At 36.8% G+C, this 222,551-nt stretch overlaps 12 protein-coding genes and 1 long non-coding RNA gene across 41 annotated transcripts; 5 read left to right on the forward strand and 8 right to left on the reverse strand.

Annotated features, from left to right (window-relative positions):
* Positions 1–6,139: 6,139 nt before the first annotated feature.
* Positions 6,140–16,283, reverse strand: LOC117210898 (rho-associated protein kinase 2). Of its 4 annotated transcripts, XR_004488169.1 has the most exons (13): positions 16,109–16,283; positions 14,850–15,175; positions 14,354–14,514; positions 13,943–14,281; positions 12,721–13,854; positions 12,328–12,628; positions 11,550–11,965; positions 10,820–11,461; positions 10,333–10,743; positions 10,039–10,255; positions 9,508–9,730; positions 7,652–7,970; positions 6,140–7,566 (listed from the first exon to the last, which is right to left on the reverse strand). XR_004488169.1 is itself a non-coding variant. In XM_033454324.1 (12 exons), exons 2-12 carry the CDS (start codon positions 15,028–15,030, stop codon positions 7,883–7,885), a joined length of 4,104 nt encoding a protein of 1,367 aa, XP_033310215.1. In that variant the 5' UTR covers positions 15,031–15,175; positions 16,109–16,283; the 3' UTR covers positions 6,140–7,882. The 4 variants fall into 4 exon arrangements, 2 of the variants coding, with proteins under 2 accessions (XP_033310215.1, XP_033310214.1); XR_004488170.1 differs by having other exon boundaries at positions 6,140–7,970; positions 9,426–9,730; XM_033454324.1 differs by having other exon boundaries at positions 6,140–7,970; positions 11,550–11,956.
* A 333-nt stretch (positions 16,284–16,616) lies between these two features.
* Positions 16,617–19,083, forward strand: LOC117210901 (BTB/POZ domain-containing protein 1-like). Its single transcript, XM_033454334.1, has 5 exons — positions 16,617–16,923; positions 17,040–17,993; positions 18,063–18,407; positions 18,483–18,656; positions 18,744–19,083. The coding sequence occupies exons 2-5, from the start codon at positions 17,100–17,102 to the stop codon at positions 18,915–18,917; spliced, it is 1,587 nt and encodes a 528-aa protein (XP_033310225.1). The 5' UTR covers positions 16,617–16,923; positions 17,040–17,099; the 3' UTR covers positions 18,918–19,083.
* Positions 19,084–20,385: 1,302 nt separating this feature from the next.
* On the reverse strand, positions 20,386–24,337 carry LOC117210832 (protein O-mannosyltransferase 1). Its single transcript, XM_033454226.1, has 7 exons — positions 24,218–24,337; positions 23,783–23,946; positions 23,205–23,506; positions 22,937–23,111; positions 21,773–22,859; positions 21,181–21,482; positions 20,386–20,811 (listed from the first exon to the last, which is right to left on the reverse strand). Exons 1-7 carry the CDS (start codon positions 24,335–24,337, stop codon positions 20,625–20,627), a joined length of 2,337 nt encoding a protein of 778 aa, XP_033310117.1. The 3' UTR covers positions 20,386–20,624.
* Positions 24,337–27,188, forward strand: LOC117210836 (ATPase WRNIP1-like). 3 transcript variants are annotated; one of them, XM_033454230.1, is made up of 6 exons: positions 24,337–24,791; positions 24,953–25,236; positions 25,312–25,500; positions 25,617–26,427; positions 26,515–26,736; positions 26,849–27,188. In XM_033454230.1, exons 2-6 carry the CDS (start codon positions 24,961–24,963, stop codon positions 26,959–26,961), a joined length of 1,611 nt encoding a protein of 536 aa, XP_033310121.1. In that variant the 5' UTR covers positions 24,337–24,791; positions 24,953–24,960; the 3' UTR covers positions 26,962–27,188. The 3 variants fall into 3 exon arrangements, with proteins under 3 accessions (XP_033310121.1, XP_033310120.1, XP_033310122.1); XM_033454229.1 differs by having other exon boundaries at positions 24,337–24,636; XM_033454231.1 differs by having other exon boundaries at positions 24,337–24,536.
* Positions 26,980–31,149, reverse strand: LOC117210838 (methyltransferase-like 26). Of its 3 annotated transcripts, none has more exons than XM_033454236.1 (3): positions 31,105–31,149; positions 28,253–28,319; positions 26,980–28,033 (listed from the first exon to the last, which is right to left on the reverse strand). In XM_033454236.1, the coding sequence occupies exons 2-3, from the start codon at positions 28,285–28,287 to the stop codon at positions 27,400–27,402; spliced, it is 669 nt and encodes a 222-aa protein (XP_033310127.1). In that variant the 5' UTR covers positions 28,288–28,319; positions 31,105–31,149; the 3' UTR covers positions 26,980–27,399. The 3 variants fall into 3 exon arrangements, with proteins under 3 accessions (XP_033310127.1, XP_033310126.1, XP_033310128.1); XM_033454235.1 differs by lacking the exon at positions 31,105–31,149 and adding an exon at positions 30,906–31,098; XM_033454237.1 differs by lacking the exon at positions 31,105–31,149 and adding an exon at positions 28,511–28,599.
* Positions 28,566–30,742, reverse strand: LOC117210833 (dnaJ homolog subfamily C member 21). Its single transcript, XM_033454227.1, has one exon. It carries the CDS (start codon positions 30,663–30,665, stop codon positions 28,728–28,730), a length of 1,938 nt encoding a protein of 645 aa, XP_033310118.1. The 5' UTR covers positions 30,666–30,742; the 3' UTR covers positions 28,566–28,727.
* Positions 31,150–31,609: 460 nt separating the features above from the next.
* LOC117210830 (WD repeat-containing protein 7) lies at positions 31,610–48,670 on the forward strand. 17 transcript variants are annotated; one of them, XM_033454208.1, is made up of 26 exons: positions 31,610–31,741; positions 32,886–33,064; positions 33,156–33,388; positions 33,478–33,620; positions 35,533–35,723; positions 35,798–35,943; positions 36,141–36,161; positions 37,335–37,361; positions 38,661–38,748; positions 38,840–39,251; positions 39,394–39,614; positions 39,723–39,942; positions 40,132–40,246; positions 40,358–40,563; positions 40,664–40,801; positions 40,915–40,983; positions 41,638–41,739; positions 42,674–42,886; positions 42,960–43,224; positions 43,318–43,537; positions 43,609–43,834; positions 43,911–44,251; positions 44,334–44,657; positions 44,789–44,881; positions 44,959–45,156; positions 45,256–48,670. In XM_033454208.1, exons 2-26 carry the CDS (start codon positions 32,900–32,902, stop codon positions 45,439–45,441), a joined length of 4,563 nt encoding a protein of 1,520 aa, XP_033310099.1. In that variant the 5' UTR covers positions 31,610–31,741; positions 32,886–32,899; the 3' UTR covers positions 45,442–48,670. The 17 variants fall into 17 exon arrangements, with proteins under 17 accessions (XP_033310099.1, XP_033310102.1, XP_033310098.1 ...); XM_033454211.1 differs by having other exon boundaries at positions 33,478–33,599; positions 38,658–38,748; XM_033454207.1 differs by having other exon boundaries at positions 38,658–38,748; positions 45,256–45,441.
* Positions 48,671–49,293: 623 nt separating this feature from the next.
* LOC117210834 (hrp65 protein-like) lies at positions 49,294–67,796 on the reverse strand. Of its 3 annotated transcripts, XR_004488162.1 has the most exons (14): positions 67,470–67,795; positions 65,052–65,216; positions 64,144–64,362; positions 63,630–63,943; positions 63,083–63,378; positions 62,777–62,967; positions 62,014–62,110; positions 61,739–61,758; positions 51,829–51,885; positions 51,500–51,600; positions 51,046–51,279; positions 50,727–50,785; positions 50,246–50,374; positions 49,294–49,632 (listed from the first exon to the last, which is right to left on the reverse strand). XR_004488162.1 is itself a non-coding variant. In XM_033454228.1 (9 exons), exons 1-9 carry the CDS (start codon positions 67,662–67,664, stop codon positions 58,442–58,444), a joined length of 1,716 nt encoding a protein of 571 aa, XP_033310119.1. In that variant the 5' UTR covers positions 67,665–67,796; the 3' UTR covers position 58,441. The 3 variants fall into 3 exon arrangements, 1 of the variants encoding a protein (XP_033310119.1); XR_004488163.1 differs by lacking the exon at positions 50,246–50,374; XM_033454228.1 differs by lacking the exons at positions 49,294–49,632; positions 50,246–50,374; positions 50,727–50,785; ... (1 more) ...; positions 51,500–51,600; positions 51,829–51,885 and adding an exon at positions 58,441–58,660 and having other exon boundaries at positions 67,470–67,796.
* A 607-nt stretch (positions 67,797–68,403) lies between these two features.
* Positions 68,404–70,474, forward strand: LOC117210837 (growth hormone-inducible transmembrane protein-like). Of its 2 annotated transcripts, none has more exons than XM_033454233.1 (5): positions 68,404–68,561; positions 68,755–68,972; positions 69,384–69,495; positions 69,588–70,205; positions 70,274–70,474. In XM_033454233.1, exons 2-5 carry the CDS (start codon positions 68,771–68,773, stop codon positions 70,359–70,361), a joined length of 1,020 nt encoding a protein of 339 aa, XP_033310124.1. In that variant the 5' UTR covers positions 68,404–68,561; positions 68,755–68,770; the 3' UTR covers positions 70,362–70,474. The 2 variants fall into 2 exon arrangements, with proteins under 2 accessions (XP_033310124.1, XP_033310125.1); XM_033454234.1 differs by having other exon boundaries at positions 68,434–68,673.
* Positions 70,475–70,617: 143 nt separating this feature from the next.
* Positions 70,618–81,367, reverse strand: LOC117210831 (TBC1 domain family member 25). The gene is made up of 9 exons (XM_033454225.1): positions 80,590–81,367; positions 77,694–77,803; positions 75,717–75,812; positions 75,467–75,629; positions 74,139–74,796; positions 73,324–73,711; positions 72,941–73,252; positions 72,308–72,724; positions 70,618–72,220 (listed from the first exon to the last, which is right to left on the reverse strand). The coding sequence occupies exons 1-9, from the start codon at positions 80,629–80,631 to the stop codon at positions 71,800–71,802; spliced, it is 2,607 nt and encodes an 868-aa protein (XP_033310116.1). The 5' UTR covers positions 80,632–81,367; the 3' UTR covers positions 70,618–71,799.
* A 19,853-nt stretch (positions 81,368–101,220) lies between these two features.
* LOC117210979 (G-protein coupled receptor Mth2) lies at positions 101,221–118,821 on the forward strand. Of its 2 annotated transcripts, XM_033454481.1 has the most exons (10): positions 101,221–102,519; positions 102,745–103,122; positions 110,649–110,931; positions 111,869–112,079; positions 113,979–114,187; positions 114,882–114,960; positions 116,795–116,967; positions 117,454–117,628; positions 117,857–118,121; positions 118,309–118,821. In XM_033454481.1, the coding sequence occupies exons 1-10, from the start codon at positions 102,187–102,189 to the stop codon at positions 118,507–118,509; spliced, it is 2,307 nt and encodes a 768-aa protein (XP_033310372.1). In that variant the 5' UTR covers positions 101,221–102,186; the 3' UTR covers positions 118,510–118,821. The 2 variants fall into 2 exon arrangements, with proteins under 2 accessions (XP_033310372.1, XP_033310373.1); XM_033454482.1 differs by lacking the exon at positions 102,745–103,122.
* Positions 111,783–120,649, reverse strand: LOC117210981. The gene is made up of 3 exons (XR_004488184.1): positions 120,511–120,649; positions 117,697–117,698; positions 111,783–111,793 (listed from the first exon to the last, which is right to left on the reverse strand). It is a non-coding gene; the product is annotated as an uncharacterized LOC117210981 (long non-coding RNA).
* Positions 120,650–121,636: 987 nt separating this feature from the next.
* LOC117210980 (sodium/hydrogen exchanger 9B2) lies at positions 121,637–215,290 on the reverse strand. 2 transcript variants are annotated; one of them, XM_033454484.1, is made up of 6 exons: positions 215,069–215,290; positions 181,430–181,804; positions 158,194–158,458; positions 152,008–152,208; positions 135,964–136,128; positions 121,637–124,126 (listed from the first exon to the last, which is right to left on the reverse strand). In XM_033454484.1, exons 1-6 carry the CDS (start codon positions 215,092–215,094, stop codon positions 123,599–123,601), a joined length of 1,560 nt encoding a protein of 519 aa, XP_033310375.1. In that variant the 5' UTR covers positions 215,095–215,290; the 3' UTR covers positions 121,637–123,598. The 2 variants fall into 2 exon arrangements, with proteins under 2 accessions (XP_033310375.1, XP_033310374.1); XM_033454483.1 differs by lacking the exon at positions 215,069–215,290 and adding an exon at positions 185,154–185,511.
* Between the last annotated feature and the right edge of the window lie 7,261 nt (positions 215,291–222,551).

Genomic DNA, 222,551 nt, shown 5'->3' on the forward strand with positions numbered 1-222,551 from the left:
CATCATAAAACGTTTAACTTTTAATTGGTACATGTGACGTTAAATCGTTGAAACATCGACCCATAAGAGAGTTAGATCAAATTATTTTATTCTCAAGTATTTCATACGGATTTATATCCTGTGTGTCACGTTAATATTCGGGCATCCTTCAAAATGGAATAACTTTTTCAAAATTGGACCAGACAACTTGAGTTTTTTCACAAGCAAGAAGGATCGGTTTACCGGATGACGGGTAAAAGCAATTTTGAAAAAAAATTGCTATTGATCGGAATCGCGAAGAATATACTCATCGTAACGGCAACTTTTTACGATATTTTTTTATTTATCTGAGCCTGTAGCGGAAGTTACGTAGGTAAAAAGTATACGTTTCGTAGATTCGTGTCACTTATGCGTACTGAAAATTTCATAGAGATCGAGCTACGAACGATGAACAATGGTGAAAATCACAGTTTTTTCACAACTTTCTGCCTCTAACTGTAATAAAGCGAAAGATTCTTACATCGTTTCGATATCTTTCGCTTGTGTCTCGCCAACCGGCTAAAAAAGTTAATGAAGTTACAGGGTGCCCATATTAACGCATGCTCGATATTAACGTGGCCGTCTATTAGCAAAAATGAGATAACCTTAAAAATGTTGTCATCTCTTATGAACCAATTCTATCAAGTGAAAATTAAGGATACTTAAATTAACAATAATTTCTTTTGATTTTCTTCCATTCTCTAACGTTTTTGTCATAATTTATACTCGTGTTCGATAGATTGAAATGAATTTTGAATCAAAAGCATGCACAAATAAAAACTATAGTAGATAATTGATATTACGTCAAAATCGGAACGAGTGGTTCTCATTTCCTTATCTTTTAATTCATTTGCAAGTCATAAACATTATATATATATATAATGTTTATAATTATATATATCGTGCGAAAGAAGTGGCTACAATCATATGTACATACATATACAAGTACGTAATGATAATTTTGTAAAAAGAAAATCTCTGAAAACATCGAAAATAGCATTTACAATACAAATATTTTACCTGTATCTAAAGGTAAATTCGTGAGCGTACATGGGAAATAGCTGAGTACGTATGTATTTAAAAGTTCATTGAATCGGGGCACTGTCGATGCTTTATCTAAACGTATTTCAGAGATTTAACTACCTTTAATCTCGCGCAAGTCACGACGTATCTCAGATATAATAATTTAAAATCTATTATTATTATTATTATTATTATTATTATTATTATTATTATTATTATTATTATTATTTTTATTATCATCACCACCATCATCATCATCATCATCATCATCATCATTATCGTTATGATTATTAAAGCATTATTATTATTGGTATTATCATTATTAGATTAAATGTAATTTATTATTATTAAATAAAATATAAATATTCCTGGTCAACCTGTCGATGTTTAACATCCTCGTGGAGACTTTCACCAGACTTTTCTTAATCGCTTTATATGTGGTGACGTTGCACAGTACGAGGAAAATGATAAAAACGGGTGGACGGAATCGAATGACCTTGAAAAAGATGAAATAGCGTGCAAGCTATTAAACTCCGTATCGGGAGAGCACTGTTTTTTTTTAATCTTTTCTTCGTATTCTCCGAATACGTAGTCGACGAATAGAGCCGAGACATAACAGTTTGGTGCTCTTGCGATTAGTCTACCGTGTGGCTTACTCTATCTTATGCATGAGAGACAAACGCTTTAAAGCGTTTATCCTTGTCGATACTGTTGTATGATATTTGTGATGTGGTTGCGATATATTGATCGGACTATATGCATACGTAAATATTTTTCCCGTCGACGGAAAGCGATCGTTTTTATTGTTAACCATTATGTAAAATGATATTTGCCAAGTCGATTCATCCATCGATGATAACTTTTGAACTGGCTTATTCCTAAACTCGATACCATTATATTCGCTACATTCGTCTCTATTCATCGAGTACGATTAGAAAATACAGAAACTGTTTAAAAAATAGTGGTGCTCGGAAACGAATTTTATTCCCCTTTTATTATTTTCCTCGTTATATACGCGACACAACGTATTGAATATAAAAGAAGATTGGGAATTTTTGAATTTTCAATTTTGAGAGAAGTCAAAAACCATGAGAGTATTACACATCGGCAGGTTCGACGTATTTCCTCGTGACATAGTGATAAAGTAAGCATACGATATGGAAAAAAATAAAAACTGAATAATTATGTTTGATATGGATCGATCAAAATCCTCGATTGCTAGATTTTTTAAGTGACGATAATATTCGCCACAAATAATATTATTACAACACTAAAGGCATGACAATTTTTCTCAGGCCATTTGTCAAAAGCATTTAAAGAGTGCTTCTTTGTCTATTTATAGAAAGTACTTACTTGGTCTATGCAGTCTCTACATATTACTAGTTGATCCTTGTTTGCAAACTCTACGACGTGTCTGTTTGAAAATATTTATTTTAAAAAAGTCAGGTTAATCGCGACCTCCAAAGGATTAAAGAAATCAGGTAATTTCAAGGCAAAGATTCATATTTTCAGATTCGTGCACTGTAATGAACGTAAGTTTGCGTGTTTAATAACGTGTAATTAGTGAAAATCGATACTTACTTCGGTAATCATTTAGAAAGCTGCCGCCATCTTAGATTTCGATAATTTTTTAATATGTGCGAGGAAATCAACATTCTGAATAACTTTTTCCTTTGCATATAAACGCTGTTTGGTCTGTAAGTTGGGGTTAGGTTCCGAGATATCTGCAAAAAATTGTCGATACCACTACGGTGAATTCTGCCTACGATCGTATTAAATACCTGACTATATAAACTATGAACAAAAGATGGGAATTAGGTTTGGATTAAACGTTGTTTTGTTTGGCCGCTGTAAGCTCACCGACGCACGATTATAAGCAGAATTCGCTGCAACGGTACCGACAGTTTTTCGCAAACGTCTCAGAAACTAAGGCCTTACACGTATCGAAAGATCATCTAAATACAAGATGGCGGCACCTTTCTAAATAATTACCTTCATTTCTATCGGTGTCTGGTTGTTTCCAAAGGGTACAGATGTCTCTTTTGTATCGTTTGTATCGTAATACAGTATCAACGATTGTGAACGTGGAATTAATCGCTTGTAGTTATGTATTTTCTTGAATTAATTAAGACTATTCGATTACTAAATATCTAATTACGTTTAAGAACAATGAACCTCAGATAGAACAGTTCTTGCTTCAGCTTTTGTAAATTTGTTTGATTAAGCCGCGAGCGACGAAAGAGAACGAAGAATGCATTACATATATTTTGAGTATGAAAAACCTACGATCGAATAGGCAAAAGAAAACGATTAGTTCACGAATGTAAACGCGTATTCAAATAGGAACAAACAAGTAACTATGCCGAGTTTGTGACGAGAACAACACTCTGTTGTCGACCGCCCGTTAATATAACTTTAGACTTTAGCGAAAGCGTAATCAAAAGTATGTTAATCGTGCAAGTACTTGGAAACGGGTTATCCAAGTTTTGCATAAAACTATTCACGTACTGATTTACATGTATTCATACATTAAGGACTTAAAAAGGTATCCAGGTACAGTAAGTTTATTAAAGAGAACACAGAACGTATGCATTACCTATCGAATTTCGACGTTCTTTCATATTTACGCTAGCCTTGCGTGAATTACTTAACAGAGATATGAAAAATTATTATAAGCGAACAAGTAAACGACAAATAAATGACAGAACGTTTGATCTCCGAGGAACAACACGATGTTATTCACCCCTTCGAAACTGACAATATGAGAATCTAAAATGATTTTTCTAAATTAAAAGAAATCACACTTTTCCAATTTTTCTAAATTCCTAATAACTAGAGAGGAAGGGAACAAAATTTGCTAACTTGAAGCGCCTTTTACACCCCTTACAAACAAAAACTTTTATTCGGATTTTGCACCAATCTAATACGTATCACGTTTCGAACAATTTCAGAGAATTGTAAAATACAAATGGAAATGTAATCGTTGATTACAATGTGACGAAAACGATACACAGAGGACGGCAGTTTTCAAGGCTTGTATCGAAAAGTGCAATCGAAATATAAAAATGCTCTTCCCGATTGCGTAACAATCGTTTGTGAAAAAAAACGCGGTGACGATCAAATTGTCGATCTCGAGGAATAATTAGAGGGTCGTCGACGCGTATTCACGCTGCAAGAAGAACCCTTTCGTCGTGAAGGGTCGACAAAGTGAAGCCGAGACATCACTTTGCCTTCTTCGCGCATTGTAAACAAGTAAAGGCCACTAATCGATCGTGTTCTAATCAAAGATCAAGTATCCTTAGAAACTTGAAACATGATCAGGAATGAGATTTGCGAAATTCAACGAGAGCTGAGAGAAGCAACTACGAAGCTAACTGCATGTATTTTTCGAAGAAATAATATTAAAGAAATTCTCATTTAATGTAAATTATGGTTAAAATTAATTTGCTACGAATTAAATATCCACAAACGATCTTTTCTAAATTCATTAGGAAATATTCGAACTCGAAATGACTCGACGTACATGTATTAACTGGTCGGCTGTTTGCATAGAAAACAAAGATAGATTACATTGTAAAACGGTTTATCTCGAAATTTTGATTACAAGTAAAATAAAGTCATAAAGATTTAACATATACACATGTATAGAGAAAATTGTACACAGCAAAAGAGATGTAGAAGAAGGTTTTACACAAAGCTCGATACTTGCTATTGTATTAACAATAATGACACTCGATCGAATTTATCACTCAAAGATTTTTGCACCTCCGTAATAATCTACAAACGGTGCTCCAGATGAGGTGAGATTTTTATTTCAACAAGACAAGAAAGGGAAAGAAGAAAACATAGGAATAATTCGTTCTCTTTTATATGCCACTTCTTAACTTCGATTACTATGAATGACTACAATCGAATAAGATTATCAGCCGAAAAGTCTAAGAAAGAAAAACAAATTATAGGATAGAGAAGATCAAATACATATTTAGAAACATCTAATCTATTCGACAATGAGATTAAATTCATTGTTCGGTGATGGTGGAAAACGTCTACATAGACTCGCGTGGTATCTACAAAATACTTTAATCGTAATATTAATTAATAATATACAGCTTGTTAATAACTAAACAATAATAAAATATGCTGTAACAAGTTTTTTCACTTCTCTTGCTTCTCTACCTATCTATCTGTGTCTACCTGTGTCTGTCTGCCTGTCTCTCCCCCCCCCCTCTCCCTCTCTCCCTCCCGCCCCCTCTCTCACTCACTCACTCACTCACTCACTCTCCCTCCCACCCCCCCTCTCTCTCTCCCCCTATTTTATATCTCGCGTTGTCGAAAATTCCTTTCCAGTCTATAAAAAAATAGTCCAACAGGCAGGCGGAACAGAGTAAAATACACGGGCTAATTTAATTAAAAACGTGGGCTTCCTACTTTCATAATCGTTTGCGTATATCTAGCTCTTTCACATCTTAATAAATCAACGGATGACGTCACATACATACTGAGCTTCCTTTATCTCCCGGAAACTTGAAAACTAAATGAAAGCAGAGTGTAAAAAGAAGAATAGAAGGAAAAGGCAGCTAAGAAAAAGGATGAAGAAAAGGGACACAAAATGTACCATATAAAAGGACGTCTCAGATGGAAAGAAAGATGTTGCAACCTACCTAAGAAGAGTCGGGACAAGTTCTGTAAAGCGACCGAGAAACTTCATTTTTCTCTCGGCCCAGACCAACGTGATGAATATACGCACACGTCACTGAGGTACACCGTGGATAGAACACAAACGGCGACAATGATTTTTTTAATAATAATAATGATGATGATGATGACGACGATGGCGATGATGATGATGATGATGATGATGATGACGACGATGATGATGATGGCGATGATGGTGATGATGATAATGATGATGATGATGATGATGATGATAATAATAATAACAAGTTTCATTAGCTCATTACACTTTTTTTTCCTTTTTTCTTCATCTTGATGCCTCTGTTGCTCCTCGTACAAATCTTTTCTAACTCGGCACCAATTTTTATAGCATTGTTCCTAAGCCTCTCTCGACTACATGCGCGATTTTGCGCTTTTTTCAGTGTTTCATATCGCCCATCCTTTCAGCAATCTGTAGCGGATATATCGTACATCGTATTAAAAAATTCTTATCTTACAATTGTAAATATCGTATTTCTATTATACAATGAAGCTCGTTCGTGGCGGTATTCCTTAATATTTTACCATTGTGCTCGTTCTAAAATTTAACTTTTTCTCTTCCTCTTACAATTTCATCCTTACTTTATTGCTTGGTCGCAATATGCATTCATATTCTAATGAATACATGGCAACAGAAACGAAAATTCACAAAATATACAGAGCGCCTGTTGAATCTTGAAAGGTCTTCGAAAATATGAATTGAAGATTTAAAACAAGAATTTTGAACTAATAAATACAACAATAATTTTGAAAAAGAAAGCAAGAAAACAGAAAGATGTAGAAGGTTCTTCCAAGATTCTAAAAATGTGTTCGTGATGATTTAAAAATCTGAGATATTCCAAGACTATCAACTTCAAAATTTAAATAATGTATCTCCCATTAATAATTCTGTGATGAAGTATTTCCAATATTCGTTATCTCACGTTTATATCTATCTACCGACGCATTTCCCCATGATTCGATTAAACATAATAACGCGTTTCTCATACTAAGAGAAGAAACTTTGGCAGCCGCTCTAGCCAGCTGAATAGCACGCGTACTTCTACGCAAAAATCAATTCCATTCCTTCTCTTCTTAACGTAATTAAATATCGATATACTTTAATCTCAGAACGTATAAAAATAATAATACTATCAATCCGGCGTAGTAAATACACAATATTATCGAGTTCTCAATGTTCTCACCTTTAAATAATCGCTAATGACCGGAGAATATTATATATATATCGCACAAACAACAATTTTTTTTCTTCTTTTTTTTTTGCGAAAGCATTGTAATGTCCACCCATTTCACAATATCGTTGCAAAAGTCAATGAACGAGCTGCTTAAACAACTGAGAAGCAGTTCTTACGGCCGTAATTTATGTACAGGGATATCATCTTTGAATTTAAGCATTCACGGAAAAAATAAATCAACATAAAAATCCATTCGCACGTACGAAAAATATTCATAAAACGATGCGCGACGATGGTCTCTTGGAAATACTATGCAAATCATTGACAAACTTGCTCATCGAATACGATATCGAACATAACGCTGTAGTTTGATAAATCCGAGAAACGCGGCCCACATACTCAAATTCGTTACGATCACTATATTCATTTATATAAACACTATTATCATTACTTTGTCTTGTTAATAACAGCTGCACACTCCCACTTATTACTCGCCTCGTTTCCCCCTCCTGAAAACTTTCATCTTATAACATTTCCTGATGAGCGTCTTGCTTCTTCAATTTCCTTTAGATCATTCGAGTTCCATCATCGTCAGTATATATTAAAGGCACGTTTGATTCGTTTAACAAACATGTACCTACAAGTAACGATCAATACAAGTAAAAATGTCAACGAACGATTTTGTGGAGAATCCTCGCATTCGTCAAAAAGTTGATAATGACATGTTTCTCTGTGCATTCAGATCGGCGGATGTTTTTAAGATACATAAACTCCAGATGTCTCAAGATATTTTCCAGATAACATAGAATGTCGAAAATTATTTTCGCATATTTGAATCTCATTGCAAATCATTTGTCTGACCAACTGATTGGATTTATATGTTTTAAATAGATCGATTGAGAAGGACGTCGAAGCAACGAATTCCAATCGAGTATTATCGATACTAGCTAAGGTCACTTGCCCATGCTGGCATTTGCTGGCAGAGTCGCGGATCGTTGTTGCACCGATAAATATGGCTTCAAGGTGGATCTCGTAGACTCTCTGAAATATGTAAATCGTTATCGATGAAATTCGACTTGTGGAAGATCGTGACTATCGTATTTACCAAGAAATATCACGAGTATAGACTAATATAAAAAGAAAAAAAAAAAGAAATAAGCTTTAGAAGCAAAATAACAGTTTTTATCTATAAGAGCTAGTAGTTATAAATGTTAAAGCCCCATTTCAATAAAAAAAAAGCATTGAAATTCATGGTGATTTTGTTGATCCGTTTTTTTAGAATTACAAAGTTTACTTTTAAAATCTTTAGACTTTTTATTTAGGATCAATTTATAATAATGTTTTCTTCTGTACTCTTTAAATGACAAACTTTTTATCAATAATCACATTAAACAATTTGCTATTAAAAGTAAACTCTGAACGTGTCAATATTCATTACTATCTAACAGTTTTGCCGTGCATAATGTCAAATATATTTTGTCATTCTGCATATCGTATTTCGTAATTATTACCATGCAATTTTTGGAGAAGAAAAAAGCTATACGATTATACGAATTCTCTCGTTACAACGTAAAAATAATTTCGCAACTGAAAATCTTAAGCTGCTGCTCGATTATAGGTTATGATTTTCTACTTGTTAAAGTATCGTAAAGTTCCATTAAAAAGAAAATATAAACAAAATATTATAATGAGTATGTATGTACATAAAAAATATATTTCCATCTTAATTTATAATATTCTCAAATTAATTTTCATGCATTATGAATCTTATCAATTTATAACTTCTGCTAATACTAAACAAAGTTAAAACAATGCGACATCATATATTTACTTATTGAAGGGTACGTATATTTAAACTAGCAGCGAGATCAATAGAAATAAAATGAACAATCATTCTCGGCGAAAAAATGTGCTAATGTTTAAGCGCATGCAAATGACAATTGAATCGAATCAACTAACAATATCCTATTCTAGTTTTAAACAAACTCAAACAGAAACCAACATATCAATAACCGCAATAATAATAATCGGAAAAAATAAAGCTTATATTGCTTCGATCTATCGAACAATATTTATATATAATTTCGATTTTGAACAAAGCAATTATGTCGGTTTTTAAATTTTTCAAAAGTTGGAATGATTACAAAACACGCTTAATAAGATTACCTAAAGTCTTCATAATACATTTTCAAATTTCAAAACTACTTTATATCTGTATCTATATTTATATCTATATCTATATCTATATCTATATCTATATCTATATATATAGAAATAGATAGATAGATATATAGATAGGTAGATTAAAGCAATCTGAAACATAATCAATAATGGCATTCCATTATATTATGTTTTGTTTCTGTAACAATGATATCTTCTAAGCGCACTGCACTTACGAAACGCTGCCAACGATGTCTTTTTTGTATTTTCATGTTCGTTGAAAATGCGATTCTGTATATAGATATGGGAGTGCAAGAAAAATCAAACGACTCTAACCTCGCTACACCCAATCATGCGATGCCACAATACAAGAGAGCTACTTAGTCTCCGGTTACGTTGAGTCGCACCGCTACGCTACCTTGGCGAGACACGTTGCCCCGTGCCATCGACGTGCGAGTTTGCTTTGTAGCCACATTTTTGTACACGTCTAGACAGTCTTGCGACCCAATATTTCTGTTCGTCAGGACTACCAGCCAATATTAATAATTCACGAGCACTGTTTGGATCGTAGTGTAATTTGCAGGGTGCAATGGCATCTTCCTTTTTGTCCAAATGCTCCTTATGAACTTTTATACGACACCCTGTACACACGCAATAACAATTTCATTACATATTTTATTATAAATAATTCTTTATTTTATGAAGCAGATTTTTTATTTTGCTTGTTGACCAAAGAAAACGAATCATGTCACATCGTTATGAATTTAATAAAATTTATTACAAAAAATAGTTTTATAAATCTCTTCAAAATATAATTAGAAACGACGAATCGCGAGAAATAGCACATCACCCCACGAATGGACAAAGATTTGAAAATGATATGTTTAAAGCAAGGTAGTAATTATAAAAACGTAAAAATTCGTTGAACGAAACATTGTTTCATACTTACTTCGGCACTCGAGAGCTGGTGGCGGTCGAAACATATGCCACAATTGTTTTGAGCATACCTCGCAAGTAGTCGGCATATGATACGATATTGACACAAATTCGTGACCTTTTAACGATTGTGTGCCTGGTTTGTCCGTAAGTTGTGGCAGTTCCACTCCGGGCAGTGTGTTTCCTTCATCACCAGGACGTCTTGCTTCGCCTTCACCAGCATATAATAACTAAACAAGAGAAGAAAAAATGTGATTGAGTATATCATTCGATAAGTAGGGAACCAATTGTTCAACATAATATGTACCTGGAAAATTCTCGGAATATCTTTGGCATCAGCTCGGATGACATCACCCTGAGTAACAGATCTAACGTGGAAGACTTTATTTAGGTCCAATATCAAGACTGGATCGGCATTTAATTTATCATTTTCACTATTATAAAATATTATTTTCTTCGAAGAGACGACAACGTATTGTTTTTTCCATCCATGCCTTTTAATGTTCTGTTTATTTGGCACATTTAACCAACCTTCCAATCGCATGGTTCCATGTTCCGATAAAACAGAATCTTCTCCGTCATTTTCTACGGACGAAACGCTAGCGGTTTCTGAGTTGAGCGAAGCAATTTTCATTTGTAAAGTTTCTATTTCGGAATCTTTCGAATCGAGTTCCATTTGTAACCTCAATTTCGCTTGATTTTCTTCCACCAATTGTGCCTATAGAAATATAATGATGCTAGAGATAATATATAAATATTTGTAAAAATGAAACGACGTTTAGTATTTTACTTACTTGTAAATCTTGCAAATCTTTTTGCCATTTAGCTGTTAACTGTCCGTATTTTTCTCTCTCTTGAGTAAGCTCTTGCTGTAAACGCCTGCAATCTTTTTCCTTCTTTCTTAAATCTGCTGCAGAAGCTTTATTCTTGGATTTACCACTTGAAGATAAATCTTTCCTGTTCATAATCTCTGCTAACTTATTAACTGCTTGTTGTTTTAATAATTGCTCAGTTTTCAATTTACTGCTCAGTTTTTCTATTTCTTCGCCATTAGACTGTGCTTTAGAAAGTTGATCTTGCAATTCTTTAAACCGTTTATTTAAATCTTCCTTTTCTTTAAGATATTGATCAACATTTTTCTTAAGTTCACCTTCACTATCCTTAAGCCGATTTATAATTTGTTCTTTTGCATTCAATTCTTGGTGATGTTTGGCTATTCCATCTTTATATTCTAATTCCTTCATTGTTCGTTCCTTTTCGAGGTCTGCGACAGTTTCTTCAGCTATTGATCTTGCCAAAGCTTCACTATCACCTCTCGCTAGAGATAATTGTAACTGATGCACTAAAGAGCTACGTTCTTCTTCTAATTCTTGTTGTAAACGTATTTTTTCATCAAGTTCTTCCCGAAGTTCTTGCGTCTGTGTTTTATAAAGTGTCTGGAAATAATACATTAAAATTTATAATAAATATATCAAAAGAAAATAATAGCTTTTTCGCTGATAGTTTGTTGAGATGTGAATTTACCGAAAAGTAAGCTTCTGCTTCTAATTGTTCTTGTAATTCCTTAGTTTGTAGTTGATCCACATTTCTTTGAGTTTTCAAGTGATGTAATTCATCCTCTATTTGACGTTTTGCTTCTCTTAGCTGAGCAACTTCGCCAGCTAATTGCTGTTCCCTGGCACGTAATCGTCCTGCTTCGGACGACTGCTGTGCTAAGTCAGTCTGCAGAATGTTTCTTTTCTGCTGTTCTTGTTCGACCTGACCTTGTAGCACTTTTACCTTTTCAACTTCTTGCCTATGTTCTCCTTCCAGTTTCTGTAATCGCTGTTGAATCTGTCGATAATCCACAGAGAGCATAGAGGTTTGCCTTTCCTTTTCTTGTGCAAGTAATTCAGCACGTTGCCTCCCACTTTTTTCTTCATTTAATTTTGCTTGTAATGCTGTTAATGTTACATTAATACATGTATAAGGATAACTCGCAATAAATTGATAAATTTAAGTATAAAGGAATAGCGTACATACTGTAAATAGAAATACCATCGAGCGCGAGCATTCCGAAATTTGAAAAATTGCAATTAGTGATAAAGTGGGTTAAGGATATAACAAAAGAATTATATGGAGATGCAGTTATAAGATAAATAGGTGTATGGATGAAATGCAACTTTTAAAAAATCAAAATTTTTAGAACGTGCAGCCCAAAATGAATATTTTTTCTCACCCTGACATGCTTATCAGTATAAAAATATGGACTTTTAGAAACCTTAATATTACAATTATTAAGTACAAATGTAAATAAAATTACCTTTAACTACTTCTAAATTAGCTTCTTCTTTGGATAGTATGCGTGAACGTTCCGTTTCTTGATGGGCTACCACTTCCTGATTATACCTAGCTTGCGCAGCTTTTAATTCAAGAGTTAAACTTGCTGCTTCTTTTTCCAATGCTGAGATTTTTTCAGTTAGTTGTCTGTTATCCATGATTGCTTTCTCCTCTTTCTCTCGACTATGTTCGAGTTCGACATGAAGAGCAGAGAGTCGGCTTTCTAATTCAGCAGTTAACGATGAGGCTTGTGATCGAGAACTACGCTCTTTCGACAATTGTCCCTGCGAAATTATGTATAAAAATATAAGTTTATGTTTGAAAATGAGTATTTCTAATCAATTTCTTTTTTTTTTTTTTTAACATAAACACTTACTTGTAATGTAGCCACTTCTTGCTGTAAATTATCTCGTTGCGCTTGTAATTTCGCTCTTTCCACTTGTAATTCATTTGCCATTTGTTCTGCAGCTTGACGAGCAACAGTAATCTCAGTAGCTTGTTTCCGTAACCTCGTTACCATTTCTGTTTCTCTTTCCAATTTCGATTGCATTTCTTTAATTTGTTTTTCTAAACTTGTTACACGTTCAGAAGTTTGTTGTGAATTACTTGCATCACGTGCTCGTTTCGTCTGCTCTTCGTCATACTTCTTTTTCAACTCCACAATTAATGACTCCGCTTTTCTACGTAACTCAGTTTCATGCTCCACCCTACGTTGTGCTTCTTTGTAGTTATGCCTCAACAAAGTCAATTCTTTGTCGGCTCTACCTATTTCTTCACGCAATTCGGTTTCCCGGCGTGTCATAGCTTCTAATCGTGTTGTTAAAGCTTTCTGCCTTGATTCTAAAGATTCTACCTGTCTCTTTTCTTTATCCAATAAGTTTTCTAATTGAGAAATTTTAATATCGTCGCTTGTACCATTATTGATATGATTTTCTAATCCATCTACCGACTCCTTGCCGCTAGAAGCCATTAATTGATAATCTTCTGAATATGTAAAACCAATAAAAGGTAAATGGTTTCCGGAAAATGCTTTTGGTATTGGAAAACTTTCCTCTGGTCCATCTTCTTTATCGACATCCTCAAAATTGCTAGTATCATCATCGCCAGAAAGTTCTGGCACGACAGGAGGAACACATTCTCGTAAATTTTCAAATGTCCACTGATCGTTTTTAAAGAAAGGATGATTTTTTATTTCTTCCACGCCATTTCTACCCAAACGTTTAGTTCTATCCGTAAGAAAACCACATATCAAATTCTTGGCAGAATGGGAAATATCAACTTCTTGTGGAAAATGTAATGAATTTCTATGATCCATAATTTTTGAATATGTTCCAACTAATGAATCTGCATAAAACGGAGTATCACCAACAAGCATTTCATATAAAAATACACCAACTGACCACCAATCACATTCTCTTCCATATACACCTTCACCACCTTGAGATTGAAGCACTTCAGGTGATATATAATCAGGTGTACCTACTGCAGTATCAGATCGGACAAGACCATCCTAAAAGACATATAAGATAAGATATTTTTATATAATGTTACATTGTTAGAAATTTGATAGAAAATGCTAAAAAAAAAAATATACATACAGCATCCATTCTCATACAAGTGCCAAAATCTGCAAGTTTTAAATGACCATACTTATCAAGTAACATATTATCTGGCTTTACATCTCTATGAACAAATCCCATAAGATGTATTGCATCTAATGCAAGCACCACTTCTGCACAATAAAATTTTGCCCATTTTTCTGGCACGTCATAATTTGACATTAAATTCACTAAATCACCACCTGGCATGTAATCCATCACCATGTAAAGATATTTTTGATCTTGAAATGCAAAATGAAGCTGAACTATCCACTGAGAATTGGCATGTGCCATTATATCACGTTCTTCCCAAAAAAAGGCTGAATCTGATCGTTTGATCTGTAGAATACACAAAAATAAAGTGTACAGTATACACATAAATTATCCATTTGTGATTTATACATGTCTTACCATTTCAAATTTACTGAGTAATTTCATAGCATATACTTTCTGTGTAGATTTATGTCTTACTAATTGTACTTCACCAAATGAACCACGACCTATCACTTTTATTAGGGTAAAGTCATCTGTACGCATTCGCATTTTACAAATATCTTGAGCTACTGAGTCATCTGAAAGTATAAATAATTTTTATTACATCTTGTCCTTGAAAAATTAATATTAGCATCACAACATCAATAAATATATTAACATGTTTCATTTAGTTATATCTGATTTATTTACTCCTCTGCATCTATTACATAAGATGAATCGTTGTATTATTATATTAACATATTATTCTAACACATAGCGATTTGCTTATTGATAATAAAATGCTTGACTTTTCTAAAATATACACTTTATACTAAATTAATGAAGTATCTATTACTCTGTATTTTAGTAACTGCACTATTATAATAATAAATAAGAATATTTTCCATAACGGGCAGAAAGGTTAAGTACTCACATCTATTCATATATGCTTCTATATTTTTCATACGTTTTACGCTGGGATGATCACAATCTGCCACCAGGGCCTGAACTGTATCCAATAAGCAATCAATGTTTGTGATACTTCTTGGATCCTTTACGCGTTCCTCCAGCATCCTCAGGCGCCTGCGCCTGTCTTCATCTCGTACTACATCCATCTCTCCTATTAAAAGCTAGGAATAATTTCCTTCAAAAATGTAATATTTTTTTTGACGCATCAAAAACAATACAAAGCAAAAGGCTACATATAGTATAAACACAATTTATGCACTGTTGCAATACTGGATGGGCAGTCCATGTTTCCTGAAACAAAATTATATATATACATATAAATGTATATAAATATATATGTATATGTACATAAATGTTAATATATAATCATTATTGTCATATTATTGTACAAAGATTGACATAAAATACAGATGACATTTTGTACTCCATAAATGAAATAACTAAGTCTATATTTAAATAATACCATATATAAATATAGCTTTAAATAATATAAAGATATGATTATCGATAAGTTTAAAATAGTTTAATTTGTGCATTGTATTTATATTACTAGTCGTGTGCACCCATGCAACAAGATAAAAATTACAATATTATAAAATCAAATAAATAGATTTAGAATTAAAGTAATATAAAGTAAAAGATTAATAAAATTATTAGTTCCATGTGTACCTTTTACTAGAAGGATAAGTTAATTAAATAACACAATAATTTAAATAACACAATTTAAAAGGTATACAAATTTGTGAGAGAATAGATACAACAGAATATAATATATGATGACTCAACATGATTTATGTGTCAAGATCATTAAGAAACAGTGATTACTAAACAGTGTGAAAACAAAATATATATTTAATTATTTAGAAAAATAGGAATTCCCAGACTAACATTTATTTAGATATTTTGCACTGAAATTCATCATTACACTTGCAAACAAAATTTTACCAGTTCGTCTTGTCATTTTCACAAAGAAACTTTTATAAAATAAAAATACAAATTGTAGAAATCGTTAAACAAATGTGAATTTAATGTTTGCATTTTAATATTTCAATGAAAATTAAAAAATTCAGAAAATAACAAATCAAAGAAGTCTGTTAGGAAGCTTGCAGAAATAAGGTGGATCCCGTGCAGGTACTTCTGAATCCGTCATGAAGAATTTTCTAAATATTCCGTATTTTTCATTATCGATTAATTAATGTCAGAAGAAAATTCACTCTAACGTACCTAATATCACGAATACCGTATCCAGTACTTCGTCTAACTGAATAAAAATACTATAAAATACATTATGTTTCTACGTAAATTGGTTGCGATTGCACACAGCTGAGCCGTGTATGCGCCATTGAGAAAATTCACAACGGTCATCAATGCCAATGAAAGCTCGGGGAAAACGTAGAGTAATTCGCTTTTCAATTCATGTACAGTGATCGAGGGAAATTTTCCAATTTTATTCGAGAACTCTGGCACCTACTTCAGATGTGAAATCTCACATTATTCAATTTGAAAATATAACAGTATTTTCAATGAGATTTTTGGTTATTTTCACTCTACTTGGCACCGTTTGAATTAGTTCGTTGTTTTAAAATTGGCAACATAAAAGTCACCCTTTCTTCATACATATATATTTATTTGAATCAAATAAAACTTCGAAAGTTTCACGAATTAATGAAAACTACGTCAAAAGTCGTTGAGACAGAACATCAACGACTTCGGAAAAACGATATAATAAATTGCAGGCATAACCAAGATGGCGTAGTATTCGACGCACTAACTGAGATACAGGTTTTTGCACTTGTACTGTCTGCTTATAATTTAGAATTTCTTTAGTTAACCTGAATATTGTTTTCAGGATTGTAGTTCTGAACAAATTGCGTGATCTAAATCTGTATGATACGCATCACGCAGTTCTATAATATGGAAAAATTCTTAGTTTTCCCGCGCGTATTTTGATGCTCATTGAACACTTTAACGGATTTTTTTTAGCACCATTTATATCATATTTTGTATTTATAGCGATAATACATATCACAAATAGATAGGTACGTATGGTCATCAAACCTAATACGTCAAAGTATTGCTCTTACAATATTTAGATCCTTTTTTTGTAATTGATTCTTCTTTTATCCTTTTTTTATTCTTACCTTTATTATTGCAGTTTTAGTCAACGTATAATTACGTGAGTCGTATTTAATCTCATATTCTGAATTCTGTAGAAATGGATCTGCCTTGTGATTGGCAGACCAACAAACAAAGACTTTCAGAACGCAGTCAATATTTATTAGAGACAGGACAATGGTCTGACTGCAAATTTGTAGTTGGGCAAGAACCCCATCAACAAACATTAAAGGGACATAAATTATTTTTAGCTATGTCTAGCCCTGTCTTTGAAGCTATGTTTTTTGGGGGTATGGCAGAAAAAAATGACCTGATACCTATTCGAGACGTTCAACCAGAAGCTTTCAAAGCTCTTTTAGAATACATATATACAGATCGAGTTGATTTAAGTTCTTTTGAACTAGCCTGTGAATTATATTATTGTGCCAAAAAATATATGCTTCCTCCTCTGATAAAAGAATGTACAAAGTATCTATGTTCTGACCTGTCTCCAAAAACAGCTTGCAGAGCATATGAATTTGCTAGATTATTTGATGAGCATGTACTGATGGAAAAGTGTCTTCAAATCATTTGCACAAAGACAAATGAAGTTTTAAAAGAACCTAATTGGGAAGAAGTTGAATTAGGAACATTATTGACAGTGCTAGAACAAGAAGATTTACAAATAAACTCTGAAGTGGAATTATTTAATGCAGTGGAACGTTGGGCAAAAGCTGAATGCACAAGAAAATCTCTTGATCCTAATGATGGAAAGTCTTTAAAGTCAGTAATTGGTAATGCATTATCAAAAATTAGATTTTTAAGTTTAAGTGCTCAGGAATTTGCAGAAGGGCCAGGAATGTCACCGTTACTTACTCAAGATGAAACTTTTGCAATACTCATGAACACACTATGCACTGGAAATAAAGCACCTATGCCTGAAGGATTTTCAACTAATTCACACAGTAGAGTTAACATATATAAACCTCCAGTTACACGTACAAATTGTTCCATTGTAAGTTGGATAGATATTGCACGATAACTTTTAGATTTTAACTATTCTTCATGAGATTTCATTTTGCAGAGGTTTAAGCCAGTTAATCCATGTTATAACTCATTTATGTCACATTGCTGGTCTTTACCAACATCTACATATCGTGAACCTGTTTTTATTAATGATGCTGAATCTAGCAGTACATTACGAAATACACCGCCAACAGTAATTGATAGTGGAGTAAGAAAGGATGCTGAAAATTTATCTGTAATTGAAGGTGGTATACAAGAGGGATTAAAATATTATTGTCTAAGATCTGTTATTCGATTAACAGAATGTCTTAATGCAAATGTGTTGGACTGTTCCGTGACCTTTAGTGTAGACAAAAATATTTATGTATTAGGTGTACAAGTACCTACACAGATGACTGAAGTAGTAAGTTAAATAATATCGGAGACAAACACAATGTTCAGACTTTACATTAACCGCTATATATTATTTTTATTACAGACTAATGACTTGAATTATCCTCTTAGTAGTACTTCATATACCGAAATTTTGTATGCTCATCTTCTCGATTCTGATAATACACGATTAACTTACACGCACTTTTCGACAAAAGTAAAAATTAATACCCTTGTGGAAATTACGTTTAATCGACCTGTTTATATTCAAAAGAATAAGGTATATATTCAAATAATAATTTTAAGCATACTAGAATGAAAATCTGTAAGTACTTGTGAAAATCATTTTTACTTTTTTCAACTATAGGTTTATCGAGTTGGGGTAGTTTTTAATACACTTGGGTGGTATCCAATTGGACTTTGTACCCAAGATATGACCTGTGATTCTGTATCCTTCTCATTCGGTGTCGGTAATAGTGCGGATAATGTGCGAGATGGTCTCATTCGGTCTATAGTTTTTACATACAATGATAATATGTAATACGAATAATAAAATTGGCTGGCGCAAAAATAAATTTAAATACGTACATTAAATTTTAATAACAAAACAGTATGTTTTATTCTGTTTTATACTATTGATGTATTATTGTATCTCTCAAATTATGTCGGTGCTATTATTAAAAACTGTACAAAGATATATTCACATACATTGGTTCTAGTTATAATGAAAGTCAAATTTGTATAAAACTATTCTTTTAATTTGTATATATAGAAATATTAATGTTTATTCTATAAACAGAAAAGTCTGAATTTTACAATTTAAATTTTAAATCAGTGGATTACATATTAATACAATATATGTATGTTTTTGTTTATTATTCTAACATTAGTATTATTGTATTAAATTATAACTTTTAAGAAATTGTTACTGTACAAAAGAATGTTATAAAAAATTTGAATATAAAAACATGATTATGCTAATAATATATAAAACATGTTTCTTTTGTATTATGTTCGATTTAATTTTATATGTATACATAGCAGAACTGATTATATTCCTTTTATCTGAATTGTTTAACTTTCTTTCAATATTTTAGAGTATTATTGATTTATATGATACACAGCGTGTCCATAAATATCTTGAAAACAATGGATGATACAAAAAATTTACCTTACAATGATTTTGGAAAGCCTTGTGAAGGTCATAATTATATTCTTAAGTGGGAACTATATCTTTTTATTCCATATTTTTATAGCCGACAGCAAAACATTTTCAAAATACTACTTATATTTTTTGCACCATCGAGATATTAATTCTTAAGAAGGATGGAAATTTGTATTCCTTTCAAAGATATCCACATAAAAGGACAAGCGACTAGCCTTTCTAGTAATAATATTTAGTACACACATACAATCGGCTCTTTTTAGTTAATTATTATTTTGCATATAATTTTAGCAATCTCCCTATGATATACAATGGATAACGCCAATGTAGCCGGCATATCAAGTTTGATGTCTAACATTTCAATAGTGATTCATGCAAAAAATACAAGCAATGGTGTTTTGAAAAGGTTTGGATATCGGTTACAAAGGTATGAAACAAAAAGATATGGTTCCCATTTAAAAATATAACCGTGATCTTTGTAGAGCTTTTCACGGACATTGCAAGATGGAATGAATATCAGTATGATACGCTCCCCTCGAAATCGGACAACGTACAATATTTGTTTCAAGTATGTTTCGACATCCATTGTTTTCAAAATATTCGAAATAAGGAAATTGAAAATTTAAGAAAATGTATTTTGAGATAAAACGGACACATTGTATATAATGTAAATATAATTTATCTTAAATATATAATTGTTTATTTTTCTATATAATTTTCATAACATAATTATATGATAATTATAAGCATTAAAGTTTATATCATTATATTTATTTGTTCATATTTATATTTGCTTATTATATACATATAATAAGAGGGAATTATATAAAATGTAATCAGTCTATATAATTTATCATATACTTTTCGTTATGTAAAAAAAGTAAGAAGAATAATACATCTAGATATGTGAATTAAACTTGTACCTTGAACATTTGAACAATGTTCTTACAATTATTAAAATTTGTTCTTTATAATATCAACATACAATGTATATATAAGTGATACATTAAATAACTTTTGATACAAGCAGATAACAATTTTATATATGTATACTTAAAAAAACTTTACATCTTTGATTGTCTATTATGTTTTATGTATAATAAAATCCCATGTGTCTTTCCATCTGAACTTTAAAACTTCCTTGGCACTTAAATGAGTTGTGCCATAACTAAGTATAATAAATTTTTTAAATACATAAATAATAAAGGTCATCCATACGATAGTACAGAACTTTAATGTATATATCAAAAAATTGTGCCGATATCGAACTCTGGAAATTAAAAAAGCTGAGTTAAATTTTATAAGTGTGTTTCAAAATATTAATAAATTACAAGTGATAAATCATGCAACTGGAACAGGTGGTCTTTCTCTTGGAAGAAACGTTTTCTTTTTCTAATAAAACATTCATTTCAAAATATTTTACGACATATTATACATATATGTATAATATAATGTAATTTTTCGATCTCCTAACCCTAGTATCTTAAACTTATGCTCCCACTAAAAAATCACTGTATACAATTACAGAAGCACCATTGTATCGACAATTATTCTTATTACGACGATCTTTTTTCTAATTATTATTGAAAAAGTTTCCAGTTACATAAGATCCGTTTTGTATATAATCTCTCTAACATACCTAATTACATAATATAAATGTTCTATTGTTGCTGCTGTAAGCAGTAGTTTAAAAATAAATGCTGGTAAATAATGATGAAGAAATAGAGTTCTTTCAACAAATATAAAAGGCAAAAAATGTAATAAATATCCAGCTAACAACATGCTTCCAACATTAACAAATTTCTTCCACTCTTCATATGCAATATCAAAACACATTCGTTTCCGTCTTAACATATAAAATATTAAAAGAGATGAATAGACAATTACACATGCCGTTCCAGAATACCAAATTGCTATATTCCCTAATAAATGCACTTGAGCCTGTCATAAAAATATACATATATGTATATACACATATATATATATATATATATATATATATATATATATATATATATATATATATATATATATACATACATACACACACATATATATACATATATATATACATATATATACACATATATATACACATATATATACACATATATATACACATATATATACATATATAACTACATTAATATTAATAAGTGATAATGAATATTATTGAATTGTAATAAAATCGGATAATTTGTTTAGAAAAACATATTTCAATACATATTTACATTACTGTCATTAGAAACCCAATATGCAATTCCTCTAGACATTAATGGCCAATCTAAAGGATCACTAGAATACATATGACTGTTTTGTCCTTCTTGACCATTGAAAAGCATTTTTATCTGCAATTCTACAAATTTCTCCCAAAAGCTCAAAGTAGTTGCTTGTAATGGAATCATTTCAGCATTAATTAATTCTCTTTCTCTTTGCTTCTGATCTTCACTTTTAGTATATCTATGTTCTTCAACATTCCATATGGAGTCTGTTTGGTCTACTAATCTATCTGCCACTACTTCATGCTGGTTGAAGCCCCAGTCAGGCAATTGCCTTCCACTAAATTTTAGTGCATAATCTGTATTTACATGTATTAATCGAATCTGGCTTTGAATCGCATGCCAAACATCACCAGTATTATCTTTGTTAGTAACCTCCACTTTCCAAAAATTTTGGGCAGGCATAGATACATTGTAATCAATATAACAAGACACCTCTTGACTCTGAGGTGTCATTGGGGCAGCAACATCATGTGAATTTAAAGCTCGACTTGTAATTCCATGTACTAATTGTATTATATCTCCATGTTTTATTGGTTCACTAGGTTTTGTAACAACTAAATCATTTCGCTCTGGTTTTTTCACAATCCACCAATTGTTGACATCTTTAAACGAGTAACATGTAACTTGTTGTTGGTGAGAACTGCCTCTTCCATCTGGATATCTTAATGGATACATATGACTATGACTATGAAGCCAACAAGCTCTTCCATATGTATGTCTCAAGGTAATCTGTGATCCATGCGTAACTTCTAAAGGTTGGCCTTTTGTAATGCTAGCAAGACCACCATCTAGACTTGCTTGAAAAGCACTTGTCATCACTGAATCGTGTGGTCCAGCTTTAGAGAGTATTGTTAAATGTATATAAAATACAGTCAAGTAAACAGTACAAATAACACTTAATATTATCAATATTCTTATCATAAGATGAATGCATAATATTGCGTTAGATAAAGTTTTTCTTGCTATTAGATTCCAATAATCATAAGCAATTAAAAATAATGCAAGGATCAATGAATATAATCCAACATATTTTACACTGAAAAAAATTTATATTAAATTTATGTTAATGAACTTGTTTATAGAAATATTTACATAATATTTTTAAAGTTTTACCACAATGCACATGTTAAATTAGTAATGCCCAAAATTAACCATATCCACCAAGATAAACATGTTAGTCGATCCATTACTTTTCTGAATTTGATAATACATATCAGTCCAAATAATGAAAACTGCATTAGAATGCTTTCCATTAGAATAAATCTAGATTGTGTTAATAAAGCATTGTCTGAAACAATAATACAAAAATATATAACTAATACAATATAAATATGTATATGTATTTTATATTCTGTAATAAAAATATAATATGATAAATTACCGAATAGTAATAAAATTCCCGCCAAAACAGCAGTCCATTGTTTTAAACCTAATTCTAAGATCAAATGATAGGCTGTCGGAATTAATAGACTGCCGCATAATGCCGGTACTAATCGTAATGCGAACAAAGGGACAATATCTGCGTAAGGGCTTCCTATCCTGTCAAATTTAAATTGACCATCGAAATCAGCTAAATACGCTACTGCAGAAATAAGCTGTTTTCCCAAAGGAGGATGTGAATCAAAAAAAAATGTTCTTTTCATGTAAAGTCCTATATATTTTCCATAATGCAATTCATCAAACCTGTTTTAAATACATCAATAATTATTATGATATTTTAATTGAAAAATATGCGGAAATACTTAAATTTCTACACAAAATTCCATAGTTCATATACAAACTTTTAATTTAAGAAAATTGAAAATTTGTGATATTTATAAATACATCTCAAATTTATATTATATATAAAACATATATATCATGATGTATTATTACGTGTATTCTATGTATAATATATATATTAACGGTTAGAAAATAACTTTTTTTTTTATACTTTCATTAATATAAAAAATAACTTACACTATACTCCGTGGTTCTTCTAAACGATAAAATCGAGTAACAATTCCACTTACTAATAAAATAACTGAAATTAAATCAACTTCGAGACTGATTTTAATTCGAGTTTTTAGCGTTTCTAGCGTCTTAAACTTCTCAATTACATTTGAAACAATTTCTCCGTCTTTCTATTAAAAAAGAAAACTAATTGTGCTGTATGTGGGTATGTATATACAGGCTATGTTAGTTAAATATACAAAATGTGTAAATATATGCATATAAATTCACTAAAGTTTGGAAAGAAGATAAATATATATAAATATTCAATGATAAAGAATAAGTTTGAGTTGGTAGTTAAAAATATCAAATAAAAAACAAACGGGTCAAAGATATAAAAAAGATTTCAAGAAAAATTATAAGTTATCTTTTAATTGCTTAATTATTTAATTATTTACCTACCTCCTCCTGTTCGACAACATTTTCGACGCAATTGGTAGAAATATGTTCATAATCAAACTTGGCGCTTTGCACCTGCGATTGCTTGTTATCTAATGTCCTTCGCCTTCGACGAACTATCATTGCACAAATTTGCTATTCGAAACAGCCGTTGTACTATACCTATATCGTATTTTTATTTTCTTAATTGCTATTATTTCGAAAAAATCAAGAGAGTCGTTACTGAGCCACTACTTGATGTCTAATGTCGACCCACGTCATCAATCGACGAATAGATTGGACACATAAATTTCTGCTTATAAAAATTTCAATTTCCGTAAAAGTGATATCCCAATCTCTTTATTATTAAGTAGAGGTAGTGTTAAACATTACGATAAAATATTAAAGACATAGAATTGATATAAGTGACCATCAGGCTTAAGGTATACGATGTGATATACATGTAAGATAACGGTACTATCTCCGACATTCCCTTTGGAAATCCTTTCTCCGTATCGTATGGTAGTTTTGTACAGTATATACATATACGTCATTTTATTTATAAGGAACGAAAGTTTCTTTGAAATTTAAAAAAATTGTGAATGATTTCAAAACTGTTTAATATATGATATTCAATATTTTATATCATCTGGTATTTAACAAATTATAATACTAATTTTCCATCATTTCCAAAATATATTGCATTGTTTTTATAATTATTAGGTATAATGTGTTTATATTTATATATTCGTATTGTAGATTGAGACATGGACAATGATAAAATTTGTTGTCCCATCTGTTCTAAAGAATTTTCCTCTGTAATAATAGAGAATCATGTTAGTAAATGTTTATTCCTAAATGAATCAGCAAGCAAAGAATCTTCATCATCTTTTAAAGATGAAAGTCCTGCAAGGAAGTATATGAAATTAAGCGATACCAAAGTAAAAAAGGACGATGTAGGATTAGTAAAAAATACAACTAAAATGGTATCATCAGTAATGAATATAGATTCTCAAAGTCCAAAGACATCAATTAATATTAATGTACTTATCTTTTTTCCTTTTATAAAAAAGAGAAGAATATTAAAATAGAAAGCTGTTAATAATAATAACTTCTAGACAGATAAAAAAATTACAAAGTTATTTGGGAACGATCATATACCTCTTGCTGAACGTATGAGACCTACAACACTTTCAGGGTATGTTGGTCAATTGCATGTTCTTGGACCATCTACTGTTTTATATCAATTGTTAAATAAGTCTGAAATACCAAATATAATTTTATGGGGTCCACCTGGTTGTGGAAAGGTATACTAAAATAATTTTATTATACATAATCTACTAATTTTTATATTTTAATAAAATTGATGTAACAAAATTTTGTTTATATAAATGTATATATATATAGGTTTATTTAATTACAGACGTCTTTGGCAAATGTTATAGCTTACATATGTAAGAATAAGTCAAATGGTAAAATGAGATATGTTAAGCTATCTGCAGCAATGGCTGGTGTAAACGAAGTAAAAGAAGTAATCACTATAGCTTCTAATGAGTTAAAATTTAACAGACGTACAGTGGTTTTCATGGATGAAATACATCGTTTTAATAAAATTCAGCAAGATGTATTTTTACCACATGTTGAATCTGGTATCATTACACTAATTGGTGCAACAACAGAAAATCCTTCTTTCAGCTTAAATTCCGCACTTTTGAGTCGTTGTAGAGTCATTGTTTTGGAGAAATTGAACACATCTAATTTAATGTCTATATTAAGTCGAGCAGTGTCTTCACTAGAGGGAACAGTATATAGCTCAAATAAGAAATTGGAAAGTGCAAATCAAATACCAAAATTTATTATAGATGAACCGAGCATAGAATGGCTGGCAGAAACTTGTGATGGTGACGCGCGTATAGCATTAAGTGGACTAGAATTAGCAGTTCAATGTAAAATACAGAGCAATGAAGAATTTTTACAAAATGGTCCTGTGACCATAACATTAGCTAACATTAAAGAAGGTCTTAAGAAAACTCATATGTTATATGACAAGAGAGGTGACCAACATTATGATATGATTTCAGCTCTACATAAATCTGTTAGAGCAAGTGATGAAAATGCGTCTCTTTATTGGTTAACAAGAATGATATTAGGTGGTGAAGATCCAGTTTACATTGCACGAAGATTAGTTAGAATGGCATGCGAAGATATTGGGTTAGAAGATCCAAAAGCACTTGGTAACATTAAACATTCATAAGACTAATTATCTATTTTATCTGGAGTCTTATGCTATATTATATGATTATTTGGGAAATAATTTCCAGGAATTGCTATACATACAATGCATGGTTGCAAGATGATAGGAATGCCTGAATGTGATGTCCTTTTAGCACAGTGTACAACATATTTAGCAAGAGCACCAAAGTCTAGATTAATGGAAGATGCACTCAGAGCTGCTCAAAGAGTAATAGCTGAACATAAAGGACCTCAGCCTGGAGTACCTTTATATTTAAGAAATGCTCCAACAAAGCTTATGAAGAATCTAGGTAATCATTACATATTGCTTGCCATCATTAAAAATCATGTGTAATGAAATTTAAGACTATTAAAAAGTATTTTCTTAATAATATATTATATATTATATAAATTTTATTTTAGGATATAGCAAAGGTTACAATATGAAACATAAAGATGAATCAGGAATGAATTATTTACCAGAAGGATTAGAAAATGTAAACTTCTTTGATTACCATAAGAATTATATGACATAAGTATAAACTTGAATAAAATTGAATGAAAGATTGGTTACAATATATTTATAATATTGAAGAGTACAGAATAATAATATTGCATACATATTAATTATCGAGATACAGATTTAAGTAAGAAAACTATACTAGTTATCAAAATGCAAATCTAATAGTTTTAATATACATTTTGTAGTCGAAGCAAAATTATGCAGAATTTCAATAAAAACAGGAAGACAGTGCAAGCTTAATGTGATTTCATTTCAATTATTTAAGATTTATGATAGATTTTAACTGTTAGACATATATGAACATTCATTTGTTTAAATCGGAACAACGCTATAAAATTAATGACGTCGATGTCGAAACTGAAGCTATTTTATGAAATACTTGAAAATACGGTTTTTGGACTGGCACTATTTTTCATCTTACTGACTCAATTACTTCACTGTTACTATGTACTTAACATTTTTTCCATATAATAGTTTTATTGTTAGCAGGCATGTCAATAACATTTATTAACTTAATACCATTCTTTTCTGCTAATGCCTTCAGATCATTAATATCTCTCAGGCCCCAGTTTGAATCTTGAAGCTTCAATGATTTATCGAAATTAACGTTACTTTCTGGCGTTATTTTTCCGTCTATAGCATAAGGTCCATATGTAAATAAAATACCATCATCCTTTAACAGTTTACCCGCATTATTAAATAAACCAACACAACACTGATAAGGTGAAATATGTATCATATTCGCATTATATATATAATCAATATTGGCTTCTTTAAAGATATTATTACCCCAAGTATGAAAATCTGTTGTAATATCTATCTTTAAAGGGTCTTTCACATTTATAAGTCCATTTGTATGAGCTGCAATACTTTCGAATAGCCTTGATTCATATTCTGAAGGATAAAATGAAATTTGAGGAAAATGGGTAGCAAAATAGGCTATATGTTGTCCAGAACCAGATGCAATTTCCAAGAAAGTTTTATCTGGACTATGCTGAATATATTTTTGAAGAACTGACAAAATTGGACTTTTGTTACGTTCAGCTGCAGGATAAATTAGCTTTTTGGCAGCCATAATTCTGGACCTTAAATTAGAATCTAACATATTATTTGTCACCTAAATTTAATTCTTATTTTCTTATTTATTTATTTTATTGAATTTAATAATTATTTCCTTATTTCCTTTATTAGTATTTAAATATTAAATATGGTCTCTTCTTTTGTACACTATCTTTTAATTACATTTTCATAACTAATTGTTTAAAAACTACTTAAAAAAAGAAAAAAAGGAATATAAATCTCACCTATGATTAGCAGCACAGTGAATAATTGCATTCATATCTAGTTACTGCACTCATATTAATATTTTACCTGAAAAATTTAAGTGTAAATCTTACAATTTTTTTTGCCACAAACATAATATATATTATTTAAAATTATGATGTAAAATATAATACATATCAGCAATGTCTATTAAATTTAAGCTTCATATAAATTAATTTACATTTATTATATTTTGGTGTGTTATAATTGTATCGATCTTTATATTATATTATGCTTACAATACAATGAAACAAGCATTCGTATGAAGTAAAAACTAATTTATGCAAATATATATTTCTATTATGTTTATTTAATAACAATGTCTAGAATGTACATCAAAAGTACAATAATACATGATCATTTATATGTTTTATTAATTGAGTATTTTTCACATTTCTTGAACTAACTACACTAAATTGAATCAAGTAACATATAACTTGTTTAATTGTCAGAACATTAATGACTCCTTTTATCATTGTTCCCCTTGCCTTTACTCAATTTTTCTTGATTTCTTTTATTTTTCACTGAACTTGGTACATATACAGAATGTCCTGTCTTTTTCAAGTGTTCAAATAATTTATTTTTACTAGGAAATTCAAGTTTACACATGACACAACAATGTGCTAAATCTGGCACTTCAATGCTTTGTGATCCATTCCTATTTTTACCCCCATTTTCATTTTCTAAAGATTTTCTTTTTGCACTTTTAGCCTTCTTACTTTTAGATTTCTCATTAATTGCAGTACTTGTTTCTAAATTATTAGGTAATAATTCTCTTTCATCTATTTCTTTGATCATCTCTTCCTCACATTTCCTTATTTCATCATTGGACAATTTTTTATTATTCTCAACAACTTTATTTAATATTGTCTGCTTCTGTTGCTGTTTTCTGCGTTGTTTTTTTGATAACAAAATATCTTCATTGATATTTAGATCTTCGTCACTAATTTGTTCTACTACTAGACTCTGAACATTCTTTTTCTGTTTTTTCTTTTTTTGTTTCTTAGGTCGCACAATTTCTTTATTTTCTTGGTCAGAAATAAGCTCATCTTCAGAAGTTGTATATTCATTATTATATTTCAGTACTTTAGGTGATACACGGAGGAAATCGTCCATCTGAGATTCCACAGCAAATTTAGATTCTTCTGGATAGCACATTATTCCTTCTGGTTTTGCAAAATCCTTAAATTCTTCATCATCTGATATTAATTCTGCCTCTGAAATTTCTTTTTCAGCACTACTTTTATTTTCCATATTATTTTGAACAGGATTTAATAAAAAATCAGGAATTTGTGAATCTGTTGCTAGTTTTTTCTCAAATTGTGAGATTGATTCAGAATTAACATCACTTTCTTGAACATTTCCAAATTTGTTACATTCTTTCATCATAGATAGTTTTATCATTGCAATATTATCTTTATGTCTTTTAGAGTTTTCATGATTTTTAAATGCTTTATGTGTTTTAAATATTTTATTGCAAGCTACACAATACAGAGAATTATCATCTATTGCATTTTCATCATCCATGTCTCCTTCAGAAGATAAATCTTCTCCAAATTCTTGATCAAGATTAGCTTCAATATTTTTAAGTTCGGCCTCTATGTTTGTAGATGTTGACCATTCTGATACTTTATGTTCTTTTAATTGTTTTTGTCTTTCTAATAATTGTTGTCTTCTTCGTTCTTCTACCTTCTTCAAATTTTCTTTTGCATGTTCACTAAGCTTAATTATATGAGCCTGTACTCGTTTATCACGTTTACGTATAAATGCAACTAAATTTCTTACTTGTTCATTTCTTTCTTTCTTAGCTTTGTCTCGAACTTTCTTATTTTCTTTCTCAATAAGACGTGCGACTTTTCTATTAGGAGCATCTCTAATGTCATAAGGATCTAACCATGCAAATGATCTTTTTGTGTTATAACTTTGCCAATAAGCATAAAATTTATGAACAATTTCTTTATATGAACTTTGTGAATCTCCAAATCCTGGAATTTCTTCATCTAAATCTTTTTCTTTTGCAAATTCTATGTCCTCGACTGCTAATTTTTCAAATACATTACGATAAGTAGTATAAAATCCTTTTTCATCGTCTCCATAACCCTTGAAACAAGTAGTTGAGAAATATTGAAAGAGATCAATAGAGTCATCCTTATAATCTCCATCAGTACCACCTTTTAAAATAGCTTCACGATGGTTGTCATACCAGGTACGTTCATGAGGATCACTTAATACTTCCCAAGCTTGTTGAACAAGCTGAAACTGTTCCTTTGCTTCTTCTGGATTATTTAAATTTTTGTCTGGATGCCACTTTAAAGCTAGTTTTCTGTAAGCCTTTTTTAAGTCATCATCAGAAGCATTTCGTGGTACCCCTAATATCTCATAGTGACACTTCATTGTAGCAATGACTAATATTTCTTATCTTCAATATTATAAATTGTAATTTTGCAATATAAAATTATGTAAATCATACACTACAAGAAGATCATTAAATTGATGATGATATTGATATTGATAACAAAATATTCATATTGCGTATTTCTATTCGTTTACTGATAGTCTCTATTATCATATTTTATATCGTATACGACGTAAAAAGTATTTATATTAATAGATCTAAATACTATCATATCTTACCGAATGTTTTTTAATGCTTATTTACGCTTGAATTTTTGCTTTATGCTTTAATAATGTCCGTATTTATTAAGAACCATAAAATGATACTAGATAGTTCTTTTTACAGCTCTTTAGATATAATTATGCTATACAATAACAAGATTCAACAATTTCAGCTTATTTTATATTATTATTTCAGCTTATATTTCTACATACATACAAAATATGTATATGTGAAGTTATCTTCACATCGAAACACTTGTTACGTTTATCTTAAGATTGACCCACATTTTTAAATTATATAGGCATATATAAGTACTTATATTTATATAGTAAACTTTAAATAATTGGATAAGAAACAAATTTTTTAAGTAATATGAATTCAATTAAATATCAATATGATTTTATTTTTAAGTAATGATATATCTTTTTTGTTATCACATTGTTAACGAATATATTTCATCTACAGATTAATATATTTTTTCGTGAATTTCTCTGAAATCTTACATTAATGAAACTAATGTGTGATCCACGTGCTTGTTTTATTAATAATAATGTTAATCTAACAAATTAAATGAATTTTTAATTTAATTTTCTGTCTCTGTAATATAAATATCAAAAAATAATCAAACATATTGTAACTCTTGCTTGCTTCACTTTATATTGAATTAGAGAGGATTTCACTAGGGATAGGGATCTTTTGACGTGGAACAGCTGATTCTATGCGTTATTCGTCTGACTATTTCCAACATCAAGATGGCCACGGTCGTGAGAGTACAGTAAGGGTTGTATGATTTTTGGCATATATCGCCAGTTACGACGTTTGGAGCCGTTGTCATTAATATTCAGTATTTTCGGTAAATATATCTATGTTTTTTTACATAGAATACATGTTGATTTGTTAAAATAATTGCATATAAACGCGATAAAATTAGAACCTTACAAATTGTCAGTGACATCTCGTGAACGTGATATAGCAGACGCCTCTAATTGCTTTTAATAGGTTTTCTTCGAGGACTTAATGTATCGCGTTATAACGATGGCCTTTATGGTAGATGCTTGTCAAACCCTTTTTTGCTATGGACGAAGAATTCACTTGCTATCAATGAAAATATTTGTTATTAGTATTAATATAGTAGTGATTATTCTTTGAGTACTTTATAATAAGGTTTTGTCATTCGTTTATTACGGGATTATTTGATTGCATTGTTATTTAACGACTTCCTTTGAATTGTTTCTATGAATTACTGTTATTTTATATCATCTATGTCAGAGGAGCATATGTTGTAGATTTAGCAATTTTCATCCTTATAGTTTTACAAAATAAAACATGTACTTATGCATAGCCTATATGTATTTTGTTTTTATATTATCAAAACAAAAACTTCTTCTTTTACTAACTGAAAAAATTAATATGCTGTGCATTTATATCACAATGACTTATTTAAAAAATAAGTTGTGTTCCTTTATATCGTTTACAATAATTATATTAAATAAAGATATAACACATTTTGTTTTAACATACGAGTAAATGAATTTATTCCGAAATAGAACATGTAACGAAAATAATTGTTAAATATAAATTTGTGAAAATTTGTAATAGTTTTAAAGTTCAAAATTAAATAGTTATATCTATGTTTGTAATATATTTTACATTTATAGCATTTAAATATTACTACAAATATGAAAATTTCTTATACCTTCAATCAAACTTGGGATACTTCCAAAGGATATTAAGATGATATATCATCATTATAGAATTATTTTCATTAAAATATGTTAATAATTTGTTACACATAATGTTATGTATAATTATAACAAAAAAGACAAGAGTTCATTTTAATTACGTTTACAAAATATAAATAAGTTGTTTAAAGTTTTCATTTAATTTTATATTAATTATATTCGTTATATTCCAACTTTATGTTCAATGTTACAATGACTATGTGTGCTAAAATAATAAGTTAATTTTTACTTAATCCAGTTTGTAATAAATTGTAGGTTGAATTTTTAAAATGACAGCGGGCACAAGCTTAGTAGTACCCATAGTTTTATGGGGACGCATAGCTCCAACTCATTGTGTTTCCTGTATCTATTTGTCTCGAGATCAAAAAACATTAGTAACAGGATGTTATGATGGCCAGATATGTTTGTGGCAAGTAGACCCTGAAACATTGAAGGTAAATGTATAATTACATTTTAATTCATTTAATTAATTTCAGAAATATTAATATTAGCATTAAATGATTATGTTATTAATTATATATTAAGATGAGTCCAAGATGTTTGCTTGTTGGTCATACTGCTCCAATAATGTGCCTGAGTCGAGCAAGTGTTATTATGGAACAAAATTATATTGTCAGTAGTAGTGAAAGTGGAGAAATGTGTACATGGGACTTAGTTGATGGAAAATGCAGGGAAGCTGTAAAGCTCACCAGTGTTCATACACAGATGTTGCCTTATGTCTCTGCTGGTGGAGAAGATGTTAGATTGTTTTGTTCGGGGTATATTATAATTATATTATACTTTAAAACAGTATATACATTTCTTTAACAAATTTCTAATTTAAAGAATATTCATTTTATAATTTTAGATACTATCCTGAGGTTTTAGTAATGGACCCTTTTAGTTTGGAAGTTTTATTCACCTTAAGCTCCCGTGTTAATCCTGACTGGATCAGTGCTTTGCACGTTTTGCGGCCGGCCAAACGGAAAGGTCGGTTCTACGTGCATACAAGTTAGTTACACTCCATCACACCTATGCTTTATACCATAAATTGCAACCTTATCTTTCTCTGATTTCTCTACCAATCTGTATTGTGCAAAAATTTATTGCTCTAAAGAGATACTATTTCATTATAATATAAGTGAATTGTTTCGATTAAATATTAAGTACAATATTTATTTGTACAATATGCTTGGTATCTCCTGGCCTATTAATTTTTTATATACTATCTTTCTGCTCAACAGGTGTTTCCTTTAGATATCGAACAAAGTCGTCTATGAAAATATATATTCTTTGTGCACTATACTATTTAATTGGAATATATAATAAATTTTGTAATATTTTTTTAGCAAAGTAATTAACAAAGATAAAAATTTATATGCATAGATATTTTTATCTTCTTGTGACTTAGAATTTTCTGCTAATTTTTCAAGCAATTAATAAAAAAAGCTTTGGGTAGATTAAAAACTTGGCATTTAACTATTTATGTATCTTTTCTTTTGTAAAGAGTATTTTGTAATCATTCAAATTGATAGTACTATCTAATATATCTTATATTGTATTATTTAGCGGTGTTAATCTAAATATTATTATAAATTAATGAAAATTACATTGTTGCAGCATGTTAATGAAACAAATGCGGAGACATATCAGTGTTTTTACACTGGTAGTTAAGGCTCTATCATTTTTTTCATATTTTTTTCTCCTCTGATTTTTGACTCTCATTTTCTAGAATAATAAAATCAAATGAGCAGGCATTACACTTGAACAAACCTTTCTTTTATGCTACTCTCCTTCATTCGCATTTCCTTTCACAAAATCATTATGGCATACATTGCATTTATCTACATTAATCACTTTCATATCATTTATGGTATACTATATCTATCGTAAGTATATATTTAAACTGATAATTTTTAGAACAAGTTTAGTGTTTGAATGCAATGAATGCACTTGTATGAAAATTTTAGTGCTGGTATTTTATTATACAATAAAATACCATATGATTAAAATTTTATTGATTACTAGAATAAAGTTCTATTTTCATATTTTCTATAGGATTTTTAATAAAGATATGTAAGAAAACTATTTTACTATATAAAATATTATATCTACAATGTCTTTTAAATACATCCCTAGAATTGACAATGAATGAAAAAGAATGTAAATAATGTAAAAAAGTGTAATTTTGCATGTACTGTAATTCATCAAGAATATTGTTTACAATACTAGCACATCAGATGTATCTGTTTTTAGTGCATATACATAAATCTTAAAGATTATATCCGTTAATATACGGTATCTTAGAAGTTGAAAACTTTTAGAGGGCCAGCAAAACAAATATAAGTCAATAGATTTGTTCTAAAAACTGGTATATGTACATATATGAGGTATGTCTTATATAAATCTCTTGTCAACATTCAAACCATTATAGCGACTTTCTGGCTTTCCAAAAGTTAATAATAAGAGTCTATTAACTAATACAAAATGTCTAATAGTCTGATGTATTTTGTCTTTATGTAATTATGCTATATCTGGGAATGGATAATTATTGATTAGATTTTTAAGATGCTCTGTGGATTATTTGGCATGACTCAAAATCTCTTTATAGATAACTGTTTAATTTAATTTGAAACATTTTATTTTGCATGAAATTATAGCACTGTATTACAGGGGCTTGATCATTTATGGTTGAAATTATTAACTGTTTTAAATAGTTTGTGTTTCCTACTTTTAGCATATTTATTCATCAATACTACAACAAAGTTTCTTAATTTTGTATAAAATTAATATTTTTTCATATGTTTATGACATTTATAAAGTGTCATTTTATTGACCCTTACTAAAAATTCTTTTGCTTAAAACGTCATGACACCTTCTTAGATATAGTTAACGCGCAACAGGCGCTTCCATTCATTTAAAGATGATGTTGTGCTGGCCTTAACGACGACTGGTACAGTCAAGGTGTGGACTCTTCTTGGACATGAGAATCGTAACAGTGAGCCTCTTTATGAACATGAAAGCAAACAAATACGATGTTTAAATGCACTTGCAATGACTTGTTGCCCATATAATCAGAGAACTGTATTAATTGTATGCTCTAAACATTGGCAGGTATATCTTATTTATTATTATAGTTTCACAAATTACTTAAATTTTGATTTTTACTAATATATCATCCACATTAGATATATGATGCCGGTGATTTCTCCCTTCTATGTTCAATCACTGCACCTTGTGGCGAACGTTGGATGGCTGGAGACTTCTTATCTGCGGACAGAGTAATCCTGTGGAGTGATGAAGGTCGTGGTTATCTCTATAAACTACCAGCTAAGTACGTTTTTAAGTAGAATATCCCTTTTTCTTCTTATTTTATGTTTTTACTATATATTTAATATTTCATATTTTGGACTTGTTGCAAAGAAGTTATCAACAATGATAAGCATTAAATATTTCTAAAACAAAAGATTCATTATAAAACAAGTTTGAAATATAGATTTATTTAATAAAATATTTATTTGTTGCTTATAGGGTTCTGGTACATCTTGACAGGTAGTTGTTCTAAATTTAATATTGCCAATTATCTTTAATATAAGAATTAACATATCAAGTTTTAATAAGAAAAGATATTTATTGAAAAAAGATGCTTAATCTTATAGCATGACACTAGATACTAATTTGTACTTATATACTCTAACACAAATATAATAGCTAACAAATTCGAAAACGATAATACAACAATTACAATTTAAGAAACGTAAGAAAAATTGTATATAAGTAAAAGCTATATGTAGTAAAAGTAGAAATATTTTGGAAAAATATTTTGTTTTATTATATTATTTTATTTTATAATATATGAAATAATATATTTTAAAGAAACAAAATATATTATTGCAAGCATAGTTAAAATAAAATGTAATATAAATTGGTTGAAATGTAGTTATCTATCTTGAAGCCAATGTCATTTGCAGTTAATAATTTTTTCTTCAATATACTTCATTTATTGCTAGATGCATAGACGGATCTTATAACCAAACATATTTTTTTCAATTAATTAGAATCTTTAATTTACAGTTTTTGGAACTAAATGCTATTTTATAGACGCACTTGCTGGCAATGCACATTTAATATTTGTTCCCCTTATATTGTTTTACTTCATTTACCATGAACATTCATATTCAATCACAAATAGGAAATATAAATTATGTATTTTCTATATTACGATGAAAATTAATGACAACATTTTAATGATTAAGTAAAATAATTCTTACAAATAAGTAGGAAATGTAAAAATGTAGTAATGTTGATCTTTGGAAAATATCTATTATTCCTTTTTCTTAATAATACTTTATCTTTAATAAGAATGTAATTAAATACAGATATACATTTATATCTCAAAAATTTCATGAATTGTCTATAGGGTTCCTTATATGTGAGAATGAAAAGATAGAATGAATATCTTTTTTTAAAGTTTACTTATATTTTACTATAGCAGAGTTTTCATTGAGTTTTCTCGAAAAGCAAAAAAAAGAACACCAAAAATAATTAAAATAAAAGTTATATTAAAAAGATAATTTTGCTGTAATTAAGTATATTGTAACTGTATGTATTTGTAATTTACATATGTTACAAACAATTCATGATATAACTTGTTTTTACGGTGATGTGTCTTTTTCATATAACACACATCTACTTCATTCTACGGTGGATCTGGTGTTCTTCTAGCAAGTTGAAGGGCAAGGCTCTTAGCAGGTAATCCTGCGTTATCTCTGTTACACACTTTCTTCTTGTATTCTTCATTGCAAGTTTTGTCTCTTTATTTATGTTCTTCATATTTGTTTTGCTACGTATAGTATTCTTCTACAAGTTCACTTTTCTTCTTTCCTATTTCTTATTCCCATTACAAATGACGAATGAAGTATAATATTTATAAATTTCTTACATGCATAAATACAAAACGATTTGAAGTGCTTTTTAAAACCATAAAAATATAATCAATGACTATATTAGTGATAATATTCATCTTCTATTTTATTATTAGTAGTTTACAGATATTTTTTAATCATGGAGTCAAATTGAAGCTGATTAAAAGTTAATCAATTAATTAATAAACAAATTATATGAATTTTCTTACATTTTGTTTGTTTTGACCTTATGTTCGGATTAACGTTCTTTGTAATATGACTATATGATCGTAAAATACTATAAAGAATAAATATGTAATTTCAAATTATACAAATGTTATAATTGAAATATAATTTGTTATATTATGTCATAATTGCCAGGACAAATATTTCATAACTAATTATTCTTTTGTCAAAATCTATATAGATTATATGATAGAAATTTACATTAAACCAAAATATTATACAGCTGTATTATATCTCTCTGCATTTCATCTTACGTTTTCATCTTTATCTGTCCTAAGTTGCTTTACATGTATCAATATCTCATATCACAAGTTAGGCAAATAATGGAAACAACTATTTCAATAAAATATAATAGTGCTGTGCCAGCTTATGTAGTTTTAGTAAGCCAAGCTATATTACTTAGTTATATTTATATAAATAAATTTATACATATATTTAAACAATCTTTATTTCTGCATTTACCATATAACAAATTATTATGTAACTAATACAAGTAGCATACTAATTTAAATAATTTATAAAAGACATTATTAATTATTGGTATGCATAATAAATCAAGTAATATAAATTAAGTTATTAAAATAAATAAATAAATAAATAAATTTATATATAATATATATATAAATATATTTTATATATATATATACATAATATGTATATATATATATATATAAATATATAACAATTTATAACAATTTTAAACAATAAATAACATTTACTATTTATCGATTGCAAAGCATTCTTAATTTTACAGTTTGCAATTTATTATAGTATATCAAAATCTATTATAAATAATAGTATATCAAAATCTATTATGAATTATAGTATATCAAAATCTATTATGAATTAATATTCGAAATAATATTATTCCAAGAAAGCAATTTTTTTTATTGTATAGTAGCGTTGCAGACAACAAAAATTTTCATACCGCTGGTGTTGAATATGATCAACCTTATCTCTACTGCACTTTGACGCAACCTGGAGTCAAGGTCAGTTTAAAATTGGTGTTTAACAACTTTAATTTCCTACAAATTATACACTTCAACGTAATTAATTATTATGTTTCTTTTTCCATTTTAGCCTCTATCATGCCCACCAGCAATGCGACTAGTTACAGTTCAAAAACAAAGTAAAACGTTAAAGTATTTATTACGTGGTGATAGTGGAGGAGTTGTTCTCTGGACAGTTCCAGAAGTAACGACTCAACAATTAGCTCAAATTTGTCAAAATGACCGTTCAACTCCACTTTCACTACCACCAGCGGTAAAAACGAGTATTACAACTGCTTGGGAGGAAATGAAACCATCACCAGTTGGAATATTAGATCAATTAGACAGTGGAGATGGACATGGCATAAAATTAACAGCTAGTATATATTTACCACAACAAAGTCGTTTAGTTGTCGGTCGTGAAGACGGCAGTATTATCATTGTTCCTGCAACACAAACAGTCATGCTTCAATTACTTCATGGCAATCATCAACAATATGATGGTACAATAAATTTATTAATTCAAAAGTAGCAATATTTTTCTTTTCATTCAATTGGGCAATTTGAATAATTATAATCGTGATGTTCATATAAATTTCTTTCAATCATACTTCTTTCTCTTTATTCTATTATGATGGTTTATAGATTGGCCTCCTCACCAAGTATTGTTGGGTCACTCCGGCCGAGTGAACTGCCTCTTGTATCCACATGGAGCAGCACCACGTTATGATCGGACACATCTCGTTTCTGGATCTGTTGATTTTGCTGTATGTTTATGGGACCTTTATGCTGGTACACTCATTCATAGATTCTGCGTCCATGCAGGTGAAATTACACAATTAATGGTACCACCTGATAACTGTAGTGTACGTTCAATTTTTTTTATAAGTACATTATTAACTAGCAATATTTTATTATATATCTGTCTTTTGTCTCACAAATTATACATAATTATAATTTTATTATCTTTTTAGCCTAGAATACAGAAGTGTGTTTGCAGTGTTGCATCAGATCATAGTGTTACTCTGTTATCATTAGCAGAAAGAAAATGTGTTGTTCTTGCTTCTCGGCACTTATTCCCAGTTGTTACGATAAAATGGAGACCATTGGATGATTTTATGATAGTTGGATGTTCAGACGGAGCTGTGTATGTATGGCAAATGGAAACCGGCCATCTAGATCGTGTATTGCATGGTACATATAAATTTTCAATTTTAATATCCCAATGATATCTTTATATTTTTAATAAATTATATTTATATTTTTAATAATAAATTATAAATATCATATTTTCGCTATTATGATTTTTGTCAACTAATATATTATTTAGCATCTAATACATCAAAATTTGTTCTTGTAAAATTTTAATAAAAATCTGTACAGGTATTATTGCAGAAGAAGTGCTCTATGCTTGCGATGAAAATACAATCACTGCGTCTGGTGGATCTGCTACTGGTGGTGAACTAGGTTTAGCTAATCCTGCTGTACATTTTTTTAGGTAAATGAAACCTTGCAAAATGAATGATAGGGATACTGAGTAAATTTTAGAACCAAGTCTCTAAAAGATTTTCTTTCTTTTCGTTATGTTTTTCATGTTTTGTTTCTTTAGAGGCTTGAGACATAGAAATCTGTCTGCTATAAGACACGCAACCCAAAGAGGATTGCATCAATTGCAACAACTTCATGGTGGACAAGGAGTTGATCATGGAAATCAAATAAAGACAAAAGGCACACCTTTAATGATTCAAGGTTTTAGAAGTAATCCTAAAGATCCAGAAAGCCATATTTTATTTTTTGACATAGAAGCATTGATAGGTAATATCTTTTTTAATTTTTAAAAAAATATATATAAAATGTTAATACTTTACATAAAGACACTTAAAAATTAGGTTTATTTGTTCTCATTTTTACATAGTACAATTACTTAATGATGAATATGGAGCAATGTCACCTGGTTCTTTGGAAGCACAGGGTCTTATTTCAGCCTCTGAGTATCAAAAAGTTGCAGCACTTACACAGTCTGCTAGTCCAGATGCTCATAAAAAAATTGCAGGTAAACATGTCTGAGATATTTTTATTTGTTCATACATATAGATACTAACTTCGAGCATTTAATCGATATCTATATTAATAAAAAAAAACTTGAACAAACATGCCACTTTGTAGACTTTTTCGGTCGCGTCAAGGATAAGGCAGGCGACGTTGAACGAATTTTAAAGGAGAAGGATCGCCACGGTATTGTGTTGTTATAGTTTCATTTTGTAAATCGTAGTTTGTACGCAATTTTTTTATATACTTGTATACAGCAAAAATTTAACAAGATCTTTATATAAAAATATTGGCCTTATTTCACATATTACGTTTAATGCAAATAATACAATATACAGTCTTCATGCATACTAAAATATTAATCACATGTTTTGCGATGCAGACAGATACATATATTCTTGGATGTAATATAACATTCAAGCCAAAATTCTACTATTAAAACACATTTGTTTTAAGTACAATACGTTATTTTGTTTGAATTTTCAATATTTACATTGAAACTCTTAATCAATTGACATTTTTTATATTGATTCATTAAGGAACACAAAATTAAACAAGATGTACAACCTTAATTTAAAGAAATAAAGAAAATTTAAAGTAGGTATTTTATCATGAATTAGCTGTTTGTATTTTTAATTTGCTTAATGCTTGGTAGTATTTCTTTTCTATTAGGCATATTGATTTACACAAATATATTTCCTTTTCGAGTATTTATTTCATATGCATAATACTTACAGGAAATTTCATAGTATGTTCAACATTTCAACTGTTGTAGTTAGAAGAATTCATGTTGAAAAAGTATACTCACTTATAGCATCTAAAGCCAATTTCTTTCTGTAGGTATATTGGCTAAAATGAAGGAGGGCGCAGAGAACGTACATACTAAGATTCAGGCCAAGGTGGAAAGCGTTGGCCTCAAGCCGTCGACTCTCGACGGCAAAGGTTAGCCATGATTTAAGGAAGATGGCAAAATTATTGTACTTTCTACTGTTGAATTACGTGGCATGGATTTTTGTTGTTAGTTTAGATTTGTCATCTGCTTTCCATTTTCTTTTTTTTTCCATATAAAATATATTAATTTATAGTGTTTCTTTAATATCCAAAATACAAATGATTGAAAGTTTTACTGATTTCCCTGGTTTGTTGTATTTGTATACTGATAAAAATTCAAACATTTGTGGATTTTATCATAAATATGTTTAATTATTTGTAGTATCATTTAGTAAATACATAATGTTATATTTTTATAAAAATGAGTTGAAAATTAAACACTTTTTAAAAGTAAGAAACACACAGTTAGGTATTATATTTTGTAAAATATATTTTATACTTCTAACGTTCCTGTTTTCACTGTATTATTTGCTTCTTTTTCTTCCTTAATTAATATACTTAAAATTCGCTATAGTATTTATTTACATAAGGCATATCAGAGTATGACTGTAAAGAATTTAAAATCAGATGAGTAGTTTCTAAATGAAATTTTGTGTATTTGTAAGAAAAATTGCCTAAAAAATTATTTGCTTACTTTTTTCTTAAATTATAAACGTGACTTTGTTTATTTCATCATTTTCATTAGTATTTTATCATGTTCTGATGATAGCACGCTGCATTTTATATGTTAATGTTTTTATTCATAAACTTTTTGTCGTTGTATATTATTGTAAAATTTCTCATACATCTCATTGATCAAGACGTTTAAAACAAACATTTAATATCTCTTCATTTGAATATTTTTACATCTAAAATGTTGATGTGGGAATGTACAAACAATCTTTAAGTTATAGATTTATGTTATATTTTACTTCTTTAGTGTTTCTTTGTACATTTAGGATTAATAAATTTCCGATTATATTTACAAAATTTTATTGTTTTACAGGTGATAATTGGAATAATAATGAAATTGCGAAAAACAATTTAAAACGAAATGGAGCGTTTAGTGAACCAAATGCCACTATGGAAGTTGCTCAGCTTATATTAAGTTTATTACATGCTTGGGGTATTGATCCAGATTTAGATCGCGTTTGCGAAGGAAAGTTAGGTTTATTAAGACCTATGGTTCCTGTTTCATTTGGAGTATTGTCAAAAGGAGGTACGAGCGAATATGATTTAGTTTATTAAGTGCATGTGACTTCTCATGATTCAATTAATATTATTTTTTGAAGGTTACATGTCATTATTATTACCAACTTGGCAAATGCAATTGGAACCAATTGGCGAACCTACAACTCAATTAGAACAACGTTTACCAGCAGAATTAGTTAGACAAGAAAGACTTACCAGAGCATTCACAGCAAGGGCACATTGGGAGTTATCTACCACATTAACCAGCAATCATTTATTAGCAGTAGTAGCTTTAGCAAATACTTTAATGTCAATGAACAATGCCACTTTTGTACCTGAACAAGAACGAAATCGTAAAATGCATAGGTGAATAATTAATATTATTTGTTTTTCTATCCTTTTAAATATCTAATTAAAATTAAATACAAATTTTATCTACACTTTATTTAATATACTTAGGCCTGGTAATAGATCTACAGTTAATTGGAATAAGGCAGAAGAAGAAAATGAAGAAATTTATACAGCGCAACAAGCACAGATTAAGCAAGGTTGGTCTCTCTTAGCAACATTACACTGTGTACTATTGCCCGATAAAATAGTTTCACAAGGTGGTGTTAAGACTTTTAAACGGCCTCAAGTTGAAATGATGGCTCGTAGATGGCAACATCAATGTCTTGAGGTTTGTTAGCACTGATGTATATAAAAAATTGTATAAAACTTATAATGTTATACAAAATAATAATATTTTAGATTCGCGAAGCTGCTCAAGCTTTATTACTTGCTGAATTAGGAAGAATGGGTCCAAAAGGAAGGAAAACACTTGTAGATAGCTGGTCACAATATCTACCAATGTATAGCACTCAAGAACCTATTGCACCACAATCGCAAAATCAAAGTCCACCAGCTCCAGGTAGTCCAATTCCACCATCTGAATCACATACGGAGGAGGAAGATGAAGAAGAGGAACTGGCAGAAGGTAAGAATAAATTATAAAATTTCGCTTATATAATTTTAGTATTGGAAGAAGTATTTAATTTCTTTACATACATTAGCAGAAATAAATGTAGCTAGGAAACCATCGAGCGTGGCGGAATTAAAACGAAAGCAAACGACAGCAGTTGTATTACTAGGGGTAATAGGTGCAGAATTTGGGCAAGACGTTACTACCACAAATCAGAAAAGAGATAACGAACAAAGACGAAAGAGTTCAATTGTAGAAGGTTTTGGAATAGGAAATAATAATCTTGCCAGGCATACTAGTATGGCACTCACGCACTTGTTACACGCACCTCACTCTCCGAAATTACCTTTACATACGGCATTGCGAAGAGCCGCAATTGATCTCATTGGTAGAGGTTTCACTGTTTGGGAACCATATCTTGACGTATCGAAAGTAAGAATCGTATTAACAAATTAATCTTATAACTAATATAATTTATAAGCGTAAGTAAGATTTGTCAATGTATCCAATACAGGTATTATTGGGATTACTAGAAATGTGTTGTGATGCTGATAAATTGGTACCAAATATGACATATGGCCTTCCGCTTACACCTCAAGCTGATACCTGTCGTACAGCAAGACATGCTTTAACTTTAATAGCTACTGCTCGACCTGCAGCATTTATTACTACGATGGCACGAGAAGTAGCTAGATACAATACACTACAACAAAATGCGCAAACGTTAAATGTAAATATGGGTGCAAGTGTTTTGGTTAGGGCAAAACCAGAAATACTTAGGATTGTTGAACAATTAATTGATAAAATGCAGAGCGAAATGAGCGATCTCTTAGTTGAGGTGAGAATAACTCAAATTATTATGAAATTGAAACATAATTGTACATTTAATATAATATAATTTAATATTTGTTATATAATTTATAATTTAATATAATAATTGTATAATTTAATATAATTTAATATCTGTAGGTCATGGATATTATCTTACATTGTTTGGATCCAGGTCATCTTAAGACTAAACCATTGAATGATGTGTTTCCAGCAGTATGTAGATTTAATCAAGTAAGTTGAGTTATGTTAATATTGTTTATATAATTTTTTAAATACTTAGCTGATAATAAAATATCTATTTATTTCAGGTAAGTCATTGTCCGGCAACACGCAGAATAGCAGTAGGTAGTCGCAATGGTCAGCTCGCTTTATATGAATTACGAGGCAATGTTAAATGTCAAACAGTACCTGCGCATGTTGCATCTGTAACTGCATTAGCGTTTTCACCTGAAGGCAAGTTTCTGGTTAGTTATTCTTGTACGGAAAATAAATTATGCTTTTGGCAGGTAAGATGTTCTCTATTTATTTATATATATATTGCTGTAACTCACATTAATCAATTAGTCAATTTTATTGTTAATTTAAGTAATTTTCAATGTTCTCAGCAAACAAGTAGTGGTATGTTCGGCCTAGGGAACTCTCAAACACGTTGTGTGAAATCATATAGCACTGCACCCATTAACGATGTAGCACGATTAAACCCTATGCGACTAGCTCGATTGATATGGATAAATAATCGAACAGTTACACTAATGCTTGCTGATGGATCAGAAACACGATTCAATGTTTAAACTGTGAAGATGCTCCCTTCTATCCCAATAATGAATAAATGAAGATAAGTACAGTATAAAATGGGATCAGCCTATACGAGAAATATGGAATAACTGTTTTAGGCAAAAGAAATACCCGAAAGTGATGTCGTGAATATTGGTGCGCTTATTGGTACTTAATAGTACTAGTGCTAAAATAATTGGATATCATATGGAGTATACACAAATGAAGTTTATCATTGCACGATGCAGGATATGGTTTAGCGATTATCGTCAAGTATGGTATGAAAAATTGTTTTTTCTTTTCAATTTCTTACACTTATCTATCTTTTTATTTCATATATATAATTTAAATATTTCATTTCTTGGTCGCGCACGAATATGCTACATTTTGGTGTTTTCATAGCACACAAGAGAGTTTGATGCCATCAGGTTTCAACAAAAAGTATTTCTTTTATCTAGTAATTTAACTGCATTATCATTTCATTGCCAATAATGTAGTTATGATACTAAAGTATTTCACTGAAATTTCGTGAATTTAGATAAAAGTAAAATAATACGATGAAACGCTTTCATACTGTCACACGTATATCATAGATGTTGTTAGTTATTTCTACATGAGGATTTGTGTGGACGTGTGCTGTACTATACATTACGCAATGTTACATTATTGCGTATACTATTCAAAGCCATGATTACATATTCCTGAAATCCTGATATAATAGATAAAAAGATGGTTACCATATGAAAAACTGGAACCTCGCGTTGAAAGTACATACCTGTGTATATATACATATAAAGAAGAAAAAGAAAAGAATTCTCGCTGAAGATTTGTATATACATAACGCAATGGCGAATCGTATAAGTCAATATAATAACTTGTATGAACATCATATATTTAATTTGTTTATGTATAATTAAACGCTTCAAATGAATTCCTGTTTTACAAATTTTACATGTGTTATTTGTCCGCGTAATTTGTACCGCTTAACGAAAGATAAATATTTCCGCATCTTAAAATGATATACGTCGAGATCTGATTCCTAAAGAGACTAATAATTGATCACGCATGTTTCGGTACTTAGGACTAAGGCTAGAATAGAGAACCACACGGGCGTCTTATACGCTACGTATTGCATATTGCGTTTCCCCGCCGAAGCAGGATCTTGAATGGATGAGCGTTTTACGGGCATCTTACACGCTACGGGTTAGACACCGTATTCAAGAAGAATTAATTCAATACAAAAATGAATTTTGTACAGCCTTGATGCCTTACTGCTCTATGCGTAATATTAAAAAACACGAAAAAGCTCAATAGTCGTTAGTGAATATATATTGAACATTTTTCAATCACGTTTTTACTTTCTACTGCTGTGTAGTTAAACCGATACTAAACATTGTATCATTGTATCGCATTGCCAGCGTGTTATATTTTCATACTTTGGTGGAGAAAACGGGACATGCAAGACGAACCGTATAAAACACCCGTGTAGTTCAAGCCTAGAAATCAGTCTAGACACACACACACACGCGCGCGCGCGCGCGTGAGAGAGGGAGGCAGTAATTTTTAAAGCAGTTATTCAGAATTCAAGATATATTTTACAGTTACCTTACGATTTTTATAAATATTCTACGCGAAAATTATTAGTAATATTTATTTCGTTTAAAATGAAGCGATTGAAAGATTAAAGCTAATCTATATGTAGGTATTATCCATATGTAAAGTGTGTTGCTTCTTTTTTTATTTTTCCTCGTGAAATAAAATTTTCTCCATTCTTGAGAAACTGGATAGTGAATATAGACGATAATAAGTTCGTTTAGTATAATTTATTGTGATTATTGCCTTTTATGAATTTTGCACAATATTCTGTGTAAATAGACAATGATCGTGTATACATATGTGTATATGGTTTAAAAATTGATAACATTATTCAAGTTATTACAGATATTGTGACAAGTCCAGCGAGGTATACAGTTGTATGTATGTACAATCCTTATGTTACGATTTAGTTACCTATCATAAATCGCACAAAATCATGAATAAATTTTCTAAGAGATTGTGCTAATCAAGCGAAATATAATGCATATCTGTTAAAATTTTTGTTATCGGTGATATATTGCGTTTATTAAGTTGATTCGTTACTATTTTAAAAGTGTGCAAAGTTTTATTATTTTTTAACGATATTTTAAGCTTTCTATCATTGGATGTTGATAATATGAAGAATACGAAGAAAGATATTATAGAATACTTTTAATAGTTTTGATCTTTTCTTTTATTTGAAATATCACCAGAAAAGTGAATAGGAAGATGAAACTAACATATTTATCGATAACAAAACTTAAAAGCTATTAGATTCGTAATTATTGCGAAAGCTAAGAGACATTTGTACCGCAAGCATTTGTCACGCAGGCGTGTCTAAAATCGGTACCAAAACAAAATACTCGTAAGCAGAAGCCGAAGGGAAGTGTTGGTTTGAGAAACATGTACGAAAATGACGAGGTTCATTTCTCAATCATAATATCCTATCGCGATAAATTAAACAATTTCAATGCGTTACACATACGCATACATGTATCTTGTATATATATAAAATCAAACTATGCCTAATTGTAACTATGTAATTATTTATGTGTACATTATATTTTATCGTGCGCTGCGTATGACCGGATGAAATTGGATCAATAATGAAAATGATCGATAACTATTATTCTTATCGATCATTCTCTTGTAGTCAATAATAATTGTCAGTGATGGATATTCGATATTTTCAGATTTTAACATAAATAGATTTCTATATAGAAACTTTCGATAAATTCTTACAATTTTTATAAAACAACTTTTCCAAATTCCATTATTCCTACGAAATATTAAACGTGATGTACTAATCTTGTGGAGAAGTTGAATTGTTCATGTAGTATTTGTATGAAGTGTGTGGAACAACATTTAAACATATAAGTCTCTAAAAGTCTCATATTTTTATCTTCAAATATTTGGATTTCTTATTATTTCAATACATTCTATCGTTTATTTTAAATGCTATATGTGACTTTCGATTCCATCACTAAGAGCTGTTTTACACGGAGATATGATTCTATTTATGTAAGCATATGTAATATTTCCTATCTATCACGAATTGTGATGCATGTATTTCCGTGTGAAAGAACTCTAACGGTAATGTTTAAAATTGTAAAAGGAATGTGACGCACGTGTTGTTAATCGTTATGCAATAATTAAATGTATTTAAATGTATCCAATGTGAAACGCGTTGCGTTAAAGATCCGATAATATATATATATATACACCATGAAGACGAAGATCTTGATGAATCTTATGCTGTCGCGTTAATTACTTAAAAAAAAAAAAAAAAAATAATCATTTATATTTGAGGAAGTACCAAAATATCCATTTCTTAAGTTGCAGATGATACAACAGACGTCCCTAATTGGGATTAGAAGACTATAATTGAAAGCTTTAATAGTAGCAATTTTTACAGAAGAGGTGATACGTGATATTTAAATAAACGTTCAATGTTGTATTTGTAAATAGTACTATCTGCTCACAAACTAAATGAGATATTAGTATATATATAATTCTATAAAATCAATTTCCCGTAAAATATATTGTTAGAACTTATTTCGTTATTTTTATTTATAGTCATATTTGTTAATTAGAACTACTTTTTTCCGTCGTAGAATATCTATCGATCACGTCCTTTTAATTCTAAATGAATTTACATTGAATTCAATACCTCATCTTTACAATATTACTTATTTATTACTGTTTACATTAGTCTCTAAGTTCATTAAATCGCATTTTAATACATTTTTATCATGTGAAAAGGGGTCAGGAGTAAAAATAGAAGATTTAATGAATATTCTGTAGTATTGTATTTAATTTCATGTTTAGTTAATACTTCTGCCGTAAGCGAGGGTGCATTATATTTATGAGTGATGTGATACTACACAAATGGATGTTACAAACGAAATTAAAGTTTTAACAATAAATTATATGTATATATATATTTTATTAAAGTAACATAGAAATTTTAGCCATTACTTATTCTGAGTATACAGTAATTAATATCGTATAAAAAATGGAGAATGAATTAATCTTTGTTTAAAGTTAAATTTAAAATAAAGCTTCTGAACATGTTCAAAGTCTCTTGATCCATATTATAAGTAACGAACGTCCACTGATTGTAGGTCACACATCTGAAACCAAAAATCCTAACTTTTTTTACATGAATAACACAAATACTCTTTATTTATTACTTTTTCGATAAGCTTCAGAAAACACATATAATATACTTTTTGTGAATACTGTTTAACATACGTAGTTACAAAAATATTTTAATTGATGAGGCGTATTACTTTCCTAGAGTGGTACTAAAAGCAAAGTACGTTGAATTGCGAACGTGTTCACGTTTAGTCATAATGTAAATCAAAAAATTTTATACATTAAACGCATAAAAAGATGTTTAATATTTTTTAAATGTTTCATGATATGGAAATATATAATATAATAATTCTACGCAAAACATAGTAAAATTACTCGGAGTATACAGGGTGGTTGGTAACTGGTGGTGGTACAAGCGGAAAGGGGATGATCCTACGCGAAAAAAGAAGTCGAAAATATAGAATAAAAATTTTTCGTTTGAGGCTTTGTTTTCGAGAAAATCGACTTTGAATTTTCGCTCGGTACGCGTGCACTTTATCACGTCTCGTTATAACGGATTTCACTGTAGATCGTTGTCTCGATGGAAAAATTAAAAAAAAAAAAAAAAGAATTTTTATTCTATATTTTCGACTTTCGACGACTTTTCACCTTTTACAATCCGAACGCTCTCAACAAAAAAGGCTGCTAGCCGGTCACATGAACGGAAAAAGCTCGGGAATTTCAAATTGTATTTTAGGACCCAACAATATTGATAATTTTGGTATTTTGAGTCAAACACTGCAATAAAAAAAAAAAACTATTTAGAAAATTGCATTTAGATGATTTTCTTTTATTATTTGTATATTAAGTTTCAGTATAATATACGAACAATAATTGTCATCTTTTATTCAGAACTCTAGCCAAAATTTCATCATAATAGGTTTACATGAAAATATACACAAGTATTGTCTACTTAAGCATCCACGGTCAACGAACATATTGGGGATACATTTAGGCAGTTAATCATTTTGAGAATTTAACTGAGCGAAACAGATATGATGTGATTAAAATATACGAGTATTTCTTTTTGTCATTCGTATAATTGATAGTAAAATCATGATAATTGGGTATTGTCTGAATAAATAATCACCTTTTAAAGTATGATATATCGTCAAAACAATTCCACCTCTCATAGCAGCTTCTAACGTCCTAAAAAAAAAAAAGTACAATTACCACTTAAACGTACTAAACTTGAATATATATATGAATCTTTGTTTTTCTCAGTGAAAGTGTACACGTTGGATTTTTGAAGCTTCGTCACTATGCTCAGCCCCGAAAGAAAATCATCATTATATTTTAGAAATTTTTGCATAAAATAAGATACATAAAATGAAAAAGAAATATGTGAAATGAAATATCTGTAGGTTTGATGTACCGTCGAAATAATACTTTAAAAAAATGTATATTACCTTAAACACTTCTATTCCAAAACGATGACTTGCTGTGCGTATAGCGTACAAAATTAATTTTTTGTTTCATCTAGTCCATTAAGTACGAAGAAATATTTAAAGGGATGATTAGTTAAATCAAAACTGTATGATGATTCGACATTTGATATAATCATAATCCTTCGAAACTTTCGTAATATGATTAGCGTTATTAATTCTGACACGTAAATTTCGACACGTTTGTATATTTTCCTCCTGCAAAACAAAAAGTATTTTATTAGTATTAATATTATACGAGCATATACATGTTAGTTCAAGTGAAAATTTTGAAGCAATACACCCAAGACACGTTGAGATAATCATTGAAATCTTTCATTAATCACACATTTGTCATCGTAGAAAGGAATGCAATTGCAAAAAAATATTTAATCTTAACTCGATAGACAAAGAAAAGCAAGACAACATTGAAACAAACCTTATGATTCTGCACGCATTCTTTTGCACACATTTTGCGTTTGTATGTTGAATACATACGGGATGGTGAAATAGATGCAATTAAATGTGAAGTGTGCAAATCTGTAAATGAAAATTCTATTATTAGAGAAAGTGATATGTGGTACTTTGTATAATTGCCTTAAATTCTATATAATTAGTGCATTAAAAAAAATTCTAAAAAATTTGGAATAAATGAAGATTAGATATAATTATATCATATATAATCTCATTATTCCATATTACAATACAATCCAATATAATTATTCGTTTGATTCTTAAAGGTATATAGTAGTTTTTATGTAAATTTACCTTTTCACTTTTCAATACGTTTTATTCATTCCCTCAGCTAGCAACTGCTATTAGTATCTGTAAACATAAATACTAATATGAATATCTTACATAAAAACAATATATTAAAAGTTTTAATACGGTATGCAATGAATTAATACTTTTTGTATACAAATTACATTTAAAGTTAACGATTACAGATCGTTACAATCGATGAAGCGATTGTTCACAGAGATTACTTCCACATCTTAAACTTCGAGAGTATATCTTGTGAAGTATAATAATACCTTCCATACAAATATGAACTCTGTTATACGACATGAAACATTTTTCACCCCTTCGATAATTAAAATTGTGTAAGTAAAAATTCATGTTACGTATATATATATATAATATATTACAAATATAATATCGTTTTATATGCAGTTTTATACAGTGTAAAACATGTAAATTTGCAAATAAATTAAAATTAACAATTTTTAAAACATAGAAATAGTATAGGCTGCATAGGTCTTACAAACGAAAATTCTTTATGGGTATAACTAATATATAGTTTCAGATTTTAAATATTATAATATCTAACCTTTTTAAATAATATTTGATAGCACTAAATGCATAAATTATATGTATAGTATATTTGATAAAGTGGCCTATATATATATATATTTACCACCCAAGGTATAAGTATAGCCAATACGATATTGCAGTTTTGTTGTTCAAGTAACAATTAGATATATCAGCCTAGATTTCAATAATGAACCCAGACAACCTTTGCTAAAGTTGGTATACAAGAATATTTTGGTTGTCATAGGTAAAAACACGGACTAGGCTGGTAAATTTGTACACAAGTATTATTAGGGTTTTTATAAAATCATATAATAAAACGATTAGATTTTCATAAGAGTTAGCTTGGTTGAATATGAAGTCAATGGTATATTGAATACATACAATTAACAAAATAAACCATTCTATATCGTAATTTCCTATTTGTTTGCTAATTTTGGGTAACGTTATAAGTTCAATTTCGCTGGTAAAGATTACAAATTATTAGACTCGTTCAAAAATATGGAGAGCTCCTTAATTGCTGAATTATAATTTATGTATTCAATATTAAGTAAATAAAGATTACAATGATGAAATATATGTAACATTTATGTTATGTGCCATTTATACTATTTCATAATCTTTACCATATATTCATATAAATGTCCCACCCGAAGATTAAAATAGAAGTACGCATAATAACAGTTTTACAAAGTCTACTCACCTCGTACCAGTAGTTTCACTGACTAGTAGTTTCAAGTATGTAAGCCTATCTTGTGATTGCAGACTCTCCTCCGTTAAGAGATTCTTGATTAACAACAGTCAGTTTATATCGCGCATTATTAGGAATTTCAAACAAATGCGTATTACTTGCACATAACAGTTTCCTTCGATAAAGAAATTGGATAACTTTGATCGCAAGAAATACTTATTTTCATATAATTCATATTATTATCTAGACACTTATTCAATAATGACAATATTTGTCATGTAATGTATAGGCATTGCCAGAAAAATTCTCAAATAAAGATATAGTAGTCTGACCATATCCATTTTTCATAATCAGCTTAGTGGTGTGTTTAAAGTAGTAAGGATTCTCATTCATTAAGGCCTCCTATGTATACACATCTCATGTGTTTATATAATGTATAAATTATGTAATGCAGATATGTTAAGAACATGTTCATTAAATAGCTATATTTTGGCGAATCTCATTGTAAATGTTCACTTTCATTCAGAAAACACAAGATGAATTTGTATTACATTTTTTAATGCACCGTTTATAAAGTAGTTATTAGTATAATACGAGAATACAATAATATCAAATGAAGTCATGTTTGGAAATTCTTCAATGACGAACCATGTAATAATGACATTCTAGGGGTAAGATTTTACAGAGAGACACAAAATGTGGGTAAAGAATAATGAAGAATAATGAGGAATAATTTAAAATGAATTTCATGAAAATATATATTCCTCCAAGAACTTGTTCATTGTTAAAAATTATCACATTATTGGAAACTTCATAGAAATATAAAATGTATGATGTCCATTATGTCGAGGGATTCCTGAAAGAAATGTGGTGATATATTTGAAAATAATAAACTTGTAATAAAAGTAGATCAGATAATATTACTTTTTCACCATAACTTTTCAGTTTTCTCCAAGCAAATACTTCTAATTGTACTTGATTACATTATATTATGCTTACTTTTATTTAAAACGTCAATATCAAAACTTTAATTTACTCCCAAAATGAGAGAAATGTACCGCAAACACTTTTAAAAAAGGAAGTTTACTACTTTTTAATTTGAAATTAAGTTGAAATTTATCTCGGATGAATCCTTAAAAGTTTATAAAAAGAAATATATCTTAATAGCATTATATATCAGCATTTAAGATAGAACGTAATACTGTTGTTATCATTTTCTATTTTAACTATAATATCCCTATCTCTTTTTAGGAAATTCATAACTCACATTCAAGTTAGAACAGTTTAACAAATATACCATTATCGAAATATCTTTGCTTAATATTCACCTATAAGCGGTGATGATTAGTGGTTTAATAGTAAAATAAGCTTAACCTCCAAACACACTGCCTTCGTATATTTCTATAAGAAGAATAATATCTGTCGTATAATTACTCCTCGGATTCTTATAAAAATCTATTTGTCAAGTATTCTAGTACTTTCTCCATAAATATCAACCCATCGCGGGTTTAACTTTTTTTAACTTTTTTAAATTATAGAAAAAAATGTTATAAAATATAAATGTGTAACAATGTAATATAAAATCATCATTGCAGTAGTGTTATTCTATAAGTTGCAAGCATACAAATTATAACTTATATGGAGTGTTCATATTTAATTTCCTCTTATAACTTATAGAGATAAATTGTATATGCCTATGACGTAAGTTTGTATGACATATTTAAGATTCAATTTCATAATAAGCGTCGACCGAGTATTGAACTCAGTGTATTGAAAACAAAGATGTAGCGTATTTTCACAATATCTTTCAAATAAACGCGATATTCGCGAAATTTTAACGAAGAAGATTAGTAATTAAATAAACGTTAGTGTATTATATATTCCTATGTATGGATATATGTAAATCTTTATTCATAAAATTACTTTCTGTCAATTATGTTCCTTCACAAAATTTGAATAGCACAAGCGCAGGTTGATTACTGCTGCTGAGGATATACGTCTTATTCTAATATAATTACTTTTATAAAGCTTCGAGTAATGCAGATATTGCATATACTTCTTCTCGTGGCGACATTCACACCATCATTAACATAAAGACACGTAACGTATGAATATGCATAATGCACGGAGTAAAACTTTGACACAGACACGTATATAAGAAATTTTACTCGTTATTAGAAAGATAAGTTACCAAATGACCGATATCGATTTCAGTCAATACTAAACGCACTTTTTACTTACGAACTAATTGTTTAATCGTAAAGAACAAAGCTAAAAGTACGGACAGTATATATACTTTCACCCTGAAAAACTACCGAATCAAATGAAATAATGAACTATGAATAGTATATAGTGTGACAATACAATAGTAATGAAAAGCAATACTACTATATTATTTGTAATATTTACATATTGTTTCATAAAGAGAAACTTCTATGAGATGATTATTTTATTGAAAGTACTAATTGACAGTGAATATACGTTTGTCTACATTACTGTATGTTATAGTGACACCGCAAATTTAAATTCAGTTTTTCCATTATATGCGATTCTCATGTTTAGAACAGTCTTATGGGGGATTAAGAGGCGTACAGTTCAAATCATTTCTTTATCCTTGGAAAAAGATACGGTTATGTCAATAGTCAATGTTTTAACAGTACGCTGATGTTTTGCTTTTTCGATGGCTCAAAAAGTATGCCTGTTAAAATATTTACAATTTGTTAATACATCAAATTGAAAAGTACCATTAAATCCCTTTAAAAGGGCTTCCCATGTATTAAACACACATTCGTAAATTTATATTTGGAAGGGAGTACCCCTAACCTTGTCGGTTTCGAAAAACCGAAGATATTTTCAACATTTCATAGAATAATGCAGTTGGATTTTTTGAAATTCGAAAATTGGCGAAGTTACGGCACCAAAAATCACTGTATATTGCGCGTCAGGTAGGAAGATCTAATATAACGTTTGTGAAACAGAAATTTCGGTTAATTTTTCAATATCGATAGAACTTTGATTTTTTGTTTATTGAAGTAACGTTAGGAAACCGTCTCGGGTCAAATAATCCGGAAAAACGATATGGACTGATTCACGCAAAACAATAAGAGTGAGTGTAAATTCTGTAATTTGGACAATTGTCCCGAAGACAATAATCTGTAATAAGAAAATGGAAAATGATGATGAGAAAAATTGCAGATTTCGTTGCTGCTAGTATTCTCAACGGTGTATATAAAACAATATCATTAATGAAGCAATTTATGAAACCGGTTATTGGAAGTAGTGCAAGCGATTTTTGCGAAGAAGTAAACAAACAACACCTAAACGCGCGAAAATTCAGGAACACGATAAAGGTCCAAAGAAATTCCATAATTACTAAGAGTAGCTTTAAAACAAGCTGATGAAAGTTTCCGAGCCAGAAGTATCCTGTTATAGAGTTAGAACTGCGAGCTAAGGATAAATTCTTAAAATGTTTGTTTTATTTCGTTAAAATATTGGCTTAAATGGTCTATGACCACAATTTCCTCGAAAACATCGTTTTCACGTGAGACCCAAGGTAGATATCAACAACTAAGTATATTCGACTAACTTTTTAAATTATTACGTATTATTACGTATTATAAGATTATGTAAAATACACAGCATACGATCTTCTCTGATATTTAAATTCGTTTTACAAAAGTTAACTTTATTGGGTGAAAACCCATTTCCTTTCAAATACCATCATTTGTATATTACTGAAAGCTACACCTAAGGATAGTGAGCTACGTTATAACTACGTTATATTTCTATTTAGGTTGATATGGAAATTTTTCTTGTTTTATGTTCCAGTCACTTCCGATACCAGATTCAAAGGTTTTATCAAACATGACAATAGATAATGTTGCATAACTCCGCCGTTTTGTAATTTCAGACATTAGATGAAACTGAATATAAAACGTTGCCCAACATCCTTTGAAAGAAAATCCCGATATTTCACACAATAATTACCCTGAGAAGGAAAGTCTTAATTTATCTGTTTTCTTGGCTCACAAGATAGGGTACTCCCTTGAAATTTGTTGAAGTAATGCCTCATGAATAAAATAATTCGCGATATCACGAAATCAGATCCACATTGAAAAATATAAAAGCACACTCTCTCAATCATTACATATCACCCTTTCATTGTTGCCTATTCATTCTTATTAATATTGTTTCGCCTTTATGCACAGCATTTCGATCAATGGACAAAAAATAAAAGAAAACAGAGAAATAAGAAGAAAAAAGAGAAAAAGAAAAGAAAGAGAGGAAATGAAAAAAGGAATTAAGATCTACAGATTGTTCTATCTTGAAATGTTAATAACGAAATCTATTTGTTACTAAAATTGAGGCATAAAGTTTATCACAAAAATCAGCATTTGCATATTTAATCTGATTTTTCTTAAAATTCAATATCCTATCACCTTTGAAACTGGTGAGAGTAAATTCAATTTCAAATAATCTCAATAATAACAAATAATCTTAACTTTTTTAATGTGAAGAATAGTAGTAAATTTTATATTAAAATCAAAGTTTCAATTGTCTAAAATTTGTTCAAAATAGAAAAGATGGCCAAAATGGCATCGCTTCAGCGTTACGCGATGCTATATATGGACCCACTAAATATTTCTAATCCTTCATTATATAGATACTGTTTATTTTTCTTAAAATTTTTGTTTGTTCGCTATATCGTCGTACTACTTTTGTACAGTACTGTTACACAAAACAATAACGATATAATTCTCTATTTATGAATGGCATAATATGTCTTTATATAAATTACTAATTTACGGAATAGATATTATTACATGCGTAACAATATTTATGAAAACGTTGTCTAAAGAAGCTATGGTTAGTTAGACATAATGAAATAACATATATACGGAAACATCATAGCCTCAAAAGTTCTAGGGAAAACTGTAATAAAAATTTGTACAATTTACTTATCACAAACTATGATACAAGTGTGTCGAAACACACAGAAAATGATATAATAAAATTAAGGAAATATTCAACTACAGATATAAGGTAATATTTAATAGCAACAAATGATTCATCTGTCACGATGCAAACACACGTATGTTCTGAATCTTTCCCTGAATCAATATAATCGTAGTATTTACATTTTAACAAATGAATGAAAGCTCAATTTAAAACCAAAGAGTGAATTGAAGAAAAAATTGTGTACAGATACAATGTTATGATTTTTGCCCTGAACGCCCATATACTCGAAACACTGTGCCATGATATAAAACGTGAAAGATGATCGATAACAAATTTTGTTGGAAAAAATGACTACAATGCGAACTATCGATTCTTCTCAACCGATTAGAAAAAGGAAGTTATGTTAATACCGTAACATCTTTAATAGCGTCTTCTTTTATTAGGATAGTCATCCTGACGATTACGATCACTTCCACCTTGCCAACGTCCACTACCACCACTACCTCCACGACCACCACCCATATTACCCATATCGACCCTCATATCCATCAAGTCCATTATTTGACTACGATCGTCATTGTAACCCCCACGACTACCACGATCCATACTATTATAAGCATCCATAAAAGACTTTGGATCCTAATCATCATTACAGAGAAAGGTGAATTTAATTATTACGCGTAAAGTAAAAACAAAATGATATTTTAAGGACGAAGTGTAGTCGAAAGTTATGAGCCGATATCACCGAAATGAATGCCAACGATTTTTGTTTAATACGGTGAATAACGGTGTTTTGTAGATTTTGGATGTACCATAAATACATTTCACGGTTCAGGGCGACCATCCATGTTTGACAGCAGCACAGGTCATCGTCAATTTTCGTCAAATCACATAGAAAAGAAAGGGGAAAACACAATGTTAGATGTTGTTTGTACGTACAACATTAGTAGAATGGAATGCGTGAATAATACACGCGCTAGAACAAATCATAGATACGAATAGTTACACTGCTTTCAGAGTATGCCGTTTTCTCAACATCGATTAGCCTTATTAAACCAAGCAAATGCCCAACATACGATCGACAATGGTTACCGTCTAAGTCAGTGCACACAAGTCTGGTGAAATAGGTTAGAAGAATATCCTTAGAATGTATTTCTTCGTCTACAATATTTTGCATAAGTCCGTTCATTTAAATGCACCCTTAACTTTATAAGTCATATTTTAAGATTGAATTCGAGTCATAAAATTAAAGGTTTAGAATTTTCGGGATTAAAGTAGAAGTATAGATGTATCACACTAGATTCCACTAGATGATTCCTATGGGTGTAATTTAACTGAAAGAATATACGCTATTATATTATTCCATACCGCTAGGGAAATTTCTCTGAAATTGTTAAAAATTTTAATTTACACGATAGATATTTCAAATTCGGTACCAAGTCCTCATCAAATAATGTTAAACGCACAATAAACGTTCATATATAGAACATTAGGGGTTTTAAAGTATAGAAACGTATACGAGGTTCTTAATTTAAATACCCAACACGTAGTTATACGACTTTTAAAAGTATAACCCTTCTAGTGTACGAACAAGAAGTATCTCGTCATATTAGTTACATCAATAGTGTGTATTTTTAGCGATAATGTTGTAACAATTAATATTGAATCAATTTTACACAACTCTGAAGTTTAAATATTGGTATAAGTGACAAAGAGATGTGATCAAGATCTCTAAGCAAACTTTATACAATATCTATACTACAGAATCGTGCATGTAAGGTATGTAATAAATAGTTCACAAAATATATAGTTTGGAATATGAAAAAAGATTCATAAAGATTAATATAACAATAAAAACACAAAATTATATTCATTTAGATAAATGAAGCATAAAGATTGTTTTAAGCTCTTTTACTTATTGTAAATCAAAATTGATATTGCTGTACTCAGAAACTATGTTTAAATTACACTTAATCTTCAAGTAAATATCTCTAAATAAATGTATGTGTGTATATTTAAATATATACTATATTTAAATAAAAATAATTTCTGAATACAGCTAATTATGTTTAATTAACACTCAATGTAGTTGGGCATTTGTTGGTTAATAAATATCCAATTATTACTATGGAACTATTTAAGCGAGGAAATGAATATTTAATTTAGTTCTAATGTTCAGATTTATACGTTGAACGATGCTAGTTCCATAGTATATAAGCATACCTAATACCTAAGTCTTAATGTAACTAGAGAAAATAGAAGAACAGAGCCTCCTGTCTGCAAGCATATGGAGACGCCAATGAGGCACGAAATATTAATTCAGTTTTAGCTTCAATTTTACTGATGAATGCCTAAAAAGTATTCCTAGATTCAATATTTATGAATTCCAAAGCCCTGTTTATGAAGAATATATTCGAATTGAATACGTAGAACATTAACCCACAGCTTATTACCAGTATAAACTGAAAAAAGCGGATTCCCTCAAATGCTTATAAAAGTATTATCGTTAAAATTCACGTCCTATAGATAAAAGCGAAGATGTTTCAGAATTAGTCATGTATGGTATAGGTAAAAATAAGCGATTGCTAGCTTAAATGTACCGATCTCACAGTGCAGTTAAAAAATTAAAAATTTAGGTATGGCGAGAAGAGTCCGTCCAATAAAACCTTTACCTACCTATACAACCTTTATATCTCGCATTATTTATAATAAGTTAATAAAAATTTCCTAACATTTCTCCAAAATTTCGTACATTTACCTTTAAATATTCTCTCTGTTAATTTCATAACTTTAAATACTTATAAATGTCAGCATGATAAAACCTTCCAACCAGCAATAAATGCTTTAAAATATTTTTATCAGCATAGAATCATACATTTTTACAAGAAGTAGAACTATATTCAAAAAACCAAAAATGTCACATGTTTCAGTAACCGTTTGTAGTAGACAATAATAGAAACCATATCACATGCGTTTGTAATACAAGTGAAGAATATTTAACAAAGATTGCAGCGGTGTGTTGTGTGAACGTAGATAAAAGGTTTCAAATATAAGATATGATAAGTATCGTCCTTACTACCTCGCAAAATACTTCGGTTCTATGGAGACCGAATAAATTAATTTAAATTTCTGTATCTATTCACGCTACAACAAATGATCTCCCGTTAAGTAGAAAATTTAATGTTAAGGCCCATTGACACCTCCACATGTTATAATAAACTAATTAAAAGTTATTATTGTACGATATATATATTCGATATTAGACTGATTTTAATACTATTGCCATTGTTGCAGACATTAGAACCCTGCTATATTGGAAAGCATGCTTTATAGGAATATTCGTAAAGTTCTTTCACTTATGTTTTTCACAAGTGTAATAACACTAATAATACTCGCGATTTTACCATGCAAGGCAGTTCAATTATTTCTAACAAAAGATTCTCATATATAGGTAGAATAATTTGTTTAGTAATATCACCAAATGGAAATATACATAAATGAAATATCAAAGAAATAGTTTCAGAAAAAATAAATACTTTATGGAAAAAAGAAAATATATATATACATACATACATATATATATATATATATATATATATATATATATATATATATATGCGTGTATGTGCATATGCATATATATGTACATATACATAAATATATATATATATATTTATGTATATATATAGAATGATACTTTAATGGGGGATACATTACCACTGGCATGCTGCTTCCACCTGTAACGAAGTAAATTTTTCCATTACAAATAGTTTTGAAGAATTCTGAACGAATGTTTCATGTAAAAATTTATATATAATAATTATTTATATATAATTTTATATATAATAATAACAATCAGTATAAAATATAAATTTCTATTTCAAGGAGAACTAATTGAATTCAAATATACTAGTAAATAAATACACATTATATGCTAGAGAAATATTGTTGAGTTTATGAAGAATAACATTTCAATATCTTAAGAAACTTACCATCTGGCTGTCCATATCCATCGCGGTCATTATTACCAACGGAATCATAATTTTTTCCTCCCATCCCGCCTCCTCCACCTCCTCTCATTGTTTGCTCCTTAAATATAAGAGGAACATAAGCGCAAGCGTTAGTAAAAAAAAAAAAAAAACAAAACAAAAAAATACAAATATACTGACACACAAACATTATAAGTAGTGATACTATCCTATTCCTATCACTATGATAATGATGATAAATGTTAACACTTTACCGACCGATAGCCTATTAATCGGCTTTTTGTCGCAGACAATCTTTCTCATTATTTGAACAGTAATTTATTTAGTACTAAGGCACCTTGCTCAGTTGCGTTGCTTTGTAAGCTCCCACAGTTTTATACCAATTTAGAAAACTTACCGTTCGCGTTCGTGGAGAGTCTAAACCGAAACAGAGTCAGCGCCTAAGATGCCGGTCGGACGTGCGTATGCTGTTGAATCGCTAGCGGTCGGTAAAGTGTTAATAATAATAAATAAAATAAATAAATAAAAGTGTTAATAATAAATAATGCGTTCTCGCAAACGCATAAAAAATAAAAATCTTTTACGTAACCTCCGCATGTAGTTTTTTTAAATACATGTTTCTAATAAATACATGTTACTGATCTCTATTGTCACCCCTATAATATAAAGATATAGTATAAAGATGTTAAAATTTCAACCTATTATCATAGAAACTTTCTGTAATTCCAATGAATTTAGTTTTTTGTTAATGTTGCCAAGTAATTACCTGCATGAATAAATTATTTTCTTGTTGACGACGATGTAGCTCCTCTTCTTGTCTTCTAATACGCATTGCCATTTCTTCCTGTTGTCTCCTTCGTAGTTCTTCTTCACGCGTTCTTTGTTCTTCAGCCTGTCTTTCTTTCATTTCCCATTCTCGCTTTTGTCTCTCACGATCAGCCTCGCGCATACGCAATTCTATCAATTAAAGAAAACCAACTTATTGATTTCCTGATTTATTACACTTACATTGCTTGTGCGATGTATATGTATATATTAAAGCAATATCTTTTAATGATGTTAAAATACTTACGTTCTCTCAACAATTCAGTTTCGTGTTCATATCGTGCAAATTCCATTTGAGCTTCCAATTTTTCTTCCTCCATTGCCATTTCTCTTTTTAGTGCTTCTTCTTTCTGCTCATATAATTCGTGCAGCTGTTTCCACCTCGTTCCATATTCATATTCAAAACTTCCTATCTTTGCAAACCTTGGACCAATATCGCGAGCTGTAAAAAATTCCTGATTTTTCCGAGGTAGATTTTTGTCTGAATAACCATCAATGTCATCTAGTAATTCGAATGGTTTAACAACTACAGGACGTAGAGACCTATAAGTAAATTTTCGAATGTAAGTTTTCGAAGTTCTCTCTCCTTGTTTCAATAAAATTATATTTAAAATCATGTTTTGTGTTCCAATTTGCGGCACACAATACAAACATCTATTGTATCATGCTTCCTTTGGGAACTATTTTTCTTTACCCCGTTATGATCAATTTTTAGGCACTTGTAGATAAATTAAATACGTCAAACAAGCGTGGCATTGGGGTAAACAACATTTTTATTTATAGTAAAAACGTACGCGGTTAAAAAGTAGCATCCTTCTGTGCACTTTCGTAAAGCAAGTTGGGCTGACGGTTTTCTGCAGAATTCTACAATTCCCTCTCCAGTAGATTTTCCCTTGTCATCCGCTATAACTATCGCCCGTTCAATTTCACCAAAAACACTGAATGCCCTCTCAAGTAATTCATTCGTAATCCAAGGTGTAAGATTTTTAACTTTAACTGTCGAAGAATGTGGAGCAAAACGAACTTTAAGTGCGCGTCCTTTACTATTTGTAAATACATTTTTTCCATCTAACTCATGTTTTGCCTTCTCGGCATTTACCCTATAATCCTATAAAATGAAAGATTAAGTTATAGTTTAATGTCATACATACAAATCCATATATACATATATATATACATGCAATGTATCATATAGTATAAGATAGCAGCCTAAATCTTATCATTTTCTTTCAGACGGTAATTATTTTAATCATTTTTTTATGTAAACATTACGAAAAGAAAGGAAGAAAGAAAAATTATTGAACTTACCATCCTAAGAAATGCAAAGTTTTTCTCTTTATTTACAAAAAGTTCGGATATTTCACCATATTGTTGAAAGATTTGTTGAATTTCCTCTTCTGTAACGTCATTTGACAAGTTTCCAATATACAGACGATTACGACCACTGAATTTCTTTTCAGTGGTTTCTGGGGGTGGTAGATCATGCGTAGGACCACTAATAGCCATAATCCGTTCCATTAAACGATCCTGATCATGAAAATAAAAGCAGCATTAATAAGATTATAAAAAGGTATTGTGTATTATTATGTACACATTGATTTCTCGATTTACAGTGATCTTTTTAATGTTAGTTTACGATTGTAATTTCATTTTACACCAGAAAACATTTTCTTATTGTATATTAGTATACATAATATATAAATTCTCACTTGATTAGCTAATTATTACATCATTGCAATCTTTTCTGCTTAACTTACGCATATTATATTAACACATTCAATGTGGCATACAAAATTGAAGAGGGCCTCTGATGGCGAAAATCGATATTTCTATAACATGTATCTCACTTATTCAGGCGTCATCCGCAAGAAAATAGGAAATCCGGAAATGCACACGTTCGCGTCTTCTGCATTGAATGCGTTAAACGCGTGTTTACAAGTAGCAAGGATATTGATTTCGTGTTAATTAAAAGAGAAAAGAGAGACTATTTTCAGCTACAGTACTGACAACAACGAGGAATAAAATTTCTTTTGGTTCTGTAAGCTCTCATTATTATCCTTTTTTTATAAAAATATGAAGTAAATAATTTTATAACTTATATTGATTTTCTCTATAAATAATTCTTTTGTAGTAATTTTTATCTAAGTAAAGAATCCACATATAGAACACATACTTCGCGTTAATTGAAAAAAATAATTTCTTTAATTCATACTTACATCTTGTGATCGATTTCCCATGTTTCTATCACCCCCTCCGCGGCCACCTCTACCACCACGCATTCCACCGCCACGTCCAATACCCATACCTCCACCCATACCTCCGCCTATTCCTTCATTCATGGTATTGTCCATACCACCATCCATAGGATCATTCATTTTCATCTGTAATATTTATAAAATTCAGTCACGTTTATATACATACTTATTATTTGTATACATACTTATAATTTCTGATGTGTTTATTATTATTATTATCTTTCACAACTGACATTTTCGTTTTCTATTAAAAAAAATAACAAGTTACATCATAGACGGACAAGGAGGTAGCTATATAAAAGTGGTCTCACGATTAATCCTTTGCAGACTACGATTACACATTGTCGTTATGCGATAGAGAAGACATTGACTGGTGCAAATACGATTATCATAGAATCGGACAAGTAACCGTGGTAGTTAGATACTCGAGAAACTAATGACAATGATCCTAGGTTCAATAACGAATCCGCGGTCGACGGCATGATAGATGAATGTGCTCACAAAATCTAAGTCGGACGCGTAATATTCACTGGTCGTAAGGGGTTACTCTTTTCGTCGATGAAATCGCGAGAGAGAATGACCTTCCCGTCCCGATGATGCCACAGAAGAAAACTATAATGGGATGTGTCTAAGGACACGAGATCATCGGATTCGTCGAAAAAAGCCTTCGTTCAGAAAGTAAGGGAAATTGGCGTTGCTGCTAATTAGTCAATCTCCATATCGGTGGTTAGAAAAAGATGCTAGTCACCCTCGAGGGAAAGTTGCTAGTGGAAGACGCCGCTCGTTGAAAAATAGGTCTCCCCTATTTTCCCGTAGTTGGGACAAAGACTGTCTGTTTGAAGGACTTGAGTTAGCTAAATCTTAAGATTTATAATGGGCCCTCGGGCTAGCTGAACATGTACTGCGGAGACGCATCGACCTCTAGCAATCATCTTACTCGAAGAATAGGGTCTACGTGTGGCGAGCTACGGGACAGAGACCGTTAGAATGTTTACTGTCGAGTGTTCCAACTATTTCCTTTTTAAAGAGAGCTATAGAATTACTCCATGCCTTTGTTAGACAAGGCGTTCATCCTATGATCGCAGCTACGTTCGGCGACTGGCTGTCGCCTCGAGCCCAAGATCATTATCACAACTCTCGAACAATTACAATCGGATTGAATAACTACAATTGTTTAATTACAGCTATAGTAGACTCTAGGTTACAATGTTGCGGGATTATCCAAAATTCCAAAGGCTCCGGTGTTCTTTCATCTCCGACATATATATATTTCGAACACAGCGGTTGCTGAAGACTTGGTTACTGACTACTAATCGACAGTGCATAGTAGTGACTATAACACAGTTTTTGGAAAGGCTACGTTAAAACGTACAACCTGTTGATTATAAAAAGTTTACGTCCAAAGATACAAATACCAAAAGTTAATCACAAAGTACACTAAATTTGGTAGATTAACATTATCTTCGCCAAAATTATGGACATTGAAGGTCTTAGAAATCGGCCATTTTGCGTAGCAATTTTTCGAAATATTTATTTAAATCTCATAAATGCTAATAAATACTGAAACGATACCTGACGTTATGAATTTTACAAATTGTTATTATTATTACCTAAAACTAAATTAATTCAAATTCTAAATAATTTTGAAATTCCAAATTCTCATTTGAAATCTAGAAAATTTACATTTAAATCGCTACAAATACATTAATAAAATATATTATGCTATTTATAGGAGAACAAAAATGTTTTAACCACGTGTTGTAAAGGCGAGGATACATTTATCTGCCATTTCAATTTTCGTACACGCCATTTTGTAACTACTCTGATGAAGAATCAATATATTATAATCATTTCTTCATACAGAAACTCTGGTAAACAACAACGTTTACTGATTGTACTCACAGCAATAAAATTATTGACTATAATGTATTTTATATCGACCTTACAGAATAATAGAACTAAAAATCTCAGTTTACTTTATCAGCGCTTCTTTCTCGATGTATCTAATATTCCAATTTGAGAAATATTAATATAACTTCTCGAGTACTTATAAATTTTATTGCCTACAGTAACGGTATACCTATATGTTAATGTAATTAAAATACAGTTAATTAAATAGTATTTATACTGCATCACAAAAAAGACTAACATTATTTTAGTTGCAACACTATAATAAATTGATGTGTATATAACATAAATAAAAATTATATTTATAAATAACGGCATTTAATGAATCGAAAGGGCAGAAGTTTAAAACCAGTGGAAATATTACGCATCAATTTATAGCAAATATGGCGGTAGGAACAACGACTATAGTCTCAACAAAAATATATATATATATATATATATATATATAAAAGAATTATATGAAATTCTTACCGGTCCATCGTTATTTCTGTTTCCTCCGCCCATTCCGCCACCACGTCCGCCAGAAAAACGTGTCCCTCCTTTTCGCCCACGAGGACCACGGTTGCCGCCACCAGGAGGATTCCGTTCTCGTGGATTTTCATTACTATTCTCTGTAGACGCATTCTGCGATTCCTGTTTTAATTTAGGCGATTCGGCTCCTGCCATCGTCCACTCAAATGTTTCAAGCCGTAATTATTAAAGACAAGATTTTTCGCTAAAAAGTTCGATTTACTTCCCACTCTTCTGCGAAACGAAGCGTTGATTATGGCGTCCGACAACGAAGTGAACGAAGAAGCAAAATTGGAGATCTACTAGAGGAACTGACCCACTACGTACCTCCATCTCCGGTGCATTATGGGTATATTTCTCCGAGAACATGATTGGTTGTTTTATTAATAGAGATTGCATTTGATTGGTTAATTCAAACAAATGCAACGTCGCCATTGTTAATGAATAAAATTAACCGGAAGTACCATTTTAATTCTAGACTTTGTGAATCTAGACTAATATATATAATTTTTATTTTTATCTGTTAATGCTATATTAAAATATATTTTATGCTTCGTATGATTATATGTTTTGTGATATTAATTACAACTATATATTTTAAAAATAGTACGTATTTTCCAACTTTTCCCAAGCCTATTCGAGTGCGTAATCTCGGGTATCCGCACACTACTAAACGAAGAAGTCATTCCGAACCACGTATATATTTCTTAACAATTAGAAAGAGATATAATGTACAACCTTTTGTTCTGTTATAAAAACAAATGATTTTTTATTTTTATGATGCAAAGTAATATAAAGTAAAATTCAATCTATGTATATATATATGAAATATATAAATTAGGATCTGATATGTTCGATCGAAAATTTAACAAATTCAATGCAACTATGTACCAAAGATGGCACTTTCATCGCGTACATCATGATTTCTTTACAACGTTTCTACTATCTGTACAATATCTATTTCGAAGTTTCAAACGCATATATCACGGAAATTGTCAGCGTTAGCGATTCGAGATATTGATTTGTCGTGAACAATTGCAGCTTACCGCGTCTGTGAGTAATCACAAGAAATTTTTGCGAAAAACTATTAATCTGAGGTTTTAAATAAATCTTGATAGATATGTGAATATTTTTCAAACTTTTGAAAGATAATTCGTTCAAAATCGTGTGTACTTTTTGTTTAACATACCTAGGCTAATATGCGGATATCATCGATGTTTTTATTAATAAATATATTATTTTTCAGACATGAGCATGCAAAAATGATGCTTGCCAGGGTATGTCGAAGTACCGTCTCATCAAATTTGGTTAGTCTACTAAAGGCTCCAATTAATTCGAAACCGTTTATTCCGAGAATACAATCTACCAGATTATTTGCTAACGATGGACGAAGTGCATTTGCAAGATCGGCTCGTAGATCAGCCACTATTTCAGAGCAGGCAATGGCTCCTGCAGGAGAAACAGGTAAGATTTCAATCCATACATAAAGTATGTAGAACAAAAGTAATAATAGAGAACACATATGCAATATGATGCAATCGCAATTATGAATATGGATTATAGGTTATTTCATATGACCTGTTCCAAATTTTTGTATATTCATTGAATGTAGTAATAAGGAGGGGAGAGGGGTGATCCTATTTTATAAATATTTTTTAACATTTCTAAGATTTATCATGTAATATACATTATAACCAATTTATTGGTATAATGTTATACGTGCGCAATAAATAATCCTAATATGTTTCTTTTATTTCTAAAATTCATTTGCTTTGTTAATTCTTGAGTCTTAATTCTTCTGTGTTAAGTTAAGTTAAAGTTAATTCTGTGATATATGTATTAAACTTACTACTGAAAATACTTTTGCTTTCATAGCATTCACTATTGGGAAAGGAGTTGTCGCTGGTGGTGCTGTAATAGGAATAGGTTCATTATGCTATTATGGTTTGGGTTTGTCACCATCTATGGGAGCTATAGATTATGCAAAGTATTTTCTTTTAATCAGTGTTACAGTTACGAGAATATTATCAGTTGTAGAATAGCAAAATAGAATATAATACAATATATAATTCTTTATAGGTTATGGCCGCAATATGTGAAAGATAGAATTAAGAATACATATATGTACCTTGGTGCATCTATAGTAAGCAGCACTGTAGCTGCAGCACTATGTTTACGTTCACCAACTATGATGAACTTGGTAATGCGTCAAGGATGGGTTGCCATGTTAGTAACATTAGCATCTGTTTGGGGTAGTGGAATATTGTTACAGACTATCCCATACAAAGAAGGTTTTGGTGCAAAACAAATAGCATGGTTGATACATACTGGTACTGTTGGTGCATTTCTTGCACCTTTGTATTTACTTGGAGGACCTTTGGTTCTTAGAGCTGCATGGTATACTGCTGGTGTAGTTGGTGGTTTATCAGTAGTTGCAGTTTGTGCACCAAATGAAAAGTTTCTGAACATGGGAGGTCCATTAGCGATTGGCTTGGGTTTTGTATTTGCAAGTAGTATTGGATCAATGTTTTTACCACCTACAACAGCTCTTGGATCTGGTTTGTATTCAATATCTTTGTACGGTGGTCTGGTGCTCTTCTCTATGCTTCTTCTGTATGATACACAACGTATCATCAAACAAGCAGAAACATATCCAACCTATGACTACCTAGCAAGGCCATACGATCCAATTAATAAGTAAGTAATTTAATAAACATGTGAAATTTGACAAACACAACATATACATTTTATACTTCTTATTTCAGCGCTATTTCTGTTTATATGGATGCAGTGAATATCTTTGTAAGAATCCTCACAATGTTAGCAAATGGAGGAAGTAAAAGACAAAAGTAAAAGAATGGATGTCTTTTTGAGTAGGTCAATAAAAGAATTATGGAGTCTCATACCATGTTTGAAAAACGGTGTGATTTAGTATTAAACTTAAAATAAACTTAAAATTATTTTGCTTTATATATACAATCTACTTCATGTTATATTATAAGATGATATGTAAATTATTAACTTATTTAAAATAAAGTATAAAACAGAGAAAAAGTAAATTTCTTCTGGAAAACATACAGAGGACGTATTTATACTTAATTACTAGCGATAAAATTAAATGCAGTTTATTGTCGTTTCTCAAACACATTGTTCGAGAACAAAGTAAGATACAGCTACTAAATTAATCATAGATATTTTACAAATTTAAGCCAGTCACTTAATTTTAAATCGAGGTACAGTGAGAAAGATAATGCAGTGCAATTGATACTGTGCATAGTGTCGCAGATAAAGTATATTTAACCTTTCATCTGCATACCAGGTCGTTGTCGACTAGTAGTTATAACTATTAATTAGGTAATTTCTCAGCTTACCTATATTTTCGATTAAATGTAGCTTCTCTTAAAGAAATGAAGGTAAGATGTAGCAATGAAAACTATGAAATAATATTCTAGAGATCTGGAAGAGTATTAAAAAATGTTTGGGGTTCTTTTAAAACACAAAAGACCTAAAAGGATGTGGATGAATTTAAGTGAACCAGTATGCAGACAACGTTAGTAAAAATAAAGTTGCAGACGGAGGGTTTAATGTCGTGTCATTTTCAACATTACGATTACGTTTTAAAGTCTGTTGCAATGTTTGTACATTAAGTATCGAAGAAACGTTTACTTCACTTAGTTCCATGAATTATGCGAAATATAAGAATTATTTTCAACTGGTGCTATCACACGGCAGATAATGACATTGGTTTATATGTGTATTTGTATTTAATTATACATGATCGCCAAGAAGGTTAACCCTTCCAAACTAAAATTAGTTTGTCCTAAGAAAATAAACTTTTATTAATAAGAAACTCATCAATAGACAGTAAATGTAGATAAATGCAAATAAATAATATAAAAATTATCATACTTTGAGACATATGTTCATCAAACAATAATAAGATTTGGATCGAATATACATAATATGTATCGCAATTAATATGCTTAGAAAGATTAAAGGAATACACGAAGAATTAATGATTTTTTTACGAAAGCACGATTAAAGGAGCACCTCGAGGAGATTATTTAAATTTCTTATTGCCTAGCTTATCACTGATACGCATTTTACCTGATATCTTTCTTCATTTACAGAAGTGTTTTGATTCACCTTTTAGATTTAAAAAACATATTTTAAACTTATTTTTTGTGATTTGTCTTGAACGGTACACAATATATTTTAAAATCGTCCATTTCGTATTTCATGTTATATGGTAGGTGTCGATAAGTACAATGAATATTCAAGCATTATCAGGCTACACATTAACAGAATCTGACTTTGCACCTAATGACGATGAAGAATGCCTTCTAAGATAACCAGCGAATAGTTGCCTCGCTTGATTGAGCACTCGAATAACGTTATGTCGACGAACCATTTTATCGAAATGCATTGCCATTTCGTTATAATCCATTTGATTACGCATAACAAAGTCTCTGTGTTGCAATAACAGAGTAATACAGAGGAACATAAGAAACGGATTACCACCACCAAATTCGTGAGGTGGAGGTAGAGAAGTTTCTCCCAACTGATCTTCGCAAGTTCCTGCTGGAATAAGATTTGTAAGCTCTGTGGCTTCTTCACAGTGCTCTTGTACCGATTGTTTTATTGGACTTTCTTGTACTGTTGCATTTTGGTGCCAACTTTCTGCCTCCTCGCTGTCCGAAGCAGATTCGGACCTATGAAATTTTATAATTTTTATATTTAAGGCTGTGTACACTTTGAAATATAAAATTCTTGTGAAATTATAAAAAGTTGGTCTATACCTTGTAGTCCGTTTAAGTAATCTAATTGGGGTAACAGATTTAACACCATTCTGATCTTCTAATATTTCGCCATCATACTCGAGTTCTGCTTGCTCATCTGGAGTAGCTGGATGATTCTTTTGCTGTAACGTGTGCAGAGGATTCTCCCATACAAATACATCCGCAGCTGGACTACACCTTGCTAACTCTGTATCTGTTTCGCTGTCGGCTAATTCGCTTTCTCTTTTAGATAGAACACAATCACATTGTTGATCACTTGGCGGTGATGGTCCGAAGACTTGTCGATCGAGTGATTCTAGTTCCAGTCTTAATTCTCTAGTCATTGATGTAGTCATTGGAAAAAAATCTGTCGGGTCATCCGGCGAACTTGGTTCATCTCTTAAAACTCTAATTACTCCGCTCTCGCTCGAAACACGTCTAAAAAATAATATATTTACCGGTTATAACATTATTTTTACCCATTATTTATATAAAACGGATAAGAATAACATGCTGGTATTTCTGATAAATTATGTTTATCTATATTGAACTATATTGTATTTATATATTGTATTTATATTGTATTTATATTGTATTTATATTGTATTTATATTGTATTTATATTGTATTTATATTGAAAATATATTGTTTCACCTCAACTCTGGTTCAGCATCGCTTGGCGTTATTTTGCTACGGTTGAGGCTCGTGAAGTTCAAAAATTCGTTCAAATTCTTTACTACTCGGGCGCATTTCTTTTCACCATCATTTTCATTATTTTTTGTTTGTTGATGTTCTTTACTAGGTAACGACAGTCTTTCTTTCAATTCCAGCAAGTTTACGCGTTTAGATTTACCAGACAGAGAATCTGTACTTAGGCACTTTTCCGTAGATTCTGTGTTTCTTCGATTTTTCGCTGTCGTCAAATCATTTTCTGGCTCAGAAAACGTCTCGTAAGGAGAGCTCGATCTGTAGACAGCGGGTTTCACTTTATATTATTATTTCTATTTCACTGCTTTCATCGATTTGCATAGAAGTACCTTTTTGAGTCACCGTTAGTTTCTGTAGAGCTTTGCAAAGATGGATCCTCCGCGTTAAGAGTCTTTCTTTTACCAGTAGTGGCGATACTCGCGGAAGAGCTTTGTCGTCTGATAGCACAAACTTTCGTGTATGCGTTCTCACGAATATGTTTTACGTTTGGGCTTGGCGGTGGCGAAGGTGGAGGAAAAGGTACTTCGGCCAGATTAAGTTCTCCGTTTGGCGGTGACGCTGGCAAAGCAGCCCATAAAACTTCGAGCATTCTCAGAGCGTCGTCCAAAGCAAATTCACGTTTCATTTCTAATAAAAGCCATCGATAACAGAACAATAGGTCGTCCGCTTGATGGGATTTTAAATAAGCATAGAAGTCTGGGTCATAATGTTGTAAACCTTAAAAAATGTAGATATTTTATAACAATTGATACAGACGTAATATTTATTAAATGAATCTTCCAATTTGAAAGAATTATATACATCGATTAGAAGATTGTTTTCTTCCTATTCTAAGGACAAGCAACATCAATCAGTTGCTTTTTGAAAGATAATCTTTTCCTTTCTCGTTTACCGTTCATTTTAATGTAAAAAATGGTTCCATTACATGGTAATGTAAAAAATCATAATTTTTTAATAATATATAATAATATATATTTTTTAATAACTGGGAATATGTAAGTTACTTTATATTTTATATTTCAGTTATAGCTGTAACTATTATAGCTATAATATTACGTTGTAACTTTTACGCATATGACATTTTTTTATATCAAAGAAATCACAATCTCCTAATTATTTAAACAACATATTCAATTTTACATACCTTCAGCCAAATGTGCAAATTTTGTAGTCATAGCAATTCCATCAAGCATAAAGTTGTCTTTCAACCTCCTCATAAGAGCGCACAGGCATATGTATGCTTGCGCTTCGTCCCTCATAGTAACCAATAAAGGCGAAGCCAGATCGCTCATACCTTGACAGTAACTGACACTCGGATGATTTAAGGCATACGTAGTTAAGATATTAAAGAGACTGGCCGTATTCTGATTATCGTCAGAACCTCCGTAAAACTTGTGATGTCTATCCGTTCTTAGAACATCTTTCCGTACCATACTCGTTACATATGCCAAATCTCCGACATTTTGTCCCTTTTGTACCAAGATTTTCCATCTTTCTCGAAGATTTTGATACTCTTGCGACTTTTTCTTCATATAATCCATCCTCTCGCGACCGGACATTCCTTCGGGATATACGTTTAGAATGTGTTTCCAAACCACTTTTCGCAGGCTAGGTTCAATTCCACCGAAGTATATGACGGCTCGTAATTCTTTAGGGTGTATTACTTGTCCGATGGGATCCAAAAATCGTCGAAACTCTGCGTCTGTCAATGGTGGTCGTGGTGGTTGAGCACATTGCTGGTGCGAAGATTCTTCGCTCAAATTACCCAGAGCACGTTGAACCATGTTCAGTGTTCTTTCCATCTGTAAAAAAAAAAAAAAAAAACCGGTCAGATTTATAACGTATACATCTATTCTATGGTAATTGATCTTTTTAAATTTTATGAATTGCGAAATACTTTTTTATGAACATATTAATTCTGACCAATCTTATCTTTACATTAAATGCTTCCGAAAAAGTGAAATATAATCGAGATGTGGAAAAAATTGTAGGCCATTTTGAAGATTTTGTGGCAGACGGTTGAAAAAATATAGTAAAAAATGGAGAGAAAGTTAAATCGAGAGAAGTTTAAATTTTGATAAACCACTTTGGTTTATACGATATTAAAATGACCAAAACTGAGAAAATTTGATTTATCAAAAGGACTGATTTGTTAGACTGATCGATGACCATAAAAAATAATGTAACAAGTAAACGGGGAATATAAAATAGGTAAAAGAGAAAAATCTTTCTGTGTTACATGTTGCTACAAGTAACGCGTTAGAAATTAAAAAATGTAATATACATTTCAATTCTATCCTAAATAACATTGCAAGGTTAACCATTCAGTGATTCTTGTGATCACCTCGAAGATACATACAAACATATTGTGATATGATATCCTTGTATTCAGTTAAGAAGGAAGTGGAAAATAAAAGGAATAACTGGAAGCAGAATGACAGATGATCGAGGGACAACGAGCGAAGTACTCGCCTTGTTCATTATTAGACCCGGTAACTTGGGCGTCTTGTATGGAAACCCGGTTTCTTGTCGAGTCGACACTTCCTGTGCATTTTGTTCCCAATAACATTCGCAGTCGCCTGTCTCTCCGAATGGCTTTAAGTTGACTTGCAGATATAGATAGGGTTCAGAAGCGCTATAATAAAATACGTTATCAGTTGAAACAACGGAGTTCGGTATCTTTAATCACCTAGGTACCAGTGGTATTATATAAAATATTTACCTGATAAATGCTGCATCCAAGTCCCAGTCAGAAAGTAGGAATAAGTATGTTTCCGATCCATAGTCATCTATTGCTCGATAAGAAACTGTGAATTCTCTGGAAATATTTCAGAAACTTATTTCTTTTATCGCAAGTTAACATTTTTAATGATATTTTGTCTCGATATTCAAGTGTTAAACTCCTACATTAAGTGTAAAATAATCATCAAGTAGAAAAACATTCTATTTTTTATCATTTAATTTTGCGCTCATTGTACGAGCTTAATCGATTAATAAAAGATGTATCGATGAAAAATGCTTTATACGAAGAATGCTTTTAAATCTACGTTCTTTAATCTATATATTTATCAATTTTAAGTTTCTAATTTATATTGTAACTATTACACATTGTGTGTGTGTGTGTGTGTGTGTGTGTGTGTGTGTGTGTGTGTGTGTGTGAAATAAGTAAAAGAATTCGTGGTATATTTATGGTATGTAAGGATGAGAGAGAGAGAGAGAGAGAGAGAGAGAGAGAGTGTTAGTTTAGTGCGAACGGTGAATTAAATATTGTAAGAATTTGTAGATTTGAAAGTCTTGCAACCCGATAGGAGTGATATCAATAAATTAGGATTAAACTGCTATATATAGCGTGCATAATTTTTCAATTATTAACATTTCCCTCTGCTCACTAAATCTGTTTGTATTATTTCGAAACATTTGCATCGTAAATGAATGATTCATAGAAAGTAGCAGACAATTGCAAACCGATCGAGCTATCTACCATTAATCGATGCAACGATGAAGTGAAAAAATATATTCCAAGATTATTGTAATTTAAAGTCAAATCGGAATTTCTCGCCATCTGCCGTTACGTTCATTTCTTTTATACTTTCGATACATGTAATTAAATACTACCTCTTTCTTTTCCGATAGTAACACGAGAATACAATCTAATTTAATTATTGGCGAAAGTAACACAAATGGCATTCAAATAGCGCTCGATTCGTATCGTATTTATTACGATTCTGTCATAATTAAACGCCGATCTCGTTCTTGGTAGTTCGAGTTTAAATAATTCAGAAAAAGCTTAACAAAACATCAATTTCTAGATAAAATTCAAATTAAACATTTTATGTTTAATTTATAAGACTTCCATATTCTTTTCGAAAAATGATTCTTTTTCTATTGTTACTATCTAATAGTTTATGTTTAGCTTTCATAGTTGGTAATGAGAAAAGACTCGTGGAAAATTTTCCTTCTCCGACCTAACGTGTTGTGAAACGCGTGCTCGGTTTTCTAGATAAATGGTAATCGCTACGCGTCCAAAGCAAATGAACATTAGCCGAAGGTAGAGTAGCGGTCAAAAGTTTTGCACGACTACGTATTGTTGACAGATTATCGCACTATGTTACAGATATTAAAATTATATAATCAAGAGATCGCGATTTTCCTTAGAATCACGCGCACGCGCACTCACGCTCTATCTACGAACCAGCAAGAGAGTTCATTGAAACGTGAACGATGCTTGACACGACAAATATAAAACGATTCGGTGTTGTATTTGCTGCGATTATTAATTTAAGACGAATATTCAAATACAGCGGAGAAATAGTGCGTTGAATTAATAGGTTAAAATAGCAAGACTATTTAAAATAATATATTAAATTGAAGCGAAGAACATGGGTAGAGCCAATAATCTACCTAGCCCACAAGATAAAAGATTCGTGGAAATAGTTGTGATTATTTGTAGATTCAAGACAGCTTGTAAGCAGACCGATGGTATTGTAGGTACTTCTTGCAGGTACTGCACTCTATTACGATAAACCGAAATGTAGTAGACCCCTGTTGTACCCTTTATACGAAAAGGATCGCTTTCGGAAAAGGATCTTACAAATGATCTTAACTTTTTTCTATAAACTTTTGTCCGGCTTGAAACTTTTTCTTATTCCTTAGTTTCACTCACGACCATTGCTCGGCATTAATAACAGTAAAATCTCACCCTTTGATATCGAACGCTTTGATGAGTATACTTTGAAGCACTTCGATGGATGTTATCTGCGGGTCCACGCTGAACTTCCGATACTCTGGCTGATGTCTGGTCTCGCATTTCTAAACATAAATGTTTACCTCTGTTATAAAACGTGTGTCCCGTATCGTTTCGTTTCGTTTCGTTTCGTTTCGTTTCTAGAATTGAAATTGTCTTCGATAGAATTGAACAATTCACTGTATTGTATGACGGTAAAATCTCGAAAAATTGTTTTTATACAGAAAGCAAAAAATATATCTTATATGGTTGTTATTAATTTCAACATTTAAATAAATAATTGCTATATATATACGAGAAATTTGTTAAGTGTTATCAAAGTAAACCTATTTTTTCTAGGCACAACGTATACATACTTTAAATGGTAGATATTATTTACATATATATAATATATGTAGTACAGGCAGGATTAAAGTCTTCCAGGCGTAGTTGATAAATCTCGTTTGATTTTTCATGAATCGAAAACTAAGTTTCAGTGTTATTTTCACTGTGCATAATATTAGCCTTGAATCGTTTGACCGTTAAACGTAAGAACTTGGAAAGAGGTACCTTTCCAAGGTACAAAAATGACCAATCTTTCTGTAGCTCAAGCAATAGAAATATTTGTACATCATTCTATAGATTTCAGAAAATTATAAAAGCACACTCCTTTACCGATCATTAAGATAATGGGAGAGCCGTAGACAAAGTTCGAATGATGAAGCAAACGAAACGAAACATTGGTACTCGTTAACTTCAAATGATCGTAGCTTTGTAACAAATGGATGAAATTGAAATATTCGAACGCTATATATTCGATACGCTTGCGGATAAAACTTGATATTTATATTGTACGGCAAAAATAATGGACAAAATATTTGTTAACGTTCCTAGAAAAAGGTAATTATGATGAAGCGTAACGATAACGTGATGATGATAAATAAGTACATAGAACAAAATATTCTTACAGAATATTATGATCCTTTTAAATGGAGTTACACGTACATACGAGCCAATACATTGAAGCTTAAGAAAAGTTTGTGAAAGTAATAGACGTACAAAAATTCCATAAAATCTATTACACTTCGCAATTATATTATTTAAATATATTTAAATAATAATAATATAATAGGATATACATGTATAAAATTATATTATAAAAAGGAATTTGACGTTTATATTAACGAAAGCAATATGTACACGAAAGTACCTAACGAAAGTACATGTAATTATGTAAGAAAAACGAGAGAGAGAGAGAGAGAGAGAGAGAGAGATAAAGGGGAAAAAGCAGGACGAGATTAGAATAATATTAAAAGGATTTCTATATATAAAATTAGAAGTCGATTTCGGTTGGCAGTTACACTGTCACACCTATTATATAAATGCTCTTTTAATTATACTTGTCTTAACTTCGATCGAATGTATTGGATCACTTTATGCCATTGCCAGATAATATTAACACGTGCAGAATTGCAGGATATTGAGGTTAAGGTTAGATATTGCAACGAAACTATTAATATTTTCGATTTAATATGAAATATGAAATACATATATACATATATGAAACAAAATGATTGGTTGTAATGTTTTCAGTAATGTTTCCATATAGGACACACGAACAGACATTTTTTTTCTTAGTATTTTAATAAGCTACCATCAATAACGAGTACAAATAAATAAACCATAACACGAGAGTTTCAAAATAATAAAATCCGCTTTATAGCAGCAATATATTGCGAGTTATTAGAAATATTTTAGTCAACCAGTATTTTTCCAATTTTTGCACATGAAGAATACATATTCGATAACAGACACAAAAGAGATCCATATTTGTATCTCTGTAAAAGCAGATGTCTTGTGCTTTTAAATTTTGTTTGTTAATTTTTTGAAGGTAAAAATAATTGCCGGGAAATCGGATGAAACTTCGATTCTCAAACTGTGTACTAATAAATATACGTATATATATATATATATATATATATATATATATATATATATATATATAACAAGACAAGATATAAGATATATAAATAAATATATATAACAGGATGTTATACATTGTCTCGGTACAGACAACTCTCCGACATTTGTTTAATTTTCTGTCAAGTGTCACACGTAGTCATTTGCAGGGTTTGCATAGGAAGATAGGAGAGACGTTACGGCTGTTCCTGATTCGAAATTTCTGCCGCAATGCCATAGGAACATTTTGTCGAATATCCCTGTGAAATAGCGACGCGTTCTAATTATTTTTACAGAACGTTGGTTATTCCAATTACGAAACGCGACGTGTTGCCGTTGCCGCGCGACGCCTCGCTTTCTTTATCCGAATCTACTTAAAAGACGTACACGTACATATATGTACATATGCGTGCATATCAGAAACTTTCTACGGGTAGTAACAATTTACAACTACCTAGGAAGATAGAAATGGAATTCGTCTTTATTATCTGGAGCGAATTCACGCTTCGATTTCGAGTTCGAGTGATATTGAGCTTATATGATATTGAGACTGCGTTTTCAATGATGTTACATTGAAGCTTTAAATCCCTATGCTCCTACTGCAAATTTATCATTTCAAGTATTTCGTAAACAATATCACTAATATATATATATATATATATATATATATATAAAAAAAAAGAGTGAATAGTAAACGCAGGGAAATATCGTTATCGATGAAGAATATTTCTTTTTTATCAAATTCAACAATGAGAATTTCACCATTCGACGATCGGAATAGATTTGCTTTTTAAATGTCCTTTAGCGTGTAATAATGAAACATTATTTTCGAGAAAGTTTCATTGTAATTTTATGCGAGGTGTCGATGTAATGGCGAAACGTGCAATATTATGTTGTATAACATGAACTGTACCTTTACTTTGACGCGCACAGCTTCTCTAGGACAACCGAACATGTTTGACGTTGATATTCAGGCTATTTCGTGCACGCGAAAAAAGACGTTCAATAATTCAGGACAGCTCCAGATTCATCAAAATGTGCATCTCCTCGAGGACTTTCTTATGACACCGAACTAAGCTCCACATTTTTATGGGTAATCCAGTTCTGATAGGTTAATTCGTTTCACGCGACGCGTAACGAGCCACCTTAAAGCTTTCACTTTTTCCCAAGAAAAGCATAGTAGCGTCTTGTCAGGGCACAGCACCACCACGTTTCCCTAACAAAATCCAAGTTTTTGAACAACCGCCGATTGACATTTGGCATAAGAGTTCATGATCGTTCGCGATGACGAGGTGTATCCCAAAACCCCAACAGCTGTCGATGATGACACGTTTCAGAATATTAAGTTTCGAAATCGTTTCGCGCGTTGCTCGAGTTTCGACTACACAAAGATCAGTCGTCGTCACCGTGATCGTTGACTGACGATACCGTCTGCTGCCGTGATTCGTGTCTCGTGTTTAATTGGCCGAAATTGTATGTCCCTTTCTTCGTTAAAATCACTGATGTTGGGACGAACGGAGGGATGGTATTTCGAAAGATGACAAGCGGAACGCAGACGAATAGAAATGCCGATGGAAATTGGCGTTACGTTCTCGCGAGGAAAGAGAAAAAGAGCGAGAAAGAAAGAAGCGAGCGAACTGAAGCGAGCCGCGTTTGACGCCAAATTTAGTTTAACCAGAGAGGAACTGAGTGCTCACGCCCGTAGTTCTAGTTGTTCCACGGTACAGCTGCTGCACCATGCGGCCAGGTGCTGAGTTTAATTGACATTAGCATGTACAAGAACCTATAAAATTAGGGATCTGCTCTGTTTGGTTGGAATTTAGCATATACAAGAACCTATGTATTTAAGCTTAAAGTTAGGGATCTGCCCTGTTTGGTCGTGCACTAGCATGGACAAGAACCTATTTAATTGTACGGTTCTACGGAAAAATTCATATCTACTATTCTATCCGAGATAGAGAAATATAAGAATGACAAAATCGCGCATCAATAAAACTAGTTGTAAGTTGCCTAAAAAGGAGAAATTAATCGTTTACTATATTTTTGAACGATGACACGTATAAGGCAATAGTAGAAATTCCTCTCTGGTATTATAAAATAACAATTTTATGACCTAAACATCGATTAATAGCAAAGTAAACAATGATAAATTATTTTCAATTAAAGAAATTTCTCTTTTTATGACAGTTTCGCTATCGATTCTCCAGGACTATTCTAAACTGCTACTAATTATTAACAATTTTTAAGGATCACATTTGTCTTTAATAAAGACACTTACAAAGCAGGATAGAACAATTTCCCCGATTTTCATGTAATAATAAGCAATAACATACCATATTTTATGTAATAATAACAACTTTACTCGTGTAACACATAAAAGCTTTTCATTAAGAACATAATCTTATTCGTAATCGCTACTGAACATTGTCTTAAATATGTTTGCTATTCCTCAAATTCATCAATTTCACTGTTTGAATACACTAAGTTTGCGCGCGCTTGTATATACGAAAATTGTGCGCTCCTATTTGCGAAATGTATCGCAGAGTCAAATCGAGCGTGCCTATTGGCGCAGAATATCGTCAAAGTCAAATCTGGCGTGCCTATTGGTGCAGAATATTGTCAAATGAAATTGTGCGTTCCTATTGGCGCAATATATTGTCACGTCGAATCGAGCGTTCCTATTGGTGCGAAATATTGGGAAGTCGTAGTTTCGCGGAGAGACATGCCGTGGGGTGACGTACTCTTGAAAGTCTTTGGAGCGAAAATTCGTCTCGTCGAGCGTAACCCTGTCCTTATTAGTACGTCCATTTCGATTTTATCAACATTTCCACACTTCTATCTGCTTCATACAAATAGTACGTTCGTATTTAACCGCTTATTGATAATAATTTTAGTAAAATTAAGTAGTATCCGAAATCTTCTTTTACTTTCATCGTTGATCGTGTATTTGACAGGTTACAGTCAACGATAGTCTATATTACCGGTCTTGAAGCCAGAATTTGGGCCTTATTATTACTTTATTCCGTTATAACTAGCCTTAATATTGTAAATTATTGGTTTATTATACATTTATTCTTGGCTGTATTTCTGATAGTTAAAATTATCGATAATTCACATTACCGTGCTTTGAGGCAGATTTTGGATTTTATTATTGCTTTATCTTACTATAATTTGTTCTGTTATTGTAAATTGTATTGGTCTTGTTATACATTTATTTGAGATTGCTTTGGTTTTCTTTTGTATAGATTATTGGCCGGTCACGGGACTGAAAGAATAGGGGTTCACATCACAGACGCCATAGACGATTAATAATCGATAATTCGAACTGATACGAAATGGACGCCGCATTTACCATGCTTCGCAAACGATTAGATTATCAATATTCCTAGGTTAAAAATTGTTACTTTAGCGTTCCTATTTTTATAGTAATTGGATTTTAACAGGATTTCAATTTTTGTTATTATTAAAATTTCGAACAGAGATTAGAGTTTAGAAATTTTGAGTAGAGTTTTATTTATCATTAGCTTAGACTCCTTAAACAATGAAGGATATATTTTTAAGAACAAATTATAATATTTTACACGTTTTGTTTCAGTTTTTCATAACTTGTGCTTTTTCTTGTGCTTCGGAAAGGACGCAGTGATGCTTCGAAACTAAGCATGTAAGAATCTTTGCATATCGCATTTCAATTAATTTTATTCCTTTGATTATTCTACTTGAATTATTTAGAATGAAAAAACAAGCTTGACTTAAAAATTTAATGTCAGAGTTTCAATTGTTGGAGTAATTAGAGTTTACTACCAATTTAATCATTCTATTATCATTAAAGTTCAAAATTTTCATAGAGTTTCATATTACGTTATCTCAAATTTTTTAGTGAATCGTCGCTTATTTCTGAAAATATATTATTCGCGGATATATTATTTATATATGTATAATAAGTCATATTTTGTTAAAGGTTTATCGCTCCTTTCTCTGTCTCCTGTCTTCTGTTTCCTAAAAGGACCAAGTGGGGCTTGAAAAGCTAAGAATGTAAGTAATTTTGTAATCTGTACTTTGTTTAATTCTAGTCCTTGTATTTCAATTTGCTATTCCTGATTTAAATATCGTCATTGAAATTTTAACAGAGATTAATCTTACGCTACTTCAAATTTTCCAATTAATTAACGTCATATTTAAGAGTAAATCATGATATTCCATGCATTGTTACAGTTTTTTCTATGATGGAATTGCATGGCTCCTCCTCGATGGCGGTCTTCACGACGATTTCCCCTGGGCTATCACAGCATCGATGACTACGTTCCTCGCATCTTATCGTGAGTCGCATGCATTTTTGTTCCTCCGGTCACTCGATCATGTCGTAGGACGAAAGGTCCGAATCGACACGGGTGACTGGTTGTATTACGTAGAATTTTTTGCGAGCACAGTAACCGCGGGTATTTACTATACCCGTGAGTAGCAACATTTTCTTTTTCTGTGTATTATTTATTAGTTCAGGATAGGTCTTCTTGCACGTCGCGTTTTTTTTCCTTTTATATTACATGAAATTAACAAAGTTTGTATTAAGAATATTGGTAATGATATCAACTGGTACAAACGATATTATATTAACGATTAATTTGAATATTTGTGATTGAAGGTGTGTTCGTAAATTCGGAATTCGTATTAAAAATATATATTCACAAAAAGAAATTGCAACGGCTTCTGTTCTCCGATAGCATTGTTTCAGTGGACTTAATTGTTTGCCATTCATTTTTCAATTTGAGTATTAATTTAAAATATACATATAGAGATATTAAAGTTCAATTCTGCCGTACAAAAATGTATGAAATTTTATGTGCAAGAAGAAATTTCGCGACAGGCAAATTTTGGAATCGAAGCAACAAGTTTTGAACGTCAATTATCAAATAACTTTCTTATTTATCGTCAATTTGTCTCTTTTGTAATAGAATTTCAATAATTCATAGAGTCTAAATAAAGAGTACAAATAAATTCAGTATTATTAGTATTGTGGTAATTTATTAAATTAACGAAGTAAAGTATACAGTGTTGCTAATTGGGATAAAATTCGAAGATGCAAAACGAAGAAAGATTAGCTCGTTAAAGACAAAATAGATGCGCTAATACCCTTTTTTTTTTTTTTAGTTAGGATTTTCAGGTTTAACCGTTTCCGTGTCCATTGCCAGGATCTCGCTCACGTGCCCAGGTGCTACTTGGATGAGAGAAAGGCAATGGGTACGATGACCATTGATTTTATAACAATTTCTAAGCGACCGACGATGCGTTAGCGTATCGTGCACGATGTACTTTCTACATAGTGTGTGTGTGGTTAGGCTGTGGAATTGCGTCGTTTCAGAGTATTTATTCCATTTGCTATAAATTTAAATTATAAAAAATAAATTCACACAAGTGAATCATCATTTCAATCACAACCTGTAAATCACTGTGGAATACAGCGAGTTAGAGATATTAATATTATTAATCTTGTTGTTAAATCGTAATAGACGGTAGGAAATTTTGCAGCATCTGTAACTTCTTTGACAATTAAATGTGAGATTTACTTTTATCGCGTTGCACGCAATGGTCGTTAGCCTTCGTCGGTCGATTTCAGGAAAATGGGTAGGTAATATTAGATTGTGCGAGTTGTGTGGGAAACTCGGGTGTCGGAGGCGTCCCGGGACGTCCTCTCTAGTGTAGGTGCTTGCGCCCGAGTGTCATGTGTGAGAATCGTGTAGCGATTGTGTTGGTGTGCCTGTTTTCTCATTTTTGGAATATAGCGCTAGGTAGGATAGGTAGCATATTTTCTGGTGTGTTTGTTAACTGTAAGTAGGTAGGCGCGTTTTCGCCTGTTCAACCTGTTTCAGGGAATTTCATTTGAAAAATCAACGGTGAAGCTGGTTACATACAATGGAACATACCATTGTCTGCCTGGCTTTGGCCATCGATTTTTCGAATTCCGCGGTCGTGGTCGCGGGTGGGTTTCGACACGAACGTTGACGTATTGCTGGAGCATGCACATGCGAACGGACAGCGATCTCTATGATCGCTGTTCATCCATGTGTACTAGGATCAGCTTTCGCGATTTACATTTTTATTTTACCTTTGTAAGTTATTTTTTGGTTTGCGATTTAGAAAGTCTCGAGCTTACTTAGACGTAAGTTGTTTCAACGGGCATCACGCCCGAAGAAAAGAAGAGGCTACTACGAGCCGAAGAGGCCCGGCAAATTGCCATAGAAGAGGGCAACTACTAATGGCTTTGCATCTTCTGTATCATCCAGAGAATGGAAAGTCATTCTCGTTACTACTTTGTCACTGTGCTCGCCTAAGTTATTTGTAATAGTATTAGTTGTGATTTGTTTGTTAGCCGACCCATTGTCATGTTGGGCTAACTTTGCCCGATCTTTGCAATTAGCGTTGCGAGTCTAAATTTCGCGTTATCAATTAGACTTGCGAAAAAGTATTGACTTCGGTTTGGATTAGCGTTACGATGGAGAGACGGTCGCGTTTGCTTTAGCGTTGCGAATTATAAGATATCGCGATTGTTCTTGCTATTTTCTACCGCGAATAATTATTAGAATTTGTCAAAGAGTAGAATTTGAATTTGTCGCGTGTTATGTGAATTAAAATCACATAATATAGATGGTAATTTTACATTAAATTCGTTTTAAGATCTCTAGCGTTGCGTTAATTAATAATCGCGTTCTTATACGTAGTGTTGCGTCTTTCGATCACCCGATGCAGCTAAGATACGTACGTGGCTGCACTTTGACATCACGATATTAGCGTTGCGTGAATAATTATAACACTCCACTACCGTCTATACTTTCGCGGATTTTTCATCTTTTCTTTCTTCTCTTTTTTATCTTTTTTCCCTTTTTTTTTTTTTTGTCAGTAGCAAATTTGATAAATAACATCGAAAACGCATCGAAAGCACTCCTCGCGATTTATTTCGAGAAATTTATACCTTGCAGTTACGCACTTGAAAAATTAGCGTTGCGAAATAGAAAAATGTCCCACTCACGGTTTGTTCGGGATCCTATCGAATGGGTCGCCTTTCCGGCTATCGGATCTATCTCTTTTTCAGCATCCCCTTGAGCGTTTGTTAATGGAAATACCGTTGAACGGTATATCTGTTCGATGCTGATGATTTAATTTAATTTAATTCGTTGTTATAGTACTTAAAGTTATTATAAATGGTTTTATTTCGTAATTATACGTATATTACATTTGAGGAAAAGTGACAAGTGATATGGTATATCGGCATGTTTGAATTACTTAAATTTAATATGATATAAATAATTTTCTAGCAAATGAAAAAAAGGTCTTCTAGAAACAAGTTAAATAGATAGTCTTGCAGCGTGAAACTCGATATGTTCTTGTCTAGATAGGTACTAGTGCGTAAGCAAACAGGGCAGATCCCTAATTTTTATAGGTTTTTGTATATGCTAACGTCAATTAAACTCAGCACTTGGCCGCATGGTGCAGCACTAGTCCAGGAACAACCAGGTCCATAAGCGTGCGCACACTCATTTCCTCCCTTCTAGTATCGGCCAGTACGGGCAGAATCACAAATCCTTCGTTATTCGATGTATCGTTATGGAATTCCCGCTGGATCGACACTCTCTTCAAATGACGCACGATTTATGTACGCGTGTGGTTTATACTATCGTTCTACTCACATATGCTAGGCTGTATACTAGCAAAGAGGGAATTAGAGTGCTCGCGCGCGTCCTTGTGTTGTCCCCTATACAAGTGCTGTACCAAACAGCCAAGTGTTGCAGTGGTTTAACCACAGACGAGTATATGCATAAGATAAATCACATATAATCCAAGTACGATCGTATTAAATAGCTTTCGACGCTCGCTAGGGAAAACCGTTCGAAAATTGAATCGTCAAAAATTAACATGGAAGACAATAAAGTTTTTCTTATTCTGCTCATGCATAATACGCACATATACACAGATACTACTAGATTAATAAATCATAATTTTTTAAATTAGCTTTATGTTAAACTATATTAAATTTTAGCTATCCTAATTAATTACAATAAATAACAAATCCAATTATTGTCAATTAAATGTTCGATTAGGTGGAAAGGTTTTAAAACTTTGTATAACACAGATATGAAATTATTTGAGGCAAAAGCACTAGTGTGCCTAAGTCTATGTGTATGTTACGGCTTTTATTCGTACAAAAAAAATGTTAGTACTTATCGGAAGTTTATATTTATTTTATTTGTATAGCTGTTTAGTAGATCTGTGTGTATAGCTGCACTTGAAATATGTAAACAAGCAAATCATGTGGGACTACATGATATTGTAGCAGCAGTAAAAATATTTTTGTATCGTCTGGCGGTCAAGGTTTTAAAGTACGTATAATGTATAATAATAATAATAATTTTTATTTATTCATACAATAATATAATATTTTATCAATATCGTGGAAAAATGATTTATTTATTTAACTTAATAAGACGTTATTATTCATTATACGCATGCATTGCCTATCATATATATTATTATGTTTTATGATGTTTATGCATTATTTAAAAAATTAGAATCAATTTTCATTATTTTCTTTCGTAGACATATCTCTACTCTTAAATAGTTTTATGTTCTGGTGATTTTTGCGTAATTTTCTAGACGTTACAATGATTCTTTTGGCTGAACGAAGCAAGAAATAAGAAGAAAAGAGAAGGAAACACGGGAAGAGAAGAGGTGAAAGAGTTGATAAAAGAAGTGGTGTAATAAGTATGAAAGAGAAGCTTGAACCAAGTTAATGAGAATGGAAGGAAGGAAAGCTAAGTCTGGATAGAAGGGTACGGGAGCTGGAGAAGGCAGAGGAACGCAGAAATAAACAGGAAAAAGAGAATAACGTAATGATTAAAGATCTTTGAATAAATAGGTAATTAGAAGAGGATGTTGCAGGATTTATAAAGAAGAACGTGGAAACTGAGATGGAAATAAAAATATTACCGCAGATTAAGAGCAAAAGGAATATTAGTACGACAAAAGTAAGATTGGCTGGCATAGAAGACAAGAAGATAATAATGCGAAACAAGGAAAAATTAAAAGTTAAGGACTATATATATACAACGATATTATATATATATATATATATATACTATAGGACTATATGTATAACGACGATAGAGTGTGTAATACAGAGAGAAATAAGCAAGACAGCAGCAATAGGGAAGGTAAAAGTTAATGGAAATCAGATGTAAGAAGCTATTTAGAAATGGAAACAAATATGTATATATATATATAGAGAGAGAGTGAGAGAGAGAGAGAGAGAGAGAGAGAGAGAGAGAGAGAGAGAGAAAGGCGTTTGATCTTAGTAAGAGAGGGTCATTTCTTGAGAAACCAGCCGACAAAAATTAACAGGGTATTCGAAGAATTACAAATACGCAGAGAGCAAGGGATGAAGAGATCATTTAAAAGGAGGAGGTTTAATGGTAGAATGTGCATTATTTATGATATTAAGGAAATTAAAAAGAAAGAGAAGGTGAAAGAAACAGAAATAATAAGAGAAAGTGAAACATGGTTTCGCGCCCGAAATAGTATGAAAAATAAGAATTATAATATTAGTGATATACACGTTAAGGAAGAGAGAATGTAACTGACTCAAAGAGTTTTTAGTAAAGACTATAAGCACAGATGTTGAGACTCGTTTAGTTGAATAGCATGCCAAAGAAAAGTAAACGAAGACGAATCTGAGAAGCAGGGTTAAATAGAATTACAGTTTATCTATAATATAAATAGAATAGTGTGTGTACAAATGTATACTATGTATATACTATCTGTATGACAAATACTACCAAATCAGCGATAGTAAGATAGAAATAAGTACAAATTATAAGTAAATAATAATAATCGATATGATATAGAATAAGAATGATTATTTAAAAAAATGAAATGTAATGGACGATTGCCCAACACAATAAACGAATACACTATATGTATACACACAGTCTATTAGCGGTAGAGTGTATTATTAAATGTATAACTTTTTATCATTTCTAATTTAAAAAATATGTAACGTTCTATCGGTGTTCTGCCCATTACGGATAGTTGAACTTTCTTCGAAGGAACGATCTGCTCCAGCGGTCAAGGTATTCCGTGGAACCTCGGAGGGCCTCAAAGTCCGTATTGCATATACACGCAAGTTATTATTATATACGAATAAAAAATATATAGCATGTATCTCTTTCTATTTATTTATTCATATGCCTTTAAAATTAACCTAATGTGACAATTTCTTTCTTGTAAATGCCCCTTTTAACACAAATTAACTGGGCAATGTGCGTGCAAGGAGGAACGAAAGAGTATTATAAGGAAATATAAAAAGCGCAATATCTGTAATTTCTACTCAGCGTTAATGGCGAGCTCCTTGCTGGATTAATAAAAGTATAGAGTGCTATCGCAGGCACTTTTTTTATTAAAAAATCCAACTGAAACCAAAACCCAATAACATGTGTGACGTTCAGTCTTAAACGAGTTATAGGTAATAAGGGACATTTTTTGGATATGCGCGTTATACACGGGGCGTTTAAGCTCGCTCGATCCTTGTTTATAAAGAGGAGACGATGGAAGAGAAGAGTAAGGGTCAAGCTGCGTAGATCCGGTAGTTTTTAGATCATACTCACAATCTTTGCTTCTACGCACAACGATGGTGATTTTTGGCCAAGAGGAAAAACTAGATGATGGTGTATCGATAAAACTTGTCACAAGAGCGGAAAATTATTCAGCCAAAAGTTTACTCGCGTAAAATAGTGTCTCTCTTTCTCTACTTTCGGAATGTTTTTGCCAATAGCTTCTCAGCTGGCTGAGATCCTGACTTGATCCTTGTGGCTTCTACATGACGGTTGCGCGCATCGAATCGCTTCCATTCACGGAACTTTGTTCAACTTTTGGAAGGAGAGAAAGGGCGTGACAGTGGTAGACAAACGAGCCTCGCGGTCGTGACAAGTTTTTTAGCCGGTAACTAATCTTTTCCATTCTTCGAAAGTCATAATATAAGTAGTTATTCGCAGTGCTAAAAAATTAAAAAATTGCTACTCGATTACTGGCGAAATCGTTGGTAATCACAGTCTCCAGCAATCCTTTCCTCTTAGTATCAAAGAAGAGCCTCTTCGGACCTCTCTGATCATCTTCGTAGAGACGCAGAAATAAAAGTTCCTATTTCACAGATCGATTTCAGGTATCGACGCGATAATTTCATTTTCCTTCGGATAACCGTCTACCAATGAGTGAACGATCGCGTCTCTTTCGCGTTACAAAGTTTCATACAGCGAATCAAATTTTCATCGTTGGATTATAACCGGCGAGGCGGCCGGTCTGACGGCAAATTGGCATGCCGTGCCGCCTCGTTTCTTCTCGCATCGTCGACTCGCTCGCTTTCCTCCTACACCGAGCGTAAACCGACACGCGAAATGGACGATAGGGACGTGACAGAAGGAAGGGTGGATTTCCCGGAATCTCGTTATACTTTCCCGCTGACTTGGCTCCATCTGCTCGGGATCGTGCGTGTGCGCATGCACGTTTACAGGGTCGGTTTGCCCGAGAAAATTTTCTAGCATCGACAACATCTCCTAGCGTCCACCTCCACGGTGGTAACGTGTTTACATTCGATCCATTACGCGTTACAAATTTTGTCGGCTTTGCGTTTAGAGTAACGAGCTATGGAAATTTCTAAATTACGGTGTATTTTATTCGATGTTTATATTTTTTATTTTTTTTGCTTACTATCATTAGTAACATTTAATATCTGATAATTAATAACGATTGGATAATACGAGATTGAGCGATGCCCTCTAAAAGCATTGGAATTACTCACAAAGTTGTCAATTTTGTTGAAAAGAGCAGAAACAGCGATGGATGGTTGTAAATATTTTTTGTAACTTCAATTCTGTAACGAGCTGCATCGTTCGTTACGTGTATTCGTATCTTGAAAAAAACATGCTTACTAGCTGATACATAAAAATCATGCTTCGTGTTCGATATGTTGAACGTGTTGCGTATTTTCTGGACAAAGCAACATTTTAGTTAGTTTATTAGTTTATATATCGATCTATAAATTTCTCTCATCGCGACGAAACACCATATAAAAACTGGAAAATCTGTCAACGGCAGTTTTTCATTGATTTCGATCATAACCAGTAGGTTTCGTTCGATCGGGCCACATTTACGAGAAACGATGAAAACGAAAGACGGAAGGAAGCGACATTACGCTCTACGTACTTTTCGAGTTACGCATGTTCGAAGAAGATGTTCCAGGTGTCCGCTTCGTGTCTCGACACACGCTATTGCACGCCTGACATTCGCTCGCGTACTCGCTCGCTATTAGTCGGAATAGTCACTCGTAGCAACGCACCGTGTACATTGTTCACTTTCACTATTTGCGTTCAACGCAAAATAGATCTTAAATGTGTGAGAAGGAAGAAAAGAAACTTTAGACTAAAAGATTTAGATCGGTGGTAGACGTATAATGGATCCCTTCCGCTATCCATCATCGATCGTACGTACACTCGAAAGCGGAGGTGTATTTTTTGCTTATATCAGCGTGCAAATTTACACACCCTGCAGCAATCAAGTATCGACGTTCGCTTATGAATCACTCTCTATATACAACGCACAGCGAGAATATTACAATGTAGCGTTGCACGTCCGCGTTTGCGATCCGCAAACGATAAGAAGTGCACGGCCTTCGACAATTTGACGATTCCAACGTTGCGTCGATGCAAACGGTCACCGTTTCGAACGCGCGTTCCAACGTAAGATCGATTGCTTGCTTGATTATATATCGTCCAATGATCCTGTGTATCAGAGACCGTCGAAATCGTCCAAACGTCCTTTATTCTGCCAGGAATAGAAAAGTATGGCAAGCGATCTAGAAATATTGAGGTGACTTTAAGGTCTAGTGAAACGAACAAATTATTACTATCTAAATACCACGTATTACGGCATCCTCTGTACCGCGTGACTTTTGTGCAGGGACGTGGATCGAGACGAGGATCGAGACGAGGATCGGCGCAAAGAGCCGGCCGAAAAATCCAGGCACCCTCGCGAACACGATAACGGTCGACCACTTGTACGATGACACACCACCCAACGATCGACGCGCGTAACGATAGCTTATCCGTATTTGCGTATTGTGTTCTGTAAGCTACAAAGATCGTATGTAAGCTATAAAGGTATTTTAATAGATTTTAATAGATTAGATCGATGTAGATATTCTTTAGAAACAGGAGGGACAAAGAAAGACGATATTTAAACTCGGAATAATATACTCGCGAATTAATGAGCACGGATAACATGTCATAAAGGATGATACCGAACATAAATATCGTAATGAAAATTTTTGAAAGCAACGAAAGATGTTGTTGCTTCGGTTAAAAATATTATTAGAAAAATGGAAACAGTGTGTGAATCATCTGGACATCTATAAAGAACGTAATGGAGCGTTTTAATTTTTAAATTTAATTTCTAAAATACGTACATGGCTGTTATGTATTATGGCTGTGGTCGGAAGAATGAAAGATAGATCGGAATGGATAGGGAGAAGACGATTGCCACATGAAGGTGAACGCCGATCATTGCATCTGCGTGATTGTCCGTTGTGAACCTCGTGGTCACGACGACGTGTGAAACGAGTCATGAAACGAATGAATCTCAGAAGCATGTTCCATGCTCAGGGCACGCTGCCAGAAATTCGTTCCACCGCGATAGTTGGCAGATTTCGTGGCGATAAAGCCGCGTTTCCTCTCCTCCTCTAAACTTATCGGGCAACGGCCGCGTTTCAATAGCGATGGTTTGAACTTGCAGTAAAATATTAGAAAATAGAACTAACAACCACGTAGCGCTTCGGAAAATTGGCGAGTAAATAAAGCTAATAAAGACGAGACATTCTACGTCGTACTAAATGAAGTTACGCGCGTCGAACGACGTTTCCTCTTCGCTTCTATCAAACGCATTACCGCCCCACTGCGAGTAAATGGCTACTTACGAACATTTCGCTGAGAAGAGAATTAAAATAACGAGTAAATTAAACGTTGATTTTATGATTATCGTAGATCCCCTGGATAATTGAGCCTGCGAGACCACAACACAAGTAATAATCGCGATAGTAATCGTAATTGTTCGATGACGTCTTTCCTTATTGTTTTGACATTGAGGCTTGTCGAACCTCGTAGGTTCTTCCGCGTAACTATAGCGTAACGAATAAAATTCAGTTTTATACTTTTTTTCTATCAATGAAACGGCGATTTATTCGTTAGCCCTAAATAGGGCTGAGTTTCTAATTTGAGAGCTAGATTTCAGAGCTACAACTAGACAAATACTATATACGTTACTACTATACGCTATATTATACGCATGCTAATACGAAATAACTTATTTATATGTATTGTACGTACTTATTTATTGGCAGAGCGACGCATTTCGGAATGCGTAGTACGCTAGTATCGCTAGTTGCTAATTAGTTGGAGATAATGCAACAGATATTACTTATCGTGGCATTTAAAACTTTATAGACGATAAATATATGTATAAGATATATGTATATATATATAAATTCTGTAGCGAGTATTGAAAGAACGATAGTTTATCGTAGTATACGTTATTGTATAATACTTTGATCGCTCTATTCTATTATACATTCATTTACACTTTATATGTTTTCTTATTTTATGGAGGATGATTATTGGATAGACGTTTGAGAGCAACGACAGAGATGGAGATAGAGATAGAGATAGAGGTAGAGGTAGAGGTAGAGGTAGAGGTAGAGGTAGAGGTAGAGGTAGAGGTAGAGATAGACGCGCATAAAGGATGTAGATGTGCAGAGAGCGGTGATATGGTACATACGCATCTCTGGGGAATAGGAGAAAGAGCAAGTTTGGAGGAGATTACGGAAGAAGGAGGATGATGTTTAACGTTACGGCGAACAGCATAATGATGTAGGCGGTAGAAATATAGGGAATAGAAGATAGAAAGTGGCAGAGAAGAAACGAAAACGGGGAAAAAATATATAAAAGCTGACTGCTTAAGCCTTAATGCGCTCGGAAGAGAAATTGATATATAGGAAATAGATGTATGATAATAGGGACGAGTGGAATGACACGAGCAAGGGAGAAATTGTGTAAGAAAGCAGGAACGGGCGGCTGGAAAATGGAAAGCAGAGACGATAGAAGATATAGCGAAAAGATGGAGGAGAGGAAAGAATGGCAGCTGGAGAACTCAAAGTATGACGGAGAATACGTGAGACGGAGACAGGGAAAGGTAGCCTTAAATAAGTGAAATACCAACAAGAAAAATGAAAAGCAAAGAAGACAAAGATGGTAGCTAGATTCAGAGTATTCGGAGTATTTGGAGTAATTTAAGTGGGTGGCTAGTAAATACTGGACGAACGAGGAGAAAAAGAAATTTAAGAATGGACGAAGAAGGTGATAGACGAAAGAAACTTAACAGGCGATAAGAGGAGAAAGATATTTGTTATATATGTTAAAAGATGACCTTTTATATCCTTAGAAAGGGATCGTTAGTTGTAATAAGAAATAAGTAAAAACAGGGATCAAGAATACAAATAACACGAAACGTTTTCTACTTTCTCATACGTACGTGTACGTACATATTTCGGTATATCGTGTTCTATTTATTAATAAACGTATATTCGTACATCACGTATATTATCCAGAAGTTTCGCTACTTTGTTTTACATTTTACTTTCCACGATATCATTGAATTCTCTGAAAAAGAGGAGAAAGCGATCCATCCATATTTTCATCTTGTTTTAATATCGGAACAGATCGATAAGAGAAAATTGGAAAGATAAACCTTTCTTCGCTTAATGCATACCTCCCTTTTCTTCAACTTGTTTTTTCGTTCCTTTCGGTAACGGACTACCGACCGATTCTCCCGTTTTGCATCCGTCTGTCATGGTCCGACTGTCTTTTTTTCTTTTCGCGGAGACGTTGTTTTTTCACCGAAGCCGGCCGGCCATCGAATATCGATACAGTTCTTCTCTGGTTCGTACGTATCGCGAATTAAACTTCAAAGGATCTCTGACCAACGTACCAGCGAATTTTCTCCAAGGTGATTACAATAAATATTACTATAATAAAATCATTACGATGCGATTAAAATAAAAGTATAACAAAACGTAATCTCGTTTCTGTGTTATCTTTCAGATGTCAGATGTTGTCTTTTTAGATGTTTTTAGCTGGTTAGGCGTTCAACCATATCGATGTTTAAAAAGATGTAAACGATTTTAGAAAGAGAGAGCATTTAGAAATAAGATATGATAAATAGTGGGACAGCGATGGGGCAGAGTGATGGAATGACTGACAGAGTGACGAAAGAAGGCGAAAGAGGACGAAAGAAGATGAAAGAAGACAAATTCGGTGAAACGAGCAACAGTCTGTGCTAAATAGAGCGGCAAAGCGACGAAAGTACGGAAAGGCGAGCGAGTTGGCCGAGGCGACAGAAGATTTAAAGCCGCGAATAAAAGTGAGTGTGTGTAAAGTGTAAGGCGTAAAGAAGCGGCGACTGCGAATGATGCTCGAAAAGATCCGTAATTTTCGTAGAGCGAGAAAAACAGAGTGGTGTCGATGAAAAGAAAAAAACAGAGTGTACGGTCGGGGCGAAAGTAAGGAGTAACGAACGGAAGGACGAGGTTAAAGTAACAGGAAGAAGTTGCGGTACGAAGGGCAAAAAGAAGACGGAAGGGAGGTATGTGTAACAGCTTGGGGAGACGAGTAGAGAGCGAAGGAACGGGTGGAACGAGGGAACAACATGGCAACAACATGGTTAAATAGAAGGACACGCAGAGAGAAAGAGGACGTGGGAGTGGAAGAGAGGCGAAAGAGAGGCGGAAGAAGAGGAAGAGGCTGTAGCTTATAGCTACGGCTCGTGCTTGAAATGAAACGTTCGTGTTATATTTTACGGCCTTGATCCCGCACGAACATCTTTTGGAAATTAATTACAAGTGGCGCGCTCATCCTGACTAAGAGGTTATGTACCGGCTATGAATTAAGTTTTATACTCGTTTCTACGGTTATACCGTTACTGCCGCGCCTAACGAACGAGTCGGTGAGTTTAAAAAATCGTTTCGCGCGAGATGCGCAAACGCGGTAAATTGATGGAGATGGAGACGAAAATGGGGGAAGAAGGAATTACAAAAGGGGGTGGACGAAGGTTGGTAAAGGACAGGATGGTTCGCAACGAAGGCGATTAATCGGAGAGCGTTAAACGCAAGGTCCGTGGCGAAAATTAATTTCTATTCCCTTTTTATATACGTCTGCCACGGAGAGGTGAGAATAACGACCAACGATAAATAACGATCACTGATAAAAATATAGCTAGTATGACAAAAGGATAGATTAGGTAAACGGAATGGGAATAGATCGATAGAAAATAAATTACGAAGAAAAATTCGTTGGTTACTCGCAATATTTAGTTAGATACGATAATTTAACGATGGTCAAATTTTCTTCATCCACCTACGTATAACGATAGGATCTAGTTGTTAGAAAATTGGGATTAGTTTATCCTTTGCCATAGCCATTTACGTAAATATTACAAATGCTAAATTCTCCTATAATTGGTTTCGCAAGTTGTAGAAACTAGAAAGTTGATTCGAATGATTTCAAAGTAAATGGCAAGAAGTGAGAGACGCTACGTTGGAAATATCTCGCGTTGGAAATATATAATGGAAACGTCAAAGGGAAAATGATAAACAAAGAGAGAAGAGTATGGTATAGTATAGTGTAGTATAGTAACGGCGTGTAAGACACAGTGGAAGAAGAAAAACGCTTGCCAGCTAAACAGGTTTTAGGTTAACGAAATCGCTTCATCCTGTTTTCTCACTAGTTCACTGTCGATATCGTTTCCGGCAATGAGTCATTCTTTATAAAAGGGAAGATCCAGATACCAGAAACCAGTTTCACGCTGAATAGTTTATTTCAATCGTGTTTCGTGGTCGAATACCATACTAAGGCGTGTTTCGCCTAGACAACGAAATACGATACCTCTTTTTCTATCGATGACGCGCAAATTACGGCGTCTTATAAACAGCCTAGAAAAATGGAGGGGGGAGGGGAGGAAACAGACAGACTAGATTTGCTTGTAGCGAACAGAATTGTTGGTTAAGCCGCTTCGGTCAAGTAACTAAACGACGACGAATACACAGCGAACAAATTTTAAGTGCTATCGAATATCATGTGTGTATGAGACTGATGCGAGTCTTTGTTCGTGCTGTTCGAAGTAAAAAATTTCCTACAGTTTGTTCATAAAAACATAGCCGATGATTATCTTCTTACTATTTATCGTTATACAAGTTTCGAGTCGGTATGTTTCTAAAAAAACCAATAATACCAATTTAATTAATAAAACCATTTAATAACGATTAATTAATAAATTTATCTTTGTTACGAATAGAAGGACGGGGAAGAAATAGAGGATGCGTCTACTATACGTAAAAGATTCGAATAGTTCCGCAAAATGTAATCTTACGTCATACGCAACTGTAAACAAATTATAAATATAACATTCTGGACGATAGGTTGGTTTATTTTTCAACTTGGAAATTTTTCACTTGCATTTAGTTAGGTACAAAGACGTGCAAAGAGTCTGTAGGTCGTCTGGCGTAAATTTGAATATCGAAAAGCGATAACGATACGGAAGATTTTGTCAACCTCTTCTCGTGCTCGTTCGTCGCGTACTGTCGCTCCACTTTGTTGCTGTCACGGATTCTCTCTCGATCGATTCTCTCGAGTCACGAAAGTAAACTTTCATCCGTATTTTTCGCCCTGTACTTTTTATATATGCGAGTGCCGTTCTTACAGCGGACGTTTCTAGGTATTACGATGCTTGTCGCGTGTACTGTATACAGGTGTATCATCGATCAGATTCTATGGCGTGCTCAGTACGACGCGTACGTTACGCACGCACGATACTGCTATCTTTTGCGAGTATCTTGGAAACTAGATTTTTCGCAACTTGGGACAGACCGATGGAAAATGTTATTCGGAATCATGAACCTAGTTTCCCGACAGGTTCACCTTATCGGTGGAATGGCACAATTATTTGTTTGAACCGAACGGAATCTGACAATAATTATTTCAATTGAAAAATTCAACCAGAGGTGATATATACGTATGTATGTACAGCGCGTCAAACAATATCTTTCTTCGTTGAACGATCACTTTACCTCGCAGTCTGATCGTAAATCACTGCTTCTACTGCTGCTGCAGCAGTATCGATACTAATGAGCGAAAAATACGTCCATTACGTATGGGCGATCTAACCAAGTGACGTACAAAGTGTTTCTCGTATAAAGCAAATCTTACATAAAGCAAAATTAAACGGATTCGATCGGTACATTACGTGGTAAGCGAATATGTATATATTTAGGTGCGTGGCTGTCTCGAAAGTAGAATTGTTCGCACATTCGGAAGATATTCGGATTGTAATATTGTAAAATCTAGCGTACGAATAGACTGGATAACTCAATTACGAATATCATTTTCTCGATCGTGAAAGAGTTTAACGACCGACCTCGTATTACACCTCGTGTTTCCAAAAAACCAGAGTAGAGAACGCGTGTCGAGACTAATTACTTTGATCCGGTCGATCGATCGCGATCGAATTAAACGGATCACGTTAAGAACATCGAAGACCAAGAAGAAGGAAGAAAAAAGACGAACGTTGAGGAGGGGATTCGTGGGAAGGGTGTGGAGGGGAGAGAGACTGGGCGAAAAGAGGCGCGTCGTGTATGGTCTTGTTGTTGTTGTACTCAGCGGCAAGTCTAGTCGAATTTCTCTCTCATCTCCGCTGTCGGTTGGTGCGAACGTACAGTCGCGTTTCTACGTGCGTATTCACCGTGTCGTGTCATATGGACGCATCGCGCCGTTGTCGAATACGCGGCGGTACGTTGACGGGAATGCAGGAATGCGGGAATTCGGGAATCTGAGCCAGCTTGGCCGCGGATAAACGATAAGGGGACAAGGAAATCGGCAGTGACGATCGTAGGATTCATCCATCAAAAATAAATGCTCGAATAATCGTTTATCGAATAGCTTTGTCGATACAAAGATTTGCTTATTCGGCGTGACACGTATGATTCTCTCTATCTAATTTTAGGATAACTCGCGCGATAAATCACGGTAAATCGTTTCGAATGTCGAGGGGTGGAAATTGTAGGACGAAACTAGAATATAAAAGGATTAGGTTAGACGGAGTAATTTCTTTATTGCAATTCGATGAACATTGTGAATTGGGTGGACGAGAAGACAGGAAGAAGGAGGTAACGAGGAGACGGCGGTGATCTATTTGTGGATCGATTAGTCGCGTGAAAAAAAAAAAAGAAAAGAAAAAGAAGAAAACTGTAAAAAAAAGGGAAACCAAAAAGTGAGATTCGAAAAAAGGTGTCTTGTACAAGGTACTAGTGCACTTGGGAATATCGAAATGGTGGAAGAAAGAAAGAAGCAAGGCGTCGTTGAAATAATTACGAACCGTAAGGCGAAGGGGCACGATAGGTTCGTGTCCGAGAATTAAAAACGCTGCTGGAATAATTCAAATTCAGGAAAAAGAAAGTGTGACGCGAAGAAGAGTGAGAAGTTGTAAAAGATTGGAGCAAAAGTTGGCGAAGATTGCGAGGCTCGTCGTGTAATCGTCGCGTAATCGTCGCGTAATCGTCGCGTAATCTTCGCGTAATAGAGAAAAATGGGAAAAGAAGAAGCAGCGGAATAGTAACACGACCGAAAAAGATAAAACGAACGAAATTTGAACGATCTAGGTGCGTTTGTCAGTTAAGTACGAATTTCTGATGAAATAATTAACTTGCGTCTTTCGGTAATATCGTATATGATAATATCGCAATTGTGTGTGTGTGTGCGTGCGCGTGCGTGCGTGCGTGCGTGTGTGTTATCGTTGAAATTTATCGTTGAGAAAGGGGAGGAACAGCGAATTAAATAGATGGGCTTTCTCTTATGTAAATTCGAGAAACGGACAGGTATGTAAAAATAATTCGTAATTGATAATGTGATATAGAGGAAGATAAAAAGATGAAAAGATAGAAAATATAGACGTTTTATAGAAGGCTCTGGTATAAAAATATCAATGAAAAATAAGCGAAACTTGCTTTCCTAACACCGCGAATAAAAGATAAATTGGAAACATCTCGGAGCAAGGAACAACGAGGAAGAACGAGGAACAGCAAGGAAAAAACTCGAAGCTTCGAATCGAAAGGAAATATGTAAAATACGCAGTAGGAATGGAACTGTGAAATCAATCGCGATACTTGGGAAGGTGAGAGATTAGCAGAGAGATTAGTTTGCTGCACCTGCGCCGATAGGTTATCCGCTGGCATGTGACGGAATCACGAGAAGATTTTGATCAACGAACCGAGAAAAATTTGAGATTAAAATTCAAGTTGTCCTTAAACTGACGCCGCTGCTCTATCTGATTTGGAAGAATAGAGCTACCTTGTAATTGAAGATTATCCGAATGCAGTTAGGTGCGTGCAACACGTTGCATTATGCGATGGACGCGACAATTTAATCGATCGGAGACGGCTTACACGAATTGTACGAATTGAATTTTACGAAGATTGACGACGAGTAACGACGAGTAACGACGAGTAACGACGAGTAACGACGAGTAACGACGAGTAACGACGAGTAACGATGTCTACCGACCGCGCAAATTCCAACACACGCATTAAAAGTTTATAACACAACGACGTCTCATTAACGAACGAAGATTACCGATTCGACAAACGATTCTCGTGAAAAGGCGGTTCTCGTTTGTACGTTTATCATTTCCACTTGTACCTTACTGTTTTCTTCGTGTCGTTTAACGTTAGCATCGGACCGTTTCATTATTATTTACCACCACGGTGAATTTACGCGATAAAGCGATACATATGGAGAATAATATAATGAATAGAGAAATAAATAAAATAGTAAAGGAAGAAAAGCAAATAAATAGAGAAACAAAGGAATAACGGTGGAGAAAGTAGAGTGTATTTGGTCAAATAATTCCACGTATAACGGCCAGAAGTCGTGTGGGTTCTTGGAAAATCCGACCGAGGATGAGACTTACTCGAGTCAAGGTCTCCAAGTATACATAGCAGCAGAATCGTCGAGCTCTCCGTGCTTTTCAGAGTTTGTTGGAAGTTGTGTGGACGAGCAACGGTCATTTTGACGCTTGTCGATACTTGGGTTCGCGATTTAGATCCTTTCCTTTTTAATCGATCAACGAGTTTGATTGGCTTAACAGCAATTAACGGCAAATAACGGCAAACAACGGGAAATATTCGTTACTAGGCTTCGTACAAGCTTAACATTTAATACTTCAGCTGCTGTTAATGTCTCAGCTGTTGTAATGGTCGGTGCAACGTTCAAGTCGAACATCTAGTTAATTGAAATATCGAATATCTAATTTAGTAAGGTACCAACGTCTCATCTTTAATCGTAAAAAGCAGCAGTTGAGTGGGATTTTCAACGGAACGATGTTGGGTGAAATCGGTGAAATTATGCAGCGATCAGTTTCGAGATATTCAAAGTGCTGTTCGTGTCCGACGCTAACGAGAAATTTTCTTCTTTTGTGGTTGTTGTCTCTGTCAGCCGGCGTCGCTTGTTCCTTCAACAAATGTTGCCCATTTGGAGAAGTTTTCTCAGGGATGTCGAAAGTGGATTGCGTTGCGTCGCCACGTGCTCCGCAAATCGTTGCCAGTGATCCTACTAACAAGAACGTAACTTACGGCCAACTTCCTATTTGCCAGAAGCCTGAATACATTACCACTCTGTCTCTTGATGAAATCAACTCGGCTGATATTTTACAGGTACGCGATAGCGGTTGCTTGTTTTACTTTATGTTTGTCAATACATGTTGCAAATCGTGCTATATAAAGAATCGATGCAGATCTTGCTACCACTTTTCTTAGATGAAACATTTATGATACAACAACGATAAGGGAAAATATTACGATAATAAGCACGAAAAGTGATCGCAGGATGACGCAGCAACTAAGTTGTCGATGAAAGTTTAAACTTTTTCGTATTTACAGAGTCCGTACTGTATCGATATTCTGTACAACGATATCACTCGGGTCGTTGTTCCGACACTCGTGTACTGTAAATCGAACGAAGACAAGGATCGAACACGTCCATTCCCAAAAGCACCATCGTTATCGGAATTTTTAAACGTCAGAAAATGTTGCTCGAATAATACAGTTTTTAACGTAGTAACGGGAGGCTGTGAATTCGATCGTTATTACTCGAAAACGAACCATTTCTTGCCGTTACTCACTGATTACTTACGGGAAAACGAGCATTTTCCGAACGTGGAGTTATTTCTGCTTCATACAGGCATGCCCAAATGTTCATCAGGCGCGATCTTTACGCACGAGATCGATTCAGCAGACATCATCAATGGAACTTTACAGGTGAGTGGATCCTCGAACGCGAATTCGCGCCACGCCAGATTCTCCATTTTTCAATCTCCAATCTCCAATCTATTCGTTATATATGTAACTAATTGTTTCCTAATCATTTAGTTTTCAATCGAGTTTCTAGAACGAACGAAGAAAATACAGGAAAAGGAAAGAAAAGAAAAGAAAACTTGCCCACCTTGCCCCAATTTTTCGAAGTTATACCGTAAAATATAACAATGTAGTAATTTATACCATCTGGATCGTTAAATTCAAACCATTTTTTTTTCGGAGCCACAATATCTGTAACAACGAAGATAAATGAGTTGGTCGAAGGATCTTGGAATTTGGGGGAAAAACCATTTTGTTACACGAGGAGAAACAAATTTCAAGGATAGCCAACTATATGTATATTTTTCCAAGCGTTCATTTACTTACGTGACGCATCTTCTTGCTCAACTGTACTCTCTTTGTTGCATTTATTTGAATTCTATACCATTTACAAAGATATCGTTATCAGCATATCGTTAGGGGCACGCCAATCTCGATATTCCTGCTCGTTCTCTGCTTCAGATAATATATTTCCACAAACGTTTCAGCGCTTCTGTATACTTCTGCGTGTGTGTAAATATATATAGTAAATAGTATAATATTCAGTTAAATATAATAGATTTGTATATACTTGAAACTATTCGATATTCATAAAAGAGATACGTATACGTGGCATTAGGAAAATAGTGAAGAAGCAGAGGAAAGCCGGAGCAAATTGATACGGTTCTTAGCTTTCGACTAAAGAAATTGTTGTCTTACCTCGTGATACATAGATCAGAAGTGAATATTCGAAAGAGTATGATAGAGCGTGAATAAAAGTAGGTGGTTAAATTTCACTGTATCAAGGCACCCACACGATTTGAATTTGTCGAAGCGTTTATCTAACAAAAAGGTAGGAAATTTCCGGCTTTAGTTATGCGAACGATGAAGTCACGCATAAGGAAGCGTACGCCTTAAATTATAATAAACAAAGTTGGGACGCGACGCAAGCGTTAATTCGTTCCAGGTTGCAGCAGCGGCCAGGCATCAACGGTTTCGTCATTGTCCCTTTCTCTAGGCTCGTTGTTCCGTCGGATTTTTTCTCACCGTATTCAGCAGACGCGGTTTCGAACGGATAAACGGAATATTATTAAAACTCTTATTTCCATGCAACACTTTTATCTTGCTTTCTGTTTTCTTTCTTTTACTGTTCTCCACTTATATATAGTTACAATCTGTATTTGGTGTATTTTCCTTTCTTTTCTACAACAGATTGTTTCTTTTTCGAAAAATTGTCTGTTCCCTAATTATCGAATATTTCAAATATATCTTGAAACGCGAACGTGTTATTAGCTGTTCGATGAAAGATTTCTCCTTACTCACAGAGAGTACGAATTTTTATTTCCTTACGACAATCTGATCGAGGGTTCGAGAAGTTCTGGAAAAAGAAAAGGAAAGAAAAAGAAATATCTATATACGCGATTAAACAAAATAGATTTAGACATACAAATTAGGTTAATTTTTATAACGTAATGACTTAAACAATAAAATTAATAAGCAATCCGAGAGACTACACGTGGTGCGGTAATGGCCAAAATATTATTAAAATTAAGATATCACGTATTTTAGCGTATAATATTATAATTAGTATAGTAAATTGTTTACAATAACAGGGGAAACAAATATTTCTAATCCAAGAAAAAAAGAAAAAAAAAAGGAAAGAAGAGAAGAGAAAGAGAAAAAGAAATTCTAGTATTCTATTCTAACGCGAATGGAAATGTATAAATTTTCCTGTTAAATAGGATAGCGTAAGTTATATTATTCTTCTGTATTCTTTCTTCTTTTGACGTATATTCATCAGCATATCCAGCAGCACCGTTTGTTCGTGTTATAAAGCATAAAAAGTAGATTGTAGTACTATAATAAAGTAAAATATCGGTGAAACCCTGGAAAGAGTAAAAATACAAGCAAATACGAGCAAAAAAGTCGGGGAGATTCGCTTCAAAATATAAGCCTAGTTTTCGAGAAAATTCGGTTTGAAAATTTGTTCAGTACGCGTTAATTTACCAAATTCGCAGTTAGACAGGCGAGATAATCGACAGGTCGTTCTACGCGTGAACGTTGAAAATGTAGCATTCTTTCGTCTCAAGTCTTGTCACGAGGAAAGTTGAATTTTAAAATCTGTCTAATACCTAATGCGTATCCCGAGCTCGTTGTTGACAACGAGCATTAAAACAACACATTAAAAAGGCTACTTTATTTATATATTAAATATAGTATATTTTCGTACGGGGAACGACCTTCTGTCGATTGTGCATTACTGTGCCTTCCAATACGATCCTCTTATCCTTCGTGTTTCAGCCTTTTACGCCGTGCCGTAGCAGACTGCCTATTGTATACTTGCCGTAATTACGTTATCCGTCGTATAGCAACGAAAAGTGTAATACGCAATGTTACGAAATTACTAAGTAGTCCATATTCTACGTATCTGACGCGTATTTTGTTTTAAATTGAATTTTAATGGATCGCGCGATAGATGGTTCACGAGTCTTCTCTTTTGTGAATTGGAGATTCTACTTAATTATTGCGTGGTATTAGATCGTAATGGATTTTTAATTTGCTTTGTCCTTAGAGTATAATGGACTTTTAATGGCTGTTTTCGTTTAATTGGTTTCCTCTTAAAGCGAAAAACATCGCGACACGGATATTACGTTCGTACACCTCGTGTTGTTTATGATCTTTTACGGATATTAAGAAAGATCAACTATTCAACTTTGAATAGCATCCTTATGTTGTCTCGTAGTTACTTTAAAACTACAAATGTGTATGTATTCCTGCTACACCCGCCTTTCTCACTCATATTAATAATATTTTATGCATTCATTAACGTTTACCGCGTTTATCTTTTTTATGTCATATACATAGGTACGTCGGGTAATGTATATTACGCAATGGAATTTTATTTTTAACACATACTTTCACTGCATACGTACGTGTAGGCAAATTACGTATATATAATTATGTATATATAAACAAACCAAAGAGGCAGAAGCTTATGAAATAATAAAGGTAATATAGAGAAGGTTATTAACGTATGTTGAGGTGTGCCTCGAGACGAGTTTGCAGTAGGTGGAAAAAGAAAAAAAAAAAGAAAGAAGAAGAAGAAGAATAAATAATTATTATTTATTTTGTCGTTAGACAAGAATCGTCGTTTAACATGGTAATTTTTATAGTATAAGATAACTTTTTTGAGGTTTTCTTTAAAACAGATTATCAGATCGAAATATCGTTGAAGCAATGTCGAAGCAATTTTTCGGAATTCCTCCAACGACCATCTTATTTTATCGAGAAGGTCGGAAACTTGTTCCAACGGATTTTGTACGACATTTTATACGAGTAAATTTTATTTTTCATTCCTAACTATAGGACGCGATGCTTGCTCAGCTATTTTGCAGTATATGCTTCGATAACCTTTGCTCGATATCCAGAAGCGGAAGCGACTAGGTGCAGGATTTGATATTTGAACTTTATGGTTCGTGTTCTATAACTTTAAACTTCCACGACGGGTAACGAATTTGATAAGAAGACATTCTGTCGGTCCCCTTTAATTCGTACGTCGACCGTGACAAAACGAAACGAAACGAAACGAAACGAAACGAAACGAAACGAAACGAAATGAAACGACAAAATCAAGTTACATTTTCCCTCCCGATATTTCCACCTCTGAGGGCACGATACCCTTAGGCATCTTTTACCCTTTGTGTCGTCGAAAATAGACGCGACATCGCGCTAGATTTACAGATACACGGCCGATATTTACGACCCTTGTTTTTAAAAGAATATTTGAAAGAGTATTTGACTGTCCGATTTTTTAAAAGAATAATTTCAGTGGCCCAGCCGGATCGAACGAAGCGTTGCGACAGAATGCACCGTGATTTTTGCATTTTGTGTTTGTCATGAGACGCTTATGTCGCGTGCACTGTGTATAAATAGCGGATAAACGACGGATAAACGACGGCTGGAGAAGTTTGTATTATGAAATTTTTTATTTAGCTAGCATTTTTCTCCCACTCGGTTCAATCGCGGTAAAGAAACCTATAGAAAAATATTTGTACGGATAAAAGTGTTTCGCGTTTTCGATGTTTTCGAATTTGAAAATCCGAGCCATAGCTTTTTATTCCGCATGGGAACGCTATTGCGATACTTTGGTTGACAAACAATACGATTAGTTTAATCGCGTTAATCTTGCAACGAAACTTACTATGCGAGAGAATTATCTCGTTTTCGAGGACCAACCTGATGCGTAATCCGCGAGCCTGTAGGACGGAGTCACTCGCGGGCGAACCTGGCGCGAGATGAGCGAGCCGCGGGAGATTGAAATGCGATGCGAAATTGGCGGCGAGTTTCTGGGAGAAAGGTGACGCAAACGAATTCGATGCGAAATCGAGGAGTCACTGGGAGATTGGCAAGCCTGGTGGAAGGTGTTAGAAGGGCGAAGAAAATACAGACGAATCTGACGTGCGTGAAATCGGACAGCCATTGGGTTGGCAAGATTTTCCGTTCTATCGAGGCTTTCCTTTTTCCTCGTAATTTACCAGCTTCGTAATTTTGATCGACAAAAGTCGACACGACTCGAGCGATAAAGTCGTATCGTGCGAGTAGGCACGTTCAACGACGTTGCGAAGGATCGTTGACTCGATCGTTAGGTCTCACGTAACTAGACTCAAATTTACAAACGCCGCTGTTTTCATTTTTATTTTTACACTGTTTACCGACAGAAAGATGGCTTTCTTTAAGCATCGCCTTCTGATCTTGGAGAAGAGGTAGAAATCGCAAGAGGCGAGATCTCGCGCGTAGGATGGGTATTAAAAGTGAATAATTTGTTTGGCGGACATCGCGTCGTGGGTGAGCAATGGCTTGGTTGTTAACTTTTGCAATCCGACATTTTTTGACCGAGCGTAAAAACACGCTTATATTTGAAGATGCGTCAAGTTGTACCGACTGACACGATCGAGCTGAATTTTCTCACATTATCGGTAGTCGAAACATCTTTTATAGCTGTTTGTTTTTTTATCTCTACCCTACCACTCTCGGTTTCCAAGCTGTGTAAGGTCATTCTCGTCTTTTTCTGTCGGACCTCGTATCACCAACAATCGCGGCTCTCTCCCTCTCTCTCTCTCTCTCTCTCTCTTTCTCTCTATAAATGTTTAGAATAAAAGTGTTTTTGTTTCCTACGTGTTTTTCAAGGAATTTGTACGCTGTAGATGGATTTAGGATGTTTTCTATCTGTAACATGTGCGTTTCTGTTTCCATTCTTTTTATATGATAACCGAAACTACAGTTATACGAAATTAAAGTTAACACATCCGTTAAACAAATCTTTACCACTACTATCTTGCCGCTATTAGGATCGCAATCCTATGAGAATACACATAGTAACAAGTAGAATTTTCTTTTTGTCAGAAATTGTAGATCCGTTACTCAGGATGCTCGCTTCTACGGCACATTGGAAATTCAACAAAATTTTCCAGACAATTATCGTTGTTATGGTAAAGATGGTTCCTAAGATTTTTCAACGAGTATGTTTCCAAACACCCTCCTCGTCCGTCATTTCACATGTAATTGCTCGTGCATCGTTCGTACGAATGCAAATACAACATCCTTACTTAACGATCCGTACCCTTACGATCAATTCTTGGACGATACTCGCCGACGATAGCAGCGACATCTATAGCGACGTTTCGAGCTACGATTTTTTCCCGGTCATCCGGTGATAAATATTGTTTACCATAGTGTAGCGTGGAGCAACACGACGTAGTAAATGTAGTTTCAGATGGTCAGAGCCTTTATCCCGACCGGATAGGAAAGGATGCGAACGCGGTAAATAAATCTACGGGGCGTGGTGGCGGTAGCGGTAGCGACCTAGCAGCTGTAGTGGCGGCGGCGGCACGCCGGTGTGCAATGGCGTAGCAGCGATGCGCCGCCGATGAAACCAAGGACCGCATTGCGGACGGTATCAGATAGAACGGAACTGTCTAGTTGCAATCGAGTGTGTCCTTGCATGCACAGTGCGCCCGGCCGTTGTAGCCGCTGCTCGATAGTTTCAATTTTGCTTTTACCTCTAAATGCTTTCCATTTAAGAAAATTAAAGAGGCATCGGAAACATCGATGATGGATTACGATAATAATACACTTTTTTTTTTGGCATAAAAGATCGTAACGCGGCATTACCGTGACAGAACAAGACTCGTTTCTCATAGAATGCTGTTGTTAGACATTTTTTCTAATTTTGCAGTTAACGCGATCAATTGTTTGCGATAAAGATTCACAGAATTACAGTAGTAAATATGTCTGGTTAAACAAACAGTACTGCTTTCTCTTGAAATACACCAGTACACTAATTACACTATGCTGATGTATTATGTATTATCGACTAGAAATGAAACGATTTTAATATGTATCGATTCGTAGATAAAAGTGGAAGCAACTTGTTGTAGAAATTTTCGTTAACGCGTCTGAACCGTTATTCGGAATAATAGAAACGAGAGATTGCGATGAATGTGAAACGTGGAAACACTGTTGTTGCCTGTAGAGAATCAATCTACTAATATCTTGGCAATAATTAACAAATTCCAATTACGTAATCATAATTTTCATAAACGCGTTGGAGTTTAACGCATTTCTAGAAATTCATATAGACAAGCCAGATCTTGCTTCACCGAAACGTATTATGCGACAAATACTTCTTATGCATGGTTATTGCGAATTATAAAAATTTGAAAATGGTTATACGCCATATTATATTGGCGCAATATCGTTCGTTGTATTGTAAGAAGAGTTAAATTAAGAGAAACTTTATACCGACAGATTATTTCATTAGTAGAAAAATACAAACACCTCTGTTGAAAACAAACTACGCGTATCGTATTTTCTTCGAACGATCTGAGATAACGAAGACAACGTTTTGTCGCGTAAATGAATATTAAATGTAACATTGTCGATTCGATAATATCGTTGTATCGATAGGAATGAATATGTTGTATCGTTGAGGCACACTGTTAATTCGATATAGCCGAATGTCAGCGATATCTTAGACGGAGAATCTCGCACGCGAGACGATCAGATGAAATTTTTCAATTGTTACAAGAACGTTACAAGAATCGCTAAAGTTCTGGTCGATTCTCGTCTCCTGCTTTCGCTTACGACTTACGTCGCGTCTTATCGCGACTTACGTTCACGTTCTTCCGCTTTAATCTATTCGTGATATTTGATCCGTCGCGTGCCAGGGACGAATTTTTACGCGTTTTCTCGCGAATACCTTGGAAACGCGTCCGATTGTGCCGGGCGGAACTTGCAAAGACTTTCGAGCAATTCACAGTATCCGGGTTTCTTCGCGTGAACGTGAAAACAGTCGAAATTTTTCTCACAGCGGATATCGAATCTTTGAATCTCGCACGAATCAGTCGCCTCTCGTTTAGCATTAGGTAAAGTGGTCCCGTGTAATTTTCTAGGTGACACTGGCGACAGGGACAAACGAATCCACGGTGGAGAGTTTCTCCATCACCGAACGAAACTCCTGTCTGGAATTGATGCCGCACTTGCGATCGAAACGCCGGTTCGTAGTCCGTGTGTGTAAGGAGGTAGAATACTGTCGGGACCACCGATGTATACAAAAATGTTGTCCGACGGATGCGGACGATGGCGGCAGTTACATTTGCCCGCACATTGCCAAGTCGGAGAAAAATTTCTACGAGGAAATGTCGAATATTACCGGAGGAACTTGGGATATGACAGGTCTGTATCGCGATGTTGCACGATCGATGGCTGTTAAGTTAAGTTACGTTTGCCTAGCGTCGATTGCAGAAAGGTGGTGACATTTTTAAAAGAACAGAATATAGTATGGTAATACGTGATAATATAGATCCATGTAGTAATATGGGTATATAACGCGAACGTGGTAATATTTTCTCAAACGAGTTGTGTTGCACCGAAATCACAGAGGATGCAGCATCCGAAACACATCAAGTTATATATATATAAAGTTATTATTATTTTGCAATTAGTTACTTACACATCGGTACAAAAGATTCTATCGGAATAAAATCGATTGGTTCGAAACGACGAACATTGCCATTCTATCGTGATCTTCTCTCCTTGAGATAATTTTTTTCTGTTTCCTAGCTTATTATGTATATATTTTCTTATCTCAATAAGGCTCTGTATATATTTTCTTATACACCGATCGATGCGAATTACTCTTCTCTACGTATAAAAAGATGTTTTACACGCTTGTACTGCATAGAAATGATATCATTTTGTATGAATGTTAATTTTGTAATACTTGTCGCACGAAAGAGGAGGAAAGAGGAGGAAAGAGGAGGAAAGAGAAGGAAAGAGGAGGAAAGAGGAGGAAAGACGAGAGAAGACGTAAAATAGTATTGTTGCGCTTGTGTCTTTTTTGTCTCTTTTATAGAACAAGTTGGACGAAATCGGGGAAAATATCTCTCATCTAAGAAATACGTCTTGCGAGAGAAAGGTGACGAAAGTAGCTTGTCCCGAACCAACTAATCTTACTTATGTATATCGTCGGAAAGAATAACCAACGTATTAACGAATTGGTACTAACGTATATTAAATTAATACTAAACGTAACGATCTGTGTAGAAAACTAATTCTCCGTTTCCTCTGTTATTCTCTTGCATTGTTTAAACTTGCATTTCTTATCCCTCAGAATACGGTGTGCGGGTTGGACTCGATTGTTCTAACTTTTACGAAGAAAACATGAACGGTACATACGGTTTAACACCAAACGGATTCCTCAAACTCACTCCGTCAATCTGGTTACCACCAGACATGTACTGCGTGGACAGTCTGGTTACCGACAACACCGACGGTTTATTAGCTTTTATCTGCTTCTTGAACGATGGCGACGATGCAGCCAGGTGAGGGACTTTACTTTCTACTAGACTCGAATAATAAAGAAAATATTTTCCGTTTTATGGCCTTGGTTTATTAATATTCCCGATATTTCGATGCCTGATTTCGATGCCTGTCGCTTGTCTATTTCCGCATCAACCGATTTCCATCAAATTCCGCATCTACGTATCGTACGACTCACATAAATCATACGAAGTATGTTGTTTAAATTTCCATTCACTTCTTCGCCGTCCCCTACCAATTGGAATTTCTTCAAAGTCTTTCTTACACGTGGTCCGTCTAATCTTATTTCATTTCATTCGCGTAAACCACGTCTTTGCAGTTTTTTCGAAAAACTCGAGTCGGTTGGTCGAATTTGAAGAAAGTCGATCCGTTTTAAAAGGGGCGTTTGGCGAGTGTTAGGCGAGTGACTGTATATATAGGCGCGCAATGTTCAAAGTCTTGTCATCGACGTCGTCGTGTATTATTCGAGAAACTGACGATATAAAAGATTGGACTGCTCTCGAGAGGGATGCTGGTCAGCCGTTGAAACCGGAATTCCACATCTTTCGCGGCAGCGCGTATTGTGTCTGCGCTGCATCAATGCCAGATAGCCAGGTTGTTTGCCAGTGATGCTGTGACAATGTATACGCTCGTACATATATCTTGATGCAGAAGAATAAATAACAATGCTACAAGTCCATTTGCCTGATGAATAGAAGAACGGCGGCCATTCACCGGTCGTCATACGAGTCGCAACGAAGTGGCTATACATTCGTGTTTGTTCATTCGCTTCTTCCGCTATAATATACATATGCCTGTACATATCTGTTTCTTGTATTCTTCCGCTGTTTACCATCATTTATTGGTGCACCGTCTCGATCATCTATCGATGATGTTCCAGTAAAGCCTTAACCATTGGAGATCCTTTAATAACACAACTATCCGTTAAATCTGCTAAAATAACTGTGTTAGCAATTAATTTTCATTATTATTCAAATAGAAATAGAATTCTATATACTTGTTGCAGTATATTTTTATACTTATATTATACGGTATATATAATATCAACGTACACGATATATGTACGTACGTATGTATTGAAGTAACACATTGCCGTTTAAAAGTATGTAGTCACTTGATATCTACGATCGTATTTCGCTTTGTGTGTACGTAAGTACGTAAATTATCGACGTAAATTCGGTTTTTAAATAAATTCATCGCATATATACATACGTATATCCAGCTTACGTTTTCAGTGGCGTAAGTTTTCATTTCGTTATTCGATCGTTTGAAACCGCCGAATATTTATACGATGCGTTTCCATTGTATTTCACATTTAATATCGTCGTTTAATATCGTCAGTCCGCTTTGTAGGCTCGATCCTTTCGTTTTACTATGCACCGTATAATTTTAACGCGACTCTTTGTGTCGTTAAAAAAAGTAAAAAAAGCACCGGGTGTTATACAAATATGTACATACATATGTCGAGTCGATAGACGAGCGATACCGTTTTGGAAGCCAACTTGTTGGACTTTTTGCGCTTTTTGGACACAATTATTCAGAGCGTGCTAATTTTCCCTATGAAGCGCGGTTATAGCAAAAGTCGTGATCTTTTTCCTTTTTTCTTCTTTTTTTTTCTACTCTTGCAACGAAACGACATTTTCACCTACGAGTATAGTATAAACGTCGACAAAGTAAAAAATATCAGTTTGCATTGGTTTTTACAGGCGTAAGTATTTTTCCATAAACGAGATTCATACTGGAACTATCCTTAAATAAACGTGATATACCATACCTATGACAGAGATAGATAGAATTAGATAGAGTTAGATAGAATTAGATGAAAGTGAAATAAAAGTATAAAATTATATCCGTTTTGATCGCTTAGTATCGTAATAATCGTTTCTATTCTTTCTTTTCAGATTGATAATTTCCTCTATTCTAATGGGAACTAGCTGTATCTTTTTATTTTTGACACTGATCGTCTACCTTTCCCTACCGGTGCTTCAGAATCTGCATGGTAAAACTCTGATGTGCCATATCGCGAGCCTTTTGGTAGGTTACCTTTGCTTGACTGTAATACCTTGGATAACAGTGGAAAATGACAGTGTTACACCGTGCGGTATAGTAGGTAATGCTGTTTATTTTTTGTACAGTTTTCGAAATAAAAGTAAAACAACACGTACGAAATATCCAAATTATCGGATATAAATCGTTTAAGGTCTAGAACTGCGCGTGGAAAGTTTTAGCAAATAGTAAAATTCAAATTTTTTCACGTAAAATTATCCAAACGATCCGTTGAGGGCTTCGAGTCATAAATTTACGTAATACGATAAATAATTTCAGAAATAGAGCGAAACCACAGTGCCTCGATACGCGCGAAACTTTCTTCGCTATTTTCGTATCTCGACCAAAAATGATCGTTAATGCATTTCGCGCTATCACGAACGTATCGCGCTTTTGTACCTGTAGATGTAAACACATTGCGAATAAAGCCGTTCAAGAATTGTCGGAAGTTGAACATTCTTTCGATTGGCTTTCGATTCGGCTCACGACGAGTAGCATACGACGCGATACAAAAAGATTTCGTCTTGAATTTCAAGGTTAAAAGGTTAATTTTGCACTGACTTTTTTTTTTACAAATCTTCACCGATCAGCCTCGCGCTGATCAGTACAGGATCAGTACAGACTCTATTTTTTTCATACTCTGTACATATTAAAATTATGCAAAAAAATGTTGAAAATTATGGCATAAAGATTGTCAAGAAATTACAAGCGTATGTTCTACAACCGCTTTATTTATCAGCGTTTGTCTTCGTATTTAGGATACATCATGTTCTTCTCCATGATGTCGGCGTTTTCCTGGTTGAACGTCATGTGCTTCGATATATGGCAGACATTTGGGTAAGACGTTACTACTAGTCGTTTAAGTTATCTTCTTCGGACCCGTTGCTCAAGCTTTTTACATTCTTTCCTGTCTTTTCCATCTTTCTTCCTTCTTGCTTGGTTATAATTTTCGCGTAGGATTTCGATCTGAATCGAATAAATGTCAATTATAAATCAAAATTGAAATGGTAGAAAGAAAATTAGTTGGAAAATATGAAGCGTCCTCGATCAAGAGCGTATTCAAGCATCTTTCGCGTAATAGATCGCTATGATAAGCTTTATAAAGACAGTTTTTCTCTGGGTTAATCTGTTGATTTCCGCGTTTGAAAAACGTATAGAGGTGTACAATATTTGAAATTGTTTCGTGTACGATGTTGGTTTATCGAAGATTTTAGCATGTAGTTTCCCATTCGACGTTAAGTCGTTGTAAAAGTTTGTGTCTCCTAGTTGTTATTTTGCCTAGTTACATACATATACACATATATAAATATATAAATATAATCGTCGGGCCGATATTTTCCGCTAAGCGCGATATTTGCCGGTAAGCTTAAACCGTAATTATATCGATCGCGATAGAGACAACGGTGAGCGGGAAAATTGGCATTTGCGGCGGCTAAATCATACCGCTACTCGCTACTTCTTTCTATATTTGATCCGTCATAGATCTGTTTCCGTGATGTTTATGATCATGTCGTTATAAAATGGGCCTACGCTGCTCCTCGGCTATTAAATTATTAGTTACTACGTAGCCGATACATGTCCGCCGCTTGGATACCTACTAAAACGATAAACATAAAAATTGGTCGCCTCTCTGCCGCTCGTTCGCACTATGGCCTATTTCACGTATAAATCTATCACATTCATTTATTTTTCACGAAGACGCGAAGATAGAGTGCGTGAGCGTGCCGAAGAAGCGATGTAGAAATAGGAAGAAATAGGAAGAAATAGGAAGAAATAGGAAGAAATAGGAAATAGGAATAGAAATAGGAATAGGGGCCCGTCATTATGACTGAATTGTCTAAGAAGGGCTGCACGTTCGTACAGCAAATATGCGAGTATAACTCCGATCAACGGGCGAAAAAGACTCTGCCTCTATGCAGCCTCGTCTTTCTATTCCCAAATCGCCTTTCTTTTCGCTTGATTTTCCATTCGAATTCGCACGTACACCGTAACGTGTGACGCGCGTACTCTATCTTTATATCTCTATGCTTACTTTCTGCCGCCTTGTCATTATTTGTTTAACTCGTTTAACTCGTTTTACCCTTCGTCGCCCTGCTTGTCATTTTCTCTTTTCTCCGTTCTTCTTTTCTTCTTTCGATTAACGAACATTTATAATTCATCGTATAACGATTTTTCTATATAACGCGGTTTCCGCAATAAAGGAAATCGTGCCCCAAGCCTTTGTCGATATACACAGAGATTATAGGAAATAGCTTCGTGCTAATATTTGAAAGATTATTTTAGCGCGATCACAGCCCATTCTGAGCCACTTGGCTATAACCGACGCTCGGCTTTACTTTTTCAAGTTACAAAGCAATTTACGTTTAATATTACACGGAAGTGCATGTAAAATAATCATTATGCGATTACGCGTGGCGATGATGATTTCGTAGTACACGATTCCTATTTAAATCTAGAGACGATAATCTCTACGCTCTACTACACACGTCCGCTATATCTATTTTTCGTTTCGAATGGTACGTGAAATGGCACGCGAAATAGCACAGATAAAATAACATTATACGTTCTATCCTATATAAGCATATATATATATATATATATATATATATATATATATATATATGTATAAAAACCTTGGAAACTTCAAACATCGGAAAATCTCTTTTGCCAGGAAAGTACACAGTATCAGGAGTCAAAATCACAACAAAAGATTCCTGTTATACGGTGTATATGCGTGGGGCGTGTCGATGTTTATCATGTTCATCTGTATCCTGAGTGACCAGATGCATATTCTGCCGGAGAATTTGAGGCCTGAATTTGGTTTAGAAAGCTGTTGGTTCAACTGTGAGTTATCAATTATCTTTTTAAACGCTTAAGACGAGGTTGGATCAAGATGTGACAATTACGAACGTCATTTTTATCGGGCTTGTTATATTCTATTGGGTTGAAACATTGGATGGAACGATAACGTCGTGCTTCGACCAGTGCTAAGATAAATTAAGATAAAAAAGCTTGAAATAGCTCGCTGTTTATGATAATTTCAGGTTACTATATTTCTGTGCGTTTAGAAAATCAACATTCAAACGAAAACGTTTCGTATAGGCATCTTTTCAACCACAAACATTGACATCTCTCTACGAAAGCTCGTGGTTAACAAAATGACGGCAATACCATCGAATTTACCAATTATCCGGCTCAACTGGAATTTCGAGTTGCCGCGGCTCGGTGAGAACGTACGATAGTACGTTGCAGTAGAGCCGCAGCTAGCTATATTGCCATATCGAAAGAGACGTTAGTAACTTACTACTGGAAATATCGTTGTTGTTGCAGCGCCTATGGGACACGCGGAATTAATTTTCTTCACGGCACCAGTCACCATCCAATTGATAACGAATATAGTGTTCTTTATTCTCACGGCGAAGGAATGCAACAAGGTGAAAGCTGAGATAAGCAAGGTTTCGTCTTTAGACGTTAGGAGCAAACGATTTCACAGTGACAAAACTAAGTAAGTTTACTTGTCCCTTAAACGCCTTTTGTCCTAGTATTATGTCAGTTTGCAAGCATCGATTAAACATCTGGTTGTACGTCAAAGTTCTGTTTAGTAAAGTAGTAAGACGACGATAGCGAGTAATTATGGAAAATATCCTATGATTGAGATGTTGTTACGAGATTAATTTAATAATTCATTATCTATAGGCTACGATCGTAACGCTATATATTGTTACCAATTCAGGTTCATCATGAACGTGAAGCTATTTGTCGTCATGGGTATGTCCTGGAGCGCCGAGGTCGTCTCCAAGTTGCTGAAAACATACACCGGAGTCCAGTACCAGGATGAATTATTCTATGTGACGGACGTGGTGAACAGTCTTCAAGGTGTTTTGATATTCGTTTTATTCGTGGTGAAGCGACGAGTTCACAAAGCATTGAAGAAACGACTAGGCTACGGTTCGAAGAAGAAACGCGAAGCCAGTTCGACGCTACAAGATCCGTACAGAGTAAGAAAAAGCGCGAGTAACAGCACGCTAACGTCCAGCTTTGGAGTTAGCTTGACACCTTGACACCTTGATCAAAGAATATAAAATTGTTCGCGACAGACAATCACATGTTACTACGTGTTTCAAGCTCGATCCAAAGCTCACTTCCTTGTGTTTCTTGTTTTATTAAATACGTACTTGGTTTCAGGTTGTGTCACTTCGCCTTTCTCACGATTCTCGTCTCGTTTATTATCGTTTACTATCGTTTACTATCGTTGTCATTTTAGTAATTAGCAAACGTTTCTCCAACGACGAGAAATGGAATGTCGTAGGGGCGTGCGAAACGACTCAAAGAAATTCGTTGCCGCCGAAAAAGGGAACGAAAAGTATTGCAGCGAAGCATTTGTAGATCGCTACGTTAAGTTTCGGCAAAGTTTCAACACAAACAAGCTTGTTTCAACGTTTTGTAAGAAGAAGAATTTATCGCGTAGTCGTAAAAATTAATATCACTCGTTGTTCGCGGAGCTGTTTACATAAATCTGACAAAACAAACTTCTACTACCTTTTTCTAGCTTTAGTAGCTTTTCTACCGTATAAAGCTGATTTTCAACTAAATTTAACGAATCACATAAAATAGCATAACCTTTATTAGAGTCTGATCCATCTTGTCTATCTTAGCAACGACAGATAATACGTAATACTAGCGAATAATAAATAGGAGATAGTAAGGTAAAAACGGACCTAAATTCTAACGAAGCGAAATTTTTAAATATGTCCTGCTGATATTCGTTATTCGTTATTCGTTATTCATGTTTCTCCGTGTGTGTAACTGTAACTGTAACTGTAACTGTAACTGTAACTGTAACTGTAACTGTAACTGTAACTGTAACTGTAACTGTAACTGTGTGTAATTGTATTATTTCTATATACATATAGGTTATACTATATACATGTTTGCAACGTTATATTCTCGGCCTTATAATTTTTATTATATTATATAAAACTGACATAGGTGACGAGAAAGTTTAGGAATTGGCGCCGGTGATTCAGTGACAGAGAGCGGCGGCGGTACTCTCTTTTATAATCGTCGAACAAAAGGCGTGCACCGTTGGTGAAAATGGTGGCAGTTTTAAAACCGGCCTTGAATCACGCGGACGAACGATACACGGCTCTTTTCGAAATTTTTTTGACTGGCGTGAGTCGAGGGAACGTTGCGACGATTATTCGATGCACATGGAAGGAAAATAATCGCGCCGCACTATATTCGAGATTTGACAAACTGGAAACAGCCGCAGGAAATTACTGTGAATCGTACACGACTTGCCCGAACCTTTGCAACATTTCCTGTTGGATTCGAACGTTTTCTGCGAATATCGGTTTATGGCATCTCTTGCAACGTATCGCACGGGGATTATTCACGCGTAAGAGCGTTTATTAAAATATTAGTTGTCAAATATAGGTTTAACGATCGAAGGTGAGGCGGTACGCTTTCACTTTCGCGGTAGTTCTTTTTAAAACAGATCTCCACCGATCCGAAGCCGTACAATCACCTGCCATAGCTGTGAAAAATATTTTTCAACGCAATCTTTAGATACGAGACAAGATAGTTGGCGATAAATTACCTCGAGACAGAGTCTGTTATTCTATTTTATGTTATTTTGCGAAAATTATGCTAACAAAGGTACTTGGTGAGTGCTCGGCGTGTTACGCGTATCCCGAGTTTTTAGGCAATTGACTCGGACAGCTTACGGCAGAATAAATTAATAATTGCAATCGTATGTACCACTCTTGTCGCACTTTCAAACGGGATAAAAACAGTCGTTTATTAGTCAAAACATTCGAGCGAAAACATTCGAACTCTTGTTTTCCTATATTTGCTGTATAAAAAAAAAGTAAACAACATGGTGGATTTATTTACGTTACGAGGTATCGATCGTTCTTTATTACCTTCGTTCTTTCGCGCCACTATCGACTTCCGTCTCGCTTTCCGGCTCGAAGATCTCCAGTCTCGAAAATCCGATTTTTCCTCTCTAATTTTCCTGCTTCTTTTTGCGTCCACCGCATCGATGCGCAGTCGCGTTGTCTTTTTACATTTGTCGCGTTAAACATATCCGCGTAATAAGAACAAAGCGAACGGAAACAACAATCTACAGTTTGATGTGTTCGTAGCACGTATTTTTACATTATCGTTGTTTCCGTAAAATAAGCTGATTTAAGAATATATATTCAATTTCACGATTATACTATCTCTAAAAAAATTTCAATAAGAAATTGTTTTAAGAGAACTGAAGCAGGTAAATTGCTAACAATTCCTAAAGATTGAAACAATTGCGAACAAGCGACCACGAAGGAATGCGAGAACCACGAAAAAAATTGACATTATAATTATTGTCCTTAATATTAATGTAACAATAGGATTCAGAATTTAGCGTTTAATAGTAAAATTTTATTCTCGTGCACAATCAAAGTTTTATTCTCTTCCCTCTGGCAGATTAATCCTGAGGTGCTCTTGAGCTAATTAATTAATCGAGTAATTTACGCGCAAATACAGTTTACTTCAAGTTTCAGTCGATCGATTAATCGATTTCCCCTCTCTCCGCTACGTTCCCCTTTCGCTGTCGTATTCAAGGTTAATTATACAGATATTTACACGCTTAAATACGTGCGCACAAGGAGACGTATAGGTTTCTCAAACGTCTGTAAATTATAACGAACAGTTTTAGAGTAAACAGTTTTCGATTGAATTTAAACTGGAATTGGAATTCGGATCTAAACGAACGTTATTCGTTTAGTGGGACAAAATAAGAGCTTTCGGTCAGGATTCTTACGGAAAGTCCAATTTTATATTATTTCTGTATAGATATGTTTCGATTTAAACGATTGTCGATCGCACTTTAATCGGGCTATAGCCAAATATGTTTAAATTTATATTTAACATATAGATAAGAAACAAAGGAGTTTTTAGTTTATTTTGAGCTTAACTTGTACGGAAAATAACAAGAAATAAAGCGGTAGAAGTAATATTTTGCTATGAACGGATGTTTCTCTTGGCGATAATTCTTAGATTTCGTCTAATTTGATATATGAAGAAAAATTAGTACTAAAATAATTGTCTAATACGTGTATATGATCCGAATCAAGGAAAATTGAACATCTTGTTCCGACCGAACATACCTTGATATTTTGGTTCTTTATAAATCCCATTTATCGCAGATTGAACATCGTTGTATCGAATGAAAAATAACGTTAATAATATTAAAAAACTATTTATACACACGCTTGTAAAATATACGTATGTCAAAAGATACTTATTATCGTGAGAAGGCATTCGTTTTACGCGGAGATCTCTGAAAAAAAAGAAAAAGAGAAAGAAGAAGAAAAAGAACGTTCTCCTAAAATATGTCGTGAACGATCGTCGAATCGCATCGCACACGGGATATTCATTCATTCTCAAAGACCTTTTTATCGCAGGATTATCAAATAAAAGAAAAAGAAAGAAAACTCTAGATCGTCGGTAAATTTCATCGATGATAAAACCTATTAAATCACAACAGTCTTTATTTCTTTTCTCTTACATTCCTTTACACATTTAGATTGTGTTGTAATAAATGTCAAGATTCGTCGATTACATACGCGTACGAAAATGTTTGTCGATCATGTTTGCTAACAGTAAAATTTCTTTTCATCAAACCGAATCATTTTATCTTATTTATCTTATAATTATTCATTTTTATCGCTAATTATCCAAGCATTATAATTCCTTGGTCACGTTAAACGCTAAAAAGAACGAAAGTTAGGACTTTTCGTTTAAACAGATCTAAACTTGAAAATTCAGAAACGATGCCACGTTTCTCCACTATTTCGCGCGATTTCGTATGATTTCGTATATGCGCATCGTTAACTGTAAGATCGCGACAAGATTTCACTTTCTGAAAACGAAGCTCGTTGATAAATTGCTCCATCACCTGCTATCGGAGCATTTACTACGCAAAGTCATCTTTCTCGAACTAGAATCAAGATGTCGGCTGACGCTTCGAAGCAGAAGACACATCGATGCTCAGATACGTTTCAAAGTTTTTTAATCTACACGTTATATTATACGGTTTCTGTGGCGATGTTGGACGGTAAAGAGAAGAAATAGGGAACGTTAATTTAACTGTTCGCGATGACTGGGCATAGAGAATTGTCGAATCACAAAGGATCGTTAAGTAATATCAAATAATATTAATTCGACGTGTTGGCTTGAAAAGAGAAGATACCCTCCACTCTTTTTCGCTGCATTCCACTATTTGCGACCAGCGGGCAGAAGTGAGAGAGGAGTGAGAAAGTATCTCGGTGTTATTCTCTTTTTGTTTTGATAATAACGAAATTTTGTAATTCTGTGTCGGTATTCTAGACCGTTGGATTCGGGAAAAGAAAAAAATTAAAACAATATAGAAAAGTTTCTTTTCTCCTTGCTTAATTTTTTGTTACCCCTAACCCATAGGGTTATTATCTTTAACGATCGAATTAAATTTAACGAACGTTCTTTCTTTGCTTATATTATTATCATCATCATCGTTATTATTACTATTCTTATTATTATTCTTAGTATTATTCTTATTGTTATTGTATCGAGGACAGATTTTGTCGGAATAAAGCAGTTTTCCGCATTATCCTAAGTCTTCCTCTGTACATTTTCTCCGTTCATTTTGTAGCAACAACGAAAAATAATCTAAAATTAATATTGTGATATTAATACGCTTTTTAATCTCTATGAATCTAGCTGGTACGATCGATATTCGATTCTGATTGACGTTGCGCCAAGTTTCTTTCACGATTTTAACCAAATTATTCTCTAACCTGTTTATCTTATTCGGATATGGGAGTGAAAATAATAAGACAAAGGGCTTGTTCGTCAGAAGATAATAACAATCATCGCAATTGGCCAGTCGAAAACACTTCATCCAACCCCGTCTATCTATTTGTCTACGTAAGATTTGAAACAACCCATTGTTTCTGCTAAATGATCTACGTAGGATTTCAAACAACCGACCGTGAATGTACGAACTAAAAATCTGATCTGAAAAATAACGCGTCGTGCTCTAAATAGACATAGTTGGCGAATATACCGCGGATGAGCAGAAAATATCGGAAATAAAAATATCAACGATGACCGTGTATCTGCGAATAAGAGACGGTATATCGTCAAGCTAACCTTGACCGTTGCAATTTCGCAGGTTCGTTTCATTTCGACCTACGTACACAAACGCATACCCGCACGTACGTTTTCCATGATCTCGTCAAGGGAGCCCAATCGCCTTTTTCCATTTCCCTGTTCGAGTCTGGAACTTGATATACAAAGATATAGAAAGTAACGGAATAAAATACAAACGAAATGCGAAATGCCTGCTAGAGAAGATCTACAGAGAGAGAGAGAGAGAGAGAGAGAGAGAGAGAGGTGGAACAGGGAGAAAGGGAAAAAGGGGTCGCGTCCGTGCCCGTTCAAGGGGAACGCCTCAAGCCTTCCTCTCGGTTGCGGTCTCCTCGAGGTCTGGGTCTTCGTTGATGATGGAAATGTCTCGAATCGAGGGTCTGCGTGCTTTCCAGCCCTCGGGAGATGCCGTAGGAACCGTGGTTTTCTTTAGAAGTTTCGGCCCTGTCAGCGAGATAATGATCGCACCGGCTGGAGCGGTGAGGAGAATCGACAGGACACACATGGTCACCATAGTCTCGGCATAATACACCTGTTCCGGGTCATTCGGGTCCACCTTATCGAGAGTAGTCGGTGCAAGTGCAGCTTGCACGGTTGCCTTCGCCATCCAGGATAAAGCGATGAATACTTTTTCCTTGAGGTTCAGTTTCGAGCCGATTCCGACGAGAATGGTCACCATGATGCGAATTACTATACCTGCTAGCAGGCAGCTTACGCCCAAGTACACCGTTTTCCCCTCTAGTTCGTCGATCTTGATTTGAGCACCCGTTACACCGAACAGAATCGGCTCGCAGATCATCCAGAAGATCTCAAAGGCTGTTGCCACTGGGTTCTGCAAACAGAATGTGCGACGATTAGCGAGGTTCACGCGGTGCGACAGTAGCTAGCGGTAGATATTAGAATAGCTCGTATTCCGTTAATTGTATTTCTACAATTAGATTACAGCAAAGAGCAACAAGTAGATTATAGTAAAGGATAATTGTCGAAGTGGGACACGTAGGGCGATATATTTCAGAGATATATTTCCATGGCTCTGTAACGTTTAAAACAGTTCTTTTTTCCGCTTTATGCGTATAAAGACATTGGCGTAGTGAGAAAACAAAATATATATAGGAGCGCGGAAGGAGAGAACCACAAAGAGACAGAGATACAGCATAAAACCGGACATAGCTCTAACGTAAGAAATACAATAGATATAGAATAAAAGTTGCTCCGTTTCAGGCGGTCTGCGAATATCGACGCGACCGACCGCAACAACGACCGTACGCGTCGTTTTAAAGATATATCGTAAGTTGTATAGTTATCGTACTACGCATATCGCGTAGGTTATCGTTTCAACCAATATACGTATTGCGTGATACGTGATATACGTGATATACGTGACGTACGTGATATACGTGACGTACGTGATATACGTGATATGCGTGATATGCGTGATATACGTGATATACGTGATATACGTATATTAAATCAACAATTTTTCAATCATCGATCGTTTAAAAGCGTACTCGTGGGAAAACCTTTGAATAAAATAACGTGGATCATTTTGAAATTTCAGGGAACAACTAGACGGCTTCGAGTTTGTCGAAATACTCGTGATGTCCGCTGTTGGAATTTTTCGTTACTCGATCAGCGTTCGTTAGGCGTTCGCCGATCGTATCGTGAAAATGCGAATGGGAGAAAGAAAAGTGCGTCGAAAAGGCCAGGAGCTTATAGGAGTATCCTTTTACAGAATTGCGTTGCTCCTTGCGAGTCAGGCCCTTGGACTTTTCTACCATCGTTCCGAAGGACCACTTTCAACTCGACGTATGTTGGTGGGACAGATTTTAACGAAATCCGCTACAGTCGAAGAGGTATATCAAATTAACGTTAAAAGTAATTTCCCGTTCTGTGATCAACGAGAGAGTCCCTTGATAAAAAATGAACCAGCAGTGATTCGGGCGTAATTGCGCCATTTGATTTATGTACCTGGTAACGACCCCTGGGATCTTAGCGTGTCGCCAGTTTCTATATTATATCGTATGGACATTGATATTTTTCACAACGCCTTTAAAACTTGCATTAGCCCAGATTCAGCCCCGAAGCTGGATTATTGTTGTCACGAGAGTCGAATATTTCATAAAACCAACAACCGGCCGAAGAGCTTTCCAATCTTATGCGATAATGAAACTTTTACAAGAAACGATACACTTCCCGTAATTTAATACGATGAATAGGATTTTAATATGATGAACGTAATAAACGCGAAATATGTACCTATGCGAGCCAGAACTGATATAGTAGTTGATATATTAGCATAAAGCGGAAAATTATCCTCTCTCTCTCTCTCTACTTTACTCTACTCTTCTCTAATCTTTATACGCTAATTTTACCATGCATATCTTACACACATAATGCGTATAAATATTGGCTCATTTTAATTATTTAAGTCTAAATCGTTGAATTCTAACTACTATTGGGGTATAGTCGTATATATCCGAGCTAAATCATTCGACAAATACGACGGTGATTTGCTAAACAATTGTGACAACCGTGGCACGATTGTAAAGCGTCGTAAGGTATTGTAAAGCATTGTAATAAAGCCAAGTGGAGACGATAATATTAAATATTAAATGTACGTTTAATTTGTAAATATTAGAATATCAGAGTCAGTCGACACAGTTGGAATAATTTACCATATTGTAGTACCGATATCTCCTTGGTTGTAAACGTCCTTAATCGAAGTAAGACTTTTATCGAAGTATTTGGTTATTATCGTCGTAAATGCAATTTTAACAAACATAATGATAACGCACTTTCCTCGCTCGTCTTTCTCAGAGTCATTTTGTTACTTTCACCAATTAGCACGGAGTATCGTGATCAAATTCTTTATCGCGTCTTATATATGGATCGTTAACAGGAGTTTGAAATTTTCACGATAAAAGGAAAGGACAAGTATATATCGCTGGAAAGCTGAGCCCGTTGATAATTAAAGTTTCACGTTACAGGCATTTTCCTCGAGAAATCTCCGGCTAAAATAGGCTTCGAATCTCTCATGAATCACGGCTTCTCGGTACGTGGCATCGCCACGATACAATTAGCTCGGTCTGGCTGGCGTCGTAATTCTTCCATTCTCTGTCATGATAGATCGTCAATATCATTAATATTTCGCCTTGGATATTGCGGCTCTTAATAACGTCGACTTAACGGCTTCGCTCTTTCTCGCTGTAAATCAACATCATTAATACAGCAGCCAACACGCTGTTGGCTTTATCGTCTCACCTCCAGTCCAACCATTAGAACTTCTCTGCATCGAATAGCTTCGGTAGAATAGCCGTACGACGCGTAGCGGTGGTTGTTTCCCCGTTGGAAAGTTTCCGTTCAAGTACGTATCGATATTTGTGATTTTCAGCGCGATATTGAAATTTTCGACACGACGCGATCCCAGCCAAGGATCAATTTTGTCGTACGTCATCGATAGAAGTCGACGCGACGCGACGCGATCGTAGTTGATTTCGTGTAATTGAATCGCGTCGCTTGTACGCCCGGTATGCGTTAATTAACGCGGTCCGATCGAATAAGTTAATCAGCGGGTGAGCGTTGCCATCGTCTTACCAGTAGCTAGCGTCGCTTTGGCGAGAGGCTTTTGGTATATCGATATATATCGGTATATATATCGGTATATATGGAATAATCGATCGTCGGTGGAAAAAGGCGAACGTCGTTGTATAACCCGTCGCATTCTTTTTATCGCCGATTCAGCGTCGCTTTGCCGTTTCCTCCCTTTTTTTCTTCGTGCACGCAAAGTCGTTCGTTTACTTGAGCTTCGTGGGACAGATAGCTTTCCGTATTCGTAAAACCGATACACACGCGCATTAGAACGTAGTGAGAAATTAGTTGCGCGATCTTTCTTATCTTTCTTATCTTTCTTATCTTCCCTTCAAAGACAGTCCGCCTCGATTTATCGTTTCAAAATCGCAAGCTTTGTCGAGAAAATGTCTCTCCGTGTATTATATACGCGTTGCTCGAACGAGAAATTGCTTTCGCGTACAACCTTGACACACTTGTACCGTACCGTTCCAATACCCATCCACCGAACATGGAGCCAAATCGAGAGCCGAGAACATAACTAAATCCAAGGGCTTCGTCGAACTCTAAAGACAAACCTTCCTCCTGTAAACTACCTTGGAAACCAGCAAACCCATCCGCAATTTCATCTACTCGACGACGGATACGCCGCAAACCCGTGCGTTTCTCTGCCTTTTACCTTAAACGGAAACAAACTTTGTTACTGCCAACTGCCAGCTGCCGCTGAGTTTAAGCTAACGGAAGGGGAAAGGGTTAGAGGTCGCGGTGCACGGGCAACTGTACGACGCCTGACGTTCCTTCTTGTCGCCAGCTTCCGGTTGGTCATTCCGTAAGTTTGGTCGCGATATTTCTCCCACGCGGACAGGTGATTCGTTTGTTAGCGATCCGCGTCTTTGTTTCCGATCTCTTTTAGAGATCGACGCGTTGGCTCGTTGGACGGAAAGAGGAACCGCCGATCGAGGGAAGAGAAATATTTTCTAGGAGTTGGCAGCGCTTCCTGTCTTCTTTTTAGCGTCGTTGGGCAAAAATTCGATTCAACTGGAGAAACTCGTCGCTTCGATAATCCTATTAAGTCTTTGCGATAGAAATGGGCAAATCGTTGTTTGATCGTCGAGCGCGTGTTTCGGATAACTTTTCTAGTCGGAGCATTTTTTGGTTTAGTGCAACGCGTCGAACGTTAGTCGAACGTTAGTCGAGCGTCGGCTGAATCGTTACGAGCCGCAGCTTGGGACAGCGCGTTCTATGGAATACGTTTACGGCGTATTAGCGGATATACGGAGGAACCTGGGACGAAGCTAGGGAGCCACTAGGATAGAGATACGCGCGGACGTACTCGGCGCTAGATTAGCAAGCCGTAGAACATGTTCGCAGAAACACTAAGAGAGATAGAAGTGGCGTAGACGATCGTCGATGCGAAATCGAGGAGTTGCTAGGAAGTTGGAAAATAGCACGTACGAATCCGATGGGAAGCCGGGGAGCTGTTAGGAGGTTGAGAGAAACGAACGAACCTGATGCGAAATCGGAGCGTTAGGCTTTCAAGTAATTCGAGTCGAATTTATATGAGAACGGAAATATGTATATCGTAACGGAAATCGAGTATACGTATACGATTGTAAGAGTGTAAGATTGTAGACTGATCTTCCTGCGATCTAATGTCTGACCCAACTAACGCCCGTAGAGAGAATAAACGAAGAGATAACGATACGAAAAATTAAATCTCTATAAAGCTGTTTCTCTGTATAAAAGTGAATTCGTCTTGCAAGAATGGAGCATTAAACGAAATTTCGGTTAAATATCGGCGTTAGATCGAGCGCTAGAAGCAGTGGAAAGTTTCAAAGAATTAGAACGTTAGCGATTTTCGCAGCGAAAGGGGCGCGTCGTTCTTTGTTCCGTCGCAGACGAATCAAATTTTCGCTGGCAGCCTTTCTGCCGAAAGCCTCTCACGTTGAGAAAACTTCGAAATGCAGTTTTCCCTCTTGCGTTTTAGCATAGACACCGCGAAGACGACGTTCCGTCCTCTCCAAACGTCGTTTAACGTAACTCGGATTTTCTCGTCGCTTTTCATCGAGGGACTCGAAACCGTTCAGGACCGTTTGTCCTTTCATTAAGATTTAAGCTGTCGCGAGCGAATCGACGCAAGCTGAAAGCGTTTCGCGGTTCTCAACCGGACTCTTCCACGCGTTTGTAGTCGCGATCAACGCGAGGAAATATTATTAAAATGCTCGTCGAACGTCGAACGAGATCCGCACGTTGGAACCTTTTTAGTCGATTTAGTCAAAGTGAGAAGTAACTTAACGAAACGAGAATCTTAGATTGGTTACGAATTAGTTGATAACTGCATGTATTAATATTCATCTTACAACCTGTTATTCTTGTCATATCGCTTCGAATCGCTATAATTATAGAATATTTTATATTACCATATTTTCACCCTGATAGTGCTCGATGCTTATTCGTAATCATGTTACAAGTTTTGCCGACGAAAGACCATGAATTTATCTCGCGTTTTCAAAAATATTTCATTAGTACTAAAAATTCAATTATTAGGTTAAGTAAAAAGTTCTGAGCGTTTTTCGCTAGATGTCTTTAGTGAGCCATATCTCACGATGTGCACATCGCATCGAGTCATAGTATACACCGATTTCAAGGTGATATTACGCATCAAAAAGGTTCTTTGTCAGTTTTGTGTTCGGTGAAGCCAGTTGTGTGTTACAGCGTTCGAAAATGGAGATAAAAAAAGAGAAAATTCGATACATTCTTCAGTACCACTACGACCAAGGTGAAAAGGCGGAGCAGGCGGCCAAAAAAATTTGTGCTGTTTATGGACCCAGTACAGTATCGAATGCAACAGCAAAGCGGTGGTTCCAACGATTCCGTTCTGGTAATATGGACGTCGAAGATGAGGCACGCTCTGGTAGGCCAATCGTCGAAAATGTGGATAAAATCATGGAAATCGTCGAGTCGGACCGGCATGTGAGCACTTATTCCATTGCCCAGGAACTGAAGATTAGCCAGAAAACCGTTTGGAACCATTTGCATAAGGCTGGTCTCAAGAAGAAGCTCGACGTATGGGTGCCACATGAATTGACGCAAAAGAACCTTTTGGACCGAATTGATGCCTGCGATTCTTTGTTGAGACGTAACGAAATCGACCCATTTTTGAAGCGGATGGTGACTGGCGATGAAAAATGGGTCACATACGAGAACAACAGCCGAAAAAGATCGTGGTCCAATCGCGGTGGGCCGGCCCAAACGATCGCCAAGCGTGGATTAACGGCCAAGAAGGTTTTATTGTGTGTTTGGTGGGATTGGAAGGGAATCATCCATTATGAGCTGCTCCCATCGGGGCAAACACTTAATTCGGACCTCTATTGTCAACAACTGACCAGACTGAAGCAGGCGATCGACCAGAAGCGGCCAGAATTGGCCAATAGGAAAGGTGTTGTGTTCCATCAAGACAACGCCAGGCCGCACACATCTTTAACGACGCGTCAGAAGCTCCGAGAGCTTGGCTGGGAGGTTCTATCGCATCCGCCGTACAGTCCAGACCTGGCACCAAGCGATTATCACCTTTTTAAGTTTTTGCAAAATTTTCTTGATGGTACAAAACTGGCCTCAAGAGAGGCTTGTGAAAATGAGCTGGTCAAGTTTTTTACCAATAGGGACGAGGACTTCTTCAACCGCGGAATTATGAAATTGCCTTCAAAATGGACAAAAGTAATCGAACAAAACGGCGCATATTTAATCTAAATCGAATAATCTTGACTATGTTAATTTCATCGTCGAAATAAAGCGAAAAAGCGCTCAGAACTTTTTACTTCACCTAATATTTTGTCCAAGAGAGAGAGAGAGAGAGAATCATTTTCATCCGATACTCGATTCTGTACATGTCGTCTGAAGCTTCGCACAATTTTTTCGAAAATCGGGTCGAAAAAAACTGTCAAGTACAGTTTGTGTTACTTCACCGCTCGTCTATCTAATTCAGACAGAAGATTCACAAATCACATTTCCATCGCTTATCGATCTCGTTGCCGCTACGAATCACTGGAGCGTCTTTAACGATCGCGAAATGTCCATGGAATATCGCTGGGATTACCGGAACGTCGTAAAAGCATCACGTCGCTCATAATACCGAGATTGTGCGAAATTAAATTAAATAAATCAATATGCGGCTGTGTTACCGTTAGGTAATCTAGATTGCAGGTAAACAGCGATGGTAAATATCGAGACTGGTGGTGCGACGTGCGAATTCCACGTGCCGTTTGCGAATGTGCATCGACATATTTCCATATTATTTGGATATGGAACGGGAGGAGTACGGGAGGAGTACGGGAGGAGTACGGGAGGAATCGGTTACGCGTAATGGTAAAACGGATCACGAAACTATAACTATAGTAGTAGTAGTAGTATTGAACGAGGATCGCGCATCCGCGAGTTGGAAACTTGGATGGATTTCAATTTCCACTCGTACCATTGTAAAATTCGTGTGACTGGAATAAAACAGAAGCGATGTTTGGCGATAAAGGCGACGGTCGCAGTTAACGGCTGACGATTTTCGCGAAAACGTTGTAAACAAACGAGAGAATGTACGAGGTGAATCGCGGTAAATATAAAAGAGGTAAATTTGCTTTATTTTACGAGAGAATAGACGCAGTTGTAGATGGAAACGCGAAAGCGGCGCTAGATGTGGAACCACGCGAGAACACCGATGGATTCGGCATCGACGTGACAGTCCGCGGCAAGAAATCGTGGCATATTCGTCAAGTTGAAATCGCATTTCGGGCTGATGAATTTCGCGATCGGAGGATCAACGTTGACAGAACGGAGACGTAATCTGTGCATAAAGCGAAATCGTATTTCGATATTGACCGTGGGACCGCGACACGGGCTACGTGCCGAGCCTTCGAGTCGAAGGATTTACGAGCAAAGTGTGAAAAATATTAACAGGTTCGCCGTTACGGAATCGCCGGTCAACGGAAACGGATTTTTCCTTCGAGTTATGGGACGTGGCGATAAGCGACAGCGTACTTTTATCACCGTCCCACCCTGCTGCTGAACCGTTGGTGCTATTGAAAATAAAACGATCCGTGTAACGATAAAACTAAGTAAAAAGTAGAATTATCGTTAGCGCGTTATTGTCCGACGTTAAGAATAATTGTTTCAGTGCCGTCGAGGGAATAAAGGCGCGCAGTTGTACGACTGTGTCGATTGCTACACGCATCGGAAATATTTTCTTATTGATGGTTGCGGTTGTTTGAATTTTCTGCCGAATGATCTTGCCTCAACGACGATAGATATGAAAGATGGCACCGGTTAGCAGCGGTGTCCGCTAACAAGCAACTTCAACTTGGATTTTCAAGATTCGCCATGGCCGATCCCCAATACAGCGGACGGTATACATATTTAAGAAATAGTTTGAGAGTTTCCGCTTTGAATCGAGAGCATAAAGACGCGATATATTTCGCTACACTTTGGTTTCCAGCAAACTACGTTTCATCGCGTTTACCAGTTGCGAATTGTAATACTGTAAATTTCTTGTTTCACGAATCAATTATCATAGATGCTCCTTTTCCTACGCGTAAAACCGTTGTCACGTTTTCTCGTTTTCTTCGCCTTTTTAAGAGTCGCCCGACAAGTAGCAGCCCCTTTCAAACTTTCCAACCCGTCTAGCAAAGGTAAGTTGGAATCTGCTGAAATTTCTAGAATTTTTAAACAAACGTATTTATTTAGACTCTTAGCTCGTTTGCCTTTTCGATCGCATTTTTCTCAAGTATACGTAACAACAACAATCGTCAAGTACTCACCTACCTACTTACCGTACAGATGTATTCCCTTTCGTTACTTTTACTCTAGTCGACTAGGTTTTTCTCTCGGCTATCCGAATTGTAATAAAAGTTAACATTTAAACTTAAAGTTCTTTCGCGTTCTATACGTTTAGTCTTTTTTCAGTCAGAGTCTTCTCGCATACGTATAACGATTTCCCTGGGCTTTGTCAATACTTTCTTTATTTTATTAATGCCAAATATCTCATTCAGATAGCTAGTAACGAATTAAGAAATCGTCAAAATGTACAGTCATTTACCGATGCGTGGATTCCGAAATTGTGGCGGTTTTGCACGAAATAAAATATAATTCACGAATTCACGAATACAATTGACGAATAATCAGCAATACCGAGAGCCCGATAGGTTGGTCGTATACCTTACGAAAAATGTATCAATTGTACGCAAGTGTCAGTCCAAAGGATGGATGCGAGCATCGAGAATCATAATTTTGAAATAATGTAAAACACGAATGTCGTCGTTTTGTCTACTAATTATCGACCTTCCATTACACGTATTTAGCCCAACCGGCGATCTCGAAAAGCTTTTGCTGCATCCGCAGTTATTAACACGGTATTGTTCCCATGTTAGTCACTTTCCATGCTTTAACCATTTCCACGCAATTTAACGATCGAACGAAAGCTTTCTACTCTACAGGTTGTCAATTGTGCTGAAATCATTTTGTCCCAGATAAATAAAATAATAATATCTTGTTTATGTGATCGACGATCTCTTCCCCGAAGATATCATCGATTTGAGCAAATTTGGGCAAAATGTACGTAAATGTAATATATAATTGCAGAATATTTGTAACGTGCGTAAACACTTGGCAATTACATTTAAAAATTTGCGAAGACAGGAATGAAAATTGTCCCGAAAATTGTTTAGAAGCAATCGTCGGTTGTTTTTCACGTGATACGAAAAAATGTATGGCGATCGATTTAAAATTATAACGTGTTATCATTGCGCGAAGACGATTGAACATGGATAGTGGCAAAAATGGCGAACATGGCGAAAAGTAACTTTGAAAGAATAACTTAAACGTATAAGAGATTGACCATGACGTTATTCAACGCCTCGACCTTTAGATCGATACGGTGAAGCCTATCGTGGATGATTGTCTTAAAATCTATTGGCGCCGGAATATGACTGTTACAAGGAGAACGTTTATGATCCCGAAGACGTATTTTCGGTGAAAAATGGTGTATTACGATATTCGAAGGACAGTTTTTATCCAGCTGGCATCGGCGTAGCGAAAAACGATCGATCTTTAGTCGCGCTAATCGTTGGAAATAAACGACGAGGACAGCATCGGTCATAATGCGCTGGCAATATCTGGCCACAGTCGCGTCACGAAGAATACGTGCCAGCTGGTGAGCGCGACATACCGATGGCTACGTGTCCAGCAACTCCGACGTTCGAAACGAACGCCGCGCCGTCGGCTTGAATATTTCACGAACGCCAGGGATTATCGCGACCGCCTCGTGAACGCCGACTTCTCGACTTTCCAATCGTTTTGCGATTCTACGACGGTTTTTCGTTTCTTTTCGTAGCGTTCCGAAGTCTGTTTTTAGGTCTAGCCGGTTGCTTGGCCTTTGCTAAGAGTGGAATGGTTGCTTTCGATTTGGATAAGTTTGCATTGGATCGGTAAAGAACGTTTCTTCTATTTCGAGGCCGCATCAGGAGAAAATATAACGTTACGATAAAGCAATAATCGAAGTTTAGCAGAATTTAAAGATACATTTTTCACCAAAGTTCTTTCATCCTAACGAATTTTTCCCGTCGATAAAGAAGAACAAATAATCGAGTAGATTGGAAAGTCTCGACTCTTTTTAAACGTATCGTATATGGTATATCGTACAATATAGCAACCAATATTTTTCTGTAAGATTTACGATACGATATCGAAACACGTTCTTCAAGATATTTTATGTATCTGCTAAAATAAATCTGTGTGGAAGAAATTAATAAAACGAAAAGTTTGACAAGTTTGCAAGAGCATTGGGATCCGCCGTCGCGAAAGAATTTTTCTTGCCTAATTTCTAACATTTCTAAATTGATCAACCCCTTTCGCGGTAAAGTCTCGACGTTAGCATTTTTACTTTCGGCGATTTAGAACGATCCAATCGTGGAACGTATTTATTTGATTGTTTTATAGAATCTATTTTCTCGAACGTGATAAAATTCGATCGAGTAGAAAATAAGAAGAAGAAAAAAAAGGATAGATATCCTTAGAAAAAACGACGAAACGTAGTAGTAATGAAAAAGTGGGTAGTTTAGTTTTAATTATCGCAATTATTGCGTCGAAGGTAATTGATTTAACGATGGCTATATCGGTCTATCGATGCTTCATTTTCATTTAAAGGAGCAGAGGGACATCTATAATATTTAACGAAGCGATTGGTGATAATCGAGTTTACTATTGTAGTTTCGTTACGATTCGATTAAATTGAAAGCAAATAGCACGCGAAAACTGAAATTGTTTTATTTATAATTATATATAATATAATTTCGGGTATACCAATGTATTTCGGAACTGAAACTAGTTCATCCGATATACTTGCATACAAGAACATACTTTTGTATTTTTGTAGGTTTGTCGGAAAATTGATAAAACCAATAAACATATTTTGTGAACGTATTAAGCTATAAAATAGGACTTGGAATCGAATACTGATTTCGATATAACAGTCACGTGTGAAACATTGATTTTCTAAAATTGAAAGTTGGAATATGGATATGGAATACGTACGGTAAAAAAGTTCGCTATACGGAAGAAACCATATTTTAAATAAAATAGTCTGTTTTTATGATAAGAGAGTATTCTACGCTAAAAATAAATTGGGAATGTGATAGAATCGTATCGTATCGTATACGTATTGTATCGAGACGCGAAAAAGATTCGCACGAAAGAAAGATTTGGGATAAATTTTACGCGTCACTTCCACCAGCATCTACAGCGTATAAATCCATACTTGCGTTTAAACCTAGCAACAGTATGTTTTAAATCGTAATAAATGTGTAATTATCTTCACAAATTTTTCCAAGTTGTGGATAAAATAATTAAAATTCACGAGTAAACAGAGGGGCAGAAAATAAGCAGATAGAACACACATTTCACACAGATAGAACAAAATTTCGTTGCGTTTCTCTAAATATGCAAAATGTACTAAGAAATTTTGATCGACACGTTTTAGAACATTGTGCGTATTTAAAGAGGAGGGCGCGATTAGAAGCGACACTTGCTGAATTTTCCTTGTAAATATGTAAATGTACTTACGTCGTCAACTTCCCAGCCTTGTGTCTGCCAAAAGTAGCAACTGACGAAGGCCGCTGCGACTACCGCTAAAGGTCCAGCACCTCCTAGCTCGATCGCCTCGCTTCCGAATACTGCCAGTAACCCACCTCCTAATAACATCAGTACTCTCATAGGCACCATGAAAGGCTGAAACATGCCGAACCAGTAGATCGATTAGGACCTTCGATTAGGCCTTCGAAGATAGTGCATACTGCCGATGCGTCAAATCGCGAATATTCGCTTCTGTTTTTTCAACTTGATACTGGGAGAAAAAGAAAAATCGTCGAAGATGCGACGCGTTTGATAGGTCGATAGCCAATTCGATGCTCGCAATCGCACGTTCGAGTATCCGCCGATCGATGACGAACGAAGCCTTCGTTACAACGAGTACTAGAAAATGTCTGGGCAAAATCTAGACAGTGTCTACTATCGAAAGGTGTTTGATAGTCTTCCCGAGAAGAAGAGGAGAGGTTTGAGCGGCCGTCGGCTACCGTATTTGGAGAAAAAGGATAAATTTTGGACAATGCGAGATCAAGGTTTGGTAAGGAACAAAGGGAAACGAGAAAGAAAGCAGGCAACTGTAGAACAGTTTTTTTTTTGTCGGACTAAAAAGTAATTTTTATAGCATAGATGCTAAAAAAATGTACAGAAAGTATTGGAATAAATCCAGCCGTATATACCGTATACTCTATGTTGTAAGTACGTTTTACTCGACTGATAGATTTTTGCCTGATTTATGTTACTCCTTTTGTTCGGGAATTACTCTGCTGCAGTAAGATTATTCACAGATTCATAGGCACGTACGGAACGAAACGGCCTTTGTTTCGGAAACTTTTAAGAAATTTATCATGTAAATTTTCATCGAATAAACGAACTTTCAAGTTAATTACTTGTACGTAACTAACTTGTACAGAATGTATAAAATTAGTTTTACTGGAACCAGAACCCGATTAATCTCGTCTACCAAACAGATCGAGTCGCGATTCCGTTCGCGTCGACAATTAGATTATTCACCTTGACCTGCTCGAAAGTGCTCCACTCTGTTTCTTACCCACGCTTCTTTTCTCTGCTCGATTCTTTCGAGCTACACTGCCGCTTCATCTCCGGGCAATTTCGTCGACGACGGTAAATCCGTCCGTTTTTAACGAGCGAGTCGTTAAGGGTAAGCCACAGTTTGCGAAGCTGCACGGAATAAGACGCTAACCCCCCGCCTCCCGTCGTCGCCACCTCTATTCGTTTCGTTCGTTTTTTTTTTTTTTTCACGAACCGTCGAGAGGATCGAAGATCCACTTTCGTTTGGAATTTAATTCAATAACGCCGCGGATTCGTCTCCCTACTGTTCTCGTCGTTGTAGACCTTCACCAAGGTCGTTTCTTTTTCCACGTAGAGAGCGAAATTAAGTTTACTCGTGCTCAATTTTCGTCCGAGTTTCGAACGACGAATATTATTTTTGTCGCGCGTTAGGGGCGGTGTACACGCGAAAGAAGGCGAGGCGAAATGTTTGTTGGAAATTCCATTATGTCACTTTTAATTTACCTCGTGGAAGCTAGACGTTATAAAGCTACCGTCAGAAAAGAATGAAATATCGTTACTCTCGATAGTTGATATTCTGATCCATTTGCGACCGTTGTAAGTGCGAAGAAAGTCTCAGGTATTTGTTCGTACGTTGTCCTTTGAAACATCGATTATTTATGGAGATATAGAGAGAAATATTAGACACAGAGTAGATGCGCGATGATACGCAATTTTGAAAAGAGTATCGGAGCAAAGAGTGATAAACCGTGTCTGCCTACGATGGCGAACTACGACGGTATTGGGAACGGGGGACGGGATTTTGGTGGCGCGACGATAAAGCGCATTTATGCCTCTGTGTAGCATCGTTTTTTTTATTTCTACCCAAGGAACGTTACTGGTGAAGTTTGATCGTTGAAGCTTTGGACACCCTATACGGATATACATACATGTATATGGATGTACACAGATATATACGGTTTTAAAATATCTATTTATACAAATGTTTTTTATTTTGTCATTTAACAAACCCGAACGATTCATGCTACGTACCGATGTCTTATCGACCTTTTACATGGCTGTAAAATATTGCTAGATTCCAATTATTTTCAATTATACGCTGTACGACGTGAATAACGGTATTCTACGATATTTCAAATACGACGTAGTGCTCGACACTTAATAAGTATTTAGTAATCATTTCGTATTATAATTTAAAGTTAAAGTTAAAGTTTATCCTAGTGGCTTTTTCCAATTATATTTCCAATTATATTTCCATTTTTATTAAGCTTAAAAATCTTGAATCGTAAAATCGTAATCGTTCTTGGTCTGAAATAAATTCGCAGAAATTGCACGAAACTCGCTTCCCATTTGGAGCGCTGAAATTTAAGAATATACAGGGAACGAGGCGAACTTTTAAACGGTCGAAAGCAATCTGAAATTTTTAGAAGCGCCCAGCATCCACGGGGAAGCTCGGTATCTGGTATTCGATGGAACCAAGAGTCCCACTACCGTTGCCACCGTGCGAATGAGTTTCACGATACGATGCGACATCGTCTTCGTTCTTTTTTCTCTCTCTCTTTTTGTTCCTTTTCCTTCCGTTTTGCCCATTCGCGATCGATCTCCGACAAGAAACGTAGTCAAAAGGATTCGATTCCAATATCTACCAACTATCGTCACGATTTTTCTCGCTGCTATTTTCTATGCATACGATTCTTCTCTCTGTCTCTGTTTTTTATTTTTGTCGAACCAACCTCGTTTCGCGAGTACCGAAAGAATTTATCGGTTCTCCGAGAGAGCGATTAAAGATCGATATTTATATGGACGCGATATAAGGTTATTTTTAAAAGGTTAAAAGGTTATTTTTCTAGAGAAACACGGGACGAGGATTTCGTACTCGTTCGATACTCAACGCTGTCGTGGCAAAATATTCTAATTCTTGCGTGTTTCGGTAAGGTTTCGGTAAGGTTTCGGTAAGGTTTCGGTGCTATGTAAGTAAAGGAAAGAGGAATCGTTTCTTCGGAAGGATATTTCGTTTCCGTACTGACGCGTTCCGAGACGCCGAACCGATAGAAAAGCGAACCAACGTCGTGCCGCTTTATTTCTCCTCGGCCAAATCTATCAAGAGCTTTCGAAACTCTGCGAAAGTAGGGATGAGAAACCGAGAACAGATAGGAACGCCGGACAAACAGAAGAATGGAGAAATCCTTTAAAACGCGAATGTATCCTCGAACAAATGTAACGAACGTCTTTGAAAATACGTTTAAGTACGGTTAAACGCTAAATCGAACAATTAGTCGACAGAGTGGAATTACAGTTTTTATCGATATGGTAAAACCTTGATTGTCCGAACCAAAACACGACACGGCTGTTTTGACAGAGATTCGGACGAGAAGGCGAAAATATTTTTCGCCAACGCCAACAGCGGTGCGAAATATCGGGAAACGCGACAGGGACGTCGGATTCTCGAAATTGTCGAATCTTGCGATATTCTCCAGCCTCGAAATACTACCAATTTCAAGTTCTCGCACGCCTCTGCTGTTCGAATAATCGAATAATCGAATAATCGAATAACCGTCTTTGTACATAACAAGGTTGCTCATTGTAAAATACGTATGTACGTCGTGTTACGGATGGAGTATATCATATACAGTCTTCGTTCGTACTTTTCCGATTCTTTCGAACGGAGATAGTACCGTCATTGTTTTAAAACGTTTCTCTGAAATCTAAGCAACGAATCTTAGCCGTTGCAGGTATCTGCCAGGATATATCTTATCCGTTGGCAGGTGACACCCGGAAAGTACCGTTGTTCTTGGGAATTTTCAAGCGTTACGTTTTCCGTTTGCGCGCGATAAACGTTTGATCTTCTTCTACCACGAAAGTCCATTTTCCATAGTATATAGGCAGCCGAGAAACGAACGGACAGAACTTGCGGCAATTCTTCGAGTTACTGTCAGTGCCTCGTATAGCCGACAACCCGTCGATACGACCAAGCAGTCGTAAACTAAACAGTTTAGACGATACGCGAAACAAGGAAAAGAAAGAAAGAAGGAGAAAAGAAAAAGAAAAAGAAAAGAAAAAGAAGAGGAAACACGCAGCGGGAAAGGTAGCGGTGGCCTTTGACAAACGGATTGCGAGGGACCACAGTCCTTGTTGCACGCAAGAGCGCTTACCTCGGGATCTCGAGACAACAAAGCTATCCAAAGCAATTTCGAACATATACATGTAAATCCAACTCTTTGAATCGATTATTATTCGATCGTCACTTGGCGACTATCGAGAACGCGTCCTTACGAAGTTCTGCTTTTCTCTTGCAACGTTTCCCATCGTCTACCGTCAGTCCCTTTCACGATTTGCCATCGGAGACCCATTTTTTCCAGTCTAGAATTGGTCAAGTACGCGATTCAAAGCGAATCGCAGGAAGAAAGAGGTTGATCGCACGGGTGGCGGAAGAGCACGGGAGGCAATGCAGGTGGCGATGCGGCAAGCAAGCGCTGGCCGGCTTTCCGACCGAATCCGTACACAAACGTTTAATTCGCGCGAATCGATAAAACGCCGTTGGCAGCGTCGCTAGCTAACCCTCCGGCTTCCATTCAATTTCGAACCTCTCGCAATCGATATCTCGCGGACAGCGGCGCGTACGCGTCACGCGTGCAAATCGAATATCGTTCCGGAGCCCGATCCTCGGCCGGATACCTTGTTGCGTACGATGATCGTATTCGTGGACGGGGAAAGGTTCGTTGCACGCGTTTGTTTGCACCTGTCGCGTCTAACCCGACTTCTCGTCGCAGAAATGATTCGTCAGGCGACCAACGTTCGCGTATCGAGGGAGATTTCGCTCGCCTTGATTATCTTTCTTTCCGGGGGAAGAATGGGATTTAAAGGTAGCTTTTAATCCTTAACTACGCAATGGTCAATACGGTTACGGTATGGTTTCGCGCCTCTTGCGCACTCCGCTGTTTTCTTCTTTTTCTTCTTCTGTCCTATTTATACCATGCAGTTGGTTAGTCGGTACTAATCGAACAACCATTTATTCGACGGACGACTGGGTTGTTGTATTTTTGTTCAACGTCTGCGTAAAATTCGATGTTTGGTACGTTGATCGTTTCGTGCGCAAGCCTTAATAATTCTTCTTCCAGCCGATCGAAACGGTTCCAGTAGCAAGTAGTAAATATCATGGAACGAGTGTCATAGACGGATCGAACGGTCTTCCTCCGATCTGAACGCGATACGATTCGTTTGGAAGGCCCAGTATCTCCTCTGGAACATTAACGAGATACTGTTGTTCTCCAAGTCGGTGTTTGAAGATTTTTGCGCCGCCTTGGCGCGTTTCGATATGAAATGCTACTTGGGGCACACAGAGTCAATGTAACACCGACTCTAGAAAACAATTGAGATTCGATATTTAGATCAAATAGATATTTAAGACTAAACGGCACGTCAAATTTGGACGTAGCAGCGATTAATTTTGCCGATGGATCCTAATTCGTGGAATGTAGGATGTAATTGTCTCGTGAACTTTAGAACCCACTAAACCAACGCTCTTCTCTATCTCTAGCCGATTGGTTACTATTCGTAATTAGCCGTTAACTGGTATAATCTGAAAATGACCAGAAGTAGAAATAAACGTTGGATACGAGCAGACGATAAAATTGTTTAGTTGGTTATAGTTAGTTGGATAATAAACGAAAAGGGGAGACGTTTTATTCACCACTGAAACGTAAATCACGGCGCATTGGTTGCCGGGGCAAATATAATTACTTATCCCGGTGAACGTTAGGCCAAAGCTCGGAATACGTACAAATTCAATCAAGTATCAAAGTTTGCTTAGGTTTAGGCGTGACCGAGGACTTTACGGCGAGTAGCCTCTTAGGGATCTAAACTATATTCTGCGCGCGTATTAAGTATGAATCGCGTAACTGTCCGCCTACGTAAACCGCATCCCATTCTTGCGAGTAGCAACGATGCGATTCAAATTGAGATTTGAAAAATGGAGCAGAAATTGCTTCCGCTCTAATGGCGACACTGTGCGTTCATGGACATTCCAGATGGCATAATATGTACGCAACTGTACGATAGGTAAGTTGTCCTCGTCGTACAAACAGATTGATTCGTCTAGCTAGCAGGACAGGAACACGTAAATCTGGAACGATTAATTATATCGTACGTAACGGTGGTACGCATCCTTAACGAAGTGATGTTTAATATTCGAAGGACGACTGTTTGTAAAAATCGATCGTGTAATACGAGAACTCGCCGTGTCACGTGTATATGTGTGAGCAGTTTTCGATCGACACAACAAGAAGACGTACAATATTTTTCTTAATTATTGCTTTTTTTCTTTCCATTTTTGTTAATCGTATCGTTACTTTATCGTAGATATATATATTTATATCATTGCAACGCTACACACTATTTAAAATGGTTGTTACGTCGATAGGAAAGGATAATTGTAAACCTTGGAAAATATATAGGTTTGGTAGATAGCTTGTCTATTATAAAGATATGGCAAGGAAAGAAATTAAAACTATCTCACGATTGTAAGAACCTTATACAATGAAAATCAATGGAAGGAACAGAGAAGAGAATAGAAGAGAAGAGAATAGAAGAGAGAGAGAGAAAGAGAATAGAAGAGAAGAGAGAAAGAGAAGAGAAGAGAAGAGAAGAGAACGAAACATAGATAAACGAACCTGTTTTCCAATTATTCGAGCAAAAGAAAGGATTTATCCAGCCACCTTTGTCTAGCGACAGCTAGCGGATCCTTCGTCAACATCGAGAAACGAACTTTTGCCAAGTCCTACTTAAAATTGGGTCTTCGATCGTTTACTTTTAGTCGGTTCGTAATTTTAGTTGGGATGGCGATTAAAAGTTCCAGAGGGTAGATATCTTCTTAAACTCGTGGCAAATTTTTCGATCAGTTCGCGCGACTGACAAAGTTTCTTCGAACATGCGATCAAACGTAACTCGGTTTCTCGATTATTATATAACGATAAAAACAGTTGGAAAATAGGTATTTGCGGATAATAGGAGCTATTTTGTATTATTTTATGCTCGATAGAGAGAGTTGGACTGGTAGGTCTGCGAACAGTGATATTCGCATTCGTTGTTCCCGTCGTTGAACGAGTCGTGTTCTAAGAAGGAAAAAAGTGTGCGAGAAATCTGCGAAGATAGGGGAGAAAGCCGGTCGGGGTCTAACGGTAGTTGGGACGCGTTCGTTCAGCCTGCTGGAGACAATCGGTCCTGTTGGAAGAGGGATCCAGCCGGTTAAATAGACGTAAAGCAACGTGACTCACGTGCAAACACCAGATACGATCGACATGATTGCGCGATACGATCACGAAAGAAATAGCCAGAAACAGCGTGCTTTTTCTACGAGCTTCTTTTCCACGTACTTTTCTACGTGCTTTCTACCAGCGGATTCAGCTTCGCTCGTGGTTAAGGCCGGATGAAAGCTAAGCGAGAGCATCGCGAATCGGACATTGTGGAAACATTGTTTTCTTCGCGAAGAGCAAGCGATCGATCGGTGTCCTCGCGAGGCACGATCTTTTGCCAAGGGAACTGAAATTTCGATGAGCAACGTTTCGACGAACAATTTCTGTTTTTATTCGATCATATATCGATCGTATCGATCATGTCGATACATTGGTACATCGGTGCGTGGCAATTAACGTTAGTTGGTAACAATAGCAATAAACGGCAGCTCTTTAAGTGGTGCGTTAATAATAGCCGTATAACATCCGTGAGACGGCCGGATATCGATCCAACGTCTAACCCAACCAACCTACGATCCGTTGATTTATCTATTTTTCATTTATATATGAAAGACGATCGGTATCGGTATAAGTTTGGACTATATATAAGTATAAGTGGACTATATAAAAATGCGGTCGTCTATATGCCAGAACCAAGTGTAGCCGTAACATAAATTTAATTGGAGCTTTTGCGAATATCTCGGAAACGAAGGCCGAACGGGGCGGTTACGTGTATGGGAAAAAACATATTTCAAGGTCGTAATATAATGAATTTTGAATTTGTCAAACGAAAAAATTTGCCCTACTTGCCGGCTGAAAGCAACGAACAACCAGTTTCTATCCGCGAGGGTTAATCGAAATAATTTCATTCGTCTCGCCGTCGTATCGGTCTTTTAATTTCTTCTCAAGGTGTCGTCGGAGCTGGAATTCGCTACGACAGATTCCAATCCCGTAGCCTCGTATCAAATCTCGTCGGTGACAGATGGCGGTGACGCGGGTTTTCATAAACTTTGACACCAATCGCGTTATCGACGCCAAATTCAACGGCGGATGTTACTTTAAAATACAGTCGCGATATTTTGCCTGATAAATATCCTCGTCACCGTGTCGATTTTCGTTAAAGCTACGCGTTCCCGATTTCGACGATGTCTAAGTACGCCGCAGAAATTAGCAATCTCGACAACTTTTTCCTACATACGTGTAGGAGATGGCAGGCCAAAGTACCGATTCGTTATTTCCCCGCTATCGATAAACGTCAGCTACGTCTAACCCCTGAAACCGGAAGTTATATAAGCAGTTCTAGGCTTCGTCGTCGGAGAAGTTTCGATTACAAGAGCAACAAAATCTGCCCCAACCTAACCCGATATCCAACGATATCCAACGATATCCAACGATATCCAACGATATCCAACGATATCCAACGATATCCAACGACGCGGAAGTTGACGCGCTACCGTTACGCAAATCAACGCATTCCCAACGAAACATCGAGCCATTGTTCATCGGGACTAGATTAAACGAAACGACTATACCGTCGACTTGTTGTCGGAGAAATCACTGATCCCGCTAATACACCTTTCGCTTTTTAACTTACGTCTTTACCGGATCCAGGCACGCTTTCTTTCTTTCTTTCTTTCTTTCTTTCCTTCCTTCCTTCCTTTCTTTCTTCTTTCTATCTGCGCTACATACGTATTATCTGTACACGCGCATGTATATAGACGAAAGCCAAACCTGTAAACAACCTATCGAATCGTTATTTACCGCTACGACGATGAATAAAATTCAACTCGGTAGCAAACAGAGTCGTTTTCGAGTATCGGAGAATTGTATGCTCGGAGAATCGTTGCTCGAGTTCTTACGAGCGTCGCGCGTTCCATTCCTTCAAGATCGTGCAACGTTTGCCCGTACTTGTCCACTGTTACGCTGTTCCGCTGTTGCGCGATAGACCGGCGATCCGCGTCAATGTCGTTTTCGCGAGATCCTGCCCCTCGACACCTTCGTACGCGCCACCGAAAGATGTACACTCGTCGCTTGAGATTCTTGCCACGCGGCGAGACCGCGAGCTCGTCCTTTTCCAACCCCTTGGACGTACGATCCATTTCACGCTGCAACGAGCATACCCAGTCGACTAGAGTTTTCTTACGATTGTTCGGGTTTGCGGGATTAAAAGAATTTCAGTTATTTTCGTAATTTCGTAATTTTATGGCGAATGCATTCGTACGCTATTCTAGGATTTAATTTTAGCCAATTTTATGCAGTAGCTGTTTGTTTTTGCAAGTGTAGCTGTTTGACATGTATCTTATAAAATTAGATACGTTAGAAGAAAATTTGTATTTGTTAATTTAAGCTAAATGGCTGGAAGGGGAAGTCTGTACGAGTACCGTACTCGTATCTGATATATCGGTAGCTCGAATCGTGTCCATAGGCGATTCTATCGATGTCGATAACGATAACGATGTCCACTATTCCCTGTGCAGAAACGTACTCGAACAGAGACACCAGAGACGATCGTGTGCGATTCTGCCGATCCACCTATTGGTCCGTTTCTCGCATTTTCCACTGCTTTCTCTTGGCTTTGCCTCAAAACACCGTTGGAAATCGCATTTCTTACCGGACTATTTGCCCTGCCTTGCCGAGATGAAATTTATAGCAGCACTCGATCTATTCGAATCTTCGTCTGTATTTATCGTTTGTCGCGAATTCTCGTATCGCGTGTTTCGACCCTCGTGAGAATTACGATACACGCGTCCACTATTTTGTCATTATAAATTTACGTTCTGTACGATCGAGCCAATTTTATCTCGTTGCACTTTGATTTCGTTAAAACGGTTTTTGCTACGGAACTTTTATCCTACCGGACAAGGGGATCGGCAGTTTCCTATTTTTCAACATCACCGTCCAACGAATTGTTTGATCGTAATTTGGAATACCAAGTAGTTGGAGAGAAAGTCGATTTATTTGTAATTTCTAATATGTCTAACGTTCGACTATCTCCTCGATGGCCTTGAAATACGTTGTCAAGGTGGTCATTCCCATCAACTTTTTTCCACGTACGTACGTATACGTATAACCGCTTTTTTCATTTCATCGATTCCCCAGCAACTTGGTGGTTAGCGTCGTGTCTGAACGATTATTTATCGAAACGCTTTTTCTTTCCGTTTGGTTGGATTAAATATCGTAGAGTATCGACGTTCATCGAACGTTCGTCGTGAATTTTCGTTAGAACGGGCTCTAATTATTTTCAAGCTGACTCTGTCAGCTGTTTCCAACAACGTCACCAAGTCAAATGTCACGAATTTACCACATAGTAATTGGCAGTGTTTAATTAGTGGCAATTTCAAATATGTCTGACAGCAGTCTCGAATTAAAGCGTGTCTATTCGCGATTAACGAGCGTAATTAATTATTATCGACAAATTCGTTCGCTACGAATCGCTACTGTAATTATAAAATAGTCATGCGTAGTTGTAAAAATTGTATAATTCCCGGATACTGTAAGACGTTTCTTTCTGTCATTGCGTTTACGCTGTATGCCGTTTCTTTTTCTGATAGCCGAAAGGAAGATGTTTCTCTATCTTTGTCTCTAGTCGATAAAATAAACGGAGTAGAGCGCGAATATGCGTTTAAAACGTTATCACAAGTACAAATATGCGAAATTGTTTCGACTCGTAAAAATAGAAACGAGCAATTATCATCCAATTATTATCCGTTTCAAAGGATCCAGCAGTCTGTGAATTTTAACCAATATTCCATGCTCCGAATAATAATATAATATAATAATATAGTCTGCGAACTCGTACCGTTGCAGAGGCAAGAGAAGAACAAAACGTGATCCGTTAGCCGTGTTAGCTGACAGAAACGAAACGATACGTAAGAAAATTAGCGGTCCTTGGATAAAGACGATCCGAGTGACAAATTACTTGGTCTTGCGTACTTGATAGTTTAATTATAGACTTAATTATAATAATAAATACGTAAGAGATAAAGCGATAAGCCGATTTTTCAGATTTAAGCCGTATCGTCTCGCGGAGGCTGAGACGAATAAGCAGATTTGATGTACGATCGTAAAATGGTTGTACGTGGTATGCCAGGTAGGTTATACGGAGGATGGTACAGCAGGTTACACAGGTTCCTAATCCTGAGAAACTGACCTATAAATCTTCGAGTACGCTTGTCCGTGTCTCGTATCTACTTGGCTTTACGATACGTTAATTGCCATTCGCTGCTATTTGGCTAAGGTAAGGGTTCTCGGAGCGAGTTACTGGGCACCTTTTGGCCATTCGTTGCTTTACCTCGATTACTTTAAAGAATTAACCTTTACCTTTCCGTTTTAGTACATTAAAACTAATTTCTTTTTAAACGTTAATATTCGAATTGGTTTGTACGATCGAGTAGATTTTCCGCTCCAATTTTTATTCAACGTTCTTTCTTCTTTTTCGTTAGGAACGACGACGAAAGAATATTTAAGAATTTAGGTTACGTACGCGTGATTCTTTCATCTCAATGTTGTGTCAAACATGCTTTTACACCGTTACGAATTCTTCTTGTTCTCGTTCACCCTTTACTCGAAACATTCTTCCACCTAAGCACCGAAATACTATCGAAAATATCTCGTCTTATAGCTCTCGGCTCTATACTTATACCTGTATCTATATGTGTAAATTTTATTTGTTTTACTTGCGAACACAGGACAAACAGCGTTACGTTTCTCAAATACAGAAGCGACGAAAGGAAGATGGAAGATTCCGTGAAATTGTCCCTTCTTCTTTCCTTTAGTAAAGATACTGAAACTCAATCGAGATCCAATACTATGATAATTCGAACGTAGTAGGCGAATTTCCAAGCGAAACATCCTGAATTCCAAAGCCAGCCGCGTTCACGAGGCCAAGTTGTTCTCGGTATCGTCAAATTTGACCAAATTTCTACGTCGTACGATCGAAAACGACAGCGTTGTTCGCGAGAAACCGAGTCGTAAGTCGGAAGCAACTGGTCGAGAATCCAGCTCTGTCCACCTCCCTCGACAAAGTATCCAAACGTAATAAAAAAGAGCCTGAGAACCGCGCTCTTTCCACCGTTAACGAGCCTCCCATCCGCGCAAAAACTTCAATACGAATCAAGCTCTCGAGACGATTCGGCTCTCCGGTTATCATACGTCGAAAGGACTCGGTTCTTATTGGCGAAAGTTGGAAATAGGAAGAAGAAAGGAGAAAAATCTTTCCGCAGTTTCTTTTGCTTCTTTTGCCGTATAGAGATGGCGCGGGACGAGTATTTCTTGGCGAAACGTTGCCAAGGTTGCGAAAAGGGCAAGAAGAAGGGGCAAGAAGAAGGGGCAAGAAGGGGCAACATCGGTGAAACGCCGCCTGTTCGTCGATCGACCCAACGGCCCGCTTTTACGTTTCTCCTCTCGCGTTTTTAAATCATCTCCACCTCGGTTCTCTCAAATTCGCGGCGAACGAGCCACTTTGCCGAAGCCGGAAGCAAATTTCAACGACTCGTAGGAAATCGATCTGTTCCTTGTCTACTTCTCTTTCCACCGGTTCCTTCTTTCCTTTCTTTCTCGTTTTGGCTTGTGGCTGCGGAAAAGTTTGTTACCGTTTCCGTTTGTTCAACTCCTAGGAGAAACGAGTCGCTTGGTTCGATAATTTTCGAACACCTTGTACGCGATATCGCTGTTGGTAGACGCAGCCTAGATGCGATACCGCATCACGTTTCGTGACATTTATACGCGATGAAAATCGCGCAGCCGATTTTCGGTTGTTGGCTGTTTACTGACAGGGTTAAACTAATCCAAGCTAAAGATTTGCTTCGCGAGCAAATAAAAGATCATCAAAGGCGTGTTTATGATAGAAAACGATGGAACGAACGACTAAAGCGGTCGAAATCAGTGGAAGAAACGGCACAGAATCGTCTAGGTTTCGGAATCAAAGTTAAATGAAATTCCTCAAAATTACATGGCTGATATCTCAGGCTCGTAGACGATACCCGTTATTTCCGAATGATCTGCTTCGATCTTTCACCTCAAAGATCTAACAATCTCGCTGAACAGCAACGACCAACAGAGCGGAAGATATTACTAGCCAAACGGCAAACGGTAATAATTATCGGTAGGGGAAAGGTAATAAGCGCACGGTGCCTACTTCCGCCACGGAATTGATAATTTAGCCGCGCCGTGGCGGGCCAAGACGGATAACGTGCGCATCGCGTCGGATCGTGCGTCCGCGTGAACAACCAGCGTATATTACGTCGGAACGCGAGGCGAATAATAAATTCTGTCGGCTCCTTCTCGCTGGCTCAGCCCGGTATCTCGCGATATAAGCGATATAAGCGCGGCCGGTCTGCAGGGAATCGTCAACAACCGCGAACGTGCCACGTATCCGATGAAAAACGGCACCACCGAGCCAGAACTGGCATTAACGAGCGTAAACGCGAGAATGCTTCGTTGCAAGGTCGACGATCTCCCGATGTCGTACCGCGCGAACGAGAATTTCACGCGAATCGTCGCATCGAATCGACGATACGATAGCACACCTAACGAGCGTGCCGATCGAACGTCGTTGCGTTCGGTGGAAATCGATCGGCACGCATATTCTTCGCACCAACAGTCACGCTTTAAGCGTCGAAACTCGGTGGAACGTAGCGAGGCCCGAAGAATCCTTGGAATCGTCGAACAAGCACGTCGAGTTGCGCGAGTCGTCTTCGTACCGATCGGTCCTATCGTTTCTTCCATCGTCGGCCAGCCGGAATCGTTTGAATCGTTTGAATCGTCGAACGCTTAAGAATCGCCCGATCGCGAGTAGAAGCAATCGACGTTCCACAGTTTGCTTTGTCGTAACGTCGTTTCGTACGCTCGTCTAAATCGAACCGTAGAATAAATAATAAATTATTATTAAATTATTATTAGAAGAGAGAAGGCGTAGAAATCATTGTTTTCGATATCGAAGAATACGAATGAAAATTGTATCTTTCGTAGCTTATCGTTAGTGAAATGAAACGGGCTTGAGAAATTACTGCGCGATAGTCGCAGATACTGACGTTCGCTTACGTGGAATTAAAGTTGGAAAGAAATTCACGCGTCTATCGAAAATTTTGAGCCAACTTTAATATTTCTAACGCTCTGGACTAGCTGTTAAATCAAAGAACTTTGGGGTGGAGATAGATAGTCTTACAAAGTGTTTCTACTTTTGCCAACATCGTGAAAAGTAAAGCGTATACGGCGAGCAAGTTGGCTTAAAGATACTTGCTCGAAATAAAAGTTATCGTTTCTTAAAATGTCGATCATCGACCGTTAATATTTCGCCTACCACGATATTGCTCGTTCCTTTCCAAGATCGTTACAGCGCATTTTTCCCCCTGTTAAAAGGGTATTAATCGCGTATATCGAAGATATTCCGACGGTAAGTAAAAAAGAATTTGAAGAGTAGAGAAGAAAAGAAGAATAAAAAAGAGAGCAATTATTATCGCGAAACGATGATATTGGAAAGACGACGTGGCGCGAAATATCACGCCGATGTAGGAATATCGTTTTTCAACCTTAACGCGTTAACGGCACAGCCAAAACTGTCGTTACGCGATGATCTCAGCCATCGATAAGTTTCTAATCTAAAAGATGGACAGATGGTACGTGTTACGAGTAAGCTTCGTATAGATTCGTCGCATCGTCGTCCGCTTTCGGTACTGTGAAAACCACGCGAGATCAAAGAGTCCACGCGGGAAATAAAGAATCGGCCGAATTTTCCTCAAGCCGGCCGTGTCTCTAGATCGGCTTTCGTTTGGAGAGAAAAGCGGGGCTCGGCTCGTTGATCCCGTTCCCGTGCAACCAGTTCGCAACGGTCTATCGCCAGCCGTATCCTATCGAGATGGTTCGCGAGGCTCGTTTCGAGCACGGCGTCGCCGTTAAACAGCGGAATCGAGGGTCGCGTGCCAAAGCATCGTCTTTTATTGCACGGGGATCGGGTCAAGCGTTACGGCATCGTGAATCATCCACGCGAATAATCCACGATTCGTAGAATTTGTCGAACGAATGGAAAAGCGATGCGAGGACGCGCTAACGAAATCGTTGTACAGTCTGCGTCGCGATCTAGCGATCCAGCGAAATCGAAATCGGGCGTTTGGATAGGGGCCAGTGTCGGTGTCGGGATCGTACGATCAGATCTTTCGTTCGATATATCGTCTATATATCGTCTGCGTATACAGCGGGGACGATGTCTGTTTGTCAGGCCTTCGGTACCATGGCCTTGTGTGCCGATCCTTTTAATTTACCCGTGTCTAGCTGTGTCGCGTTTGTTTGTTTCGATTCGTGTATTACCCGTTATAACAGATCGTTCACCGTGATACGTTTGCAGATACGGCAGAGACAAGCGGTCGCGCGCTGTTGTGCGACGTGCTCGAATTTCCTGCGAAACTCTAGAAAACTAGAGTGTGGCCGAACGTGCGGCGGTTGTACGAGTAGAAAAAGAAATGGTTCGGAACGATGGGTTTACGACGTGTTTAAATTTCATGAAAATCGAAGGCGCGGAGCCCCTCTTACGCGCAATCATCAAACTTTTATGCATACGTTGTACGTGTCGTATAAAACCGGCAATGTACCAGTATCTGCGTCGAAGTTACGGTATATTTGTCGCGAACGTATATTTAGAGAAGAGTCGATATACAGCGCGAATAGCGATCTGAAAGATACGGTAAACGTTAAAGACGATCCCACTGATCATCGACCGAGTAGTATTACGATCGACGTAACGAAAGCGAGTAAAATTTAGCGTACTTACATCTCCCTTTTCCGGAACATATTTAGCCAGCCAACCCCATAGGACTCCAAATCCAAGACCTCCGAGAATGGCAATAGGACCCTGGAGGATCTGATACCAGAGCGCATCGTGGGAGAACATGATGCTCTTTATTATCCCGTGGATCGCCACTGATGCTGCGTCATCGATTCCAGACACAGCGATGATCAAAGTTGGAATGCCCTGAAGGGAAACCAATAACGCAGATCGAATAAGTACCTCGATGCAGTGATTATGGACTGTTGATCGAGAAATAAATCAAGCAACGATTAAATTTAAATGTGTAAACGATTTTAGCGATTCGGTGAGACGCAGAAACAACGATTAATACAAATTAACGATTTACGTTGTAAAAGAAAAAGAAATATATATATATATAATGAGCGCAGCTTTGAAAATAACAATAACTCTCGAATGCAAAACAGCGAATCGTTGTTTCGTAAGAAATCAAGAAAAATAGCGAAACAGAGTGCGACTAAATCTTGTTACCGCTATAATCGGTATCTTTGCTCTGTGATATGCTGGAACGAATATACGAGCGAGAGTCAGAGAGAGAGAGAGAGAGAGAATTTAAGCGACTCTCGTCTAATAAATATAAAAGACTGTACGCGGAGTTCCTGGATGCGTCGTTTCAAGCGAATGTTCCTTTAGAATTATTCCTAGACGTTCATGTTCCTCGATGTATCGTTCAAGAGTAACAGCCGCCTATCGTTTGTTCTTCGGCTCTCTTACGCCCGTTCGAGTAGACGCGGTCGCACCAATCAGCGACGAGCGTCGCGCGTCGTGTTATCGATATCAGGGTAAAAGATATCGAATCGTAAATATTAAAATTACAGAAGTAAAATTTAAATTATATCCACGCCAGGAGATAGCGAAATAACGAAGAGAAGGATTATTAGCTATCCCGGAGGAGCAATTTTCTTACCGAGTTCGATGGCACGATGAACAGCATCCCGACAGAAATCGACGGTTTCCGTATTTTTCATCTCCTACCCCCATAACTTTCCTTATTTTCCAACGACGGCTACAACATCCGCGACTCGCGGAAACCTCGTTATCGGCTGCAATCACATTCCATCGCGGTAACTTGGAAAACCATTAAGGAACTTTAAGCCGGAACGTTCGAGGTCAATGAAAATAATCCGCCGTTTGATAGATAGAAGGGAAACGGAGTTGGAGGAATCGGGGAAAATGAAACGAAAGAGAATTAAGAGGAGGAAGAAGAATCTAACGAGATCACGCTCTCGCGATTCCTTCGAAAAGCCATATCTCGTATGGGATTTAAGTTTGACGATCGTTCTGGCGACTTCTTAAATCACGTTGAGTTGCTCCGTCGACAAAGGGATTTCGATTCGTCAGCGATTTCTGCAAAGATTTGTTTCGTTGTACGTTCTTCTTTTGCGCGATCGTTTCGAAGGTTTGATAGGAGGTTAGATTTGAAGAATCTTTCGTCGCGTTGCTTTTTCTCTTGTTCGACGGTGTGTATATAAACGTTCATCGCGTTCGCGCATTGCCGATCGAATGGTATCTCGGCCCCAGGCTTTTTCGCAGCCCTATCGTGGACCATTGACCCAGCGGAGATCTGTTTTTTCATTTCAGTTGGCACTTGGAAACTTTGTTCAGCTGTTTGGTAAACGTGGATGGCCAGTCAAATGGGGTCATTTTCGAATGGCCAAATCGTATTTCAAGACGTTGATGATTGCGAATTTCCGAATCCGCGAATAAAAATAGCACGAAACGTGGCTTAAACGATCGGCGGCTTCGCGTGTCGCAACCGGTCCGCCATAATTTTCATTAAATTATTTAATTTTACAGCGCTTCGTTTTAACGTATATTTTATATTTTACACGTAATACGATACGCTGTCAGTGGCGCGTATCGCGTAAAGTATAAAATCACCGGTACCGGTCGAGTACCGGTTAACGAGAAATCTAGAAAATCTGTTTAACACGCGACGAATAATGCACGAAACAGAATATTAATTTAATCGATTAGTCTAGCCTTTTAAGCCTGTTACGTTCTCTCCTTAACTAACCCGATCTGCGATAAACCTTCCACTTAAATAAAAACTCAATGGCCTCTAATATTCTAAACGACGCTAAAATAGCATTTATACGATCGCGTACGCCAACTATGAAATATCCACCATGCGTCTTGCCTCGTCTCCGCGATTCTAAATTACCTCTATCTGCGCCACATCTTCCGTTAAAACGTTTGAAATTTATTTCCAGAGCGAAATACAGAAATTACGTCCAGAAACACGATTACTTGAAAGTACAACGAACGTGTGTACGTAGCACGCGGGAAAGGGACGAGAGAACGAAGAAAGGGTTCCCTCTCTTTTCTTTGTCTCGACCTCCTCTTTTTGATTCCTCGGGAACCTTTTTGATCTCGCGGTTAATGCGAATTACTCGGCACATTCTCGACAAAGCGTTTAATTTCTTCTCGCTCGCGCGGCTGCTTCCATCGCAAGAGCGACGAATAAACAAAAAGTCTCGCCTAGATTTTTCGACTCATGAATATCACATTGCCAGGAATGGCCTTTGCACTCTTCAAACAGCTTCCACTCCATTTTCTAAACTGAATTATTTAAGTCCTCCCACTGTTTCTCCTATCTGCTTCTTTCTTTCTCTCTCTCTCTCTCTCTCTCTCTCTCTCTCTCTCTCCTCGTTTGCGCTCTTCTTCATCGTTCAGTTCGTTCTCGCTAATGTTTTTCACATTATCATTTTAAACACGACCGTATCGTTGCGACGCGTCAAATCTTCTGGACGTACCAACTTTTGTCCCTGGACTGTAAACTTCGCATCCGAGCTGTCTTTAATGATTCTGTTTGTTTGCTGTTCGGTGACGGCGATGGCGTTTCGTTGAATTTTTCTTCGTAATATGTACAATCTTGGGGAAAAATAATTCGATGACTTATATATTTCTAAATGACGGATCTATAATTTTAGAAAATGTCTCTGTATCGCGTCGCGTAAATTTTCAAATTGTAATTTTTACAAGTGATAGCGTATAATGTCTAAACACGCAAGAAATCGTTTCTCTTCCACAAAATATTACATCGTTATAAATGAAATTTTGACATAACAAATCGCCTTGCAATGATAAACCTTTCAATTAGTTCGGCATACGCTATTCGCATTTAGTGAACATTTAATAATTTATCGTTTCATTCGCTGCGTTAATCGCGCATTTCTCGTTAAATGTATCCTTCTGTTTCTAATCTTTGTCGAAATCTAATAATTTACTTTCGCTTATAATTCGAACAGTTCGAGTATATATATATATATATATATCGATACGATAGAAAAAGTCTCGTACTCTCCATAATTTTCTAATCGTAAATTATCAATTAGAGCTTTACTATAGATTCCTGATATTCAAAGTGTCTGATTTCGCGTACGAAGTGTTTCGTACGCGTACGATGGTCCCGGGCAACGGTTATCTCGATTATTTTCAATGATAAAGCAATCTGAAGCGAAATTTGTGAAAGCAAAGTTGCAACGTGGGACAAGTAGTGACGGGGCGTTATGGTCAGACCCCGGCGGTACTGAATTAGCCATTCATGGGAATTCGACGAATACGTCGATTCGTCGATAAGAAAGGTTACTGACAGGCCGTTCCGAAGGCAAAGACTACCGTCTGAATATCGATCACTCGGCCATCCACAAACGATATCTTCGACAACCTTCGTAGCATCTTTCCAAGGATGCACGATCCGCGACAGAAATTGTCTTTCGTGATTATTCGGACGCGTTCCTTCGGCGGTTTTATATTAATGTCTCGAATAACTGGCTGAGCAACGAGCATGTATACGTAGTTACAGTTAATCGAAACTCTTTTCGTATAAATTCTTCGTTTTTCCAATCAGAAATAAATAATCGATGTGCACTTTATGTATCTCTGTTTCAAGCTATTTGGGCTAGCCGGCAGGATTGCTTGTAACTCAAACGAATACGCTAAATACGGATAAATTTCATTTTGATTCGATTTGTTTACGAGATAACGCGTGTAAGTGGACTAGCATAGAACAATTGTTAATGCAAGTTCGACGAAAGCAATCAGTTTCTCGTAATTTCGTCTGTTACGTATCGTGCAATAAGCATTTTATACCGCGGTACCAAGTTTTCAATTTTCATTGTTACCTTGGCGATACCGAGCTACTTTATTTTGCATATTTTTCTTCGATGGCAACAATTGTTACGGAAGTACAACTGACAGGAAAACATAACCTATGTGGTAAATTCCATCGGTAAAGATCCGGCTAAATCCAGCCGCTAGTTTAATCTGCCGCAATTACGGAACGCTGTTGAACCTGTAATCCTATCTGATACGAGGTAAATAGAGATCCTTCGAATTTCAGACCATCCTGCTGCAATCTGCGCAAAAGTACCGCCGCAACGTTGATCTTTTTAATCTAATTAATTTAATAACGTCTTTAATCCCGCATCAGAAGCATTATAGGAGCGGATTAACTATCACGAGTGTTATATAAATTTCTATTTTAACGCGTATTTACGCCTATGTTATTAATTGTATAACATTGATTTTATTAATAAAATGATTCTTTGTATGTAACAATTTTGTCGCAGATTTTGATCGTTCGATCGTCCTTTTCGAACGACAAACGAGAAGAATGATCATTTTCGACGTTTCGATGGAAAAAGTCGAAAAGGTCGGAAAGGTCGAGAAGGTGGAAAAACGAGACGAGAAGTAACGCGAATAACGTGTAATTTCGTATTTTATTCTATTTCGCTGTATTGGGTCCTCCTCCAATCCCGCGTCAAACAGGATCTCGACCATGCAGATTTCACGGCATCTAACGACCACTGTACAATTACAGGCCGGTGCTGTTTCTATCTATGATGAATTTATCGTAATCGGCGATTCTAGGCGTATTCGATTCCCAGCAAACGTTTCTGCTCCTGAAAGTTTAAGTAATCCAACGACGCGAACAGATCACGATACTAAATAGATGTAGCTTGAACGCAGCCGACTGTTCTTCGACTTGCTTTTCGCCTTGGCGTTGAAGAGATACGCGCGTTTGCCGTTGCAAAGATCGTTTATCTATTAATTACGCGCGAGGGCTCTCCAGAGACGATGACGAAATGTACTTATCGAACATTGTCCGCTACAAGAATATCGTGAACGATATCTGAGATTAAACAGGTCGAAACGTACAGAATAGGAGAAAAATTGTCGCGATGTTGTTACTGGGGAGACAATTTTTTATTGGAACGTTGGCTGCGCTACGGATGGGCTCGCACCGAACCAACAACCGTCCTGAACCTTAGATAATTGCGAAAGACTGAAAGAAAATTAATATATCTAGAACGCAATTATGAAATTACAAAGAAATGATAATGTTAAATAGTTGGAAAAAGAATTTGCGTTAATCGGAAGTGCACCGCGTATAGATCAAACGTCGCTTCTTTGTTCTCTCTCACATTCGTCGCTTATATTCAACGATATTTTGCACAAATTGGAATCAACGTGGTTTGATGATCTCTCGAATAGCACGGATGCAACTACACAAAGTCCTGCTAACCGTACGAAACGCGTTTCTATTCCTCGATTCAGGAAAATTCAATCTACCAAAGAAAATGTAGCTGCAATTTCGCTAGCGCTGACTGTATGTCGCACGGAATCGTATGGGAAAGCTAGCTACGTACATTTGAAATGTATTTCGAAAGAAACTTTCTCGGTTACTTTGAAACAAAGTAGAGTTAGTAGCATCGCGAAAAGACTCGTTCGCTCGACCACCGCCACACCACCACCGAGTTAGTTGCGAATTTTTCCCGCGTCTCGTCGTGCGCAATTGCATCGCGAGGAAACGCGAAATTGCAGCGGTGGTGCAGAACCGGCGTCCTAAAGAAATTTAATTAGCGTGGACGTGCATTCGGTAAGTTTACGACGCACGAGTGTTCCGACCGTATCGCGCTACCGATTAACGGATGCAACTTGGCGGGCATTATCTGTGAACACATCGCGTCTGGCCGACGCATCGCGACATTGAATTTTCGCTCTTGATCGAACGAAACTGCTTCGAAGAATACGGGAAGAACGTTGCGGATTTTTCTCGCTCTTTAAAATGGACGATGCGGCAAGAATTTTCGTATGGTTGCTGATAGAGATGTTAGAAAAAAAAAAAAGATGATTTAATCTCACCTTGGCAACTCCGTAACCTTTGGCACGTAACCTGAAGAGGCAAGGTACTACAACGGCCGGCGAAACAGCAGCTACTACGCTTCCAAGCAAGAAACTCCATATCCAGGGCAAATTAAGAAGATATTTCGTTAGTACAGCTACGACGAGTGCTTCGACCACCCATGGAATTAGACCGAGCTTCGGCACCGTAACTTTCAACCTCTTCAGGGCGTTTGGATCCAAGTCCAAACCGGCTCTCGTAAGGATAATAACTAGAGCGACCTTTCTGTAACAGAAAACACGAGGATTAGCGACCGATTTTTACCGTGAAATACGACGAATTCTTTTCCAAAGGAGTCTCGACGATGTCCTTAAGTTTTCGAAAAAGTCTTTCGTTTAATCAGCACGTTAGTCCTTACGACCTTACCTACTGGTTTATTAATTTACTAATTAAATTCAACCGAACCTTCGATCTCGTCTAAAGTAAAGCAAGCTGACCTGAAACTTGGTCTCGTTCTCGCTCGTACGGTTTCGTATTAACAAACTTAACGAATAATACTTCTAAACGTTCGAGGTAATCGGGGCCACTCGTCGTTAACGTTATCTAAATTCAGAGCGGTAACTTTAAGCGAAAGAATGTCGCGAAACTTTCGAGAAAACTCGACCGACGATGCGAGTTAAACGGGTTTCGCGCTTTAAAGTCGCGTATCCTCGACTTATTTAACCTCTTAACTACTTTCTAATCGTTTGCTCGCGAACCAACCAAGTTAGAGGAGCTGTTGCGCTTTTCAGCCAGGTCACTCGTGTTTCAGCTTCGAGAACGTATCCCTCGCGAATCTGTCTCGAGGCAGAGGGACGGCTTATCGTTGGAGTTTGCGTCTCCGTTTGCACAGCGCGTCGAAAATTCGACGCGTTTTCTCGAGATTGCCGATGCCTCGCAGAGGCGCTCGTTCGCCAGACCGAAACGCGGCTTCCTTTTCTCCGTTCCTCTTTCGCCGAAGAAACTCGTAATAGGATAAGTTTTGGACGGTCCGACTCCGCAAACTCGCATCTTTAACGTCGGTGGCATCTTTAACTATCCGCGAGACTCGACTTCGCGTCGAGTACGTTCTCCGGCTTTTCGAAATTCGAACAGCCTTGCGTTCCCTGGGCCTCGTGCATTTTCATTTACATAGCGACGAGAATTCGGTTTCCCATTTCGTTGAGAATTCGTAAGGCTTTGATAGTTTTAACGTGGTTATATTCTCTTTTCGATAGAGTTACGATTATCCTCCGTAACGGACTCTTTCTAGGTGCGTTTGTATCACGAAGTAGGGCGTTGAACGGCGTTAGTTCGACAAAAGAAGCTACAGATTAAGTTTTATCGTGACGCGTACGTAAACGTTTGACATTTGATAGTCGTGTAACGCGAAATGTTAATCGTACGATAATTGAGATCGAACAGAAATTGTTCGATCGTCTACTGATCGTACGTTATCGCTAAAAGAAGTAGTTTTCAAATTTGAATAGATTTTTCGTATTAATTCTGTTACGTCGCGTAACACTCTACCTAGCCCAGGCCACACACCGCGGGCAATATGGCAACCAGATGTCTTCGGATACTCACTGCGTACCCTCAACAGTCTCAAGTACCTTCCATAAATCTCATAGATTTCCTAGTAAAGGTCCTTCAAACCAAACAAACGTCTATATCCGAAGAATTTCTAAAGACTATTGTCTACCACGGCTGGACAAGGGAAAGTTAGTTTTTCTCACGTATGATGCAACTTTCCTCCTACTACCCACTTTCTCTCGAGGGCGGTTAAGACCCTTCGTTTAACCGATTAACGACGAAGCCTATTCCCTCACTCTCTTAACATCGGCACCAACAAATCCGATGGTCCCGTGCGCTAGACACACCCATCCTTAGCTTTCCTCCGACACAGCATCGTCTCCCAAGACAGTACTGATTTTACATCCTTCGAACGGTCAACATCCTTCGAGCGGGTATACACACCCGTAGATCAGTCACTCACTCATCTCGTACATACGCACCAGCGTAACTGTCTTCGTTATAAGTTGTTGGAATAAACGGTGAAATATAACTTACTCTATTGTGTCATATTCATTTAATCACCTCTGTTATCTTAACCGAAACAGGGGAACGACTACTTCGCGGCGTCGATTCACCGAATCGTAGCGAGAATTTACGCCTCTCGCTGACGCGTTTTCCTCGCGACCGCGTCTCTCCGCGAACGGTCGTAACAAATTCGAATTTTAATTCGTCAACCATGGATTCGCAAGTGTGTCGAACGCCCGATAATAGTTGAAACTTTGATTTCAGCATCGTATGCCGTTAAGAGGTGATGTTTTTCACGATTATTTTACTCGGAATACCGAGCCCCGCTGAAAAACGTCCATTGCCGGCCTTCAGCCACGCGGTTATCTAAATAGTTGAAAATTCCGACTGAAACACGCGCGGCACAATTCTATTCTTCTTGTTGTGCCAGGTCCGGCCAAGATGCCACACAATGCAACTTGATTTGAACTACCGATCCTTAGTCTGTAGCCATGTTTCACGTAAACGACGATTACAATTAACCCTCTATAGCATCGTGTGACTTTGAAATTACGTACCCGAGTACCGTCGTATGAAAATTTCATTTTATTTATATCCTCGTTGCGATCTGATCTTATTTCTTAGTATATAATTGTATTAGTACGCTCTTCGTATTATTCATTCTTTGATCTGAAATTACCGAAAGAGTTGTTATCCGAATTATAATCTTTTTCCTTTGTAAGCGCATAAAATTCAACTTGTAGAATATCGACTCCACTATCTAAATAACGTTGTTTCTACGGATAACCGACTTTATACGGTTAGAATTCAAGCGAATTACTAAATACGATCGATAAAAAAACGTGTTAAATTTGACGCCATAGCGAACTAAAATGAATTTCGTTTCGATGTCGATTAAAGAGAAGGTATAATCAGATAAAAAATATAGGAATTTTCATAATCAGAGCTCGTCGTAAATAGAGTTTCAATCAAAATTACTATCGCGTAAATAATTTCACAAAACTGTTACGTTCCTCGCACGTTTCCTACGATTAGCTTTTTCGAGATACGTTTAAATCATTCGGGGATTCGTGCGAAATGTTTCACGAGTTGGCAAAAGGTTAATCTTTTAAGCGACGTATCGATATCGAGAAGAGGTATGTACCTATTTTAGTTTGTAGAAATAAGAATCAAGATATCGGAAGGAAAAAGAAAACGTAATTAAATTAATTGGATTCGATTAAATACTCGTCGTATTTCTTTCTGTCGTTTCTTCTAAAGTACGATCAAAGTTTAATATGGAGCGTAGGATTCGCAGTTGGAAAATTTCATTCTTCGATACACGGATTAGATGTTACCGGGCGTCGGAAAGAAGCTGCGAAAGAAAAATTTCCATCGCCTAAAGGAGAAGCTTCTGAGAAAATGTATACTTTGCTATACTATTTATATTTTTTATTATCACCGGCGCAATTAATCGAAAAGATCGGCTCGACGAAAGCTTAATGAAAACTTTACCCTCTCTCTTGCTCTTTACTGCCTTGCCTCTTCTCCACCTGTCCCTTTCTCTCTGAGGAAAAGAAGATAACCGCGGTATATAAGAGGAAGAAGAAGAGTCGTTGCCAGAGTACAATAGCACGTGGACAAAACGTTGCTTGGCAGCAACTATTATTTGGCGGGCATTCGTTGGCCAGTTCGTTGTTCCGCGGCCAAAATGTGTCGCGCGAAGAACACTTGACCTACATCTATGCCGGGCTACCGGTGAACCAGCGAAACGTGCTCTAATTTGAATTAATGGTTCGCTGTAATGCGCAGAAAACAACAACACCCACCACCAGCCAAGCTTTACGCCCCAGTAGATCCAATCGTTCGTTGTTCGGTCGTGGTTGGCCCCGACCTCCTTTTTCCGGGACTAGACTTACAAATCTGTTCTCCGTGTGTTTCACCGATCATCTTCCTCTCGCTACTCGTCGCATCGGTCCGAGCGCGTTATCGTCTTATCGAATTCCAACCATCGGCTACATTTTGCCGAAAATTTCATCAACCCTACGGAACGTACGCTGCACCTAAGAGGCCCGCGTATCCTATATGTTTTGCTTTGACCGTTTGCGCGTGCAACGTGAAAAGACAGACGCGCGTTGTAGCTCGGCGTACGCGTTATCCTATTTCGATTATTATCTCGATTAATTGGTTAGTTACTCCGCGTTTAAACGGAAAAGTTACGTCGAAAAGTATTTTTTTTAGACTAAAGCAACGATCTCGAAACGTACGATTCCGACGACCATTTCGAACGAATAGTAATCGATAATGGAATAATCAAAGTCGCAACGGCGGCCGCAATGGACTCTAAATTCGCTTTGGACTAGGTGTACGGAGAGCGTGGCAGGCGTTATCGATCGAACCAAGTACGGGTCGCGTACCCTGCATGCATTCGTACGAATCGGCCTTAACGCCTCTAACCCAGAAACGCCAGGATTCCTGGCATGCCGGCGCGACCCTCGATAATCTCGATCCGCGCGATCGATGCCACCCACGTTTCCCGCGTCTGCGATCTGTTCATCCACAAGCTCGCGGACTTGGACCCTGGTCGTGCCACTTAATCGATGATTACGACGAGTCGATTACACGTGCAAACCGCGTGCGTCCGCAATCGCAGCCACTCTTTACTTTTATATCTATTTTTCTCTGCAGGTTATTAATTCGCCTTTGTCAGATGATCGAATGGTATTCCGTTTCGAAGGCCCGACATTTCCTTTCCAAGTCGCGTACGGAGAATTACTTGCTCCGGCTTTTTACAGATGATCAATGTTAAAACTGGTCGAGTTGAAGTGGCAATAAAAATATGGGGCATTCTCTAAACGTTAATATTTTAATCGATTTAAAGGTTTGACTTAAAGAGGAAACGCTCGCTACGTGGTACGTGCAACCAGTCAGCGTGTGTCTGTAATGCGCGTATACACGCGTGTCAGCGACGAAGCCATCTACTATTACGTAACGTTACAAGCTTATTACCGTTTATACAATGGCCGCGAACATCGTTCATCCGCTGCCTTCAGTAAACTATGACGGTCCAAGTTTTCGCGAATCGCGATTAATCGACGAGAGAGACGAGATTTCGTTATTTGTCAGTTATTTGACGTAAGAAATTAAACGAGAACAAAAAATGAATCTCGCACGTTCTATAATTTTCGTGTTTGCAAATTTTCAAATGGTCGTACATGGACGAAGACGGATTTCTGCATTTTCAGGCTCTAAAACTTTCGAACGTTCAAACGCGATAATACACCTCTATTCTATAAAGCTAGAAAATGACAAGTTCGTGTTCGATCTTGGTGCGCACGTAATTCAAAAATTTGTCCAACTGACGTCGCAGCCAAGTGTATATCGAGATAAGTTTCCCTGTATAACTCACGCTATGTTTTCTATACCGAACCTGTGAATGATAACACCATATACGTACGATTCGAGTGGTCGAACGCGGAAAAATACGAGAAATCTACGAGTGTCATAGACAATGGTATACGACGATTTTTTTGGATCTCCTAGTATAATAATCACTTCGATAACATAATCTTCCAGATTACCAACTTTTGTAACCTTTGTTCGTACGCAGCCGATCTAATAAAAAAGGAAGGCATCGCCACTTTTCGCTTTATCGCCAATATACAAGCGATACTTTTACAAACCGAGTGGCAACAATAACATAACGATAAGATACATTTTTTTACGGTAAAATACGAATAGATGCTTAACGCGAAAATTTCTTTCCTCGAAGATGACTTTAAAGGGAAAGAAAATCTCGAAAACTATAGAATATACGTGGAATAAAATTACACAGCCATATGTTTTACGCAAAGTAAGCCTACGAGGAAACTTTCAATCTCAAAGTCGAACGTCGCTTTTGTGTCACGGTTTTAGCAGTGACAAACCTTGCACGCTCTATCGATAGTTACCGATTTACGGCCCCTCTGGACGACCGCAGACTCGCGGAATCGACCATCGTGGAAGAGCCAAGAAGTCCGTTTAACGAGCATCTTCGACGCGTCATTAGGTCTCGGAGGATGAAAAGAATACCGCCGGGATCGAAGGGAATCTGGAAGGACGTGATCTAGGATTTGGTAGTTCGACTTGTTTCGATCGTCTCGCTACGAACGTGCGAACGAGATCGGCGATTCTTCCGTTCACAGAAACTTGCCAAAATTTCTGTATTCTCCGTATTATATTGTATTTTTAGCGTTATTTTAGCGAATTTTAAAACGCAAGAGATCAAGTCGGGTCTTGACGCGATGTCTCCCGTCACAGGAACCCTGGGAACCTGTAAACTGTAAAAAAAGGTCGCGAGGACGTATAAGCGAACGCAGCAACGGTACCGGCGAATCCAACGTTCCGATTTATCGACTAGCGCGACGCGTCCACGACAATTCGAAATGCCTACCGGTCTGACACGAATTGCTGAAAATATTTAAGCGTTACCAGATCTACGCACACCCATACATGTATATATATATATATATATATATATATATATATATATATAGCGTTGTTGAATCTCTTTTAATCGTTCTGTACGAGCTTCGGTCATCGGTGTGGTGGCTGAAAAATTAAACAAACTGAATTATATCGTATCGGAAACGAACGAGTAAATGCGGGTACGTTCGAGGGAGAACGCGGGTTTGTATTCGAAAAATCGAGCTTCGCTGTTCGACAGTTCGGCACTCTCGATTCCACACGAGATTCTCGACAATCCCTTACTAAAAAAAAAAAAAAAAAAAAAAAAGAAAAAATAAATAAAAAAGAACCGATAGCTCGAACCACGTCAACTACCCTCCAACCTGGGCGTAAACATGCCAGGACAACTAGAATACCTTTGCAAACAACCATCCGAGGGAAAGAGTTGGCTCTCCGTGAATCAACGTTTCCGACAACGGAAACTTCGTACACGATGTTTTATTCCACCGTTTCGATTTATTTCCCTCCCTTTTTTTTACACCAACCGACTCTCCACGCGTGTTGTACCACGTGTTTCGGAGCACCCTTTATTAATATTTCCCCGAGAGGCTATGTGAAAACATCGTTCCACCGCAACACTCCATCGCACAGGTGAGATTTCTCTCTCTCTCTCTCTCTCTTCCCGTTGCGCGTATAGTAAACGAATCTCGATAAAATAACCGATCACTGATCGACGAAGCCTGCTGATTACCTACCACCCACTACCACCAACGTATCTTCGTCTATTCGTTTACGAGAGGAGAGAGGACTCGTAAAAGAGGAACACGGCGAGACCATCCATGAATACCGAATCCATGAAGTGTAATACACGATGGAGCACAGCCACGAGTTGTTCGATCGCGCATATACGTTTAACGAAATTAACGCTTGCGTTTGTTCAAATTCGTCTACTTTAATGCGCACTCGTTTATTTTCATCGCATCGATCGGATCCTAACGTTTAACGATTAGGTCAGTTTATACGAGTTGTTTATATCTTTTAATATAGATGGGTGGCTCTCTAGCGTCGAGAAAAGAGAGAAAGACGAAGAAGATTGGAAATGGTTCGCTCGAGATAGAAAATGCGGCTTGTGAAACGAGCGACCAGCTAATGAGCTGCTGCGGTATCGGTTAGGCCGTGCAATTTCGAGGTCGGCCATTCCCCGACAGATTTACATCACGGCAACATTTGCGTAGACGTAATAGCTTGGGTCGGACGCGGTGCGGATACCTCGATGCAATATCGAAGCGCAACGCGATTCGGCTTCTGTATTGCTCCACGTTGCGAATCGAACCGCGAACGATTGTCTTTCGGCTTCTCTTGGGACTGCTAGATTCACGTTGAACGTCGTGATATACGAGTTTCAATTCCGACAGTTGCATGGTAATTTAACAGTGGAACGTAGAAGATCGTACAGTCTGTGCGAGATAGTCGTTTTTGGCTGTTTTGCTTTAGACAACGCGTTTAGAAACGCACGTAGATGGCGAATTAATTACGCGCAGGAAAGCGTACGTAAAGAACTAAAGTTTCACCGTTTTCTGTATTCAACGTAACAACATTGCCTTCTGTATCGCAATGGCTTTGAAAGTATCAGATCGATTATATTATCGCGAAATTAGTAAACAAATTAGTAAACAAACAACGGCTTAAAAGTATTGCACAATGTTGGAATATCTAGTGGCAATTGTCGTTATCTTTCGCTTAAACTTTTTCCTCGTTTATACGCGTATCTTGTAACATTGTTGAAAACATGACGATTAAAATAATCTTCGACTATGCGTTTGTACGACTGAATGTTTCTTCCTTTCTTCGTATTTCTTCGTCTCTCTATTTTCAACGACCTTTACGCGTGATTTCGATTACGCTTGGCAATACGAACGCACCATCGAGACGAAACGGAAGATTTTACTAAAAACTTTTCTAATTCTCCAGCGTCGATGTCTAACGAAATGTCGTTGTAAATCGTTGTAAAAGTCGTTTCGAATCTTCGAAAGAATTACGTTTATTATACAGGGTGGTTGGTAACTGGTGGTACAAGCGGAAAAGGGGTTAAAAATTTTTTTTTATTTCTTTTTCTTTTTTTTAAATTTTTCCATCGAGACAACGATCTACAGTGAGATCCGTTACAACGTACCGCACGCGTACCGAGCGAAAATTTAAAGTCGATTTTCTCGAAAACAAAGCCTCGAACGAATAATTTTTATTCTATATTTTCGACTTCTTTTTTCGCGTAGAATCACCCCCTTTCCGCTTGTACCTCCAGTTACCAACCACCCTGTATACAACGATAGTTGTGAAATGTCGGATGTTCACGAAACGTGAACCAAAGCGTTTGTCGTCTAATTCGACTGGAAGAAGGGGAAAGTTGCCGCTCGGTTTCCACGCGATCGGATGTTTTCGTCGATTTCATCACGGTCGATCGACCTTACAGCACGTCGAATACACCTTAGAAGCTCCGAAGCTGTCTTGCCGTGCTTGGACGAAACAAACCCGAGACGCGCGCCGCTACGTACGTAATATCATAAATATGTAAAAGTTGCTTCTACCAGTGCCTTCTTCTAAGATATTTTTCTGCCGATAACATACATGTGTGATTTCAACGTAAATTTGTCATATTATACTAAATAATGTTCAAGAGTAACACCGAGACGATACGTATTCTTACGATACGTGTATTTTCGTCGTTCTTCCGAGGACTACTCGAGGTTCTACGAGTATGTAGTATCGGGCGTAAATCTAGCGTCGCACGACCAACGCAGAAAAACGCACTACCTTTTAACGTGCTTGGACAAACACGGAGACAACGATCTTTTTCGACTTTGTCCATTCGTCTATCTGTCCTGTCCTGTACGTACGTATAGGTTTTTCTAGCTTTTGCCCCGGGCCATGTAGCTTAAACGTTGTTAATTAAAAGAACTCGTAGACGACGAGTAACTAGACGCTTGATATAACAAAGTAGCTGTAATAACGGAAGACTGGCGAATATCGGAAGAGAAATTTTTGTAAGAAGAATAAACGCACGATTATGAAGCGGATTAACGAAAGAACGAGACAGAGTTCTCGATAGCCAATTTTCTACGGCGTACGACTTGTACGGCATTTGGTAAGGATAGTGTTGTATCCTTTTCTACGAGAATATCAAACTATAGCCAATGGCTTTTTCATCGGAAGCTTTAAGAATATAAAATTTCCACTCGAATGCTAAAAAGATTTGCACTTTTGCCGCGAGCGACCCTTGTGCGCATTGAGAGTAACAACGTTGAACGAATTACGCGAATTCTCATCCAATGGCCAATGTTCTCCCTTAAACTCGCTGTTAAACCCTCCCTACCCGTGCTTGCCGCTGTTGTTGTTACAAACGTGGCTCGAAGCTTTTGAAAAGAAATGATTTCGAGGAGCGACTTGTGACGAAGCCGACCAAGCCGACCAAGCCGACCAAGCCGACCAAGAGATAAAGAGACTCTCGAGTGTACGTGTATCGCTCGTAAGTGCGTATACACGTTACATGCTACGTATGGATAAAGTAGCTGAATTTTAAAATGGATTAATACGCGCCAGTTAAACGGGGACAAGTGTTTCGCGGCACGTTGAACCAACTAATACGTGCAACGTGTTCGCCCTGGTTCGGTAGATAGACACCAACTTTTGATACGAAAATTGCGACAATGTTCTAGTGGCTGCTCGACCCTGTTACTTATATCATCGACTCTACAACCGGATCTCCGCGAGGAAATATCCTAAGATCAGAGCGCGCGATAATTAGGTAATTACGCGCTTCTATAGCGATGACCTTTGAACAAAATTTCGATCGTCCTACGTATACAAGTAGCATTTGTTGCTACGTGTGTATACAAAGTTATCGGTATTCTTCGTACGGCTTTTAAACAACGATTCGATCGATTGGTAAAGTCATAGGTGAATTTGAGAATAGGAATTTTAAAGGAAACATCAATATATGTACGTATATTTTGAGATTACTTAATTAAAACATTGCACAGTAATGCATTGGTAGAATAAGAAATGGAAGTATACAGAACAAAAGTTTACAATTACCTAGAACTTATTATTTTCGTAGAGAACCGAAGAACTAACAAGCGTAATAAAAAGATTATCTGTTGCTAATCCCTAATGATAAAAGAACAGGTACACCGATACATATGCAGGTGTATTAGACGCTTTTATTTCGATAAAGGAACTGTTGTAGACATTTTTCTAGTTTCTTGCTTCTTATCTTAGATACACGCGATTAAGGGTTCGGCTGACGTGAACGTAAAAATAATTTTATACAACGTAATAAGCGTCGTCGTAAGTCTAGCGTAAGTCAGAAGTGTAAACAAGTAAAATTTCGATATCTCGATCGATGCTAACTGTCGTTTTATTTCAGTTTATATGGCGATAGCTCGATCGATCGCGCAAATTTGAAAATAGATGCACACTGTACATATTCGGAATACGCGTGATCGCGTCGAGTTATCGCGATATTGTCATTTTCCGAAATATGTTATTCAGCCATCTTTCCGGAGTACTTGCTTCGATAGCGAGTCGTTTGTTCGTATTTTGAGGAATTCGCTCGATGGAAGAATATCGTCGTCGCGTTTCTTTCTTTGTTGTTGCTTCTCGATCTACGTATCGCACAGTTGTAATTGCATAAAATGTAGGAGCAAGAAGGATGATGTTCGTAATTTATGCTGATTAATAATCGGTTGAAAGTTGTTCAAAATATGGATTTCTACGACACATTTCTACGAACGGTAGCCAGTCGTACAGTTTCGCTCGGATCGAACAGGAGTAAATAATCGACGATAGGTTCTCTCACGTGTGAGAATAAGTCGAAAACGTGGAATAAAATTTGTCGAAAAGAAAATTTATCACACGCGTATACTAGGTCGTTATTGTTCGAAAGTCGAGTTTTTGACGAAACGTCGTTGAATTAGAAACGTTGGAATTGGTCTTCGTGTGGACGACGATGTTGTCAACGAATCGGTGAAAACGAATTCGTTTCCTTCCAGTTTGGAGGCAAAGGTACGGCGACTAGGGAAAATCTAAGCATTTGGGCTTCCTCTTTTACCATAATAAACCCTCCGACCGGATGTTTACGCCGGGTAGAGGATGATAGGTAACGCGGGTAAAGCTGACCAAACACGTAAGCGATTCACCGGGCACGCTCGCTTAGATAGACCAAGCCGCGTTCTATACCTGTGCAATGTGCAAACATCCATCGGCCGATCTGGCAAAGCGGTCGGAACCACGGTCGAACGCTTATCGACTCGAGCGATCGACTTTGTTGCGACGACTCTGGAAGTATGCGTATAGAGTTGGATTCTTCGATGAGAACGCGAAAGCCTCTGTGTCGCGAACTAATCAACTGGATCGCTTTGTCGATGTTTCGTTTCGGCAGCACGGAATTTCAAAGGATGTATCGCGAATAATCGACGTTGTAACGATTCTGTCGCGTTATGCACGAACGATGAGTATTTCAATGGGTCTCGATCTATAGACGTATATCTCGATCGTAAGTTTTGTCTTCCATATAGAGTTTCAGACGAACTTTTCAGCTGAACGAAATTTTGGATAACGCAACTTGTACCGTATTTGTACGATCGCGATGTAACGAACAAATCGCCAACAGGCGGCGAGCTGAAACTTAGATTTCCTTGATTCTTCTAAATAAAGCGTCTACGTTCTATGCATCGATACCTATCTAAGTAGAAAAGCGTTTTTCGTCGTAGGGTTCGTCTAGTGATCTTTCTTCTAGAAATTTTTCCATAGAAATTACGCGTGTATCGATCACCTTTTACGCGTGAAATTAAGTTTCCGTGCTTTACGAAAATAAAAATTAATATTTATCGAATCGATACGAAACGGATAGATTGGTGGTTTTTTTTTCTTGTTAAACAACTGTATATACTCGTCGAATTTGACAGATCCATCCAAATCAATCCTAGCGTCGTTGTCGACTCGAAGTTGAACGCTTGTCGATGTTTAGACGTCTACCGACGATTAAACGTCAAATACAGGCCCTTGTTTGCACCAATTTGCAAGACACGCGGTTAAACGTTCGAACACGGAACACAGAGCGAAAGACTATATCGAAGTAATCCGTTTACGCGTCTGATTAGAAAAATTATCATATTGTCGCGTATATCGTTTTCCTAATCTTTTTGATAAACGGGTACATTTGTAACGTAAGAACTTTGCGTAAAAGTTAATGCGAAGACTTTGCCGCGATATGTAATAAATAAACGAATGAATAAATAAATAGAAGATTGCTAGTACATAATCTATTAAGGAGGATTCTACGAAACAGCACTGTACAATTTTCTAGAATAAATTCTAGGAAACTCGTGCTAATAATAATACGAAGCTAATCTTTCGTTTAAACTCGTGTAACCTATCCGTAATTTATCGTATTTGCAAAAGAAATGTAGTCCATCTAAATCGATTTGAAGGCATTTACCTTTTATTCGGTATTGCTATCGGTGTTCCCTTTCGATATCAGTCGAACACGAGAAACAAACATCGTCCGTAACTTCGTTATACATATAAATAATTGTACGTTTTTCAGAACATTGGCGGAACAATTGCGAATTAATTTCTCCGATTTCGATTATTCTTCGTGAATTATTCTTAACGATTTTATTAATCGGCTATCTTCCTGGATACGTTAAAAGTTATTCGAGTGGCGAAAGATGCTACTTTAAGAATAAAAAGTGAGAGAAAGAAACGACGCGACGGGAGCAATCGCGTTAAAAAATTGAAGATCAATTTTACAACTATCGAAGGAAAAAGAAGGGAAAGAAATATCGTAAATCACGAGGCTACAAGCTGCACGACACGGTGTAAATGTTTCAGTGACACGTGGCTGGTCGGTGGAGGAATAAAATCGCGAGAAGCCAAACCGGAAGCCGTAGGTTGACGGCTCTATGTCTTCGTCGGCCGCGACATCTTGTCGTCGCAGACCACGTTCCTGTAAAAAGTCCACGAGATAGAAGGAAGCGGATGGGTGTCTCCCGGGTGCGCTCCCGAAGGAATTTTATAGACTGCTGCCGGATGTCGCGTTCTATCCGCTCTGCTACCTACCAGTAACCTCTATGCGTCACGGATCTCCTCCGCGAAACTCCTTACGCGAGAACGAATTCTGACCAACGGTCGCCGAATAACCAAATACGATTAATATCGGTTTTCAAATTTACACGTATTTCAAAAATATGAAAAATATTTTTTCATCGAAGAAATTAATTTCGAGCAACGATTTATCAACGATTCAGATATTTAACAGAAAGCGCTAGAATAGAAATTTTCAAGTGCTTCTATACTTTCTTGTCTTTCGATTCAAATATTTGAATATAATTCTAATTTTACGATTAATTAATCCGTATACCATGATCGCATATTCTACCAATGTCCTTATTCCTGTATTTCCTATTTTCTATTCCCTGTTCCCTTATTCCACGCGAACCGATAAAATATTAATAATCGGGTCGCTAGAGATGTCTTGTGCTCGAAGCAACGCGAACGAAAGCAGGTCGCGAGATGTGCGATATCTCGTGCAAATCGTCAGGAAAGAGTCGTTCGATCATCGAATATCTCGGCTGTAACGCTGCGTAGAAAACAATCGGTCTACGATAATGGTTCGTCCAAGAACGTGGAAAAACTAATCGTAGCTACCAATACGCACACGCGTACATAGTATTCGCGATAGTATCCGTTGCATGTTATATCCAAAACGTACAATTTTCTATCTCAAAGTAGGAGAATTTCATGCAAGATGGTTCGCTCGAAGGACGAGTCAATGTATTATTTGCTCGTAACCTGTTCGCGAAAAGATGTATCGCTTAAAAAAAGTGACGTTTTATCGTCTCAAAGCAATCTGACGGCGATATTTTAAATTCACGTCCTATCTTTCCGGGGTGTTTCGTACGGAAATTCCCGGTGGGTCTCCAGCGTCCTGACAGTTTTCCGAGGATCTGCACGACACGGCTTCCCTTTCGAGCCAACCTGTGTCTTCCATGTACCATACAGAGAAATACATCGAAACTCTCGGTTTTTAGAAAATTTCGATTAAAATTGCGAATCGTGGAGCGCCGCGCTATTTCGATAAAGTTTAAAATCAATAAACGTACTTTGCATTAGATCGTCGATAAAATATATGGAGAGATATCGTTTTCTAGTCGAGAATGCCAACTCTCGAGAGGCTTCGAAAAGTCCGATCGCATTCTTCGTTCCGATCGTTTTCATCGTATTTTGTAAATCTATCGTTTCTAACTTTCACATTTTCCTGTCACACATATTTTTCGTATCAACGAAATTGCAGAATGTCGCGAGGTTTGTGCGCTTAACGCGAACTGAAAATTGTACATACAGAGGTATGTACTTTATTGTCGCTCTAATGGAAATTGTTACGACGAATTTGACGTACAGACAGAGAAAGTGACGTTTGAAAGTCGTGTTTCGTCTTAAAAACGTAGGATAAAAGTCCTGTTGTAAATAGAACTTGGCCGCCACATCGAAGATGCAGTAATTTTCTGTACGGCGATGCAAACGAGTCTATGCCTATGCCTTTGTTAAATATCTTTTCTAATTCGCGCTTGCGAATTCTTCGATACTCGCGTAGGGCGTTAAGAGTGGAAAGACCTAGCCGATTGGAACGGAAGAAAAAGGGAAAGTACGACGGCGCGATGCGGCGCGACGCCCGGCGAGAATTTCCTCGTAACTCCTGGCAAGAGGTCGCGACGCCATGTCGTTCGCTGAGATTGCAGCTCGTGAAAACGTCTCGGTCTACGCTGTTTGCCTTGTGCCTTGGATAATGTGTTCCGGTCTGGCCTGTTATTAATTTCGGTATGAATCATATCACGTGCTTGGCTTATACACGTTTGCTTTGTTTTACTTTGTCGTTACGACGTTTCACTGTATGGCGGGACTTTTGTTTTCGATCAAACTACCGAGAATGCGACCAGCCGTGATTTATGACCGGATATAAATCTAAGACCGCTAGATCGTTAATTACATCGCTAAATGACAAAAAGCTGGATATCGCTTTCTTTTATTATGCGGCGATTATGCAACGTCTTGATAGTTTAATTCAAAGTAAGAAGAATATCGTCGTTTCTCTTCGCGTTATCTCGTTCTTTAGATAAGAGATTATTTAACCTGTACACTCTTTTATTACGTATTTCAAACTCGATAAGAAATTATTAAGAATACAAAGTTCTAACTTTCTTTACGAGAAAATGTAGAACGTCGAAAGCAAATCGGAAGAAATTGCTACCGATACACTGAAAAGTCTGTATTTTTTTTTTTTTTTAGGAAACGTAGCGTCAAAGCAAACGACCGTTATAAAACTACATATTATATTGTCACTTGTGGCACAGGCGTAGCCTGACCGTTATCGTAAATGTCCACCGTAAACGGTGAGAACAAGGTCTGCCGATTATTTATAGTCTGCAGTATATTTTGTTTCTGGCTTTTAACAATCGTTCGCATATTAGGTATCTCTTACTCGTGTGGCGAGCTTCTAAGCTTGTAAATAACGAAAGGAAGAAGAAAGGAGAACGACTGTTTCTTAAAAGTAAGAAAAAAATGATTGCTACCATTAAGGTCAACATCGTTACCGCGACGAAAAGAATGAAAACGCGTAGCTAATGTTAGCGAAACGAAGGCGCGTAACTTTACTATGATCGTAAACGCGTAAGAATTTTGTCTTTTTATTTATCCTTTTATAGCTTCTTTTAGACCTACTTTACTTGAAATTTATATTCGCTCGTCGAGCTGTTACATTTCCTATCTTTCATTCAGTTACGTTTTTCCTACCTTCCGGCTGAAATTTATCGAGATCGGAAGCGATTATTTTCTATTCTTCGACTATCGTACGTCCGCTTGAAATATATGTACTCGCCAATATTAAATCGGACGAATATCGTTGGAAGATATTTCTCAATAACCACTCAAGAAAAGTATTTTCGTATTCTTCGAAATTAAACGAACGAACGAATCAGACGACAAGCGTGAACTGGACGAAACGTCAGGCGCGGCGGACACATCGCTGTCTTTCGAAGAAGAAAAGAAGAAAAGAAAAGAAGAAGATGGTTTACCGCTTAACACGCTCTATTACATCGTTACATCTGTTATACGTGTATGCTACACGTCGAAGCTTAAAAATACCCTGGATCGTTCGAATTTCCATCGTCGATCATCCCGTTGCAGCGATATTACTGGACAACAGGGGCGATTTCGATTTTTCCACTCTCGTGGACCACGCCCACCGCTGTTATCAGCACTCGCGGATTCTTGTTGCGTTCTGAAATGGTGGTAAGTTTGGGGAAAGGGGCTTGAGAATCACGGCTCGAATATCGATGCGAATATCATCGCGATGCAATCGGATATACGCAGCTAGGTTGCGGTATGTACGTACACAGAAACGCGTAATGCAACGCGTTTCCATATCCAAGCTCTGCCACACGGTGATACAGCAGTGAGAAAGCGATGTACGAATATCAGCCATGCGTCAAACATATCCTCGCCGCCCCCGTTTTTGACGGTTAATATTTTACGAATTGTAAAACCTAGAACAGCCTCGTCGTATACGTATTATTGGAAACGTCCGTCATTTGCGCTCTTTTGTCTCTTTCCGCGCGTACTTTGCTCTAAAAATGTATATTTCGTTGCTTGAAATTGTTTTATCGCCAAATGACACATTCGCGAGGAGAATTTGTCGATCGAATCCAATCGCGGTTTAGCTTTTCTTAATGTTTTTCGTCGAACGTCCAATAGCTCGCTATAAACGAGCATTCGTCGAACATACACTAGGTTTTCCTACGGAAGGCCGATTAGCGCACAAACTCGTCTATTAAGGTCCACGTGCAGCCGATTGCTAAAGTTACAACCGGTTTCACTTACGACGCGTAACATCTGCTATTTACATTTAAATTACATATTTTTTCTTCTTTCCTGCTTGATCGTATATCGTCGCTCGTTAAAAAAATGTTTCTACATCTATTCTTCTACATCTACTTCTTTGTTTTCTCCCGTTTTTGCCGTGGCCACGATATTTCCATTAAAATCCTGATCTCCTACTGTCGCTAGACATTGTTAGACAATGACTTTCTGCCGCTGAATTTGTCAATCACATGTTCTACGATATCTCGATTATGTCGCGGTATATGTGTGGGATTAGACAGAGTACAGCTGTACACACGTACATACACGCGTACAAATACAATTCAATATGCGTAAACGATGATTTATGATTTATGATTTATGATTTATGATTTATGATTTATGATTTATGATTACGAATATGAAATTAGATAGAAAGATAGAGAGATCGTGTTTTGCGACGTACCGTGTTTTAAAAAACTCAGTTGATCAAATGTGTACGAACGATATCGGCAACTTGGACGAATAATTATATCGAGGTATTTGTAAAAATAAGTTGTTCGTAGTGTGGTTAGGCTGCGTCCGGATCGCTGTTGGCGATCAGTGCGGATACTTTAGCGAGTAGCGAACGCTATTCGTTCGAGAGGCGGCATACGAAAGGGTTGGCCAGCGTACGAGCAATAAGTTTCTAACCGTTTGGAAGCTGTTTGCGAGTTGTTGGAGAACCGCGGTGTAGACACGACGCTGTTCCGCCGTTTCTGTTGGTGAGCAGCTCGCGAATAGTTCTAGTCGGTCTGGACAAAGCGTTACGTATCTTGCAATTAGTTAAAATGTGCGTTCAATGTGACGATGCAAAACGTTCATGGTTTTGTTATTACGCGAGACGAATAGCGCGAATGATAAGCACCGACTAACGCCGACTCAGGCTATCCTATCGCGTACGAAAAATAGCGAAAGTTTCTTCTCTTTTATTCGTCTCACAGACCTTTCGCTCGTGAGAAAAATGTTAAAAAGTAATGCTCGTAAACGTTCCGTATATACGGCGTAAACGATGAAAATTCGAACAACAACGAACGCGTCTTAGCGTTGATTCGGAATATCGTTGTACATATTTCTTTCATCGATGAAACGGGCAACGACGTAGCGTGCTACTCGTTTCGTGCGAATTTCGCAACATTCGGTTCACGTAATACGTATCGTAGAACGCGTGTGTGCGTGTCAGACAAGATATCCTACGTTATTAGACGTGCCTTTAATGACGCCACGCTTCCACGCGCTGTTATTATGTCGTCGGACCGAGCTAGCCGACATTCTGGTCAGTGATGTATCGTTGTGAAACCGGAATGGGGGATACGTAGTTGACGCGAATTATCGTCGCGTTGCACGTTCGGTGGAAAATTTTTCACCGTAGTGGATAATCGAGGTATTTGTAGAACCATTTGTATTACACCGTTAACCGTGTAATAATCGCTCGAGTTCAAGGAATGGATGTTCTTGGAGTCGGATCTCTTTCGAGGATAATTCCGCGGCATATTCGATCGATAGCGAAACATTGCCGCGCACGGCGGCATAAAACCAACAAGCATAGGAGATAGCGGAAGAAATTTTTGGATAGATGCAGATATTCGTGAATCTTGACGGATCTTTAACGCTTCCAATGGATGCGTGAAACAGTTGGACGGTATTTTCCCTTTAGTTTCCCGCTACTCGATGCTTTTAGTAGAAACAACAAGGACAAACATTTCAAGGATACTTTTGCCAAGCCAAAGTAAGAGAAAAATGAAAGATATATCAATTGCGTCGGAGATTTCGTTTATTGGTCGTTGATATTTCAAAACGAATCGGAATATTTCCGATTATCGGCGAGATTTTCCCTGTGCAAACAAATATACTTGCAACTTAAGCGATGTAGGACACGGTAATTGTCAGACTTAAAGAAGCATGTCCGGCAGTTTAGCTCGTACAAATTGTAGACAAAAAGACTATGACATTCGCTTTCATAAATGGTGCGGAACTTTGTATATACGCGTATACACGCGAGTACTCGCGCATACTCGCGTATACCTGCCTGTGATATACTCGTTACATAGGACCGAGGCCAGTGAGTACTTTACGCGATTTAAGAAACTGTTTCATCTAGCGATTCTATTCGCGTATTCAACGCTAGCGAACACGAACGTACACGATCGACGATAAAGGATATAAAGTGGATTCGAACGATAGCCTTGCGTTCAGCCTAATTTTCTTTAAACATCCATGACTCGAAAACTAAAGTATACGTAGAACAGTATATGTTCGTAAGACGTTATTTTCGTTTGTAGACATTTATCGACACGCGTTCCGATCGAATCGGTCCGTGCGAGTACCTGATCCCCGACTCTGGTTACTCTATGTCGTATTAGCAAACAGCTGGATTAAAAGCGATTTCAATTGGGAATACACCTTGAATCCTCCGTGAACTCCTTCGGAGACCGTGATTACTATGCCGCGCGTGACATTGTCGCGTATGACCGCAACCAATCGCCATTGGTTGGCCTCGACATTAAAAAGGGGCCACCTTATGATCGCGATGAGTCGATGGTTGCTTCGTCGAGTCTCCTGTCTTTCCGCTCTCTATGCGACACACGCGCGAGTGAAAATAACGATCGATCGCGCAATCGTCAAAGAAAATATCGTAATCGGATCGTTCATGGAACAAAGTTAAAGCGGAGTACAGAAGTTACGTCGATCTATCGAGGACAGGATATATGATCGCGAAATCTTAGGAGTTCGACTTACCTGTCTATCTTTTTACGAGAGTTTGTTCAATTTTGTTACGCGCCCCAAAACTTTCGTATAAACATCACGACGAAAGGAAATTACAAACTTGACTATCCACTTGCATGTTTATAGCTGTTAAAGCACTTTAGTGGCTAATTTATTAGTTACAGTAGCGAGAGTATAAGGAGACGCAAATATCGTCGATTATTTAAGTGAAATTGTTTTTTATTTACACAGAGCGCCCGATTTCAATGCATAAATGCGAATTACTGGTAAACTATCTGCTGTATAAAAAAAAAAAAAATAAAATAAAAAAAGGTTCAGAGAGGAATCGAATAATTATTTAACTGGAATCGTATAGCTTTTTATACAGTAACCGATTCGTCATAACGTTCTCTATAAAAAATTGTCAACCTATTCGTGTCGAAAGTTTAGTTCGAATTAGTTTAGCAGATATTTTCGCGCTTATTTTGTAAAATTTCCAAGGAAAAAGGAAGAAGTAGAACGAAATAGAAAATAAAATGTACCAATTTTTCTTTGCGGGAAAACTGTGATTTAAAACTTGGATATCGCTCTCGGACGATCGATCTATCGTCACTCTCGCACGAAATAGCCGACGAACTGAAAATCTCTCTGTTATATCTTATCGCGAAATGTTGTGCGCTGGCCAGAATTTCATCCAGTTTCCTTCGTGTTTTTCGCTCGTTCCTCGTGTCTCGTGTCTCGTCTCTCGTCTCTCGTCTATCTGTGTAATTCCATGTAATTCTATGTAATTCCATATTGCCATTTGTAAAACGCACTCGTTAACTCGATCGTTCCCAGTCTAAATAAATAGCAATAAAAATCAACGGAGGAAGAGAAACTCGGAAGTTTCAGACAATATTGTCAGATGTTATCGCGTCAAGTGCCCCACAGTGTTTGAAATACCGTGAATCGGGTAAAGAGTGGGCCAAAATTGAAAGCACTTTTCGCCCGCTCTCCGCCATTTTCGAACTGAATTTCGCGTCGAACGATACCTCGCGATAGGAAATTAATCGGCACGGATCAACGAAGTAGCTCAAAATTTAGATTATAAATATTTATTCGCAAACAGTGATTATCGAGAAGGTGGAAGTTTTTCTTATTTTATTACTCAAAATCGCGCCAAATGGACGCTTAACGTTGGTTATCGACGAATCGAAGATACTTATCTGTTGGCAGCGAAAGAAAAGAAGAGAGACGCTTCTCGTCGTTTGACATGAAACACGTATCGCAGGTGGTTTTGCTACAGAAGTTAAAATAGCTTGCGTGTACGACGATACGATAAATAACGCGGATACGTATAACGTGTATGTAACATTATGTAGTCCGAAATTTATACTTATTTTTAATCGATCTAAAGATACATTTCCACATCTATTGCCATTTTTTTGCTATTACGTGGTATTGACAAAATCCGCAATCGCTTAGTTGCCAACCCAATAGCCCTATGGATATATAAAATATCGTACAATGTAACGCGATTGATTGTTCCTTATGACAGTTTCATCGTTGAATCGCTGTCGACAAATACGATATTTCCTGCTTCGAGATACGATGTAACCTATTGTTAATAGAGTTGCTTACTGTGTACGCTTTGGATGCAAGTCGGCAGATTGCTTTACCGTAATGTCGATTCGGATGCGACTGACGAATCGAAAGCCACGAGATTTGAAAGAGAAATTTTTACAACGCACATAGCCAACGAATTTAGAAAATAAATAAAGCAAATACGTAATTTTGTCCTGTACTTTTGAAAGAGTCGAAACTTTTCCTTACTCCTTAACGTTCTAATCCTGTTCACACTCCTTTCGATATATCTTTTAAATCTCTTGGTTTCTTTATTTTCCAGGGTAAAATGATCGAAAGCTACCGGCCGCGTACGTTTATACAGACATACAGCACATTCATCAGCCCGATATAATACATTTCCGACACGGCAGTCATGCTAATAATCGATTCCGGAGAGGCACACACGAGCAGAAGGAACAAATATTATCACATGATGCGGTGGAATAAATTTCAATTACGAAATGATGAAGTTCCATTTACAAATTCAGCCAAAGAAGTAATGTGTGCGTAACAGCACATGATTTTAATCACGTGCTCAGTTAAGTCTAACTGTAGTCACGCGCAACAGCGTAATAATTAACCCCTTAGCTCAGTTGGGTCAACGATGTCGTTCAACCAAGTACAAACATTCCGTCTCGGTGGCTCACACTTGTAAATTGCAACGTTTCATGGCACGCATCGATTCTCTTATCATCCATTATCCCTGCGTTATCGCAGTGCCGCGTCACAGATCGCGTTAAACCTTTCGTATCGGATTTTCGCCAATATCTCCAGATAGAAAAATTTCATTTATTTTTCAGCTTTTATTTTCGTTTCATAAAAAATTCGCTCGCGTACGTTAATTGTGGATGATAAATAGAACGTTCGTTGTCTAAATGTTCCATATTTCACTGTTTTTTTTTTCTTTTTTCTTTTACATTGAACATACTCGATCCGTTCTCTATCTTTCTACAGTTAGTGTATCATAAAATAGTAGAGTAGATGGTGAAAAACAGGGTAGAAAACGAAGACGTTTTCTCTCGATCTTCTCTCGGACTTATAATCGGTATTTGTATACGCGTAGATCTGACATCTACGTACATAAGAACGTAGGTAGGTCGCAAACAGCCTGACCTAAGAGAATTACAGTTTAAGAACTTGCTTCGAGTATCGTAAATGCGATGGACGCGGACAATCGGGGTTACTTTATATACGATCTCGAAATTTGATCAAAAAATGCATAAATGGTAAATTAACGATTTGAAATAATTTCAAAGGCAACGTATCTTATTGAATCACATGTTTATATAATTTGTCTGTTTGTCGCCTAAATTTAGAAAGTTCTCGAAAGAACTGGAGATACGCGATTAAGATATTTTATATATCCGTTATTTTAATAGAAACGCGAAAAGCTATTCGGTACGAAAGCCCTAAGCCCTAAGGCGATCGTAATCGCTGTTTCCAGTAACTTTTCGGAAAACGGTTGAAACTAAGAAGGAAGATAAAAGTAAGAAGCAAAGAAAGACTCACCGCAAATTGGAGACAACGGTGACGTAGTTGCCTTCGATGGAGACCAGGCCGACATTCTGCAGTATAATACCGGTGATCAACATGCCGATTAGAGCAGGAAGGGTGGTCAAGGAGAATAGCCATCCGCCAAAATGCGCCGCTAAGCAAAGGGTGGCGAGGCCGAAAAGCTGACCACCGGGGGCGGCGTCATCTTTTAGTATCGTATACACGATGCCCCAGAGCAGCAGCCCTAACAGGAACAGGCACAATAGTCGAGCGAATTTTCGGTAGGTCGGACAAAACGGTTGCGGACAGGCTTTCCTCCAACCCGTCGGCTCCCACGATGGCGTATCGTCGCGACCGTGGCATCGCGCGCAAAACAGGTACAACCATGATCTGAAAGAAGCATCAAGCCTGAACAAAGTTAAAGTAGAATTGTTTCTTTATGCTTTTGGTTATGTTTGTTTATGACCGAGAATTACGAGAAATTCTCTTTCTCTTTGCTTTCTTATTCGTTCGTTTTAAGATAGCGCAGGCAAGTACCTTGATAGAAAGACAACGACGATGTGATGTAGTAGCTATCAGGGGAGTAGCTGGGGCAACAAGTGGAACGGCGAATAGGCGATAAAGGTAATTTCGAAATTAAAATATATATATTAAATCGGAGCATATTTTTATCCAAATATATAGATAGATAGATTTGCTATCGACGCAAAGATAGATGGACGCTTTGCGTGAGTTCTGCTTGCGAAACGCGTTGCGATTCGCGTGTCGATTCCTAAGTACGTTTGACGAAACTTCGTAATCTATGATCGGATGCTGACATATTTTTAAGAACGTCTGGATATCATTATCGACAACGATGTTACGGTCTACGCGTTCAAACCTACATCGTTGTTGTTGCTGTCCGATTAAGACGGTATACTAATTCCTGTATCGATGAAACCGCAACTAATATCGATATACCGGTACGGTACGGAACCTCGGAGACGATGCATGCATCGCAACCTATGGACGATATGGACAATGCATCCTAAAATTCGTATATTATAAAAAATTAATATGCGCACAGCTATCATACACGATACCACCACAGTCACGATCTATGAACCTTACCTCGATTACCTATCTGCCCTCCGCACTAATTAAAATAACGTCAGCTTTTACGATAATTTTATTCGAACGTTTTATTTAAAGCAGCGCTGCTGCCCATTAAAGAGCGTGGAAACGATTTTGACTGAAATTGCAGATATCAAGGTGCGTACGACTATACAATGACATATTTACGTATTTATCGAAAGTTTCATTTTAGCAAAATCTCGTAATTGTATTTTCGCGATAAGAGCGAAAATCGAAACAAAGCAGGGGACGAACGGAATAATGTAGGAGAAGTTTCAGAGCGAAATGCGCACCGCATCTCGATCGTCGACGTCGATGTTGATATTTTACTGTAAGATTCGGTATCTTGAAATACCACCATCTGTAAGTCACGTCTTTTTAAAGAATTATCTGCACCTGTTTGATGGAAACTGCATTCACTTTTAGGATTTTAATCCGTCCGAGATTGGAATTTCGTTATAAAGCCATAAATATTTGTACGTGCGTTTTGAAGTTTTACCACCGAACGATCGATTTCCGAAGTAAACGAACAAATTTGCTTCGCGGTTGATTTCAAGAACGTTAACTCTCTCTGTTGGAAGATACGGTCGCTCGCGAAGTTATACTCGACGGCTTTTCGGCTTTTCGCCGATCCGATCTAATTCTTCGTACTAACTTTGACTCTGTCTCTGACTCGGACTCTGACTCTGACTCTCCTAAAAAAGCTCGTCGAGAATTCAGAAAGCGTTAACGGAAGCGTGTATACCCTGTAGAGTGCAGGCGAACAGACGATGTAGGAAACTTGGCGTAGAGCTTCGTTCAATCTCATTAGACTTTATGATCTTTATGATCTTATCAAGGCGATTGGAAATGACACGCTTTGTAACCGACCGTTACATCACGAACTACGCTTCCTCGATCCGTTACAATTCCCCCGATTAGGATTGCCTGCTACGAATAGTTTTCATTCGTTGCCTCCGTATCGCTTGTACGCGGATCTCGTTCGGGGAAAAACAATGACCAGTAGAATCGCGATGATGGTGCGAACGATGTACAGGTACGCGCGTTAAACGCGCGCGATAGACGGTGCGCGTTGGCGTTTCCAAGTTCCCGACTCTGTTTTTATTTTCTTCCACTCACTTATAACCGACCAGTACGTTTTCACTACGTTAACAGGTATTTCTTATTGTTAATATAAATATTACGCGATATCGTGCGATCGATGATCTTTTAGTATCGGTATTGAAAAATTATGTACGTTTTTTGCTGTAACTACGAAATTACGTCATCGACTTTAATACAATACGTTACAACGTTAAGAAACGAGTACGGTGTTAAGTACGGCGGTTAAGGAATCGACAGCTTAAACAGTTGCGCGAAGAGCGTTTAAAGCTTGGATGCAAGGCGCGAGATGCCATGAAAGGGACGATATTTTTTATCCTCCATTTACCATTACACGCGCGTAAGAGTGTTCAGGTATTACGTTCGTTGAAATTATCGTTGTATTAAAACTAGAAGATGTTTTCTGCGATATTTAGCAAAAAAAATTTAGTAATAAAAAACAAAAAAAAAAAACGTTCCAAGTTTGTTTTGTTCAGGAAAATGTCTTTCGTTTAAACATATTTTCCCCGTGATAGATTTATGCGGATACGTCCTCCTTTTATCGGTCTCTCGAACTGATTTCGCGATATGAAAAATAAAAGAGATACTTGTATTTATCATAGATATTTCTTCTAATCTTATTAAGAAATATAGCACTGTACGACGTTGTCTCATTATCAACGTGCAATACCGGACAGTGCTTATTTTAATAAAATGTCATTAAAAGTCTTATATAACTCGAGCCTTGGAAAGCATGGATTAAAATATTACGTTACCGCGAACTTTGCTTTTAAAAGCTGAACGCGATCTATTTTTTCTAGATTCCCGCGTACTCTGTATGTACGCTATCGCTATATCTATCGCATCGGGTCGTCGTTTTTAAGAGAATGTTTTAGAAAAATCAACATCGATCGTACCTGTGTGTATCAAGGATCGAGATACTTGCGAGATTCGTTATGCCGTCGCGTTTCATATAATAACAAAATACCGATTTTACCAAATACGATCGATCGACGTTTATTAATAAGCTCGCGACGAAAATTGATGTCGTTGTTTGTGTATCTACGTGTATTTAAGGAATTTCGATACATTTCGCAAGATAAGGGAAACTGATGTACGCGATTCTTTCGCGCGAATAATATTTACGAACGATCGAACGATCTATAACGCTCGGGTTCAAACTGTCCGACGATTCAACGTGGTCTAATCGAACGCGAAGACTGTTACGGTGAAATTCGCGACAACGCGTTAGGAACAGCTAGAAATCCGACTAAAATCTTCTCTGCCAGCATCTTCTCTGTCATCTTCGATCGACATCGAGAGGATACGCGTTTGCCCAAACGGACCAAACTACGATATTGTCGGCGTTTCGAAGCTGTGTGAAAATGAACTGTTCGAAAATTATTAGGAAAAATATCGAAAGAAAAATGGACGGAACGAAGGAATATCGGACAAGGAATTCTTCGAAGTTTAACGCTTTAGAGCGGCTAACGATGGCGAATCGACGCAGATTCGATTCCGATAGAATGATTCTGAAGATTCTTACCGTTCCAACTCCTCCGAGTACTCGAGCTTGTCCCTAATGGAGCTGGTCAAGCTATGCGCCGACTTCTTCCTGTTTCCATTGATCCTGCCGTTCTCGAGATCGAACTTGTGCTGCGGAATATTCTCCGCGCTACCATAGTTACTACTTCCATGTTGCAGTATCGATTTGCCGCGACCCTGATCGGAATTATACTCGGAGCTGGCGCTTATGCGCCGATGATGATCAAAGTTGGGATTATCCATGCCGAGGATCTGATCGCTAATGGAGACGCGTCGCTTGGCTAACTCTTCGGTCGACCTGTTCGTTCTGTTACTCGTGTCGATTTCCATATTGTATTTCGGTGCTCTCGAGAACTAACCAGAACGTGCCCTTTAAGAAACCAATTTCTATATATATATATATATATATATATGTATATGTATATAGGCGTGCGTGTATACGTATTCGGTGAAATCGGTAAAAGCTATCCGATACGTGGAGTCGTGTCGTTATCGATTCACGATGTTTCACTCGATCGATTTCGAACAATCTCGATCAACGGAGATTTAAATCGTATGCAGACGAATCGAGCTGTGTTGTCATCGGTTGTCATCGGCCGAATGATCGACTCGCAGTTGGCAAGCTTTCTCGATAGGATAGACACCGGCTATGCGAGCTTCTCGATGTTTCGCAGGACAGAGGCGAAAAGGTCTAGTTTGGCCGTAGGAATCCAACTGACTGTCCCGTTTCTCGTTGGAACACAGGGATATTCTTGATACACCGAGTCTTGAATTCGACAGGAGCAACGCGAATCCATGTACCCAACGTAGAGTTCGAGTTAGATTGGTGGAAAGAGCGTTTAAGAAAGTTTCTAAAAATCCTTGCTATTTGGCCGAACGCGACCGAAATTGTTCGACAGGCTTGAGTGTCGCCAAGCGCACCTTGGATCACGAGCAAGGAGAAACGAACGAAACGCACCGTATCGCGTTACAGCGAACGCTAGGTAACGCAGTCGTGTTGGTTCGATTCGCGATCGAGAAAAGAACAAAGTTTGCCAAGTAGAGGAAAAAACCGACGGACGATCGTCGGAGGATCGTGTAGAAGAAACGGCTTTCCTCGATCGACTGCCGATGGAGACGACAGCGGTCGACGATCACAGCTCGACGTTCCCCTGTCGACCGTTGACAGTGTACGGAGTCGCGTGACGATGACTCCGAGAAAGTCCAAACACGATGATCCCCGATCGTTGATTAACGATCACGCGCCTGATAGGGGAGCCAGCAGATCGTTAACAGAGTCGCGTGACGCTTTGTTTTTCCAGGGAGACTCGCTAACACCTCGCGCCGATATCTCGACGACCGCTTGTCGTCTTCGACACCTTGACCCGCTTTTACCGTCACGATCCTCTCCACCGACGCTCTACAACGCCAGAGAGCTTCCTTCGTTCACCTCGTTAGACGCGAGATTCAAGGTTCGCGATGCCGGTTCTAACTCGCTTCCCCTTCGTTCCTACTTCCTCTGTTCTTTCCTCGTCGATCGCTTCGTCTCTTGCTCCACCGTGTCCAGCAGCTACACTTTCCAACTAACCAGCTATTATCTTTCAACTTTGCCGATAATTCTCTCGCCCGTTACCAAAGATCGTCGACACGACAGAACGCACGATATACCAAATACACGCGATAAAAGGTAAAACTCGAACGAAGAGGACTCGTCTCGTTCATTTCGTATCACCGCACAGATTCTTCCGTTTCGACGAAACTTTTAACACTCTTCGAACACGCGTTTCCATTAATCTCGTCTGCAAAGTATAGAATACTCGTTAATTAGCCTCGTTGAATCGTGGCAGCTTGGCTGAAAATCTACGTCGATCGTCGCACGAAACGCGAAGCGTGGAAACGAATATGTACTGTGAAACGAGCACGGTTAACTAGCGACTAAACGCCGCAAAGTGTGCACCGCTACGCTATGTTTATACGAATGGTGGGGCTGGTAAAAAGCGCTGGAACACGGCTAAGGAGGGACAACGTTACGGCTGACGGAATAATTGTTACCGCGTTGCACAGGATGGGCACAGCTGGACACCTCATTGACAGTCTATTCGAGCCTAACCCAGCCGACCTGTCGTGCCCCTGATCGCAACCGATGCCTCGACGCGACGCGACGCGACACGACGCCACGCGACGCCACGCCACGCCACGCCACTCCACACCACTTCACTCCACTCCGCTCCACTCCACTCCGCACCACTTCACTTTACTCCACGCTACGCTACGCCACGCCACGCCACGCCACGCCACGCCATGCCGCGTCGCGTCGCGCCACGCCACGCCGCGCCACTCGTTGATTTAGCAAGATCGGCGAGAATCGCGAAGGAACGGAGGAACGAACGGCCTCGGAATACGAGAGCAGACCGGTGATTATAAATTTACCGAGCTTCTGGAGCTGCTCCGTCGGAAGCTTCGTAAAATTGTTCATTGTCAGAGTCACTGGGCTTTGCGACAGTTTGGCGTTTTACGCTCTTCCTTGTACAAGGGCGAAGATAAAAGAACGGACTGTCTTAAATGTCCCTTTTAACCACAGAGCACCGATGTTGCGTTAACGCAACTCGCGACTGTCTCTCTCGGTAACGCTTTAACGTCGATGAATTCTCGTTTTCTTGCCGCACTGAGATACGTACTTTTCTTTTTCTACACATATCACTCTCGTTTACTCGTTAAACGTCGTTACGATGTAATACGAATTATTTATTTAAATATACGAATATTTGTATTTTAGTGGCGCCATATAATATCCGCGGATCTGTTTCCTTCTTCGAAGATTTAAGGGTGTCGAGAGCGTTTAACACTTCGAACAGCTAGGAATATTTCAAACGGAACATGGTTATCCAGACGAGTCCCATTAAAATATCTTCTACACCACTTTCAACGACAAACCTTCCGATTGTTGTAATTTCTCGTTCTTGTTTTTTCTTTTTTCTTATTAGATATTAATTATAACGCAATCCGGTGTTATCAGATCGTTTATAAGTAGACGATGGAATACTTTCTCAAGCGTAAAGCGTCTCCCCGATACGTTATCGCTTGTCCTACCGTATACTTCCAAAAGGAAGGATTTTTCTGTGTAAGAAAAAGAAAAGAAAGAAAAAGAAAAAGAAAAAAAAGAAAAATACCGTCGCAAATATCATGTTGCCGCAATTCGAATCTAAAACTATATTATATATATTAATGAAATTTGTTTTTTTTTATTCGTTCGATTTACAATCGATTTAAAAAATTATTTGTCATTTAAGCGTGTCGCTTTCGTCTCGTTAATTCAAGAATAAGCGATTTCGTTCTTATCTACGAAATACGTTCGTTTTTCGATAACGATGCGGTTTGACGCGCTGTAAAGTATTTCGTTATTTAACTATCGAACGAGATAATTCCTTATTTCATTTTTTATTTAAATAAATCGCGTTAGAAATACAGACTTGCTCGCTTCGTACACACGTTAATCGCGTTGAATACACGGTAGAGTTTCTTATATACGCAACGAACTTTTCAAACGATTCGAAATTCCCCTCGATGAAAGAATCGTTACGTCGAGTTTATCGTTCACTTATCTTCGATATACACGTCTTATCCATTTATTCCAAAATTCGTCTTTCGAGAGAACAAGTCGTTTGCGCATTGGTAGAGCAACGTGAGTTCGCTAATGCCGTTACAGTGGTATTCGTAATATGAAAATTGTTTGCTGTACCAGCTTTCAGAGGTAAGTTAGCGCTTGCTTTTCGTTAAAAAGTATCGCCATAAGGTTTTCGCTGGTCGATCGTATAGAAATTTTGTAACGGTCAAGGGTCTCGGAGACGTAAAAACTGTTTTCTTCGTCGACGAAAATGGCGCTCGAAACGTAACAACCTGGCCGTGGTAGACGCGCGCCTTTTCAAGGACTTCAGCACCAAATACCACACTCGAATACCGTTTCACACACACGATATGTACGTATATTGCGAAACGCGTCGTTTCGACAACGGTTCGATCTACTCCGTCCGTGCCACTACTCGTTCGCATACTAAAACTTTGCGTCGAACAAAGGTTCGAATTCACCGTTGACGATACAGTTGCGTCGTTGCTTCTATATTTGTTTACATGTCGCTCGGTTCTGATTCAGGAACACAGCTACCTAAAGCCAAATACCCAAGTACTCGATGTGACAGTCGGCTCGAACCAATTTAAGGTATATCGTTTTAATTTCCACTCATTTAATGGATAAATGAAACGCATGGAACAGAAATTCAAATGTTAATCTATTTACACCGTTATTGACAACGTACTGCCCAACCACGATACCGATCGAGATATTTTGTTTCGATCGTTGATTCGAACGAGAATCATTCGACAGACGCGTAATATGGTTGCTATTGGTCCCGTCGTTTGTTCTTCGTCGATGGAAAAGAAAAGCAGGAAGAGAGAAAGTTGGCAAACTTGTAGAATCGTAACGGTTTGTAAAATCGAATCTCTAAGAAGAAACGATTCGAAGATGAGAATTAGCATGCGCAAACGTAAATGCGAAATCGTAACGAGCCGACTCGATGAACCGTGTGTGTGACTCGACTCTCGACCCTTTGTCTCCTCTGGCAATAAACGGCAAGATCGTTTGGAACTCGACCGAACTGGAAGAAAGCTGGAACCGCGTTTCGCTCTAGTCCGCTTCGATCGTATCGATGATCAGCAACTCGATTTCTATCGGTATCGTAATGAGCCAACGATAACCTAGGTCTCTCCAGAGGCAAGTGTATCTCCCACGTCGTTCTGATTAATTGCGTTGATTACGGAGGATAATTATTGAGCAGCGGAATGTTACGCGTGCTGTCGCGTGTGGATTAGTCACGATGCCTGATTCGCTTGTCACGTCGTCGTGTGCTTCCTACTCTCACCGATCGTTCGATCAACATTTTGACGGCCACGCTGAAATCACATGTTTCGCTCAGGAACGCCACACACTGTGTTTTAACACGGTGCACCGTTAGGCGTCACAGGAGAAACCGTGGCCGTAAAAGCGTTAAATCGGGCAAAATCGACGCGTATATTATTTTGGTCCGATCCTTTGCTCCTTCGTTCGTCTATTTGATTTCGATTGATTTATTCCTTTCTTTCTTATACGTTATTCGGATTATTATCGTAATTTTTCCTTTCCCATCCATCCCATTCGAAAAAGAAATTTGTTCGTTCGTTATTTTTATATTATTTTCCCATCATTATTGTCTTATATCGGTATTCGCAACTGTTATTTCCGTTTTATTTTAACAAGAAATTTATCTTACCATTGACTTTGTTTTATCGTTCCACGACTGACAGGAGACGGAGTAATACCTCGAACAAATTTCAATAAAATTTATCGAACAGACGACTCTGTTTCTCCGTTTTGTTCGACATTTTTTAAATAATTAACGACGACGATTAAACGATTAATGGATTTTCTAGATAATCTGTGAAACAATTTCAGTCTCGATTATCCGGGATTAGCGCATACAAGAGGACAAAATTCCATCGGAACAAGCATCGAAGCGGCGAATTTCTTTATCTCGATTTCACTGCCTTTGCTCGAAATAAGGTTAAAGTACGAAATCGTTTTCATTCGCACGACTGACAAACGGTCATGTGCTTATGGTTTATTGCGTTATCGGAAAGCGCGTGCGATAGATTTTACACAGACTTTGACAAAAATACTTTTTGCAATCGTAGAAAACGTACAATATCGTTGGAGAGATAAAATCCGGAATCAGATAGTCGGCTGCCGCGTATACATTACGATAAGAATTAAATTATTCGAATTTGTAATCGGATCATCTTGAAAAGTTGCGTGACTGTCTGCAAGTTTTTGTCTGTAATACGTACTAAAACCGTAATACGTACTACACGTGTATTCGAAGAGTTGTACAAATCTCGCTGGATGTACGTACTAGAACCACTATGTTCTTCGTAGCTTTTGTCTCTCTCTCTCGGTAAAAGCTCAGAGGCGTAGAAAATACGATTTTAAAGAATCCGCGTCAGGAATATCGTCTGCACAGGCGATCAGAAATATCGTCGACAACGTCAAGTATGTATCGTCAAGATGATGGTGTTTGAAGGAAATATAAACAAATAATTGCATCGTTCGATCGTATGGTATCGATTTCTGATTTTTAATCTGTTGATTTAATCGTTGCACGTTCTGTATGACGTTGGAAAAAAAAAGATGATTACAGCGAAGAAGACTCTTTTTGTAGCTCGTACACCGTTCAAAGTTATCCGTTGTTTATTAATTTTAGACCAAATATATGTACGTATAATCCTACTAGGAATGTAATCTACATAAAAAATCGTAAACCTTCCTTCGAGCGATTCGTCGATCGTATGAAAATGAGCGTTACGATATCCTCTCCGTATGTTTTCCCTGTCCTTGGTTTCTCTTATCTTTCACCGCATCTCTTATCCCTATCACGCAATGAACCATTTTGGATATGTTCGGCGATCGAGTTGCTCGCGTCTTCTTCTCTTATTAAATCACCGTATAAACAGCGTGGTTTCGTACGTACGTACGTACATATGTATACTTACATCGGTTGAAAATAAACGATTATCTATCAGAGTATGTAATCGGTAATGTATTTTCTCTTATCTTCCTTTGGAATTCCTATCAACTATAGAACACGTTACGATATAACGAATTCCATAGTCTTTAAGTTTTAGCCCAAAGTGTATCGATCCTCTCCCTCTCCCTTTCCTCATTCCGTTTCCTCTCTTTTAACCGTTCTCTTAATCGAAAAGTGCCAAGAGGAAGCGATCGTTCGTTCCATGCGCGCTATTTTTTTTGTTCGTAAGTTTCAGTCTCAAAAACCGAATACCACTCGAAACAGTGTGGAAACAGTCTCGAAATGGATCGATCCGATCTTCGACTTGGATTTGTTCGTTCGTTCGGCAGCGAGCAGCACCGAGGAATTGGAACGATCGTACGATGCGCCGATCGGTGAGTGGTTCATAAACGTTAATTCGGTTGTTTCGAATAACGCAAATCGGAAGTACGGAGGCGTCGCGTGTTTGGCCGTGGTTGATCATCTTGCTAAACGCGCCCGTTACGCCAGTGCGATCCTAACGCGACTAAAGCGGCTATCGTTGCCTAAATTCCGTGTCTAATTGCCGGAAGGTCGCTAGCAAGTGGCACCTAGTCGACAGATCAGGCCGTAGACCAGGCACAAAAAATGGAAGCGTCGAAAACGACGATGTTCGTGTTGGCAAACGGTCACGACCGATCCAATCCGGTGACGCGATTCATCTTCCCGCCGAACTGGAACGCGATGCGTGTTCACGGCTCGATCGCGCACGATATTACGGTCAGCGTTGAAAATTAATTACTCGTCTTTTGCGCTTGCTGCGTATCTATCGTACAACGAGTCACGAAAGTATTCGCGAACGCTCGCGATTAAAACTTGGCGTTCGTTACCAAAGTTTAATTTTCCCGCGCACAGCACCGCATTTAGGTCCTTTACTTTTTCTATTTTCTTTCGTTTCTTTTTCTTCCTTGATTCTAACGACGTTTCTAACGTCGCATCGACTTCCGAGTCACTGTTATATATGTAACACGATATACGTCTCTTATCCGATGGTAATCACGTTACGCACAGAATCGTCTTGATACGGAAGGTTCAAGTATGACGTATACCAACTTCTGCACGATAGGATCACGTCGATCGAACAAAGAGTCGAGATTCGGAGCAGTAAATGTACCTACTTACTTGGCGTAGTGGATTAGAGGCGTGAAGAGCGTTCTAAAACAGTGGTTCTCAAACTTTTTTCGGTCACAGCGGACTTTAGAATATGTAGAGCGTAAAATTTACAACAACAGATACAACTGTTGAAAGCAACTAGTTTTATCGCGGGGCGTGATCTTTGGGAATCGCTGGTTTAGAGTATTTACGATTACGTGATCGAAGGATGCAATACGATTCGGGATTTCACGGATTAACGATCACGAGCTTTATTGCTTCGTTAAATCCAAGCTATCATAGCGGAACAATTTTTCGATGACTACGTTAAATTGGCTGGTTCCATTTTTCTTTTGATCCTATAGTTAGCGATATCGACGTTACAGCGGAATAAAATGAGCGAAATGCGGCTCAGACGGTGTAGGAGCTCGTTATAATATGCGTTTCGTCGTTGTCACGTTAGGCAGCGGGTACATATGTCTTTTACGCTGTTAAATAGGTAGGCAGCTGCTATAACTATAGATATGCGGCGAAATAAACTTCTTAAATATTTGCAAGTGGCAGAATCGTTGTATCGTCCGAAATATCGTTTCTCTTTCATTCGTTCTTTTTTCAACTTTATCACTCTGTTCGATTCGCACGAATTTTATTCGTATAACTGACGAAATAACCGTTGACGAAAAGACCGAACCAACGATTTCATCGAGTCGAATGAAATATTTTGCGTCATAAATCAACCGCTATAATAATATAATATAAATAAATGTACAAATTATCTACAATTTACAAACTAAATATACAAACTATCGCTGGAACGATAAAATTAATAGTAACGCGTAATATGTAATTAATTCTTTGTTTTCGAGGAATTTCTAATTTCAAAGCGTCGATTTCGTTCGTTCGGTAAATTCTATACAGATAGAAATTAATACAGCGTTCGTAGCACTACGTATAACGGAGAATTACGATCATGCTCGTATTGCTTTTGTTTGAAAACTTACTGCATCGAACACTGGATATGGATCGATATAAAAACGCGATAAGTTGAATCATATGACCGCAATAATCATTTCTTTATCGGCTCGAAAAGTTCCTCCGGAGGTACGTCTTACTACGATTGAAATCTCAATTACACGTTTTTCATCGAATCGATAGCCGTCAATGTGCAAACATAGTGAAGTGCCATCGATATTGGGGAATTTAACAAATCTATGACTCTGTAGAAAGTGTTTTCGAAAAAAAATTTGATATATTCGTAGATTACTAACAACAGTAGCGAAAGCTTAAGAGACACTCGTACGACTGCTCGTCGTTTTTCTTTCGTTTTTCCACGACGGTGTAAAAGAGATCCGAGCGATACCTATACATCTTGATCTTTCTTCGCGCATCGAACCAAGTTTCGTCGATTTTTCCTTTTTCGTATCGTTTGTTATTCTCAAAATGAGAGACGCTTCTGCGCTTCTATAGCAACATCGATAGATCCTTAAAAAATACTAAAGATGTTTTCTATAACCGGTTCGAGAACCGGAACGACAATTTTTCCAATTTCCCCGAAACTATGCTTTCTCATTTTTCCACTCCTTTCTACGATCCATATTCCCCGACCGAGACAAACGCATCCCACTTTCAAACGCGTATTTCTCCATCGCTGTCGGATGGAACGAACGTATTTCATCGGGCAACGAGTGCACGCGTCGCGAATCGTCGTTCTCCTAATCATGATTTCGCATACCCGCGCGACTGCAGCTCGCGGAAGTCTCGAATTTTCATTCTTCATTAGCCACGAACACATGCGATCGCTGACGCGTATCATCCGCCGATCGAATATTTTACATGCATCCTGACGACGTGGATATTCACAGAAGGCAAGTCGAATTTTCTGCACGAGGTTAAGCAGCGATTTTTAATTAACCAACGACTACTTGGCATACGTGTAATTGGACGATAATTGGGAATACTACACAGCGTAGAGGAGGTGATTTTTTCGCGCGGTTAAGACGGTCTGCTTCTTCGTTTGCAACATTTTTACGAGTTATTATATACTCGAGAAAGCTATCAGTCGTGTATGTACACGTACGAAACACGTACTTTATTCTACGCTATCTACGATATAGTTTTTTTTTTTTTTTACAAGGAATCGCTTTCTACCTGTCAGCGCGATGCTTTCCCATTTTCGGCTTTACCATGTACAGTTGAGAAGTTCATCTTAGAATGGATTATAAATTTACTCGCTGACTCGAGTATTTTTCCCCCTTTACGGCGATGCATACATTCGCGAATTTACGTCACTATACTTTTTTGCACGATGTTTGAACGAAAGGAAAATAAAGAATTGGGATGTTCCGTGATGAGATTGTGCGAGAAAATATTTTTTATTTTACGTTACAAAGTCAAAGTGACAAAAACAACGCTGGATTCCGTTTCACGAGTATTGATATCGTTGCTGATAAGTTTCAATAGCAAAGTAATCCGTCGCACTATGCTCGAAGAGAGAATTCTTCGTACTCGTTGAAAAATCCTATTCTCAAGTTGCGTCACTTTCGAGACAAGAACGTTTGGGAAAAACGAAACCGCAGGCAGAAAGTTTATAATATTTTAAATCCGTAATTTCGAGAGCGGATCGTCCCTAAGGTGGCAATAGTTTCCATATAATTCGCTGCATCGTTACAAATTGCTCTACGAAAGACAACGACATACGTAAATTCTACCGGTGTCTAACTTTCACCGAGGGAGAACTTTCGTCAAGTGGTATTGCTGCTTTCGTCGACTCGAGATGTCGTCTGGAAGCACTCGGATGTAGAGCGTGGGTGCTGTCTGGACAGAGTCCGTTCGATCCACGAACTTGTCAATTGTGGCGACGGTCCTAAAGAATTAGGCTTCCTGACAGGCCGTCCGTCGTCTTTCGCGTTCGAGCTTCGGCTCGCGAGCAAGCGAATTTTCGTCCTTCGTCGGGCATTCCACAGTCACGACGCCGATAGCCGACGCGGTGCCGCGACGCGACCGTAGCAGTCACGCGAGAATCGCTCGTCGTTCGTCGTACACACGGCCGAACGGCCGAACGGCCGAACGGATGAACGGATGAACGTGGACGGAAGATGAGACGAGGGTAGGAGAGAGAAAGAGAGGGACGAGGTCGAAGATGGCATTGGAATTGCAAATATCCCTCTCCCACGTTTCTCTCATCTCTGTGATCTATCTTTCTGCTGCTCGTCCGGTCGCTCGGACCGACCCTTCAACGCACATGCGACTCGTATCGCGAATGATCGCGGTCGGAACAATTACCGATACGAGTCGACGAAGTTATACGATGTTGCTTGCGTCGATCGATCGTAATATCCGATGACTTAATCTTGAAAACGAAGCCTCGGATGAAAAAATCCTATTCTACGTTTCCTTCCTTCCTACGTTTTCCCGAATAATCGCCTCGTTCTATCTGCTTCTATCTGTTATTCGTTCGGACCTTGTATGTAGTTTCCAACACGCGCTACAAAACGGTTTATAAGCAACATTTCTTTTTATTCGATCGTTCTCGATGGTACTTTAATCGCGTGTACGATGATTATCCGTTCTTATCCTAAGGAAAATGCGTGAAAATCTCCTTTAAATTATACCTTTAGCGGATTATCCATCTCTCTTGTGCCCGTCTCTAGCAGAATCACGAAAGTCGTCAGCAAGAATCGAACGCAGATGCAAATGGAAACAACTCGGTATCGTTTGACGTGAATTATCGACATTTCCGAATTTCTTCGCAGGAAGCATGCTTAGTTTAGTTTGACAAACGCGATCAAATGTTGGGAAACTTTGACTTCGAAACTACGAAACTCTCGTAATACTTTTAGGTGAAACGTATCTGTCTTGCCAGTACTATGCGAACACGTGAATTTATTTTTCAAAATATTCTTCCGGAATTTCAAATAGCTTCGAACACGGAAAGAAAATGTTCATGTTTGCGAAATAGTCGTGAAAAGTCTAATGCTCTGATTAAAAACCGAAGAAAACGGAACGATTTTTACTTTTGAGAATACTTTTAAAGCGAAAGGTTGCATAGAGGGTTGCGAGTGTGACGCGTAGCAACGAATATTGCTTGGCACGTGAGAGACGTCCCACTCTAAATAGAACGAAGCTCGTAGATCGAATCTTATTTCGTTACTGTAAACTTTGTCGATGCCTGCTTGATCCTCGTCGCCACACAGATGGCTCTATATTTCGAGCTAGCACCGTTATATCGTAAATTTTTGCACAATGCAGTACACGTTTCTTACAGTTTAAGTATCGACCTTTTCCTCGAGCATTTATAAACTCTTAGCGTCTACGGACGAGACTTACGGTTTTTCTCTTAACGCTCGTTGTAAACGTACTGCTTCCCGTGGAGAAGAAGCCTTCTTCTTGTCACTCATACTCGTAACGAGACGAACCGCGTGAGAAAGATTCGGAAGGTATGCGTGCATTTGTATCCTTACAACTGTCATATAGAATATAACAGTATCTGGACCTATTTTATTATTCTTTTCTTATCCGCTTTACTTATCCACTGTAGTGTATTTACACTAACTATGTCTTTTCCAGCGTAGAATCCTGCATCCGTCCAATTTATTCGTAAAACAAAGAATGCTCTTAATAATGGTATTATTAACAATGGTAAAATTTAATCTTCCAACGTTCGCGAACTACGATCTTCAACTTGAATTCTACGAAATCAAACAGACGCGAGTTACAGCGCGATCTAAGGAAATGGAAGAGGGGAGATTTTGCGCGATAAGCGCCAGACAATGCGATTAGGTACGAAATACTGTACAATTATTGCTTTTATAACAGGTTCGGCAACAGAGTTGGAATAGTGACGACTATACTGCCGAGGTCGGTAACTTCGTTAAGAGGTGAGCACCTCGACATCGTAGTTGTTGCTAACAAGTTTTAACACCGAGCAACTCATCTGTGAGATTGAAATTGCAGCGAGACTGTAGCCGAGGGAGAGAGAGCTGGTCAATCGAAGACTTTTTCCAACTTCGACTAACTGGCTCTCGTTCGCTCTTCCATAATAATCGATATTCCGACGAGACTAGAGGGCTATTAAAAAAAATGTCCGAATTAAATACTCTTCGGTACGAATGTATAGAATAGTATGTACGTGTGTGTTTTTATTTTTTATGCTAACGGAGAAGAAAATTAAGACACACAAGTATCTCGATGCTTAATCGTCCACGTGCCTTTTAACGTTCCGTCAAATCTTTCGGCAATCTAGATTTTTGTACATTTTCTAACAAATTTTATCAACGTTATGTCGTATCTCGTCGTGTTTCTGTAGAAATGAAAACGATCGAAACTGCTAAAATTTCATCTGCTGCCGCTATTTTTACTTTCCGTCGTACAAGTACTTCCGAAATTGGACAGCAACGCCCTTTACACCGTGCGAATGTTCGCGTTATTCGACGAACACCAACGCGCAAACAAAAATTTAAACACGTAACAGCCTTAGCACGCTGTTTATTCGAATACCGAACAATGTGCTAAAACTTGTTCCGATAGTGTTAATTAGAGATTATCGCGATCTTTCAAACATGCGTTTCGCGAGAAACGGATACTGCATATCTAGGCGAAACGCAGAGGACGCCTAGTATCGAATGGAAGGAAAATGTGCGAGTAAGGCGACGAGAGCGAAGGTGGTCGGCGCAGAGTGCAGTTGCGGTTGGTTCGCCTGGAATTAGCCTAAAAGCCCGGGGCAACGGGCACGCGATAACACCGGTGGAGCGCAGCTCGGCCTCGTATATCACCGAGAGATGAAGGGCTGGCCGGACAGCGACGGAAAGTATAGCGGTTTCGGCGACGACCTTCGCGGATAGCTCGTGTGTGCAGCTGCCGCGCACCACGATCATTCGGTCTGTTCGCAAGACGGACAACCGAGAAATATTAGGGATGTCGGTCGAACACTCGCCTGCGTACCCGTCCCGTCTCTTTTTATGCTACGGCTACGATCCGGTAAAGGGTCGTACGGCGAGAACGAGCAACCCGAGTTGCCAGCGAAATCACTCTCGTAGATTTCGATGGATTTAGAGTGGAAATGTGTGTATCGATAACGATATACGATTCTCTTTTTCAGGAAATGCCCATGAATTACGAGGCTCGATCATCGTCGTTAGGAATACGTAGATAATCGAATTAAGAAACTTCGATTCGATTCGATAAAAAGTTTAATGTTTTCGAATCGGAACGAGTGGAATTGTTCTCAGGTTTCCTTATAGCCATCGAGTCCGGTAGTATATTCGATACGGTACTGTATCCGACCGAAAGATATAACCACCAATAGCGTAAATAAATAAAAGTTCGAAAACTACCGCAGTTTGATATTTCTCTTCGAGAGAGCGGTCGAGTGGCGACACACGATCACCTACCTCCTTTCAGACGTTGCACTAGTAGAACACGTACGCCATCAAAATAATTTTACCCTGAATTTCAAGATGCAGGTGAATTAGGCGCTTTCATAAACACAGGTTTACACAGACCTTGGTCGATTCAGAGACGCAGAGTCACGCTGTAGCGGTGACGGTGGTTCGAGACAAATCATTCTCGAACAGCCAATAAATTAGAACGAAATAAAAACGATCGAAGTCCGAGAGATAACCGACGAGACGCTTTGGTACGTGATAAATTAAAGTCGCATTATCGTTGTAACGTTACAACATCGTTTTCACAAAAACCCTAAGCGGATATGAAATTATGAAAGTTACGAACCGTGAACTTTTATACAAACTTGGCGTAACGACCATGACGCTTTTATCTACGTCGTAACTTAAATAAATCGTTGCTTTAAACAAGAGACAAGAAATTCATACAATGATTTACATATCGTACAGTGAAATATAGGAACAATTCAGAGTCTCATTCGCACATAGGTAGGTAGGCTCTAAGTATTTATTTTTAAATTACTTGTTCAGACGTGTGCAGAAAAAGAAGAAATCTTCATGCAAGATTCATCGTGGACACAGGCAACCGTTTCATGGTCGTTTGCCAGAATTTAAGAGATAGAAGGTTCGACACAGCCGACCGTGTTAATTAAGTTTTCCTTCAAAATTTTATATTTCTTTTCGACCAACCTCTCAGGGAGCGCGCTGCACGCCCAAGTTGAAACGTATTTGCTATTTCCACGATTCGTCCGGTGCCTCGGGTTAGTAAGTTTCCAAAGAATACAGTCGATATTATTTTATGTAATCCGTTAGCCACTGGCGTTGATTAATTTCTCGATATTCGTTCGGCCGCTGATTCGAAACGTCGTAGTTTCGTAAGTTCGTGCTAAACCAGGGTGGCTGTTGGATATTTCACTGTTGCAGCTGTTGCGCTGTGTAATTATTCGGCAGATAGGAGAATCGGTAAAAGAGAAAGTACAGTAAGACAGATCGTGGAAAACGGAGCTGGAATTTCTCCTCCGTTTCGTTGCAGGCCGGAGAGGAACATTTGCAATTAGTAAAGTTTGAAATAATTGTCCGGAGAGAAAGCGGTATTTTGTTGCGAGAAAAAGAAAGAATTTTCTTTCTTTCGTTTCTTATTTCTTCGCGTTGAGAATAAAACAATTATAATATGTTACTTACGGCAGATAATTTTGTTTTTTCATTTGTCGATGAAAAATGGCTCGGCTTTGTCTTTTTGTTCAAGCGTACGTAATTCTCTTGCTTTTTTCTTCGAACAGTTTAACGACCATCGGACTCGAAAATATTCAATTTACCGCGGCTTATCAATAAAATGATATTACTTATAAAATGATATTTCTTACGATTTCGAATAAGTTGCAGAATCGTTGATTCCGACTTCTTCGTGCTTCTTCTGCTGGCAAATGTACGCTCTTTGCAATTGGACCAAACCCAATTCGCGATACACGATCAAAATCATGTATTGTTAATTAAAGCGGACAATCGCTTTTTATATCGATAAAAATTACAAAACATCTTTGATCGTTGGGGTAATCTTCGTCACTTTTAAACACGTTGTAGACTAAATGTACATACGTTTTCCGATCAAGTGTGAAATGAAACGCGTAACACGGCTGTAAACGAAACGCAGACGACTCCGCTATTGGGTGCATAACTTTAAACGCTTTTATCTCGAAAAGTAGTTTTCGCGCGTTAACCTCTTCTTACCATGGCGCGTCATACATGTGATTTCTAAGTGCGTTTTAGACGTTTCGACTTTAGAAGTTTGAGAAGAAAAACGTTACCGCGACTCAAATGCCAAGCATATGCGCATATCGCTTCTCGTAGGCAAGCGTCATAGTGATTTACGCTAGCCAATCGTTTAACGCGTATACAACTTTAGGGTATCTTTACTCGGTAAGTAAAGTGAAGAATTGGGATATTAAAAATTTTTGTTGTCACGGGTTCAGCCCTTTCATCCGTTCAAATTTCTATAAACGCACGAACGAATGAAAAATGAAAATCGGCAGAATACGCCGAAAGAGGAAAAGAAGAAGGAAGAAGACAGAGAGGAAAGAACAGAAAGGCCAATGCAACGTATTATCCCGTTAATCGACTGTCCGTGGTTCTCGTGACGAGCCGAGCGATTTAACGAGCCACGTCGTTATACACATGGCGGAGCCGCGCACGCGTTCCACCGATAATCATGCCCGGGAATTATTCCTTCTCTCGCGATCGTTCTGTCGCGGACTTCCGCTAACGTCTACTACCAATTATTATTAGTACTCATTATCGCGACCACGAAAATTTTCCCGACAAGAATTATTTTTTACTCGGTCGGATCCGCGCACACGGCCGGCCACACGATTTTTTTTCTTCCTTCCCTCGCCTTTAATAACCTATATTTTTTCCAGCGATAATGCGACGGAAAAATATGCTTGCAATTTATTTGTTGAAGCACGAGCGCCAAGTGGCGGGCAAATATAAGGGTACGAGGAAAAATGGACAAAGAAGACGAAGGGGAAGGAGGAGAGGGATAAGGATGGAATAAAGTATACGAGGAAATATTACGTACTTCAGAAATTCATTCGTAATTATATACACGCGAGAAATGTATAATTACCATGTACGTGATAAACGGCGTGAAAAGATGTTTGAAACAGAGCTACTCGAAACTTGGAGATTTATCGGTAATCGTTGCGTTGATCAGGCCATTTCTGCAGGCAGAAACGAGACTACGGGAACAATGAATATTTTCTGAACTAATGATTTACGAATAACGATCGAAATAGGAGAAATCAACGCTATTAACGCATACTGAAATTAACGCATAAAGCCATAAGGTGAAAACGCTGTTCGCAACAACGTAATAGAAATAGCGACGTTGCGTTATAGGAAAAACTTGCGAACAAATAGAATTATCGGTGGACCGAAGAATCCTGCGTTAAAAAAGCTATCCAAGGATGATATATCGTAGGAGCAACTAATTCCCTGAACATGTCGCGAAATCGTTTGGATCGTTAGAAAGACGATCGGAGCTTCAAATTTTGAATAAGATCACGTTTCCTTGTCACGAATGATCGCACGTGGCTATTCGCGCATCGGTTATTATCGGAATTATTATTTGAATACCGGAAAGAAGTGGTTGTCGAGTGGCGTGTGTGTGATGTTTTAAATCGAATTAGAAAACATCGCAGTTTGAGTTGTTAGTTAGGAACGTTTCCGATTATGCTAACCAGCTGGCGTTGGTCACGTGGAACGATGATATTGTTTTGAAGAAGATCGTAATGTCATTTGCACGTCAGATTTCGAGAGGAAGAAAAGCGTTTTAGGTACTGGAAAAAACTAGTTTCACGAAGGCCTTGTCACGAGACTACTTAGATCGCGTTAGAAACCCGCATAGTTTGATCTTCTAATTTCGAACGTGTACACTGGTGACACAGGTGGCAACGTGAATCAGAAAGGAACATTTTTAAATAATTAGTAAGAATGTTCGGGAATGGAGTTGTAGCTGGAATATAGAATTGTACGAATGCTGGAAAAAAAAAAAAAAAAACGAAAAAGTACGGTGTCTATCGAAGATATTTATTGCTCCAGTTTACAGATATACGACGTAAACAGACGATTACTCGTCGATAACGTCATATAGAAATAAGGATAACATCGTTTAATCGCTGTTTCGATGAAAATTTCATATACTCGATATTATTAATGTATTCGTTTCATCGTCGTATTCGTTCGAACACATCTTCGTGAACAATGTAAGATAAAAGCATTATATTTTTCTTACATAGTACCTGTTACAAAATAATCAAGTACAATAATGGAGATAATCTCTGTAGCGTTAGACAAAATTGTGTCTACGTAATAAACATTATAGTACATTTACAGCACATTCTTTTAATATTGGCATAATATTTTTAATATTTAATTATTTAATTTAATAATTTTTTAATTTGAACGTAATAGCTACAAAGTTTAATGCTACTTTTTCGGAACGTCGTTAGCACGGTTTGGTCAGAGACATTGGATGTACACGTTGATCGAAACAGCGAAAAGTAATTTTAAGTCAATATCGCGAGCCACCGATTAGATACGTGACAATAACTTCGATTAACGCGGTAAATTCAATCACCGAACCAATTCGGGCAGTCCCCGTCCAAATACGGGCTCGCTTTATGGACGTATATCTTTTTTCTAACCTATCGACGCGTATGCCGGACGCGGGGTCGAGGTTTTTTAACGAGAGTTTTGCGGGAAATTCTGCTGCGCGTTCGAATTTCTTTGCGGCGCTTTCTTCGTAAACGTTACACGTAACCTGCGGTGGAGATTGTTTCCCCTACGAGCCAGGAGATTAAACCCGCTTGATAAAAAAATGACAAAAACGTTCGTCCTTTGGAAGGAAGGTTGCGAGAACGTTGAAGTTTACCGTATTACCGTTTACCGAAAAAAGTTAGAAAAGATTAGAGAAGATTAGAGAAAAAGCAACATGGGTAACTTTCGTTTCAATTTTCCGATTAGGAAGTAACGACTGTGAAAAATATGGTAATTATCTGGAAAAGATATTTACGAAATATATCAGAGAATATAATGGAGAGTATCCGATGAAGCGGCGAAGCGGTCGGTATATCGCGATATTTCATATATCAAAACACTGTCGCATCGAAGCGTCTACTCTGACATTCTAGGCGTATACGTAGGTGTACGTATACCGTATACACGCGTATTAACGAAGCACTGATATAGTTACATTGTTTATTGCAATAGGAATGGCGTATTGTACGATTAATCTATACGTACATATATAGTAATAAGAATTTACGCTTTCCAGTATCCGAAGGATTTTCCAAGGATGCTTGTATTATTTAACTCGAACAACGATATAACGAGTCAGCTTTAATCGTCCTCTCCTTCTCTTTCCTTCTCTTTCCTTCTCTTTCTTTCTCCTTTCCGGAATAGAAATAAATAAGAGTATTCGCTAGTACAAATTTTGCCCAAATACGTCTTCGCTGCAAGACACGCATAAAAGCGTAAAGCGTAAAAGTGAGCGGAGCAATTAATGAATTCTTCGTTAAACGGGCAACGCGTTTAACCTCTTAAACGAGAAATTATGCGAAGCGAGAGGTACGCGCATAGCCGACCTATGCACCCGTTTCATTTTTTTCTTCTTTCGTATTTTGCTCGCGAAACAGTCACCTTGAATGCTCTAAGAACGAAGGAGCGTGCTTGGCAGTTGTACGTACTACTTACTCGTAATGCCGCTCTATTTTATAGGACCCCGACTTTCTTGTCATTTTTCTGTGACGAGAAAAGAAACAGAGAATAGATACGGAATCTTGGCGTTAAATTAAAAAATGCAAATGATTTTTTTATTCTTCCGATTGCCTCTAAAACCCAAATGGAAAGTTAAACTGTGTGCAGGTATGATATTTCTTTGTTCGCATCTAACGTTACACAGCGTGTCTATAAATTTCTGCCATTCGAAATAGCTGTCAGGCGATAAATGATACTAGAAATGTTTATTGTTTTTTATGTAGATGGCGACGATGCAAGCAAAAATATTCAAGCTTACTTGGAGATCGTTGCGTTGTTTAAGTAGGGTCGTCATATTTTTGTTGATGTGTAAATTACACGATGAAAGAGCAACAAAATACGAATTGAAAATGCTACTTTTCAGTGACATTGAATCGATACAAGGTTGCGATAAAGAAGAGAGGATGAAACTGGACGAAATTGATGGAAATGACGTGTACCCTGTTGCTACATACACTTGGCTAGAAAATCAAAGGATGAGAAAATTTTCGTCAAAAATTGTTAATTTTTGAGCTGTTATAGCTTGGTACGGAAAAATCACACGACGATTAATTAATTATTAGTTAATTAAAAATCAAAAACTCTGGTCCGTGATAATTCTTTAAGGCTTGTTTCGAACGCAGAGATGCACGCAACCTAAAGTACACCACCAGTTGGACAACGAGAAGTTGCACGGTTAGACTTGCCTTTCCTATGGATACGTTCAGCATGTATAATTAATGTATGTACCTAACGCGAGCGCGCAAAACATACGCTTCTGGTTCTGTAAAATTTTGGACAAAGAAACTCGTCTTTATCTCGCTGGATACAAATTATGCACCACGCTTCTAAAAAACATGCTCGAAGAAAGTCAATTCAGCGAGGCGAAATTCCGTGTTTCTCTAACTTTGCTATTTAATACATGTGCTTCGATTTTTGCTTAACGAATTAAATTCCGTTTGTCGTTATAACGCAGAAATACGCGCAACGGACGATATTTTCTTGGAACTATACTTATCGGCGAAAGTTTATAACGTAGGTTGTACGTAATGAGATGCGGCTGCATCTGGAAAATTTTCCATCGAATATTCGATAATGTATACCAGTCGGAGTCTGGTAGAATTCGCACCATACCCATCGTAGAAGCACAAGTGTCATACGGATAATTTCTCGTATAACTTGAAACAACGCATTATCATCGCGTGTATCGTACAGTGTGAAATATCTAGCGTGTGATTCCGATCGATTGCAATTTTTTCACAATTTCTTTTACGCCTTATCCGACAAACCTTGGAAAAGAAATAAAGCGAAATTTATATTTGAGGCTACACGTATTATTTAACGATTTATTTTACAAATTTGTATTCCGCAAATTATTTCCCTAAATAATTATTTATTCCGTAATAAAGCTTTCGATGACGGTAGGTATAGTTTTGTTACATTCTTGACCAAATGGTCATCACTCTTTCACCGATAAGTTAAGCTTAAGTTGGTCTATATAAAAATATCTCCTACCGTAGACCGATTAGCGTGATCTTAACCTAAATTTCATTGAATTTTTTTGCCAATATCTTGGAAATTAAGACGCGGTACGTATGAGAACAAGTTTTTCGGAACATCGAACTTGACAACGTATTTCAGGATCGTCGAAATCGACGAGATCGTTCCTATTCCGAATAACTTGATCGGTTTAACGAATTCTTAACAGCGTAAAAAAATTACACGGTAAGAGCTATACCAGGAATTTTTCGCAGCTCTCGGACCTTTCAAAATGTTTCGTTAAAACGGTTTCGGTAAAACTTGTCACTGGTGCTAAATACACGTAAAACATATAAGAAAGAAATTAACGTTACGCGAGAAAATTGTTAATTGCAATTTTTACGCGAATATCGATACGTATTTTAAACGTTGAACGAAACGAACGACCATTGCCGTATACGATATACGTTCGTCCGATTGGCAAAACATAGAACATAGAAAAATAGAACATTTACCGGACGAATTTCATTGTTAGGTATAGTTAGATATAGTATTATATTAGACCTAAGACTCGACAGACCATCCAAAATACGTATAAATCCATCATACGAGTATAATTCCATATTATTTCATCATTTTTCTATGTACGTCAACAACGAGAGCATTTAGAAAAAGCATACGATGACGTTTTGCGTTAGCAAGTTCGAAGGACAATTATCGTTCGCTGATTCGCAACGTCGATTTCACACGACGCTGTGCTTGTAATACCGAATAAAGAAGAGATTCGTGACGGAGAGAATCTCGGTTACATTTGTCACAAATGTTATCCCTCCCTTCTTCCGTCAGTGCGTCTCGAGTTCTCTTCTTCCTGTGAGTTACGTCGAAACCGCGATAATGACGACTAATTGACACTGACGAAGGCTATTCGCGGACCAAGTCGAGAATCGTACAAAATCTCTGTGACGCGTTCGTTCGAAGCATTCTTTAACGCATTTGTTCTGTTGAAAAAATGACTTTCGATGAATTTTATCAAGAGTATGCGAAAGATATGAATTATATTCGCATATAATGTATCCAATCATACAGGCGCGTTATACCGTGGACAGGGTGGAAAAAAGTAACTGCAAAAACCATCGCAACGTGATTCTATCTGCACGTTTTCGGATCCGCGAAGATTTGTAAAAACAGTAGCTTGAAATTCATGGTCGAATCTTTCTTCGTTCCATCGTATTCTACTTGTCGCGAGGATAAAAAGTCCGAAAGGAGACGCGAAACTCGACCGTTCTCTCGAAAAAGAACTTTTATATATTTTATATATCAACTGCTAGATTATCTCATTTCCCTTGCTACTGCGTACAATACAGTGGTTTTGCGTTGTGTGTGCCGTTGAACGTCGTAGCAAAAAAAAAAAAAAAAAAAAAATAAAGAAAAACGCTATAAATTATGCAAGTCTGGAAGGTAAAAGATTGATAAATCTACGAAAACTCTTTCTTCGCGTCCGTTTCGGTTTTATTAGGCATCCGTTCGTTAAACTTCGCCGTTGCGATGAAAATGCAAATACAGACCATTAATTTTAATTTTCGGATAATCTTCTACGCACTTTCATTGAGATTTACTCTGCAACGGAGGCGAGGCTGCAACGAATAATCATCTCGCGAAATGCACCGCTGATGCTTCTGAATTTCGATCGACGAAATTCCTGGAAAAATTCATCGTTTTACGCCACACTTACCATTCGTACGTAAGCGAATATTAATAGATTGTTACATAATTTACGGAATTCTACGACAAATTTGATCGAATAACGAATAAAAGATACAAATAACATCGATGAAATCAAAAACACTTACTTCGATAGAATTCAGAGCTACGGTGTATATGTTTACCTACGACCCTTAACGATCATCAAAAATTACTTTTTAGAAGTACCGTAAACTCCGTATCTCGGAAATTCTAACGTAACGATACAAAAAGTTGGCGGCGAATTGCAGCGATGCAACATAGGGAAAGATCGTGCAACTGCGTTAAAAAAGCCTACCGTTATATTTCTTGCTATCCGTGTTCCTAGGCTACGTTCGTACGCAGTTCCAATATTACGAGATGAAGTGCAGATACCGTCGAAAAACATCCGATTCGTACGAGATCGTTCGCGTCGCTGACGTTGCAGCCGATAACGCGTTTCGAATTAAAGCGCAACACCCATCGTTTGCAAATCGGTTGGCACGATTATAAACTTCAAATAGATCAGAGATAAATGATCGATTTGGTTGGCATGCACAGATATAGGTGCATATACGTATTGACGCCTTGTACACGCACATGTATTTAAGAACGATAATGGCTGGACGCGTTATTTCGTTTATCCTTCGTATTTATTCGCCGTATATTTTCGTTTACGCGACCATTACACGACGTACTAACGGTGATTTCTCGTGCTTTCGTTAAGAAGATTATGCTAAGAATTAGCCGATTTTTTATCTCGAGTTCATCCTTCGAAAAATAAAGAGGATGGCGAATAGGAAAATCATGCGGAAATACGGAGAAAGTCCCTATCGAACAAATTCACTTCGCGCACAATTTATGGAAACTAGACGTTGACTACGAACTCCACGTTCTCGCGTAGTTCGCTTTCATCAAAACTAATTATTAAAATCGAAGCTCGATAACTGAAGTCGATGATCGTCGATTGAAACCGAAAGACCACTAATTGCTGGTCGAAGCTCTGTACCACTTCCCCAAAGTTCACTCGAACTTCGTTTAATTTGTAATCAATCGATAAACTAATTGTAAGATCGCGAACTATTTGAATGTAATTTTAATTCTATCTCGGTCTCGTACAAATTTTCAGTTAATTAAAAAGCATAACGATTAGCACAAGTATTTTAACGAGCCTGTCGCCAATATCAATGGATAAAATTAAGAAAGGTGATAAAAATTAAAAAAGCATTTAAGACTTAGTGATTACTTATTAGAAGAGGCTGACTCCTATTACGATCGACCAAAATTAATTATTCTTTCGCTAATTACAGAAGTTTCGTCTTCCTCTGCGATTACAAGCATACCGCGACAATTAAACGAACAATTAAAACCAGCCATCGATCTATTTTAATTGAAAAATATCTAATAAAATACATTGCTATCGCCAAATTAAATGTATGCGTGTGCGTGTTTACATATTTTTAAAAATAGCCTTCAGTTATTCGAGCTAGGTCCAAGCTGGATGTTTCACAACGGTAAGACCGATCTCGTTTTCTTATATGCGGACGCAACTGAATCCGCACCTGTAATAGGTGATACAAGTAGAAACACGTTATACGTAAAATTTACGCTATAACAGTGTAGACGCAGCTTTAGGCTGTGCGCGCACCAACGAGAAAAGTGTCGCTTTGACGTTTATATATGACGTTAGTAGAAAAAGAAGAAGAAATTGAACTTTCGATCGATGAGAGGGAGAGGCAGAGGGAGGGAGGGAGAGAGAGAAAGAGCAAAAAATAAAGTCATCCTGCAGTCGCGTCGTCAAATGCGCGCACGTCCATATAAACGAATGGCCTTTCTGTAAGCGACAAATTGTCGCTGGTGCACGGAGAAGCTTGCTATCATTAACGCTTAAATTAAACGCTTAATCCGAATGTCGAAATATCTTATACCAGCAAGCTGTTATTTATCCAGCTCTGTATCTATCGCTAGAGCCATAATGTACACGTTCTTTTCGTCGTACGTCGAAGGACGATCATTTTACTATCAAAAGTAGAAAAGTTAGTCTCTATCTGTCGTTATTCGATTTCCATTTTATTTTCCATATACGCGTCCCGTTGATCGTCGCCCGAAAGCTGATCGTCGGGCAGCGATCAATCACGCGGAATCGCGATTTTTTCAGTTCGTGCGAATTATTGATAGCGTATGCGAATGGTACAGCTGCGGCTTCGGAAACATTTTATCAAGCGTCAGAAAAAAGCCAATACCACGATCGTGGATTAAAACTTGCCGACCAGCTCGCTCTATTTGATTCGGATGCGAATTTTTACTTACAGAAATGATTGCGTTTTAAAACTGATAACCACACTTTTTTTCATTCCCTCCCCAATCAGCGGTCGACGAATTTTATATTACCAATTCTTTAATCTCCGATCTTTTAAACAATTTCTTAATTTCTACTTAGATAAACTCGCAGAGAAGCTACCGGTTATCCGATTTCGACGAGTTTGAAATGTATCGCGGACAGTTTTTAGTCAGCTTAGTTCTTGGCTTAGTTTTTAGCTTAGCTGTTTAGGATTTAAGCTCGCCCAACCCTCGTTTATACATATATGTGTAGAGGATACGCGCTATAAACGTAAGATAAGGTGGCGGCATACACCGCCTACGGAGACGCAACTATACGCAGAATACGTATCTCGGAAGCCAAGGCCGACCGCTGGTTACATGTACAGGGAAAACATGTTAAAGATGGTAAATTTCATAACATATTTCAAAACCACCGAAATCAGAGAGGAGGTAGCTTCTCTGTGCAGTTTCACGAAAATAAGTGTCGATAAATCTTCATTGTTTCCCGACTTGTATATATATAACGTTAGCAGCAATATCGCGTAATTCTGAGATACGTGTTTCTTTCGCTTCTAGCCCATTTGCCAACAATTTCGTAGTTTTTCTAATTGAAATTTTATATAAAAAAAGGTATTAATTTTTTCCTTATTTTTCTTCCTTATTTTACTTTCTTCTTCCCTATCTCTCGTTTCGTTTCTGTTTTCGACACGAAGCAAATGGGAAACACAAAATATTAGATAGAATTGGATGTTTTTTGGATCGATCGTTAGCACATGGACGAGAATCGCTACCAAAGTGACATTTTTTCCGATTACTTTACATTTTATTAGAATGCATTCTGGCTATAATTGCGTCGGTATTGGTAGCCGGCCGCCTCACGGTGGCCGAATAAAGTAACATTTAGCCCAAATCTAATTCTTATCTTTTGTTTATAGTTGAGGTAAGTTTGCAGTTAGCTTTCGTTTTGTCTGGTTGCCGTGAGACTATCGGAAACCAATACTGACCCATACGCTGCCATAAACGCGCGATTATAGGCACGATTTACTGTAACGGTATCGATAGACTTTTCGTTCGAGTATCTTGGAACTATGGACGTCCGCGCGGTCACTATACGTATAGGAAAAGCTGTTTTTGTTCGAAACGTTGAACTTTACGACATATTCAAAAATCATGGAAATCAAAGGGGACGCGTGGCGTTGTTACAGTTTCACCAAAGTGTTCGCTATTGGAAAAGTTTAAGACAAGATACTTTCTTTTAATTCTCTGCAGACGAGTACCGTGATATCAGAGTAATAGCACTTTTTTGATCTTAGTTTCCATGCTCTTTGCGAACAAAGATAATTCCCTGATCCTCGTTATTATCGGTACAAGATATTACGCGTAATAACACGTAGTTCTTAGCAATTTCTCATTCGATTCTGACTCAAAGAATTTTTAATCGATCTGGTTTATGCGTTATACGCGATATTGCTCGGAACTGCGTATATACAAAATTAACAGTGGATCAAGAAAAAGACTCGTTCTATAAATATTACTTGGTGCAGATTTTTATTCGTCTCGTATTTTCTGCACGTTACAAGCACCTAAATGCTCTGAATAACCTATTATCCCTATAATTGATCTTGACGATCCCTTGCAGAGTAATCAAGCCCAGTGTCTACCGCCGCTGTACAATGTACCGACCTATTTATCCCGAAACAAACTTAATTGATAATTTCTATATAATTTTCATGACAAGGCCTAAATATCTCTATTCGCGGATAACATATTTTTCTCTTCGTCGTAGAAGAATAGAAGACGTCTCATCGTCTTTTTCAATTATCTATGTATTTTTTTCTTTATATATGTATAATTCGTCGTTAATTCCATAACTATTCCATACGATACATGTACTTGTAATAAATCATTTAAAAAACGGGAACGATATTTTATCAACTTTCTTTGCTTCGAACAACTCGACGAACGAGTGGAATTTACATTTTCAAAATGGACTAGAAAATAGATCGATTTGGAAAAGAGAAAGGGGAAAGGGAGCGCGAAAGCAAGATTTGTCTCAAGAATCAGAATTCTCGTTTAAATATTTTTCGCGATTCTTTTCAGGATATAGAACGCATATTCTCAAATACATAGTTGAGAGTCTTTTCGAGTTTATTCAACCAGATAGCAATTTTTCGTTTTACCGTTACACGAGTGTGCACCACCCTTCCCTTTCGCCCCTGTCACGAGCAAAATGCGGTTATAGCAAAAATACAAGCTATTGCGTGAAATAACATTTCAGTCATCCGTGCTAGGTGAAATACTTCTGCTCGAGACGCAGATATCGCGAATTTGAACGAGATCAAAATCGAAATATTTCGCATCGCTGACTCCGTGTCGTGCAGATGTAGATTTTGGAATTTTTAAATTCTCATTGTCATGTCTCATTCTCAGTGTTATTGTCATTACGTGTACATGTTATTAACCGCACCGTGAGGATTAATCGTGTGATTTGATTTTGTGATTTGAAAACGGCGACAAAACACACCGTTCTCGTTGTGGGAATAATTCATGTAGCAAGTCTAATAATCCCACGACTACATATTTGATTTCTATGAAGGTTCTACGTGACATAGGATTTAATACGCAAATTTCGAACTTCTCAGCTGCGAATTAATTTTTTTGACCGACTTCTCCTCAAAAATTAATTTTTTGGAAACTAAGTTTTCTCTCGAAAATAACATTGTTGTGCACGCTTTGAACGAACGAATGGTTAGACGAATAACGCGAAACATTATTAAGAAAGATACTTAATTTGAAAATACATCTTGTATTTTCGGACAACTTTCTTCAACGTATAAATACTCGGTAGTAACTGCCGGTGCACGACGTAATATTGATTTTACGATAGTCTAGGTCTGAGAGTAATTTATTTACAGAATTCTATCAGCTTTCAACTAGTTCGTCTTATCAAGGGAGCATTGCACGAAGTTAAGGAGGCAATTGTTTGAAAGCTGTCGTCTCAACTTTGGCATTTGACACTGTATTAAAAGTTTGTTCCGAAAAATGGCACCAGATGTAACTTTGCGATATCTATCGCGTTCTTTTCTCTGCGATAATAATAATAACACGCAATGCAAGGAAAGAAAGTCTCTTAGAAAGTTTATTATTAATAAAACTAAAACGATAACGACGAAAACGCTAACGCGAGTTTGTCATTTCTCCGATTCAGCATCTTTTAGAACTTTAGTTTTACGCAGTTGTTCAAATCATACATCCTATTTTATCCTGGCCTATACTCTGTGCTGATTGTTATAACCTATACATATTATATACCTTATTTCGTTGTTATTTCAATGCTTTGGTATCAAATACTATCGTGATAAATAGTCTTTAGCAAACGAAGATTATTATTTGTGTGTTCCTTCGTGTATACACACCGTTATAGGACAATCCTAGCCATCGATTTCAGCTGTTCATTTTTCCGAATGTTCATCTATGCGGTTACGAACAAAACCGCGCGCAATTCCCGCAACCCCAAATCCTCTCTCCCTGTATGCGCGGTAAATGTCGCTTAATATTCGATTCGATACGGATGGCGATTATCGGTATCGGACCAGATATATCTGCAGCGCGTTTAACGAGCCATTCACGGCTACGCAGAGCCGTTCCGCGAGCTTACTACTCTTAGGATCTACGTTTCACCTTAAACATTAGAATCGTTAAAAATATGATTTATATATGATCACCTATCTTTATATGTATAATCATAGAATTAACTCTCTCTCCCTTATTTCTTTGATCGATGTTGACAAGCGTAGCAATCGGCATAGGTACACGTGTAAGTTGACGACGTACACGCCCGACGTAAAACCACAGAATGTATTAAATATTGGCAACTTCTGTCCGAAGCGATTCACTTGGCCTTTTATCGGAAAGAACAATTAAAGATTCAGCGACGATCGATAACCAAGTTAACGTTAACAGTTTCAATGCCACGAATGCAACTTAACTTGAAATTCACTACGCTCGACGAAGGACATGCGATAAACGTTCTGTTTCCTTACGATCTACTCTATCTTTCTATACATATAATCGCCTTTCGGCTTTAATTTTCAAGATATAGAGCAATTTATGTTTAATATATCGTACACGGCGTCTGCGAATTTTTGCCCTTTTAGATAACTGAAAGGCAAACGATCGATGATAAGAATATCTTTTATATTAATATCAACGATCTAAATAAGAAATTTTCGAGGTTATTCGAAAGTTGTATATTTAGCATTTTTTAACATGTTTCAACATGTTTAGGATACCGTATGTTTCTTCCCACACGATGAAAGGGCAAAGGAATACGAGTTCGAAACGCTACTCGAATCAGAAACACCGCAATAGAGAAGATATTGTTGGAACAATAGACAATGGACAAGTCTTACTTACTTACTTTTACTTTGTTTATAAACCACATATGTATGTATATACAAAATTACCACTTTTGCTTACTAAATGCTGTTGTATTCTGTTTAGGAACGACCGATTCACCGCAAAGGCCGTTTTACCTCTTAATAATGCTTTTTATATATGCGCACAAAAAATTATCCAAAGGTGTCAAGTTCTCGTAAGTTCTCGATGTAATCTGGCAGACAAATTTACAGCTCCGCCGTCATTAATAATACGATGTTATCGCAACTGATTGTCGACTGTTGCGACAGACTATTACAGAATATTACCAGATACATGTTCTTGTAATATCGCAATAATGTAAAAAATATTCAGGGTGGTTGTTATAATTTTTAATAAGTAAAACTTCTATTTAGGTTTTATCCTAATTTTGTTTTGTTCATAAAAATGTAAATTCACGCAGATACTCGCAATCTAGTAATAGTAGCAAAGAAACGAAATAACGATGGCAACGCTAGTGCCCAGACGCTTATCAGTCACTTATTATATTTATATATTATATTTGCTGCATCAAATTTAATAAAGATAAAATTCGTTACAAGTAAATAACACCTAGTACTCACTGTTCCGCCGTCCAAACGAAGACCATAACCTCCCTTCTGTTTGACTCTCGGAGACGCGTACAATGGATCCAAGGTTACCGCAATTTCCGACGAATTCACCGAGAGGTACAGATAAAAATGAGAGCCAAGAAACGTAACGCATTATTTCGATCTCGTGCGAATCGGTAAACCGGCTTTCAAAGCAGAGAATGACGGTACGCGTCCGTCATACCAGCTCGATTTACACTAACGTTGTTTTCACACTATGTAAAGTTCCGACCTATCGCGTCTATCGATTCTCGTGTCTAATGAAATATTAGGTTAAGTAAAAAGTTCTGAGCGTTTTTCGCTAGATGTCTTTAGTGAGCCATATCTCACGATGTGCACATCGCATCGAGTCATAGTATACACCGATTTCAAGGTGATATTACGCATCAAAAAGGTTCTTTGTCAGTTTTGTGTTCGGTGAAGCCAGTTGTGTGTTACAGCGTTCGAAAATGGAGATAAAAAAAGAGAAAATTCGATACATTCTTCAGTACCACTACGACCAAGGTGAAAAGGCGGAGCAGGCGGCCAAAAAAATTTGTGCTGTTTATGGACCCAGTACAGTATCGAATGCAACAGCAAAGCGGTGGTTCCAACGATTCCGTTCTGGTAATATGGACGTCGAAGATGAGGCACGCTCTGGTAGGCCAATCGTCGAAAATGTGGATAAAATCATGGAAATCGTCGAGTCGGACCGGCATGTGAGCACTTATTCCATTGCCCAGGAACTGAAGATTAGCCAGAAAACCGTTTGGAACCATTTGCATAAGGCTGGTCTCAAGAAGAAGCTCGACGTATGGGTGCCACATGAATTGACGCAAAAGAACCTTTTGGACCGAATTGATGCCTGCGATTCTTTGTTGAGACGTAACGAAATCGACCCATTTTTGAAGCGGATGGTGACTGGCGATGAAAATGGGTCACATACGAGAACAACAGCCGAAAAAGATCGTGGTCCAATCGCGGTGGGCCGGCCCAAACGATCGCCAAGCGTGGATTAACGGCCAAGAAGGTTTTATTGTGTGTTTGGTGGGATTGGAAGGGAATCATCCATTATGAGCTGCTCCCATCGGGGCAAACACTTAATTCGGACCTCTATTGTCAACAACTGACCAGACTGAAGCAGGCGATCGACCAGAAGCGGCCAGAATTGGCCAATAGGAAAGGTGTTGTGTTCCATCAAGACAACGCCAGGCCGCACACATCTTTAACGACGCGTCAGAAGCTCCGAGAGCTTGGCTGGGAGGTTCTATCGCATCCGCCGTACAGTCCAGACCTGGCACCAAGCGATTATCACCTTTTTAAGTTTTTGCAAAATTTTCTTGATGGTACAAAACTGGCCTCAAGAGAGGCTTGTGAAAATGAGCTGGTCAAGTTTTTTACCAATAGGGACGAGGACTTCTTCAACCGCGGAATTATGAAATTGCCTTCAAAATGGACAAAAGTAATCGAACAAAACGGCGCATATTTAATCTAAATCGAATAATCTTGACTATGTTAATTTCATCGTCGAAATAAAGCGAAAAAGCGCTCAGAACTTTTTACTTCACCTAATATTTCTACGCGTTAACAACTATCGGACGCGAAACAAACGGTAGCTACGGCCAAATCGTTTGCTTCCGATCTAAAATTTCGCTTAACCGTTTTTCGTGTCTCTCTTAAACGTAAGTGACTTTTAAAATTACAGTCCTCGCGAGAGAACCGCGTTGCTAGTACGGACATACGTATCGAATTACGATAATACCGTTTTGCATGTCCAATTTTATCTTTACGAATTTCTGATTATGGAACAGTCATCGTGTGTACAGGGTTATCCGCTTGACTCGGAACACGCACTCGCGAGGCATAGAGAGTGGCGCACATGCACGCTTACTACTACAAACTAAAATCATATCGTGTCGCGCGCTATCTATGAGCTGTTGCTAGAAGCATAATTAGGTGAGAACACAGAGCGGTTTGATCGAAGTGGTCGAAGCACTTTAAATTTCACGTCGGAATAAGGAGGAAACGATGCTGTGCTCTATAATCTGTCGTTAATCTATTATTAATCTATACCTGACTTATGCGATGAACGAGCCTCGAGTTTTCGCCCGATGATGTTCGCGCTCCCGAAGTTGCGAAGCCACGTTTTCTTTTTTTTTCTTCTTAATAACTGATATCATCCTGGATATTGGATAATCCTGTAATAATAAAGCGTAATAATTACAATGCAATTTTCTTTCGTTTTTGATCTAAAATCGCGTTCAACTGTCAGAGTTGTCAATTACCATGAATTACAATGAAATTATTCACATTCTTACAAACATCGTGACCCCTTTCTCCATTTCATCCGGTAATTTCCATTTTTAACATACGCGTTGATTTAAGATATTTGTCAACGATCACCTTCTAGAAATGTTGGATCGCTCCGTTGTGAACACGCGAGCTGTCGAATCTAGGAATAAGGAACGAGGAAAGCAAGCAATATCGAGACAGACCAATTAAAAAGAATAGAAATTATTTTAACCGTCCTACGACCTAGATACATAGATCGTTTGCGTTAGAGCGATAAAAAGCCGAACGTATGTCCGAACGACGGATTTAATATCGGTATTCTGTGTGATCGCAGAATTTTCTTGCCGAACAAACTTACGTAATAATATAGGAATCACCGTCTTTCGAGCGTACAGCCATGTTCTTTCCTTTGAACCATTGAAACACGAAATCACTAAAGCCCTTTTTAAAAACATTAGATTCTGCTGTCCATCGATAGGAGGAGATATCGATCGTCGAAGCGCCCGCCAGATTAGCTGGTCTTACGAATTCGCTGTCTAAATCGTTCCAACAGACGCGAGATAGCGCAGTTCCTATCGTCTTACGATTAACTCCACTGTCGCGGACCAACTCCCAAAGAAGCAGATAAAACTGTCGAGAAGTTCGTATCCCATTGAATTTATCGCTGTATTCAGTGGCCTCGAGTCGAAGAAACGAGCGACCCCTCCCTTCTTGGCTGTGGCATTCATCCGCCCGTAAGGACACTCGATCGATGATGTCCCAATTCAACAGGTGCAGGAACGCCGAAGATGCGGGTCATACTAAGCGAATTTCCGGAAATCGCGTCACCATACCACCGCCGCTGTTAACCGTTGCGGCGGGGTCAATAAAATTCGCGGCGATGCTCGCGAAATTCCGCTGCTAGCCTCGATTCGTTCGATTTCTGGTGCCGTTAGTTCGCCAGGACACGCAATACCCATATATATACGGTCGTTGAAAAAGGAAGGATTCCGAGAAAGAAATGGAACGTAGGAAAGGAGGGGATATGAAAATGACAATTTCCTTGGTAAAAGGAACAGGTTAATTAAATTTACGTGTATTATCACGCTACTTTTTTGACCGAATATTTTTGTCTCTATCAATCTTCGATGTTTGAACAATTTCGGTAAAGTGAAATAAGGTGAAAAGCCTAAAAAAGACACGGGTAACATTCTCGTGATATTTGCTGATTAAAATAATTCGAGAATTCTGTTGATCACCTTATTGCGTAATAGTACATATATTTTGTTCAAAAGTCTTTAACACCTTACAGATATACGCTGTATCGTTTATCGGCCATGTATCATATCGTCAGCTATTAAATAAGCGAATAAAATACAGCTTTCCCAAGGTTCGATGAAAGGACAGTGAAAAGAAAAGGGAAGAAAAAAAAGGAAATCGAGCGGGATAGAGTTTAGCGATTTCACGTAGAATAGATAAGTTGTCGGGAGTTTTATCGACACCGATGAATCGTGAATTTCGTGGTAAACCAAAATCGATTGTAAGAACTATCTTCTAGCACGTAGCATCTTGTAGGGAGGGAGTTCTCTAAGAAGAATAAAGTCTCGTCCAACGATAAGATTAGATATTTCTCTCGATCAACGAATTACGAATGAGTCGAACAAAGAGATCGGTGAAGGAGTAGAACACACGAACAATTTAAAGAGCAGCGGTAATAAAGTAATAATGGAATAGTACGAAACTCGTTTCCGTTCGACGATACGACCGATAATATACATGGCACGCGTGTAACAGTCGCACAAGTGGAATAAGTTTTTCAAGGGAAACGAGCAACTATTTGGAAGCTTAAAGGAATTAATTACTAAACGCACGATGTCGACGACAAGAATAAGCTCTAGGAAACAACGATCGTTTTTAGCTGTTGAAATCCATCATTGACGATTTCGATGTTTCTCTGACACACTCGCTAACACCGTTCCAATTGAATTGTTTCGAGTCGTGACACTTTTATAATGCGTACACTTTTTTTGTTTGTTCAAACTGGATACATTTTTTATTTTTCTTTTACTCGGCCGTGTTCATTTGTTCCTCCTTTCTTACAATTAGGTCAGTGAGAAAAATTCCGGGGAGACCTATCTGGACGTATATTCGTTAAAAGTTGCTTCGAAAACAAAATTTATTTTCGAAACGTAGCGAGTCCATTTTACTTACGCTTCTATCTTTACCTTCGTCGAACACCAAAATCCTCAAAGTTTTACGAGCTTCTAACTCGAACTAGAAAAATATTTTTTCCACGATTCGAAAGAGATAAACCGATATATAGGAGTACAAGTTGATCGTTTTAATCAAATCGAATCAACGGATATACATTGTTCGAATTACAGGCATTGATATTTAAACGAAATCTCTAAAAATAGCGTAAAGGGGAATAGCCAACGGGATTTTCCAATTGTTGAAAATACGTGTATGCAAGAGCTGCATTAATCCGAAAGCTCGCTTTGTCTACGCTTTTATCGAACATTAAAATAAAGGTTTGGCAGATTCTATTGTAAGTCAAATTGAATGAACTACGTTTTTTGGTTTAACGGTATTCCGTAATGCCTAAACCCTCGATAGTGCCTGCTTTATTCTCTTTAATAAAACTTTTTATTCTAAACGTGAACTTTGACAAAAGGAATCTGAAAGAAGAGAGTTCGATGTGAATGCTGGTTTTCTCGTGTCCTGTAAGGATAAACCAAGGAGATAGAAGCAGATAATAAAGAGATAAAAAGATAGAAAGAAGCGTATAAAGTTCGATGTAATCGTATGTGTAAAATTTGTTCCGCAAAGTGTAACTACCGAACGATTAGTTTTCTTTCCTTTACAGATATATGGAGTGCCCGTGAAAGAAGACTGAAAGATAAAGGCGTGATAAAAGATATTCTGCCAGTACGATATTTTACCTAATTTACCTAATTTGGACCTAAATCACCCGGAAAAAAAAAGATTTGAAACGTTACGGTACGTTCACCCGTCGTTCGTTCGTGCCAACAAGTTACTTCATAAACTATCGGTAAAAACATAAACCGTTACTAAACTAAATCATTGAAAACGCCAAACGCATCTGTTGCAATACGTCTCGAACTTTTATTCGTAACGTAATTTGCGTGAACTAAACGTTGCAAGACCGGTAAGCGTAGATAGCCTATGATCATTGTATAGAAATGTCTAAACCTACATACCTGACCGGTTAGCTAAAATTTCAAAACGAAGGTGACACCGTCTCGATGTCTTTGCGTCAAACCAGAGTAAACATTCGATAAAAACAGAGTAAAGACATTTGTAAGCTAGAATAGTAACGAGTACTTATATTCGCTATTAATTAAGCGAAACAGTGCGATGTTGGAATATCAGCTAGTAACCACTGCCGACCACTTTATCGACGTTTTCGAAGAATAACGGCGACAGAAGGGAGAAGGCCGACAGAGTTTCCTGTCGGTCGTATTTCAGATTCCATTTGTTTGAAGCGGAGGAGCTGAGAGAAAAAAGGGGAGCGTCCGAGTCATTGGGATTCGGAACAATATTGTCCCCGTTTGACGAATGAAACGTTCCATTCCGGGGACACGCGTTCCACCTGATATATTCCCAGTAATCACTCATTTGTCTGCGTACGTAGGCGCGCGTCCATGGATCGGATGGAATCGATGTTGGTCGAACGATTTAAATGGCCCTCGTCGAATCCAGTTCGGCGGGCCGTGAAAGAACGTAACCGAAAGAGAATTTTCAGTTTTGCGCGATATAAATCCGCCAAGCTTCTGTTATTTCACTCGACGATCGCTTTTTCCCCCCACCGTCTTTTTTTTCTCTCCTTTTCTCTTTAATTTCCTTTCCCACCGGCCGTTTGACTCGTTATCGACAGAAAAACCTCTCGTACAACGCGAGTGACTAATTTCATCAACGGCGGGTTTCATTGCTTTCCAATCGCTATTAAGTACAATCGACGTTTTTATCATTTTACGTTTATGCTGTTCCTGGTACGTTGCATCAGAACGTTAACTCTGAAAAATGGTCTCATTGCCTTCCGATCAGCCCATATTGATTTATCAATTACCTAAGACGGTTTTTCGATAGGTCGCATAGATCTTGATAAGCTGTTTACGAACAGGAGATTACGAGAATGTGTGCGCGTGTCTTATTATCATCTCTATTATTTCCTCTTCGAAACATCCTGCTTGAAAATTTTAATTTGATCTGAAAGGCGTCTTAATTGGTATTAACGAATAATTCTATCCGTTCTAAGAAATGCGAAACAAGTCTATTTGCATGGTCGAAATGAAGGGAAAAAACAATAAAATCAACTCGGGTATCGTTCGATCGAAGAATCGTTTCTCCGATACACGTTCCTGAAAAACACACGCTAATTCTCCCGAAGTTTTATTAGAACTTAGAATTAGTCGCGGCAGAACACAGCGACGCAAGACTGAGAACAATTTCCTTGGTAAGTTTGTTCGTTTATTCGGCGGAACGTAGGGGATGGAACAGGGTGGATAGAGCGCCGAGAGCGCCGAGAGCGCCGAGAGCGCCACCAGCCGCGTTAATCCACTTTGTTAGCTGTAACGACGGGCGTGGTTTATACTCTTGGCTTTTATAGAATCGCCCAAGCACCGGCAACGAGCCTCCTTCGCGTTCGCCACTGCCACTTTGCGATTATCTAATTACCTGCTGCACGCGGAATTCATTGGTGAGATTGCTACGGCTGTCTGCACAAAGGTATCGTGAAAAGAAAGACGATTTATTTCGGAAATATTAGAATCGTCGAGGGAAACGGCTAAAACGGAAATCATGCTAAATGAAATTTTATTTGGCACGTAACGCGGGATAACGGACGTGATTCCAAGAAAAAAGTACAAAATATCGTTTGAAACTTTAGGCCACGGAATGGAGAAGGCGGCTACGATGCTCTCCGCGTCGATAATAGGACTGAGAATTATTCAAATCGCTATAAATTTAAACGTACAATAAACCGTAATACGAATTACTATAAAATAATGAACAAAACGCAAACAACCTACAGAGAATTTTTTCTAAATTATGTTTATGAGAAATTTCACTTGGATTTCAGCCCCTATATCCAATAATTTCATACTTATTTTAATATACAATCCTTTCGAATCGTTCAACGTTGTCTTATTTTGTCGATGGTTATTTCTTCGCCTTACAAATTGCG

Source organism: Bombus bifarius, unplaced genomic scaffold, assembly GCF_011952205.1.
Source record: "Bombus bifarius isolate JDL3187 unplaced genomic scaffold, Bbif_JDL3187 scf7180000008213, whole genome shotgun sequence".
NCBI lineage: Eukaryota > Metazoa > Arthropoda > Insecta > Hymenoptera > Apidae > Bombus > Bombus bifarius.

Coding starts and splice junctions, on each gene's coding strand:
- LOC117210979 (XM_033454481.1), top strand. CDS start 102,187: ATGTTGGGTGAAATCGGTGAAATTATGCAGCGATCAGTTTCGAGATAT. Junction 103,123..110,648: donor TCATCAATGGAACTTTACAG/GTGAGTGGATCC, acceptor GTAATTTTCTAG/GTGACACTGGCGACAGGGAC. Junction 116,968..117,453: donor AGAAAGCTGTTGGTTCAACT/GTGAGTTATCAA, acceptor TTGTTGTTGCAG/CGCCTATGGGACACGCGGAA.
- LOC117210833 (XM_033454227.1), bottom strand. CDS start 30,665: ATGAAGTGTCACTATGAGATATTAGGGGTACCACGAAATGCTTCTGAT.
- LOC117210836 (XM_033454230.1), top strand. CDS start 24,961: ATGGACAATGATAAAATTTGTTGTCCCATCTGTTCTAAAGAATTTTCC. Junction 25,501..25,616: donor GTCCACCTGGTTGTGGAAAG/GTATACTAAAAT, acceptor ATTTAATTACAG/ACGTCTTTGGCAAATGTTAT. Junction 26,428..26,514: donor AGAAGATCCAAAAGCACTTG/GTAACATTAAAC, acceptor AATAATTTCCAG/GAATTGCTATACATACAATG.
- LOC117210834 (XM_033454228.1), bottom strand. CDS start 67,664: ATGGCAGGAGCCGAATCGCCTAAATTAAAACAGGAATCGCAGAATGCG. Junction 62,968..63,082: donor AACTGAATTGTTGAGAGAAC/GTAAGTATTTTA, acceptor TTTAATTGATAG/AATTGCGTATGCGCGAGGCT. Junction 62,111..62,776: donor AAAATAATTTATTCATGCAG/GTAATTACTTGG, acceptor CTTATATTTAAG/GAGCAAACAATGAGAGGAGG.
- LOC117210837 (XM_033454233.1), top strand. CDS start 68,771: ATGATGCTTGCCAGGGTATGTCGAAGTACCGTCTCATCAAATTTGGTT. Junction 68,973..69,383: donor GGCTCCTGCAGGAGAAACAG/GTAAGATTTCAA, acceptor TTGCTTTCATAG/CATTCACTATTGGGAAAGGA. Junction 69,496..69,587: donor GGAGCTATAGATTATGCAAA/GTATTTTCTTTT, acceptor AATTCTTTATAG/GTTATGGCCGCAATATGTGA.
- LOC117210832 (XM_033454226.1), bottom strand. CDS start 24,337: ATGATAGTTCGTCGAAGGCGAAGGACATTAGATAACAAGCAATCGCAG. Junction 23,507..23,782: donor GAAGAACCACGGAGTATAGT/GTAAGTTATTTT, acceptor TATTTAAAACAG/GTTTGATGAATTGCATTATG. Junction 21,483..21,772: donor GGGTTTCTAATGACAGTAAT/GTAAATATGTAT, acceptor TTTTTATGACAG/GCTCAAGTGCATTTATTAGG.
- LOC117210831 (XM_033454225.1), bottom strand. CDS start 80,631: ATGTTCGGTTGTCCTAGAGAAGCTGTGCGCGTCAAAGTAAAG. Junction 77,804..80,589: donor CTGTGCGCGTCAAAGTAAAG/GTACAGTTCATG, acceptor ATTTATGTTTAG/AAATGCGAGACCAGACATCA. Junction 73,253..73,323: donor ACTAACGGTGACTCAAAAAG/GTACTTCTATGC, acceptor CGCTGTCTACAG/ATCGAGCTCTCCTTACGAGA.
- LOC117210980 (XM_033454483.1), bottom strand. CDS start 185,482: ATGGAAATCGACACGAGTAACAGAACGAACAGGTCGACCGAAGAGTTA. Junction 181,805..185,153: donor TACTCGGAGGAGTTGGAACG/GTAAGAATCTTC, acceptor TGCTTCTTTCAG/ATCATGGTTGTACCTGTTTT. Junction 124,127..135,963: donor AAGGCTGGGAAGTTGACGAC/GTAAGTACATTT, acceptor TTCTGTTTGCAG/AACCCAGTGGCAACAGCCTT.
- LOC117210830 (XM_033454207.1), top strand. CDS start 32,900: ATGACAGCGGGCACAAGCTTAGTAGTACCCATAGTTTTATGGGGACGC. Junction 35,944..36,140: donor CTCTATAAACTACCAGCTAA/GTACGTTTTTAA, acceptor TGTTGCTTATAG/GGTTCTGGTACATCTTGACA. Junction 36,162..37,334: donor GTTCTGGTACATCTTGACAG/GTAGTTGTTCTA, acceptor GTGTTCTTCTAG/CAAGTTGAAGGGCAAGGCTC.
- LOC117210898 (XM_033454323.1), bottom strand. CDS start 15,030: ATGGATGTAGTACGAGATGAAGACAGGCGCAGGCGCCTGAGGATGCTG. Junction 13,855..13,942: donor CTTGTATGAGAATGGATGCT/GTATGTATATTT, acceptor TATGTCTTTTAG/GATGGTCTTGTCCGATCTGA. Junction 10,744..10,819: donor AAGATTTGCAAGATTTACAA/GTAAGTAAAATA, acceptor ATATTTCTATAG/GCACAATTGGTGGAAGAAAA.
- LOC117210901 (XM_033454334.1), top strand. CDS start 17,100: ATGGATCTGCCTTGTGATTGGCAGACCAACAAACAAAGACTTTCAGAA. Junction 18,408..18,482: donor CTACACAGATGACTGAAGTA/GTAAGTTAAATA, acceptor TTTTTATTACAG/ACTAATGACTTGAATTATCC. Junction 18,657..18,743: donor TTTATATTCAAAAGAATAAG/GTATATATTCAA, acceptor TTTCAACTATAG/GTTTATCGAGTTGGGGTAGT.
- LOC117210838 (XM_033454236.1), bottom strand. CDS start 28,287: ATGAATGCAATTATTCACTGTGCTGCTAATCATAG. Junction 28,034..28,252: donor CACTGTGCTGCTAATCATAG/GTGAGATTTATA, acceptor TTCTAATTTAAG/GTCCAGAATTATGGCTGCCA.